The sequence below is a fragment of the Spea bombifrons genome, chromosome 5 (genome assembly GCF_027358695.1).
Source record: "Spea bombifrons isolate aSpeBom1 chromosome 5, aSpeBom1.2.pri, whole genome shotgun sequence".
NCBI classification, from domain to species: domain Eukaryota; kingdom Metazoa; phylum Chordata; class Amphibia; order Anura; family Pelobatidae; genus Spea; species Spea bombifrons.
Window position 1 is genome coordinate 15,270,098 of NC_071091.1, and position 243,793 is coordinate 15,513,890.

At 36.8% G+C, this 243,793-nt stretch overlaps 2 protein-coding genes and 1 long non-coding RNA gene across 3 annotated transcripts; all 3 read right to left on the reverse strand.

Annotated features, from left to right (window-relative positions):
- Positions 1 to 12,703: 12,703 nt before the first annotated feature.
- Positions 12,704 to 18,023, reverse strand: LOC128496954 (KRAB-A domain-containing protein 2-like). The gene is made up of 2 exons (XM_053466795.1): positions 16,523 to 18,023; positions 12,704 to 12,943 (listed from the first exon to the last, which is right to left on the reverse strand). Exons 1-2 carry the CDS (start codon positions 17,957 to 17,959, stop codon positions 12,704 to 12,706), a joined length of 1,677 nt encoding a protein of 558 aa, XP_053322770.1. The 5' UTR covers positions 17,960 to 18,023.
- A 43,742-nt stretch (positions 18,024 to 61,765) lies between these two features.
- Positions 61,766 to 226,235, reverse strand: ZNF804B (zinc finger protein 804B). Its single transcript, XM_053466798.1, has 4 exons — positions 225,955 to 226,235; positions 83,689 to 83,832; positions 69,084 to 69,214; positions 61,766 to 65,916 (listed from the first exon to the last, which is right to left on the reverse strand). Exons 1-4 carry the CDS (start codon positions 226,063 to 226,065, stop codon positions 62,496 to 62,498), a joined length of 3,807 nt encoding a protein of 1,268 aa, XP_053322773.1. The 5' UTR covers positions 226,066 to 226,235; the 3' UTR covers positions 61,766 to 62,495.
- LOC128497983 (uncharacterized) lies at positions 100,388 to 101,273 on the reverse strand. Its single transcript, XR_008354372.1, has 2 exons — positions 101,113 to 101,273; positions 100,388 to 101,081 (listed from the first exon to the last, which is right to left on the reverse strand). It is a non-coding gene; the product is annotated as an uncharacterized LOC128497983 (long non-coding RNA).
- Positions 226,236 to 243,793: the final 17,558 nt, after the last annotated feature.

A 243,793-nucleotide genomic window follows, 5' to 3' on the forward strand; every position in this document is an offset into this window, starting at 1 on the left:
CATTCCTACTACCCTGTACACATGCAAACTACACAATTCAATACAAAAGCATACTAAACAACACAAACATTATACACATGCCTACTACTCTATATACAATCACATTACCCTATAAGGATGCATCCCAAACAATTCAGTTACACTAAACATGCTACACAATGCTACTACACACGTATACCATCCCATATAAAGTCATACTACACTAGACACAAATATACTAAGCAATACAAATTGACAATACCCTACACAATCACACAATCTCCTGTATACATGTACTCTAAACAATTCACAGTGACACTATATACTACACAATACATAAAGTCACACTACTCTATGTGCATACATACTAAACAGTGATCCTACACAATGCATATTCATACTACCCTGTACACAGTTACACTGTCCTATACAAATTACACAAGTTACTTTACTTACATTCTTCCTTTCCTTATCTTAGTCACTTGAAACTTGGCCCAAAATTGTGGAGTTTCATCCAACAGTCGATTACAGCTTGTTTCATTTAATGTCTCAAGCAGTAATAAACTTTTGGATCCAATCCCAGAAAATCTGGGCCAGGTACTAAGTGAGAGAGGAAGGGTGAGGTGAGCCAAAAAGGACAAATAAGTGAACAAACATATAACAAATATTCTGAGGTTTCTCATTTATTTAGTTTGTTTCATTGGGGGTTCCTCCTCATTTTTGGAGATTTGTATGGATAACCAATTTACTTAAGATTAAAGTTGTTTTGGATCCAAATGCACAATTCTAGAACTCTTGCTTCTGAATCTCTGAAGATCAATATTTATGTTATATAGTTTTTAAATCCATGAATATTGTTGGCGAAATAATTTGAAATACTTTTGTTTTATATAAAACCTTGATGATATGAGATTACTACTGCCATGCCAAATGAAAAAAGCCAATGTTTTAATGACACAAAAACGTTAGTAACCAAAAACCATAAATATATTCAAAAACATACTATTTCCGTTGTATTATTTGTATTAGAAATATATTGACAAATTCATAATACAAAAATATCTATAATAGCTCTAAAATGGGCATGCAGTTATATTATTATTATTATTTGAGTAGGATTATAATGTAGTTCCGAGTTCTGATACACGTGTAGCAAACAAATATGTGGACTCTACTACAAAGATACATCACATTTGCTACATTTAGACCCATTTGTAACAAAAACTAAACTAAATCAGTTTTTGATAAAAATGCTAGTTTTCCAATTCCTATCTTTTTTTTAATGTTTTTCTGTAGACTGTCCAGAACCAAAACGTAAATACCAACACTAATTGAAGATTCAGACACCTTTTACAATGTGATTGAAAATAGTTAAAAATGAAAAGTTTTAAATTTGAATTTTAAACACAAAAGACAGTTAAAAAATCTACATAATTAAGTCAATGTGCTCCCAAAACAAGCAGGTGGTGTTTAAGTAGCCTAAGGAGAAGAATCATTTTCCTCCAAACATATTTCACAAGACAAAATCTAGATTTGTCTTTCTAAAAATCTCTTAGAGTCCCAGTTTACAACAAGAATTTCCCGTTATGAACAGATTATCAAATGAAATTATTGCCTTCTCGAAAGCTCACAAGTCATTACGTTATTTTATTACTCTACAGTAGTAATCATAATATGCCTTTTTTAAAATGGCTTCTGTTTCAATTATATTTAATTTTCTCCATGGAGATTTTCCCAAGCACCCCCATAAATATCCTCATCTTCTTTTATTGCTTCACCAGTGAGTATAATTTGTTTCAGCTTGCAAACTTGTTAAGATCCCCTCTATTGATATTGGTGAAAATCTCTACAGGAGCAGTGACTACTGGTGACTGGATCACTGCTTGCAAGAAAGCAAGCACGTGTCAGTTTCCCATGGAAAGCAGCTTGTAACGTCTAAAGTACAGACTGCTTTCCCAAAATGTTGAGGTCATTGCAAAAATAACTTTGGATCTTTAAATGTAGCCAAAAAGAAAGTATATTGCCATTTTATTGCTCTACTATATATATATATATATATATATATATATATATAATATAACTTAATATCTTCATATCATTCACAGAACTAATATAAAGATTAACTACCTTTCCCATTGTCCTCTTTTAAGTCATATTTAACATCCATAGTAGCTACGCTACAGCCAATGTAATTCAAATCAATGAAAGCAATATGGGGTCACTCTAAAAAAAATATGACATTTACATTAAATAATATTCTATTATTTGACAGCCCTTGAAAATGAGATCAGACAAATATTCACATAAGTATGTTCTAATTGCACAAGTGGCTATTCTTACTTTTTAAATAGCATATTTTTAAAGTCTTATTTAGAGTCTTATTACCTAAACTCAGAGATTAAAGTTAGCTGGTACCCACCTTGTATATGAAGGTAATATACCTTCATATACCTGCATAGTTAAAATGGGGAGATTGAATGTTTCAGCAAAACATAAAAAATTTTTACAACCTTTACAACCTTTAATAACATTTTATAAATGTTATCAAGTGATTATTGTAAATGTAAGATGTTTTACTGGATATAACCTTTCTAATGATATATGAATCACTGTAATAAGTATTGACCAGCAGTCAAGCAAAATGAATTATTATACGTTTATTGAATAACATTACACCTTTCAATGTTTTCGGCCAGTGCAAATTATTTTAGAACAACGCCTAGGTTCTGAAGTATAAGTGAGTTTTGCCCTGATACACGATTACAGCTGTCAACGGATCTCCATAATAAAAATCCAACTCATGTGGATTGTCCCAAGTAGAACACTGGCGTATAAATATCTATTTCATTTTCTATTATTTATAGTACGCGTTGCAGGTTAAGTGACAATATCCAAGTGCATTGTTATCACCAATCATATGTTGCATGTCTAGTTCTGTAAACACCATCTGTATACATTTCTCATTTTTAATATTTCATAAATGTAATTAGAAAATCATGTTTTTCCCCCCGAAACACAATATATTCAAGCAATGTTCAAGGCCATAATTGCCAAGTTCCTGGGGGAGACCATAGTCTCCATGTTCTTAATTACATATGTGTCAGCACATTTAACGCTCTTTTGAATGCACTTGAACTTGCTGTCTGCTCTTAAAATAACCTACTGTCAAAAACACATCTACATTAATCAGTAGAATATACAAATGATCTGCTTGATATTAAATCATTTTAACAGTTTATCAATTTTAATGATATTTTTAAAGTTATTATATATCTGCCCTTCCATACAACTTACCAGCAAGTACCTAAAATGCATTTTCCTCATTGGATTCTCAAACTGCTTTATATACACATTTATATTAATATGATATCTTTCAAATCCTTTAGCCATATTTCACAGGCTGACTGAATCACAAGCAATTTAATCGTTCCGTTTCCGTTTCTTCATTAATGTGGGAGTTTGTTGAGGTTATTATAAAAATAACTTTGGATCTTTAAATGTAGCCAAAAGGAAAGCATATTGTCATTTTATTGCTCTACTTTCTATATAAAAATGACTTAATATCTTCATATCATTTACAGAAATAATATTTCTTTTTCTTATAAAGGTAAACTCCTTTTCCCATTGTCCCCCTTTAAGTCATATTTAACCTCCATAGTAGCTACGCTATAGCCAATGTAATTAAAATCAATGAAAGCAGTATGGGGTCACTCTAAAAAAAATCTGACATTTACATTAAATGGATGAATACGCAATTACCTCCTGTGATTTGGTTTCATTGACTTATAGATAGCACTTTAATTGCCAGATGAGGACTGCAGTGTACTTATCTGTCAATCTTTGCCCACTCTAATTTGTTTCACTGGCCTGTGTGATGTCTTGTGTTCCATTTTTCCAAAAATAAAAAGCTACCAATTACTAGATAGATAGATAGATGGATAGATGGATGGATAGATAGATAGATAGATAGATAGATGGATGGATAGATAGATAGATACAGTCTCTGTATTCGCGTATCCATTGGTACAGTGCTGCTGTTTCTGATTATAGTCCTGTAGTGCCACATCGAGTTTGGATCGAGTCCAGAAGATGTCAGGGACCTCCACTTTTCAACGTCTCCGCCGAATTACGAAATCAAAGAAGAATTCCAAATCTTACCCGAATCTAAGCGGTCAGAAAATGAAATTAGTTGTCTGTAAATTAATGTGTTAAAAATGTGCCATGCACAAGTAGAAGAAACCACCTGTTCTTAGAATCTTCATTATTATTTGTTACCATTAAGTTAACTCTCCCCTAGACAATGCTAGATCTGACACGGGATACCCCCAATGTCAGCTTCCATGAGACAAACTTTAAAACCAATTGTCCCCAAAACAATTAATATTATTGGCATAAAGGTTATAAGTAGCTTTAATAAATGGTGTTTAATTACAGCACAAAAAAGTGTAAAGCTTTACATCCAAAGTGTTACATCCAACTCAATCCACCTCCTACATTTAGAGTTTCTAAAGACAAATTCCGTCACAGATTTAATGGATCTTCTTTTAGGAAGTAGGTACTTTAGCGCTGATTTTAAGTGTTACCTACTTTTAAACCAGGGCCTGTCCAAGAGTATTTTTGCTATAGAACTTTTAAAAGGATGGTTTGCGTTTTAGAAACTGTGCTTAATTACTCAGATGACACTTTAGATATTTATTACACTTATGTTCTGACGCCACAACAGACCAACATGTGCACAATTTAATTATAACAATATGTAATGATTTTGATAGAGTAATTAATAGCCCTGGGTAAATGAATCGTATTGAAAAATTAAGCGTTCACATTTACTGCTTCCTTACTGTGAATTGTGGGTATGTTTTGGCCAGAAAGCATTCTAAAATAATCTATATAACAGCTTTAATAGGGGAAAAGAAATAATGAAAACAATTATAGGTTTTTATAGACCATAGCTCCAGGCTTGAAAAGTTAAATTCGTATGATTGAAGAATGGATATAAAGACAACACATTAGCTTACATAAAGTCTAATTAGACTTAAAACAGCTTAGAAAACCCATTGTAAAAGTTACAGTTTCTAGCTCCATAAGCTGAAGGCAAAGACTGCACCAAAGTAATAATAACAATAAAAAAAGACATACAGTATATGTGATGAAAATAATCATATTGTGTGTATCACTGGAAATATACTCGGTTATCTAAAATTAGCATACCTTATTTTATTATTATTTTTATTATTATACTTTATTTATAAAGCGCCGACAGATTCCACAGAGCTGTACAAGATGAAAATTTTACAGATAACGACAAGTACAATACAACTATTGACATACAGATATAAGAGGAAAGAAGGGCCCTGTCCCCGCAGGAACTTACATTGAGTATTATTTGTACAATTATAAGGCGATTAGATATTAAAAAGGAAATGCAGACATCCATAGGTATACATATGCCCATGTATACGTACATACCTACACATAATGTTCCTGTTCATTTAAGGTATATAACACTCTTAATGTTAACATCATTTGTAGAGTACCAAGCAGAAAGAATGGTAGATTTAAGATTGTTTGCTACCTTCAAATATGTTATCTATGCTATAGAGGCCGTTACCTAATCAGGGTCCAGATGTTTAAATTGAATAAGAAACTAAACTAGACAAAAAGATAACTAGATACTGTAATACTGTCAAAGGTTTTCACCTCTTTGCCTAAAACATTTGTATCAAAAAATCCGACAAAGGTTGGATGCTGATAATACATTTAAATTTACAGAGGTGACTGTATTAACAAAAAGTATTGTGATGATGTGACTCATTCCTGGTCTCATCATCTGCAGCCAATTCAGTTTGTCACGTTTCATGCATCTGAACTAAATATCTTAATCAGTGGGGATTACTAAAGCTCATACCTGCCAGCTTTTATTTCTGCATGAAATTTGAGGACGGATGATTTTGTATCTTATATTATGTATTGCTTGAGCAGAGCAGTGCCTTACATAGGTGTGAATATCTAGGTATGCAATTTTAAAGGGAAGGATCGCACCAGGCCATTTTATGTGGTTTTGTAACCTATTTATAGCCATTTTTGTTATGTTATATATATATATTAAAATCTTCATGCAGATTGTAAAAGAACAAGGTAGGGCATCAGTTAACGCTGCTACATATTCCGTATATATCAAATATATTTCATAACCATTTAAATACTGCAGTTGTTTTAGCAGAGTCATATAACGCTTCTTACACTGGGTGGGCTTGTGTTTTATATTTTATTTCCACAATTTAATTTATAAATGCAACTACTGTTTGCATACGTATCATTTTGGCTTTTTAAGGGTGTACGACACAATGATACACCCATACCCAGCAAACATTCTGAGCACCTAAAAAAAGATGATGACAGCCAGCCAGATGAATTTGAGGCGCTTGTTCCTCCTAAAGAGCAATGTTTGGGGGTATGATTCTGTGAAATAATGTGAGTTAGCAGCACATCAGTAAGTTTTCCTCTAGTGCTGGGTTTAGGAATAACATTGCCGATACCTGACCATGCAATTGGTACACTAGTATGATTGGAGGATCAGGGAGAGGGTGTCACCGAAAGCACCACCATTTCAGTAGAAGTTCCCGCTGGGTTATATCCGTGGACATGTGGGCAAAGATAGAAGAGAGCAGAAAAGGTAGAAGAGAAGGGAGAAGATAAAACACAGAAGATGAAGAAGATGCAGAAGCGGAAGTGGCCGACAGAGAAGGTAGGGAAACATTTAGAGAGTGTGATAGAGATCTGAATGAAAGTGAGAGTTTGAGCGAATGTGGGCCCACAAATTTCAGATGAAAATTCAAAGTATTTTGCTTCCTTTTCATCCGATTTGTGGGGGGTCTGGCCTTGTTTCAGTAAATTTGCAAGTCCAAATGCACAAGTCTAGTAATTAATCAGGGGTAATAAGAGTACAAGTAGAGTTTTTTTTAAGTTTACCACACAAGAAGTATCTCTTGCTGTGATAGCAGTGAAAATATTAAAATAATATGTGTGCATGGTCCAAGAGCTCTGTTTTATTTTTATATCTCTCCCTGCTCTCATTTTTCAATTTTCTGACATCTATCATTTGAATATCTTGAATGGGTTCGCCTTAGTGTATTATGGTGGGAGAAGACACAAATGCTTGTTAAGTTACATTACACTAAAATTGACCTTTGTGTAAAACAGACTTCTGATCCTTAGTATTGATTTTATTAGATTTATGTACAATAATATAAAAATATTTCAGTAAACTATATTTTTTGCTCACAGCCCTTTAAAACTTTAGAGCAGTCCCTGAATACTTTCTATTAAAAACAAATGAACAAAAAAACTGGCTAAAAGATATCGAGCAGCTGCATACATTTTGTATTGTGACTGCATCATGCGATCATGATTGAGCCGGTATTTCATAAGACAGACTTGGGTAACTAACTGAGTAATGCAGTTTGTCACATTGTTTTCAAATGGAAGAGCACAGTTACGGCTTTTTAAAGCTAAATTAACTGTAAATCGCACACCTTCATAGTAAAATAGTAACAATTTCAGTTCCACTTTGCCTTATGGCCTAGAGCAATTTTACCGGCATTATACTGGGGTTTAGCCCTTTCTAAACATCTGGTTGTAAGTACATACTGTGCATTGTTGCAAACACCAGCTAATCGAAATGATACAGAACCTGTGGCCGGCGACACTGTTGTTTACAGTAGCATGGATACCATGTCGATTTGGCCCCACAGATAGTGATTTTCCTTTTATTTTGAAACAAAGGCAATTTCCAGTACGTTTAAGTTTTGCAATGAGCATAAACAAAAGTTTTGGTCACACTTTCAGTAAAGTCGGAATATTTTTGTCTCAACCAGTATCAGTCATGGCATTTACTCTGTGTTGGTTGGTACCCTCAAGAAAAAATGGTTTATACCACAAATGTTGTTTAAATATGTAAGAAATATCATCCTGTCCACTGTGTCTGCGGTACCACGGACTTTATTATCTACTGTAGTTATGTACTGTAAAGGATGGGTTTACTTTATGTGATGCTCAGTGAGGAGACTGAGAACATTAAAAAGTCAAGCACCAGTATGGGGCACATGGGTGCTGTGCTTGACAGCTGTTTCTCCTCGTTAAGTGTATATTTATTGTTAGCACTTTACACTTTGTCTACTATGATCTTCAGTGAAGTTGCTTAGGAAGGGAAACACTAAATCAATAAACTCCCTCTTTGAAATACGTTTGTGTGTGTAGATACACAGAAAGATTTATCTATCTATCTCACAAGCAAGCAGCAATCATGGTGAGTGGGAGGTGAGACTGGGCACAGACCCACCACTCATTTTCCTGGTATGCCTGTTGGCAAGCCCGGGTGTGCAGACATCTGCTTCAAATGCACAGCCGCATGCTGTAAGAGTCTGATATAAAAATGTAGCATGTGTCCATCTACTGTAGGCTTGCATGCTACGCTTCTATAAGGGCCAGCGACGATTTTCAACCTGGTTTTATGAGAAAATTATATCGATTTCCAAAGCGACAAAACATTTTAGGGCACATAACCACAAACAGATTTTACTTAAGAGGAAACAAAAGTGAGTCCATATTGAATATTTTTGGAGAACTCCTCAGATACTTAGCAGAGCCATTTTGACTCTATCATATGAGGTGCCAAGTACATTTTTAGCACAACTGCACTAGATTACTCTATTCAGCCCCCCACATGGGCAAAAACAATGACTTTTTTGTTTGTTAGCTAGATTATTTCGTGTCACTGCTGGGTCAGTACTGCTAATAACTCATGGGGTGTATTCCTCTCGGTGTTGGAGTAAACCATGAAAACTCTATTATGTTTCTGAAGGCTGCTTGGCATTTGAATAACACTGCATGGGTTTCTGATCCTCCAATATTATGTTCATGCTATTCTGCTTTTTGTTTTCTACATAAATGTCTAACACTTGAACACCTGACTGCAGTTACCACAAAGGTGGTTTCTTTTATGAAGGAAAACACAGTGTGATGAACTTCTATCTAAACATGTAATGTGAGTGAAAATAATGTTCACAGAATAGCACAGTAATTGGAAGTCTCCAGTGGGGGTAAATGAATAGTGGGTTAAATATGGAATTCTATCTTCTGTAAGAAAAAAGCTGAAAGTCAATAATAGAATAAGTGAAAAATCCCATTAATAGACTTTAAACGATACAAAAAACCTGTACAGTTATTAATATGCCTGTGGACTGCTCTTCCATGTATAATCTCTAATAGTAGAAAATATAACAGGAATATACTTTAAATGATGGCAGGTGTGTAATGACTTCTATTTAACACGAGTTTCAATGTGAATTCTGAACACAGCCCCAGGTATGAGTTTCTTTCAGGGCCGGCCCAAGACAAAATGCCGCCTGGGGCAAAGTTTAAAATGCCGCCCCCCCCATTATCTACCCTTCCCCTCCCTCCCTGCCGCCCCCCCCATTATCTACCCATACCCCCCCTATTATCTACCCTTACTCCTCCCCCCCCTTCAAAAGTGCCGCCTGGAGCGGTTGCCCCACTCGGCTCCATTGTCGGGCCGGTCCTGGTTTGTTTTTTTCCTCCTCAAAGATTTCAGTTTGTTTTGCAATTGAATTGTTCACGTTATAGGTCACATTAAAGGTGGAAAAAGTTCTGACATGATGTATCTTTGTCTCATTCTTTAACATCACAAGAACCTGGCATTTTAACAGGGTGTGTAGACTTTTTATATCCACTGTATAAATAATTCAATTTTCTATCAGTAATGAAGATGTACAGTTCTCATAGGCTAAAATCACTTAAATATTTAATCTTTTTGATTGAGTATGGATGTAAAACAAATAAAACATTAAAGAAATTAAAATGAAGCAATCGTCCACAGGTGACAAAATCTTAATAGACAATGGAAAATGCTGGATAATGTAGAGATCAAGAATTAAAGGTGAATAAAATGTGCAACCCTGTAGAATTCACAAAATGTATATGTATGGATCAATCAGCCTTCACCATGTGCTCATTCATTTTTTAATGACATTTAAATACTGAAGGGGAATTAAAGGTGGATATGAAAGGAAACTTTAAATGCAATAATTCATTTAATAAACAAAAGGACTTGATTTTAATGTGTGGGTGTCATGCACAGCGAAGTTGGAGACACCGGAGTCAGGTAGTGGGTAACAAGCCAAGGTCAGGATACCGGAGAATCAGCGCCAACGAAAAACAAGCCAAGGTCAAACACGTAAGGACTGAGAGAGGATAACGTACATTGAGGACAAGCAGTATGTTGCATAGGCGACCATCAAAGGGCAAGGACCACTGGAAACTGAAAGCATTGGGCATGGAATTCAAAATTGGCTCCAAAATCAGTTTGAAACGCCACTTCCGGTTGTCAGGATGTGCGGCTACCTTGTGTGTGGCGTGATCTCCTACAGTTCCAGAGTTGACCACTAGGGGGAATCTTACTCGCCCTGGGATCTGGTTGCCGCAGGGAGGAGGAACAAGTTCTCCCTCTCCTCCGAGGCTGCTGTTGTGGCGGTTGCAAAGTGGAGGGGGGCTGAGAGGTGGAGGGGGGTCTCCCTCTTCTTCGAGAAGGGGCAAACAACGTGAAACAATTTGTTTTTGTAATCAGCAGAAGTTATATGAGGATAAATGTAACAGCTAGCCAAAAAGATAGGAATATACAATTAAATGTAAATCTGCAGATTAGCAGATTTTGTGTGTCGTCCAAATAAATGACATAACTGCGTGTCTTGAGTTGATAGCATTGTACTTAAAGGCAGGTAGCAGGAGAACAGAGATGTGGGTGTCTCCGTGTGCTGGTCGCTCAATTTCTCCACTAGACCACAAAAGATGGCAGGTCCCTGCAATTTTGGTCCGGGGTGCAGATGATTTCTCTCAAAATCCCATTGTTATTCTATGTACATATTATGGAACAGGTTATCATATCTGCTCCCTCCCAGAGCTTCCCCTGTTCTGATATCTAAATGTGAAGAGCACTTGTCAATAAAATAAGCAACATAGCACTTTGTAAGAGTTTTATTACATTAGCTGATTAGCTAGCATATGCGAAGATCTTAATTATTATGCTTAGGACATAAACATGAATAACAAATACTTATATAGTAGTTAATTCAATGCCATCAAATAGACCTTATAGATATGATACATTTGTCATTTCATTATCTGTTTAACTTTGTTGGTTGCTGCACTCCCTACTGGCATGCAGAAGGTTAAATCTATTCCGCTAAGAGCACACTCAGCTCTGCTACAGGTGCAAGGAAACTATTGTTCCTAGAAGCAGAAATTCCCCATTGTCCTTAATATAAATGACCAGCAGACTAACCGATTAGTTTGATATGGCATCATACTCCAGGAGGACAAAGTAAAGAAACATATGCCGCAGTCCCTTATGCTTCAGCATTGTGTAGTCCAAAGGGAATTAATGCAGGTGCTCCTCGTATGCCCCAAATCACTCTGTGTCCATTATAAATACACGGAGCTTTACCAGCATGCTGAGAACGAGCACATGAAAATATTATATATTCATTATCATTATAATAATCATAATATCATTATTATTGTTATTATTTATTCTGTATAGTATGCCCATACCGCTGAACTTTTAACCTTCTTTACAATGTTTTCTACACATTTTATATTTGCACTTTTCATAAGTCTTGTGTGTCTTTTTTTGTGATGTAAGTTAGTAGAAAATCCTAAACACATGAGTATGATCTAGAAGACACATTTTTATGTAAGTTTCATGGGTTTTGGCTTACATAGAACTAATTGGTCAAGCAAGCATAAGCCAAGTCAGCCTTCTCCTCTTCTGTCTTTGTGTTGTCTCACGTGTCCTTCTGGATGTGGCCGATGACCCGCCATATTTAGCAGGTGACTTTGGCTTGACTTAGCTTTTGCAATTATATAGATCCTATTATGTGCCTAAGCATACGCATCAATGCCTATACTGGTATAATCTCCAAATGTCTAAAAAATTAAAAACAGTCATAGAACCTAGGAACTGCTTATATGCAGTTATCTTTCAAACTAATTTTCAGTTTTTTAAAAAGGTTTTAGTAATATATTTTGGAATACAATGAGTATTAAAATAAGCAACCAGAAAAAACAATGTTTGATAAATATTATCATTGTTGACCATTTGCCTACCCAGCATCCCTTGTGGTTGTGGCAGCACCACAAGATTTCTGAGAGAAAAAACAAGCCTTCTGGTGTCTGTAGTTGAGTGTTTAATAACGCTTCTACTACCCCCTTAATTTTAAGTGGAAGGGTTTTCCATCACATTTACCCACCATAATGTTTGTTATTGAGCTTAAGAATCTTAATGTGCAGTTATCTGAAATAAAATAGCAATGGCTAATTAATTAAATAAAGCATAACTCAACATGCAGTAGCCTTTGTCTATATAAACGTTTTTTTTCTGACAGAGACAGCTCACCTTTGCTTTCTGCTTTCCTGTTTAGATCATCTGACATTTGTCAAGGCAAGCTGTTTACACGATAGGGTGTAGCAAACTAAATTATTCAGAAAACTCTGCCAAGACAAGTTGATTTGGAGGATTGTTTGTCAGAACCCGGGCGAGGAGGTCAGGGAGGTTCCTCGCTTCAGGGGATACTGTAGAGAGAAGACTGACGGGTGCCGCTTTGTGGCTGGACCAATGGGTGTCTTTCTGTGGCGGGCCTGTCAGGTGCTACTCTGTGGCTGGACTGGGCAGGGCATACTGGAAGTCCAGACAGGGCACTTGGCCGGAAGCCCTCAAACAAAGGATACTTGGCTGGAAGTATTTGGACAGGGCACTGGGCTGGACACCCTCTGGTAGGGCACTTGGCTGGAAGTACAAGCGGAACAAGTCCGGTAGCAAAGCTGCAGCAGGAAGAGATAACAAGATATACTGTTCCCCTGGTTGAGCCACCAGGTTAGTGTTCCAGGTCTTGTTAAGTAAAAAAAGGCACAGCAACTGTTCAAGGGGCCAATGACACAGTCACAACACAATGTTGCAACACTCCCACAATGCAAAGCCTCCATACAGAGAAAGCAGCAACTACTTATAGGGCAGGGCTGCACAGGATGGGGTTGTTGACGAGGTCTAGCTGGCACCATCAGATTGGAGAAATTGTGCCAAAACCTGGTAGAGTGACCACTAAAAGAGCAAAAGTAGAAATAGGCACAAAACCAGTAATTTATACAGGGACCTGGAACGCAGGCTGGAATTGTGACAGAGAAACCTTGCAGCGTTATATGAATTCCACAATCTAAATGACTGTAGAGTTCCTATTTCTATCTTGTTTTTTTAACATTTTGAATAGTTTTGAATGGGACACAAATTAGATTTTTATTTGAAATTGCGAATATGTAAGATTTCTCCACAAGAAGTTAAAACAGCTTGTGTTTATGTGTCCCTGACAGCACATAGAAACATAGAAGTTGACAGCAGATAAGATCCAGTCGGGCCAACTAGTTCTGCCCATCTTTCCTGAAGTAGAGACTCAGACCTTAATCAGTCCTTTGTCTTGTCTTGGATTCAGGGTAGCTTTATGCCTATCCCATGCACATTGACATTCTCTCACTATATCAGCCACTATTAAAGGGAGGCTGTTATATCTATCTATTATTTTCTCAGCAAAATAAAGCTACCTTGCATTACACTATAATGTAACTTAAGTATAAAAATCTACAGAGCTAATTTTCCAACATAATTTTATGCTTAGAGTAGGATTGGGTCAAAATATGTGAAAATAGCAAAATATGTAAAAATTGTGCTATCTGTGGGAATTCTTAACCGCCACCGCTGTAACTTGGAGTAAATTTGCTTACTAAAGTTTTATTGGGAATTGGGAAGAAAAATGAGGTCATATCCAGGCAGGCCCGGACTGGGACAAAAAATAGGCCCGGACATTTAAGCCTGAGCAGCCCATTTTTATTTATTTTTTTTTTTTTTCCCTCACTATCTAACCCCCCTCTGCCCTTCTCACTGCACCCCCCTCCCTCACCCTACTTACCTTGTTGCCGGAGCAAGCAGCAACTGCGACCAGGACCGCGGCAGGGCCGGATTGATTTAGGGGCTGATGGAGCTGCAGCTCCAGGCCCCCACCTTAACATAGGCCCAGTCAGGACCGGACTGACTGGGCTAACGCAGGGCATAAGGGGCATCTGCCCCTTAGGCCCGCCGCAACTGCTACCGGGTCCGCCACTCTAGGGGGCCGAGAAGCCCCCACCAAGGCCGGCCTTAGGGGTCTGCGGCCGCATTGAGCTTACATTAAGACATTGGGTTTTTTTTTTTACTTTATTTAACATCTTCCATGTTAAATAAAGTTCAAAAAACTTTATTTAACAAGGAGGATGTTAAATAAAGTAAACAAAAAAAACTCCGATGTTTTAATTTAAACCCGGGGCGGCCGCAGACCCCTAAGGCCGGCCTTGGTGGGGGCTTCCTGGTGTGCCCGATGGCCAGTCCGGGCCTGTATCAAGGACAGTTCCTGGGACAAATATCCCTAGTAGTAGTCTTTATGCCACCTTCCAACAGATTTAAGGCTTATATGGCTAGTACTTGTGATCTTTTCTCCATTTACATGAATACGCCAGTTCAAAAAGTATAACTGAGTTAGTAAAAGATAATGCCATGGGTTGATCTATTATACTGTTACTATCAACAGTCATAAACAAACTATTTTTATTAGTCTTATACAATTTGTAATTTTGGGAAATTTGTGCATTCGTACGAACAACTGAAAGTGAGGATTGCTGATAACAAGAAATGAAAATGAAAGATTAAGCTGCAAATTTTCTTTGTAAGTGTGTTTATTCATTTGTAATTTGGGTGTGTTTTGTATATATATATGTTACTGTGAAAGACCGAAATTGGTGAATGTCGACTTTCACCGGTGAATGTCAACACATACCAAATACGTTGGTGAAAGATCGAATATTTCATTTCATGATATTACATTCGGACCCTCACCGGTGTATGTCGACAATCACAGATATGCTCTGGTGGAGGTCAAAAAGAGTACATTCGGACCCTCACCGGTGTATGTCGGAGACAAATAGGCGACTGGCTGTCTCCCGCTGCTGTCAGTCCGTATGCCAAATCCTTTGTTCTGCTGTCAGTCCGTATGCAACTCCCGCCAAATCCTTTGTTCTGCTGTCAGTCCGTATGCCAAATCCTTTGTTCTGCTGTCAGTCCGTATGCAACTCCCGCCAAATCCTTTGTTCTGCTGTCAGTCCGTATGCCAAATCCTTTGTTCTGCTGTCAGTCCGTATGCAACGTTTGATGGTGCGAGTAACGTTTTCTACATTTTTTACGACACCCTTATTTATAATCAATGGATACCGCAGTGAATCGTGATCTTTTTATTGAAAAGTTAAATGCATTAATTGCGGAAAAACGAGAAGACAATTGTTTTTATTTTTCTCAAGAAAAGTACTCTAAAATACTTTCTGAAGTGGTTTCTGCTAAAACTAAGTGCAATACACCTTTGGATTACAGACGATTAAAACGTTTTGATGTTTTAAAAATTAATGATGAAGAGAAGTTAATTGTACCATTAAAACAAGGAGACACGAATATCCAGTATTATGTTACCAATGAGGAATTGTTCAGTATACTATATGAAACTCACACCAGAATAGGCCACGGAGGAAGAACACGTATGCTGAAAGAATTGCAAGTTAAATACAAAAATATTACGTATGAAGTTGTCATGTTGTATTTAAATTTATGCAAACAGTGTCAAATGAAACACAGTGCACCTAAGAAAGGTATTGTTGTGAAACCAATGGTCAGTTCTGAGTTAAACTCAAGATGTCAAGTTGATCTGATAGATCTACAGTCAAACAGCGATGGCGAATATAAATTCATAATGGTTTACCAAGATCATTTAACTAAGTTTGTCCAGCTACGACCTTTGAAAACTAAGAGAGCTGAAGAAGTAGCGCATCACGTTCTTTCAATATTTTTAACATTTGGTGCTCCAGCAATATTGCAATCAGATAATGGTAGAGAATTCAGTAATCAAGTCACAACATTCACATAGTCGCTTGGTGTATGTCCAAAATAATTGCTAAATACCCTTATTTCTTACTTACACCGGCCAATGTCGACATTCACCAAGTACTAATGGTGAATGTCGGAGATTTCTATTTTCTTCTCCGTATTTCAGCGGCGATAAAATATCACAAGGGTGATAATAAAAGGATTCAATTATGTGATTAGAAACTTATTTATTGCAACAACTGAAACTATTATGACATTTTGAATTACACAGAAGTCCCTTGCTTTTGCAACTACATTAACTTATTTATTGCAACAACTGAAACTATTATGACATCTTGAATTACACAGAAGTCCCTTGCTTTTGCAACTGCATTTATTTGTGGAACACTTCCTTTTGCAATGACAGCGTGTATAGCCTTGCCCGCCGCTTCTCGAATTAGCTGCAGCTGCTTCTCTCAGCGAAATTTCTTGAGCCGAAATCTCATTTATGGAAAGTAACTTTTCTTTACAAATTACGAACTGGTTACGTGTGTAAAGCTGCTTGAGGGTACCATTTTTATTTGCCAGTTTATAGAAGTCGGAGTCTTCTATCCCAACAACAACCGCTAACACATTTCGGCTATCTGTACGACCACGGTCGACATCAGGCACTTGTATTCGTACACTATCGCCAATTTGAGCAGGAGGAAATTGTTTTTGTGAGGTGCGTAACATTTTGTTTGCTTGCAGTACAAGATTCTCTTTCGCGGCCGCTCTTTTTATTGAAATTAACTCGTGTTTTCCAGTTAGAGCTTGATGTGGAAACGTAGTAGAATGCAGGTCCTCTTCAATATTTTTCCTTGAAATATGGTTTTCCGAAAGACCACCGCACAAATTTTTTTCAGAAGTATCAACAGTTTCTTCATGCTGTTTTTCGGTTTCACAAGTATTGGCAATTTCTTTGAGTTGTTCTTCGGTTTCAATATTTGCGATTAGTTCGCTAGGCAAAAAAGACGATGCTATGCCTCTTTTAGCCTTAACGCCAAACATGGCTTCATAAGGACTTTGGCGTATTCCTTCGTGGTATGTAGTGTTCTTGGCAAATTGTACAAAGGGTAAACCATCTGACCATTTATTTGTATCGTTATCGTTCATCCATGCGGATAGCATATTCTGTATATCTTGATTGGCCCTTTCAACTGAGCCTTGTGTTTGACTGTGACGAGGCTTTCCATGGACTATCTTAACATCTTTCCACATAGCGCATAGTTCGGATATGACTTGATTACTGAATTCTCTACCATTATCTGATTGCAATATTGCTGGAGCACCAAATGTTAAAAATATTGAAAGAACGTGATGCGCTACTTCTTCAGCTCTCTTAGTTTTCAAAGGTCGTAGCTGGACAAACTTAGTTAAATGATCTTGGTAAACCATTATGAATTTATATTCGCCATCGCTGTTTGACTGTAGATCTATCAGATCAACTTGACATCTTGAGTTTAACTCAGAACTGACCATTGGTTTCACAACAATACCTTTCTTAGGTGCACTGTGTTTCATTTGACACTGTTTGCATAAATTTAAATACAACATGACAACTTCATACGTAATATTTTTGTATTTAACTTGCAATTCTTTCAGCATACGTGTTCTTCCTCCGTGGCCTATTCTGGTGTGAGTTTCATATAGTATACTGAACAATTCCTCATTGGTAACATAATACTGGATATTCGTGTCTCCTTGTTTTAATGGTACAATTAACTTCTCTTCATCATTAATTTTTAAAACATCAAAACGTTTTAATCGTCTGTAATCCAAAGGTGTATTGCACTTAGTTTTAGCAGAAACCACTTCAGAAAGTATTTTAGAGTACTTTTCTTGAGAAAAATAAAAACAATTGTCTTCTCGTTTTTCCGCAATTAATGCATTTAACTTTTCAATAAAAAGATCACGATTCACTGCGGTATCCATTGATTATAAATAAGGGTGTCGTAAAAAATGTAGAAAACGTTACTCGCACCATCAAACGTTGCATACGGACTGACAGCAGAACAAAGGATTTGGCATACGGACTGACAGCAGAACAAAGGATTTGGCGGGAGTTGCATACGGACTGACAGCAGAACAAAGGATTTGGCATACGGACTGACAGCAGAACAAAGGATTTGGCGGGAGTTGCATACGGACTGACAGCAGAACAAAGGATTTGGCATACGGACTGACAGCAGCGGGAGACAGCCAGTCGCCTATTTGTCTCCGACATACACCGGTGAGGGTCCGAATGTACTCTTTTTGACCTCCACCAGAGCATATCTGTGATTGTCGACATACACCGGTGAGGGTCCGAATGTAATATCATGAAATGATATATTCGATCTTTCACCAACGTATTTGGTATGTGTTGACATTCACCGGTGAAAGTCGACATTCACCAATTTCGGTCTTTCACAGTAACATATATATATATACTGTAGTAAAAGGCTGGCAGAGAGAGTTCAAAATTTCATCTGAACTAATAGGACCAGAAATTACATGTTTTGTCCAAAAAGGAATGACCTAAAATGTGAGTCAAAGTGTATGGGATGAGAATGCAGTATTCCTTCTTTATGTGTAATTGGTAAGATCACATCTTGAGTATGCAGTTCAATTTTGGGAAGATTTCATAAAAAGATATCATGGAACTGGATAGGGTTTAGAAGAGGGCAACAAAAAGAAGCTGGAAGATTTCAGCTATGAAGACGGACAATTAAGACGTGGAATACAATGACAAATTCGGTGGTTTTGATAGATTTTGTTTCTTTCAAGAAGTTAGATTACCGTATTTGCTCGATTATAAGACGACCCTGATTTTAAGACGACCCCCCCAATCTTAATATTAATTTAGGAAAAAAAAAAAAAGCCTGAATATAAGACGACCCTATAAGAAAAAAAGTTTTACTAGTAAATATTAATTCATGTAAACAATCTTTTCATATTTAATAAAAGCTATGATTGAGAAAAATATATATTTTTTATTTCCTTTTATTTGCCAACCTGCCCCCCAGTTATGCACATCTGCCCCCAGTTATGCACATCTGCCCCCAGAAATGCCTTATACCCCCTATTTGCCACTCTGCCCCATGATGTGCCTTTTAATCCCCTATATGCCAGAGTGGCATATAGGGGGTTAAAAGGCATTTCTGGAGGTGTGTGTGCTAACAACCTCCCTATGCCATGCTACCACCCCCACTCCCCTTACACATCCATGCTATCACACACACTCATTCACAAACATTTAAATACTCATTCATTCCATTAATCACACATACTTCACACATTAATCACAATCACAATTTTTATAATAATACTTATTGGTTTTATTATTATTATTATTAAAAACCCTCTTCAATCGTTTTCCTTTTTTATTGTAAAGCAAAGTCAGTTTGAGCTTTTATCCTTTTTTTTAAAAAAAAAAACAACAAAAAATAATGTCTTTTATGCACCCCCCCCAAAAGAAAACTGTGATCAATGGGTCCAACAACCATATAACAGATTTTAAACAAATGTTAATGAAGGAACATTTTTCCTACAGAAAGACGATCCTTAGGTCATCCCTGGATTATTTAGTTGAAATTGAACTGTTCTTACTGCAAACTGTGATTAAGAATAAAATCTGTCATTAACTGCAATTATTCGGCCCATCTAGTTTGCTAATTTTTGCTGATGTAAAAACTCAGACCTTAACCATTCCTTTGTTCTCATCCTAGATTCAGAATAACCATGTGCCTATTTCATGCATGTTTACATTTCTTTACTGTAATAAATGATACCACTTCTGCTGGGAGGCTTTTCTACTTATCTACTGCTCTCAAAGTAATGTAAAACGTCCTTAAATTACATCTGAACTGTTAACATGTTACAGCCAAGCAGGCTTTAAACATTACCACTCATAGAGGCTTGTAAATACAAGAGTAGTTTACATGTGTAAATAGAAATTCTATTTTGTAACTTTGCTATGTAAATTATTTACAAACATTTTCTGTGGAATCCGATGCCTGCCATTTAATATATTCACAAAATCAAAGTAATGCATAGCTTTATTATGTTCTATTTATTTAGCATTCTAGTTGCAAAACAAAAATAATAACATTTCTTGGCTTCAATCAACAGCCATTTGTTTGTGCCCTGGGTGTAGTCATAGAAACTCCAAAAAAATGTCTTCTATCTGATCATTTTCCACTCGGTTCTTGTCTCCTGCTGTTGGAAGGGGATATCAGGAGCAGCTGGAGCATTCCGTGAAAGGGCAAAATGTAGCGTCAGCAAAAGACAGAACTAACGTATTAAAAACTTATTCCCCATTTTTCACTCCCTTATCTTCATCTTCCTGGCAGGGTGACAAACTATGCAGCTCTAAACAGAATCCAGACAGCTTGATTTCACGCTATGGTATATCATAGTTAAAAATAAGGAAAAAAAAGGAAACTTTTATTATAATGTGTCCTAATTTTAAGCTGAGACAAAGATACTACCCCAGGCTGTCAAAGGAACTTCATATGTCAAAGAGGATAACAGACTAAAATGAAGAATGTTAACAATCAACAGCTTAAAACACAGCTGAAGACATAATAGGCTACAGTTTGGAACGGGTTTCCTTTTTAGCACCTGGGAATATACATACTTTGCAGTTTTTATTGCCGTTCTGCAACCTCTGAGTAAAATACAAAAAAGATGCCAGTCTCGATCATTCAAAATATGTGAGTCGGTGATATTTAATTTCCTCTACCCATTAAGTTATATATAACAAGAAAGTAAACCATTAAATAAAACCCTCAGTGTGAGATTTTAAGGACAGTTTTTTTTTTATTTGAAGCGGTACATTTTCACCAGATACATTTTGGGCAAAATAATTTCAAGGGAAAAACTTTTTTTAATACAATTTAAATGAAAATGTTTCATATAATAAACATTTAAATTCATTTTTTTAAAAACTACCTATAGCTTGTGCATTTTAGTTTTCAGTCTGTGTAATTTATTTTGGAGATATTTTATTTATTTAATAGAATCAAGGGTCTATGTTCTAGAGGACGTTCTCCTTACTTGGTGGTCATTGGTCTTTCCTCTGAAGCCACTCAAGGATTCCATTGGCTTAGGGTGAGGAGGTGTTGTGAAAGCATGAATCGTTTTGAGTAGAATTGCAAACCGTGTTTTCACTCTGGAGCTGTGAAAGTCATTGAAACAACTAATCCAGATGTTGGGATAAATTTCAATGTCGCTTAATGCCATATAATTAAAGTACAGCATACAGATGTAGATGATAGGATAAAAAGGACCCATAAATTGCTAGAAGTCCATACTCCGAACAATAGGATGAAAATATATCTTATTACAAATGCACTGAAAAAAGCAAAGGAAGAGGGTAACGAATATTAAAAAGTATGATGACATAAGAGTTCCCGCGCAAAGAAAACCCCATTGAAAGTATTTGAGCATGGCAAGGCTATGAAGAGAGGGAGAAATGCATTTATGCTTTTCTGTTTTATTTAGACGACTTTGTCAATAAAAAAAAAGAAAAAAAATGACAATTCAGCTGCAGACTAAGGGGGACATGCCTTTGTAGCTAACAGTTATTAAAGAAATTGGATATACACTATATGGACAAAAGTATTAGGACACCTGACCATTCTACCAATAGGGACTTTTATGACATTGCATTCTAAATACATACAATAGTATGTAGTTGGTCCCCCCAGTGTAGCCATGTCTTTATGGGCCTTGTTTTGTGCACTGAGGCACAGTCATACTGGAATAGTAAAAAGTCTTCCCCAAACTGTTCACACAAAGGTGGAAGCATAGCATTGTCCAAAATGTATTGGAGAAGCGTGATGCGTCACTCCTCAGAACACATTTCCACTGCTCCAGAGTCCAGTGGTGCTGGGCTTTACACCACTCGATCTGACAGCATTGTACTTGGTGATGTGAGGCTTGTATGCAGCTGCTCAGCGATGGAAACCCATTCCATGAAGCTCCCGCCGCACAGTGTTTGTGCTGATATTAATGCCAGTGGACGGTTAGAACGTTAGCATGGAATCAGTAGAGCGTTGCTGACTTTTACGCACCATGCACATTAGGGGAAAAACCAGGTCCCTGCAGGATTCAAAGCCTTTTGTTTCAATTACCCATATTGTAAGCTCACGAGCGGGGCCCTCAAAAGCCCACCATTCCTGCCAGGAGCTTTGTGTAACAGTACAATAAGGCTAGATGACCGCTCACAGGCAGGGTTCTCAACTCCTGATGTATCTGTATGTATTAATGTATATTTGTTATGTATGTGCACAAATTAAAATGTTCAGCGCTGCATAATTTGTTGGCCCTTAATATAATATAATATAAAAGATAATACTAATAATCCCTACCACAACATTTTGTTTCCACAAAAGGCGTCACATAAGCTTTCAGGACCTCAGATAAAAATTGCAGGAAAGATAGTTGAAAAGCATTTAGCGAAATATAAAAAAACTCAGTCATCTTTAGCACTAAATCTTATAAACCAATAGATCAGTTAGAGACAAAATATTATAATAATATTTAAAGTTTGTTTTAAATCTTAAGTATTTACCAGCCTGAGTAGTTAGAGAATATTGTCTCTAGCATATAGAGCATGTAACTTCATGTTAGGATTCTGTTCTGTATTGTGGAAATAGTTTGTAATTTTATTCTTTTTAGCATCATAAAATTGTGTTTTTAATTAGATATCTTGGCATCTCCTAAAATATTTGTGTCACAATGTTCTTTTTTTGTATGTAACAAAAAAAGCACGTAGATAATCATATGTGCTAAAACATATGGATTATACACAGAGATAGTTCTTTCTCTTTACAATGAAGCTGTGAGAACAGTACTTTAAAATAGTCAGTTATTAAATTAGCCATGGAGAAAAGTACTTGCTGATTGCCCACATTAATTTTATTGTGATGGTTATCTCCCAGATACTGTCACTTTGCAGCTTTCCCAGAGATAAATGGTTTGTGTGATTATTGCATTTCTAACATAAAGGTTTTTTTTAATGTAGAAATTATGAAACATTGTTGAGGTTTTTCATATTCTAAATATATAAAAATATATTTTATACACATTTTTAATGGTAACAGTTTTATCTGTAACCAACCTCTCCAAATTTCATGATTTGTAATGTTATAGTAATGACATTAATTATAACATGCATTTTTAAACTTGTTTTATAATAGATCGCACTGCAGAAATGACACTCTGCAACATTGTAAAGTAGTGAGTGTACATCCTATATAACAGTGTACATTTGGTTTTTCCATCAAAATAACTCAACACACAGCCATTAATGTCTAAACCTTGGCAACAAAACTGAGTACACCCCCTAAGTGGAAATGTCCAAATTGGGCCCATTTCCCCTCCCCAGTGTCATGTGACTCGTTAGTGTTATAAGGTCTAAGGGGGGAATGGGGAGCAGGTGTGTTAAATTTGGTGTTATCGCTCTCACACTTTCATACTGGTCTCTGGAAGTTCAACATGGCACCTCATGGCACCTCATGAGGATCTGTAAAAATAATGGTTGCTCTACATACAGATGGCCTAGGCGAGGCATTCACAGGACAGGTTCTACTCGGAACAGGCCTCGCCATGGTCGTCCAAAAAAGTTGAGTGCAAGTGCTCAGCGTCATATCCAGAGGTTGTCTTTGGGAATGCTGTCAGCATTGCTGCAGAGGTTGAAGGGGTAGGGGGTCAGCCTGTCAGTGCTTAGACCATACGCCGCACACTTCATCAAATTGGTCTTCATGGAAGCCTTTTCTAAAGATGATCGGGTTGAGTCTTCGCTTTATGGTAGACTTGGATACTGATATGACTACCACCTAGAGAGTGTTCTTCACCTGGATGGATTTTGCGAAGGGGTTTTTCTTTACCATGGAAAGGATCGTGCAATGTGCTGCCGGTGCGTTTTTTATTTCTCAGAATGTGATTTGGACGCTCGGAATGTTCCTACTATATCTCTGGTGGATTTTTTCCTTTTTTTGCAGCCCATTTCAGTTGCATTGAGGGCTCTTTTGACCACAGCAATCAACTCCGGACCTTTTACCTGTTCAATTGATGACAAATTAACAAAGGAATACCCCACACCTGTCAATGAAACAGCTGTGGAGTCCCTTGTCCAATGACATATTAAATACCTGTAATTCTTAAACCCTTCCACCAATTTGTATTTGAATACCCTCAAATGAAATCTGACAGACTGTACTTTAAGCCCATATCCATGATTACCTGTAAATTGAATTTATTTTGGTAAATAGACAAAATAACAAAACTTGTTAGTGTTTCCAGAACTAACTGTGTATGTGTGTGTGGGGGGGAGGGGCAGGTGTAATGGCAGTAAATGTGGATATATGTGTACAGCATGGTTTTTTTTTTTGGTGCACCATAAAAATATTAAACTTTTGCAAATATTAACTAGTAACTACTGAGGCTTCAATAATTCATTCGTAGCCTATTCTGTGTGTACAGTCAAGACTGATCTGCGCTGGAATATATTTTTATTATTAATTTACAGCTAAAAAAACAAGTCATATACATTGGGGCAGGAATCCCTCGAAAATACCAGAGGGGAGGCACATGAAATTATAAGGAGGCACAGAAACAAAATAATTCAATGTCAGACACCCAATGTAATTAGGTTTTATTCACTCCTTTGTCTATAGAGGCTGTGGTGATTTGGATATAGCCGGCCCATTGAGCTGCAGGTCACTGGAGGACATGATCGCCCAAGAGGACAATCGAGATGCACACTCATGAGGGTAAGACTAGCTTTGTTTACAATCATGACTTAAATGTACTGCCTTAAAGTGGACCTGTTATCCAAAAAGTGTGGATAGCACGTTATATATACATTGTTCTAGTGAAATTACCAGCAAATATACCGTATTTGCTCGATTATAAGACAAGGTTTTTTTCAGAGCAAATGCTCTGAAAAATACCCCTCGTCTTATAATCGGGGTCGTCTTCTAATCAGACCTCAAATAGAGGTCTGATTAGGAGACTAAGATCCAGATCCCCCGCACCGCTGCAGGGGACCTGGATCCTCCTGTCGTCGCCCCCCCCCACACACACACACTTACCGGTGCTTCCGGAGGTGAAGTTGGCAGCGGGGGTTTGTATGCGTCTGTCGCAAATACCTTCCCCGACTGTCAGAGATCAGAGTTCCAGAGTTCCTGATCTCTGACAGCCGGGGAAGGTATTTGCGACGGACGCATACAAACCCCCGCTGCCAACTCCACCTCCTTCCGGCTGCCGCGGAATGAGACGTCAACCCGCTGCCCCGGCAATACAGCAGGAAATTGGAAGCACCGGTAAGTAAGTAAGTGTGTGTGTGTGTGTGTGTGTGTGTGTGTGTGTGTAGGGCATTTCTGGAATGCCTTACACCCCTATATGCCACTCTGGCACTTAGGGGGTTAAAAGGCATATTATGGGGCAGAGTGGCATATAGGGGTATAAGGCATTTCTGGAGGCAGAGTGCTCTATATAATGCCTTTTAACTCCTTTAATGCCACTCTGCCTCCTGGAATGCCTTATACCTCCCTATATGCCACTCTGCCCCATAATATGCATTTTAACCCCCTAAATGCCAGAATGGGATATAGGGGTATAAGGCATTTCTGGAGGCAGAGTGGCACATAGGGGGTCAAAAGGCATACCATGGGGCACAGTGGCATATAGAGGGTTAAAAGGCATATCATGGGCCACAGTGCCATATTGGTGTGGCAAGCCTGGGGGCAGATGTGTGTAACTGGGGGACAGTTTGGAAAATACAAGAAATAAAAACAAAAAAAAAATATTTTTCTCAATCATAGCTTTTATTAAAAAAAATAGTTTACATGAATTAACATTTACTAGTAAAACTTTTTTCCTTTAGGGTCGTCTTATATTCAGGCTTTTTCTTTTTTTCCTAAGTTAATATTCAGATTTTGGGGGGTCGTCTTATAATCAGGGTCGTCTTATAATCGAGCAAATACGGTATATACCGTATTTGCTCGATTATAAGACAAGGTTTTTTTCCAGAGCAAATGCTCTGAAAAATACTTCTGGTCTTATATTCAAGGTCGTCTTATAATCGGACCTCAAATAGAGTCTGACTACAAGACTAAGATACAGATCCGCAGTGCTGCAGGAAACCTGGATCCTCCTATCTTGCAGCCAGTGAATGTTTGCGGAATACGCACAGAGAGCTTCCGTCAGGGCTTCTATGACTGAGCACCGGCGTGACATGACCTTTGGTGCTCAGTCATAGAAGCCCAGGCGGATGTACCAGCCAGCAGAAAAGGTTTTCTACGTACATCGTTACTAGACACCAGGGAGTAAGTCGGGGGGGGGGGGTATAATGGTTTTCTGAAAGCACAGTGGCATATAGGGTGTTAAAAGGCAAATCAGGGAGGCAGGGTGGCATATAGGGGGTATAAGGCATTTCTGGGGGCAGATGTGCATAACTGGGGGGCAGGTTGGCATCATTTTTCTCAATCATAGCTTTTATTAAGTATGAAAAATTGGTTTACATGTGAAGTAATATTTGCTAGTAAAATTTTTATTATAGGGTAGTCTTATATTCAGGCTTTTTCTTTTTTTTCCTAAATTAATATTCCTATTTTGGGGGGGGTCGTCTTATAATTGACCAAATGCGGTATTGATATATGTGCCGTCTTATCACATGGGCATACCAGGCACCTCAGCGTGGGGAATCACATTGCTGCCATGATCTACCTTGGTTGTTTTTTTTCGCCGTACTAAATCTTATAGATCAAAAAATCTTTTTGTAAACAACATTTTGGGTAAAAACTTTTTTTTACTTGAGGGTACCGAGTGACCCTAAATGAGAATATGAAGAATTTTCACCTTAACTGCCTTTTCAACTGTAGCTCTAGAAAAACATAGTTTGTCCGGATTAAGTACGGGTCGGGACAAATATATTCCAAACTTTCTGAAAGTCTGACCCTGACTATTGTCTGTGACTCATTAGACAATATAACCAGATGGTGGTTACAAAAGTATATCTTGGCAACACAAAAAAAATTCTAAGCCCTTTTACATGCCAGCAGCGTGGAATACCTCCAGAAGGTAGCAGGATGCTGAATGGATCCTTCTAGGTTAAAAATAGACATTTAATATGTTTTTAATTCAAATATCAAGAGGGAGAATTTAAATTGTGGTTAAAAAGAAAATGTACCCCTTACCCAATAGTATATTTGTGAATACGATCGAATGCTTTAGGGATGGACATTCACAGTGTTTTCCAAATAAGTGCCTTTTAATGGATATGGCCAAAAATTAAGTTATTTAAAGTTATGCACAAAGTAACACAATAAAGCCCCTCGGTGTTGAGTAATTGATCATCTTTGTTTTGTACTGCACAGCTTCTTCAGAAGTTAACCGGACCGTTTCTCCTCTCATGAGCCCAGATCATGCTAATGGTGATAGGAGAGGCACTGAGCGCGTGTTTATTAAATCTGCACCTGCATATATGAGATTATATATATATATATATATATATATATATATATATATATATATATATATATATATATATATATATATATATAGCCCTCTGATTTATTTCTATTGTTTTTCTTTAATAATATGTGAACGCTTTTCACAATATTTGGACTTTTGAGGACACCATACTTCACCTTTTTTTGGGTGTGGTTCTAGCCTCTGGGGACTGCCCAGAAGGGGGTGTGGCAGAACCTAACAGGGAAGAGACGCCATTTTAGTTCTCTCTGAATTAGGATCAGTTAAGGCCTATTCCCCATCCAGCAAGACCAAGTGACTAAAGGAGCAATCCTGATTTGTTTTTCCAGGAGGTTTCCTGATACAGACCAGAGCCGCAGCTTAAGGTCTTCCAGCAAATTCATCTCCGCAGAGAACCTGCCGCCAGCAAGGACAGCATCCAGGCTCCACCTGAGGACATCAGACCAGGGAAGTAACATCCTCGTTACACAAAGGCTATTGCTGAATGTGTGCCAGGGCAGGTGGTCAGTCACCCAGCTTTGGGTGGGCTATAGGGGTTTCAGTATATATATATTTCTGCCCTGGGTTAGACAGTTACTGTGAACTGCCACTCAGGACAAATCTTTTTTTTTTTTTTTCCTGTGAACACTGTTACTGTATGCATCTGTTCCCCTTCATTACAGTAAAATAGCTTAAATTGGTTTATCAGTTATTGTGTACTTATTAATGTTATTGTAGCTAAATAAATCGCAGAATCAAATATGTCCCAATCTACCTCACTCATTGCGGAGGCTTAGGAGCCCTATCAGTGCCAAGAAGCAACAGTGATTGTTACTGATCCTCACCCTATTTTCCAAGTCAAAGGAAGAAAGGTTTTATATATATATATATATATATATATATATATATATATATACACACACTTCTGGTTAAAAGTTTGGGTCACCTAGAAATGTAATAGTTTGAAATGTATGACATGGATCAGAAATACAGCACAGACAGAGTTAATGTAGCTGGAAACGGCCGTTTTTTTATTTTTTTTATGGAATATCTTCATAGGCGTACAAATGCCTTTTATCACTCCCATCACTCTAGTGTTCCAATGATATGTTGTGTTTGCTAATCCAAGCTTAAGTTTAAAGGGCTAATTGATCATTAGCAAAGTATTTTGCAATTATGTTACAGCTAAATAATTCCTTGTTTTCGCTGAAAACCGTTAAAGGAACCCAAACTTTTAAATGGTAGTAAACAGTCCCTCTTTCAAAATTCTCGCTAAAACCCTTTCCCTTAATATGCCGTTATTACAGACTACATATGGGTAGATATTAAGGCTAACTGCTAACGATGTGTCATGTTAGTTCTGTTTGGCGATTGCGAGCTATTGGTCTAATGTGCAACGGCAAGAGGTTATAATAAGGTTGATTAAGTACATTGTTACTGGCTTGCACGACTGCCAGGGTAATAGAACTGACAGCTTAAAATCTAGTCAAATGTGTACATATAGGAGTGCTGTCGCCCCCAAAATGCATCATTCAAGGTCCAATGGTACTGGTCTCAGCCCTGGAAATAAGAGATGCTAATGAGGTAGGGTGTGATGGATTAGTACTTAAAAGTTATTAAAGATATGTTAAGGAATCTAAGACTGGACAACATTTAGTAGTGGGATGTCATTTCAAAATCCATTTTTTGCTAATTATGAAAAAATAGGAACCTTTAGAAATGAAAATGTATAGGTTATGAAATTACATGATTTACGTTACATTGGGGCTACAAAAAAGTGGATTACTTAAAACTGAGTTGTATTTCGGACATCCCTGCCTCCATAAATTTCAATATATCATCTGTGTATGATGTCATAAAAGCAGAAGCTCTGTTGTGAGGTCATAGCCATGTAGAGCTATCTGTAAACAATGGTACCTGTAGCGATACAACACGAAGGAACCAATAACAAAAAATATAGCTGTTTCTCAAATTTATTATGATGTTATGATGTTCAGAAACAGCAGATCTTCATACACTTGGTCAGTGCTCAGTCCATTCTTTAGGCCATCCAGTCTGGAGTCACAAAGGAAAAGCCAGAAAGATTCTGGCTGCTCTGCGAAGAGGACATGGCCTCCAAAACTGATGGAATCTCCTGCAGTATCTTCAAGCGGAGATTTGATGTTGATGTTGGCTGGTATGGGGGGGTTGAACGACGGCTCTCTATATCCTCCCACTTAATGTTCTGAAAGAATGGATGCTGCCTAATACATCCTGTGATCCCGAGGCGATACTGAGGATCTTTCATTAAAAGATGTTTCAACATGTCCGTAGCTTCTTCGGAGAGGTCTTTCTTATACTGAGGGTTTCCATTTACAATGGCAAAGAACATTGCCTCCCTGCAGTTACCATGAGGGAATGGTAAATCTCCGTTAAGCATGCGAAATAGAATCACCCCAAAGGACCACCAGTCCACGGCAACACCGTATGGTTTCTTCAGATGTATTTCCGGGGCCATGTACACAAATGTTCCACAACGTCCCGTTGTCTGTGCGGTTCCAAAAATGCCTTCGGCGACAAGACCAAAATCGCAGATCTTAGCGTGGCCCTGTCCGTCAAGCATGATGTTGTCCGGCTTCAGGTCTCGATGTATAATGCCCTGAGCGTGGAGGAACAGGATGCCACAGATGATTTCAGCTGAATAAAATGCAGCTGCGGTCTCAGTGAGGCAGCCCACCCTATTCATATATGACTGGAGGCTCCCACCAGCCAAATATTCCATCACAAATAATGCGCAGGTCGGTGTTTGGAAGCCTGCATATCCGTGACACAGGAATGGGCTGTCCCGAGCCATCTCCAGGATCCTCCTCTCTTTCAGTAAATACCGGGGCTTTACGGCTTTCTTGCGGATGATTTTGACCGCTACCATGGGCTCTTTTCTAAGTACAGAAGCCAACATGACCTTTCCAAACCCTCCTTTTCCTAGCACTGAATGGAAGTTGAAGCCGGAGACTAACGTGGGGAGAGGGCTCCTTCTCGCGGTAACACTACTTTCCTCCATACTCCTGTGTGTTTCCATTGGAACCTTTCCCCTACTGCTCTCCTCCGGATGTTCCTCTGTTTTTGCTTTCTCCTGCTGCCTCAGATTCTGGCTGCTGTTCTTCTTGGATTCACACCGCACTTTCTCATGTTTGGAGAGGCTGCTCTTGTCCCTCTCATTAGCACTACATTTGGCCCTCTTCCTCTCTTTCCCTCTTTCGCCCACAGTACTCCTACTGTCCTTTTTGCTTTTGGGTACTGGGACTCTACTGGCCAAGTGCTCCTTCTTCTGATCTTTAGACTTTTTTGCAGTGTTAGTGAAAGCTGTCTTCACTCTTTTGAAAAACGTACGCAGTTTTCTGGGGCAGCATCTCTTTACAATCCACCTTAATGCAGGGAGAATACCACACTCCACCGTAGTCCTTGGTACTTTCTCCATTTTAATCTCCACAATATCTGATGTCGTTGGTAACAACACTTCAAGTCTGCTATGAATAGCTCCTTACAGTGCCGAGCGCCCAACTACACTGAGTAAACAGATGAGTGTTCTCCAGCTTTACAGTGGTTGTGATGTCACCGACACTTGTGATGTCACAATTCACTGACCAGGTGAGGCCAGAAAGGGGGCTCTGTGGTTCTGCTTTACTGCTTAATGGATGTAAATACTAGTGGATTTCTTTTCATTTATTGATGGGGCACTTTTGTATCCATCATATAAAATGACCAGGGTGTTAATGATTCTATGGTGAATTTAAATACTGCATATACATGTTCCCACCCTGCATGGAAAACCCACACAGTCTGCTGCCTCATTTCATGCCCTATGATGGATGTGTGATGGAAAGGAGAATGTTGCAATTTTCCAGATTTCCATATTAAAAAACCTATTCAATAAATGCTCAAGCTGTTTACATTTAGCCATTGGCCACGTGGACATCCCCACCTCCTGTGTGTGAAGAAAAATCGGGGTATGGGGTAAGAAGCAGCTGACTGCGACCATAGTCTTTCAGTTTGAAAGGACTAGATCGTGTTTGATGACCAAACTACTAATGCAGACCTACCTCATAAATCCCAACAAGCATGGAGTTTTAATTTCAGACCTAAAATCTTTAATCTCCTGTTCGTCGTGCATTAAAATGTATCACTAGCATTACAGTAAAAGTTGTTTTTTGTGTGTTTTTTTAAATATGTCTATGGCAGCTGCATATTAGCAGTTTGTATGTGTTCTGTCTCTGTGTTCTTTTGGTAAATATACTTGAGGAGTGCCCTGACTCCTTCTACTGCCTGTGGGAAACAATACAATGTCTTAGAGGGACATTTTACTAAATGAGGAAGTGGACTTTTGGATATTAAGACAACATGAGATAGAACCCACTTTTCTTCAATGTTAATAGCCATACCTGGGAATACACGCCCCGCTCCCCGCCCCTTTTTTCCTTTACATGGGGGTGTCCCCCCCCCTGATGTCAGTGGGACCGCCCACCAGAATTCTCAGCTTGCATAGTATAACTATGGAGAGAGTCTTAAAATTGTAAAATCTCTTATGTTGCAGGAAGCAGTGCAGGTCCAACAATGCCACATTTAAGAAGCACCCTGTCACCATGTGTGCCTATATATTCCCCCCCTCTATAACTAATACACATATAGTAACAGGCAAACGCTAACACCGTACATTTTCACATACATACACATTCTTTCTCCCGCTCCTCCTCTAACCCGGCTCCATAAACCTAAGCAGACAGAGGGGCCCTTTTACTAAGTCAAGGGATGGAGTGCATATCTATATATTTCACTTACCAGTTCAGATACATAAAATGAGAAAATACAGTGCGCTTCCAAGGATTAAGACTCTGTGGGCTCCTAGGCATTAAATGGACATCCCTGCATCTAAACTTATCCCTCCTCGCTGACACCATCAATGTCAAATAAACTGAATTAGCCCTAGCATTTCCCAAACCTGGGGTAAGAAAGACAGATAAATGTTCTCTGGTCACTTTGATGCTGTGAAGTATAGAGAGACATATTGAGAGACTTAACTTTGCTTTTCTTTTAATAAAAGTATTGGAGCTTTGAAAACAAGCTGACTTAATGTCCTCCCTTACATTTTTGGGTATTCTTTCATGTCTGAAAGGCCCTAACAGAAACTATAGTATATCTATAGGTCTGCCTGACTAATCTTTCATTACTCCAGACCAAAGACACTCACTCAGCCCTATAATAAATATATTGTAAGAAGACACTGCACACTGCTGGCCATTCCTAGCAGATCTGGTGTTATCCCTCCCCAGGGTTCACGTCCGCTTGGCGGAAGACTTTTTGGACTTCATTCCGCTCTAACAAAATAACCACAATGACTAAACAATGAAACAGATCTACAGGATCTCCAGGGAAAGAGGTCTTATCACTCACTGCAACAACTAATACATAAAATCGATAATTAAAATTGTTGCCAATGAATTTCATTATCGATTATAAGATGAGGGTTTTTTTCAGAGCAAAAATTTCTGAAAAAATACTCCTCTTTCTATAGTCCAGTTCATTTAGTGTCTCACAGCAGTTACTACTTACAGTCCCTCCCTGCAGTTAATTTAGGGGCAGTTATGGTTGATGGGGTGTTTAGGGTTAATTTATGGGCAGTTATGGTTGATGGGGTCTTTAGGGTTAATTTAGGGGCAGTTATGGTTGATGGGGTCCTTAGGGTTAATTTAGGGGCAGTTATGGTTGATGGGGTCTTTAGGGTTAATTTAATGCTAAGGGCTGAGAGTTAATTAATTTAATAAGGTTAACTTAAGGTGCAGTTAGAGGTAAAGGGGGGGCAAACTAAGGGGAATATAAATCCTGGGGGCAGTGAAGAATAATTCTGTATTTATAAAAGTATTGTGTCAGTGTGATGTGAACGAGTGTGCTAATCTATGAGGGCACTATGGCGTATCTGGGGGGTATAAGGCATATCTGAAGGGTATAAGGTATATCTGGGGACACAGTGGCATATCAGGGGGTATAAAGCATATGTGGGGAGGGCGGAGTGGCATATCTGGGAGGCATGTGGCATATCTGGGGGTATGTGGCATATCTGGGAGGCAGTGTGGCAAGCCTGGGCTCAAATTTGCATAATGGGGGGGCAGGTTAGGAAATAAAAACAAGAAATGCATTTTTATCAAAGTTCTTTTATTCTGCTGTTTGTTTTTAACATCCTGTTTGTTTATTAAATTATTTTAAATAAATGAAAAATTTACATTTATTTTTTTAATCAATTAATTGAAAAAATTACCGGCCAACTAATCGTTATTTGCAGCCCTATCACTCGCTATACACTGTTCACATCCCAGGAAGACACCGGAGTTCCCAAGTTAACAGCCTCTGAACAGCATAACATCTGAAAGGTGAATCCATACGTAACCTGTTCATGTAAATGCTATCCAACCCATTCCCCTTTTACCTTTCCTTATTCCAAATTACCAATGAACCCACACCCTTGTTTTCCATGAGACTAGACTTCAAACCTTCCGCACGGAGACATCAACAAGTGAGATGGAAAGAACCCTTGTAGTAATACACTAATGTGTTTTACTTATACCAGTAAATCATCCTTTGCTACAGTTTTCATTAAACAATGTAGAAACATGTCTGTGAGGAAAGATGATGTCATGTAAGTTCAGAACCTTTATTGTTACATGGAGGCAACTTTATTTATATATATATTATATAAATATTATATAATATCTCACAAAAGTGAGTACACTTCACATTTTTGTAAATATTTTATTATATATTTTCATGTGACGACACTGCAGAAATGACACTCTGCTACAATGTAAAGTAGTGAGTGTACAGCCTGTATAACAGTGTACATTTGGTTCTCTCATCAAAATAACTCAACAAACAGCCATTGATGTCTAAACATTGGCAACAAAAGTGAGTAAGTGGAAATGTCCAAATTGGGCCCGAAGTGTCAAAATTTGCATGGAGTTCACCATAAAGACAAATGTACTGTTTTACATCAGCCTGAGTAGTTTAAGGAGGAAATCTTTATAGAGGCAGAAAGAAGTAATGGCAGACTGGTCATCTGGCACACCAGGCAAATGCTTGAAAAGCTTGCAAACATAGAATGCGGCAATGTATACGCAGCAATGACGTCATCAGGACAACGTACCAGGGCCGTCTATCTTTAGTCGAACCATGTGGCAGACCATAATCTTTCTTTTATTGTGTTTGTTATCATGTCATTGGTTTATGTTTTTGAGCACAATTGTCACCTTCCATTTATTTATTACATAATATAACCACACATAATGCGCACAGCTGCAGAGTTCTCAGAATGTGATTTGGACGCTCGGAATGTTCCTACTATATCTCTGGTGGATTTTTTCCTTTTTTGCAGCCCATTTCACTTGTATTGAGAGCTCTTTTGACCACAGCAATCAACTCCGGACCTTTTACCTGTTCAATTGATGACAAATTAACAAAGGAATACCCCACACCTGTCAATGAAACAGCTGTGGAGTCCCTTGTCCAATTACATATTAAATACCTGTAATTCCTAAACCCTTCCACCAATTTGTATTTGAATACCCTCAAATGAATTCTGACAGACTGTACTTTTAAGCCCATATCCATGATTACCTGTAAATTGAATTTATTTTGGTAAATAGTCAAAATAACAAAACTTGTTAGTGTTTCCAGAACTAACTGTGTATGTGTGTGTGGGGGGGGGGAGGGGCAGGTGTAATGGCAGTAAATGTGGATATATGTGTACAGCATGTTTTTTTTTTTTTTGGTGCACCATAAAAATATTCAACTTTTGCAAATATTAACTAGTAACTACTGAGGCTTCAATAATTCATTCGTAGCCTATTCTGTGTGTACAGTCAAGACTGATCTGGGCTGGAATATATTTTTATTATTAATTTACAGCTAAAAAAGCAAGTCATATACATTGGGGCAGGAATACCTCGAAAACACCAGAGTGGAGGCACATGAAATTATAAGGACGCACAGAAACAAAATAATTCAATGTCAGACACCCAATGTAATTAGGTTTTATTCACTCCTTTGTCTATAGAGGCTGTGGTGATTTGGATATAGCCGGCCCATTGAGCTGCAGGTCAATGGAGGACATGATCGCCCAAGAGGACACTCATGAGGGTAAGACTAGCTTTGTTTACAATCATGACTTAAATATACTGCCTTAAAGTGGACCTGTTATCCAAAAAGTGTGGATAGCACGTTATATATACATTGTTCTAGTAAAATTACCAGCAAATATATACCGTATTTGCTCTATTATAAGACAAGGTTTTTTTCCTGAGCAAATGCTCTGAAAAATACCTCTAGTCTTATATTCAAGGTCGTCTTATAATCGGATCTCAAATAGAGGTCTGACTACAAGACTAAGACACAGATCCGCAGTGCTGCAGGAAACCTGGATCCTCCTATCTTGCAGCCAGTGAATGTTTGTGGAATACGCACAGAGAGCTTCCGTCAGGGCTTCTATGACTGAGCACCGGCGTGACATGACCTTTGGTGCTCAGTCATAGAAGCCCAGGCGGATGTACCAGCCAGCAGCAAAGGTTTTCTACGTACATCGTTACTAGACACCAGGGAGTAAGTCGGGGGGGGAGGGGGGTATAATGGTTTTCTGAAAGCACAGTGGCATATAGGGTGTTAAAAGGCAAATCGGGGAGGCAGGGTGGCATATAGGGGGTATAAGGCATTTCTGGGGGCAGATGTGCATAACTGGGGGGCAGGTTGGCATCATTTTTCTCAATCATAGTTTTTATTAAGTATGAAAAATTGGTTTACATGTGAAGTAATATTTGCTAGTAAAATTTTTATTATAGGGTAGTCTTATATTCAGGCTTTTTCTTTTTTTTTCCTAAATTAATATTCCAGTTTTGGGGGGGTCGTCTTATAATTGACCAAATGCGGTATTGATATATGTGCCGTCTTATCACATGGGCATACCGGGCACCTCAGCGTGGGGAATCACATTGCTGCCATGATCTACCTTGGTTGTTTTTTTTCTCCGTACTAAATCTTATAGATCAAAAAATCTTTTTGTAAACAACATTTTGGGTAAAAACTTTTTTTACTTGAGGGTACCGAGTGACCCTAAATGAGAATATGAAGAATTTTCACCTTAACTGCCTTTTCAACTGTAGCTCTAGAAAAACATACAGTTGTCCGGATTAAGTACGGGTCAGGACAAATATATTCCAAACTTTCTGAAAGTCTGACCCTGACTATTGTCTGTGACCCATTAGACCATATAACCAGATGGTGGTGGTTACTAAGCCCTTTTACATGCCAGCAGCGTGGAATACCTCCAGAAGGTAGCAGGATGCTGAATGGATCCTTCTAGGTTAAAAATAGACATTTAATATGTTTTTTAATTCAAATTACAAGAGGGCGAATTTAAATTGTGGTTAAAAAGAAAATGTACCCCTTACCCAATAATATATTTGTGAATACGATCGATGGACATTCACAGTGTTTTCCAAATAAGTGCCTTTTAATGGATATGGCCAAAAATTAAGTTATTTAAAGCTATGCACAAAGTAACACAATAAAGCCCCTCGGTGTTGAGTAATTGATCATCTTTGTTTTGTACTGCACAGCTTCTTCAGAAGTTAACCGGACCGTTTCTCCTCTCATGAGCCCAGATCATGCTAATGGTGATAGGAGAGGCACTGAGCGCGTGTTTATTAAATCTGCACCTGCATAGATGAGATTATATATATATATCCCTCTGATTTACTTCTATTGTTTTTCTTCAATAATATGTGAACGCTTCTCACAATATTTGGACTTTTGAGGACACCATACTTCACCTTTTTTTGGGTGTGTTTCTAGCCTCTGGGAACTGCCCAGAAGGGGGTGTGGCAGAACCTAACAGGGAAGAAGAGACGCCATTTTAGTTCTCTCTGAATTAGGGTCAGTTAAGGCCTATTCCCCATCCAGCAAGACCAAGTGACTAAAGGAACAATCCTGATCTGTTTTTCCAGGAGGTTGCCTGATACAGACCAGAGCCGCAGCTTAAGGTCTTCCAGCAAATTCATCTCCGCAGAGAACCTGCCGCCAGCAAGGACAGCATCCAGGCTCCACCTGAGGACATCAGACCAGGGAAGTAACATCCTCGTTACACAAAGGCTATTGCTGAATGTGTGCCAGGGCAGGTGGGCAGTCACCCAGCTTTGGGTGGGCTATAGGGGTTTCAGTATATATATATTTCTGCCCTGGGTTAGACAGTTACTGTGAACTGCCACTCAGGACAAATCTTTTTTTTTTCTTCCTGTGAACACTGTTACTGTATGCATCTGTTCCCCTTCATTACAGTAAAATAGCTTAAATTGGTTTATCAGTTATTGTGTACTTATTAATGTTATTGTAGCTAAATAAATCGCAGAATCAAATATGTCCCAATCTACCTCACTCATTGCGGAGGCTTAGGAGCCCTATCAGTGCCAAGAAGCAACAGTGATCGTTACTGATCCTCACCCTATTTTCCAAGTCAAAGGAAGAAAGGATATATTACAGCTAAATAATTCCTTGTTTTCGCTGAAAACCGTTAAAGGAACCCAAACTTTTAAATGGTAGTAAACAGTCCCTCTTTCAACCCCAATTAAATGTAAATGAAAAACATAATCCTTCTTGTAAGTGTTTCCCTGTGTACATAGATCACTGGGCTACTATATCAAAATTCTCGCTAAAACCCTTTCCCTTAATATGCCGTTATTACAGACTACATAAGGCTAACTGCTAACGATGTGTCATGTTAGTTCTGTTTGGCGATTGCGAGCTATTGGTCTAATGTGCAACGGCAAGAGGTTATAATAAGGTTGATTAAGTACATTGTTACTGGCTTGCACGACTGCCAGGGTAATAGAACTGACACCTTAAAATCTAGTCAAATGTGTACATATAGGAGTGCTGTCGCCCCCAAAATGCATCATTCAAGGTCCAATGGTACTGGTCTCAGCCCTGGAAATAAGAGATGCTAATGAGGTAGGATGTGATGGATTAGTACTTAAAAGTTATTAAAGACATGTTAAGGAATCTGGACAACATTTAGTAGTGGGATGTCATTTCAAAATCCATTTTTTGCTAATTATGAAAAAATAGGAACCTTTAGAAATGAAAATGTATAGGTTATGAAATTACATGATTTACGTTACATTGGGGCTACAAAAAAGTGGATTACTTAAAACTGAGTTGTATTTCGGACATCCCTGCCTCCATAAATTTCAATATATCATCTGTGTATGATGTCATAAAAGCAGAAGCTCTGTTGTGAGGTCATAGCCATGTAGAGCTATCTGTAAACAATGGTACCTGTAGCGATACAACACGAAGGAACCAATAACAAAAAATATAGCTGTTTCTCAAATTTATTATGATGTTATGATGTTCGGAAACAGCAGATCTTCATACACTTGGTCAGTGCTCAGTCCATTCTTTAGGCCATCCAGTCTGGAGTCACAAAGGAAAAGCCAGAAAGATTCTGGCTGCTCTGCGAAGAGGACATGGCCTCCAAAACTGATGGAATCTCCTGCAGTATCTGCAAGCGGAGATTTGATGTTGATGTTGGCTGGTATGGGGGGGTTGAACGACGGCTCTCTATATCCTCCCACTTAATGTTCTGAAAGAATGGATGCTGCCTAATACATCCTGTGATCCCGAGGCGATACTGAGGATCTTTCATTAAAAGATGTTTCAACATGTCCGTAGCTTCTTCGGAGAGGTCTTTCTTATACTGAGGGTTTCCATTTACAATGGCAAAGAACATTGCCTCCCTGCAGTTACCATGAGGGAATGGTAAATCTCCGTTAAGCATGCGAAATAGAATCACCCCAAAGGACCACCAGTCCACGGCAACACCGTATGGTTTCTTCAGATGTATTTCCGGGGCCATGTACACAAATGTTCCACAACGTCCCGTTGTCTGTGCGGTTCCAAAAATGCCTTCGGCGACAAGACCAAAATCGCAGATCTTAGCGTGGCCCTGTCCGTCAAGCATGATGTTGTCCGGCTTCAGGTCTCGATGTATAATGCCCTGAGCGTGGAGGAACAGGATGCCACAGATGATTTCAGCTGAATAAAATGCAGCTGCGGTCTCAGTGAGGCATCCCACCCTATTCATATATGACTGGAGGCTCCCACCAGCCAAATATTCCATCACAAATAATGCGCAGGTCGGTGTTTGGAAGCCTGCATATCCGTGACACAGGAATGGGCTGTCCCGAGCCATCTCCAGGATCCTCCTCTCTTTCAGTAAATACCGGGGCTTTACGGCTTTCTTGCGGATGATTTTGACCGCTACCATGGGCTCTTTTCTAAGTACAGAAGCCAACATGACCTTTCCAAACCCTCCTTTTCCTAGCACTGAATGGAAGTTGAAGCCGGAGACTAACGTGGGGAGAGGGCTCCTTCTCGCGGTAACACTACTTTCCTCCATACTCCTGTGTGTTTCCATTGGAACCTTTCCCCTACTGCTCTCCTCCGGATGTTCCTCTGTTTTTGCTTTCTCCTGCTGCCTCGGATTCTGGCTGCTGTTCTTCTTGGATTCACACCGCACTTTCTCATGTTTGGAGAGGCTGCTCTTGTCCCTCTCATTAGCACTACATTTGGCCCTCTTCCTCTCTTTCCCTCTTTCGCCCACAGTACTCCTACTGTCCTTTTTGCTTTTGGGTACTGGGACTCTACTGGCCAAGTGCTCCTTCTTCTGATCTTTAGACTTTTTTGCAGTGTTAGTGAAAGCTGTCTTCACTCTTTTGAAAAACGTACGCAGTTTTCTGGGGCAGCATCTCTTTACAATCCACCTTAATGCAGGGAGAATACCACACTCCACCGTAGTCCTTGGTACTTTCTCCATTTTAATCTCCACAATATCTGATGTCGTTGGTAACAACACTTCAAGTCTGCTATGAATAGCTCCTTACAGTGCCGAGCGCCCAACTACACTGAGTAAACAGATGAGTGTTCTCCAGCTTTACAGTGGTTGTGATGTCACCGACACTTGTGATGTCACAATTCACTGACCAGGTGAGGCCAGAAAGGGGGCTCTGTGGTTCTGCTTTACTGCTTAATGGATGTAAATACTAGTGGATTTCTTTTCATTTATTGATGGGGCACTTTTGTATCCATCATATAAAATGACCAGGGTGTTAATGATTCTATGGTGAATTTAAATACTGCATATACATGTTCCCACCCTGCATGGAAAACCCACACAGTCTGCTGCCTCATTTCATGCCCTATGATGGATGTGTGATGGAAAGGAGAATGTTGCAATTTTCCAGATTTCCATATTAAAAAACCTATTCAATAAATGCTCAAGCTGTTTACATTTAGCCATTGGCCACGTGGACATCCCCACCTCCTGTGTGTGAAGAAAAATCGGGGTATGGGGTAAGAAGCAGCTGACTGCGACCATAGTCTTTCAGTTTGAAAGGACTAGATCGTGTTTGATGACCAAACTACTAATGCAGACCTACCTCATAAATCCCAACAAGCATGGAGTTTTAATTTCAGACCTAAAATCTTTAATCTCCTGTTCGTCGTGCATTAAAATGTATCACTAGCATTACAGTAAAAGTTGTTTTTTGTGTGTTTTTTTAAATATGTCTATGGCAGCTGCATATTAGCAGTTTGTATGTGTTCTGTCTCTGTGTTCTTTTGGTAAATATACTTGAGGAGTGCCCTGACTCCTTCTACTGCCTGTGGGAAACAATACAATGTCTTAGAGGGACATTTTACTAAATGAGGAAGTGGACTTTTGGATATTAAGACAACATGAGATAGAACCCACTTTTCTTCAATGTTAATAGCCATACCTGGGAATACACGCCCCGCTCCCCGCCCCTTTTTTCCTTTACATGGGGGTGTCCCCCCCCCTGATGTCAGTGGGACCGCCCACCAGAATTCTCAGCTTGCATAGTATAACTATGGAGAGAGTCTTAAAATTGTAAAATCTCTTATGTTGCAGGAAGCAGTGCAGGTCCAACAATGCCACATTTAAGAAGCACCCTGTCACCATGTGTGCCTATATATTCCCCCCCTCTATAACTAATACACATATAGTAACAGGCAAACGCTAACACCGTACATTTTCACATACATACACATTCTTTCTCCCGCTCCTCCTCTAACCCGGCTCCATAAACCTAAGCAGACAGAGGGGCCCTTTTACTAAGTCAAGGGATGGAGTGCATATCTATATATTTCACTTACCAGTTCAGATACATAAAATGAGAAAATACAGTGCGCTTCCAAGGATTAAGACTCTGTGGGCTCCTAGGCATTAAATGGACATCCCTGCATCTAAACTTATCCCTCCTCGCTGACACCATCAATGTCAAATAAACTGAATTAGCCCTAGCATTTCCCAAACCTGGGGTAAGAAAGACAGATAAATGTTCTCTGGTCACTTTGATGCTGTGAAGTATAGAGAGACATATTGAGAGACTTAACTTTGCTTTTCTTTTAATAAAAGTATTGGAGCTTTGAAAACAAGCTGACTTAATGTCCTCCCTTACATTTTTGGGTATTCTTTCATGTCTGAAAGGCCCTAACAGAAACTATAGTATATCTATAGGTCTGCCTGACTAATCTTTCATTACTCCAGACCAAAGACACTCACTCAGCCCTATAATAAATATATTGTAAGAAGACACTGCACACTGCTGGCCATTCCTAGCAGATCTGGTGTTATCCCTCCCCAGGGTTCACGTCCGCTTGGCGGAAGACTTTTTGGACTTCATTCCACTCTAACAAAATAACCACAATGACTAAACAATGAAACAGATCTACAGGATCTCCAGGGAAAGAGGTCTTATCACTCACTGCAACAACTAATACATAAAATCGATAATTAAAATTGTTGCCAATGAATTTCATTATCGATTATAAGATGAGGGTTTTTTTCAGAGCAAAAATTTCTGAAAAAATACTCCTCTTTCTATAGTCCAGTTCATTTAGTGTCTCACAGCAGTTACTACTTACAGTCCCTCCCTGCAGTTAATTTAGGGGCAGTTATGGTTGATGGGGTGTTTAGGGTTAATTTATGGGCAGTTATGGTTGATGGGGTCTTTAGGGTTAATTTAGGGGCAGTTATGGTTGATGGGGTCTTTAGGGTTAATTTAATGCTAAGGGCTGAGAGTTAATTTAATAAGGTTAACTTAAGGTGCAGTTAGAGGTAAAGGGGGGGGGGGCAAACTAAGGGGAATATAAATCCTGGGGGCAGTGAAGAATAATTCTGTATTTATAAAAGTATTGTGTCAGTGTGATGTGAACGAGTGTGTTAATCTATGAGGGCACTATGGCGTATCTGGGGGGTATAAGGCATATCTGAAGGGTATAAGGTATATCTGGGGACACAGTGGCATATCAGGGGGTATAAAGCATATGTGGGGAGGGCGGAGTGGCATATCTGGGAGGCATGTGGCATATCTGGGGGTATGTGGCATATCTGGGAGGCAGTGTGGCAAGCCTGGGCTCAAATTTGCATAATGGGGGGGCAGGTTAGGAAATAAAAACAAGAAATGCATTTTTATCAAAGTTCTTTTATTCTGCTGTTTGTTTTTAACATCCTGTTTGTTTATTAAATTATTTTAAATAAATGAAAAATTTACATTTATTTTTTTAATCAATTAATTGAAAAAATTACCGGCCAACTAATCGTTATTTGCAGCCTTATCACTCGCTATACACTGTTCACATCCCAGGAAGACACCGGAGTTCCCAAGTTAACAGCCTCTGAACAGCATAACATCTGAAAGGTGAATCCATACGTAACCTGTTCATGTAAATGCTATCCAACCCATTCCCCTTTTACCTTTCCTTATTCCAAATTACCAATGAACCCACACCCTTGTTTTCCATGAGACTAGACTTCAAACCTTCCGCACGGAGACATCAACAAGTGAGATGGAAAGAACCCTTGTAGTAATACACTAATGTGTTTTACTTATACCAGTAAATCATCCTTTGCTACAGTTTTCATTAAACAATGTAGAAACATGTCTGTGAGGAAAGATGATGTCATGTAAGTTCAGAACCTTTATTGTTACATGGAGGCAACTTTATTTATATATATATTATATAAATATTATATAATATCTCACAAAAGTGAGTACACTTCACATTTTTGTAAATATTTTATTATATATTTTCATGTGACGACACTGCAGAAATGACACTCTGCTACAATGTAAAGTAGTGAGTGTACAGCCTGTATAACAGTGTACATTTGGTTCTCTCATCAAAATAACTCAACAAACAGCCATTGATGTCTAAACATTGGCAACAAAAGTGAGTAAGTGGAAATGTCCAAATTGGGCCCAAAGTGTCAAAATTTGCATGGAGTTCACCATAAAGACAAATGTACTGTTTTACATCAGCCTGAGTAGTTTAAGGAGGAAATCTTTATAGAGGCAGAAAGAAGTAATGGCAGACTGGTCATCTGGCACACCAGGCAAATGCTTGAAAAGCTTGCAAACATAGAATGCGGCAATGTATACGCAGCAATGACGTCATCAGGACAACGTACCAGGGCCGTCTATCTTTAGTCGAACCATGTGGCAGACCATAATCTTTCTTTTATTGTGTTTGTTATCATGTCATTGGTTTATGTTTTTGAGCACAATTGTCACCTTCCATTTATTTATTACATAATATAACCACACATAATGCGCACAGCTGCAGAGTTCTCAGAATGTGATTTGGACGCTCGGAATGTTCCTACTATATCTCTGGTGGATTTTTTCCTTTTTTGCAGCCCATTTCACTTGTATTGAGAGCTCTTTTGACCACAGCAATCAACTCCGGACCTTTTACCTGTTCAATTGATGACAAATTAACAAAGGAATACCCCACACCTGTCAATGAAACAGCTGTGGAGTCCCTTGTCCAATTACATATTAAATACCTGTAATTCCTAAACCCTTCCACCAATTTGTATTTGAATACCCTCAAATGAATTCTGACAGACTGTACTTTTAAGCCCATATCCATGATTACCTGTAAATTGAATTTATTTTGGTAAATAGTCAAAATAACAAAACTTGTTAGTGTTTCCAGAACTAACTGTGTATGTGTGTGGGGGGGGGGAGGGGCAGGTGTAATGGCAGTAAATGTGGATATATGTGTACAGCATGTTTTTTTTTTTTTTTTTTGGTGCACCATAAAAATATTCAACTTTTGCAAATATTAACTAGTAACTACTGAGGCTTCAATAATTCATTCGTAGCCTATTCTGTGTGTACAGTCAAGACTGATCTGGGCTGGAATATATTTTTATTATTAATTTACAGCTAAAAAAGCAAGTCATATACATTGGGGCAGGAATACCTCGAAAACACCAGAGTGGAGGCACATGAAATTATAAGGACGCACAGAAACAAAATAATTCAATGTCAGACACCCAATGTAATTAGGTTTTATTCACTCCTTTGTCTATAGAGGCTGTGGTGATTTGGATATAGCCGGCCCATTGAGCTGCAGGTCAATGGAGGACATGATCGCCCAAGAGGACACTCATGAGGGTAAGACTAGCTTTGTTTACAATCATGACTTAAATATACTGCCTTAAAGTGGACCTGTTATCCAAAAAGTGTGGATAGCACGTTATATATACATTGTTCTAGTAAAATTACCAGCAAATATATACCGTATTTGCTCTATTATAAGACAAGGTTTTTTTCCTGAGCAAATGCTCTGAAAAATACCTCTAGTCTTATATTCAAGGTCGTCTTATAATCGGATCTCAAATAGAGGTCTGACTACAAGACTAAGACACAGATCCGCAGTGCTGCAGGAAACCTGGATCCTCCTATCTTGCAGCCAGTGAATGTTTGTGGAATACGCACAGAGAGCTTCCGTCAGGGCTTCTATGACTGAGCACCGGCGTGACATGACCTTTGGTGCTCAGTCATAGAAGCCCAGGCGGATGTACCAGCCAGCAGCAAAGGTTTTCTACGTACATCGTTACTAGACACCAGGGAGTAAGTCGGGGGGGGAGGGGGGTATAATGGTTTTCTGAAAGCACAGTGGCATATAGGGTGTTAAAAGGCAAATCGGGGAGGCAGGGTGGCATATAGGGGGTATAAGGCATTTCTGGGGGCAGATGTGCATAACTGGGGGGCAGGTTGGCATCATTTTTCTCAATCATAGTTTTTATTAAGTATGAAAAATTGGTTTACATGTGAAGTAATATTTGCTAGTAAAATTTTTATTATAGGGTAGTCTTATATTCAGGCTTTTTCTTTTTTTTTCCTAAATTAATATTCCAGTTTTGGGGGGGTCGTCTTATAATTGACCAAATGCGGTATTGATATATGTGCCGTCTTATCACATGGGCATACCGGGCACCTCAGCGTGGGGAATCACATTGCTGCCATGATCTACCTTGGTTGTTTTTTTTTCTCCGTACTAAATCTTATAGATCAAAAAATCTTTTTGTAAACAACATTTTGGGTAAAAACTTTTTTTACTTGAGGGTACCGAGTGACCCTAAATGAGAATATGAAGAATTTTCACCTTAACTGCCTTTTCAACTGTAGCTCTAGAAAAACATACAGTTGTCCGGATTAAGTACGGGTCAGGACAAATATATTCCAAACTTTCTGAAAGTCTGACCCTGACTATTGTCTGTGACCCATTAGACCATATAACCAGATGGTGGTGGTTACTAAGCCCTTTTACATGCCAGCAGCGTGGAATACCTCCAGAAGGTAGCAGGATGCTGAATGGATCCTTCTAGGTTAAAAATAGACATTTAATATGTTTTTTAATTCAAATTACAAGAGGGCGAATTTAAATTGTGGTTAAAAAGAAAATGTACCCCTTACCCAATAATATATTTGTGAATACGATCGATGGACATTCACAGTGTTTTCCAAATAAGTGCCTTTTAATGGATATGGCCAAAAATTAAGTTATTTAAAGCTATGCACAAAGTAACACAATAAAGCCCCTCGGTGTTGAGTAATTGATCATCTTTGTTTTGTACTGCACAGCTTCTTCAGAAGTTAACCGGACCGTTTCTCCTCTCATGAGCCCAGATCATGCTAATGGTGATAGGAGAGGCACTGAGCGCGTGTTTATTAAATCTGCACCTGCATAGATGAGATTATATATATATCCCTCTGATTTACTTCTATTGTTTTTCTTCAATAATATGTGAACGCTTCTCACAATATTTGGACTTTTGAGGACACCATACTTCACCTTTTTTTGGGTGTGTTTCTAGCCTCTGGGAACTGCCCAGAAGGGGGTGTGGCAGAACCTAACAGGGAAGAAGAGACGCCATTTTAGTTCTCTCTGAATTAGGGTCAGTTAAGGCCTATTCCCCATCCAGCAAGACCAAGTGACTAAAGGAACAATCCTGATCTGTTTTTCCAGGAGGTTGCCTGATACAGACCAGAGCCGCAGCTTAAGGTCTTCCAGCAAATTCATCTCCGCAGAGAACCTGCCGCCAGCAAGGACAGCATCCAGGCTCCACCTGAGGACATCAGACCAGGGAAGTAACATCCTCGTTACACAAAGGCTATTGCTGAATGTGTGCCAGGGCAGGTGGGCAGTCACCCAGCTTTGGGTGGGCTATAGGGGTTTCAGTATATATATATTTCTGCCCTGGGTTAGACAGTTACTGTGAACTGCCACTCAGGACAAATCTTTTTTTTTTCTTCCTGTGAACACTGTTACTGTATGCATCTGTTCCCCTTCATTACAGTAAAATAGCTTAAATTGGTTTATCAGTTATTGTGTACTTATTAATGTTATTGTAGCTAAATAAATCGCAGAATCAAATATGTCCCAATCTACCTCACTCATTGCGGAGGCTTAGGAGCCCTATCAGTGCCAAGAAGCAACAGTGATCGTTACTGATCCTCACCCTATTTTCCAAGTCAAAGGAAGAAAGGATATATTACAGCTAAATAATTCCTTGTTTTCGCTGAAAACCGTTAAAGGAACCCAAACTTTTAAATGGTAGTAAACAGTCCCTCTTTCAACCCCAATTAAATGTAAATGAAAAACATAATCCTTCTTGTAAGTGTTTCCCTGTGTACATAGATCACTGGGCTACTATATCAAAATTCTCGCTAAAACCCTTTCCCTTAATATGCCGTTATTACAGACTACATAAGGCTAACTGCTAACGATGTGTCATGTTAGTTCTGTTTGGCGATTGCGAGCTATTGGTCTAATGTGCAACGGCAAGAGGTTATAATAAGGTTGATTAAGTACATTGTTACTGGCTTGCACGACTGCCAGGGTAATAGAACTGACACCTTAAAATCTAGTCAAATGTGTACATATAGGAGTGCTGTCGCCCCCAAAATGCATCATTCAAGGTCCAATGGTACTGGTCTCAGCCCTGGAAATAAGAGATGCTAATGAGGTAGGATGTGATGGATTAGTACTTAAAAGTTATTAAAGACATGTTAAGGAATCTGGACAACATTTAGTAGTGGGATGTCATTTCAAAATCCATTTTTTGCTAATTAAGAAAAAATAGGAAACTTTAGAAATGAAAATGTATAGGTTATGAAATTACATGATTTACGTTACATTGGGGCTACAAAAAAGTGGATTACTTAAAACTGAGTTGTATTTCGGACATCCCTGCCTCCATAAATTTCAATATATCATCTGTGTATGATGTCATAAAAGCAGAAGCTCTGTTGTGAGGTCATAGCCATGTAGAGCTATCTGTAAACAATGGTACCTGTAGCGATACAACACGAAGGAACCAATAACAAAAAATGTAGCTGTTTCTCAAATTTATTATGATGTTATGATGTTCGGAAACAGCAGATCTTCATACACTTGGTCAGTGCTCAGTCCATTCTTTAGGCCATCCAGTCTGGAGTCACAAAGGAAAAGCCAGAAAGATTCTGGCTGCTCTGTGAAGAGGACGTGGCCTCCAAAACTGATGGAATCTCCTGCAGTATCTGTAAGCGGAGATTTGATGTTGATGTTGGCTGGTATGGGGGGGTTGAACGGCAGCTCTCTATATCCTCCCACTTAATGTTCTGAAAGAATGGATGCTGCCTAATACATCCTGCGATCCCGAGGCGATACTGAGGATCTTTCATTAAAAGATGTTTCAACATGTCCATAGCTTCTTCGGAGAGGTCTTTCTTATACTGAGGGTTTCCATTTACAATGGCAAAGAACACTGCCTCCCTGCAGTTACCATGAGGGAATGGTAAATCTCCGTTAAGCATGCGAAATAGAATCACCCCAAAGGACCACCAGTCCACGGCAACACCGTATGGTTTCTTCAGATGTATTTCCGGGGCCATGTACACAAATGTTCCACAACGTCCCGTTGTCTGTACTGTTCCAAAAATGCCTTCGGCGACAAGACCAAAATCGCAGATCTTAGCGTGGCCCTGTCCGTCAAGCATGATGTTGTCCGGCTTCAGGTCTCGATGTATAATGCCCTGAGCGTGGAGGAACTGGATGCCACAGATGATTTCAGCTGAATAAAATGCAGCTGCGGTCTCAGTGAAGCAGCCCACCCTATTCATATATGACCGGAGGCTCCCACCAGCCAAATATTCCATCACAAATAATGCGCAGGTCGGTGTTTGGAAGCCTGCATATCCGTGACACAGGAATGGGCTGTCCCGAGCCATCTCCAGGATCCTCCTCTCTTTCAGTAAATACCGGGGCTTTACGGCTTTCTTGCGGATGATTTTGACCGCTACCATGGGCTCTTTTCTAAGTACAGAAGCCAACATGACCTTTCCAAACCCTCCTTTTCCTAGCACTGAATGGAAGTTGAAGCCGCAGATTAACGTGGGGAGAGGGCTCCTTCTCGCGGTAACACTACTTTCCTCCATACTCCTGTGTGTTTCCATTGGAACCTTTCCCCTACTGCTCTCCTCCGGATGTTCCTCTGTTTTTGCTTTCTCCTGCTGCCTCAGATTCTGGCTGCTGTTCTTCTTGGATTCACACTGCACTTTCTCATGTTTGGAGAGGCTGCTCTCGTCCCTCTCGTTAGCACTACATTTGGTCCTCTTCTTCTCTCTCCCTCTTTCGCCCTCAGTACTCCTACTGTCCTTTTTGCTTTTGGGTACTGGGACACTACTGGCCAAGTGCTCCTTCTTCTGATCTTTAGACTTTTTTGCAGTGTTAGTGAAAGCTGTATTCACTCTTTTGAAAAACGTACGCAGTTTTCTGGGGCAGCATCTCTTTACAATCCACCTTAATCCAGGGAGAAGACAACAGTCCTCCCTAGTTCTTGGTACTGTCTCCATTTTAATCTCCACAATCTCTGATGTCGTTGGTAACAACACTTCAAGTCTGCTATGAATAGCTCCTTACAGTGCCGAGCGCCCAACTACACTGAGTAAACAGATGAGTGTTCTCCAGCTTTACAGTGGTTGTGATGTCACAGACACTTGTGATGTCACAATTCACTGACCAGGTGAGGCCAGAAAGGGGGCTCTGTGGTTCTGCTTTACTGCTTAATGGTTGTAAATACTAGTGGATTTCTTTTCATTTATTGATGGGGCACTTTTGTATCTATCATATAAAATGACCAGGGTGTTAATGATTCTATGGTGAATTTAAATACTGCATATACATGTTCCCATCCTGCAATGGAAACCCCTACATTCTGCTGCCTCATTTCATGCCCTATGATGGATGTGTGATGGAAAGGAGAATGTTGCAATTTTCCAGATTTCCATGTTAAAAAACCTATTCAATAAATGCTCAAGCTGTTTACATTTAGCCATTGGCCACGTGGACATCCCCACCTCCTGTGTGTGAAGAAAAATCGGGGTATGGGGTAAGAAGCAGCTGACTGCGACCATAGTCTTTCAGTTTGAAAGGACTAGATCGTGTTTGATGACCAAACTACTAATGCAGACCTACCTCATAAATCCCAACAAGCATGGAGTTTTAATTTCAGACTTAAAATCTTTAATCTCCTGTTCGTCGTGCATTAAAATGTATCACTAGCATTACAGTAAAAGTTGTTTTTTGTGTGTTTTTTTTTTTTTAATATGTCTATGGCAGCTGCATATTAGCAGTTTGTATGTGTTCTGTCTCTGTTTTTTTGGTAAATATACTTGAGGAGCGCCCTGACTCCTTCTACTGCCTGTGGGAAACAATACAATGTCTTAGAGGGACATTTTACTAAATGAGGAAGTGGACTTTTGGATATTAAGACAACATGAGATAGAACCCACTTTTCTTTAATGTTAATAGCCATACCTGGGAATACTCCGGGTCGCGGGAGCGGGGTCTTGACACTCCCCGCCCCTTTTTTCCTTTACATGGGGGTGTTTCCCCCCCCCGACATCAGTGGAACCGCCCACCAGAATTCTTAGCTTGCATAGTATAACTATTGGGAGAGAGAGTCTTAAAATTGTAAAATCTCTTATGTTGCAGGAAGCAGTGCAGGTCCAACAATGCCACATTTAAGAAGCACCCTGTCACCATGTGTGCCTATATATTCCCCCCCTCTATAACTAATACACATATAGTAACAGGCAAACGCTAACACCGTACATTTTCACATACATACACATTCTTTCTCCCGCTCCTCCTCTAACCCGGCTCCATAAACCTAAGCAGACAGAGGGGCCCTTTTACTTATTAAAGTCAAGGGATGGAGTGCATATCTATATATTTCACTTACCAGTTCAGATACATAAAATGAGAAAATACAGTGCGCTTCCAAGGATTAAGACTCTGTGGGCTCCTAGGCATTAAATGGACATCCCTGCATCTAAACTTATCCCTCCTCGCTGACACCATCAATGTCAAATAAACTGAATTAGCCCTAGCATTTCCCAAACCTGGGGTAAGAAAGACAGATAAATGTTCTCTGGTCACTTTGATGCTGTGAAGTATAGAGAGACATATTGAGAGACTTAACTTTGCTTTTCTTTTAATAAAAGTATTGGAGCTTTGAAAACAAGCTGACTTAATGTCCTCCCTTACATTTTTGGGTATTCTTTCATGTCTGAAAGGCCCTAACAGAAACTATAGTATATCTATAGGTCTGCCTGACTAATCTTTCATTACTCCAGACCAAAGACACTCACTCAGCCCTATAATAAATATATTGTAAGAAGACACTGCACACTGCTGGCCATTCCTAGCAGATCTGGTGTTATCTCTCCCCAGGGTTCACGTCCGCTTGGCGGAAGACTTTTTGGACTTCATTCTGCTCTAACAAAATAACCACAATGACTAAACAATGAAACAGATCTGCAGGATCTCCAGGGAAAGAGGTCTTATCACTCACTAGGGCTGCAACAACTAATACATAAAATCGATAATTAAAATTGTTGCCAATGAATTTCATTATCGATTATAAGATGAGGGTTTTTTTCAGAGCAAAAAATTCTGAAAAAATACTCCTCTTTCTATAGTCCAGTTCATTTAGTGTCTCACAGCAGTTACTACTTACAGTCCCTCCCTGCAGTTAATTTAGGGGCAGTTATGGTTGATGGGGTGTTTTGGGTTAATTTATGGGCAGTTATGGTTGATGGGGTCTTTAGGGTTAATTTAGGGGCAGTTATGGTTGATGGGGTCTTTAGGGTTAATTTAATGCTGAAGGCTGAGAGTTAATTAATTTAATAAGGTTAACTTAAGGTGCAGTTAGAGGTAAAGGGGGGGGGCAAACTAAGGGGAATATAAATCCTGGGGGCAGTGAAGAATAATTCTGTATTTATAAAAGTATTAGTAAAATCTATGAGGGCACTATGGCGTATCTGGGGGGTATAAGGCATATCTGAAGGGTATAAGGTATATCTGGGGACACAGTGGCATATCAGGGGGTATAAAGCATATGTGGGGAGGGCGGAGTGGCATATCTGGGAGGCATGTGGCATATCTGGGGGTATGTGGCATATCTGGGAGGCAGTGTGACAAGCCTGGGCTCAAATTTGCATAATGGGGGGGCAGGTTAGGAAATAAAAACAAGAAATGCATTTTTATCAAAGTTCTTTTATTCTGCTGTTTGTTTTTAACATCCTGTTTGTTTATTAAATTATTTTAAATAAATGAAAAATTTACATTTATTTTTTTAATCAATTAATTGAAAAAATTACCGGCCAACTAATCGTTATTTGCAGCCCTATCACTCGCTATACACTGTTCACATCCCAGGAAGACACCGGAGTTCCCAAGTTAACAGCCTCTGAACAGCATAACATCTGAAAGGTGAATCCATACGTAACCTGTTCATGTAAATGCTATCCAACCCATTCCCCTTTTACCTTTCCTTATTCCAAATTACCAATGAACCCACACCCTTGTTTTCCATGAGACTAGACTTCAAACCTTCCGCACGGAGACATCAACAAGTGAGATGGAAAGAACCCTTGTAGTAATACACTAATGTGTTTTACTTATACCAGTAAATCATCCTTTGCTACAGTTTTCATTAAACAATGTAGAAACATGTCTGTGAGGAAAGATGATGTCATGTAAGTTCAGAACCTTTATTGTTACATGGAGGCAACTTTATTTATATAATATACATATTAGTATATAATATCTCACAAAAGTGAGTACACCCCTCACATTTTTGTAAATATTTTATTATATATTTTCATGTGACGACTCTGCTACAATGTAAAGTAGTGAGTGTACAGCCTGTATAACAGTGTCCATTTGGTTCTCTCATCAAAATACCTCAACAAACAGCCATTGATGTCTAAACATTGGCAACAAAAGTGAGTACACCCCTAAGTGGAAATGTCCAAATTGGGCCCAAAGTGTCAAAATTTGCATGGAGTTCACCATAAAGACAAATGTACTGTTTTACATCAGCCTGAGTAGTTTAAGGAGGAAATCTTTATAGAGGCAGAAAGAAGTAATGGCAGACTGGTCATCTGGCACACCAGGCAAATGCTTGAAAAGCTTGCAAACATAGAATGCGGCAATGTATACGCAGCAATGACGTCCTCAAGACAACGTACCAGGGCCGTCTATCTTTAGTCGAACCATGTGGCAGACCATAATCTTTCTTTTTTTGTGTTTGTTATCATGTCATTGGTTTATGTTTTTGAGCACAATTGTCACCTTCCATTTATTTATTACATAATATAACCACACATAATGCGCACAGCTGCAGAGTTCAGACCAAGAAGGTTTGTGGGGCCCTTTGTGCTTACCATGAGGGCTCCACTTCTTCCTTAAACTTCTGGTCTCTGCGTCACAGAAAGAAGCGGAGTACTGGGATAAGATATTACATTTAAGCACTCCTTTTCAGAGACCACAAGCCTGAAGTAGTGAACAGTGACAATTTTCAACGTGCTATAGAGTTGTACCATGTTAGCTGTAGAAAGAAAAAGAGCACATTTGGTAAAGATGGTACTTTTACCATCTTTTTGAGAAGTTTGTCTCAAAAACATGCAATTTTGAACATGAGCAGTGAAGTACCAATCATCAGGATTCGTGTTATGCCACTGGTAAAAAGTTAAAAGTAACTTCTACTGGCTAGACTGCATAACCAACAACCACTCTGCTCTGATCTCATGTCCATTCTCTATTATCCACTGTGCTTAAAAGATTCCACATTCTGTAATAACAGAAGCAGAACATACATTTAAGAAAGACTTAATGAATGTTTTCCCATTCTGAATTTCTATGTTATTTATGTTAGATCTAATGATACGAAAAAGGAACCTCTTCAGCACTGAAGATCTGTATAAACTTTAAGTAGACATATCAGATATTTACTTACCATAATGCAACGTGGGCAGCAGGACCAGCCAGCAACTGTCAGACTGACAATGGCCAATGACACAATAAACTGATGAGAATGTCCTCATCAAGTTAGTATTGTGCCCACGGGCTGGAAAACATTGGTCTGTTGCCAGGTGCATTGTGTAGGAACAGAGTCACATCGTTGGAAAGTAAGATAATAGTCATAATGGAAAGAAGCAGCCACAATGTCCATCAGCTGCCAGGTTATCAACCATCAATTGTTAAAGGAACATATAATGGTGATTCACAATCAACTTTTATAAAAATCATTTTTTATATAATTTTCTGTCAAAGCAACCCCTCCCCCAACCTGTAAACTGCTGACTTTACAAGCATCTCCGTCATTCTTCCTTTGTTGCATGGTTTTCCAATTAAGTCTGCAAAGGCGCTGTTCGACTTAGACAAATCACTAATTGCACTCTCTAGTATGTAAGAAATAAACCCTATTAAGATCTGTCATTTTATTCGTCCATCAAAGTAACAGAAACGTTTTCAAGAAGCTTCTTATGTTTCTTTGGCAACAACCTTTTATACCAATTGTTTATTTCAACTGACAATTAAGTGTCCCTGGCAAAAATGTGTACCGTATATTCCGGCGTATAAGACGACTTTTTAACCCCAAAAAATCTTCTTAAAAGTGGGGGGTCGTCTTATACGCCGGGTACTTACCAAGCCGGAGGTTCCCACGAAGCCACCAATCTCTCTAATCACTACGCGCCGGCTATTGATGCCGAGCGCAGGGATGCCGTCATGTCCCGGCGCCCGGCATCAATTGTCGGCGCGTAGTGATGAGGGAGCAGGGAAGCCGAGGTCTGGCACTTAAGACCTCGGCTTCCCTGCTCTCTAATCACTAGGCGCCGGCTATTGATGCCGAACGCAGGGATGACGTCATGTCCGGGCGCCCGGCATCAATAGCCGGCGCGTAGTGATTAGAGAGCAGGGAAGCCGAGGTCTGAAGTGCCAGACCTCGGGCTCCCACAACTGGATGGAAGAAAGAAGATAAGGTAAGAGATGGGGAGAAAGGGGGGAGAAATACACACACACACACACGTGTGTGTGTGTGTGTGTGTGTGTGTGTGTGTATATATATATATATATATATATATATATATATCTATACATACGTGTGTGTGTATATATATATATATATATATATATATATACACATATACATGTGTGTGTAAAGGCAGGGGTGTGTGGTGAAGGCAGTGTATAAATGTGTATGTATGGACAGGCATATGTGTAGATATATATATAGATATATATATTATATATGTGTGTGTGTAAGGGCAGTGCATGTATGTATATGTCAGCAAATCAACCAGCAAACCACCGGTAAGGTACATCGCTTGCCGTGATTGGCTGGTTGTTGTACGCTGGGTAGAGGGGTAGTCTTATACGGCGAGTATAGTCCAAACTCTATATTTGGACTGTAAAAGTTGGGGGTCGTCTTATACGCCCAGTCGTCTTATACGCCGGAATATACGGTAATAAAAATCAACCCATGTATAGCAAATGGCACCAACAAATAAGTAATAAAAAACAACCCATATATAGCAAAAGGCACCGACATGTTCATTTCAATCATGAAAACACTTCCTTATTATTAAGGGAATCTTTTTTTTTATTTAATTAGTGTTTCTTTTCCAACTAAATTAAAAGTAGGATCAGCTTCTTGGTGTTCGCTTTTCAGATTACGAATTGCTATCAATTTATTTTACAGACTGCTTCAGAGTTGCATAATTAAGTGCTGAAAGCTGCTAGTGAATGCAGAAAAGTTCCTAATCTGAACCAAATTGCTATTGGATAGCAAATTCATTTTCCCTTGAAGTCATGGCTCAGTGACAGACATATGAAGCTGTTTTTTTTCCCCAAGCAGAGGTAAAAATTATATTTGTGCCACTTTATTTCAATCCTGTCCATCCTTGGACTACATATTATTTTAAGAAATGTATTTTAAGTTAGAGAATGCATTTTTAAAGGTTAAATTTGCTCTGGCTGTTATAAAAATGATTTAATATTAAGCATAAGCAAGTATATGCTTATGCATTCTCATGTCACTGCTCAGGTATGGTATGGAATTATATATAGATTGTTTTGTGGCAGGGGTGACCACATTTTATTTCTGCCATTCAGGGACACTCTATGAAGCGGATGAGATTACACACGCAGGCGTATATATACATACACACACCGATTCACATATACACACCGTCACATACACATAAAATACATTAGAAACACAAGCTAAATTTCATTCCTTCAGGTTGCATAAAATAAACACACGGAAACAGTTAGTATGCCTTGTTATACTTTATTGAAAAATGTTTTATTGCATTAAACTACACTTTTAAGAAGTATCATGAGCTTAGAAAATTCTCACTCCTTGTGCAGCAGGAAGTGAGTTATTCTTTATTTACTCCATATTATTTACATTACTTTATAGTCTACATATAGATACAAAATGTTGTCCTATATTACAAATAATCTAAAACAGAACAACCAGTTAAACGTATCTTGAATATTTTTAATTCAAATTCTTATGTTTATCCAAACATGCATGGCAAATATACATTACAATGTAGGATGTGTAAAAGTTGTATTCATGTGGTTGATACTGTGATAATGTAAAGCGGTATTTTCAACATAATGCAAAATAATATAAATGAATCATTCTAGAATGCATAAATAACCAGATATTTTTTGTGATTTAGTCCATCTAAAAGCATAGCATGTGACTGCATACTTGTGTTTTATTGGCCACCAGCCTTAGACTGCCAATGAGGATTTACATACCTGGGAACTTTCCATTGTAGGGTACCTGGAAACCGTCACAGGAACCTGGAGCTTCATCTGAAGGCTCTGGATGAAACCCAGAGATTCCCCAGGTATGTATACATACATATGCATATAGATGTATAGAAAGAGAGTGTTTTCTTGATCTCAGTCATCGAGAAATATTGTTATTGGTGTGAAATTAAAGCAGTGTGCTCTTAATGGTATGGACTTCCATGGTTTGCCGAATGCTGCCAACATTGAATGTTCTAAACCATGATTGTGTTCAAGGAAGGGCAAATAGGGGGAGTTGCTTCCACTTTGAATTTTGCCTCTTCTAAAGTCATTATTAGTCTGGCCAGGGGTAAGAATAAGGTTAAAGGGGCTGGGGTGCAGTACTTTTTGGCATATACCTCCAACATAAATAAAATACACAAACATGAGCACTCAAAATCTAGCTTACATACACTATCTCCCCCCTTTCCTCTGCATGACTAGCTTTAGGATTACACCTGACACTCAACTACAATAACACACAATCCAATACTTATTTACCTCATCCACTTACATACACTCGGTCTAACACATACGCTCGCACACACATACATACACACACACACTCCCTCTCCCATTATCCATGCAACTCACACAGCTCTCTCCCGCTTATACCTTAACTGTTAATGCAGTGCATGGCCTGGTGGTGATCTCTTATAATATTAGTTTCTAGGAGAGGTAAAATGCTTTAGCCAGTCTAGAAAATAGCTGGTGGTCAGCCATGTCCTGGATACAGCATCAATACCGTCCAATATTCCTAATGAGCTCTGAATTTTTATGTGACTTTGTGACTTGTTGATAATTAGTTATCTAACTGAGAAAGGCACACAAAGAATGATGTATTTCCTTTCCAGTTTTATGTAATTTAGAATCATTATTTTGGCTTTTAGGGCTGTAGAACCCATTCTGAACTCCTAAACAAGAGGGGCGTTAGGGAGGAAAGAGGAATGGAATGATTTTGGTACTAAAGATTCTGGGAGGTAGGCACATATGATGGGCTGACACACCACCAGCCAAAGCTCCACAGCCAACATCACACTTTTATCGGTCCGGACCGGTGGCCTGCTGGTCCACTGGCTGACAGCACTGTATACTCACACGATCTGCTGCTCCGGCCAAAAATCGTATGCTGCAGTGTGTGTCCACAGGCTGGATATGACCGGCTGCATGCTACACGAGTAAAAAAAGAAAAATGTGCAGCTGCACATATGTAGCTGGCAGCCACACATATCGTTTGGTGGCCTCTGGTCTTAAAGTGCCAGGGCCACCTCGTCCTCTCCAGTCCAGGCCTAGATACACACATACCCACAGTAAATGGGTTTGCTGTTTTCAAATTGCCACTTTTACCAACACATTTAAGTAAATAGTTATCTCTCACAATGTCCTTCCTATCCTAGCCTGCACAAATAAACTCTGTATTTTCCACTTTTTGGGATAATATTTTTTAACTCCGTTAAGTGAAGACCTTTCAACCTTTTTCTTAGTGTGGAGATTTCTTAAATACTTGCAGTGTTCGGTTATTTTATGGTATTATTTATTATATATTTATAAGTTGCTTGTTCAGTATTTTTAGAATGATTCACAAAATGAATTATAAGCATATCTGTGAGGGTTTTATTATGATCTTTTATTTATATAGCGCACACATTTTACGCAGAGCTTTATTGATGATATTTAAATATCATCTTATTTTGAGTTGCCTGGAAGATATTTTTTTCCTTTCTTTGACTATTTCTAATTCAGAATCATTATGAGTCTGCTATGCTCTCGGTCCATTTTGCCCTTTTGCTCTGGTGGAAGGAAATATTGCATTTTAACTAAATTTTATCTCATCGACAACTGTAGGTAATGTAATGCAAGTATTTCAAGCTGCTGTATAGGAAGAGACTTGTAATTTACATTTTCTAAATTAATTTTGTGCCCATTCAGTTGAAGCGCGGCTCTTATTTAAATGGACAGTATTCCTTTTTTTACAGGATCAGCAGAACAATGGAGTTTATTCGCTAAAAAGAGAGTTAACAGGACAGTTAACCTCACTATGCATTATAAAGGTCCAAACCCTGTGAGGTTCTGCTGCAGGAAGAGCCTGGCTAGACAGTGTATAGGTATAGGTCTCCTTACACATTAAAATGTGTTTAATATAATATATAAGCCAGCTCAACCTTCCAATCATAGAGAAACTAGCTAGTGTTGGCCCTTCATAATGAAAATTCAAGTGAGAAACTCTCCTGCAAACTCAGTGAATAAATCCCAATGGCTGATCTTTCCCCTTATGTAAACTATACTGTTATAAGGAACTTTACTTTCCTGGTGGCTCCCTCCTGTCTTCTATAAAGCACCACTGCCTGGTCTTCTGTGCATGTGCTTTTGACACACACATCTGATAAAATGACTATTTAACCCAATGCACTGATAACCAAACAAGTAGAAATTATGGGTAATAGAGTCTCTTGAGAGGTGGGCATTAGATCGAATTTTACATAACTAGTAAAATCTATTTCTGTATTTTTCATTGTGTGTGTGTGGTAATATGTTACCTCGATGACAAAATAAAATAGACCAAGTGGCACACCAAAATGCAAAGAATATGTTTAAATAATAAAGCAAAATGACCCGTTTGGTCAAAATCTTGGGGATCTCTCTCTTACAGTCTCTGTTTTTCTGTCACTCTCGTGTTTGCCTCTATAAATGCTTTAAACGCTTCTACTAATTTTTGGTAATAAAAATTATATTTTTTTTTGCTATTTAGCGATTGTGTTATGGACTTTTTTGAGTGCAGCTCCATTCCATTAGATTAATGCGTGTCCTCAATATAATGTTTTGTGTTTATTATTTGCAGTTATAAAATCTTCCCGTGCTTCCTTGTGTGCCCACATGAAAAATACACAGGCAAATACATACAACATCATGACTTCATGAAAACCAAAATCAAGGAATTCATTTTTATTTTTTTTATGTAAACTGTGCTTAACTGTATGGTGACATGGAGTACAATTGGGCTTTGTGTTGAGGGGGTGTTATATGCCCCATGCCACCTCTGGACATACATATGCTCAACACACAATACTCGGAAGTATGTGTTTTGAAACAACAACTTTTTATAGCCCATTAAATTGTGAATCTGCAAAGTAAATCCCCGTACATTTACTTCCTAAACTAAAGGATATATCCTGAACTACCCCTACATGCTCAGTGGGATTATATGTATATACACTCTAGACTTCCAACTCAATTTTCCAATCGCACCGGGGCTGCCACAGAGCCAAGCTGCACATAGATGGGGTCTTTCTTATCAATAAGTGTATTTTGTTTAGGACAAAGAACTCACAAGAGGAACATGAAATAAATGACATTTTGGAAATACTTTCCCTTTAATAAACCAATATATAAATTGATGCAATAACTTCAGCTCATTTAGTTTGCTTATTTGCATAGACAACATTAATGAAGGCTATCACATTTCCATATATCTATTGCTGTTAAAATAATGTAAAAAAGCATCCACTACAAAGAACAAAACACTTCCTAATTAAATGCAATCTTTATAACATTCTTTCAATTCCAATTTTATAAACATTTACCATCTGTATTTTATCAAAAGAACTAAATAATAATAAAAGAAGCTAGATAGTAAATGTTTAAAACACTCAAATTATGTGCAGACTGGATATAATACAACATTTAGTTTCCACAGGGAGCTATTCATGGTAAATCATTCCTTCTGTGTTCAAATATCTTAATTAAAAATGTGGGAGAAGGGCTATATCGAAAATTAATCTTTGAAAAAGACATACAGTATTTGTCTTGTTCTTGTTGCATTTGTAAAATCTTAATCTTTTCCATGGTTACATATTTGATCTAAATTAAGTGTATTCAAATGGGGTGTGTTCACTGGGGAACTGGGAGAAGAGTTGGATTTGAACTCTAGTTCTGTAATATGCATTATGAAGGGTCAGCTCTAGCAACCCTGATGACCTTCTCAAGCTAGAAGGGCTGTCCTTGCACCATATACTACACAGGTTTTAGGAAAGATTTTTACCAGTTTAACTTAGTGGCGTGCTCGTCTTTGGGCACTGCCCTAGGCCTGAAGGGCAACTTCACCATTTGCAACCTCAGCGGCTGCAGTTCGTACTGAAGAGTGCAGCGGATGTTAATGTATTCTATGTAGGCTGTTCTGGCTCGGCACAGTCTTTCATAGTGTAAATAGACAGGATGGGGATGTCAAAGATCTCAGTTTAACCAACTAATTGAGCAGAGCCACTCTGGGGAACCTGGTCACCCAAGAATACAATCTTCCCACCACCTTTCCAATAAAGCTGCTGCTCCACCACCCTGGATCTGCTGCTCTAGGCTTTGTCTTCCTAGCCAGAATCGTTTGCTGGTTTAACAATGCAATACACACAGTCAGCTCTGGAGTTCATTCAGAGGAATATTGCTGGACAAAACAATGCTTTATTGTATGAACCTCTGCCGGATTTAATTCTTATATAGCTAACCTTTGAGCTGTTTGATGTTGAAGATATTTCCGAATATGATGATCCTTTATAATTTACGGAACTTATATCTACTTTCCATGAATCCTGATAACAGTATTTTACTGGAACAAATTCGCAACATCATTGCTTTTCAAGTTAACTTGTTCTGTTCCTTAAAAAAGGATCTAAAAGTAAAACCTCTAAATAAATATCACAATTTCAAATACTATGTTGACTTTAATCTTTTCCATATAACCATCACATGCCCATTTTTTATATGGCTTAATAGAGTATGATAATGCATCTAAAAACCACAAGAACCTGGCTGACTATAGTATTCATTAGGTCAGGTAAAATTATTTTAACATGGAAAATTTTGCCATTAATTGGGTTTATTGTAGGTTAAATATTTGTATTTGAATCAAAGCAATTTCACAACACACAACATAGAAATGATCATAAATAATTGAAAGAAAACAGCCACATGTAAGGAAATATTATCTATGATAAAAAAAACTCCAGAAATTAGTCCAAATATATCCATAAAAAATCTTCAGTATATATGTACCAGTAAATATACATTTTAACTCATGTTTAACTCATGAGGCAAAGAACATTGCTGTCCAAACATTCTACAAATACTGTACTTTTCCCTAATAATTTTAATCCAATATAGAATTTATGAAGCCAATTTATCAAGTTTTCAAACACCGTGGAAATGAGTGTTCTTGGTATCACATAATAACTTTGTAGAGATTTAATACTTTTCTTTCTTAATTATTATTTGTGTTTTGTTATTTGTACACTGTAACCAATTGCAAGGCAATGTCAATAATTAATTTTATTGATTTCCCTGAAAACATATAAAGTAAATTATAAAACAAAAACAAAACAATACGAATATGACCCTCAGTAACTGCCCTAATATATTATTTTTCTAGAAAATGTTAGTGGGGGTGACTTGGTCTAGAATGAATATGAAAATCATGGCCTGGAAACAGTGGGTGAATAAATGGATGCAGCTGGACAGCAGGATGGATTCCTGTGCTGGGATGTGGAGTGAAGATTGCAGGGATAAAGGCGGTGTGCGGAATGGTGTGGATAGTCAGATGTGAAGGATGAATTGCTGTAGCAGAGACTAAATGCAGTGGGTGTCCAGTAAGGAGTGCTGGGTGTGCTGGAAAGAGGGTAGGTGTTATTGAAGAAAGGGCAACAGGAGAAAACTGAGCCTGAGGGATGGGATTGAGATGGGGCAGAGGAATGTGGTTCACTTGTGACTGCATGGAAGCCGTAACAGCATAACGTTGCATGACAGCATGGTGAATGGTGGTGACAGACGGGTGTTGCTGAACAGATACTGGCTGAATAGCTTGTGCAGTAGAGAAAACAGAAGGCCCATTGGTGGGTAAAGCTTTAAAATGCTTTGATAAGAGTTGTTTCTGCATATGCTGCTGCGCCTGTAGCTGCAATAGCCTATATTTATCTACTTCATCTGGTGAAAATGTTACTGGTTGTTGTGCTAGCGAAGGGGATGCAGATTTATAAATTACCCTTTGATTGCTGTCTGTTTTATTGAAGTCCTGCATAGTACTATCATAATGAAATTTCCCATTTCCTTCTACAGGGCTTGGTTTTTTATTTACATTGTGTAGCCTCAGTCTCTTATGTTCCTCTTTGGTCTCTGGTAAATCAGTCCCCCCTGAATGTCTAAGAAAGGGCAAACCACATGATAGTTTAAGATGAACTGGGTCAGAGCTTTGCATAAGTGGTTGCACTTCACTAATTAACTGCCTCGATTGCTCCCCAACAGGAACTGGTCCTTCATAGTTCTGGGTTTGACATCCATTGCCCATATGGATTACATCCTCAAAAACACAATGATCATTGTTCTTGGTGACCGTTACTTTGAAAGTAGGTGCTTCATCACTATTGTCGATTTTGTTTATTACTGTATCAACAGTGTCTTGCTTATCGCTACTTTCGTTGCTAGCTTTTGACTGGGGAAATTCAACAGGAAAGTATCTTTCAGAATGGTCGTTTAATTTCATACTACAATCCTCCGAATAATCCCTGGAAGGAATTTCCTTTTCTTCTGCTTGCGTGCCGTGTTCTAAATGCAACTCTGCAATTAAAGTTTTTCTTTCATTCACTATGATATGCTTCACAATATTTTCTGAATTGTCGCCTCTACAGTTACCTGGAACAGACACCATGTTTTCAGAATAACATTTATACGATGCCTCGTTTGTTTCACTTTCCATAAAGCTCACTTGGTTAGGAACACTTGTTTCTGATGCCACAGTGTAAGTTCTTTCTTTAGATAAAGCGCCAACACTATTAGACGTAGGATTTATATCTTCACAGCTGCTCACTTGGTTTAAACACAATGTTTCTTTAACGTTGTCACTTTCACTGCTTTTACATTTTTTCCTAGGTTGATGTTCATTTATAAAATATTTTGAACTCCTCAATATGTTGTGCTTCCTAGATAGATCAAGGTTTCTTGATCTACATTTTTGCTTTGTATCAGAAGTATCAGAAATAAAGTCACTTTCAGAAAGAACTTTGTACTTGTCTGGTATGCAATCTTCTCTTTTTCGAAAACATTTTCTTGATTTATGATGGTATCCATGTTTGCACTTTGACCTTTCACTAGAGTCTGAAGAATCTGATTGCATGGAGTCACTGCTTGATGAAGACATTTGTGAATATGATGATCCTCTATAACTTACAGAACTCATATCACTTTCAGAGTCTGAACATCTTCCGAAATCTTGCGAAGAAAAGCTGTGTTCACAATGACATTTTTCATTGTGATTCCTACACTGATTTTTGTGTGAGCTGCCTAAATTCGTAAGGTCACCACTATCTATCCAATTTAGCTGGTTATAATTTAAACACTTACGATGTTCACTTTTTGAATCATCTTTAGAAATTGAGTTATTTTTATTATGTCCATGACAAACTCTACTTTTGTCTGGGTGGCCACGGAATGATCTTTTTCGTTTTCGAGAATGGTTACTTTCTTGAACAATACAAGTCTGTGAAGCATTGTGGTGGGCAGAAGTTTGGGCTGAATTACGTAAAGTAGCTTTTTGTGTAAATTCTTTTGTTAATCTATAATTATTAAATGATTCAGAACCTCCTTCCATTAAACTATATTTTTCTCGTTTTGCGTCTGAGTGACTGTCTTTCCCATTTTCCATTGCTTTGTCAACAGTTATTGTTGAGTTTTTTCCCCCATTTTTATTGTTCCATTTTTCATGTTCTTCATAGCTATTTGTAACTCTTTCATTTATCTTTGTACATTTACTTTTGGGAGAACATTTAAAATCAAAATATAATGGATTGCATGCATATGATATCGATGGCTCAGTCTTTGTATAGAGAACAAGTTCTGTGGGCCACTTCAGATTAGTAGTGCCATCTTTGCTTAGAACGTTTAGACATGACAAAGCCTTGGTTTGGACATTATTATTATTCATAGCTTCACTAGATGCCTTTTCTGGATTTTCCTTGGGGACCTTATCAGTATCATCTAGTTTTTCTGTGTTTGAACTGCTGCTTGGCTCAGATTCACTATGTTTTTGTGACAGTAACTGTGATAGTTGCTCTATCAATATTGCATCTGCAACTGTGTGCTTGTTGGGCCATTTATCTGGCACAGAGGTTTCCTCTTGGCTTTGGACTGTCTCTGAAGTTGCAGAAGTTATATCAAGCCTCGGACAATCATCCGTTTCTGTTTGTTTCAGAATATCCTTGCAACTTACATCTGAAGAGTGTAGTTCTACTGTTTCATCTGATTGCTGAATTTCACTTTGTGGTTTTTCAATCCTACTACAGCTCTCACTGTCCATAAATGTCTCCATGTTTGCAGGCACATCGTCATGAATACCTGTGCTTGCTTTATGTTGGTCCGTCAAAGTGCTGTCCTCTGTTGCATTCTCATCCAAGTGTGCATAGTGTCTAAAGCTAACAGACATTTGCTTTGCTTTATTGTTGAGGAGCTGGTTGCATTCATTTACATCTTCAGTGCTTTCGTTGAAAACTGATGCAGAAGAATCCAGCTTCAGTAAAGCTTTTTTAGAGAAGCAAAAAGAAATACTTGCCCTGTTGTTGACATTGCTGATATTTGAGAAAGGTAGTTGGGTTTGGTTTCCAACAAAGCAGCATCTGCTGTTTTTCAGGACATCTCTGCCAAATAAAATGTCTTGTTTATTCTCTGTAATGCTGCTACTGGTCACCGGTTCTCCTTTACACAAAACTGTACATCTGGAACCTGTAAGTCTCTCATCTTTGCGTGTGAAAAAAGATCCTTGTGGTCCTCTTAGCCTAGGTGTTTTAAATATTGGACCCTCATCTGAAACGCTGCAAGGGGAAAACAAAAAAAATTAATAAAACAAACCGTATTACAGTATTGTCGCTATGTAATATCAACAAAAATCCTTAATGATACATCACCTTGGAAACCAGTTATATTTACCACTCCAGAATAATGGCTTAATGTTTCATTAAGTAATAGACCGGTGTGGAAATTATAGCCTAATATCCCCCGGGTGCAAATACTATTGAAAACCCTAGTTGGTTTGGCAATTGCTCTTTACACATTCACTAGATGCCATTTCTTGATATTCCCAGTAGATCTGAGCAATATCTTTAAAAACATGCAGATGTTCTGCATCTGAATAAGTACTTTATTCAGGCTCATCGTGATTAAGTAACTATCTATTCATATTGCATTGGCGAATGTGAGTTTTTTCTTAAGATGGCGGAAAAAATGACATAAGCAAGTCCTATGTGTGCAATCTGAGTGCCAGGGCTGGCGTTTGGGGTGTGTGACCTTTGATCTATGTCCATGCATTATTTATTTGATCTATACCTTCAATGATGAGTTTGCTTGATTTATACCTAGGCTGGGTTTCCATGTGTTATTTTTCAATACCTACAAATACAGTGCTTGTATGTCTTATTCAGTTGATCTATACCTTTAGTGCTGTGTTTCCATGTGTCGCTTGTTTGATTTATACCTGAACTACATAAGGGAGGAAAAGCGAGCTGTGGTACAGTGAAGGAGGGGGAAAGGGACTCTGGGGATGAAGGCAGGGGAGGGGGGCACCATGGGGGTGGTCCATCCAAGGTGCTTGATATATGTAATAACATTTTCTACAAAACCATAATGAGCCTATGTGGCACTTAAACAACATAAAGCGTTTCAGTGTTTGTATCATGCAAACATGTAATTCTTTCCATAATTTATAAGTGGTTGGATTATTATTTTTTTAATTATAGGGTGTTGAAAACAAACTACATCTAAATAAATGCCATCTTTGTATTAAGACAGCTGGCAATCAATGGCTGATGAAGAAAAGATCATTAATAGCATCACAAGGGTCATCATTACAAATCTCTCTCTGGTAAATAGCAGCATGAGTAATGCTCATGAATTTTAAAGACTTCTTGTCTTCTGTAGTTTGTGTGTCATTAATTATAGCCCTCAAGATCTGTTTATTTAATAAAGTCAAAATCATTTAATTAAAATAAAAAAATACATGGTTTTATATTTTCTGTATTGACTATTACAAATTCTGCCGACAGCATGCAGTAACAAAGAAAAATGTAGAATGTAAAGGTATGAAAAGAGCAACAGTGTGCCCTGAAAAAAACAACACCATATGAGATATATATATGTAACTTAGTGACACATACTAAATAAAAGGTGTATGGCTATAACGTGATACTGCAGGGTATTAAGGGATCTTTTTAAAAGGTGGGATATGTCTGCATCTAAATGACTAATTTGCTTTATATGTAAGCTGGCTTTACAAAACTAGATCAAAAAGTAAGAATTCTGTGATAGTCTGGTATTCTCTTCTTCACAAATTGTGTACTTTTGAAGGCCCCCCTAAGAAATATCCATAGAATAGATAAAAAGATGTGCCAAATAGTCATGTATGTATATTTAAGAGCAATCCAGTGGTTCCTGAGCATATGAAGGAGTATGCTGCCATAGTTTTACATTATCTTTCGTTTTACATTAAATGTTCTTTGTGCTATTTTTCTTTTCTCGGAACGTTTTACCAAACATTAGAAGCTTTTTCAGTTACTCATATTTGTCAAAATAATTAATTTTATGAAAAGGCTGAACATTCAACAATGCTGAATAATGTTTCCTAAACTAAAGTAACAGATTCAGCACAGATGAAACCGATCCTTTAAGTAAAATGTGAATCCATTGAAAGGGTTAAACTGAAAATCGGTAAAATTAATATTGGCTTAGAGAAGCACTTACTCATAACATTATTTGGGGGGGGTTTACATGTAGGTATATACAACAAGGTAATGGTTCTAATCATCGTAGCCATGATACAAATTAACCTTGAGTAAATTACTTTAGAGGCTGTTTCTAAGGAATCGCTTTCACGATAACCAATGATTGTTCTGAATCATTTCCGAATAATCGACCTCACTAATTACAGCATTCTTCATTTTGTAACAAAGTTATGTGGCAACAAATTGTTAATTCTAATGTTTAAATTCATATGCGTAATCTCCAAATTCACTCACATTTCCAATTAAACCTCAAAAATTAGTCAAAAGTAAAATTATATTACAGGATCGCTTTCTATAAAGTAGATTTTACTTTTCAAACTAAATACACTCAAGCCTCCTAGTTCTGATAATTCTTTTTTAGTACAATGCTTCCCTCTTGGATATTATAAAGCCCACTGGACCAGATTAACCAGGGGGCATATGTAGAAATTGCTCCAGGGTGGTAGGGGCCCCTGAGCCCCCATTTTGTGCTAGACTTTGTTGATTGGTAGTAGTCTGAGCTGCTCCACTGGTGCCATAACCTGCGCAGCCTGTGAGCTCTGCGTTAATGAGACGTTCAGACACCAGCTGAGAGGAGCCGCTCTACAGCAGGTATGGATATTACCTGATTAACCCAGCGCAGAGCCGGCTCCTCTCTCCCAGTGACCATCCCAGGTAGGAAGAGTGGGAGAGCTTAAGGTCACAGAGCGTGCTCTGATTGACTTCTTCCCATCTTCCAATGACTTCCCTGTGCTTTCATCCATGTTTCATAGGCTTATGTACCGTCATAGGCCGCGCAGGAGCTTCACATGAAAAAGGTGTGACATCATAAAGTAATGTAGAGGAATCTACTATTAACTGTTTTTTTTTGTTTAATTTTACATTAATTATGTTTTATTATAATGTAGAAAAATAGTGTGGCACAAGTGCTTCAGGGTCCCAAGTTCTTTGATCTGGACTTGAGAACACATACACTAACATAATCAAAAAGTTTCATTTACTAATAACCTTAATGAAATGTCACTGACTTTCACACTTTATGACTGTCTGCTTGGTTAATCAATCTATATAGCGTCAATTATTGAAATCTCAGGGGTGAATGCATTATTTTTGCTAAGCATCATTAACACACAAAGGGACTATAAAACCCTTCTTATGTACCTTTTATTTATTTATTGGAGTACTTAGGAACCCAATATCCCTAGAGATCTAATTTATTGCCTTACCAGTCTGGCTGTTTACGCAGTTCAGCGAGCTGATGGAGACGTTTGAGTGCTCTTTCTTGTTTCTTTTCATCTTTCCAGGACTTTGAAGCAACATTTCGGGCGAATTCCCTTTGTTTTAATTCCTTCAGTCTCTGGAATAAAAAAACCCCAAATATATTGTTCTGCAAAATATAGCCACAGTATGATGAAAAAGAATTTTTACAAATAAATATAATTTACAGATAATACCAATAAACATATAAATTAAAAAATAATAGTATGTTATTCAGCCGGTTATTTAAACGAAGGGTCTCTGTTGTATTATTGGAATTTACTATGTTTCAGTTTTCAATTTAAGTTTACAAAAATTATAATAATATTTTTGTCACTATGTGATTACCGGAGGGCTTGTGATTGTTGTAAGTGCAATAGATTGATTTAAATACACATGTTGCAAACAATAAAAACATATACATATTTACATCTAAATACATTTTGGAGCAGCCAAAAACTGTAATTCTACTTGGTCTTTGGCATTCCTATAGAACTATAAGCATTATATGGTCATTTGTATAGCTCTGTCAATCTATATCATTTTTGTAGGTTATACAGTAAGAGATGGGTAAGCCAACGGACCTAGAAAGGCTTGGCGCACGTCTATACAGACACACGGTAGGACCAAAACACATATGTGCACGTGTGTTTTTCACAGTAAAGTTCAGTTCACCTGATGGGGGTTGAGTAAATTGTGATTGTGGTACCAAGTTTGAAAAGTAATCTTATTAACTATAGCAACTTATGTAATGGTCCAGTCTTTAGGACCACAGTATTGCTGGTTGTAGTGATAGCACCAAAAATCTTCACACTTTATAGCAGATTTTCTTTTTTACATTGCCGCCATAGGGTACAAAAGATAGAATGTATAAATATAAAAACAATTTCGATATATTTAGGGCAATGGCGAATTATAAATAATTTTTCATTCCAGTATGGTTGTCCAACAAATGTCTCTATGTTGTCAGAGCTATTTTTAAATTAAAATGAACAAAGACATCTACGTGTTGAGAAAAATAATGTAGAATTATGGAAATACATGCTTGGAGGCAAGTAGGTCCATGACTTTTTGTTTAGCCATGTCAATTAAGAATAAATTAAGCTTAATTCTGCACGCCAGGCACAGGTAGCCTAAAGCAATGTTTTTGTAGAACAATCAATGTAAAGAGAGTTTCTTAAAAGACCCACGGAACATAACCACACAAAGTGTCCAACACTATAAACATATAATCATTAACAGACCATGTAAAGAACAATTCAACCCTTGAGTAGAATCAATGAAAATACAATGGAATATGGTGACTGCACTGCTTATTGTTAAGAATTGTGTTTGAAGACTCTCAGTAACTTTGTGTTGGAAACAATTTTTTTATAGATTTTTCAATGTTTCAAGCAATGTGGTAATTTTTTAGGACATTTTCGAACTACCAACCACTTAATAAGGTTTTACCTATTTGAGTTTGTTACCATGGGTCCTATGAAACATTGTTACAAGATGACTTGCACCTGATGATGTAGAGAAGCCCATGTAGTACGGTGAGTCTTTGTAAGACGCAGATGTATAACAGAGTTTGTAATAAGAATATCAGATGTATTCTATATTAATAGCCAATCAGTTGGCTGTCGTCCCTCTAGAAACATAGAAATTATACTTAGCATGCCTGCTTCATTTGATTGACAGTACTGCTGCAATGTGAGGGTGTTTTAGTAAGCAGGAGATGCCAGGTATTTAATGCTTACAATTAGCAGACCACGTAATTGTTACTTCTGTATATAAAACACGAAAAATACGTAATGTACTGTATGGCCAGACTAGGTACTCACAATTGCCTAAAATACAGAAAGTCCTATGGGTTTATTCACAAAAGAACATGTTTGCGGGTAAATATGCAGGATGCCTGCTTTTTTTAAATACAGACTTTAACTGACTTGTGGCCAGACCTGGAAAGTCCAGAACATGCAATTTATTACAGTCAAAATTACTGGTTCCCAGTCTTGCATAGTGATTCATACTATTGGCTGGACATATATATTTATATAGGTTGGCACACTAAATAATTATGTTTTAATAAGAATACATACTGCCCACTACGTTATATGGTAATTGTCTACAAAACTTCATTGCTTCCATACCTATAAACAAGATTTTCAATCCAGTTTTGATGGCAGAACTAATTGTAAGTCATGGCCACTGAAGTCTTGTATCACTTTAAAATGATGTCCTCTGACCAATTACATTTAAGATATATATCCATGTTGGTATAGCATTTATTGTATTATTAAATTATATTTGGTATGTTATAAATGAAGCCTTTGGATGATTTACACCTTACAATGTACCAAAATGTGCTATTTTCACACTTCATCTGTGTTTATGTCCACATACAACACTGACAATAATATAAAATATGAAATCCATTTTTCCAAGATAGAAATGTAATAGAAGGTGATTATGTTAATTATTACCTAATATTATTTATGTTCAATAATACATTATTTAGGTACGATGATTAACACATGTGTAATATAATTATTTAAGGTGATGGGAACACCAAAACATTCATTCAAAATAAATCATGTTAATGCGGCTAATTTTGTTTCTTGTTACGGTGCAATAACCCCTGAATACTGTCAATTATGGTAAATAATTATTGCATTGTGGTGGTTTTTTGGCTTTTTTGAAGCTGTTCTTGAAATGCAAAAAAGTAAACTGATAATAACCAAAGACTAACTCAACACATTTGATGATCAATATATAAGTGACATTACTGATGATGTGTGTGTGACCTGCCTATGCAAATTACATGGTAGAAAATCTTGCATTTTGTCATGTTATTACTATATAATGAAATACTTTGCTGTATTTTCTAGTGTCATCGATAGTTACAAATATTCATAAAATATGCTTGAAACAGTGTTTTTCAGTGCCATATATAATAAAGTCCCAACTTAAGGGCTGGTTTTACTGGCTAAAATACCCAACAGCTGTGGTCCTTGTTGTGGGTATTCATCTACTTATGTTCTCTTGCTCATGCTCAGGGATATAACTTCACTACTTCTACAGGCAACAGTTATGGGGAGCATCATGGCTACAGCCTCTCCTCCATTCTTCTAATCGTGGAGAGGGTGTGTACAGAAGCTCTGCTCTTTTGTAGAAGTGCTCTGTGAGGCTTGGTTCACAGAGAAACAGAGGAAGAAAGAAGACACGGGAAGAAGCAGAATAAGACAGAACAACAAAAAGAGATAAGAGAAGAAAAGGAGCTGCAAGAGAGGAGACGGGGGACACGGAACAGAGAAGGTTTGGAGACCTTGAGAGAGGGAATTTCCAGGAGACTTGGGAACTCTGTGTGCCAATATGACACCCCCTGATGAATGGCACCTAGGGCCGACTGCCCCCTTGCTTCCCCACCAATTACGCCAATGGTAGGCACCTGTCCTATTTCTACCCACTGAGGCCAATTCTTGTGGTGACGGTTGGTGCCCCTCAGCTACTCTGTTGCCTAGGACCAAGACTGACCCTCCCCACTGATATATAAGCTGGGTAGTCTTCAGATAAGGCATCAACACATACGTATGACCACCTTAAGTATAGTGTATAACAATCTGACAATTGCTAAGACAATTGCTAAGGGAAATTTGAATTTCCCGTTTAATTTTTACCTTAAAAAAGTTCTTTAGCTGGTATTTTTAGCGAGTGTTGTCATTTTCAAATTATATTTTTTGACACATTAACATATTATTTGCATTTTAAAAGGAGAGTTTGAGAATTTCTTGTGCATATTGAATGCTATGCAGCATGAGTAAGGATTTCACAACACATTATGTTTACATTTCATCGCCTACAGCCACAAGGTTAAATGGATTCTAAGAGTACGTCCACACTAAATCATACTGTCGGTCGCTTCTGGCCGCACAGCACCAAAGCACATACTTAAAGACTCTTAAATGTCTTACATAATTAATGAGCAGGAGAACAACATTTCTCTTCTGATATCATGTCTAAAACATAGAGGAGGGTGCTTTAAGAAACTTGGGTTAATATATGAATACAATATAACATATACAGAATCCAGATGCTTCTTATGGAAAGCATTGTTCAGTCTGAGTCAGGGAAATCACACTTGCAATTAATATGGGTTACAAACGATAAATATGAAGAATGGTTTGAGGAAACAGTATATTATTTCTAGAACAAACAATGATTTAAAACTTTGAATGCTCATGATCTGACAGCTGACTAGGGCTAGTGATTTAAATTCACACACAAACAAATATTTTAATTGGAAACCAGATTCTTCCATCATGTAAGGATTTATCCAATCTGCTTTCCATTATTAATATGGTGTTAAGTATTTTCAATAAATAAAAAAAAAACATAATAAATACATTTATCATCTGAAGGGCAAAGTGCAGGTTGGCACACAACCATAAAACTCAAAGTAACCATTTTATGTAAAGATGTTTTTTACTTAAATTTCACTTATCAGACTAGAAATCTTTGTTTTTTGGTAAAACCCTTCTTACTTAAACTTTTTATAGCAGGCAGTTTAATGTAACAGTCAGATAGTTCAAATAAGAAATGGCACTTTTTCCGGTAGTAAGAATCTATTATTTAACCATATAAAGGTAAAAAATTACAGGTTCAAACATAAGGAATTGTGTTTTAAATTTTAACACTTTCAATACTGGAATATATTGAATTACCCTCATCTAACATTGGAAAGGTTATATTTTATGTGGTAAACTACCCCTTAACTCACCACCACATGCAGGGTGTTTGTCCTCGTTTTTGGACATTTGTGCAAATTAACAAATTTGGCAAATGTTGTTAAAATTTTAATTCATATGAATTTAAATGCACAAGTCTAGTAGACAAGGACTTGTGAGATATTGTTTTTGAGGACTTGTAAAATGCATTGAACAAGGCTGGGATGTACAGTTACAGGCATTAGCAGTAGGAAGAGGGAGATGATTCTACCACTTCACAGATCTTTACAGAATATTGACATTTTGGATAGAGTTTGGAAAAGCGCTACTAAAAAGGTAAATGGTTTGCAAGAACATTATCAGGAAAGAGTAAGTGATCTCAATATGTATGGCTTGGAGGAGAGAAGAGAGAGGGAAGATGTTGAAGAAGTATAAAGTACTTAAAGAGATTTAACAAACTATAGGTGAGGGTTTATTTCAAATACAGTTAGAAACTAAAACTGGTGGGTCAGAGGTTTAAATATAATGTAAAGGAGCGTTTACATCAGGAACTCCCTGTCTCCATTGCAGATCACACCCTCTATACGAGCTGCCGCACTGACGTCGCCCAACTATCGTAGTTTCACATAATGAGCATTATGTAACCCCTCTGGGCTCCTCACTTACTGCATTTAAGGCACACTAATCCATTGAGCATTCAACTGAATCACTTAGCTAAGATTCCTATTGATCTCCATGAAGTCTTTATGTAACGGTCAATGTCTATATTTTACAACCGTAAACCTGAGTTGAGCCATGTAATTAAATTGCAAACCATACTTTCTTTACCAAAGTTAATACCAATCAACATTTAGACAGCTCATTGGATCAAGCCCAGTATGTCTAGACTTAAATGTACTTCTGGGCACCAGTTACAACCTAAATGGATACTTTTTAATGGATAATTTTATTTCCCTGCCACCTCTCTCACTAAATGTGTGTTGGTGGATACTATGCTCACTTGATTGTGCACGCTGAATTCATTATCTGTTTGGGTCACTATATCACTGGGTCATTTGGCCAGCCTTGTTCTCATGCTAAAGGTTTCCAGCCCTTCCCTGACTAATATGTTTGGAATACACAACAATTTTCAGTAATATAGGACACTGATCAAAAGAGGGTCTTAAAGTCATTATGGCCTGTCAACTATGGTAGATTTTAATTTCTATGCACAAGAGACAGGTGACTGATTATTACTAGTACCTCTCAGCATTGTTTATCATAAATGGTAGATTGGTCATGGAAGAACTCCTGTACATTGGACTCATTTGACTTCAATCTTCAGGTTCAGAGTTAGAAGCTTTGAAATGGATGTGTGACAGCGCCTGTCATTAAAACCTAAGAGTTCAGCAACCAGGTGGTTGCACAGTCAAGGCAGCGATATTCATGGAACAGATTGTCTGTTACTGACTTATTCAGCAAACTAACAGAGAAGGCCATGGTGGGAGGCAATTAATTAAAAATGATAGTAATCATCAACATAAAATTTAATGGAGACTAGGATATATTTTGACGTGTATTTACTAAATTACCTGGATGGAGAATATATAATAAACTGAAATTGAGGAAATAAAAATATTAATACTTATTCTTCTACATTGAGGCAAAACAATCTCCTAGCTCATGCTGTTGGAGACTGTTGCTGTTGGATAATGTTTTTATTTTAAAAAAGTGTTTTTACCATATTCTACATCCTACGGATTCATTATAGACCAGATTATATTTATTTAAAACAGATCTGTTTCTTGCAGCAATTAGGGGGTGCTTTACATTTACATAGGATGTATTTAAGAAAACTAAATTTGGACTTTTTTTAAATTTTGGGTTTCTGCACATTCAAATGTAATTGCATAACATGTTAGCAATATATTTAAGACAGTCTGTGTCTGCTAACAGAAACAGGCATCACTTGGGATCCTTTTTCAGGGAATGAATGAAGCAGATGCTTTGGGTGTCCAGAGCTGCTGGAAACTTAGGGCATGTGAAAATTAAATACAGTGGACACAGATGAAAGTAAATGCAGCTAAATTAACAATTTTTAAATCATCAGAACTTTACTCAGTCTTTGCTATCAAAAATAATTGGTGAAGCATACAGCTATAAACCATTTTATTGGGCTTTTTAAACATAATTTGTAAGGTTCGACAAGTGACACTTAAGATGGATGAGACTCCATAAAATCCAGAAAATCAATCTATCTTAAATTAATTCTGGTTAGAGCAGGAAGTTACAAATGCCCAAATCTTCAATATTTCCATTAAATATTTAATGTCACAATTTAATAATTTCTGCTTTTAGAACTCAAGATAAATCCACAGAATTTTCTTTTTTTTTATTTGACCTCCTATCATTTGTCATGATAAGTAACTTCCAATATTTAGTTCCATATTGTTGCTATTTTTTTGAGAGAGAGACTAGATGGCACCTAATATATTTTGCCCTGTTTTATAAATAACCTGACTACAAAAACCTTGATAATTATAATGGTTGAATGATTTTCAATATAAGGAAAAGGGCATTTATCAATTAATCAAAAACTTGTCATGCTATGAATTAAATCTGTATGCTTGCGCCAAGGAACTTTATTTTTACTCGGTTTTCCACTTAAAATGTATGTTTCATTATAATACATTTTTTTATTATATTGAGTGGGTAAAATATGCTGCAATTTATCTCAGGAAAAGATGCAATCATTTAAATCTGAACTTAAAAAACGCTCACCCCATGTTCTAAATGTATATCTGTGAGGACATTGAAACACTACTTCATCTCATTCATTAAACTGGTTAATATATTGAGTCACATAAGATAGATTTATAAAATATGTAATTTAGAAAATGGGACTGAATGTTTGATGATCCTTTATCGTTACTTTAGTTAGTTTAACTTACATATAAATATGAGACTTGTTATATAGTATTAAACACAGAGAATTTACTTAACAATGACATCATGCGTTGTCAGTTTGGGTACCGTTTTGGTTAGAGCATTCTCTCTATGAAGAAAGCATTGCAACAGCACTTTTCCAGAACTGAATTGGGCCACCTATAGCATCCACATTGCTCCAGACTTGGGTGTTTGATCATAAGTGAATAATTAACACTGATGGTTAAACACCCATGCACTGGTTAGCAATGCGGCTAATGTAGGTGATGTCTTCATGTGCTTACTGTAAGTCCCAGGATGGAGCCTCGATTTGCCCGCGTGAGCTATATCGCGAACGTATTTTATTACAGTGTGCGTTCCAAAAGTCTCTTTGTACCATTTATAAAATAGTTTATGGGTGTACATATGTTTAGTATTTTTGGTGAAAAGGAGCAGGGAGCATTGGGGTTGCCATATCAGTTACATTATGTAAAGTTCTACTGTATCATACATGGATGGAAAATATTTAAAAACAATAATAAATAATATTAAAAAGAATGCCTCAAGCCTGTATTAGAAACCTGATTTCCTTTGCATTCATGTATTTGACAGATACTAAATGGATAGTCCCTTTAAATTTCTGTGATTACCTCCTTTCAAATTTCCTTTCTATTGGGGAGATTCTGCAGAATGATCCCATACACATTTGCCCCTCCCCACTATTTTCCATGCAGGAAATTACTAGAACATGGTATATCCCAGACTGGAACTGTGAAAGTTGCAAGTATCAGATGAGACTGCTGATGCATATGCACAGAAAGTGTTCCTATTGATTTTAATGTCAGCACTTTCCTGCCACTGATATAAAGAATCAGACCACAGGGAAGACAGGGAGCTGCAGCTTCTCCCTAAGATAAGTTTTTTTTTTTGTTTACACTTTTTTGTCTCTTTAAATTCCTTTTTCAATTAAAGCCATCTTATTCAGAAGGAAATGGATTTATTTCTTAATATTGATTATTATCATCTTTTATTGATGAAGCGCCAACAAATTACACATCTGCACAATTTAAAACGGGCAGTTAACCCATACATTACAAAGAGACATTGGTACATACAGACACATCAGGAGTTGAGAACCCTGCCCATAAGCGGCCATCTAGCCTTATGGTACTTTTACACAAAGTTCCTGGCAAGAATGGTGGACGTTTGAGGGCCCCATTCGTGAGCTTAAAATCTAAGGAATATCACAGATAAGCGTGTCTACAAATTATAAACTAAAAGATCCACAAAACAAATGTTAATAACTAATAAACATGCGCTTTATGGACTTTTTTCCCCTCCCTATTTATTTTTCTTAACGTTTTTATGTTCTTATTGAAAACATTTTAAAATAAAACAATTGTTTTCTCAACATTGGGCCAACATTAACTACTATGAAAGTAAGTGTCCCATGGGTTTCAATTTAAGAGAGGTTAAATAGTCCATTTACATATTAATTAGCATTAAGTCTTAATAGTGGTGAATGCAATTCCATCGCATTTAGCTGTTAATGACATTTATCTTATCTGATCGTTTCATTTTAAGCAAGCACTTGGCATTATTTTTTTAACATTTTCATAAGTGCTAATGATAAAAAGAATCTCATTATTATAAGCCATACGTGCTTTCCAAGGAAAGTGGAAACAGTGTATCTTCTCCAATTTAACATGGTTTCCATCTATATGTGTGCAACAGGTGCAAGAAGTGCCTATTTAAGCAGATTGGGCCACATAGACTTGTGGGTTGAACATAAACAGTTGTTATTAGATGACATTTAAATTTGGAATTTGTTGCCTGGAGATGCAACTAGTCACCAAGCTGTGTTCAGTGGCATTTGGCAATTTTTTTTCTTCTTCTAACCTGGCAGGAGTATAATACATATAACTGCTGTCATTTGTAAGGTTTTCAGAATTATTCTGAATGCAAATAACTAGTTGTCAAACCATTGTGTTATGCATTGAAATGATAAGATATATTGTAATTTGATACAGAAAAAGAGCAATAAATAGCAAAAATACATGAATGCGCCTCATTTTAAGATTTTAGCATAAATGCAAATATGGCTCAATTAATTGCTTTGACATTTGAATAGATTCACCAGATTACATGAATAACTCACCTGTGCCCAAATGAGTGGCTGGACTAGTTTATGGATCAAATCCAGTACTCAAGGTTTGTGGTTATAGAATACTGCTAATTAATACATAGTTAAGAAAACATTATTTACTGTCAATAAATAATTTTGGGGGTGCATGTTGCTCTGGATGTTGCACATATATTTCAGAACCTGTGTTAAGAAAATGAAATCATCTGACTTATTGTGACTTTCACAGATTTTAGCATCTAGTAATGTTTTAAGTTGGTGTGTGACATCACACTGCAGATTTGCAAGCGAAAAGAAGTGAAACCATGTTGCTAGTCTGCACTGTTCTTACTGTGTTCGTCTGTTTATGCTGTACGTATGTATGTGTGGTGTTTTGGCCCACAGAAATCCTGTAGCGCAATGGATTCTGGATAGTTTTATGCAAATTAGGTTAACAACAACCACCTCTTTTGTCTCCATATCCCAAGCCTCTAAAAATAGAGGTATATCAGAGGAGAGCAGAGAGATTTGTCTCCCAAAGAGGTACTTTTAAAAGAGATGATCTATAGCTCCACTAAGGAATGCATATTAAAGTATTCTGTGACTTGGGGATGTGGTAAAGGGCAAGAGGGATACCCAAAAATGTAAAGGAACCAAGCAGCTATCATATGCACAATCAGACACCTAAAGGAGGTGGCTTGACTTTGTGGGTCTCTGCTCAGACGAGTAATATCTGTCCTAGGGTGGGCAAAAGGTAAATACATCACTACCTGACTACAACAATGCCTTATGTCTGGGCATGCCAGATTACCTGGTTCCCACTGGAGACAATGCAGAATACTGCAGTCTGAATCATCTCTAGGTCACAAATTGCATCACCTATCTGTTGAACTGAGACAACTAGATTGGCTACCAGTGAATCAAGGAACAACTTTGAAACGCCGCATGACAGTACACCAGGCACTACTGTATCTAACAGTGGACCTTTATATTTACAGGAGATATTCACCTTAAGCCCTTCCCGATAGACCTCCAATCCTCCTCAACTGTCCTTGCAACAAGGAATATAGCAAAGGATCAACGGAGCTACTTATAAATGTGAACTCCACTCTGTAGGTAGCAACAATAAATATTCAAAAAGCTCTCAATGAGAGAGACAGGGGAAACAGAAGTGTAGGTACTCACTGGATACAAATGTATCACCCTCAATCATGAATATGAAGAAAGGAGAAAACCAGCATAATAGTCAAAAAAAAAACAGTTCTCCTTTTTACTTCTGGAAACACCGACCGGTTTCGGTGTGAAAAAACGCCCTTATCAAGGTGAAACAAGGAAGACATACTGCAAGGAAAACCGAGGAGGCTGTTTATCTGCCGTACTAGGTGCAGAGCTCTAGAACGCCCTTCCCTCACCTATCACGGCAACAGAAGTCCACCCCGCATGCAAACCTAAACTAAAGACTTGGATCTTCATCAAGATAGTCCCAACAGTCACCTCCTTATCTTTCTTGTCTTTTCCCAAGTTCACCGCTTCCTACCTTTCCCTTTTCTTGCCTCATTAAGCGCATAGAAGAAGGGTTTACCCTATTTATGTTCTATATAGGCTCACGCATAGATGGCTGGAGCGTTCCTTTAACTAGTGTCATATAAAGAAACCCCCGTGAAATTGTGAAAATTAATGTAAATTTAAGAGTCATTTCACTAACACTTACACTTCTTCATAAATTGTTTAATATGTAGTATGCTAGATGCAGGGGTTTTTTATCATTCACTCTGTCTTTCTGCCATGCTACAGTGCATCCAATCTGCTTTAAATACCCATTGACTAGAAAGGCAGTGAACCTTATATCTTGTGAAATGATCCTTAACAAACCTTAGTTGGGGGAAAAAAAGGTTGGCGTTTCAGTTACATTTATTAATGTGGTCTATAGAACATTGTCAATTTGCATACTGTAATTAACATAGCTGCAGGCAGCCATACCTTTAGCGTGCCTGTGCTCTGTATGACACGGTCATTTTTTTATGCTAAACTGTATAGGTATTTGGTTACCGTTATATTAAACCTATAATTAAAACATAATAAAACAATGCATTCAAACACTTGCTAGACATACAATTATATGTTAAATCTATTTACTGCGTTATATAAATGCTGATTAGCTGAAGTGCTATGTGGCAAATGAAAGGCCTAAATTACACTAACAATTATATAAAATGAAGAAAACAATCATACTGGTTTCCAAATGTGCTTAATCTGGTATTCCAGACTTACTTTTAAAGGAGAATTATCACCTTCACAGCGTTTATCATAACTGCGGCACAAGTTGGCAGAACCATCAGATCGCCCATCAAAAAAGAGACAGTAATTTGAATAAAGATATCACACATGGCTGCTCCTGTAGTATACTATGGGTTACCATACAATTAATATGCCTATTATTATAAATTAAAGCTTTTGTACCACTGGAAGGCCTAGAAACTGTATAACTACTTGGGTCTCCATCCAGAATACACAAATTAGATATGTCCAGGGTCTGTGCAATGATGTGAAAAGCAGGAATCCATTTAATCAGCATACGTTGTAAATGTAGTCACAAGGTAATTGCTAAGGAAGCTATAATGACGTTGTTGATGTAAGCAAGGATGTTAATGCTTCTAGAAAAAAGTAGGTCTTAACCCTTTGAGAACTGGCAGGGGTTTCAGAGTTTTGCTAAGTTAGAAATAGATGACGACTATATCAGCAGTTTACAGTTTGTTTAGGATGTCTATATTTTCAAGGACAAGATAAGCTATTCATAAATACTTAATTTAAGGCAAATTGTCAATGGTGCAGTCATCTTCCTGTCCCCTCATGCTTTCTGCCTTCACGTCACCTTTGACTTTGAACTCTCATTCACCCCTCACATCAAGTCTGTATCCATCTTAAAAACATTGCCCACATCCGTCCTTTCCTAAGATGCCACTTGTTTATTATATCCTACCTTCGACACTGTAACCCTGTCTTATCTGGTCTTTCTCATACCTGCCTCATCCCTCTACAATCCCCCATGAACGCTGCTGCCAGACTAATCTTCCACACCCATCGCTTTACTAACACCTCTCCCCTCTGTCAGTCTCTTCTCTAGCCGCCTATGTACTTCAGGAGTCATTTCATTTAAAAATCCTGGCTCTTTATAACGTTTCCTGTACTTACATCTCTTCACTTATCATGAAATATACTCTCACCTGGTCTCTCTGCTCCTCCAATGATCTCCGTCTGTCCTCTGCTCTAATTTCTAGTTCTCATGCATGCTTGTAAGATTTCTTAAATCCTCTGGAATGCCCCCTTCCCCAGCCTATTCATCTTTCGCTCTGCCAAACTTACGCATTAATGACATTACGCTCATCTTCCTGTAGCTCACCTTTCCTAGGCCCTATCCTGCCCTTGGACACTTGAGCAGGGCCCTCCTTACCTCTTGTTTCTGTAAGTCAAATTGTTTTTTTTTTAAATAATAATACCCCTTATGTGCATACCTGGGAACTTCTGGGCTCCGGTTACCCGGAGCCTTCCCTTGCGGGACGCGGCGAGGACTGCACACTGACGTCAGCGGGCGGTCCTGTGATGTCAGTGGGAGGTCCCGCTGACACCAGTGGGAATCCCCCCGACATCAGTTGGCAGTGCCGCTGATGTCAGTGGGAGGTTGGGGGCGTTTCCGCTGACATCAGGGGCAGGTGTCAAGGATTCGGGTCTTGACCTGGAGAACCCGGCAATCTCTGGGCAAACCCGGAGAGTTCCCAGGTATGCTTATGTGCTGTTTACCCAATGTACAGCGCTACAGAATAAGATGGCTCTCTATATAAAATAATAAATAATAATAATGGGGAAATACCTCTAACATTACAATCACTCATGCCTGCATATTAACAGGGATCATGATTTGTTCCTGCAAGCCTGCCAGCTGATCTCACATTATTTTTTTTATCTCCATCTTCATGCACAGATTGTTACCTGAAGAACTTTTAGGCATTTTTTTTACCTTTTCTTTATAGATGAAAAAGCTCTTCAGAGGAAACCTCCACCTTTAAGCCTCCTCTTTAACAGAATCCTTACATTTAAACATATGAGGTTTCTACTGGAAGGAGTAGAGATGTCTGGCTATTGGCTCTGGAGTGGATCAGCGGCCCACCCCATGCTACAGAATATTTTCTAAACGCGGTTGTGGATGGTTGACACTTAAAGGGCTAAGCAGTAGTAATGAGTAGCTTTCCCCAATCTGATAAAAACATCTTTATATATATATATATATATATATATATATATATATATATTAATATATTAGAGCGAGAGTTATTCTGCATTGTAAAAACAGAGCTTCATTATGATTGGAATCTAAATGTATAAAACCTATATCTGAATGTTATGTATCTAAATGTATTTAGTATATATTATATTAAGCCTATACTATTGATCAGCTAGCAGCTGGTTTCATGGCAGCTTTAGGTGCTAATATACTTAGTTCAATTTTAAAGTAATTTGACATAACCATTTTTTCCTCCAGCACTTCATATTTCCAATTGAACAATTTATCTAAGAGAAACTATTATACTTATACCCACTCCAATTTCAAACTTGTGCTGTAAGCCAATGTTTTTTTTTAGTTAATAAAAAGCCTACATTTTCAGTATAACACCTTTGAATTAAAAGGGTGCTTAATGATATTGAAGCATGAAGCCTTGCGATTAATTGAATGAAAAAATAAATCAAGCTACATTTTTTTGAACTTTTTCCGCTTGGGCATCTCAGTGCATTATTTCAATCAAATTCTTTGGACAGTTTACAAAAGGCATTTCCCAGTCTTACCTGTTTGTGTGCATGGTCATAAGAATTGATATGGTTGTCAAACTCATGGTGTTTATGATACTGCTTGTCACATAATTCACAGTAGAAATTAGCCTTCAGATCCTCCAGAGCGTTTGCTATGCTTTTTCCTTTTTCTGCATAGCCCTACAAATAAAGAAAAAAAAGCGACATAAAAAGTGATATAAAAGTGAATAACTGCAAATCTGTGCATGTCATCCTGAACCATATATTTTTTTTGACAGTAATCCACACAATATGAGAAAACAGTCCATTTTGTAACTAAACATAGAAATCTTGATTTATAATACATTAGTAACCTCTCTGAGATGATGCTAAATTAAAACTGGTGTATTACATGTTCAGCTCCGTAGAAGAACACTTTAGGGAAATGAATGATTTATGGGAAAATAATTCATCTATAATTAGGGCATTTAACCTTTAACAGGCACCGAGTCACCAAGATCTTCAAAAACAATATGCTTCCAAGGTTAACAATGAGTTTGCATAAATATTTTTATGAATAATAAAAACAAATCTGCAATCTGTATGATTTAGGTGTAGCTGTCCGTATCCAGGGCCACTCCTGCTAAATGTAAGCTAGGCAGTTGCCTAGTGCGGTGTCACCATGACCTTCTACCCAATTCTAGCAAGCAAGTGCATGCAATAGGGGGTGCCGCAGGCACTGGAAATTCTGGAACTGGCTCTTCCATATTGATTCCAAAATTGTGTTGCTTTGCCATGACTCATCACAATGTGTCATGTCTCATCTCATTAATACTTAGAAAAAAATATAGTAAAACCCATAAAAAGTGATTTGGGTACAACACAGTGGTCTTATTGCTGTCAACTGAATGTTCTTATTCTTTGGACTTTGTGATGTTAAGGAATGTTATTAAGAATTGCATTCATAGAGTATATAAAGAGTATATTTTTCCCATATATATACTTTGTCTTGGATCAGTCCTAGTTATCCTCTCTAGAAACTGACTTGACAGTAAGATCACCCTTTAATTGGAGGCTCTGAACAAATCTCTACCATTGGATAAACCACATCTGGAAAAGACACTGAAACACTTATTACGGTCAGCAAAGTTTTGATCAAATGGTATCCATATTTCTGTATAAAAGCCCTTAGTAAATAAGTTGATTTGTTATTTCTCATGGTGTCAGAGCAGATTAATAAGGAAGCATATCTGGTGTGACCAAGATTGTATCAGAGCATGCACACTGTATGTCGCCATAAAGTTATTACTCGGCTGTATATTAACGTTACACTTCCCTGCACTTACTCGCAGCGATACTGACATTGTCTTTATTGCTTTTCCTGCCAGCAAATGTTTACCTGTTTGTTTCGGTTTATTTTAGTGGGCATAGTCCACAAGTGTAATGTTATGTAAGAGTTCAACAATGTTCGAAATACATTTTCTGGGGCTTCATTTCTGCTAAGTATATATATATATATTGAGTGACTGCGAATATAAATGGTTGATTTCTGGAAGTCACCAATATGTACAGTATATGCCTACAAACCCTCATAGTTATCTGGGAAAATGTAGTTGTTGGTAATGTATATTTTTTTTTAATGTAGCAAACTATTCAAATATTACTCATTATTTTCATTTCTGCACATTCATTATTCGAAATTTTAATTAACTCACTCTCATTTTCTGAACACAAAACCCCTAAAGGCTGAGCCACTAAAAGTGGAATAAAAATATCCAGATCTATTAAAATGCCGTAAGAATAACATTTAAAAACTTGTGAAATGTACTATAAAAAAAAATCGTATAAATTAGAATGAGTTCCTTAGGGCTTTGACATGACTTTTTCCGTTACTAGAGTGTTCTTTTTCTTTGTAGTCTGTTTTTTTCCTATTAATGCCTGGTATTATCAGTTAGTGTAATATGTTCTAAATTATTTTGTTTTTCATCATCTCTGTAAAACATGGATTAAATTGCTGTATTTAGGTGAGAGATGAAGTTCCATAATGTATTTTTTTTTTACTCTTTTCTTGTATATCTCTCCTGTAGATTGACAGCTATTATTAATCATGCAAACAATTCAGTTTATCAAACAAATTTCATGGTAGAAAAACCACAAAACCCAATGTTATTGTGTATAGAAATGTTTAGTTATACCATGAATGCAATTATGATTTTTTTTTAAAATGTAGATAAATAAATAAAAATTCAAAATTCATAAGTTAATGTAATGTACAATCAATGCAGAGAATTTGGTAGGCCTCGTATTACACATTTGTATTATTTGAGCCTGAGACTAGCTTAGCGCACCAACATTTTTTCTTTTCCCTGTTTGCACATATTTGAGGTTGTTGGCTCCTCATCAGTCTGGTTGCAGCTTGCTGTCCAGGGGTTAATAGGGAAGAGGTTTAATTGCACCTCCCCCAACACATTAATCTGGTTTTGGTAGCAGTATAAACTGCTTTGTGTGTCCACTATGTAGGAGGTGAGAGTAGGTTCTCACCCTATTGAGAGTGAGCCTTGACGTGGCGGGTGAGCTTAATTATGCTTTGGCCATTCATATAACCAAAACCTCTCATTTATATTATGTTTATATATTTGTTGCCAACTTTATTAGGGTAAGAAGCGCAGACAGTTTTTGTTTCTTGTATACATAATGCAGAGAATATGCCTAAATAAAGGCAGATGATAAATGTATTTATATGGTGCCAGCAGATTCTGTAGCCCTGTCATAATAGGGAACTGTAAAAATATTTAACAAAGACAATCTAAAATTGACAATAACCTTCACACGTTAAGGCATACTGGCACAGATGAAGGTACTGTTTTTGAGATATAATATCTATATGGTTAGGAGGGAAATGAGATAATAGGACTGCTTGGGTGAGGATGATTTGATTGAAGGGAGAGCAATATGGTGAAATCTGTGTTGAGATCCTACATTTAGGAATGAAAGATTGCTTCTTTAGAATGTAGATTGAGGTTATTAGGAGAGTAAAATGTATGATTTTTTTGTGAATGTTTAATGTCATCATAGGTAGGAGAGAGTCTGAAAGAACAGGGTTGGGCGTTCCAGTAGTGATACAGCATTGGTGAAACCCTAAATACTCAGGTGCAAAGAAGTAATAACCGTAGAAGAGAAATACAAGTCATGGGAAGAATAAGGAGGGTGGTTAAGAGAGTATATGGAATGGGTTAGCAGCTTGAGTGTAAGGTTGGAGAGTATAGAGAACCAATAAGGGGCACTAGCACAATGGGACAGCAAATGAAAAGCAGTGGGATATGAAAAATTAGTCTGGCAAGGGTGTTTAGGGTGGATTGAAGTGGGGAAATTGATTTAGGACTTTCACTCCAGGGGCAGAAATACCCCTGCCAATCACTATGTGTTAAAAATTAATATGTTAAAAGGACTTTGTAGGAGGGGGTAGGCATCAAATCATAGGGCATAAGGAAAAGGAGGAAATGGTTGTGGGCAAAGGTGCATTGAGGATGCAAGCGTTATTTTTCTACAGACCCCTTTGAATCACTTAAGTGCAGATGTTTTCATTAGCTTCCATTAAACCATTGTTGGCGGTCTCAGTCGAGATTCTGTTACTAACCAATGAACCATGCATTTTTCATTTCCATTAAATCCAAATAAGATTTAGATGGCTCATTGAATCAAGGCCTTTGTTTCCCGCTATGGGACATTTTAAAATAGGTACATGCGCATGCTGATATCACTAGGTGTATAGTGAGATTTTTCCCGTATAGACAGTACGGCTCTTGGTTTTTAAAGCATTACATTAATTTGCTCAGAATATGCCTCTGTAATAGCATTCATTGTGAGACTCAAATAAAACTCTCAGCAGTAATAATATTGGCTTTGGGGATGCAATTGTATTTAAACCTAACATTATGCTGACCCTTCATTTTTGAACATTATATTCTAGTGAATTATTTAAGGCATTTATAATAACAGTTGACGCAAATATTTATCTCTGAACAGCTCTTCAAAAGTAATATTGATTTTGAGGCATTTTTGTTGTTCCAGATGGAGAAGCTCTTAAGCTTTTTTTTATTCTAAGAAGGCCCTTTATGCCCTCTTTAGAATAAACACAGAGCAGGGAAGAATTCTGTTTCTGGAGTAGGTTCTTTAGCTAACAGCAGGCAAGAGTTTGAGTACCAAACTTAAGTGGGTGAAATATAACGAGGGTGGTTCAACAATGAGGTTATATAATCTACATTACTGGGAGTTTAATGTCAGCAGCGGAACTGACTCTGATTGTTACTAAGCGCTGCGTTCTATGAATTACATTATAACTGGTACTAAAAAAAAGGAGCTGTCGGTGTCGCAAATCCTACATTTTACAACTCAGTATACTGAAAAATGATGTGGAATTGTAAATTCAAATGAAATGAAAAACAACAAAAAACAATATATGCATTAAAATCTACCTTATGTGTTTACCAGTGGGGACAGGTGTGATAGTGTGTGGACAAAGTCGAAATGTGGGATGGGCAAGAGCAATGAAAGTATTGGGACAGAATAAGTAACTGCAGGTTGTGCCACCCACTTCCACTGAACTCAGCACTACAGGGGTAAAATGACATATATCCAACAGTATTGTGCTGATTGAAAAGCACTAACATAAGAGGTTTGATGCATTCATTTCATTGTGCTAAAAGTCTTGCAGGGAACTGTATTTTATATGTTTAAGCAAGTTAGACTTTTTCACCACTTGTCTAAAAAGTTTTAGAATTAAAAAGTTGGCCCAGACCCCGACATGGTGCCCTCAACCCACACATGAACAGATTTCACTTGCCCTTAGTATACACAGGTCCTTGTGAATATCCAGAAGAAAAAAAGATTCATAAGAAAAACATTCTAGGGCTATAATTTGGCCAACAAGGAATGTCTTACAGGACCAACCAAAATGATTAAAGCTTAACTTTTATGTAGGTACAATTTTAAATTACCATTAAATTAGATCCTAGTCTTTAAACATTATGCTGAACAGGATTCCTAGCAAGCGATTATTCAGCTACAACAATCCTCAAAACAAAGGGCATCTCTTTGCAATTTTAGACAATTTTAGGGGTCTGTTTTGCTACCCCACATGAAGCCGGGCGTTCCAGAGAAAAGTGTGTGTGAGCTGTTCTGACCAGTGGAACAATATATATATTCAAATGAGTATATAGACTATTACTGTTCTCTAATAAGGTCCCTTATCTCAATACCAGTTCTCACTTGGTCCTACCCTCTATATTGTTGAGCTACCTATTCTGTTTACAATATACATATTCAGCATATTCAAAATCTTTCATACTACTAGCATCTGCTTTATGAATGTACATTAGTACAACGAATTGGCTGGCTTTTTTTTCTTTTTCATACCTTTGTTTTGACTAATGTATACCTAATTGTATATTATTCGGTTCATAAAACAACCAGAAAAGAGTACTTTTGTATGAAATCCCTTTGCATTAATGGGAAAATACTCTATGTAGAATATTATAATTAAAATGGTTTTTGCTTAGTATAATATCCTTTTCATTACATATAATACAATGAAGTCTCGCATTTTTCTTTTCAATTTAAAATGAATAAATAAATCTAGGAATCTGCTAATTAATCAGATACAATTATGTTTTAATGTTTTAATCTTTTTGGTTTGGCCTTGGGAGGCATTACGTCGATTAATTATACAAAGAGTATTCCTTTTCTGTTATAATAATTCCAAATAAAGAATTAACAGGTTAGTGATTTATTATATTAGATGACTAATTTTATACTATATACATACATAAAGTATATATATATTTATATATATATATATATATATATATATATATGTACCTATGCATTTAAGTGTATGTATATAACCATAAATGATATATATATATATATATATATATATATATATAATCATTGTCAGAAATAAGTCATTTAATTTGATCCTTGTCTATGGAACATCTACCATACAATTATTTGCTTCTCGCATAGCCATTCAGATATTATGTTGATTTTTTGTGCTTGGAAAACATTGATAACTGAGTATGCAGCTGTCAAAATACACTAACCTAAGCATTTTTTAGCTGACTATTTACAAACTTGAGTCTGTATCGGATAATAGTTTTATGGTGTGGTTAGAGGTGAACAGCAGGTCAGCCAGCCAGACAACTATATATTGATCCCTGTGTGTCTGGAATAAGCATGTTCCATAGTATCGATAACATTGTCTACCAAAGCATTAATAATTAAATCATTTGCTTTTAGCGCATGCGGAAAATATTGAGACCAAAACATCTTAAGAATTCCAGTATGGATGGCATTTCTAAAAAAGAAGCTGTGAGTTACTTTATGTTGCGTATCTGCTTTATGAAGGTAAAAGATAGGAAGTAATGAATACCCTCTTTCAGGTGGGAGGACGAATCTGAAAAATATTTAAAATATAAATGTCTATACTTAACCCCTTAAGGCCTTAAGGACAATGGGCAGTCACTAAACCCATTGAAAACAATGCATTTTGAGCCCATACATGTACAGGCTTTGTCATTAAGGGATTCAAATTCAGATCTAGCTATTAGAGAACATAAGGCAGAGGATTTCGATGTAATCGCTTTTCTTGTCACAGATTGTTTGGAGACCCTCAGAAAACTGGACTCGGAAAAATGAAATACAGACTTGCAAAAAGTATTTGTTTCAAAACAAGCACAATGCACTTAGTCGTCCTCTCTAACCCAGCATGGACTGCAGAAGAAATCCATGCATTTAACACAGAAAGGATACAGACATGGTATAAATGCTGCCTAGTCCTTGCTACAGGGTTTATTCACTAAAACAAGCTGTGTTTCAGCTGCTTCGCAACACTATAAATTATGAAGAGCCAGGAGCGTCTGCTGTACAAATAGCTTGACTGGGTCTGTATTATTTATGGTTAAAGCAGCAAGATTTCCTCAAAGAACACTGACCCATCGAATTATACAAGTCCAGCTAAGGTCTTCACGCTGGTGAAACTTGCTAGTGTTGTGCCTTCACAATGAATAGTAAAGTGAGAGAGAGATAAAACCAGAACTTCCCCTTTAGTGAATAAACCACTAAAACCTCTGCTAACATCTAGTATTATTTACGGCCCATGTAGCAGCATTCATCCAATTTCTTTGACGGGAAGCTAAAATAGATTGAACTCCCGTTTTAATTCGAGAGAGGTGGTCTAATCCAGCTTCCATCTAAACACCACAAACCACATTTAAATAAAGGAGACAAGTTCCTCTTGCCTCATGTTCGATTGATCGTTGGTAATTTGTTTTTGTAGGTCCTTGAAAGAAAAGTGATATAGTTTTAAACAGGGCCGGCCCGACAATGGAGCCGAGTGGGGTAACCGCTCCAGGCGGCACTTTTGAAGGGGCGGCACCCAAGCCCTTTTTTTTTTTCGCTTGGTTTTCGCTTACCAAGCTGTCGGTACCCGCTCTGCGCCCCTTTCTCTCTCTTCTGCGGTGAGTCTCCCTGTTCGGTCTCGGTGCCGGCTTGTAATGCTGAGTGCCGGCGCTCAGCATTACAAGCCGGCACCGAGACTGAAGAGGGAGACTCGCCGCAGGACTGCTGAAAGGTAAGTACAAGGGGGGGGGTAAGGGTAGATAAGAGGGAGGGAGAGGAAAGGTAGATAATGGGGGGGGCAGGGACGGAGGGAGAGGAAGGGTAGATAAGGGGGGGCATTTTAAAATTCGCCCCAGGCGGCATTTTGCCTTGGGCCGGCCCTGGTTTTAAAGTCATTACATTCGCTACAAGCAATGATCAACATTGTTGTTATTAGCTCATATGAAATTTTCCCATAGACTGGTTTTACTTGTTTTCTGTATTTTGTGTACTTATTTCTCCCTTATGACCGTCAACAAGACTAAACTCCAGATTGTAGTTTCCAACGGCATGCCGAAAAATGTCATCTTTGATACCACCGTAGTGTTCCATGAAGTGCTTTTTTGCCGTCTTTGTGTTTGCATTAAACTTCTAAACCCGAGTTTATTAAAAAAAACAGCTAAGGTTTTAGCACTTATTAGTATTTTCATTACAAACCCACAATACGTTTCAGAAACTTGTCACTGATGGCTTAAAATGTTGTCCCTTCTCTGTAGCACAGGCGTTAATTTGTTTTATCAAACACTTCAATTGTATTCACCTATACTACTTTAGAAATTGTACAATGACGGGAGTATAAAGTAATACATTCATATGCTACAGGGACAATATGTGAGGTATGTGATGCAAATATATATCACACCATGCAAAATATTTATTTCAGTCTCGGTTGTTCCATCTCGAACATAATTAGATGTTTACTCTACTTAAACATTGTTCAAAAGGTGACTTAGGAATGAAAGTGCATGTATGATAGAAGACTTCCTAAAACATGGTAATTGTATTTGAGAAAATATCCTTCCCAAATCAGAAGATAAGCATAATTGATGCATTTAAAGCTTGTGATCTAAGCTTTACAAAGAACATTTCAACACAGTGTTTGCAATCTTCTCTTCAAGTTTTTCTTACCATTTTAGAAATGATTTAACTTTTAAGCAGCGTAATCATTTAAAAGCAACCAAAGCTACAACTAAGATGTTAATGTTAAATCCAAGTCCTTTTGTTTTCCCTCAAAATAAAAAAAATAAGCTTAGGTATTAAAGCTATAAATTAAAACAATATTATACTATAGTAGTGCAGAATTCAATTATACTTAATAATTATTTATTACACTTGATTCCTATGAAGATATACAGCTACAGTCTTAATACCAAGGGATATATATTCAATAAGTTAATTTAACACTTAGCGAGACACTATCTTGGTCTAGAATTAAAATTGTCCCTTGTCCCTTCATTACTACAAAGCATGTAACATAATCTTTGCAATCAATTTACAATGCATTAGGTTACTTAAATGCTGATAATTAAGAATAATTACTTAATTTATTAGCAGTGCTGATATAATTCACAGTAGTAACAGTGCACCGCTACAAGTTTAATTAATTAGAGACTGTGCAGAGTCTTTGAAATTTGTAGAAGAAAATAAAGAGTCAACCATGGCTTTTACTAAATCCTGTAACGAGATATAATTGTAGATTGTACGTTGGGGCCGCAAAGAGTCAGCTCTTTGAGGCAAGAAACAAGAAAGTTGCATTTGGGAAAGATTAATCCACTGATGTGATTTTAAGAATTCCAGGTAGTAAACATAATTCGTTATACAAAGATAACCGCTGAAGAATAGGGTGCACAATGAGAAGATTAGTCACTAGTAATTCCATTGGACCTTAGGACGTCTCCCTACCTTTTACAGTTAAAGAACTACCATACACTAAAATGTGAGGCGTATACACATTTTGCTGATACAGTGTACAGTGCAGGATGTGGAATTACGACTTCCAACGTGGACTGATGGTAGAGGGACAATAGTATTTTACTGAAACATTGTGGGAAATATGTGACAATATGCACAGAATGCTTTGGCTGTATGATGCCAGAGTTGGACAATTTAACTCAGAAGGTATTTTAAAAATAACACACTTTATAGATGGTTTTGAATTCTAGATTCAAGTGAGTCTGTGGAACAGACCGGTGCTCAATAGTATTGTCCAATGAGTAAGAGGAAAAGGATAAGTTCTTTGACTTGTTCTGTTCTTATCCAAGGCACTGAAGGATTGTTGGTAATTGAGGGACAATGTGCCAGAGCTGGACAATTAACATAAATGACGATATTTAAAAATCATTTAAAATATTTATAGATGCTTTTTTAATTCTGGATTCAATCCAAGTTCTTTCTTAGATGTGATAGTTACTATTTAATAGGGGGACAACTGGTATGGACGGCCATAGCTTGCCCTAACCTACATTAGGGCCCTTTACATAAATATGTAAAGAATGAAGGGAAAAAGCATGCCATGATTCACAAGTGAGCTTAACCCCTTAGTGACAAAGCCCGTACATGTCCCGGCTCAAAATGCATTGTTTTCAATGGATTTAGGGACCGCCCATTGTCCTTAAGGGGTTAAGTTTCTAAATGAGCTTGTGTTTGTGTACCAATGTCGAGTATGTTAACTTATATTATTAAAATAAAACATGTTCCACCCATTGCTAACCTCAAATGAATAAACTATGAAATGTATAGCTAATTCTATTACAAATACTTGTTGGGAATACATTACCCAGACAGTAATGAGCACTTCTTGTGGTGCCTCAGAGACACAAGGCTTCCTGAAACAACAATTCAAATAGCTGATTACGGTTTGATGCTGTTTCATGAGTTCTCCTGGGACATCAATTAATCCTGTGAACTCATCCTATCCCACACTTATTTACCAAAAGGGCCTGAAATTAATGGCAGGCTGAGAGCCTTCAGTCCCAGAAAGATGATCCCTGGATCCTTATGTCTGTCTAAAAAGGTGTTTATGGCTCCACCATCAATTAACAATAAGATATTTGTGAAGCTATTAAAACAAGGTTACCGGTATTAAACTTTGTAATTCTTCCTTGTAAAATTTCTTCTTTGTAATATGCAAGACAATTCACGGGCTACTCCAAATACATTTTGCAGATAGCATACAGAAAGACTACTCGTAAAATTCAGAAACTTCACAATATACATGCAACATTTACAAATAAAATGGAAATAAATAAAATCTGTAGCCCGATTCTTCATGGCATTAATATGAATACAAAGTGGCGGGTCTGGCTGGATATAGGATAAATGATGTGGTTGTGGAATTCTGGAGGGTCTTCAAATAATTAGCACACAAGTTTAATGTTTTGTAAACATACAAACCTATTGTTCTCATTCATAGACCTCCAAAAGATGGACACTACAGACACCAATGGGGAGTTTGAAGAAGAGTTCAACATGGATCCTCACATTTATGGACATGGATAATTTTGTAAGAGTTGATATTTAAACCACATTTTCCATGTTGGCAAAACAACCCCCCTATGAATAAACCTGCCCGTAAAATGTTCATGGATACAGCCCGTTGGAGAATGAATCATCTCCAGCAAATTTAACAAGACATTTGGCCATTATTATTACCAACAAGGGGGCCTACAAAATTATTGTCAATACCCCGGTTACTCTTGCTACATATTAGCTTATCTTATTAAAACTATTGTGGAAATGTGAGTACGTCTTTCAATGCGTTGCATCTGGTTTTGTTCAATTAACAAAAGCATGTTTTAGAAATAATAACCAATAAAGAGCAAGGATACGTGTGTAAATTCATTATGAGATAACAAACAGGAATCGTTAGGGTGTAATGTGTTTTTTTGCCATCCTACACATTCTGTTTGACATTTTACATAGCGTTGAATCACCAGTGTTAAAGGAGAATTTTGACATTACCCTCTCCATGGTAATTGCAAATAATTACATTTCTTGTTACAAATATAATCTTGCAACATTATACAACATTCAATAGCAATCTGGTTTAGAATATAATTTCCTGTAACAAACATATTTTTTGGTTTCATTTGGCCCACCATTATTTCTTATTCGGTTCTTGGTCTCGTCTTACATTCAGGATAGCTTTATGCCTATCCAATACATGTTTCCACGTATCGACCGCCATATCGGTGAATTACATTTTCCTTACATTACATTTAAATCTCCGACTCTAGTGTTTTAGACTATGACCTTATATATATACCAAATGCAGATAACTGCTTTAGGTGGGATGAGACTTTTTCCATCCTACGCATTGATTTGCTTTTGCAATGGATAAAAAGAATACCCACTTGAAGGGAGAAAGAGGCTGTTGCTAACACTGAAATAGGTCTGCTAGTTTTGCCTGTATGCTTGTTAGAGATTGATACACAAAAATGCCAAAATGAGCTTTATAATTGTGGATGTCTTTGAGAAAATAATATTAAGTTTTTTACAAGCAGCCTCTAATTGCATTTTTGTACTGTAGCTCTAATGGTGTACAATTCTCACGAAGGTCTAAAAAAATAGATGTTTTTGAGCTCTGTTTCTGGCTTTAACTTTGGTCTTATGCTTTTTTTGCTACTTATTTTCATTTGCAAATCATTTTATATTTCTGTGAAGAAGTCAATTGTGTTGTCACTTGTCGGTGTAGCTTCATTATCTGATGCATTATATTTATTGGGTTTTTTGGCAGTTTTACTAAAGTATCAATAAATGCAATAGTGAGCATGAATTGCATCTTGTGATTGCTTGAGATCAATCAACCAGTTAATTAATTATTCAATAAATTCAATCCAAAGTAGATGCGTGTATTTTTTTTTTAGTTGAATATGCCTTATTAAGTTGATTATCCATTTGTGGCCAATAACTAAAGTACTGTGTCCTGGCACTTAAAGGTCTATAACCAATAAATGGCACGCATGTGACTGCAAGGCAGATACACGTGGCGCGGACACATTCTTACGTTTTTGCAGTTTGTGGCAAACAGCCACACAATAAAGGAAAGGACTGAATGCATGAAGCAGCAATAAAGCTATATAGGAGGCATTTGATCCCAAGGCCAGTCCAGGCCTACCCACATGGCTTGAGAACTAATAAAACTACACTAATTTACTTACGTTTCTGAGCACCTCCTGATTCTTTGCTACCCACATTGTTTGGACTGCGTACTTATTTAAGATATCAATCTGCAAAGCTATGGCTTATAGGACTAGCGGCTCTTGGCAAACTACCAAAAGTGAACATCTGATGCAGGAACCACTTCTAAAGAGCGTTTCTCTTTTAGGAAATATGAATGTTGGGTAGGGTGATAGGTCCATACAGACCTTGCTTTGGTAGCCAGCATCAATGGGGAAGCACTTATCTCCTAGCTGCAAACTTGCTACGCTGCCCAAAATACATTTATTGAGATTGCAAATTATTTGACAGCCAGTGAGCCCCATATTTTAATTCTTCATCTTAAATGCAACACAAGGCAATTCAGGAGCTCTCCTGCATCTCCTGCAGCTATTAGGTATGATGAGATTTTTAGCTTCAATTTATCAAACAATAATGAACCAGTAATATACTGACGTTTCCAAAAATACCTGTTTAAGATTCAGTTTAAGCTTTTTCAGTGTGAGTAAATAAAGTTATTTGACTTTTAAGGCAACAATATAACCAAAATATTTTTTTCCCCCAGGCAACTCTCTCATTAGGAATGACTTGAAAAATAAAAAAATAATCTGCCTTGTCAAACTCAGTTCTGGCATTTAGTGGGTTAAAAAAAACTTGGTTACAGATGCATGACTATTTATAGTTATTCTCAGAAATGGAAAGCAATCAAATTATATTTTAATTTAATATTTTCATTAAAAATGTTGACAACATTAAAAAGAATCAGCTGTTTCTTATTTAATGTGAATATAACTCGGTTTAAGCATTTAGATTTTAGATTTTGTCCCCCCAATCATGAACATGAAATACCCGGAAGTCAAATTAATATTATAGTAAGTAATGTAACTCGGTTGGGAAAGACAGAATAAATCAGAAATCTATTAGTATTATGTCATCCAGTTGAAAAGGAGATATCAGTAACAGAGAAAACCAACCACAGTCCATTAATTTATACTGGTATTTATTAGAATAAAAATATCTGGGGTTTACATTAAGGGTCCTATTACCCAGCGTTGACTACGAGCTGCCCTAGGACTGACCTGCCACCATTTTCTCGTCATTGTCTATGCTGAGAGCCTGGATATTACATCATATCCCGGTGCGCTGCATTTTAAGGACGTACAGCACAGAGTAAATTGTTATGGCGGCTGTGTCTTCCATAGAGTACATGGCCTAGTTACAAGGGAGATTGCTGATCTCCCGATCTGGCCCATGCAGCAGCAGCATTCCTGGGGGACTGATCACCATTAGGCTGATCTGCCCCTGGTTTTGAGACAGAGGAGCTTCCACCCTAGTTGCCCTAGGCCAGAATATGCCACTGCAATTACCTTTAACATATTAATATGTTTATGTTTCATAATAAAAATTGTCCAATGTCTACAAATTTGTACAGTTTTATTAAGAAAACTTGAAGGACATTCCAGCTATCATATGTACTGTGCGGTAGTGCGTGGCTCTGCTGGGTACAGTATGTAGATATAAAGTACATAGAAAAAGAGAGAGCAGCAAGATTCAACATATGATATTAAAAAAAAATGAAATTTCTGTAACCTTATGTGAAAAGAACAAAAAAAATGCTAAATATGCGCCATGTGGATGCACAAATTGGTATCGGAGTAATGCAAAATGTGATAGCTTTCGTTTAAGTACGTTTACTAAAATGATGCAAGGGCTTCCCCAGGAGCATGTATAATAAACTCATTCACGTTTCTAACTGTCATCATTAACAACATTTTTAAGGTCTGATAATTAAGTTCCAGATTGTAATTCATTAAATCTGAACTAACCTACTCCCCATAAATCTTTTATTAGACAGGAGCAATTTTAACTAAGTTTTGTCTTAAACTTGACAATTAATGGATCACTGATAATAAAACGGAACGTTATTAACATCCAGAGATTCTTCACTATACTTATAATGGGGGGTAATAAACAGCACCCTTCAATGACATAGCAATTGCTTTTTACTTTTAAGACAGTTTCCTTATTTTGCCTTTACTTCTGCAAATAAAATAGTCTTGAGTTATAAAACACCAATTGGGATTGAAATATGGCCATACGCTCATTTTAACAAGCACTTTCAATGATCTTCCTTTGTCTGCCATAGTCAAAACTGTATGGATTATTGAAACACACAGTCTGGCTATTAAGTTTAAAGTGTTGTTTTTTTCACTCTCTTGTTGTTTTTATAGTAGACATCCTTTTGCATTCATCATAAAATGTATTTTACAATCTTGGAGAAAAAAAATGCTTGTCCCAAATGCATAAGTTTGGAAAAGTGCAATCAAGAAAACACAGTTTATAGAAAACAAAGATTAAATTAACTATCCCAAAGAGATAAAAAGTAAAACACCATATTTATCTATCAAAGTTTGAACATATCCCAGATCTTTAAAGTGATGGTTTCTTTTTGTTTTGTATTTAACTATTTATGCTATTTTGGATATTATGGGTTTCTTGTTTAAATATATATATATATAGTAGAAGTATTATTAAACACTCATCTACAGACACCAGACAAGCCAGAAGGCTTGTTTTTCTCTCAGAAATGTCATGGTGCTGCCACAACCACAAGGGATTCTGGGTAGGCGCATGCACCTTTGTCTCTATATCCACTTTATACATATATATAGATAGTTATGTAAATACACAACTAAAACATACCAAACTATTACATAATATGTAACTAGCTTATTGGCCTGTCAATAACATACCATCCTATCCCTTCTCATCTTGACAAGCATCAGGAACAGTAACTGGGCTAGGCTGTAGTAACTACAACACCATTGCTTGGAACAGCACTTCAGTATCATACTCGAGATAAGCAGTAGTTCAGCTCCTTACAGTGGTCACCATCCAATAGAATATCTAAAAGACATCTATTTCTTATCCGTTCCTCCACTTGGGCCTGCACCGAGTGCTGTGCTCCAATAGATAATCTGCTGTTAATCGGATAGCTCTGGTATTTATTGTTTTACATAGTACTATCATACTCTGCAGCTCTGTACAATGGATATATATCTGTATCTATTATATATATATAACCTGCCTCCCTGGTATTCCCTTTAACCCCCTATATGCCAGTCTGCCTCCCTGATATTCCTTTTAACCCCCTATATGCCACTCTGCCTCCCTGATATTCCTTTTAACCCCCTATATGCCACTCTGCCTCTCTGATATTCATTTTAACCTCCTATTTGCCACCCTTACCCTTCCTCGACTTACCAGTGCTTCCCTAGACTTCTCCCTGTGCTTCATTTTTTAGTGGTTGCAGCCGGTGAAGGTCTGCAGAATGCGCGCAAACAACCTCTGCTGCTGCCAGCCGTCTATCTGTCATAGAACCCCCGACAGAAGTGCCGGCAGCAGCGGAGGTTATCTGCTTGCATTGCACCGGCATTCCACCGGCTGCCAGAGAGGAGGATCCAGGTTCCCTGCAGCGCTGCGAGGGATCGGGATCTTAGTCTTGTAGTCAGACCTCTATTTGAGGTATACAAAGGCCCTTTATTATTCCTATCACTCCTGTGTTCCAATGGCACGTTGTGTTCGTTAATCCAAGTTTAAGTTAAAACTAACTTAAGTTTGAGGCTAAGTGATCATTAGAAATCCTTTTTGTAATTTTATTAGCAGTAGACATGTACAAATGGAACAAAAACTATTTTGACAAACTTTTCAGTTAGCTTTTCATGAATTTGTTTTCAGAGGAATTCTGTTTCCCGACAATTCGTTTCAAACAAAAATTGGGGGGGCATTTTGAATTCGGAAACTAAATTTGTTGTCTGATGCTCACAATCACTCTCACTTACACTCTTAAGGAACCTCCATTATGACTATCTCAGGTTTAAGAGACCACCTGGAGCAATTATCTGTCATACCCATTTCTGAGGTCTATATATCACTACTAAGTTATTTGATAAACATACTGTATGCATTCTTATGTATCCTGGAAATGGAAAGACATTCCTTTAAAAAAGAAAACCATTTAATGATGCCGGTTATTTTATGCACAGATGCATTGTTATACGTTTCTTTTTACCGCTTGAAAGATCTGACCTTTAGTATGAAGAATATGGTAATGTAATCCGTCTACAATCTCAAGACTCATGTTAAGCATAAACTATGCCAGTTTTTATTTTAGAAATAGAGTAAAAGTACAGAACACAAACTTTCAATTGACTGGGCGCCATTTTTTTCCCAATTGAATCTTATAAGGGGAGTTCTGTATAACATTTGCCATGATTAGCAGCAATGATGTGATGATCCTCTTTCATTGTCTATGCCATATTATCCTATCCTTTGATATTTTTGAGTTACTATAGCCTAATTCAGGAATCAGCAATCATTTCCATACTTCAATTTCAATAATTGCCTTTACTAAATGCTTTGATCAGTTCAGGGATTTGAATAATCTTCACAAAACAGATGCGTAAACAAATTATATATTTTTTTCTTTTAAAAGACTGGATTTTTCCTTATGAGTGTTAATGTCTTTATACCTTTACATTACTGTTTATAGATGTATGTAAGCCTTTACCTATCCTATTACGAAAGGGGTTTTTGTACTCAAAAGACTTTTGCTGACGTAGCTTTAATTTCTAATTAGATTGGAGCTGCTATCCTGGCCTGCTCAAACCTCAGATGAACAATGCTTGTATCATTGGCATAAAAAGGTTTTCTGAGTTTAACATTTATTAAACTGGGCAATATGCATTCGCACATATGTTAAACCCTGTACTTGTGCACACCAAGGTATACAAATATTACTTTTGTGATAAATCTCAGTACGTTCTATGACATGCTTATTATTAAACTGCCCATACCTTTTAAATGTAGAAATTGTAGGATACTGACGAAATGATTTCTTATTACATATTTCCAATATGATCTCTTATTACGCAAGCAGTTCAGGATCATATTGTTGCATATTTGTGTAAATACCCACAGAGCCTTCTTTTTAAAGGGTTATCACTTATATATCTTGGAACAATTCTACCCCAGACTCCACCCTAGGGTAGAATTTAAGTGGGGGGGTCAGTAGATAAAAGTGGTCAGAGAATATCTTGGTACTTTAAGGCTAGTGGCAGGTAAATCACAGGTGGTTGTATGCTGCATATGATTGGCCGTACGTTACACTTTTATCAGCCACTAACCTTACTTCCTAATACCCTACATTAGGAAGAAGCCATGTCCACTTGCAAGGTCAACACAGAGCTCCCCATATCACCCCCACTACTGCTATTATTGTAACAGTACTAGGAAATCTGCTGGTGCTATATAGGTAAATGCCGTGTGTTTATGGATTAGATCAGCTAATCAAATATTAGCAGAACACCATGTGAAGCATAGTATTTGTCCTTTTAATAAATTAAACCAAGATATACATTCTTTCTGTGTTTTGGAGTTATGGGAATTATATTGCTACCAATCCATGTCTACATTTGTGTGGTAAGTCCAAATGAGACACTATATATATATATATATATATATATATATATATATATATATATATACACACACACACACGTGTATATATATATATATATATATATATACACACACACACATGTATATATATATAGATAGATATTGATATATATAGATATAGATATAGATAGATAGATAGATAGATAGATAGATAGATAGATAGATTGTTTATGCCTTTGTCTACCTTCATTGATTGAAAAGCTCTTAACAGTATTAAACCCAAGATATCTTTCTAATTGTATTCATTAAAATTAATTGAGGTGAGTCAAGGGTCATTAAAGTTTACAGATTTATTAGCAGATTTTATATAAAAAAGAAGCATGTGTCATAGGATATTTATATCACATTTTATAATTTTTTTAGGTGAAGCCAAATTTTAGTCTCTTTATGTGAAAGCTCTTGTTTTATACCGATCAATGGTATTTTTCCATCTACAGTAAGGATTGCCGGACGAGTAGGAAATAGAAATGTAGCATTAATCCAGTAGAACAGAAATAACCTTTACTAAAGCCATTTTGTCAGCAATATAAAATCAAATTTTAAAGCGTTGGAAAGGATTGTTATTTCTGTGTCTTAATAATCCTATATGCCAACTATAGCGCACTGCCAAATCCAGTAAGTCAAAATATTGCAGTAGCATAATAAAAACCTGTAGGAAGTGAAAGCTGGATTATTGGCTAAACAGTGATATCTGGGAATATGCTTATCATTTACAAAAAATATACAGATTAATCATTAGCATTAATATGTACGGTATTGAGTTCTGGGGGTCAGGACACATTATTTCCATGGAAAGCCAGGTCAATTTTCATCGTTTTTCTATAGTTTTAGCTAATTGTCGAAAGAAACCGACTTTAGATGACATTTTTCCACCTCTTATAGGTTTTGTATACGTTCTGTTTGTGTAGATGAATATGGAACTGGTGCATGTTTGTACTATCTTTGTTTAACTATTTAGGTTTGGGGCTACTTTATTACTGAATATTCTCAGGCCTCTCCTGATTATAGCCGACAAAAGCTCATTAGTCCTAGAGGCAGTGATCGGTTCTTTATTTTATTTTCTTATTTTTCTGCATTCTCTTCTCCGCAGTAAAAGTGAGGTACATACTGATAAACACAGCACGGTAGGCCCCTCTAAAACAAGTTAAATATTTAAAAAGGCCCAAAGTACCGGTAATCAGTCAGTAGAGGCAGGTCTAACTTTAACAAAGTAATATATTTTCAGAAAACAAAGTAAAAAAAATATATATATATTTTTTAAAAAGCTCTGTCATAATTAGTCCCACCAATAACGATGTATGATAATGTAATTACATATGCTAATTTGGGTATGCTAATTTAATTGAGATGAATATGAATTTGACAACTTAATTACTGGAATGATGCACGGGAAGGTAACTATAGCTTTTCATTCATTTGGCCAGAACTAACAAGTTAGTCTAATTCATTAAGAATTAGATAACGGAGATAGTGATTGTTTTGGAGGGAAAATAATGCTTGCAATTTAATTGCTTGTGCGTTGGACCCCTTTCAAATTTAATCTGCACTTTTAATCCATTTGATTAATGTATAACTGGGCATTTGCATTGCTTACAATTTCCAGCCACGCTGTGCTTCACAATACATGTTAATAATGCAATTGTTTGATTGAAATATATATGCCATTAATTTGATGATTAACAAAAGCATACAAATCACTGAAATGCTACTATGCTATGATTATATACGCCCAGGCCTAGTGCTAACGTTTTATGAAAATAAGGTTAGGAAAACAGACATTTTTACTGTAACATTGAAATTATGGGGTTACCACCAATAGCATGGTGATTGCCAGTAAACACGCTAGAAACATGCCAGCCCCGGCACGAACACTCCATGGAACTAGCCAGAGATACGGGAAGTCCGGTAACTCTCTGGATACATACGTTAAAGTATTTTTAATCGTGAAAGATGATTATACGTGTTTTAATGATTTTATGCTTACCTAAAACCATACGTAGATGGCTGTAAACTTAGAAGCAAGGCCCTCATAAGCCTGCCATTCTTGCCAGGAATTTTGTATTAAAGTGCCAAATGGGGAAGGTCCTTAACTCCTGTTATTTATGTGTAAATATATATTTGTTATGTATTTGTAATCCACCACATGTTTAAATTGTACAGGGCTGCTGAATATGTTAGAGTTTAAAAAAATAAATGATAATAATATTAATACTAAAAGGGACAGGCCTTTCCCTAAAATTATTTAGGTCATTTGTTTTGATAGCTAATCATGTACATGTACATTTTGATATAATTTCTGATTAAAGGACCAACCTTTATTGAACTAATTGAGCATTAAACAGTGGCTTCATTGAAACAAAAGACATATATGAACACATTGATTTGTAATGCTGTTCTAAAGCAGAATGTATATGCAACACCCATATGAAGAAACCCGTGTAACTATAGCCAATAGACATGTGCAAATGGGCAAAAACGATTTGGACACATTTTTCATTTTGTTTTCGGCACATTTGTTTTCGTGCAACAAATTTAGTTCCCTGCCCATTCAGTTTGGCCGAAAATTGGTGAACTGAGAGCAATATGGTGGTGCATGCAGTGACGTCCTCTCCTCTGATTGGAGGATCGGGAGAGGACGTCACAGAAATTGCCAGGTTATGTCCGCGGAGATGCTGATGAAGAAAGAAGATACCAGATTAAAGATAGAGAAGGGAAGAAAAGGGAAGGAAAAGGTGGAGATGCGTAAAAGTAAGTGGTCAGCAGAAGTGGTCGACAGAGAAGAGAGAGTGAACGAGAATGCAAATGTGAGTGAGGGTGTGAGACAGTGTGAGTGAATGTGGACCCATACATTTCGAATGAAAATTCATTCATTTTTGTCTGATTCATGGGGGGGGTCTCATTTACCAAATTTACCAAAACGAAGTGTGCAATTCGCACAAATCTGCATGCACAATTCTAATAGGTAATAAAATATCTTGTGTCTTTGGTCCTTGTTTATATAGTATATATATTTATATACTTATAGATGTATATTTTCTTCAGAAAATATAAAACCATGGAAGAAACTAAAAGCTCAATTACTATTGCAATAATAATAATAATAATAATAATAATAATTAACCTTTTTTTGATAACAAAATGTATGCATTAGCACTACAATAAGATGCCATAGGCTAATATATTAAAACTGTTCAACAAAGTTTGTACTACATGCAAATCTCTAGAGAACATGAAATAACATGCATTAGAGCAAAGTAGATAAAAAGGAAGTGAAGATGACAACATAGTCCTCTGTAACAAAGCAATAGAGATGCCAACTAATTGCATGATCTGTGAACCTTGGTTCAAGAGGTTGGTGTAGATCAGCAGAATTCTCACAGAAAACTCTTACAATATAGTTTAAATGAATTGAATCTGCGGAATCATGTGATTTCATTTGCATATGAGAGTCTATAAATGAACAAAGCCTCTCGGCTGTATCAGATCTAATTATAACAGTTCACGGCGAAGTGCAAATGTGCAAACTGCAACAGTAGCGATTACAGATTATACGAACGGTGAACATGAGCTGTGTAAAATAGCACTAAAATCAGAATTCCCTATAACTGGCAATCCTTAAATCCTTAAAGCAGGGCCGGACTGGGACTGAAAAGCAGCCCTGGAAAAATTTGGAGACCAGCCCCATATAGTTTATCTCACGGTGAAGCTCTTATACCCACACGCACCCCTTATACACACCCGAGTCACACTATGTGCCATTCTTTTTATCTCATTATTTGTATTAAAATGCCAGAAAGCAAAAGTGTTAAAAGGCCCTAATAAATGAAATACATTACACATAATGGGATCAAAACATTTACGACTGCGAACATTTTTAGATGAAAGAGTTCCATTTTATTCAGTGGAACAAAACACTGATCACATTATTCTTCACGATATTCTGGTAAGAAACTTTTATTTCTTTATTAATTCATGTAGACTATTTTTTTCCATATTTAATAAAAGCTATGATTGAGACAGGTTTGGTTTTTATTTCCTTTCATTTGACAACCTACCCCCGTTATGCACCTCTGCCCCCAGGCTTGCCACTCTGCCCCCTGATATGCCTTCTAACCCCCTATATGCCACTCTGCCTCCAGAAATGCCTTATACCCCCTATATGCCACTCTGTCCCATGATATGCCTTCTAACCCCCTATATGCCACTCTGCCTCCAGAAATGCCTTTTACTCCCTATGTCACTCTGCCTCCAGAAATGCCTTATACCCCCCATATGCCACTCTGCCTCCCTGATATGCCTCAACCCTCCTATATGCCCCTCTGCCCTGTGATATGCCTTTTAACCCCCTTTTTGCCACTCCACCTCCAGATATGCCTTTTGACCCCCTATATGTCACTCTGCATCCAGAAATGCCTTATACCCCTATATGGCACTCTGTCCCATGATATGCCTTCTAACCCCCTATATGCCACTCTGCCATATAGGGGGTTAAAAGGCATATCATGGGACAGAGTGGCATATAGGGGGGTATAAGGCATTTCTGGAGGCAGAGTGGCATAAAGGGGGTTAAAAGGCATATCATGGGGCACTCTGCCTACAGAAAAGCCTTATGCCCCCTATATGCCACTCTGCCTCCCCAATATGCTTTATACCCTCCTATATGCCCCTCTGCCCCATGACATCCCTTTTAACTCCCTTTATGCCACTCTGTCTCCAGATATGCCGTTGACCCCCTATATGTCACTCTGCATCCAGAAATGCCTTATACCCCTATATGCCACTCTGGCATATAGGGGGTTAAAAGGCATATCATGGGACAGAGTGGCATATAGGGGGGTATAAGGCATTTCTGGAGGCAGAGTGGCATAAAGGGGGTGAAAAGGCATATCATGGGGCACTCTGCCTCCAGAAAAGCCTTATACCCCCTATATGCCACTCTGCCTCCCCGATATGCTTTATACCCTCCTATATGCTCCTCTGCCCCATGATGTACCTTTTAACCCCCTTTATGCCACTCTGCCTCCAGATATGCCTTTTGGCCCCCTATATGTCACTCTGCATCCAGAAATGCCTTATACCCCTATATGCAACTCTGGCATATAGGGGGTTAAAAGGCATATCATGGGACAGAGTGGCATATAGGGGGATATAAAGCATTTCTGGAGGCAGAGTGGCATATAGGGGGACACACTTACATACACACACACGCCGATTTTTTTTGTTTTTAACAAATACAAAAAACATTATACAGTACAAAAAATACATTATTTTACTCACCTTCTACTTCTCTTGACTTCCTGGTAGCGGCACACTGTTCTCCTCTATGCTGACTGGATGCCACTGACCTGACATCCGGTGCTGCAGCAGTCTGAGCGCGAGGGGGCGGAGCTTCCACCTCACGCTGCTCCCATCTCAATGCAGCCATCAGACTGCTGGGAATGTAATCTGAACGGCCGATGCGTGCTGGTGCCGCCGGCCGGAGCTACTTTCACACTTTTTTTTATTTATATGGTAAGCTGGATCGGCTTGCCATATAAAATAAAAAAAAAAAAAAGTATTAAAGCAGAGGCGGCCGGCGGCATCAGCACGCATTGGCCGTTCAGATTACATTCCCAGCAATCTGATGGCCGCATAGTGATGGGAGCAGCGTGAGGGGTGAAAGGTCAGTGCGAGGGGGCGGAGCTTTCACCCCTCACGCTGCTCCCATCACTAGACGGCCGTCGCACACGGCTGCTGGGTGCTGATGCCGGCCGGCCGCATCAGCACCCAGCGGCCGCTTTGATTAGATTTCGGGCAGCCTGGGGGGCAGCTCAGCGGCTGTCTTCATGGCCGCCCAGCCCACGGACCTTCCGGCCCACCGGGAAATTTCCCGGTATCCCGGTGGGCCAGTCCGGCCCTGCCTTAAAGAAACTGATTGGTCAGAAAGACAAACTGTGCAACCGCTTCACATCACACGAACCCATGGCAAGATCTATTAACTCCTGTTAAAACATTTTATGTGTCTGAATACAAGTTCCGTCCTCCTGCAAAAAAACATGGGACGTGCTAATTAATTATATCTATTTCATGCAACAACCTTCCGTTCATGGTGTCAAAATGAATTATTTTAAAAACATCATATGCTTCATACTTGACTAACTCCATTTCATTATAGTTGAACAAGTCTATTTTATTCCATGGATTGACGGGTTTTCATAGTTTGATCAGTAGAACAGGCAGAAGGTTGGCATTGCAATATTGTATTGGAATTGGCAGATGACATCTTTGGGTATTCATACTATCTCTGACAACAAAACTCTGACACACTAAGTGGCTCCACAATGTTTAAACTTGATGTTAAGTCTATTAGTTATGCGAAATGTTAGATATAATATAAAATATATATGTATATATATATATATATATATATATATATATATACAAAATAGATTTCCGTGATTTTATGTTAACAAGTTATTGATTTATTTAAACACAAAAAGTGTAAATTCTTCAAAAAGTTTTTCGGGACATTTGACGCATTTGCAAGTCTGGGAACTTCATAGAGCAGATTACCCAGAGATCTCCCTCTTTTGGGGTAGTGGCTTTGAGTAGGGGTAGGACTAGTCACATGTAGGGGTAGGATTAGCCATGCAAAAGGCTTTAGCCAATCTTTAGTAGGAGGGAACTGGGAAGAATATGCAGAACATGGGCACATGGGCACATGGGCAGGAACTGGACCTGGAGAAAGAAGAAACTGATCCCAGGTATGCAAATGAAAGTCTCAGAGATGTGTAACTAAATTCTGGTGTTCATATAGAAAATCAAATATGATAATTCCTATAGTCAAATAAACATAAAAGTGTATTAAACGGAACGTAAAGGGAATAGCTTCAGCCTTAAATAAAGACTATGGAGGGGAATTAACAAACTTAAAATAATAATAAAAAAAAATACAATTAAAGGAGAAAATTGAAGCAAAGAGTGTTATCCCAATATTTCTAAGGGTGTTTTTAACAGTGATTTCCATTTTGATCCTGTTGAAACACTGTTGTGATCTATCATTTCACAATATAAGCATTGAAATAACTATAATAACTTTAACTATAATAGTTAACTTCGGCGTAGAAGGAGACTGTCTCTCAGCAGCCTTTTTTATTCATTTCCATCTGTAGGAACATCGAATTGAAGGTCTCCGCGCCTGAACAGTAATAGAATAGCAACCCACAGTAGGTGACACACAATCAGATTTTGACACATTCTTCCTAAATTATCCATACTGTGAGGTAACTATCTCTCTTACAATAAAATCTGACAAAACCAACCCTTTTTGTAACTGTATGGGACTAAAAAATTTCATGTGGCAGAACTATGTGGCAAGATATTTTATTCATGTGGATGAAGAAAAATACATTCTTTCCACAAGGGTATGACATATGTTTTTTTTTCCTGTTGTAAAATTAAAAAAATATATATAAATTAATAGTGTCAGAAAAAATAAAAAATAGAGATTCAAACATATGTGGGGGTAATTATTAAGGAAAAATTGTGAACGCAACTATACGTAGAGAGAGATTGGAAAGACTGATTTATCCTTACCTTGGTTGTGGACTGATAATTCTTGCCATTGAAATCAATGTGCATGGGGGGGTCTTTTTAAGCCACCCCGTAATGTTCGCCGAGTTTAAACTAGAGTATATTACAAATAGCTTGGTGGCAGGGTGGGAGAATGAGCAAATACATTCTCAAGGGCAATACCATGAAAGTTTAAAGAGACAAATCAGTTGTCATATGCATTAAATGTGATGGCTGAAGTGACCCTTTAACGGGTGAGAGGCAACAAGAAACATCAAAGAAGAAGGAACCGTGTGAAGTCACAATTTAATGCACAGAGCATTGTCCATAGTGATAGTAAACTTTACCCTTAACACTCATAAGGTTTTGTTTTCATGATCCCTAATCCTTTCAAATATCAATAATATACTGTATTTATAATGCAACTCGCATTACTAGTTACTAATCAGGCTCGGACTGGACATCTGGCAAACCAGGTAAATGCCCGGTGGGCCAGTGCTGGATAGCACAGGTGCTTTACCTTTGCTGCCACATCTGCTGCATATCTGATGTTTTAATGATTGTATCTAGCCATAGGCTAGATACACACAGCTGTGCATTCACTAAGTTTAAGACAGTAGCGTGCGACTGTGTGTATCTAGACTGCAGTCAAACATATGTCACTTAGTGGCCGCTGGCCTTAAAGTGCCAGGACTGCTTTTCTTTCATCAGTGCAGCCCTGCTAATTTGGTTTTACTCAAATGTACCTTTGCAAGGAATCAAACATCAAGTTTTATCATGGCTATAAAAAGCCCTTGAGACTCTTAAAAACCATGGTGCCACTTATTTTAATTTGTATACTGCATAAGTATTCCTTTTTGCTGGCATATATACTTTTCCAACATATATTTTTTTAATGTTTAGATATATAAATATACATAACCAGAAAACCTTAGTGGTAGTTTATGTGTCTTCAATATGGACATATATTTTAAGAAGCTATAATATATATATATATATATATATATATATATATATATATATATATATATATATATTACTGTGATAAAACATTCAAGATCTATATTAGGCACACATAAAAATGAGTCTATGCTGTAGTTATAGCAACAGATCACTAACATACTATTCTGGCGTATCCTTACAATAAGAATACGTGTACATCTGTTAACATCTTTTTGTTTGTTTGTTCTTATTACAATGTTTCAGCTGTTACAACATATTGTACATTAGTAGAACGTGGCATAAACTAAACCAGGGATGTGAGACTCAGTTCCCAAGGGCTACAATCCTGCCAGAGTTTAAGGGGTTCTTTAATTAACACAAATCAAATAATTAATATTGTGCATTCCTGAGCAAATGATTTGCTAGAATATTTGTATAATTTTATCAGAACATATCTATGAACCCTTAAGGTGCTAGCAGCCAAATAACAGATTCTTGCATCTGGAAACAGCAAAGGAATGTTAAAAAGGATATGTGCTATAAACTGAGATAATATAAATAGGGTTAAATAGTGATTACACTTAAAATAAGCAAATACAAACTGAAAAGTTAACTAAACAATAAAGTATAATAATGTAAAATAGCAGAGAAATTATATGGATACGTAAAAATTCACAAAAAGATCCAAAATCAAGAGAATCTAGACAAATTCAAGCAAGTAGTAATAAGGAGATAAAATTGGACACAAAAACATCAAACGAGGAAGATGGTTAACTGCATGCAATACACCTGAACAACTTTAAAAAGGAAAAGAGTGCATATCAGTAAAACTAATCCTTCAGATGAGTATTCTTGCTTAGATTGACAGCTCCAGGGGCAAAAGCCTTTTTGCCGCATTACTGGGGTGGAGGTTAGAGCAGCAGCATACAACGTTATACCCCATGTTCAGCATAGAGTATAATGATCTTGAGGGTTAGTGATGGGGGGTGGCTAGGGCACTTCCCTATGTGAGGCTTGCCCTAATGCCTAGCCAAGGTATGTGTTCAATCTAGCATGCATGTTTCTGAAGGCTATTGCCACATGGACCATTAGCCTTTGGAGATGTTTTGTTGGATGACAATGACATGTAAGGCTGTTTCCTTTTACTTTCCACATTTAAAGCAGTTTTAATCAGTTTGCTTTTCTTTATATATTTTGTGTACAAATAGTTCACCAATTCCTACCCTAGAGTGTGATTTAGCCATTGCATAGAATATGATGATCAACTAAAAAAACACAAATACTGAGAGTTATGTTTAAAGAACAATTCCTAGCAATTCTGGTATAAAGTGGCAAAATAGGTGTCTACTCCATTTTCATCTGTGACATCACCTAGAAACTACTAAGAGCTCATTTGTTTGTGAACTCTTAGTTTTGTATATAATATATATATATATAATATAATAAATATAATTTCTATATTATATAATATATAAATTATTATAATAATATATTATATAATATATACATTTTCCCAAGAAGCCTCTTTCCTATTATAAAAAAACAGGTGAAATACATAGAAAAAAAAAGAAAATATCAATTGAATGAGAGAACCCTTGGAAGTGCAACATAAAAAATAAATACTTAGCAAGTCAAGCCATGTACATTCAGTTTTTTTACTCACGGGGGACTTGTTGAAAAGGCATTCTCAGTATGTTTGAAATTATCTACGATTATGTTACTGTTCAGATGAAAATTCTCTTCTTTCAATGTACAACACACAATAGTTCCAATTATTCAACCCAACAAAACCTTTTATACGGAAATTGTGACCATTTCTTTCTAGAGCATTACACAGTGCAGCCAACATCTGGATGAAACAGCATGTAAATTGTTCCTAAAGATTTCTGATCACAGCAGTATGATGAAAGTCTACTACAGTTAGTATTGCTTTTCAATCACTTCTGTTAATTGGAAACTTCTCTGTGAGACCCTTGGCAGTGTCTATGTATCTATCAAGTTGCATGATTCCATGGCAAAATGTATTAAAGCCATAATTATTAAAATTTCCATTAAAAGTAGGTTTACTTTTTTATTTATCATCGCTTGTAATCATTACATTTATTCATACACAAATTTCCACTTATGAGCATATAAAACAAATGGTTCCTGGGCATGGATATTAATACAGGACAATATGGGGGCTTAATACAAACAAACTGTTTCTAAAAGTGGTCTTATGACCAAACATTTCCCCCCTAATTGTATGTATGCATGTGTGTATATATATATTTATATATATATATATATAAATCTTTAAGATATATATATTGTTTTAAAATAAAACAAAATGGATCAGAAATACAGTGTACATGTTGTTAATGTTGTAAAGACTATTGTAGCTGGGAATGGCTCTTTATCACTCCCATCACTCCTGTGTTCCAATGGCACATTGTGTTTAAGGCTAATTGACTATTAGAAAACCTTTTTTTACAGCTAGATATTTCCATGTTTCCATGAATACAACGAAGTGACCCCAAACCTATGGTAGTGTATACACACACTTATAGTCATATATATTCATATATATATTACAGAAATAGTAAATACAGAAAGTAACAATAGCAACAATACCTATTAATCTTTAAGATAACTGTTTCGTATAGGCAAGCAACTTTCCAGGTAGTAGCACCCCAGTTAAACCCTGTAACACAGACAGAAGCTAGGCTTTCATGTAAAACTATTAAAGGATTAATTTCATTCAGTTCTAAATTCTAAGAATTTGCTTTCCAAGTATTTTGTACTTTGTGGATTTCCTTAAATATAAGCTTTCCTAAGACACAATCACCAATGCTTGCATGAAGACTTCGAGGTGGCCCTGGCCCATATCCAGCCGGTGGCTGCACAATGTAACACCACATCTGGAGGTGAAAATTGATGGATGTTGGCCAGAGGCTCACCCAATCCAGGCCTGGTTATAGGAAATTGTTTACTTTGTTTATTTATTTAATACAGACAGTAGTTCACCTCTTGTTAAAATACAATGCTCGTGACCCTCAACCAGCTTTCGAGTAAGCACTGAGAGGCTGGGAATCTTAGGAGATGTTGTTCATCAACACCCAGGCATAACATAAACTACGTGTTTAGCACTTCATTTATAATGACATGATCTACATTATTTCTTTATTCCCTATTTTTTCAACTCAAATCTCTGTTTAAATTTAAACCACTTTAAATAGGTTCAGAGCTAAATGCTTTATTGATCTTAATGCATTTTTAATGCAACCAATAAAGGAAACAATAGTGTCTTTGTAATTCCAGATTTTTTATTATTATTTCCATTTTGAAATATTAAGAAGCAATGTTACTTCCATATTTATAGGCATCACAAGTGACATGTTTTTATCTTTTACTATGACTAATGCTTCCTTATAAATTATTGGATTAATGCCATATTGTATCACTTTTAACCAAAACTAAAAAAAACTCATTCTGTTCTTTTAATATCATATTTAACTAAAAATGACCTTGTAATCAATCTCATAGTGCCTATTCCAAACAAGTTTAACTTAATATAAAGTGTGTTTTTTTACACTGCTGAGAGCTTCCTAAATATATGTTTTTAACTTTCATATTTCTGGAGCCATCGAAATGGATGCATAGGCGGTTACGTAATGGGGCATTGCACTTCTCCACACCAAAATCTCTTATTAAATGTAGGGAATGGTCTCATAGCACCTTAACAGCTAGATATAAACACAGCAATTGTCTGAGAATATTGTCTGTGGCTTCCTTTTAAGGGCTAATGCTTCCAATTCAGGGGGTTGAACAGTATTCAAACAGAGAACAGAAAAACATTGGGTAGGCAGGGTTATGCTATTAAAAGGATAGACACAGGCGGCGAGTGGACAGAGTCAGATACCTTCCCCACCACCCTAACATTAAGAACTGGAAAATTCCAAATTACATATTTCCCCAAAATTCGAGTTAAAATGTGTTACTCGGTGTGAGGCAGGATTGGCATTGGAAGTTGGCAATGCTGGCGCATGAGTGGGCAGCCCAGATGCATGGTCACCCTCCTATTTTACCCGAAGACCTACTTTGTTGTGTTCAGCTGCGGAGCAAATCAAGGTGGGAATGTCCATGTCTATACTGTCCCTTATTCCTGTTTCTGACTCACTACGGATTGTAAAAGATAGGTAAAAGGAAACATATGCCATTACTTACAAACCTATGATGCCTAACACTTCAATACACACTGCAATTAGAATAGCGAGTGATAATTACATATGTACTTTTAAATATTTTTAGTGTTGCTTGGTAAAATCCCTCTTCCTTACTTTATTTTAATGAATTTCTAAACTGCATTACGTTTACCTGTGATTGCAACATCTGAACTATAACCGTTAGGTGACCCTTCAATTAAAGAGACAGTCTAATGTCCCTGACACCCTTACTATGCCAGGGACATTAGACTGTCCCTTCAATGCATATTAAAGTACTCTGTAAGTAACCCTATGTGAGAACTTTAATATGTATTCTTCCAAAATGGGAATTCTACAAAAATCTTTCTTTCTACATGATCTGAAATGTCTTGGCTCAGATTGTCTGCTTAAGCTGTCAATCAATGGCAGGACAGTGCTCCAAATGAAATCAATGAGAAGACATTACGCATACACACTGGAGTTAAAACATACATATGCACCAACATTGCTTCTAATGTAAGGTTTATTCAGGAGTTTATTCAAAGTCAAAAACATATTCGCCTGTCTGGTGTTTGTGTCAATGTCAGTCCCATGATAAAACATTGTCCTTCAAATCAGGATTTTGTAGCAGTTGAGCTTTTGAACCATACGGACCTCCTGTAATTAACAAATGTAGACCGAGAAACTAATTATTATTGAAAAGCATGAACTGCTGTTTGTTATTTTAATGGGCTAAAGTTACAAATAGCTTTGTTAAGACTAAGCAATAAAAAGAAATGCATTATTTATCAGGGAAGCCAGTCAGTATGACTCTCTAGTGTCTTAGGAGATGTGTGCCGCAAATATACCTCCTGAGAATACAACAAGGCTCGGTTACACCGCCATAACAGCTTCCCTTTTAACAAATACTGCGCAGAAGCAAACAACGATCTTTGTTTCATTTTTGTCAGTAAAATAAAAAATGGTTTTAAGTTGAAAATTAGATTGCTTGCCTGTCACTTTGTTATTCTGTGTTTACTTTAAAAAAGTTAACCCTTAATGCAATGGCAGCACTCATACCCTCGAGTTAGTGCCTTAAGTACAAAAATATACATTTATATACATACATAAGTATACATAAATCAGATATTTTATTAATAGTATATATATGTGTGTTTTAATTAAGGAATTCTTCTTATTCTACTCGACATCACTGGATCACTAGATTATAGAGTAGACCGGAGGAATCTCTAGTAAACAGTTAAGAACTTTAAAAAGTCGTAACTCAAAAACTAAGACGCTTACTCACAACAGATTCTGTCAGAAGCTCTACGACATGCAATTTTGTTTCAAAGGAGCTCCATTCTTAAAGTCGTCATTTTTTTTTTTGGTCACTGAACAAACCAGATGAATTGTTCTAGATTTTACATGGTCTACCTTTATTTACATTCCACACAACACCAGCGAAAGGGGGTGCACAAAAATCCCCTTGCAGGTACTATTACAGTGCTTCCTCAAGGAGAAAACAAATTACATTTTTATAGTACATGAAATTGTTTCTGCCTCACATTTGAAATTGTGCCTTACACAGTAAATCTCGAAGTAGGATGTGCTCTGTGTCTTCAGCGTTATCCAAAAAAAAAAACACAACCCAACTTTAATTACAGCGCATCTCAAAAAAACTACATTCAGAACTCCCTTTGCGTCTCTGAATAATATTATTTGTCTGAAAAGCACAACCACCAACAACAATAATTGAAGTCCCCAAATATTATATGCATAATAGCAAACATGAAGCAAGGACACCTTAATGCTGTAAGCGTTGTCGTTCTTTGTATGTATTTATTAAGGACGTATTTTAATTGTCGAGGGGCAGATCTACAATTGGTTATGTAATCATACCGTCGATAAACAAAGACAGTTAATTAAAATGTCCATCAATAAGAAAGTCATTGCTTGTACCTTTATCATTTGTCAGAATTGCTGCAGGCCCCTATGCCGTTGTAGAATTGTATAGGGAACGGGCAGATTCTTTCGCAAGCTACGACTCCAACTGTTTAGGAACCAATTGGATTAAACGTGGGAGATTAAGGCTGAAGCTTTGCATGGTTTATCCAACAGGCTAAAGAAAAAAATAAATACATTTGCAATAACATGCCAACCCCCCCCAAACCTAGCAAAGCCAACGAACAGTGATTGACGATGTAATCATATTCTGAATTCTGCTTGAAAATCTTAAATATCGTGCAGTACCTTTTCATGATTGGCTCATTCAGATGAGTGACAGGAGGAACAAAGGATGACAAGAATGATGAAGCTGAACACAGAGGAAGATTAGAAAGAATTAAAAGTGACACATAAAATCCATTAAAGGACAACCTTTAGCTACCACCACCAACGGATTATTTCTTATATTGTTGATTAATAGCTATGCTCCTATTTTTGTAATCCATTGAAAAAGCATCCCAAGTGCTACGCTGTTATTAATAGGAATATTTAAAGTCTATCTTCTGTTTTGTGCATATTATGTTGTCAGAGTCTCATTTCAAGACACTTAGATCTCGCAAACTTGTCATTAGCTCCTTGAGGCACTCACATTTCAGACACTTGTGGTTAAAATGTGAAGAGGTGGGTTACAACAAGCACATAATAGTTGTAATCTCATCATGGATGTAATAAAAAGTCGATAATGTTTCTTAAACAACAACAGGTACCATAAGCTTATTATTATTCCCCAAACAGGTGGTTTACTCAACAAATGTAAATGGGTTCACGGCAATATGGCCAATGTTGTACATATACTCAGAAAATAATAATTATTATTGGACAGATATGTTTATATAAAATGTATAGACACGAGAGAAATTTACCTGAACATTATTTAAACTTGTTCACAGTAGCTCAGCAATTAAGATTTTATTTTCACAACGCTTAAAGATTAACCTGTAACAACATTATATATATATATATATATATATATATATATATATATATATATATATATAGATATAGATATAGATATATATATATATGCAGTATATTCAAAAGTTTAGGGTCACTTAGAAATTTTCGAAAGAAAAGCAAATTTTCTCCATGAAATTAACCAATAATGACCAAACATTACACCTTAAATGTATAACATTGTTGTTAATGTTGTAAACGATTTTTATTGCTGGAAACGGCTATTTTTTTATTGAATATCTTCATAGGAGTACAGAGGCCCTTTATCACTCCCATCACTCCTGTGTTCCAATGGCACATTGAGCGTTAGAAAACCCTTTCACAATTATGTTACAGCTAGAAATGTCCTTGTTCTCCATGAAAACAGCGACGTGACCCCAAACAAAATGCAGAATAAGAAACTTTGCAATGCATGTCTTGCAGACTTATTTTCAAGATATTCAACAATATTGCAGAAGGAAAACTGATATACCTGTATTGGTTACATGCAACACTTAAATACAATGTAAGCAAACTACTTTTCAGACTAGGGACTCTAAAGCTAAAGTGATTGTATTCCTTGAAAGCCTCCTTCCTAACTGACCTATCAAATCTGACTTGGCTGACTTGGCTGACTTGGCTAAGGGTTAAATATTAGATCAGTAAGTAGTGTCACCCCTTTGAGCAAGAGTCTATGTCAGGGCCATAGGTTGGTTAGCTGCCCCAGGCACCACAAGGTGAGGAGCATACTTGAGCAATGCTCCTGCGCTCCCTTCTACTTCAAGAAGAGGATGTAACATCAGCGCAGGACAGGACGTCTGGCCCTGCCCCAGGGGTCAAAAGTCCTAGTTAAGGCTCTGGCTTATGTCTTCCTATCAGATTGGGAAAAGTCATAAAGAATGCATCTTTATTGGACAATAAGGTAAAATGCGCAACATATCGCGTGTGCTGCACATAATGCATTTGTATTTACTACATGTGTGTGTTTATTCAGGGTAAACTACTTATTTTGTGGGTTCTGTTGGAAAAGAAAATGTTAGAAGTAATGGATTTGTAAGAATTACACTTGATGTCTGCCGAAATCATTGGGCTTTTTTAGTCGAGGTTAAAAGGGGTTGACTACTAGTATTTCTTGGTGTTTATTGTAAAAGCTCAAAATGATCTTTTTCCCATTAGAAATAACCTTATCATCTCTACCATGTTGAAATGTCAAACACATTTTCTTTTATATTTTGTTATCATGGTTCAGATGCCAATTTTGTACACTAGCATATGATTTTCTTTGAGCAGGAATTATTCCTTCTACTACGTGGTACATTAAAGGATGCAGTTTGGTTTGTTACTAAATAACAAATAGCTTCAAATCTATGCTTTATTTTCTGTTATTTTATAGGCTAAATGATTGTAAATAATCTTATCTCCTAAAAAGGGTCAAATGTCCCATTCCTTTTATGAATCAGACAAAATAAAATGTCAATTTTCTTCAATTATTTTCAGACCGATTTATATTATACATCTTTTGGTATACTATACCCCTTTTCTCATTTTCAATACAGTGTGTGTGTTTATATATGTGTCCGCACAATATGGAACAGTAGTTCTCAACGCCTGGATGCAACGCAGCCAATATATATACACAGTATATTATAGTATAGCTTCTACATACTAAGGTGAAATATGGCTATGGATCACTTTGATTCGTCATTGAATGGTTAAAATGTGCACTTTCATTGCATTATGTCCATAATGAGGGTTCTTTGATTGATGATCAGCAGACACACCTCATTGGTTGCATTGGTGATTGCTCCACACTTCTTGGGGTCTTGTTCTTTATGCAAAATCTCACAGGGTATACATGTTTCACATCTGGCAATGTTAGTAATTTAAATAGTATGATTATTATTATTATTACTGTATTTTATTGTATACTTTTATGTTTTTATGTTTTTTTTTTTTAATGTAACATATAACTATACAAACTGTGGGAAAATATATGTGTATAAGTATCTTATACATGATGGCTTTGTGACTTTAAGGGGTACCCTAACGTTTGTTTTAATATTGGTATTAGATTAAAAGTAAGTTTTCAAAAATATAGTTTTTTTTACAGTTCTAGTTTTTGAAGCATACAATATCTTCTGGCTCATAACACCTTGACTCCTTATCCTACTGCCCATGGAAAACAATAGAATGGCTTAGATGTAATCACCCAGCCAGGCGCTTTGACTAATACAAATCTATGGAGGAACAGACTTCATTAGCATTGCCATAAAGAATCAGCTCAATGTGGTGTTTAAGCAGGGAAAGTCACCCAGAATATCACATGACTGACAACAATGTCTGCCTCCAGAAGTATGTTCATTAGAACAAAAATGAGCTAGAGCTAGGCTTTTGTAATTGCTACATTAGTGTACACAGCACTGTGTTTTATGCTCATGGAGAAAAATAATTTCAGTTTAATAGCTGTCATTATTATTTTCTTATATATGAAATGGAAAAATGAGTTAATGTGTATTACAGTGGCTACAAATCTTTCTACCTGCATTCTCAAATGAAGTCATACCTAAAAGTTTCTACTTCATTTTAAAACAAAATTCTCAAGAGAAGATAATATGATTTAAGTACAGACAGTAACACAGTAATATAACTGTGTACAATGCACAGCCAGTGGATTTATATATAGCCACGGGTATTTTTCTGTTTTGTATCAGTTTAAGTGCTATGCGCATCGTATCATTGTATAAATAACATTCTAATAATAAAAGCTATAAGATTTATAGCAAGCATGTGCATGAGGGATAGGAAATGGCCATGCAACTGATCTCATGTACAAGCTGCAGGCAACCAAAACAATATTGAAAAAGCCGAAGCCAAAATATAAGTCTTGGTTATTAACACATGAATGAAAAATCTGACCTTTCCATTGAGTGGTTCAATGAGCTCAAAAACGATCCAGTAAAAGTTCCTTAAATCTATGTTTTTTATATAAATTCAGTGTTTATTTGGTTTTTATTATGAGGACAGAGCATACAGTAGTATATATATTATAAAGTACAGTAAGTGCATACATGTATCTTGCATAGAGTAGACCTTATAATCTGTGACATTACCCTATTTAACATACAGCTCATAATCCAATGGAATATACAATGCTGTCATACTCGGTATTTTGTGAATATTTCCAATACGCACACATGTCGCACAAAATGTACATCATTATGTGTTATCTTACACTGTTGATCATATTATAAGGCACGCTAAGTACATACATACATGCGGGGTAGAACGCACATTGACATCTGTGACATTAACCTGTTTATCGCACATCCTTTTATCCCAAAAGACATACAATCCTCTGGTGGTCAGTATTCTGCGGCTCATGTCAAGAGGTAGTGTAAATACATACATGTATGATACATAGACCGTGTAACACTACATGTTACATGACTCTGCTCTCCAAACATATCTTCATACAACATTAAGTAGGAATAGAGAAAAAAAGAGAGGTACGTAGAGGGGGGCACCGGATCAACTGTCAGCATATCGGAAAAATCTAAAAAAAGAATTTTACATTACAAATATGTTTACAATTTATTTATTATATCTATTGTAAGAGCATGCACTCATTACTAAACTAAACCGTACTATCAAATGTGTTCTGTACTAATTAACAATGTGAGATTTTATCCTATCCGAATTTACTAAGGGTGGTATAAACTGGAGCAAAGGGACATTCCACACAGTATTGTGATAAGTCAAATATTTAAAAACACTTTCTAATTTTTGCTTTTAACAATTTGAGTGATCAGAACATAAATAATATATTACTTTTTATTTTACTCTTTTTTCAGAACAAATTTGTATTTGTATTGATTCTTATGCACCCCTAACACTTTTTACTGCCTTACTACCCTTTTTGCCATTTTGTTATAAGAACACAACATCAGAGATAAGACATTTTACGTGGCAAAAAGGGGTTAAGTATGCTTGCTCATTTCCCTAAACCATGTCTGATTGCAGTTCAGAAATTCAATTTGTTCTTTGTTTATCCCATTATTATTCTTCAGTGAACACTGGCATTAAGCAAGAGAAATGTCAGCTGCAATTGAGCATTCTTCGCAAAGCCATTTTTATTTTTAAAAAATAATAAACAAATAGTAAATCACATATCATTACACATTTCTGTTTCTTTAATCAGTCCTTGATTAGTTAAAGGTTGCCCTTTATTTCTACGTTACAGAGGTTAGCTATCAGCAGCAAAACTATTAGGTCTTAATGAACAAATGTTAGAGTTTTTAGGGGCAGCACAGTAGAAGCTATCTTTTTTTCATTCAATAAATTGTAATTTCTGGCTTATAACAATTTATATGTTATACCACCTATGTGTCTCAATTTTTTTTGGAGAGTACCAACTTTTAGGCACTGTGCCGTGTTGTCACGCTTTCCTGCTTTTGTTAGGATTATGGGCTGGTTGGGGAGATGCTTTGATCTGTCTATGCTGATGAGTTCTGTGCTGTTGAGTTTGCTTTCAGGGATGGTTGGCAGCTAGGGACTTTAAATCCTGGGTCCCGGGCAGCCTCAATCCGGGACAATGCCTTGTCCCGGAATGAGGAGTCTGAGTGAAGGAAGTATCAGCCAATCAGGAGAGTTGAGAGTTCTCAACTCTCCTGATTGCTTGAGAGTTCAGAAGCCTCTCCTGATAGGCTGAGTTCCTCCTTCACACCAACTCAGAGTAAGCTTCAGCCAGCACCAGGTATGTGTGTTTGACTCTGTGTGTGTGATAGTGTTTGTCAGTTTGTCACAGCGTTTGTCTGTTTGTGTGACTGTGTTTGTCTGTTTGAGTGACTGTGTGTGTAATGTCTGGTAAAAGAGGAGTTAATTCTCTGAATCTACTAATGCCTGGTATTAGAGGGGTTAACATTCTATCATGTCTATCATGTCTGTATTGAGTGTATGTATATTATTAAATCTGAAATTTTCTATGTAAATATTGTATATCAGTGAGGCCATACCTACAATATTTGGTAAGCCTGATTAATAGTAGGGTGTTGCCAAATAGCCATTTCAGCCCCATGCGTGTCACTTATTCAAAGTAATTGAGCTAAAAGTAATTGAAATGCAACACTTCATAAACACAACCATTAATATTTTTGATTAGTTTATTCGATTTCTTTATGACATCACAGTTTGGTTCCTTGGTATTTGCAAAATACTAATTTTAGCAGCTTGAAAATAGAACTCAGCTGTTATATCCATATTTTTAGCACCGCCAAACTAAAATTGCACAGCTTATTAAGATCAGACAGTGTTACAAGATCTGATATGTGACATTTCTGTTATAATATTCTTCGTCAGAACGCAAACGAGAGATGCAAGCCAAATTTTTAGAATTCATCATATTTGAATTGTACAACACTGCATAATGCGTTGAAGCTTAATAAATAAAAGGTGATAATAATCATTACCTTATTGTTGATGTAGAGAAATGCTCCTGAAACTCCACAAATTCAAAATTTTCACTCTTGAAACATAACAAAATATGCAGTTGGCTATAACAGCACCCCTACCCCCAGAGTACCTGTTATTTAAAACAAAATGTAATCCATTGCTTTTTTTCGCTCATAAATAACAGCTGCATTTGTCAACATAACCTCAGTAGCAGATGGCTTGACATCATGATTGTCAGATAAAAACACGTATTCAATTTTTATACTATCACGAGGTTTCATTAGCCCAGTTCACAGGATTGGTTGCCTGGGACTCTCCCACTCCTGCTGTTCTGTGGCAGAGGGGCTGCCATCCCCTTGGACCTACAGCCTGAAATCACCACTGCAAGTGACCGGGGAAACTTCATAGGTGGCCTACCTGGAGCTCTCCCTATTCTGAAAGAGTGGCTTTGTAATCGGGTTGGGGGATGGCTTGATAAATACCTCTAGCAGTCGAAACGTTGCCACTGTTTGCGTGGGGACATTAAAACACCTCACAATTTGAAGTGCTCTGCCTTTGTTTGTTTATTTGTTATTAGGGTCCTGGTGGAGCCTGGCTCAAGCACCTGATTTTTTGGTGCTGCTGACCACTTCTACTGTTGGGGTTGGGCGAGCCTCAAACAGACTTTAGTGAGTAAGGAGTGGGATGGAAGTGTGCGTGGCCTAACGTCTCTCCTGCGAAAAGTAAGGTTTGGACATTTATTATCGTAAGTTTTTTCATAAAAAAGCCATATTACTTTCCGTCATTTTGGCTGCCAGCGCCTTCTCTCCGACAGTACAGGTGCCGGCGGTGTCCATACGCATGTCATATCCATCCTTGCTTTCAACAATGACAATCCGAAAGAGCAGTATGGCTACTGACAGCACTTGTACTGTCAGACAGAGAGGGAGCAGGCAGCTGGAAGAGCTATAATCCCTGTGATTTGTAAGCCTCAACAAACACATTGCTCAGTTTGCTCAACACATATCATTACCACAGGGATGTTTAACTTCCTCATAAAGGATACGTATAGTTAATCAAGTAGATCTGATACATCTCTCATCAATGATTGTACCCCATACTGTTAAAACAGATACACTCTAAAGTGGGATACGTACAATGTATATGTAATAGTTTAGTGAAAACATCAAGAGACATCAAAGACACGTTTCATTACAAAACAATGTAAAACAAGTCCCCTATTGTGTTTGTGCATAATCAGTCAAAGTTCATACCTGTTATTGGGCCAACGCATGAAAAAGACATAATGCTCAGGAACTCATTAGTCTCTTCCTCAAATTTAACATATGGGGTTCATTCGCAAAAGGGAGAATCGGCAGGAGGGTCGTGGTTATAACTGCCTGGTCCTCCACTTATTTAACTATACATCATGCAGGGTCAAATAAGCTCTTCCTGCCGCAGATGGTTACTGGATTTGGCCCTTCATAATATATACAGTGCTGTGAAAAAGTATCTTCTATTTTTGCTTACTTGTTACATTTAAATGTTTCAGATCAGCCAACTAATTGTAATATAATAAAGACAAAGTCAAATGATCATTTCATTTATTGAAGGTAAAGATTTAATCAAAATCTATGTCACCTATGTGAAAAGTTACTTCCCCCCTAAAGCTAATACTTGCTTGTGCCATGCTTGATGACAACAACTGCAATCAAACGTTTCTGATAACTGGCAATGAGTCTTTTAAATCGCTGTGGAGGAATTTTGGCCACTTTTTCTGGCAGTCACATTGGGGGGTTTTGGGGAATGAACTGTCTTTTTAAGATGAACCACACCATCTCAATCGGATTCAAGTCAGGGCTTTGACTAGGCCACTCCAAAACCTTCATTTTGTTTCATTGGAGTCATTCAGAGGTGGTCTTGCGTGTTTGCTTCTGATCATGGCTACACAACCCAACTGTGCTTGAGCTTTAGGTCACGAACTGATGGCCGCACATTCTCGCTCAGGATTTTCCGGGAGAGAGCAGAATTCATGGTCCCATCAATTATGGCAAGCAAAGCAGCCTCAAACCATCCCACCAGGCAAAATCAGGCAAAAGTCCCTTACACCTACAAATATTTTATATATTATTCAACAAAAACCCACTTCAAGATGTACCTGTAATATGTACCTGCAAATTTAAACTGAGTTTATTTATTGCAACGTATGTTAAAAAAGGTAAAAATAAGATTTTTTTTAAGCACTCTTTAAGCATTTCACATGCCCACTTGTGCTCCTGTAAATATGTCTACACAAAACATTCACCCTTCATTACTTCTACTTGTCTGGCAGACTACCCCCTGATTATTCACTGATTGGTAACCATTGTGACTGCTTACATCCTACTGTGATTTGATGCAGGAAAAATATAAATTATGTTTACGCATCCCCTGAATGACAGGGTCCCCACTGACAGTTTGAACAGTAAAATATTTTACTGCCACCAGCGCAGTAAAAATGTAGATTATCATTTTCGCTACAAGTTTTCAAATGCAATCTTGTTTCTCTTTACGCAATCACACACATATGCCAATTGTAAATCAGACTCATAAGCCTGAACCATGATTAACAAAATCCAGTGCTCATTGATGCTGCTAGAATGACCAGTATAGCCTTTTACACATATTTCTGGGCACGGTAGAACGGCGTATTCGCACCGTTGTTACAGACCAGCCTATTCTCTTCTTTAGTCATGTTGCATTTCTTGCATAATTTACGTTGATTGTTGAACGCTGGTCCAGAGGCATAGGAGCTAAAAGGTGTTTGCCCTACAGAAAATCCAGCCATATTTCTAGAAACCCAGAATTCATTTAAAAATGTTCTTTCTGAAGCCATGTGGTTAGCCATGTGATGAGTGGGGCTAGCTCCTGGCAAGGGCAGGACAAGCCCCAGGTAACATTAAATGTGTTAAGAGTGGTGGATGAATGGCACTGGGCCACTCAGAGACCCAGAGAAGCAGTGCTTCATCCAGAGACTCAAAGTCAAACCTGGAGGGTTCTCAGAAAAAGAAAAGTAGAGAGATTAGAGGGGTTGAGGACTGGTGTTAATTAGTTGTATGGGATTTTCCACCTATTGCGGAAGTTTTGTGAACCTAAAATACTGCAAATAATTACGATGGCTGAAAAAATCATAAGCCACTTGTAGTTTTAGTAAGTAAGTGAAAGGTACTGAAACTGTGTAGTTGACAGTTTCCATTAAGTGTTCTAATGGAACAGTTGCAGTATGTAATTGTTTATTGCTATCATGAATGCTCACCCTAGTATAGAAAGGGTTTAAAATCTGTGTATGTTTAATTTTAGCAAAGACGACAGGAATTTGAAATTAGCTTTCAAATTTTAATTCTCACACTTCTGATTGCTATAAAAATGTGCAGACATGACTGAATTGCTAATACTAACGTTATCTCTCTTTTCAACACTTCTTTCTTCTGCCATTGTAATGTATATCAAATTCGAGTTTATTCTAAAAATATAACGTGAACACTTACTTTGAAACCTAGAATTTGGATGCCTAAGTACTGCATAATGTGCAGAGAAGATATTTACATAGTTCTGTTTGTATACCATATCAATAAAATGTGCAAAGCAATGAAAAGTAATACATAATTTTATTTTCATAATAATGCTGTTGCCCATATGGCACAACAAACACAAATTTAACTCATAAAAGTCTTTATGAGCTACAGAAAAAAATGAAAAATATCTATTTTGAGATTGGTTCTGCATGTAAAATACACTCTTTAGGTTTAATCAGTATATTTAGCCATATAATCTATGTTTAAATTATTCCAAAACCTATGTTGCTGTTTTATTAGATTAGCAAGAAAAGTCAGTAGAGAGGAACAGGTAATGGACAGCGGGCCAAACAGAGGTCAGAGATCGATGGATCTCCAGTTGGATCACCTTTTCAACTTGTGAAACCCACAGACTTTTTTCTATTATGGCTTGGGTTTTTTTATACTAATATTTCAGTACATCTATTTAAAAAGAAGCAATATAAAGAAACGCAACAGCCTACACATGCTATTTCAAATGCCAGCCATTGATTAGACAACAATGGTTAGTCAATCCGCTCTTGGCAATATCTTAAGTAAGAGTTTACATTTAAAGGGGTAAATGAGTTCTACAAAATAGAAGCCAGGTAAGTTAAGATGCAAATTTCTAGTGAACATTACAGTAATTATGAATATAATGAAATGGTTCTTTTTTTTCTCAGCTGGAACACTAGCACCCTTAAGGTTCAGTTATAGTTAGTGGATACCCAACTATAACTCTCCTTGTCCTGGACTCCCAAAACCTCAATTCTCTGGACAATCTTTATCAGTACTGCTAAAAAAACAAACAAACAAACAAAAAAAACATTTAAGACTATGTGCATCACAACCTTTCCATTTTGAAGTTGTAGTGTTGGCCATTATGGTCAAAATACAGTTAAAGCCAAAGAAAACATTAGCAGACTGCATCATCTCATAATTTTAACAGTTTAAAGCCATTTTTTCTTTTCACCTAAATATTTGACATGTATACCTGACCTCAGGTATATCGACCAAATGGGTCTCGACTGACTTTATAAAGTATATAGAGATAATAAGTATTTTAGGTTATACGTTTTTTTTCCATATAATTTAAAGCCTGGATTACAATTCCAAGAGCCCTGCAACAAATGATTCCAGTCTATCTGAACCTAACCTCTAGAAATAATAAAATATTCATAAAATAGGCAGGAAGCTGACAGGAAGTGTGTAGGACAATGTTACAAAAGTACAGACAAGGAGTAGCTGGAGCTACGTTTAATACATACATTTTACCTAGCCCTGTGCCTTGTTTAGGCTCTACTTACCAGGCAATATTTAATATTAATACAAATTAATATGTGTAATATATTTTGACATAGAAACATAAAATTTCACAGCAGGTAAGACCCATTCGGTCTATTAGTCTGCTAATTTTTCCTGATGCAGAGACTCAGACCTTAATCAGTCCTTGGTATCCAATGCATGTTTAAATTCCCTCACTGTATCATCCTCTACTACCTCTGATGGGAGGCTGTTCCACTTATCTACCACCCTCTCGGTAAAGTAAAACTTCCTCACATTCCATCTAAACCTCTGACACTCCTGTACTATGGACTTTTCTCCTCCGAAATAAACGTCTCTCCTGTTTTGTAGCACAAAGTAGTTAATGTAGACAATCTTACTAAAAATAAACATTAGCCCTCTTATCTTAATTCCAATTAGCTCTATTTATTTATTCTATTTTTTTTTTCATTCAGCTTATATTTTGATATAGGTGCCATTCTTCTATCATTTAATGCACATTAATGTTGCTCCAAAAAAGCTGTAATAATACTACTTTTGGCCAAAACCTTTCTACATTTCTCTTTTTCAAAAATCACCCACATTTTAGGATTAAAATACATCTTGAACATTTGAAGACCACAAACAATAGCGACTCCATCAGCACAAATCAGATGCGTTTATCATAAAACAGCCTTTACAGGATATACACTTTATTTATTTTTCTTTGCTATAAAGCATTTTGATATTTAGAAAATCCATTCAAATATCGCCTCTAAATATTTGACATAGAATAACACGATGCGTAAAGGCTCATATTATTTTAAAAGGCTAAATAGATGTGAAAATGTTTGGAGTAACATAAAGATAGACACGGCAAAAACAGACAAAGATGGCTATTTAAGTACTATATAGTCTGCAGTACAAGAGCTAGTTAGAGTCCAACGCTTTCGAAAGAGCAGATCAAATGCATTTACAACAAGCAAACCTTGGAATAGCTACAATTTCCCCTGGAATTTCACACATTTTCCCCAGTCGTCGTGTTTTTTTTTTGTTCTCGGGGGACAGTTGTAAATGTATTTTTCTTTTCATGATGGAAATGTGAAAAGTCTTTAAGAACCGTAGGGAATTTAAAACAGAAAAGGTAGTATAGACTAAAAGCTTGTAACCAGATAGATCACTATTCACTCTCTAGCTGTTAAAAAAAAAATATTGGATGTATTGTCTACAAAGATGCTTTTTATTCATTTTTTTTTATTACATGAGTGGTAAAGGGAAATAAAGATATTATTAAAGAAATGCAGCATGGGATACCTTGGAACTCTTGGGATTTAACCCAGGGTCTCCAGATGAAATGCTACTTCCTTGGGTCTCAGGGCCTCTTTCTTTAGGCAAGAGAGCGGCGTTTGCCCCTGCCCACTCCCTGCCCACTTGCCCTCCTAGTCCCACCAAACCTGCATTATTGTATACAGCACTGTATTTTATGTTCAAGAAGGAAAATATTTTCTTCCATGTGACTGCTATTTTTACTGTGCATCTAACAGCCTTTAAATCTGTGGAGAAGTCTGACTAGGCCTAACGTCGCAGATGTAGGGAGTGACAGGCCCTCTACTGCACAGCGCCACTGCTGAATAGGTCGGTTAAAAGAGATATCAGTGATCTCCCCAACTAGCCCACTAGCAATATGGAGGACCGTGATGAGTTGGCATAGCCTCCATAGTTATTTTCCACCCGGCACTGCACATACATAAGGCAAAGCGCCCGCATCATATAAGTAGGGACGGCAGTACGGCGGGGCGGCTGGTGGTGATGTCCTGGGTTAGGCCTAGGGTAGAGCAGAAGGTAAATATGGCCCTACTTATAATCTAATACTAACCCATGTTCAAACAGGAAACAGGAAGGGGTTTCGATGGATACCCAAATTTGCCACAGCATAATTAGTTCTACAATAGGCAGGTTGGAAGCCTTGTTCCACATATTTCCAAAACATCTATGTATTATTATTTTTACATATTGGTAACACTTCACAGCTTTTATGTTCTGTTAATTTATGTCAATTTTTCTTTAGGGATAAAAACAAATTGTATGCCATAGGAAAAACTGTCTTAACTTCCTATTCACAAATTTTATGCTTTGTCAAAATTAAGTGGTGGAATGAAAGGTGGTTCTAGGTGTAGGGAATAGAACAAGAGAACAAATATGACAGCTCTACCACCCTAAGGTAGGTAAAATTCCTTATGAGCTAAGGATAGATTTAATGGGCAGATTACATTATGATAGACATTGAAATAACTTTTCTGTCTGAGAGTTACAATTCCAGGGCTCATCACTATTTTAAAACATATTTTGTTATATCCCCCATGGGTCATATTTGCATTAGGAAAATATGGCATTAATTAGGTGACCTAATTCATAATTTACTGCATTTGTGTAATTATATAATTAACCATCCCCCTTATAATAGATTGTAAATTGAATTATGACTTATATTATTAATGGTATTTATTTCATTTTATTTCTATATAACTAGAGACATTTTTTTTCTTCATTTAATTAGCATGGCATTGTGAATGAACATGTTGAAGCTCTTGGCAGTAAATTATTTCTACATTGGCACACAATTCAGCTAATTGACACAGTGGCTGATTCCCAGCTTCCCTTTTAAAGCTTCTAGTAGGAGACGAATTCACAAGAACTAACAAAAACACCAAACAAACCTTGTCAGTATTCAAACATGTCCCAGATAGAGATGTTTGTTTTGCCCCTTTACACTGTACATTTAAAATTGGTACATAATGAAGATGTCTCAATCACACTAAAAAAGGGTCTTATACAATGGGTTATTTAGGGAAGGATTACCACAGTGGTGGGGCCAATAACTATTAACAACAAAAAAATAGTCACATCAGTCCACAATAACATATATATTAATGTGTACATATGCATAAATATACGTGTATCCATATGCTATATATAACCTGCTATACCTTATGATTTATTTTAGCTCTCGGAATGGACTTGTCAATAGGATTATTATGTGTTCTACCATTAACTATTTTTATTTGATTTGAATGCATGTTCTATGCTTGGGCCAGTGACTATGCCAAGGTCTATGCACTTACATAGATTTTAATTAGATGTCACTAATATGTTTACATGAAATATGTAGATGATCCTGCTGACAGCTGTATAACTTGTAATTATAAATGGAAAAATGATGTTCTTTTGCAACATCAACGGTTTGACATTTCCAGCTTAAGAATTGTGTCCATCATTTTATTGCATCATATTTCCATTTCACTTCCCAGTGTAATGCATTTTATTGTATATGTTTTTTTATCCTAATCCAGTGGGTCTATGGTTTTCCTTTGAGATGTTTTCATCGTTATCTTTATTATACAGTATGCTGGAGTATGCTGGAGTAGAATTAGGGATCTTTACAAGACAAATTTATTATGTATCTAAAGTGCAATGCTTTTTGGCTTCACAGGAGGTAATATGGGTGAACAGTAATCCCATCCATCACCACTTTGAGTGCATTTCTTTCTTATGCCTTTGTCCTTCCTACATTGCCATTTTTTTGTTTTTATAAAAAAAAAAAAGAAACAGGCCAAAAAAACCATTACTTGACTTTTGGATTAACCTATGGCCATTATTGTGCTTGATGTTTCATACTTTGTACTTGAATCTGGTGCTAGTGATAATTACCTGGCATTATGGCTCTCAAGAGGCAATGACCCAATCAGGCTCAGTCCAATCAGACATTACAATAGTATGAACGGAAATTCAAAAGAATGATCTTACGTTTCATGTTTTCTTTATATGTTATCAAGTGTACTCCGAATGAATTTAAGTCCCAAACTTGGAAATGGCATACCACCTATTGATAAACACTTTTAAAATCTTTACAGGTCCTCATGATTTAGTACTAGGGCCCAGAAATTTATTGGTACTACTGAGGTTTATTACATTTCAAACGCTGTACTTGTTGTTTTTCCATTTTATATAATGCTATATACACTTTTTATTATTTATAACTTTATTATAATTATTAATGTATTTTATTTATATAGCGCCCACAATTTATGCAGCGCTTAACACAATACATATATTTAAGGGGTATGAGAGGACGATAATTGACAGACTAAGACAAACCGATACATTAGGTGGAGAGAGCCCTAACTTATTATTATTTAATATATAATTAACTAAACAGCAGTAGCTGACAGATCCTCAACTATATATATATATTTATATATAGATCAAGGTGATCTTCACAGGTCTTAATATAACTGAATTCATTTAGAAATAAATACCTATAGCTTATTCTTTTTTTGTTTGTCTGTGGCATGATGACATAGCCAGCATTAGTGTATCTATTTCCTATCCTGAAGTTCCCTCTCTTCTCCTCACCCACTGCCGCCCAACCCAATTAACAGCAATCTGCATTTTAATAGTGTAGAGATAAGATGATGAGGAGGGGTAATTGTGTAGATTTGAATCTGTAAACACCCTTTCATCTGTGTCCAAAATACTTTTTGCAATGTGGACATCAATTTTATTATTATTATTATTATCATTATTATCATTATTATTATTATCTTGTATTTATATAGCGCCAACAATTTACGCAGCGATTAATACAATACATATATTCAAGGGATATGACAAGACGAGAATTGACAGACTAAGACAAACCGATACATTAGGTTGAGAGAGCCCGGCTCGCAAGCTTACAATCTTGAGGGCCCCATACAGAACAAATCCAACCAATGGATATCTAAAATGTATAACTGTTTGAAGAAATTAAAGGGGAAATACCAATGAGAATGTTTGAGAGAAAGAAAAAGGCATCATATCTATGTCCAGGTATGCTTTTATTTCATGAATATGAACGTGGGCAACATTACCCACGAAAATAGCTAATAATTTATTTTTTTTTCTTTGAGAAAAATTGATTATTGGGGCTCGCATTTGCAAATTTTCCCTTAGGAAACCTATTGAACTTTCCAGTTCTTTCTAATACCAATAATACATAAATGTTGGTATTTAGTTGACGTGAACTTGAAGTGGAAGGTTAATCGTGCCTCCTTTGGAATTTTAAATCTTTTTGTTAGTTGAATAAATCAAGTGAATGGTAACAGAATGGCTATTTGCGCCTAAGAATTAATCTCCTGTTAATGCACATGCATAGTTTTTTTTCCCAGATAAAGCAATGTAAATTATTTTTTTCTATGGAAATACTGCTTTCCTGATCACTATCAGCAGAAATGTTTATGCTATTTTTTTTTCATTTACTCATATCTCATGAGTAAGGAATCTTATTGAGGAGTAAGCCAATCCTCCGATTTGGGTATGAAAAGCTCTTTCAAACTAAATTAAAAAGGAAAATAAATCAATTTTCTCTTATAAATGCAATCCCAGATAAAGAGCTTGTAGTGGGATGATCTTTGAAGTGCCTGCGGAATTTCTATGAAGTGCTTGGCTTACAGCTGCTGTTGCCAAATGCTCTCACGTGACTGAAAATTCCATTTACACAGCTATGTACTATTGAAATACAAATACACTTTAGTTGTGCAATAACAATTATTGAGATAAAGAAGATGATGCATAGCGAGCCATATTTATTAAGTCGAAGTTTAAGCAAAAGTGATTCTTATCAAAGGAAAATGAATCACTTAAACCAATATAATATTTTCTTATGGTTGATCCATACTGTTTAATGCGTGATACTGGGAACATACATTGGTAAACCAAACTAGCATCTTTTAAAGTGATAAAATAGGCAAAATAAGAGATAATGATATTGTTACATGAGAATATTAACATTCATTTATCATCATGTATTTCCTCTGGCTTATCCTCAGTACATTATGGCTCTTCTAATGGATGTCCCAGCAATTAAACATTTGAGGAGTTAAAGAGTTAAAGTCTATGCTCAAATGTTTTGCATTTGTTTCAGCAAACATTTTATCGTCTTCCAAATATTATCCTTTCGACCAAGGAGACTGTTCTTCAGAAGTATGGATGGTCCCAGAGGTTTTGCAGTGGATACAGAATGAAGCATTAATCTCAGATATGTTTATCATTATACTCTTAACAATTTCTAATTAAGACTTTCAGGTCCCTTCTGGTTTAAGTTTTCTATTCCTTACTAAAAGTATAGTAGAACTTCAACCATCTGGTCTCTGCAAAAACTTGCGTAATCAAAATCCCTTTCATTTTAAAGCTTATGTTTGAAGCTGTGTTAAAAGTATCAGATATATAAATAGACAGAAGGTTGAAAAGAAAGAAATGGGTAAGAAATACCTACAACATAGTCTACTGATCAGGGAAAAATCATTATGTTTCATGTCAGCTTACTTGGCTTACAGGGTTAACCTGATACCGTAGGGATTAATGCTATCAAATAACAAAACTGTCTTTGATATAGCACATATAAATTTTTTTTTTCTGCATTGCAGATTATCAAATAAACAATCAAAATGAACAGAAATCACCAAGCAGCATTATTGAATATCCTTTAAAAAAAACCTGTCCCAAAGTACTTATTTATCTGGGCCGTTTCTTTCACAAATACTTTGAAGCAACGCAATCAAAAATGATAAATTCTTCAGCTACAAGAATCCTTCTTCTGACTGTGACAACCTCATTTGGACATTCAACTCCCTGTAGCTCAAACAAGAACTGTACTATATTACAAATTGATATAATGTGTGGTCATACCACAGCTGCTATTGTATACCAATACAAAATAGATCATTCATAATCAACATGGTTTTGAAATTTAAAATGCCCTCTAACCAGAGTAGAGATTCCCTGTCCCAGATTTATGTTCTTGATCATTACATTTCATCAGCCATTTTTCTTATTTCCTTCATCTCTTATTCTCATTACACATTACATCATCAAACTGCGTTAAATGGACAGTTTAATGTCACAGACAGCCTTTGTAAAGAAGAATCTACATTAAATTACTTTAATATGAATTCTTTAAAAAATGAAAAACTACAAAGCACCTATCTGAGTTAGAAGCTGCAGTGGTCCAACTATTCTCGCCACTAATTGGCTGCTTGGAGCAACCAATCAGTGGCAGGAAAACACTCCCATTGCAAATAATGGAAGCGCTTTCCCCATGTTCCAAGGGTGAGCTACTTTTCTGATCATTATGATATTATTCATAAACTTCACCCCTTAGTTTGAGAAAGCAAGACCAACAAGGTTTTTGTTCTTGAATAATCTGTTTTATGAATAGTACTGTTTGATACAATTTCAATATGTTATTATGCTATGTGTGTATGATTATAAAATAGCTGAATTACCTTTTATACAACATTGCACTTATGTTAAATATGTATATTTCTCACATGAAGGAAAAATATTATTGGTTTGTATGTCACGCTCATTAAACTCAACAAATCTCTCCCAAAAAAACAGTTCGTTTTGGCTGATGTTCCCCCCGTTATTAAGAATTCTCAAGTTAGCTGTAAATTAAACAGTTTCCAATTTTGTTAAAAAAAATATTTTATAAGTGAACATTCTTAAAAACTTTTACAATGTATTTATTAATGCACACTTGTATTTAAGCAAACGTAATATATTTCCATATACTAAATATGTTTTTAATCTTTATTGACATTAACATAATCTCCATGGTAATTCTCTGTGTCACAGATGTTACAAAGGAATAGGCGGAAAGGGGCACCCAAGCATAAGTTATAGACATATGGTGGAAAATTATGAAAACGCATAATTACTGTATTTTTAGGTTTTGTATCTAAACGCAACAAGGAATATTTGGGTCACGCTGCATCGGTATACTGGCATCATTTGTAGGAGGTCTCCTTTTTTTTGTCTTGCTCATGCATACAGTAACTGTTTTGCAATCAAATTATAATGAACAAACAGAATTAAATTAAATTGTGAAGGTATTTGATGCTCGTGTTTACATTTTTATAATTTTATATTATACCTTATATAGTAATATCTAGCCAGATGCTAAATAAACTAACCTGCAGACCTGTCTTATTTTTAACCTTTTAAGTTTATTAGAATTTATTTTTTATGAGGTAACATATTTATTTTAAACAACCGAGCGGAAAATCGATATTTGCAAATACGATTATACATCTCCCTTGTGAGATATTTCTATATGGCATTTTCTGTGTAATTAGCTTCTACATGTGTTTATAAAAAATAGACCAAATCGTTACAAAAAACTTTGCAGTTTGCATAAAACGAAGAGTCCCACTGGTCTACAATTGCTGAGTTGGCAAATGTGAATTGGTCAAAACGATCATTTAGACCAAAGTATAGGCTACAGAGCATATTATGGTAGTAAAACAGAACTATAGATACCAAATAGTGGGACAATGTGAACTAACTGATGACAAGTAGCATGGAAACACCAAAAGTAGTACTCTTGTGCTTCTTCATTCTTCCTTCTATAAACAAAAAGAGCATTTAAAGGGACACCTCGGCTTCCTATGCAGCCTCACCAACAAAGAAGGTTCATTGAAGTACTTTGTTAGTGTAATACCCATTCCTCAAAATGTTAAGGGCGCTTTTCCGTTATTCTGTTTTCTAGCCATTGATCGGCTGCTTGAAGCATGCGCCGGAAGGTCTGATTAGGTTTAAGCTGACTAGCGTTGGGTACACAGCATGGATGCAGGAGATGTCTTTGGGCCGAGCACATGTCCTACAAGCCAAGGAGCTGGGGGCAGGAAAAAGGCAAATTCTAAAGACCTGCTTCCATTTGCAAGGGCTGCAACATCAAAATTAAAATTAAAATGATTAAATGAGTGTTCCCTTAAAAGTTTGAGAAAAAATGCTGCCTGTGGTCTGTCGGATACTTGTCTAACCATTGCTTATTGAAAATAAATTGTCTAGTGCCTCCTTGCTGGTTACTCTGTAAAATTACTACACTAAGGCATGGTATTGACTTTATTTCAGTCGGTTACTTCCTTACATACGAAGGTTGAAAGGAAATAGAATGTGATTTCCACGTTCTGTATGCCCAGTCCTTACACTGCAGTAATGAAGCAGAACCCGGCTACATCTTATGAGTACACCGTTAAGGAGTGATTGCGGTTTCTCAACAAATAAGCAAATGTAGCTATAGAAACAAAACATGTCCAGATGCTAATGTTGGCTCAAGTTAGTGGCAGTCTGCCATTCAGCTGCTGTAGACCCATCCAAATAGGTGCTCGACTATACATAGAAACGGGGGTTAGGTCTTCATTTTAAAAGCTATTGTGTGTCTTTGTGAAGACAATTTTATGGGCAGATTCTGTAATTCCTGGAACACGACTGTTTCCTCACAAAACACGGCATGTTGGCGGTAGAGCAGAAAGTTGAAAATTAGAAGGTTTCCCTAATTCAGGTGTGTTACATCATGGCGTGAATAAAAATGTGTAGCACCTCACATTATATGTTTAAGGCAGATGTGTAATAGCCATTTGTTCTAGCTCTGTTATCAATCTACTAGACAAACACCTTGACTCCTTATCATACCACCTGTAGTAAGCAACAGAATGGCTCAGTCTTAGATATCCATGAACACTAATGAACGTCTATGGGGGAACCTCATTTAACATAAAGAATCAACGCAGTAGTGTTTGGGCAGGTAAAGTCACCCAAACTATCATGTGATGGACAAAAATGATAGGCTCCAGGTCAGCAGATAATGGAAGTTTATTGGATCAAAATAAGATTTAAAAAAATATGTCAGTGTTAACCCACATAACTAAACAGGGCACTGTATTTTATATATATATATATATTTTTTCAACAGGAGTAAATTAATTTTTTTCTCCAGTATTATGCAGTTGGCATCTTGACAAAATGAATTCAAAACCAATAATTTGTGTAAAAAACCTAACAATGAAATATGATTTTCTTAACTGCGTTTTGCACAGGTATAGTTTTTGAAATGCACAGTGAACAGATTTTCCTTCTTTTAACTTTTCACATTCGAAAATGATTCAAATGTTAAAAGATGCAGTGTATTCTTTTATAATTTGCAGAATTATTCTGATTTTCTATCATTGCTTTTGATGGATCATTAATAATTGTTTGAATGGTGTAAAACTGAACAGCATTATGCCTGAGAACTTTTGACCTCGGAACCAATCATGTGTGGATATTTCTGGGTCCTGTCCAAGCATTCAGGGAACTGTGTTTATGCAGCTGCCATAACTAATTACATCACAGGTTAAAATACTACATAGTATAACATAGCACCATAATGCATCCAGGACTGTAAATGTTTTACAGGAGATCTCTTTGCGCTAGAAGCCTCCAGCGTGGAGGAATTTACAGCCATGCACATCTGACAGAAGGTGCACATCATGTTCACTTCTGTATAGTCTTCAGAAACACAAGCTTAACGTTCCCTATGTACTCTTCTTTCTCTAAACTAGTACAAGATCAGCCATCATGTGCTTTGAAGTAGCAGCCTAGCAATTACCATATGAAATATAAAACACTAAAGGGATTGTCTTTGATAATATAAGGACTTCCGTTTGGCTCAATCTATAACAATGTGCGAAATACAAAGCGAGTGAATGTGGATAGAATATTTCTTATACCTGACCTTCCATAGAGGGCTTCCCTCAAGATTTGCAGGACCCGGGGCAAGAAGAATTTGCAGGACTAGTGTCTCCTCATAGCTGAGAGAAACAGGGCATTGGAGTATGACATCATATCTCAGTGCTTTGCTTCACTCAGACCTGGAGAGACCCCAAGCATTATGGAGAGCAGTGAGCTGTGGCAAAGTGTGTCCCTCTGGTGGGGCTCAGTACAGGAGTCGCCCCTAGTCCTTACAGTGGTCCAATTTCAACAATTTGGAAAAATATGAATAATACATGGTATCAATTATATATTCAGTGTGTACTGGATCGCATTTACTATGAGGTCTTAGTTTAGTGGCCTGTGTTTTGCGTGAATAATGCAGTGGTGTCCATGACATGACCATGTCATCTGAATTAAACAAATACGTTAATATTTAACACAAGGAAAATTCTAATAATTCCAAGGAATATGATTATACACATTAGATACTAAAATTAATCGACCGGGTAGTACCGATTGCTCTTTAATATGAAATAAAGGGTGTATAGCTCATGTTTTGTGTAATTAATGTTGGAGAACTGCGATCTTAGCGCAACATAAGCTGTATTACCAAGAGCAGAAGGTAAAGAGAGGGAAATGGTGATTGCTCAGCAGTTTGCACAAGAGAATGAAAGGGAAAGTCATTGTAAATTAATGGTTGTGAGACCTTGATGTTGTCTGCTATATTTCATAAATCCTTTCTGATATATGAAAAGGGGATTTCACAGTCACTTAGGGAATACCAGGCAGTAAATTTTTCAAAGGTCTGTTTTGAAACTCAGCAACACAGCGCATGCATAAAAGTATTCGATATCCCGTTACTTTAAATGGAAGATGTTTCTTAAATATCACTCTCGCTACTTTGAGCGGTTCATAAAAGTTATTGTGTATGCTCTTACTTTCAGAAATAATACAAAGAATGTGTATCAACATGTAACCGGAAATCTTTTTCAGATTTTTTTTTTTTGTTTAAAAAAAATGCATTTTTGAAACTACAATTTAGAAAGGATTGGTGTCATTAATCGCAATAAAGTACTGCGTTTTATAATTTTATAAATAAAATATGGTAACTATTAATAATGTACACAGGGAAGACAAACAATTGCATAATAGTTGCAAATTCTTACTGTTTGAACTGGCATATAAATTATAAACATGAAAATTGCTCAATTAAATAATGAGCCAAAGAAAATGTCATTGTGGTTTGTGGTTTTTGGATTGTGGCGAGCATGATTTATAAGTAAATAAATATAATAAACTATTAAATATACTAGTGAAAGTGCCTCTGCTTTTTGAAAGGTTACAGTATATTAAGGTCTACATAGGATTATTGATATTGCTCTTATTTGACAATTCTAAATCGCTGTGAAGCAGTCATTTGGATAGAGACAAATGAAAGGCGTATCTTCGATCGGAAGCAACCATTCCTCTCCCAAGAGATGACTCCCAGGTTAACATACTTGCCTAGACTTGGGTTTCAAAAAACAGAAATGAAGAATAGGCAGAGAACTGGGCAGAAGGTTGTAAGGCATCAGAAGGTAGAGGGTTAGGTAGGGGAGATTTACTAAGAGCACTTTCCAGGTATTTGGCCAACAGGCAAGAAACAGGTATTTAAAGTGGAAAAGAAGCAAACAACCTCCTTTAGCCTGTACAGAACTATTTACAGTTTTCTTAGCTAGTATAATAACACTAATATAAAAACCGGTTTGAGTGTGGACAAAGACAACGCCATCAAGTTCACCATGCACCACTGTTGCTGTATATCTGTACGGTATACCAGGGTTTATGATGGAACCGTTAATGCCAGCTTATATATTATTGCTTTCTCTGCTGATAAAAAAAAATAAAAAAATGTTGGCAACTGCAAAAGTTCAGACCTAAAGCCAGTCTCATAAATTTCCATAAAAGCAGCTGGTTCAATCATAGACATTGCGGCTGTACCTGGGCATTTCCTTGTACAGTATAGTGTGATCTAATTTAAAAAGCTAGCGGATACGCTCGGCCAGCTGTTCTTCAGTCTCAGCCGAGGAGACCATAATTATGTATCGCTTTTCATCTTTTTTAAGACCACAAACTGTCCATTTTCCTTAAAAAAATTCTGAATGTTGTCTTTCAGTGATATTAAATGTAATTCAAACCATACCTGAATGCATTGTAGACAACAAAATGCCTAGGACAAATACTTTTTAAAACATTTATAGAATAAGCGCCATATAGGTATTATTATTATTATGTTTTATATATAGGGTTCTGCTCAAACAAGCTTACAATCTAGGTGGAGTTAGGGTGTATTACAGAAGGATTTAAGCACCACTCTTAGGGATGGACCAGCCATGCTAGTATTAAGTATTGCAGGAGAGGGGCTAGGAAAGTGAGCTAAGGAATATGGGAGGGGAGGACATTACCGTGTAAGGTTTTAGCTGTTCTATATAGTGTATTTAGGAACCAGTGAACATACAAACAGTTAACACCCAGCTTGGGAAGATGCACATACTATAAATAATCTGAAATACAAACTTGTTTTAGAATGTTAAATGTTGGAATGTTCTACTATTTTTTCCTTTAAGATTGAACAGGTCATTGAGAGAAGCATCTTATATTATGACAAAGGATTCCTACCCTCTCCCCTTGGGCCATTCACATGTCTTCCATGCTCTCTCTTCTTATGAATTTTCTCCTTCCCTGTGAAATGTTAGTGTCATTTAATGCTTTGAGCAGATGGTCTGTTCGTCTATAATATCAGAAAACCGTAAATGATAAACATTGGGAATATTATTTGCAAGCCTGTGAGAAAAAGACTTGGGGAATAACTTTACATATATCTTATAAATAATTATATTTGCTCAGGACATGAATGCAATTTTATGCTGGGGCAAACTCAAGGGGAATCACGGCTTACTGAAATCTATACATCGTTTTATGTGGTTTATAACATATTTTAGACACAAGATTACAAAATCATTTACTTTAGGGCTCAGGAGAACTTATGAAAAATGAATATTATTATATAATTCTCCAATGCATTCAAGGGAAACAGAGTAGTTAAATGTTTACATATGCTTTATTAAATCAGTTGATAATGAGGGGAACAATTTTCTGCAGGAACCTTTTTAATGTGAACACCAATGCAGTTTAATTTATTTCCTTTTCAGATATATTGTAGGAAAGACAAATTTACTTGATATTTTTGTGTAAGTCAAATCACAGCAAGATATCACTAGGAAAATTGAATATATCTGTCATTGTATTCTTTCAGTTATACCAATAAACAACTGTATCGGTGGTGTTGTGCATATTGAAGAAATGAATTTGGAATATATATACCGTATTTGCTCGATTATAAGACAAGGTTTTTTCCAGAGCAAATGCTCTGAAAAATCCCCCTCGTCTTATAATCGAGGTCGTCTTCTAATCAGACCTCATTCTGCTGGGGCCAGGCTGCTTACCGGGCTTTGGTCGCGAGCAGTGTCCAGGAGAACAGGAAGCTAGCACAGTCCTCACATAACTCTGCCTCCCCCCTCCTTCCTCTGGGGGTGGGGCCAGAGAAGTTGCTCGCACAGCCGGACCCCTGCAGAAGTCTGCGAGTGGTCTCGCAGTTCAGGTAAGGGGGTGGGGGAGGGTTTTTGCACAAGTATGGAATGAATGAGTATTTAAATGTTTGTGAATGAGTGTGTGTGTGATAGCATGGATGTGTAATGGGGGTGGGGGTGGTAGCATGGCATAGGGAGGCTGTAATCACACTACTATCATCCACAGGTTCCAGCATGTACTGGCTGCCTTGGCTTGATAGGAGTGTGATTGCTGTTAGCAGTTATATATATATATATATATATATATATATACCTCCAGAAATGCATTTTAACCCCCTATTTGCCACTCAGCCCCATGATATGCCTTTTAACCCCCTATATGCCAGAGTGGCATATAGGGGTATAAGGCATATCATGGGGCAGAGAGGCATATAGGGGGTTAAAAGGCATATCATGGGGCACAGTGGCATATAGGAGGGTATGAGACATTTCTGGAGGCAGAGTGGCATATAAAGGGTTAAAAGGCACATCATGGGGCAGAGTGGCAAAAAGGGGGGTATAAGGCATTTCTGGGGGCAGATGTGCATAACGGGGGGCAGGTTGGCAAATAAAAGGAAATAAAAAATATATATTTTTCTCAATCATAGCTTTTATTAAATATGAAAATTAGTTTACATGAATTAATATTTACTAGTAAAACTTTTTTTCCTATAGGGTAGTCTTATATTCAGGCTTTTTGTTTTTTTCCTAAATTATTATTTTGATTTTGGGGGGTCGTCTTATAATCAGAGTCGTCTTATAATCGAGCAAATACGGTATATATCATGAATGAGATGTCTGCTGGTATCATTCAGGGTTAATTACATACAGGATAAATCTATTGGTACAGTGTGTCATATGTTGAAAGTAATTTAACCCCTTAATGACAAACCCCGTACATGTACGGGCTCAAAATGCATTGTTTTCAATTGGTTTAGGGACTGCCCATTGTCCTTAAGGGGTTGGAAATGGGAATTTCAAGTGGGTTCTCCTTGTTGCCTTCAACTCAGAGAAGAGAAATCATCCTGGTGAACTCCTGCTCTTCTGTCCCCCTTTATGCTATTGTTAAGTTGTTGCTATTTTCTCATGTATTCTTATTCTGGGCATTCCTTTAATATAATCCGCAATATCTGTTTGTAGAATGTTACAGTTGTCCAATGTCCAATGATAATTCCCTTTAAGCATTTTGTGACCCCTTTTTTTTTTTATAACAAATAAACTTTGTACTAAGTATTGCTTAGCATATAGCCATTCATGAACAGGTGTCCCAATGTCATGAAGGCTTTTTATTTAAATATATCTAAAATAGTTGCTGGAAGCAAAATATCTCTTTCTAGTTGAAAAAGTGAGCGATTGCCAATAAATGTAAATGGTGTAGATCATTAATCCCTTTGAGCTGTTTTTATTAGCTGCTGTAATATTCATTACCATCGACCAGAGGGATCAAGACAATGAAAGTACCGAGAAAAAATAGCAGAAGTACATGAAACAAGGGTGGTTATTCAATAAAGCCCATAGTAGTTATTAAAGGCCATTATTATGGGGATTCCATCATATAACAGCAGAAATTGCTATTTTCAAAGTACTACATAAGAGCAAAATGTATGATACATACTGTTCAATAAAAATGATGGTAAACTAGTGACTCACTATACAAAAATAAATATTTTTTGCATGAAATGTTTACAAGCAGTGAATGACAAGTGTACTTTTTCTGTACCAAGAGGCTAAAAATAATTTTCACCCTCCAATAGGAGAAATCAGCTGCAGAAAACAGGAGCATTATTGATTACGCATAGGCAGTTTTAACATTGATTACACGTTTAGTTAAGAAAGTGTTTTGAAGAGCTATATTTAGAAAGATAAGTATTAATTAAGATTCAGTAGCACTATATCAGAAATACAAGTTGTCAACATTTAGCAAGCATTGAGAAAATCAGCATACAGAGCAATCAAACTTTTACCTAAGTACCCAGAGTTGTATTACAGGAAGGTAATACGTAAAAAATAGGTCGATAGGTAATGTATTTTGTTTTTATTCCTTTGCCTAAAGAACAAAATCCATTGAAAGTAAATCCTAATTTCTTATTAGATAAACAGAAAATAAAGAAGTAATAGTACATACATAGTACTGTTGACCATGAAAGGAAAGCAAATAAAACCTCCACAAGATGAAAAGAAAGATATTTCACAGCCAGTATTGTTAATTCTTTTTCACACTCCTTTTAGTATTGCTCAGTAAGCATATGGAAGCTTTACTGATATTTGACCCGAGTGTTCAAATCAAGCTTATGTCAAATCAGACAGGAGACAGAGGCAGCTTACTGTTAGTGGATAATTAGTTCATACGCTAAATTAGATTAGAGCACGTGCAAACACATACGGTATAAAGCATCTTCCCAAACTCGCTTACGGAAGTCCCTTTACTCTGAGAGATGGAACGCATGATAAACTATCTGAATACATCTACTGATTCCCCAAATGGAACTGATTTATAATTGCTTCAGTTTTGCATTATTTAATACAGGCATCTACAGTAACAGACTCGCTCTGTAAAATTGGCCCTTGCACTTTAAGGCCAGAGGCCACACTTGTAGGTGGGTAGCGCTTGGGCAATGTACCTGACTGCAACTCTGGGTCTGGTTGTCGATGTTTCTGCTTCCGGATTTCAATTTTTTCCTTTCTCCAATGGATATTATTAATCCAGCTAGATATATTCCCGCTGCTGACTTGATTTGACGTGATTTGATATCTAATTGCTAATCATTGTAAAGCACCCTAGATAAGTGTTCTACATAAAAAGAAATGCTTAATAAATAGTTATACAAGTAAACCAATCTTGTCTATATCGATCATTTAACAACATTTCATAAATAATTTTCAGGGTTTCCTTTACAAAGGTGCATTTGCCAAACAATATTCATTGTTGCTTCATATTTGTTCTAAACAACAAAAACATTTCATCCTTGAATCACGAAAGTAACCTCACAATAAGGTTTGTAAAATGCATTCCTTGTGAGAATAATAATAATAGCATTAGTAGACTTTGCATTATGAAGTTTCCCTTCCAAAGAGGGCTGTATTGACCCCACAGATTTCAAAATGCTCTATACTTTTGTTCAAATACACGAAGCCTTTAAATCATCTGTGAATTATTATTATATTTATTATTTATGGCCAGTATATTGTACCGAGCTTCACAATTTAGAACCATGTAAGCTATAAATGATAACACAACGGCAAAATGTCACACTATAAAGGCACATTCCTCCCTGGGATAAAAGACTTTTGTTGTATCATTAATGTCGCTGGAATAACTCTATTATTTTACTCTTTAAATAGAATGTCTGCTTGAACATTCTTAGAACGGTCACAAAAAAACAATTAAGACTAACAGTTCCAATAAATTTGCCGCACAGTAATTAATTATCTATGTTTAAATGGCAGTAAATGGGTATTGATGGCTATGATAATCCAGTGAGTAACATATATATATATATATATATATATATATATATATATATTTTATTTTTATTTATTTTTTTGCCTTTTTTTTCTTGCGCTGTAAGTCACTGGAGGTTGTCAGCAGGAAAATCTACAGAAAAGCTATACACTGTACACATTTCATGCCTGGTTGCATCTCATCATAATTTGTTTGCTTTTTTCTCCTTGTCAGTAAATTCTCAGAAGTTTAAGGTGTTTTATATAGATTTTTTTTCAATTAAATACTAAATTGAATGTCATCAAGGATATTTATGGTTGAGACATAATGAATGATAATATAATGAACATTTGCGATGCTTCTAACAAACTAACATTTTATCCTGATGTGGTGATTATAGCTAATATATTCTTAAAGTAAAAAGGAGAATGCTGAGAGAATGGCTGATTTTATCCAAAATATATGTACAGCACTGCAGGACGTAGGGGCTTATTTATTAAATCAAGAGTTGCAGTTGGGTTGAGGTGGGATGAAACATGTCATCTCATAAAGTCCACAAAGCATTATGAGGGCCAAAATCTATATAACATATTAAAATACTAAGATGACGTACCTGATGTTAGTTATTTCACCACTTCATTTTAAACTGATTGAAACTGAAGTAAATGCATTCAGCCCTGCCACTTCAAGGCCAGCGCTTGCTAAATAATGTTCAGCGGTAAGGGTGAGCATGGGGTGCAATCGGCCAGTGGATTTATTTGTCTTACAGAACACACACACACACATATATATATATATATATATATATATATATATATATATATATATATATATACACACAACACAAAAAAATACATACAAGAAGGGAAGAACACCCTAAAAAGCTTACACATTATTGGGGTGCTGCTGAAATGACCAACACACAACAAAGCAAGTTATCAGCATAAGCCCAGCAAATACTTCTTAAAAGCACTTATCTAAGGAATAAATATTGGATATTCCATCACACTGTATGGCCATAGTTTGCTTTGCCCACCACTACGTCAAAATACCATAACTAATCACCATATAGTGCGATGGAATCCCTGATATTTATGCTTCAGATGCTTTAAAATAGTATTTGTTGGTTGCACGCTTTGTTGTGTTTACATGTTTGTCACCTCAGCAACACCCCATGTTCTGGATGTTTATGCTTTTTAGGGTTTGCTTCCCTTTCTGTATTTTTTGTGCATGTATGTATGTTGTTAAAGTGAGAACACAAAACAATTGAATAAAATGACAAAATTAAAGTATTTTTTTCTTTAACCCTTTAAGGACCGGCTGTTTTGCAAATGTTCTGCTCCTACTTAGAGGCTGTTATAACGCTCCTGAGGTGCTTGTGTTTAGCTTTAATTTTCTTCTTTCTTCATAAGCCTTTGGAAAAAAAAAACATAAACTACCACAAACTTTGACAGGAAAGTGTTAAAATACCAGCATTTGAATTTCCAAAAATATATGGTTTCATAGGGTAAATTGAATTGCCTGGCTTCAAAGCACGCAGTCACAAGGCCCCTGATTATTTTTTTTTTGTGTTGCTGAATGATTTCAGCAGCACCGACTGAGCTTAGGAGGCGATAGTTAATCGCTTCATAAGCTCTTTTTAAGAAGCCGGCCGCCATAATATTGAATATGATGAATGTGAGAACGAATTCCTGAGAACGATTACACAAGGCCCCTGGAACTTTTTCGGGTGTTGCTGAAGGCCTTAATATCAAGGCATTGCACCAACACTGCTCTTTTCTTTGCTCATTGGTCCTTAACTGTATGTTTTTCCGTGACGTGCCTGGCATGTCACTGGACGTTAAGGAGTTAAATAGGTACGTTTAAATGATAAACGAAGAGTTAAAGCATCTTTTATATGAAATATGTTTTGAAGTGTACTAAAAAGGGCTGTCGGAGCGCTGCAATTTGCTCTGTCTACAATTTACTTCTGTATGGCGAAGAAAGATTTTCTTTAAGGTTGATATTTTTATTCAGCAAATAACAAACAAGCACAGTATTGCATAATTGTGGAAGTTACGTATCTATTCAGGCTACTTGGGAGACTGTTTATTTTTCAGCTTAAATTGTTCAGTAATGGTCAATAAAATGGTAGAAAACCGTGTCGGCTGTAACGTTTGGAAAGTAGTCTTAAAAAAGGAAATTATATTTATGATGACAGGTAACTGCATAATTTTTGCCCCCCCCCCAAAAAAATATCTGTTTTAGGAATAAAAGAGAAATGATACCTTTAAGACTACGTTTTACAAAGTGCCTCCAGAATACCTTCCTTCCTTAGATTATATTTAATTGGCTAAACAGAAGTTTGATCAGAGTGAAAACAAAGTGGGTGATGTTGGTTGTAGTGACACATGGTGATTTTGGGATCAATGGGTAACAGGTGGAAGCAGCCAAAGCCAGATTAAGATGCAAAGCAGGTACCAAGTCCCCCCTTTACATGTTTGTACCGTAAAAGCTTTGTGCGCCAAAGATAATTGAATAGAACTAACCTGTAAACTTGAGCTTTATTAATTTTAAAATTGGAAATCAAGTATTATACTAGACAAACATACCATGCAAGAAATAATGTTTTTGAAACTCTATTATGAGTTATTGTCAACACAAATTATGCTGCAAGAGCTAAAAGGGCAAGTATTTTATTTCATAGAGTAAAGTGTAAAATAAACAGCTGTAACTATCAAGCACATTGTTGACCTCGTGTCACGATTGTACAATGCTTTCAAGTGAAGAACGGTGGAAATAAAGGAATTTGAGATGTGACCGGCTATTGGTATTACGTTATATATATTGCTTACATCTATACCTGGGACTTCTCTAGGTTTGACCCAGAGTCTCTTGTTGAAGCACTTATGGTGAGATCGCTCAGCTGGTAATTACCGTGACTGTCATGCCTGTTCAAACCTCAAGGTCATAGGTTCAAATCCTGGCAGGGTCAACTCAGCCCTTCATCCGTCTGAGGTCGATAAACAAGTACCATTGATTGAGTAATAATAATATCTATTATTCAACTTCTAAGAACGCACGGTAAAAGTGGTTTGATTCCCAACATACTAGTTGCTGTGTGTTCAGTGGACCTCTTTCTCTGGACAGTGGAGCAGCATTAAGCCATATTTACTCTCTGCCCAATTCTCCCAATCCCAACCCATATATCGATACTTGGGGCTTGCCCCACTCTACTCTGTTGCTAGCCCAACCATACCACAACTACCATACCCCTCATGAAGCTAGGACCACCCCCCCCAAAGCCACTTTATCCTAAACTTCACCATTGTAACATAAAGTAAGGAAACAATCCTTTGAATACCTAGTGCATGTTTCAGAAACTGCCCCTGAGAGCTTACCCAGGTCATTTTTATTGCTTAGTTCTAAAGTGTGAAAGAAAATCAGATTATTGGACATCATCCTCTACCCTAGAAAAGCAAATGCAAGATCTAAAACTAAACATACATAGATCATGCAATCTCCTTAATAAGTCTAATTGATTGCATTAACAGCTCTTTAAAATATATTTTCAACTGTACTTGGAGGTGCTGGAGGGGTTTTCCTTTAGAAAAGTGTCAGAGTAAATGTAACTGTGTAACTTTGCTGATAGAAAAAAGCTATAAGCTGTTCTTTACAGATAAAAAAGTAAGTTTGGAATTTCTCTAAACACAGCAGGTTATGCCCTTGTTTTTATGACAAAAATATTAGAAGAGATTGTAAATGTTATCTTTGTTGACTGCAAATTACTTTTTCAAACAGAGATTTTTTTGAGTGACATGAGGCTGGCAGGGATGTTTCGGCTAAGAGGGTACTTAGACAGTACCTCAGGCACTTCAACAATTTATCTTTTATTCCGTCTAATAAATTGAGTTCCTGGCTGTTATCCTGTTTTAAAACTGAAGATGAAAAAATCTGTCTTGTTTCTATAATTCAATATGGCTTGAGGTTAAAATGAGTTGGATTGTTATGCATATTGAACGAATGGGGAAGGACGAGTCTTAAGTTGACAAATGTTCGATTACGCTATTTGCCCCAAAACTATAGCTATTGGTGCTTGGGAGCCATTACGTGGCTGGTCCATTGACAGTTTATTGCTTTATCCAAGGATCTCCCTAAGCAGCCAGCACATATTATCAATACATATATAGGGTTACCATTCCACTACAAATCTAATCCATTTACCTTCTGCCATATTGTTTTATCATTACATATGTGTGTTCAAGATTCACCAATAACGTAAATTACCATTTCAATCCTATATACAAAATATTAACAGAAATGAATTAAAAACCGAGCAATATGCAGTCTAAACTCTTGGCATTTTGGTAAAATGTTTGGCTGGATGAGTCAGAATTGTCTCAAGTCCAACACTTGGCCGCCGCTCATGAAGACCTTAGAACCTGCTAAAACTCCTCCTCAGGATATTGGCCTTCTTTTTGGTAGTAAGTCTGTATTTTTGAAGAGTCGGTTATAGTCATCTGTGGCATTGTTTTAAGGATCAATTAAATTTTAGGGAGCAGCATTTATTAACAGCGTATAGTTAAAGCTGAAGTCATATTTCAAACACAAAGATACTGTAGAATATGTCACACAATGACTTTGATTAACAGAAACAAAGGGGTGGAAATACTAAATAATGTGCATGAAACCATATCATATGCAGTGTGACTGCTGTCAGTAGTATGTATCTGAGAATATAAATGTCGGATTAGAGTAATAACAGCTACATGGGTGAAGCCATATAGGCTCATATGTGAGTCAGACAAAAAAGTCATAAAACTGTTAAGAAACTTCAACATTCTTTGCTGTAGACAACAATTAAACAAGTCTCAATGAATAACTGTCAAAGAAAAATCTATTTGTAAATAACTTGAACTTAACACAATAATTGATTTTTTTATATGCTAGGACCCTTGTAAGTAGCAGTAAGACCAGCCTTAAGTATTAAGGTGTCATCTATGATATGATTGTTGGAAGGTTATGGCATATATCATCTTCACAAACTATATGAAGAGCTATTTGAAAGAGTAGTTCATCAAAAGTTATAACATGGAATGTGAAATGTATGGTTATCTATCTATATCTTCACAAGCTTATGATTAAATAATCAAATTACATAGATCAAATTACATAGTAACTTCATTAATTAAATATTACTTGCCTACTTCTGGCACTGAGTTGTATTAATGGATCGAAACATGGCAGCAGTTTCTTGAATGGTGAAAATTAGCGCGTCTTGCTCTTAACGCCTTGTGTTTTTCATCAGTGCCATTTAAAAATTCTAGTAATCATACATGAAAAATACCAAATACCAAAAATCAGAGCGTAGGTTTTAAAATTGTTAAAAAGAAGGTAAAGCTTTTGTTTATTATTTTCCATAAAACATTTGGATATGATGTATAATTAGATTCTTGTTAGTTTAAACCATTATGGGTAACTGTGGGGATTTTTACAGATATAAAACTCATATACTCACAGTGCATGTCATCTAATCATCTGTAAAATAATGTTTATTTATGATTTTAACTTTTTACATTCCCTTAATGTAGACATCATTACTGTTGCATTGAACCAATTTTTCGTAATTAAAATATACAAAATAGAGTGTTTTAAAACAGATGTCAGAGCTGTAACAGTATCTGTACTTTACACCAAGGGGCCATTGTCAGTTGAATAAGACTCTCCGGTGAGCCCTTTCAATGTACATGGCAGTTGAAAAGGATGCACGATTCAAGAAGCACATAATTTCCCTTGCGAGTTCTTCCACTAATGTAAACTGCGTCTGTGCTTAGTTAGGTCAAAAAGTTTCAATCTGTGATCTTTCCAAGCCACAATTATACAGATAACTTTAGTTTAACTAAATAGTTAATTGAGCAATGCAGTTTATCATGAAATTTCCACAGCGCTGTGTTTATTTGCCGAAAGGTTCCCCAAATGTAAGTTGGTAGTTTAAGAGAGTTGTAACATACGAGGGCCTGTGACTGAAGTCAAGTCACGCCACATTTATTGAATAGGCTCAATCATTTTTTACTGCCTCTTATACCCTTCTATTTTACAAACCTAGTCTCAGACCTGTTCTCTTCTTTTTTCTGGTTCACTTCCTCACTATCTTCTGTGAGTCCTCCATCATTTTCCCTTGCCCTTGCTTTCTCACTCTTTCCCTCTGCTTTTCTTCTTCTCTTTTTTCTCTTTTTTTCTCACCTACCATAAACAGGTTCATTAACCACAGTGGTGATTGACAAAATAAATTGTGACCACTGTATAAAGAGTTAAATGACTTTGTTAGCATACTGTGAGTGTGTGAGACTATGCCCAACTTAAACTCTTACTAAATCATACACTTTAAATAAGTATCTTATAGTCTCCAAAGACGTGCAAGATTACAGAAGACCTTTACTTGGGCGGCAAGTGAAGCCAAGTGCTTTCTATTGTCTTCTGTCTCCCTCCCTCAAGCAAACACACACTGACTCTAACACACACGCTAGGTTCGTTCAGTCACGTTCAATCCGAAGTGAACTCCACTCACTCTTGTCAAGAGATGATGATGCACATAGCTAGATTTTTGTACTACTACCTATATTTATTTTGTAGTATACTTTAACACAGATCGCATGCCGTGTTTTGTCTTTCAATAACACTTCATGTTAACATATTATACGTATTTAAGGATTTCAATTCATCTGTTCTATGCAATCCTTTTTATTAGAAATATACACTCTGAACAAAAGGAATATCTAAAGTAGGGCTGCAACAACTAATCGATAAAATCGATAATAATCGATAATGAAATTCGTTGCCAACGAATTTCATTATCGATTAGTTGAATCGATTATTATCGATTATAAAATGAGGGTTTTTTCAGAGCAAACGCTCTGAAAAATCCCCCTCATTATATAAACCGTTTGAGTGACTCACAGCAGCAGCTCCTACTTACCAGCCCCTCCCTGTAATCACTGTGACAACTGGCCCCGCCCCCTTCCTTCTCCCAGAAGGCCAGAACCACATGGCTGTGACACTCATCTAACTGTAAGTATAAAATTAATATTTGGGCTACTGAAAGTCAGGGGAGGTGGGGGTTAATTTAGGGGCAGTTATGGTTAATGGGGTGTTTAGGGTTAATTTAGGGGCAGTTATGGTTAATGGGGTGTTTAGGGGCAGCTATGGTTAATGGGGTGTTTAGGGTTAATTTAGGGTAGTTGTTTTGATGGGGTATTTAGAGTTAATTTAGGGGTAGTTATGGTTAATGGGGTGTTTAGGGTTAATTTAGTGGATGCTGTGGTTAATGGGGTGTTTAGGGTTAATTTAGGGGTAGTTATGGTTAATGGGGTGTTCAGGGTTAATTTAATGATGAGGACTGAGGGTTAATTTGATTAATTTAATAAAGTTAACTTAAGGTGCAGTTAGAGATAAAGGGGGCCAAACTAAGGGGAATCTAAATCCTTGGGGGCAGTGAAGATTAACCCAGTACTTATTTATAAAATTATGGTGTCAGTGTGATGCGAACGGGTCTGTGACTGAGGGGACTATGAGATATCGGGCAAATCTGGGGGTATAAGGCATATACGTTATATAAGGCATATTTGGGGAGGGCAGTGTGGCATGTCTGGGGAGGACGGAGTGGTGTATCAGGGTGTATAAGGGATATCTGGGGCCACAGTGGCATATCTGGGGGTAGAGTGGAGTGGCATATGTGGGGAGGGCAGCGTGGCATGTCTGGGAGGCAGTGTGGCATGTCTGGGGAGGATGGAGTGGTGTATCAGGGGGTATAAGGCATATCAGGCACAGTGGCATATGTGGGGGTGGAGTGGCATATGTGGGAGGCAGCGTGGAGTGGTATATGTGGGAGGCAGCGTGGAGTGGCATATGTGGGAGGCAGCGTGGAGTGGCATATGTGGTAGGCAGCGTGGAGTGGAATATGTGGTAGGCAGCGTGGAGTGGAATATGTGGGAGGCAGCGTGGGGTGGTATATGTGGGAGGCAGCGTGGGGTGGTATATGTGGGAGGCAGCGTGGGGTGGTATATGTGGGAGGCAGCGTGGAGTGGCATATGTGGGAGGCAGCGTGGAGTGGCATATGTGGGAGGCAGCGTGGAGTGGCATATGTGGGAGGCAGCGTGGAGTGGCATATGTGGGAGGCAGCGTGGCATATGTGGGAGGCAGCGTGGAATGGCATATGTGGGAGGCAGCGTGGCAAGCCTGGGCTCAAATGTGCATAAATTGGGGGGGCTGGTTGGGAAATAAAGACAAGAGATGCATTTTATCAAAGTTTTTTTTTTATTCTGCTGTTTGCATTTAACATCATTTGTTTATTAAATTATTTTAAATAAATGAAAAATTTACATTCATTTTTTTTATCCGATTAATCGATTAATCGACAAAATAATCGGCCAACTAATCGATTATGAAAATAATCGTTAGTTGCAGCCCTAATCTAAAGTATAATATTATATTTCACTTTAAAACGTTATATTTTTTTTATATTAAAATTTCTTGTAAGATACAAAAGTGGGGCAGGAGACATGTTCACTTGCTTTGAGCCTGTTGGTAATCTTGTATAATCTAGTATATTCATAATCTTTTTACAGAGTTCTTCTGAATGTTTTAACATTCACTACTACTGATTAAAATTAATATTTACGTCAGAATGCTATATTTTTCTCTCGACTTGAATTTACAGAAGGCCGCTCCATGACACCAGAATTTGGCATTGCGTTAGGTGCACTATTATGGGGTTGGTTGAAGCTGTAATCCTGTAATATACATGAGTGGCTTGTTTCTGTTTCATGCTACATTAATAACATGGAATTCTAATGACCACAGAGATAACGGGGGAAAAAACAGGATATGGCAAGTGAGCATACAGAAATGTTTGAAACATAAGAAAAATATTGGTATGATTTTAATATGTCAATATATTTGGTATTAAGCAAGACTTTGTTATATACACAGATTACCCATAACATTATGACCACTCAGAAGTGAAGGGAATAACACTGATAATCTTATCATGGCACCTGTCAGTGGGTGGGATAAATTAGGGAGCAAGTGAACATTGTGTCCTCAAAATTAATGTGTTAAAAGCAGAAAAAAGGGGCAAGCGTAAGGATCTGAGCAACTTTGGGCCAAATTGTGATGGCTAGACGACTGGGTTAGAGCATCTTCATAACTGCAGCTCTTTTAGGGTGTTACCAGTCTGCAGTGGTCGGTACCTATCAAAAGTTGTCCAAGGAAGGAAAAACAGTGAACCAGCAACAGGGTCACCCAAGGCTCATCGATGCACGTGGGGGGCAAAGGCTGGCCTATGAGGTCAAATCCAACAGATGAGCTACTGTAGCTCAAATTGCTGAAGAAGTTAATGCTGGTTCTGATGGAAAGGTGTCAGAACACATAGTACATTGCAGTTTGGTGCCTATGGGGCTCCATAGCCGCAGGCCATTCAGGATGCCCATGCTGACCCCTGTCAACTTCAGAAAGAGTCTACAATGGGCATGTGAACACAAGAACTGGACCAGATACCACAGCACACCTTCAGAGGTCTAGTGGAGTCCATGCCTTGACGGGTCACAACTGCTTTGGGGGCAAAAGGGGGACCTACACAATGTTAGGCAGGTGGTCATAATGTTATGTCTGATCAGTGTATAGCTTATAATTATGTCATACAGGGTTATATTTACAAATTGAGAAAACAGCATTTGGTCCAGCCCTGACTCACCACTAATATAATGTAAATGAGACAGCAATATTGCCAAGTAAAGAAATAGTCTTAGAGAGCAGACATGCTCATTTGCTACCAGGCTTTGTATGAGATTTTGTGATTGCATTTAAACACTGTATATAAGTGTATTCAATATTAGTATACTGTTTGTATACCATTTTATATGTAAAATGAACTATAACTAACAATAGCTGGTTTATTTTTCTTATAATGATGTAGGATGGAAGGTGAGGGGATCTAGGTAGTCCATGTGCCACCTTAGGGAAAATTATATTCTCCTACACTCCATAAAGAGAGGGGTGGAAGGGACAATTGCTGGGATAACAGTTGTATTATTATTATTATTATTATTATTAGTAGTAGTAGTAGTAGTAGTAGTAGTAGTAGTAGTAATAGTAGTAGTATTTGTAATATGTATATATATGGGTTGCTTTTCAAGTCATAGCAAGTGAGCACATTTGACTTGATTCTTAACTTGCCTTTTTTGTGAATAGACTCCATCAGTGATGCTCACTTCAATTGCCAGTAGGTGACCTTCCTGACTGTCTATAGTCAATTATGCTGAGATTAAAGGTGATACTACACAGGTCAACTAGTTTTACTGCAACATTTAAACATTCAAAATCCTAGATTAGCTGACTTTTTTATTTAGCAGTTTTATATTCTTGGGGCTGTTCTTATACACTGTAATAATTTCTTCATTCTGTCAAGATATGCCTTTTATGAACAATACTGTAAGGGCAAAATTGGATTGCATTATTAAATCATACCGAATGGATCACATTGATATTATAATTTACGACATTTTTAGAATTTATGTTTTTTAAAGCCAATGGACTGTAAAACCTGATTCTAACGCAGTATAAAACACCCAATGCACACCGATAGTTTCCTGTGATGATATTATTATGGCTAATTGAGATTATTTTAGAAAATGTCAGTATAGATTTGTGCTAATCCTTTGTGTTAGCACTGCGGTGCTTTTTTTTTTATCATGTTAACAAATGGTCCATGTAGATCACCTCTGACACTTTAACAGAAGCATGAGTTTCAAGGGCACTGCAGTATGTCTTATTAATGCTAGCTTTTTGAACTTTGTGTCCTTATCTAATTTAAAAAAAAATGGAAGATGTGTCTTCCCTGTCCTAACATTTATATCTGTGTCAAGCACAGCTTTAAGCCCTATTGGCGATAACACTGAGATCTATTTCTAGATTAATATAGAAAATTCTGTTTTAACGGCTTCGCTGTTTCTACTGACCTTAGTCAATAAAATGACTTATTTTTTTATCAATAAGGAATGAACGGATACTGTAGTAATTATCAAGAACTAACAACTAATAATTATTTTATCGAAAGCCTAGATACAGTTTTTTTTTTTTTATCAATAATGCATGTTGTTGACCTTGGCTGAAAGTAATAACACTGTCAAATGTTTTTGCGATTTGTCTCTTAATCCATTCGGTATTCTAAATTAAATGAATCTAAGATGTATTAGTGATTTCATCAAAGCCGTGTATCAGATCCACAAAACCTGATCACGTGAAAATCTTCAGCATCAACCCTAAAGGAATTCAGCAGAGGTTTTCATACTTTAGTTTAAAAATGATTTATATTCTTCAAATTTATATCTTGTCTGTCTTAGAGCATTTAGACTTTTCAGTTTGTTGATAAATATGTTTACACATTTAAACTAATACACTTAAAAAAAAAAATCAAAGTTCATTTCATCAACGGCAACCCGCTTCGGTTTTATGTGTTCACTGCTTGGAATATGGTACGCTAATTTATAAATAACATATTGAATTTGTTAAACAAGATTCGTTAGTTTAGACAATATGTCGCAGTGATAGCAACATGGCCTTTGAAAACATTTGTTATTTTTATAATGTATACATTTACACTTAGTTTTCTATGTTGCAGAGCTTCTTTTATTTGATAAATGTTCTCATAGTTTAATGCTTGTTTATGACAAGAAATAAAAGTATTCTTGGATAAATCATGCTATAGATTATGAGCTGCATAGATTACCCGTTATCTCATGTACAATGACATTTTTTAATACAATCGACTGAAATCTCATACTATTTTTTTGGTGGTTAAATTTAGTCTAAACAACATGAAATTTTTCATAGGATGTCTACCCGCTTTGAGCTGATTTACTACTTACAGTATGGATAGACACTCGTTCTATATGCTAACAGGTGCAATGCAGTCTCCCCACCGATCCCAAACAGGGTCATAAGACTAGAGGTGGCTCTGGCCATGGACATGATATCCCATTCTGCAGACGACAGCATGGGGATGTACAACAATATGGCATAATTAGCTGAAACTCATAGCTGTATGAAAGAACATGCCTCCCCTCATTACGTTCCTTGATTTTAGGCTGCCATACACTCATAGTCATACCAACTAATTACACGAAGACCAAATGAAACAAGGTGCCCATTAGCTACATTAAAGGGTGGCATTGTACTCTTGGTATATCATGTTGTGCTGTGCACTCTTTCTGTTGTAGAACTTTGTAAAACTCAAAAAAACCCTTTAGGTGTATTCCTTTTAATCCTAAACTGTCTAAGTGGTTTTTCCATTATTTTAATTATTAGAGCTTTTTAGTGGTAAAATACAAGGGATGACCTGGTTCTACTTATGGTCAGTCTTTCAGCGGTAGCAAACGCTTGCTATTCTGTGAGTGCTGTGTCTCAGAACCTGACCGTGGAAAATCCACAGGTAATACACAACTTTTTTTTTACATACTACAGTTAGATAGCAAGGCAAATAAAACACAAAGCAACAATCCAGACAAACTGGAATATTACTTTTTATTTAACTGGCCATTGTTTTTTTTAAACAACCTAATCAATATTTCACAATACGAATAAAGTACTTTATTTGTGAAATATGTTTAGTAATTAAATGCGTGTTGTGTAAAGAATATACTAATATTACTACTACTAAATAATATACTTATCAGTGATAATCCCCAGGACATATATATCTATTCATAACCAAAGGAACTTCATACCTTAATGCTGGGCTCACCATGCTTGAAAGCAAGGAACCAACATATAACCAATAACTCTCAATATAGCTATTGCACTTTAAAAAAACTTCTAAAATCTGCTTTTTTCTTGCAGAAAAGCTGGAACTTTGAGTACCAAAATAAAATAACATTATGTTTAAGAAACCTAGATAGTTATACAGTCTGTGCTTTCAATAACCTTCCAGTCTACAGATAAATTTAAAATCAATGGTTTTACAACAGCTGCATCATAGAAGGTCTGGAACGGAAAGATGTCTGTCTCAGTAACTACGTTTTTAGTACTTTTATATGAATTATTGTTAACTCTGAATGTTCTGAAAGAATGGTGGCAGGAAATACACCCCTTCTCAACCATACTTTATTTTGAGAGTTTTTACACATAAACTAGGATTCTGGATATAGTTTTTAGAGCAGCTACAGGCTATGCATTTCATCTGTAAATGGTTTTCTTTGCAATTATGGTAAGTATAACTCGGGAATTTTACACATTTATAGAACTGCTAACTATAACTGCAACACAGTAACAGTAAGCTACTTAAATTGTAAAATTCCTTCTTTAATACGGGGTACTTCCATCTGCACTTTTGAATTATTGAATAATATCAACGTTAATTTAATTTTAATTAAATTTAAAGAGGTGGCCATACTCATATTTTCTTGGAGGGGTTAGTGGAGAAAATGAGTTTTTTCCCCCTTTTTGTCCCTTCAGTTACTTAACTGTCTGGTGAGCTATGATTATAAATTTAATGATTAGTAAAGCTTTTTGTATATATATATATATCTGTTTTTACTTTATACTCATGCCTTTTTTAAGTCACTGAAGGACACATTCTGCGTGCTGTTCACTAGTTCATAACCCATCACCTATATGGGACTTAACGTGTATGATATACTTTCAGGTTGAGTAACATGTTGAAATCAGGGCCCCTACATCTTAAATACAAATATTAGTTGGCATCAAAGGATAATATACTTTAGGGCAATGATTCAGGATTTAGATCTGTGAGTTTAAAATAACAAATATCAAAATTGATATCTCTCGAATATAAAATAACCTTCTAAAGTATAAAACAACATAAAGATGATCACCCCCTTATTTATGTGCATGTTAGTGAAGAATTGTACCAGTAATTCAAAAGATCAAAAAGTCAAATAGCATAAGTTGTACATTTGAGATATATCAAGCTTAGTTCTATATAATAAAACATGTATTTAATACCACAAAAGTCATATTCCTTTTTTAAATGGTAACTTCCGCCATTTTTTTAATTATGGGTTTGCTAGTTCTGTTACTTAGTAAACTGTTAGTTTAATGATTAAATCCATGAAAGTATATGGAAGAACAAACTTCATGGTCATCACAAAGTATCACATGAGTGACAATGGCAGCCTCCAGGTCTGCAGATAAAGTGAGCCGATTGAAACAAAAAAATGAAATAAAAAGGGTTTTTATCAATGCCGACCTAGATCACTGTATACAGCACTGGATTTTGTGCACAAAGATATTTTGTTTCATGGGTCTTCCCCTTTACCTTGTACGAGACAGAATGTTAAGCGATTTTTTGTGTGGTTAGCACATACAGCAAAACATTTTTTATAGTAACTTCAGCAAGTCTATCAGACATGTTTAGGACAGACTTTGAAAGGTAAATGTTTGAGGTGGGAAAGGTAGGGGAAAAAGTAAATTACAACAGTCACAAAAGGAGAAGATGAAGGATAAAATGGTTTCGGTAGAAAAGTGACATAAGGGCATACATTAGCAGTGTTATGGAAGAATAGGAATCAGTTTCTTTCACAATAAAAGAATGTGAGAGAAGAGTAAAATGTGACACCTAGACAGTATGCCTGCTTTAACAGGTGTTAATGCTTCCAACAGCAGTAAGGGGAAAGAATCTCTACAAGAAGAATAAGGAACTAGGTGCTTCACATCCATAGTTCTGGGCCGTGTGAGATTATGTCGCAGAAAGACAATCAAAAAGATTGTTCTGTAAGTAAATTAAAAATGCATCCATGTGTTATATATACTACCGACTGATGCAGGGTGCAAGAATGGTGCATAAACCAAGATGGTAGAGAAAAGATAATACAAATGTAAACAATGGAACCCTGAAATGCCTAAACACTTTCAGAAAATTATTTTACTATGTAAATCTTTCCTAATATAGAATTTTTCATTCAATACTAGACATGTGCAAATGGACCAAAACATTTCAGAATAAGTTTTCAGTTCATTTTTGTCCTAGTTGTTTTCAGGGAATGAATTACGTTCCCTACCCTTCAGTTTGGCCAACAAGTTAGTGCCCACATTCACTCTCTCACTTACTGATTCTTGTTCACTCTATCTCTCTCACTCTCTCTAAATGTTTCCCTAGATTCTCTGGTGACCACTTTCACTTCTGCCAACCACTTTTGTATTTTCTTCATCATCTTCTATCTTTTATCTTCTCTTCTATCCACATCGCTGCAGCCATAAGCCTGCAGCAACTCACCCCACAATGGCAGCAGGGGAGAGTTTGTCACCGAAAGCACCTTTATTTCGCCCCACTGTGAACATATTGTTCTAAGTTCGCCTTAGGGCAAAATGATGGCCCTTTTGGTGGCATCCTCTCCCCCGCTATTTTGGGGGAAGTTCCTGTCGGGTTATGTCCGTGGAGATGCAGAGGAAGATAGCAGATTAAAGAGAGAAGAGAAGGGAGAAGATAAAAGATGTAGAAGTGGTCGGCAGAGAAGGTACGGAAACACTTGGAGAGCGTGAGAGTAAACGAGAATGACAGTGTGAGAGAATGAATATGAGTGAGTGTGGGTTTTATCTGATTCCTGGGGGTTCTGGCCTTGTTTTGGTGGCTTCGTACGAATCGCAGAATTTACCAAAAAATCTGTAAATTTGACATTCGTACAAATCTGAATGCACGTCCATTGAATACTACATTGTCAAGTGAAATAAAAGCAGGCACTCATAGACTGTTGTCAAAGAATAGGAAAAGTCCAAGTAAAAGCATCTGTGTTGTTTTCTGTGATTAAACCTTCAGAGGAAAGGACAAAATGAGAAGCCTTCTAAGGCTTATTCGCTCAACATGTAAAAGAGATGGCTTATGGAGTTATGTGCAAACCCTGTCAGGCTTAAAACATTAAAGTGAAAGAGTTTGATCTGATTTATCTCTGGCTCTAGCACTTTTCTATGCTTACGGAGGCAAAGCCTAGCTTCGAGCTTGAGAAAATGTTGACGTATACAGCTATAGTTATTTCATGACACTCTCAAGGATTAAAATGTTGTGGATTTTCTTTTAATTTAATTTGGCCAATCCTTGTCTATTCCTACTCTAACAATTTTTTTCTGGGCGCAGAGTATGGTTGTATATTGGACAGAATGCAATGAATTTATTGGACTGTATATAGAGTATGTTTTAATTTAACCATATAATAATGCTTTTTTATTCATCTTCCTGATATAAGCCCATCCTCATAATGCCGCTGCAGGAATGGATAGCCAAAGCGTATAAAATCACCAGTCTCCAACAGATTGACAAGCCGTAACGTTAGGGAAAGTTTATAAATGATTTCTTTATTGAGGACGAAAAAGAAATTTAAAACTAAAAGAAAATGTAGTATAGCAATCTCACAGTATGTTATGTTAACATTTTCTAACACACCATATGGCGTTTTTAAAGATATTTGCACTAAAAGAGTTTCTCTCGCATTTTCTATCTCTTCTGCTGACAAGATATATCTCAGCAAGCAACTGACCTCTCCCTGTCTGATTGCTCATTCTGGAAGTTTTTAAGGTGTAGTAAGAAGTATTATAACTGGGGAAAAAACAGGAGGACGTCCAGTTAAGTTCCCGCTGTGCCCAAAGCCAGGAAAGCTAAAACCATTGATCACAAACATCCTAAAAATTGTCATACAGACTGTGGAAAGTTTTCTTTTATGACATGATTTTCCTTTATTCCTGACGCCGAAGATTGCTTCCGCTCCCCCCCAGACTATATCAACCTCACTAACATTTGATAGACCTGCTATGGTACCAATGTCAGTTCATAGCTAACCCGTGTGATACATTCTACAGGTTAGACACATCCCCAAGGCCTGAACCCCAGCTTATAGAAGTGAAACAGGTCAGTTCAGGAGACATTTTGTGTAATGGAGTGGATAAGGAATGAAGCAGTGGCATCACACGTGGATGGCAATAAGACATTACATCCACCCAAGTGACTGAATCATGACGTTTGCCACCTACGCTTTTATATATATCATTAATTATATAATTGTTATTATCAGTAATATATTATTTATGCATGGCATTCACTAAAATACATTGACATAAGGGGATATTTATCATGGCAGGGCTAGCTGAGTTTAGGGACAGGTCGTACCCCATATAACCTTCAATAGATGGGGAGACAGCAGAAGCAGGAAGTGACCAGGAGACCAGGGAATCTGGTAAAAAAGTTAATTTTGAAATACCATTTCACCTTTTGGACTTGAGAGGTTCCGTGGGAAAAAAAACAGTCAACAGGGGCAGCAGCCTCAATCCAAGGACTGACCCTTGAAAATTGGACATCTGGTCACCCCTCCACATGAATGGAAAGCTTGGTAATCTTGGCAGCAGACTAGGTTACTTATAGGGTGTAGCTATCCTAGCTTTCACTAACAAAGAAGGACTATAGGCATGAAACAAGAAACGCATAAGAGCATAGTTGCTCTTTTAATATAACATAACATATTTTTAATATATATTTTATTAATCTATATCAGGTTTATTTTGCATAACAGAGCCCCATTAGGATAACATGATATTATAGATTTCATATTCCAGTAAAAACATTGACCTCATTATATAGTATTAATAAAACCTTGGTAGAAACCCAGCACAGTAGATATATTTCTGGTTAAAAGTTAAAAATGTATTTTACTGACCCACTTTAACATTTTTTTGTAAGAAAGATTGTGATAGGAAATAAAACAGAACCAAACTAAAAGAATATCAATTTACTTAAAGTACTTATTTTCTTAAAGAAAATATATTCCAAAAGATAGATGTGATTTCATTCCAGTATAGAAAGTATTATAGAGAAAAAGCAACCACGCTATAAAACAAATGTATTTAGAAATAAAACCCTGGCTTCATTATGATCTAGTGCAAACAGCCTTATCGTATATTGTGCTTAGCCACCTACAATATGAAAACACTTAAAGAAATGCAATGTATATATAGCATTTGTTGGTATATTTAATAGAAAACAATGACTTACAAATGTTGAAATGGTTCAGTATGTTCTAGGTAATTTAGAAATAATTTATGACCTTTATTTGAAACTAAACCCGGGCACAACAGATGTGACAAGTGGTCCTTATCTACTGTCAACCTCCATGGTCTGACGTTTCCAACAAACTCTGTCTCTGCACTGATGTTAATACAGCGACAAGTCCATTAATACATAATAGGGAGAAGGGTTATTGTGCCGGAGGCTGAATTTGCACATTATTATTTATTTATAGAAAATTCAACACTTTCAGCTGTGCTTTAAAATGGAGGAAATATATATGTATATACTTATTTATTACATATATATATATATATATATATATATACACAGTATATATTTGTATATGTATATATATATATATATGTATATGTATATATATATATTTATATATGTATATTATGTATATATATATCATAAATAACTACGTCTACTAGTGTATTGTGTAACTGGTTATAGATTACACAAATGTGTGTGAAATTTAGAAGTTTATAAACATAAGAAGGTTTAAATAGAATATTTTGTAAAAAAAAAAAAAAAAAAAAAGACCAAATGTCTCAATTCTGCACCCACAATGCATATTTGTAATTTTACATTATTGACAATTGACATTGTAAGTTCTATTGATAAAAAATAAATGTATTGAAAAAAAATATAGAATAACTCGCTGTTTTTTTAGTATTTGTATTTAACAGGCTTCCTATAAGTGTTTTATGATCCAGGAGCAGTAATAGAACTATAATAATTTGAATCCGGAAACACAAAGACCAAAGTACAAGGACAAGGCTGGAGTTTAGAGTTGGTTTGATAAAAAAAGAGGAAACTCCTCTATCAGTTTAAACTGCCCCATGACTAGGAAGTGTTTCTTCCAAGTTTACTAATCCATTGGTATCTTTACAGTATGTAATCTCTCAGTATACACCAATGGCATAATTTAGCCACATACCAGCAAACTTTTTTTAGTAAAATCATGTTTCACCACAACGTAAATGGCAGATGGTTTTTATTTGTAAATGGGGAATGATTGAGATTTTAATGATTAATGAGAACTTGCTTTATTATTGTAGCTAAAACCTGGTTGGCCATCAATTCTACTGTAAAACAAAACTTTTCATATAACAATTTTTCCGGAAAAAAAAGGCAAGACCAAGGACCGATTCCGAAAAACTGGGCAGACTAGATGGGTTAAATGGTTCTTATCGGCTCTCAAATTCTATGTTTTTAGATATCATAACTTGGCTTTATCGGGTAATAACACTAACGATTTATGAATTTGTATACAAAATATCTGGTCTAATGCTTCAATAGATCCAAATCATTGTATACTTGTCAAGGAAAAGAGACATACACTATTATTAAACAAATGCAACAATGATCTAAGAACAAATCACATGTCTATGGCACTGAGATTGAATTGTAGCACAAAACAGTGTTTGGGTATTTTTCTGAAACAACACATGCAGAAAATAATACAATATAAATGTATTCAAATATAATAATATTAATAATAACTGATTTCACACAGTGGCTCTGGAAATCAGAGCTGGCTTTTCATATTTTTATTTTAAACTTTATATATATATATATATATATATATATATATATATATATATATATATATATATAAATATATATATATATATTATTTTAATTTATAGGTTATACAGGTTACATTACAAATCAATCTAGAAGCACAGAAAACCAAATCAGCAAGTACAACTGCAACGCAATCTAGACATTACAATACTGCACAGCTAGAAAAGTATAATCACAATAAAGTCAGTCTGTTGGTACAGAAAGGTGTGACGTCTTTACAGTTCACTGTCCATGTTCCAGGATATTCCTTACGTCTATGTGAATAACAATTAAACCACATAGTTGAGTTGTATAATAAGTGTTCAGAAGATAATAAATACATCTCCACCTGGGATAATGAAACAATACTGGGAAAAGAAGTAAACCTAACAATTAAAAATAACAGGATGATCAACTAAAGCCGATCTGGGTGGCTCTTCATGACCTTGTTCGTGGCGCTGTCCCACCAGTCAATTTTGAGAAAAAAAGATTGGAAACAGTATACCAAACTGACTAATAGTGGGATAATAGTATAGTATTGCCAATTGATGCCACCATGGTCTCTGAGGTCCTACCCAATCTAAGTAATTCTGAAGTTTCTTTGGGGCTAGCTCTTCCCCATGCATGTTTAGCTTTTTCTCTTACCTTGGCCATGCACCTTCCTGTGTACCATGAAGACCAGGAGAAGGAGAGTGAGATAGCTTTGGAGCCTTATACTTATTAATATTTAATTATTTTTGCATTTTGTACACTTTCATGAGGTTATGTGAGTATGTTGTGAAAAATGTTCCCAACATTGCTGTGAGAAGAGTAAAGTTACATATTATAAAGTGCATGCGCATATTTGCATCATAAAAAACACTCAGGAGCTTAACACCATTCATTCTCCATTTGACAAGAAAAATCCCATTGAGCTGAATGATTAAGCCTTGACACTTGACACATTAATGTTTCAAACCATCTCAAATTTTCAAGGCAAGCCATGAGGTGTGAATGCTCTCCAGATTTACACCCGTGATCTACACTGGACCTAGTACATGAGCCAGTAAATCTTTACACCTTACTCTATTTATGAATATGAACCACTAAATATCTGTGATTCTAAAAACATGGTCTATCAGACTACTGATATTCAAATTCTACATCCTGTATTTGTATACTAATAGTCATTTAGGGCTAAGAATCCTAACCATCCACCTGTAGGGTCAATAAAAAAGAGCTTGGTCACAGCTATTGAAAGACTAGAGTAGATCTCTACTGATATGTTGTGATATATAATAACAACATATTAGCACATGCCAAAGCCAACCTACAGATCAGTTGGATTTATGGAAAACACAATCCATCACGAATGCTCAGCAAAGGTGAGATTAAGTGAACATTTGCTTAAACTCATTACATACAACCTATTTTCCCATTGAAGTATAAATCTATAAAGTTGTAATGGTTGGAAGATTAAAAATAATGAAAAAAATAATCTGATATACTTATTCTAATCAGGGGGCAGATTTTGTATTGTAATCACAGTTTTCAATTTTGCAACTGTTAATGTTTTGCTTAAACCTTTTTAATCCTTTTGTAAATATTCTGCCGCTTCTTGAAAATTCTGACCATTTTCACCCTTTTTTTATGCTTTGTGTCTTTGGGACATGCATAAAACATCAACCTGTAGATCCCCATCTATTATTCTCAGGAAGTCAAAGGCTAGCCGAGAACTGGGAAGTTGTATATTAGAAAAAAACTGTAATGTAATCTAATGGCTACATTTGACATAAAGGTTATATTACTAAGAGAAAACATTAAACGCACTCTCTAATATGGTAAGCAAACAAACCTTAGAGGACATGAACTTTTATTATTTCATCTAAAGGTTTAATCAGATAAAAACAATGCAAACTTTCTTCTTTTCGTCTTCCTGATCTGGTGTCACATGACAAAAAAAAAAATTCAGAGCAAAAAATATAAACAAGACAGGATTTTGCTGGAAATTGTTTTTGGGAAAGGTAAACATTATTACTAGGGATACTGTTTCTATTGCTTCATTTAGTTACAAGAGTGTTATTTCAGAAGAGTAGGTGGAACAGCACCTCTATGCTACCGAACAATCAATGACAAAAGAGAACAATTACAGTTACGTGCATCATACAGGATTTTATCATCCAGAAATAACTTGACTCCATGCCCCTGTTTCTTTTTCATTAAAGCAAATTAAAAGTAAAGTGTTTGCTTTACAAATGCCCTTCTAGTTTTTGAAGGACAGTCCTATTTTTTCATCACTCTTCTGCATAGCTGCATTACTGGCCTCCAGCCCTACTGCTCGCTCGCCATTCTCACCAACACAGCACTTGGGCACTTGACGTGGGGATATGACAACGGTAGCAGCTCTGCAGAGTATTTTATACAAAAACATTTACACCAGAATCCCTTGTTAGACATAAATTACTACCCAAATTACACCAAATTACACCAAATTCAAATTCTTACATATAAGAAGGTATTAAATTTATTAAACTGAGACTATATATATATATATATATATATATATATACACACACACATGCTCGCTCGCTCTCACACATATATTCATAGAAGCATAGATTGCGCAATAAATTATTCACTGTGCAACAGATAATATATTTTAGAAAAACAAAAGAATATGGCAATAACGCTAAGCCATTATAATAAAAGAACGATCAGACAAATGTTCCAAGCACATTTAACTACTTTAATTATTTACATTAATGAAACATTTCTAAAGACTTACAGCAATGCATTAAATGTAAGATATTTTGTTTACTTACATACTAATCACCTCACAAAGCATCCCAGTGCTGATTAATGTTCCATTTAGAGTCGAGGAATTTAAAGATGCTTTGTTAATAAAAGTTGAATAGGGACATGGGACACTACATAAACTAACTAATGGGCTCTCGGATGCTAGAGTTGGCTGGTTTAATTTTGCAGTCCTTTGTTTAATCACTTGAAGGAAAACTAATTCGGAAACAGGAGATACGCAGTGTATCTGCATCAGACAAGTAGCACAAGAGAGAGGCCCCATGAAATTTCCCCATTGATCTCAATGGACATGGGATGACCCACTGAAACTTACTTTGTTGACATGGAGTTGTGTTCTAAGTAGTCATTGTTGCATTCATCTTTAGATTAATGAACATGGATACAAAAAAAAGAAAATTAGACGTTGAATAACGTTGTTATACTGCATAAAATGTAAGACAGCTACAATAGAACTTTCAATTATCCAACACCTGCCCTTAAATTGTCAGCTCAGGAGCGGGGCCGCTAGGGCAAAAAGGTGACGCTTTCGGTGACGTCCTTTCCCCGATCAGAGGATTTGGGAGAGGACGTCAGAGAAAGTGCCGTCATTTTGGCGGAAGTTTCCACCGGGTTATGTCCACAGAGATGAGGATGAAGATAGAAGATTAGAGATAGAAGAGAAGAAAAGAAAGCAGCTAAAAGATAGAAGATGAAGAAGATGCGGAAGGGGAAGTGGTTGGCAGAAGTGGAAGTGGTCAGCAGAGCAGGGAGGAAAGCATTTAGAGATCGGAGGAGAGAGTGAACGAGGGTCTGAGAAAGTAAGGCTTTGAGTGAATGTGGGCCTACGTAGTGAGCCTATTGCTTTGTTTTCGTCCGAAGCCTACATAATTTTATTTTTATGGTCTTGAACTTCGTGGGATGAAAACTCCTCACTGCTTGTTGTTACGTTTATTTTTATCACATCATTATTACGTATGCCTTACAACTCTGGTTAAACAACGCTCCTGGGATAACAGTGGGCTGTGTATTTCATGGTTGATACCTATTCCTTCATACACAGGATAAGAAAAATATTAAGAATGTTTGTTCTTTGCATTCATTGTATTAGCAGCACACCATTGTTCGTGGATTAGAAATTAGATTTTTAAATAACAAAAACAGCTTTTTCTACAGTGTAATTTCTATTTTGGCTCAGCACTTGATATACAGTACTATTGTATACAATAACAAAATGTTATATTTTGAAACAAAACATCATCTCCCGTAAATCACAGAAGCTCAATAATAAAGCACACTCAGTGAAAGCTATAAATTAGACTTCTCGACAGAAACTCTGAGCCAGTCAGGAATCAATGAAATTGCAGTTATATGTGTGAAATAGTTTTAGGACAGGCACAGGCTTACAATATGTCATTCATTTCAACCAAAACCCAGGCTAGAGGTGGTAATAAAAGACAGGAACAGAGACCACGCATTTGCTGAAATGTGTATGGAAGTGCTCCTGGCAATCAATAGAGCAGAGTATTTTGGAAAGGCACACAAACTTTATCCTTAGGTTACCTTATAAACAGCCAACAGAATAACAATATACCGCTTTTGTTTTGTTTTCAGATATGACACATCCAAAACAATATTGGAGAAGAACTTGATGAAAGAACTCTATTACTTTAGAATGGTAAAGATATTACAGTCAAAGAAAGCATTTGCAATGCTCCAGAAAACCATGAAACAATGTTGGGTAGACCTGCAGTTGTTATTATACCACTATATCCAACATTACCAGTAAGTTTAAAGGGGCAGCTTACAGTCCCTGACTCCCATAGTAAAGAAGGTTGCATATTAGTCAGTACTTTAATATACATTCTTCAAAGGAAAAAAACCCCAAAACATTTACTTGCCTTAAAAGTTGTAGCCCTGTTGCTGAAGCTCCCTTCCTGCTCCGTAGTCTAACATTTCTTGTCACTGATTGGCTGCTTGAAGCAACCAATCAGTGGCAGTAAAATCTTCCTGTTTAAATCAGTGGGAGCACTTCCCATGCATGCACACACTGGTCTGCAGAGTGCCAGTAAGTAATGGGCCAGGACATGTGTTCAGCAAGAAAAATAGGGTGTGGAGACAGGGACAAAGGCATAAGGGGGGGATTCTGCAGAAACTAAAACTAAAAAGGGACCACATAGCTATCATACGATTCAAATACATATGTATGAAAGATCCCTTTCTGGATTGTACTTTTTTCTTAAGTAATTGTTTCATACGTGTTAAATATTAATAGAAGTAATACACTTTTATAAACCATTGTACAAGAGTTATTAATATAACACCATTATATTCTGCATCAGACTACAATGGACAAAATGCTTGACAGGGTCTTGTAGATCATGGGTATCAAACATCTGTCCCTTAAAACAATGTCCTCTGGCCCCAAACAATTAGTTGAGCTGCCTCTTCATGACACACTGTATGGGACCTACACAGATCTGGCTTAACTAACTGGAGGTGGTTTATTTTTCGGATGGAGCTCTGTGTAGCCCCTACTTTGTGTGTCAGGATTACACAAGGAAACGCTCTGCTAACAGGCAGGATTCCAGCACAACCCCGGGACCTACTGTGAAGAGGAGAAGCTGAATCCTGGAGTATAGGGAATAACTGTGTTATTGTCTATAAAATGCTGTGAGTTATGTAAGTGCCTGTCTGTAAGGAGTGTGAGTTCTTGTTTGAGTGCTTTTTTGTGAGTATATGTGAATTGTGTGGGTGCCAGTCTGTGGGCGCTGTGAGTTGTGTAGTTGTGAGTTGGGGAACTTTCTTTGAGTTATGGGAGTATCTTAGTGGTTTAAGTTATACCTGAGAGTGAGTTGTGTTCTTGAGTGAGTCATTGTCGGTGGTTTTTGTATGCTTACGAATGTTGTGTGTTGTGTCATTGTGTGAGTGCCATTTTACAGTTGATGTGCCTCTGAGTTGTGTGAATGCTGTGAGATTGACACGTTTTGGCTATTAAAAGACATACATACGAAATGTAACATTGGGTAGCATCCACTATCAAGCACATTGAGCATCTTGGAGTCAATTGCATGTTCAAATGTATTCAGTTTTTGAAATGTCCTTTATGAGTCATGTTATGTTTAGTACAAAATCAAGGGTTCTTTCAAATAAGCATCTAGTCTGTGATCAGCCAGGTGCACATAACATCTGTCCAACGCTTTGAATGTCTTTTCACTAAAACATGTAAAATTTGTTCTATAAACAAAAAGATGTCATTAAAAGATAAAAAGGGACAATTGGACTGGCATTGGTCCAGTTTGGGCTTCCAGCCACATATGTGTCTACGCAAAAAATCAGCTTTGATTTCCCTATTCTTTCGAAGTCAGCCTTATCTGGTGGCCTTCATTAAGTCACAGCAGGCCGTATACATCCACCTATTCAATATCCTGATATTTCATCTCAATGTTTAAGTGTTAAAATCATTATGTTTTTATTTCCTTTTTATAGGGAAAAACATATTTTTGTGCATTAAATATAGTCCAATTAAATTCTTTTATCCACAGACTTCCATTAGTCAGTGTCTGGGTAATTAAGATCAAGCCATTCTGTTCAAAATGATACAATGTGGGCGAGTTTGTTTAGTGAACTAGGAGAAAATAAACTAGAAGATACACAAATGACTAATACATATGTGCCCCAAAACATTATATTATATTATGTACAAGAAAAAAAAAACAATATTTTTGAAAACTATTTTTTAATCTGATGCTAGTAATGGAAAAAAGTTGGAATGAGTTTCCCTTTTAAACAAAATTCACTATATTGCTCAAAAATACTATACGTTTGCTTTAGGTTGGTTAGGTAATAATGTAGCTACAGCTTATATGGACTCCCAGCAGCCTGCAGGGCTTATCAGCAACTTTACTGTTCAGGGTAAAAGATAAAATATTTAATCTCTGATAGTTTTTCTAGTGTACACATGTATTCTGCAGCGTTAATGGCAGGACTGAAACCAATCACGTTTGACAGTTGTAAATCTTTAGCTTTCAGCGAAGCGGTGACAGCTGTAAGATTAAATGGCAAACGTGTTTCAGGAAAATCTAACTTTGTAGGAGACAGTGTCCAATGGGCAAAAAATGTAATTTAATAATGCTGATCAATTATTATGAGACAATTAGCATATGTTAAACATTTGAATGTTTTCATGCCGGTTTATGTTCCATTCCAATTTCCTTTTTCCCAGTCTTTATACGCGCCATCATTTACTGTGAAATGTGTATACGCAGACACCGTGCGCTGAACTTTCTGACAGCAAATTGAATTGTTGTCTGTATGATTGATGACTCTTTGCCCTGAAGGGTTACCTAGTCCTCTACTTTGCCACCTGTCTGCCATTATTCATGCAAGATGGCCTCCTTCTGTGACCTATTTTAGCTAGTATGACAACCAAATGTTATAAAACTGCAAGCAGAAGCATTGTATCAGTGAGTTGGACACCACACGTTACAGATAACATACAGACGCGTCATACATGATCAATAACAGCACCCAAATAAGATATATTTCACCAATTCTGTTATAAAATAACTAAAATCACACAGATGTATAATGTGTCATTTTTAATAATTGCAGAACATATCAAGTGAATAGTCAACATGATGGAAAAGAATGTTCCAGACTTTAAATAAAGCTGTATGGATGGTAATCGAGTCTATAAGCATCATGGGCTTGTACAATGTGTGTCTCATAAAAATATATACACTGTATAAAAATGCATCAATAAATAAACAGCCCTAGGAATCAATAGACTACATATATATATATATTTACATATGCAAAAGTTTTACATAAGCCATCATTAAACACAAGTATTTAAGTATTTTTCTGGCCATTATAAAAAACGCTATAGTACTTGATGATTGATAAACAACATTTATTGAATTACTGCAAACTCAAATTGTTTTTATGCCAATAGCATCCAATATCACCAAAGAATTACAACCAAAGTGAGCCATCTCACTGAACAGCTTCAAAAATGTAGTGTGATGCTTAACCTTTGAGTTTCTATATTTTATTTATGAAACAGACCTTTTAAGCTTTAGCGTGGTCACCGTCCCTCACTAAATATATTTAAGTGCTACAATTATTTTGTGTAACAGGGGTAAATTAACACTAATGGATGAGGTCTCTAATGCACTGCTGAAGAGTTTTGTGTAATTTAACAAAAAAGGTATTACATACCATGGATCTGAGAATTGTTTTGAAATGTTTTTTCATTATTTTTCATAGTTTAACAAAGCATTTAGCATTTTTAACTTTTATACATATACAAGGTATCACTGGCACTTATTTATCCATGAGGCATATTTTCTGCTCCGGTTAATTGTATTTACCGTATTGGCTCGGATATAGGCCGCCCCCGTATATAGGCCGCACCCTAAAAGTTTGGTGCTTTTTTAAAGAAAAAGTTTTTTTCTTTAAAAAAGCACCAAAAAACATGCTGCCACTCTGTCCCCCCCCCGAGATATGCTGCCACTCTGTCCCCCCCCCCCCTTGACATACCAGAGCAGACTCCCGGGTGTCTTACGGGGCCGGAGGGGGACATCTATGCACATCATGTATACAACTCCCGGTGCCGGCAGTCAGCGGAAGTGCCGGCACCGGAAGTTGTATACGCGTATTGCGTAGATGTCTTCCGCCGGCCCTGCAAGACACCCGGGAGTCTGCTCTGGTAAGTCGGGGGGGGTGTAAAATGCATCGTGCGCACGTTCACCGGCAACGGCGCATCGCCGCTGCCGATGAACATCCGCACGATGTGCTTAGACAACCTCCCGTGCCGGCACTCCCCCCGTGGAAAGTGCCGGCAGGGGAGGCTGTCTGAGCGTATCAGACAGTAGGATACAGATCCCCTGCACCGCTGCAGGGGATCTGTATCCTAACCCCGCTGCCTTCCCGGCGCCCGGGACTGCATGTCCTGGGCGTCAGGCGCTAGACCCCGAATATAGGCCGCACCCCCACTTTAAAGACTTAAAGTGGGGGGAAAAAGTGCGGCCTATATTCGGGCCAATACGGTATATAAAAAAACAACGTATGCAAAAGTTAAGCCCCTCTTTACAAAAATACATTTTCGGTTTTTTATAACAATAAATGCTTGTAATACAGTGCCTCCTCCTGCATGGCTGCCATCTTTATAGCCATGTGTTGGGACAGCAAGCTATGGAGCCACAAGTTGGTGTTTGGATGGACCTCTCAGCTCCCTATCACGGTAACTTAGAGGTAGGAATTTTAATTCAATGTAATTTTTTAAAAAAATATTGTTCTGGTCCTTTAAAACACACTCCAATATTTATCAGCACCATTAACATGACATATGTTACAATCCATGATCCCACTTGAGTTTTGATTCTAAAATGATATTATTATAATTATTAGTTAATGATTTATATATTGCCGTAATATTTCGCAGTGCTGTATAATGAGTATAAACAATATTATTATATGATCTGAAATAATAAAATTGCGTACAATTCCGTGGCCTGACATACCATAGTAAGCATGCATGCATTGGGCACATTTTTACATGTCGGAAAACATTCTCAATTCACATAACTGCAAAATCTTTCAAGCACATTTGGATCTCTAGACAATCAGCTAAGGACACGCAGTTTGTCAGTTTTTATTCCTTACCCACTGTTACATGGGCTCCCTCGTTTCAATAGACTATATTATGTTATAACCCTGTATTTTTTCAGCATCCTTGGGCGTTTGTGACAGTTACATGATTGCAAGCGTCTGAAGTTTCCATATTCTTTTGTATCAGCGGTTTGAATGAGGAGAAAAACATTGATTGAATTGTCATATATATTAAAGTGCTTCTTGGATAAGGTCCACCTTTGAGACAATCAGTTTATGTTGTTTTTAATGCGTGTTGTTCATAAGATAATTGCCTGACAAAAAAATTATTCATGCATTGGGAATGCTTTTAAATATATCTTTAGTTTGACAGGCCTTCCATAATGCAATATACAACTGGAAAGATAAAGCATATAGTGAATAAATAAAATAAGAGCTGTGGCAATATTTTACTCTGTAATATTCTATCATAAAATCCTGTTGGATCTGTCTCACGAAGGACCAAGTTATTTATTTACTTGTTTATAAGGTAAAACATCTATTAGCAAATAGGTTCTTCACATCCTGACGACAAACTATTCTTTAACCGAGTGATAAATATACAATATCTTGAGTTCTAATTTATGCCCATTTCTGCTACAAAGATTGACTATATCTGGTTAAATCTGCATTAAAGATGTCCTAATTAAGTGATATCTTTTTACTATAACATTACACTAACCATGAACTTGTGTGCGCTACCCATTGCTTATTACACGAAATCACTGGTGAAGAGCAGCCGCTTTTAGTAACATTAATATTTTGTTCAGCTGTCTCTATAATTCTTTTGCGTTTCTTGGAAAGGATAAGACTCATCCTTTACTTATAGTCTTATTTTACAAAATAAGTCCAATTGAACTTGGTTCCCTACAGTATCGAGAAAATCACCCTATCAGTCTAACAGCTGGAATCCTGCCTGCTTAAGAAAGACAGTATTTTTATCCACGACATTCGTGTTAAGGATTAACTTATACAATGGAGTTCTGGGCTCCCTTTTAGAACAAAAATGTTCTTGCGATTGCTAAAAAAGAAAACGTTATTTAAATATAAAAAGGACTTTCATGAAAGGAAGCCCTTAATCTGCCTATTTGGTTATTTCACCATAGACTCTGTACTGAAACTGAAAATTACATTTTTATTTTTTCACTTTCAAATAATAAAAAAAAATAAAAAATAATAGATTATTTACAGATTACCATGTTCTTTGCGATTATTTGTTCTGAATAAATGTATTGGTTTATATGCTCTAGTTTAATAAACTGAGGTTAAACTGGCTACCTTAAAAAATAAACTTAAAAAATAAACTGCAACTTGTTTAAAAACAGAAGATATTCATATACATTTGTTGTTCATGGCCACAAATAAGACCCAGTGCTAACATCTTGATCTTTACGTTTAATAATGGCACATTAATCACTGAACGATTCAATAGATAAAATAATGAATAAGGATTTGTGATAAGAATTTTATCTTAGATTATATAATTAAATCCTCTTAATTAAAAAATCCTAATTTTGAATGTCAAACACTTTTTCAAAAAGCACCAGAAGCATCAGAAGCAGTAAAGGAATTCGAGAAAGCTTATGATAAAGGATTAATATGTAAAATGATATAAAAAGGTAAGGCTAGATGGGCCAGTAGGTTTTCTTCTGCCATATCTAGCCATGTGATATTTTGATAGTACTTTTTGTGCAGTATATAGGCAGACATATTGTTTCTCTTGCTGATCCAGCGTAAGGGAAACAGCATCCCTTTTTGCTTGTTCTTCACTACTGGGGTGGATAGTGAATGCCGTATGTATCCCTAATACCCAACACTGAATCATAAGGGACTGGGTTTGTGGATATCCCTACTTTATAAAGTATGCCAAATATAACTTCTATCTTCCACTTCTAACCAAAGCTTATTGTTTGTCTTATTACAGCAAGCAAACCCCAATGACATATGACATTTTATCATTACAGTAAACCTCTAACAAGAAGCATTTAAAAATAAATAGGTGGGTGTTAAAATTAATGATCGGGAACAGCAATTACCATTACTATAAGAGCAGATCTCAAAGATTTACTAATTTCCAGCTATGAGAATCATCTTCCACTTTATTTGCCTAGTGACATCATTTATTTAAACAGTATTTGCTTTGGGAAGTGGTTGTGTTGCTGCTTCATCTCAACGATATTCATGTTCGCTTCTTGTGTAAACTACCCTCATTTCCTTCTCGATCACAAGCACTTTTGAGCAAGATCATCGTCGCTTGTTGTTTCTATCGGTCCAAATTGTTACATATCCTGGTTTGGTTTCAATTTTCAAAATACACCAATGGTCCAAGTTTGATGAATGCCCCTTTTGGAATAGCATAGGATAAGTACTAAATACAATGATCACTAGCTTGAAAACCACTGGACTCTGTGAAAATACTATTATTATTATTATTGTCTGAAAACAATATCTGATATTAATGTAAAATATGCAGCATTACTGTACTGTTTATAACCAAAATCTATCAATACACTTTTATAGCACTTAAGAAAGATGAATGATGAAGATCATCTGATTGTTTTAAATAGTTTGGATAGTTTTACTACATTTTAAAATATTATGCTTTATTCCCTAGTGTCATGTCTGTCGATGCGTTGTAAATATCAGCACTTACAGTAAGAAAATCGTTTTTTATACTCTCACATTTTTAGTTATATCTTGGTGGCAAGCAACAAATGAAATCAAACATGTTGCATGATAACAAACACGCGGAATGAGGACGATCGTATTGGTGGGAGTAGGGTGATTAAATGTCACTGTTTCCCTTACTGGGAATTCAGTCTCTGGGTTCTGTTGGTCCCTGGAGGTGTCCAGCTACATTGGTTTCACAGCTTTACAGGCAAGTCAGGTGATGATTTTCCCAACTGGCCCTTGATCCCGACTGACAACAAAAACAGGACAGTGACACGGCTACGCACGCCAGTGCACAAAAATCAGGACTATGCTGCAAAATCTGGGTCACTTGGGAGGTACGGTAAATGTGCCTTGGCCTTCTGCTTTAAATGCAATAAACTGTCGGCCCCTGCCTGGCAAATGTATTTATTTCCAAAGCAATAAAATCCTCATACACAGGCCATTACCTAGTATTGTCGATGATTAAGGATGTTACCAGGGGCCATATTATCCATAATGCAGACTAGGAGTCTGAAGGGTTAAAGTAGTTATGTCCTCTGGTCTTTTTGTTAATTTTCAAACAAGTTATGCCTATTACTAATTAAGCCAAGCCTATTTTAAACCACTGCGTGTCTTTAAAATCTTGTATTTTTTATAAGAATGTTTACAGAAGTTTTAATTTTCTCATATTGAAATTTGGCCCAGTGTTTGCATTGTTTTACTTTCATCAAACATAAAACCCTCTTGTATTAATGATATTATTAATACAGGGTTTAATATATTATGTTTAATGGAATGCAGGATCCAACTTTCATTCTAGCAGAATAACTGAAAATATATTTAACATTGACAAGTCGTATGTCAGCTTATCTGAAAAGAAACTGATTGAGTGGGTTCCTTGCAAAGCCTTTATTGTAAATTAGTTTTGAAGCTTATTTAGTCTTCAAAACTATTTGTTCTACAAAAACGCATAATCCTGACTCACGTTTCAAGAAAGACTACTCACTATAGCGACAAAACGCAAACTCACAAACAGAAAACCAAGTATAAAACATGCTTTAAAATAAGAAAATGTATTCTTAACGTCATTTAGGAATGAAGAACTATTGGATCTATCACATTTCTATATGTTATTTAATGCCTTAATGCCTATATGCATGTTTATTACAGTATACATATATATATATATATACATACACACACACACAAGATTTAGGGCTACAATTATTTACATACATCTTTTTTTTTACAGCCATTCCAATCATCCCTGGAGTAAAATCTATCATATAGATTACCTCGGAGGTCTATAAATCAGAAACAAATTTTTAAAAAGAAGGTTGCCGTATTTTGAACATTAACTTCTTAGTGGCAAGGCGTCAGATACTGTATCCAGTCATGCCAGAAAAGAAAGGCTAACAAGCCAGTGGTCTATTGCAGGGTCATACTGAGGATGATTTAAGGCAAATCTGATTTTGCATGTTTATGTAGATTAAGATTATATATATATATATATATATATATATATATATATATATAGTATATAATGTTATGTGACCTAGATTGTTCGGACTCAACAAGCTATTACTAATATCACACAATGCCAATCTTTGGACCATGGGTAGCTCAATTTTTGACAAAAAAATTAAACTTTTGATAAGTTTGTTGGTTGCATTCTATTCTAGGTCAACTAAACCCAAGCTTAGTAGGGGCAGGTCCAGGGGACTGGCAGTGCTTTATCAGTAGCAGATTGATCGAGTGCCCTCATTGGCCAAATGTCAGTTTGTGGGTTGCAACCAGCCCGTTTACTTTGAGGTTGACCATTGGGAATATGACATCATAATTTTTACCCTGCACATTTTTGTATGAAGGCAATTTTAAAATGCCATAAAATAAAAGCACAATCAGCAGGTTCATTTACTTGAGTTAGCAATAGTTAAGCTGTATTATACTATGCCGGGTCTTAGATGTATCTGATGCAGGTTCCCCTAGAGGCAATGACACCTTCAAGCACCTTTCAAGTAATTGGTGGTGAGAGCCCATTTGCAATAAAGCAATATTAGACATGCTCCTTTTCCGATAATGGGATCTTTCAAGGTGTTTGAGTGACATCCAAGAGTAGTGGCAAAAACTAAAAGATGTCATTGTAAAAGCAACAGATATTTGTGTCAAAGAGATTAGAAAAAGCACACAGAAAAGAAAAGTGCTGACAGCTCTCAAAGAAGTTGTCAGGGATTATTAAAGTTACAAAGGATACAACTTTTAGATAATGCAGTGACAAATCTAGACAGGGTAGGACAATTCACAAATAACCAAAGGGGGAGCATAATTGGCCATTAGGTGTTTTTTCTTCTTTAAAGCTATAATGGTAGAATGTCTATTTTAGATTTGTTGGTTTAGTTAGTTTAGATTTAGTTCTATAACATGCTCTTCTATCTCATTTGCATTGAAGGAATATATGCATTGCACACATATATATCACATGCTGTATATGTACTATTAGAGTTTAACCTGGCCAGATCAAGGCCCTCTCCTCCTTTTGTACCCTTCTCTATTAATGTATTAATGTTATTGTCAATTTAGTATTTTGTCAATTTTGATATTGTTGAAATCACTGCCCCTTGAATATAATAGCGCTACAGAAATCAATTAATGAAACATGTTGTTCAGACTCTTATTTTTCTGTGTTCCCCCTTAAGTATTGTATTGTATATGTGTGGGTGCTTTTAATGGCATGACTAGTATAACTGTAACTGAATAAAATGGAACCAGGACAGCCTATATCGAAGGTTAGTTCCATGAGAAAACATGAAGGCCAACAGCCAGTCAATCTTTGCGTTGGACCAGCAACTCCTTCACCTTCCAAAAGCGATTTTGCTGTCAGCCTGCATCAGGTACCAAGTGCCTTAGTTGGGACTCTGCTGCTTAAATTATGACCCCCTGCTGCTAGAGTCAGGGCTCTGTCACTTTACATAAAGAGGTGGCTTGAAATCATACCTCTTTCCCAGCAGTATAGTGGTATGGACATACACAATGCTGCAGCTGCACAATATAACGGGTTTAAATTAATATACAAATAAAATATTCTCCTAATATATAAACCCGGACCGGCTATCTGGCACACCAAGCAAATGTACGGTTGACTGGTGTTACACTAACCAATCTAGCTACTCCAGGGGCAGATCAAGTGCTGTGCTGTGTGGCCATCGACTGGATATACGAGTATAAAAAAAATAACATGTAGCTGCGCTTATGTCACTTGGCACCCTCTGGTCCTGAAGTGCCAAAGCCACTTAGTCATACCTAGTCTAGACCTGCTAACAAACATCAACTTCTATGTAGTCCATTGACATATATAAATGAGAGAAAAGTACAATGCCAAACTTTTACAATCAATAAATGATATTTCTGTAATGGTTATGTAGGAGTTATTTTACTGCATTCCTTCTGGAAACCTATTAAACACACCTTATCCACTTAATCTTATTGTATATGCAGCAGCTTGTCTAATTATCTAAGTTCCTCTATTCACACTCCAACGACTTCAATAATTCAGAACCACTACTGTCATTCCATTCTATCTGCAATGACGTTAAAACATTCATGTAATATCTCATCTCTACATTCAATCTCTGGTTTCAACTCATCTTCTTCAATAAGCCAATTCCCTTGCATCAGGCTACTCTCTCTTTGTTGGGATCCGTGTAAATTATTTCCTTTATTCACCAGCTAATTCCGGTATGCTTGCTTTGTATTTTATCTATCCATAAATTACTCTCCCGTGATTGCAATAAAGTACCCATGGAATGAAAAAAAAGCTAAGTGCTACTAACTGAAATGAGGCAATATACACTACCGTTCAAAAATTTGGGGTCACTTAGCTCTTTTCATGGAAACCAAGGAAATTTGTAGCTGTAACATAATTGCAAAAGTATTTTCTAATGATCAATTAGCCTTTTAATCTTAAACGTAGATCAGTGAACACAACTTGACCTCTCCAGCTACGATAGTCATTTACAACATTAATGTCTACACTGTATTTCTGATCCGTTTTATGTTATTGTAATAAAAAAAAATTGTTTTTATTTCAAAAACAAGGAACTGTCTAGGGGACGCCAAACTTTTGAACAGAAGTGTATATAAAAAGTGCCCTGTCTAAAAATAAAAATTACTTTCCTTTTTGAACATGGGTTTGATGTAAAAACTAAGCTTGAGATACGGACAGTAGCAGAAAATGTAAAACAAATGGACACATTATTACTTGTACTATTTAGAATGACTGTTCCTTTAAATATTTTCATTTAATTGTACACGCTTTTAAATTACATAAAATAACATTTGAGAATAACTCAAGTGACAACAAACAGCTGCTTAATAGGCTGTCCTACAATTAATCTCCACTTGTATCAATACAGAGGAAAAATCTCCACTGCCGTATTAGTCTGATGCTGCCCATAAGGACAAAACGCAGGCGAATCTCCTCTGCATGAGGGAACCAGCAACCCTAGCCCTATGTCTCAGCCTTCATAGCCCTAATCAGCGGGGTCTGGTTGGTTCCTCTAAGCACAAGGTTCACATCTGGACTCACCTTTACACTCGGGGTGGACCCCAGGAGATCCCTAAACAATGCCTACATTTATCTGAGATCTGCCTCTGTGTCTGATAGTTTGGCTTTTGGTCCCTTACATTAGTCATTCCAACACATTCATATTTTATCGTTTCACTCTACTATCCCTCTGATAGTTTATGCTGTCCAAACATTCAAAATCAAGATAAATTAAGAAGCAACCAAACACAATTAAAAGTGCTGCTTTGAAACATGGAATAATAGTAGAAGTTATGTCATCATAATAATAAACTGCAATTGGCTGTTTGGGTGCAAGTGAGATTAGCTATTCTCCGTTTTGCAATGTGTTGCTCTTACTTCAGGGTAACTTTTTATTAACAGTTTCAAACAATAATGTAATGTGTTATCTATATGAAAGAAGAAATATGACACACATATAGTATTCTCACTGACATATTGACATGCATGTTCGTAGGTACACGTTAATTTCCTATGTGCCTTCTACAATTTATTTTTTTCTGTGAGTGGTAGGGCCCTCAACAAAGTTGGAGGCCATGCTTGTCCCATAGCACGCACTGAATTACGCCAATTTACAATGGAGCGTCTACTGGATAGTATGCCCAGGGATGCTTCATGTGCAAAATACAAGCAGCATGGTGGTTCTGTGGAAGAGCTAATAGACCTGATGTGATCCAAGCATCTCTACTTTGAGTACCAGATACAGGTCCAGGTCCTATATACCGCTACAGGGGTTTGCAGATGATATTTATTTCAATTTTCTGTGACTTTCTATCATTCTATTACTGTATTTGCTCGATTATAAGACGACCCCCCAAAATCTAAATATTAATTTAGGAAAAAAACAAAAAGCCTGAATATAAGACTACCCTATAGGGAAAAAAGTTTTACTGGTAAATATTAATTCATGTAAACAATTTTTTTCATATTTAATAAAAGCTATGATTGAGAAAAATATATATTTTTTTATTTCCTTTTATTTGCCAACCTGCCCCTCCCCAGTTATGCACATCTGCCCCCAAGGTTGCCACTCTGCCCCAGAAATGCCTTAATCCCCCTTTATTTGCCACTCTGCCCCATGATGTGCCTTTTAACCCTCTATATGCCACTCTGCCTCCAGAAATGTCTTATGCCCTCCTATATGCCACTCTGCCCCATGATATGCCTTTTAACCCCCTATATGCCAGAGTGGCATATATGGGGTTAAAAGGCATTTCTGGAGGTGTATATATACATATATATATACAACTGCTAACAACAATCAAACTCCTATCAAGCCAAGGCAGCCAGTACATGCTGGAACCTGGGGATGATAGGAGTTTGAGTACAGCCTCCCTATGCCATGCTACCACCCCCCTTACACATCCATGCTATCACACACACACTCATTCACAAACATTTAAATACTCATTCATTCCATTAATCACACATACACACACACGCTCAAACCCCCCACCCCCTTACCTGAACTGCAGATCTCCCACTCGCAGACTTCTGCAGGGGCCCGGCTGTGCGAGCAACTTCTCTGGCCCCGCCCCCAGAGGAAGGAGGGGGAGGCAGAATTATGTGACACTCTCCTAGCTTCCTGCTGCTAATAGAAGAGACGCTGCTCGGGACCAAAGCACCGGTAAGCAGCCTGGCCCCAGCAGACATTTTTTTTCTAATTAGAAGACGACCTTGATTATAAGACGAGGGGTATTTTTCAGAGCATTTGGTCTGAAAAAAACCTCGTCTTATAATTGAGCAAATACGATAATATCAAAAGAATCTGAGTACTGAGCAGATTTACCATCTTTAATTAATACAGGTTTTTGCAAATGATCTCTAAATGTATGACACATATGTGAAATATATGTCTCTCAGTCCAAGAGAGTAGAGCATAAATCTACTATAATATGTCTATAAATACTGTGCCATATACAAAATAATAATAATAATAATAATAAAACACCAGTGAACCACCAACCAATAGTGTAAAATACAAACCAGTCGGGAGGAGGAATAACCAGAATCTCAGCTAAAAACAGGGAATGAAGCTGCTTGAAATTGCTCTTTGAAAAAAGAACCCTGCTATAACAAAATAATAAATAACTCAACAGCGCGTTAATAAAAAAAATATAATGTTTAATAGTCACAAATTAATCATATGAATCCAAATATGTCACTAGTTAATGGCCATCAAGAGAAAGCAGAGTCCCATTAAAGTCTTCATAACATCCTGACACCCCTACCCACACCTATTACCTCACTCCCTAAAACAACAGCGCTCTTCCTAGGTCATTCGAAATGCTGGAACACACAGTATGTTCATTCTCATTCTATTTATTCTTTTCGTTGGGTGGTAGAAGGAGGGCAAGTGGAGCTGTGCCTAGGCAGGAATACTTTAGGATAATGTGAAATTAATTAAATAATTTTAAATTAGAAATGACATGTTTTGCCAAACAAAATTAATAACTGTAAAAATGTAATTTGCAACTGTCCTGAAACATACTTAAAATATGTCACACCACTAACTAATTTTGGCAGTGCCGTATTAACACTCATACCTAACAGGTCTGTTTTTGCTAGAACATGCAGAAAGTGATACTTTTATGAAAATCCTGGCCAGCGAATGCATTGAAGTACATTATATATAAAACACTAATATTCCAGTAGTTGAAGCATTTATTGTATTAAAACTAAGAGGGGAGGGCTGGCAAGGGGTGCTATTGTAAGCTCATTTGAGCAGGGCCCTCCTCATCTGTTGTCTCTGTTAGTCAGTTTGTTATGTTACATGCTACCTGTTATGTCCTGGCTTCCCATTATACAGCGCTACGGAATTTGATGGCGCTATATAAAACAATAAATAGTAATAATAATAAATTGCTCCCTGGGCTACTCAGGTATAAAGACCCTGGTCCACTTTCTATTTGAGCTTTACCAGTAATTCCACATACAGCCACAATGATTGAAACACAGATTTTAGCCAGCATTTACCAATTGAAGGGATCTTCTCATCTGGCCCTTTAATATGGTTTCTATGTTCTATTACATAGGGTCCTTGTCTACTAAATGTGTTTTTCTCTTGATTTACATCTGGGCCAATTAGCTGGACCTGCCCCCCCCCAGATCGGACTTCCCCTGATAATAAATGAATCTATGTAGCTTCTAATGTAAGAATCAGAAAAATATTTATGTGCTATATATTATGTCTCATTAATGCTGTTCAGAGAAGGCTTTAAAGCCTGGTAAGCAGGTAAGCAATATAGCTGTGAAAAATAAGATAGAACTCGCCAAACATGGGGTACTTTGACATAGTGGGGGCTATGCAATATATGGCCATATAATGTGATGGAATCCCCAATATTTATGGCTTAGAAAGGTGTTTTTTTAAACTTGCAAGCTAGACCTCTATATCTTGCTCTGTGAGTGGCGTCCTCTAAAACTTTTTTGACAAATCATCGCACCAACATCAAAACTAATAAAGTGAAATCAACGTAAACTAGGTGTGCATTATAAAAAAAAAGGCAGCCAAAATAGAATCCATATAAAATCAAAAATCAGCAAATGTGTTTGACTTGCCAAAATTATTATGCAAAACTTACAATCCACACCTGATAAAAACTAAAACTATAATGAAACAAACTTAAGCTACCTACTTTAAAATTCATGTGTTTTTTTTCCCGTGTAATTTTCTATGTGCTTAAGGCGATTTTTCAGAGAATTTGATCAAGGTAAATTAAGCTATCAATCATCTTTAATAAGTACTATTCATAATTTATATGAATTTATTATAAAAAATATTACTTTCTTTTAAATTCTTAATTTATCAAAGGAAAATGATTCAACTGAGGGAAAGAACCTTAGGTTACTTTATTAACATAAGATACAAAGTAAATTCCAAGTCATGGCCGGTTCCAGGAGTAATAAGTTGGAGGTGCAGTTGTTAAATTCAAGTTGTACCTTAGCGCTTCCAGTCAATATCTTTATGCCAAAACAGACAAGTTAGCATAAAGATAATGGCTACAAATGTAGCTACCACAGCCCTTCTTCGCAGTGTCACAATGGACACAGCACTGTGCAACATACAAGCAAACAGGCCCAGACCAGCTATCTGGCACACACTGAAAGTGATGTGCATGTACTGGCTGAATGAGCATGATAGGAGTGTGATTGCTAACAATTGCTAGCAGCTAACATCAATCACACTCATATCATGCCCAGGCAGCTAGTACAATAACTTTATGTAATATACTTTGTAAAAAATGTTGGCCCCCAAAATTAAGGTGCGTCTTATACATGGGAGCATCTTATACTTGGGGAAATACGTTAACTCTCTAGACATAATGTATCATAATTACGTGCAGTGGTAGGCATGGCTAGTTTCTCCTGCAAGAATTGGTCCTGCACTACGTCTAATAAATATATTGTTATATTATTTAGTTTACTGTAAAATCGAAGTAATGCAAAAATAAATTCTTATAAATAAAAGGCCACTCTACCTATGCGCCATTAGAGGAAAAAGTAGAGAGAATATATATTCCCAATTCCAAAAATGTCCTATAAATTAGGACTGGGAGGTTTTGGCTAATTGTGAATTGAATTATTTATAAAATAAAACTTGTGTAGTATATTTGGAAGTAAATTTTCAGAAGCAGTAAATGTCTACTTAATGTGTCTATCGCCAGTGTTTAGTTGAGAACAAAATCGCAGACAATACTGAACATTATGTCTCAAACCTCAAATTATTCTCTTGAATAATTCAGAGGCACCTGAGGGCAATCAATTAATTATCTTGACTGCTTGCAGTGGGCATACCACAACTCCATAGAATGGCAACAGGAAAGTTATATGCCAATAAAAGTAAAGGAAATGCATGCATTTCCAATGATTTCAATACATTTATCAGGAAACAAAAAATGGATGCTATTAGATTAAAATCATATGTTGAGTCTATTTTGGATCACAATTTGGTAGAGGCTAGTAGATAAATTAAACGGCCTCTCAGTAGAAGTTTTAGAGGCTGATACAGGGTTTTTTTTCTATATTTACCTGTTGTTATATATGGATTGTTTTTTGCTTGTGCACATTGCTGTTTGGATCAGGCTTTCAGTATTATACTGCTAGTTGTAGTTTTAATATTTCATATATATGCAGAGAAGAAGACATAGATATTAGGTACATTTGATATATTAGTGTGATATTATCCATGTGGGGCTTCACTGCCTGTTTCTTTATAACACAAGGACATTGTTTTCCATTTGTCCTCCCGCCATGGCCACTCTAACCCAAAAAAGCATCTGATCTTGGAAGCAAGGTCGGCCTGGTCAGTATCAGTGTGGGCACAATGTGAATATTAATTCATATTGTTTATTGTGAGTTTCACAATGCTCATAAATAATGTGCTTTTTAAATACCCTCTTACAGAGACATATTTGGTAATAGTTTTTTCTTTTTTTTTTTTTTTTTTGCATGTATTACTTTTTTAGCACAGACATATTGCACATAAGCGGCAGTATTTTACAGCTACAGAGACAGCACTTTCTCTTTTTTCACTAGCCATTTGCTTAGCTCATCTCTTTCACGATTTATTTATAAATGACCACAAGGGGTGGGTTTCCATAAAAAGTGCACATTACTAATTAATGCACCTGAGTAAGTCATTCCTAAAGCTCTTTTAGGTGGTTTGCTATTTAAATATAAGCACATACGATTTTGTTTTTACTTACCCCTTCTTTTTCCCAACTGTGAGCTGTATTCACAATATTCCACTTTCTTTTATATTTTTGTATTTTTGCATGTTTTTTGCACACATTTGTCTGTAGGGCAAAGGAAGCATTGGGAATGGTCTTTTGGGAGCCCATGGAATCTGCTAATAGTTTATCTTATATGCGATCTATGTTCAGCACTTTAAATGTTTATAAGTAGGCATTTTATAGTTTGTGTTGATTTTATTTGTAGTTATGTATTTTTATTATATGATTGATTTGCACTAGGAGTTGCACCCTCTTTTTCTGTTGTTTTACATGTATTTGTACTGGAGAAGTGATCAGCAAACATTAGAGGAGCAGCAGCAGCACCCTAGAGCTATATTGAAGAATCCCTTTTTTTTTGCATATATCCTTTTTATTGTATTTTTTTTTAACTTTGGGGACTTTTCTCTTTTACTACATACTTGTTTAGCTGAAGTCTTTTTACTGCTTCCTTTAGCTGTCCCCCCCCCCCTTTATTTACCAGAGGCTTATACCGTGTGGGAATTTAAATATGGATGTGATAGGGATAAAGCTATCTTGAATCTAAGACCAAGGACCGATTAAGGTCTGAGTATTTATATCAGGAAAAATGGCAGAATGGATGGGCCAAATCAAATCATATGTTTCTACGGTACAGATAGCTTCTGTAGAATATAATCTTCTGCAAACTAGGTTTATGGTGGAAAATTCAGTGCAGGAAACAAATGGGGATTTACTACCACATTAAGCTGCTGTAACATATTGTTTCTTAAATTTTGAATAAACTTTAGACAAGCCGTATTTTGATTTACCACTTCTGGATGAATGAGTACGACGGGAGTAATGGGCCCAATAAAAGTAGTGCAGTTATATCTGTACTCTGCCCAATATACATACGAATCTAGCAAGTTATATTTTAAGCTGCCAAGGATGTCAGTGATTTTTTTTGAGAAGCCCTATTCTGATTTAAATATTGTTAGACACAAATGCGTCTAGAAAATCATGACAAAATACTCCGACAGAATACATGTACAATTAGATGCTTGAATAACAAGTAATCATCTATGGTTTCGCTTAACTAAGCAGCCTTTCCTGAATGATTAGGAAAACACAATACACAGCATAGTAATCTAATGTTCTTTTCTATTTTTCTTCGCAGTGCTCATTCTAAAAAAGAAGCCTTTCGCTATACAACATTCTAACAGAAGCACGATAGAAAGTGGCAACTTGACGTAACAAGAAATGATTCTGTTTTGTTAAAAAAAGTTGGCATTCCTATTTATACTCGTTTATACGCAGATATAATTTTAAAATTATGATTGCCAGAGGCCTGAAAAGCCTTTACGCTGACGGATCCCGCTCTGAATGCAAAGTAATACTGGTTCTGAGGATGAGTCAGACACTCCATGGTTAAGCTACTACATTGATGGCTTGCAAAGGGTGTCTGCATGCACACAAATGACTTTGTAGCGTCCAAATAAAGGAGGCATTATGCACGTATCAAAAACGTCCATATGCTGTATTTTACATAAAACAGCAACATTCCAGTGCAAAAGGAGACTTTAAAGACCACCCTTTTGAGTGTGATGTCTTGTTAGTCTGCTTAGTAGACAAGTATGTCATTCTCTTGACAGGGACTGCACCTTAGAGAATACATCGGGAGAGTGTGAATTGTTGTTCCTAATACCTATGCATGTACTTATGTTAAGTCATGAAAGCATGCGCAACACAATACAGTGCTACAAGCATTCTAATGTGTGCAAATATAATTTAACAGTCCAGCCAGCGGAGAGCTGCACTACTCTCTAATCATCTTGCATGAAACCATTATGATCCAACTACAGCTGGACATGTCCCTGGGCCATGTGTGTGTGTGTTTTATAGGGGCAATACTGTCTGAAAAACCCAAAGGACCCGCTGCGTTATATTAAAGATCATGCAGCTGACGCTTCTGAAAATAGTTGTTATCATGTTATTGGATGCCAAACTCCTCAGCTCTCTGGGAATCACAGGGTTAACAGATGGACACCGTTGATTGCAGAGGAATTTATGAATGTTGATTCTAAGGATGCCTTCAAAATGAATATATCTTTGTCGCATTCTCAGATGTTTGTGTCCCACTTATAGCCGGCTTGGTTTTATATTATTTTATAACAATATTAAAATCAACTGGCACCATAAAATTGTAAGCCAATTCTAACAGCACGTAGTTTAAATTATACAGAATTAAAGCTATCTGTATTTTTCATGTTAAAAAAAAAGAAAAGAAATTGGAGTTCATTATGAGAATTTTTATAAAATTATTATGGAATGCTGCAGGTGTTTCTTCTCTTATTACATTAGTTTCACGTCTTTTAATATTGCAAAGTGGGTCCACTTCCACATTCAGTATTTTGAATAAAAACTGGTAGAGTATTAGTATTAGTGTATAACAGCAGTTTTGAATTGTGACTTAAAGGTGGTATAATTGTAACCGCTATGCAGTAGTTAAGGGACATAGCTTTTATATTATAAAGGTACTCTACAAATGAATATGACAAACTTTACTTGCATTCAGTAAATATTCATGTATAATGATATAATTAGCAGGCACTCAAATGAATTTGCCTTTTTATTGTTATTCAACAGTAAGAGAGAAATGTCTTACCTCCATCCTTTTTTAATTCCACTTACCAATGGCTCCCGTCAACCACCAGGTTATTTTAGATAAGATACCAGAATGACTCTCTTGATGCTTTCTCCCCCAGTGACTGGGTTCAGGTTTGAACCCTTTCTGCTGATCCACAGACAGTGTCTACAGGACGGTGACGTCCATGGGGCAGCTGCTCCAATCGCTGCAAAGTATGTGGTGCACTTGAGCCATGCGGTGGAAATGTTCCTGCACCCTCTGCTGCTTCCAAATATGACATCAGCATGACACAGGACCTCCAGTTCCTCCCCAGGCACCATGGGCCCTAGTTAAAGCTCTGGTCTGAAATACTTCAGCTGGGGAGGAGAATATTTCAGAACAACCTTATGTCTATAACAGGGTATCAAGGTGTCAAGGTGTCCGACCTTTCCCCTCTTGCCAAGTTGCTGATTGTTATTAATTGGTTCTGGTAGGGAGGGAACACGAATAATGAAATTGACTGGGTAATAATAGCCCTGCCAATCTGAAATCTCAGCTTCAGATGTATTAAGTTATATATATAGTTTAATAAATTAATTTAGCTTTGATTTTGTTGTTGCTTTGTTGCTCATGGCTCTTCTTTCAAATCGTTTTTGGTGCTGTTCTAGGCCTAACCATAGGGAGCGTCGCCAGCCTCCCCTACGCTCCATCTTATTAGGATACACGACACTGCATAGAAGTAAATGTTGAAAAAAAGAAAAAAGAACTATGATCCCCATTTAACAGGCCCATTCTGCAGTAACGCCTGATCACTCAACAGAGCAATTAGCTTTATGTGACAGAGGGACTGCTTCCTACCTGGACCTGCTGCCTTAGGTCTAGGCCCGAATATGCTATTGGGACAGTAGGTTACTGACATTATTTAATACATATTATCAATTGACATGTGATCGGTTAGATCACAGGGTTTCATAAATCCATAACAAAGAGAAAAAATATATAAAACACTTATAGACTGGATCATTTCTAAGTCCTCATTGGTTCTGCCATCTTGTATTACTGTAAGACGGCAGAATGAACTGTGACTAAGCACTGTATTATGTATATTTGCATCTTCCCATGGTGATCACAATATATTTGTCTTCTAATTTACTGTCAGCAACGTACTTTTAATTGCTCAAACTATCACATCGAGCTCTAGTTTAATTGTGTCAAATGGTATATTGGCAAACATTAAACTATACAAAATGGTCCATTGTTCCCTAGGATTTCAAAGGAAAGGCTGAAAAAAAGTCCGTTATGACAGCGAAGGGATAGAGGCAAAGGGTCATGTAGAAAGAAGCAATACAGGATAATGAATGGAGAGGCCCAGTGAGACGATTGATTGAGAGGCTCGGCAATTGCTTACCTCTAATGCTGCAGCAAGTGACAGGAAGACTACTTACTAGTCATTCAGGCAGTCAGCTGCTTAAGCTGAAAATCATGCTGACAGCTAAATAAGCATAAGAAACCAAAGCCAAAGACATATCAGGGAATCCCTAAAGATCAAAACAGGTTTATTTAATTTCTGGACTATATTGTGCTATGGTAAACTAGACTAAATTCACAACATAGCATTCAATAAATGGGAAATTATTTTTTTAGTTCAAATCGTTAGTTGAAAGGGGATGTGGAGCCAAGGATAATTACAATGGATTATAGATGTTCTTTTCTGTTTCACATCATCCCTTGTGTCTAATTCATCTCTTATTCCTCCAAATCTCCCCCCACATTTCTCTAGTCATTCCCATTCTTACTGCCTTTATATCTCTGCCGTGTCAATAGCATTCCTCCCCTTAATAGCGTTCGTTTAAGTAATATCACTCCGGTATTTTTGCACATATTCAGTTTCTCACACTAATTGTCTCCCATTCTAAATTCCATGTGCCCGTTATTCATCCACCTTATTCCATTTTTTTCCTTTGTACTTTGCTCTTATTTCCATCCCCATATCTTTACCCACGTGCTATAATAAAGGAGGGATGGTATGCTGATGGTATATCAGAGTAAATAGGTGGTAGTGGAGATTGCCGCTGATAGGAATAAGGCGTGAAGATTAAAACATTGACAGTTTATTCCATTTACTCTGGGTACCACACATTCTGGGTACACTTCACCTTAGTGTACCTTTCATTATGACACAACCAAGGTATAAAAGAACGCAAAAAGCTATAGATTAGCTGGACCCAATTTAGCCTTATGATGGTGGGGACCTTCATGAGGACTCTTAGATCTCAAGAAAAGTCTTCTATAAAGAAGAGATAAACACTCTGAAGTTCTTAAAGAGTTCAAGGTAAAATATAATTGGAAGTGTTATATAATGTCACAGTTTCTTTGTAAATAATTGAGATTGCAGGTAATTTGTGCTTTCTGGTTAAACTTTTCAGGTCAAAGGCTATTTCTTTGAATCGGCAAGAAATACTTTTTCAGTGATCTATATATAGATATTAGAAAAAGCATTCATGCACGTTACCCCATGATCAAACTGTCATTCACTTTAACAATAAAAATGTTCTTAACAGCCAACCAATCTATTACAGTGTTAGTTCTGTTCTTAAGAGCTGTACAGTTTTGGATGAGCTGTCAGGTAAAATTAAATGCAGCTTGCATTTTTGGAGCTGCCTATTGGCATGGATAATTCACCTTTAATTACATAGAGAAAGCTGTTGTGAAACGGAAGAAGAGTGCAAATAACAGTCATGGAACACGGACGAATGAATGAGGACTTAGAAATCATCAGACTCCATCACTGTCTAATCAGTGATGGAGATCTCCTTTTTTGCTGTGTAGTTCTGGGCTTTAAGGCATGCTTGCAATTTCTAAGGAACTGGTAAAGGAGGAAGAGAAAGGGCCCTCTGGACAGTTAGGGAATATGACTGCTGGCTTGAGCCAGTTTAAAAGATGCCAGCAGTTTAGTGATTGGTGCCTGCAACAATGTTTCAGATTTTTAAGGGTTCTCACCTGGATACTCTCTGGACAGGTTCCCACCCAACCAATATATTGTATATTTTGTTGTTGCGTTTTTTTCTTGTTCTGTTGTCCATTGTGGAAGTTGTGTTACCCGAAGAGGCGCCCAAACTGGGCTTAGGGAGGCGCGTTGAGCAGGCAGCTTACGCCCCCTGCTTGACTAGGACTCTTGGCAAGTTGGGGTGAGAACTGCCTGACGGGCTAGTCCCTGCAGCTAGTGGGTTGTTTGTTAATGTTTGTGTTGGTTGTTAATGCTGGCATGAGACAATAACACTCTGTCCAATGCTCTGGTAATAGGTATAGGCTCCAGGCCTAAGCAGGCAAGTGAAGAGCCATGTATTGTTTAACCTGGACAGATCATCCATTTAGAAGATATCCCGAATAGAAATGCAAGTTATAATAAATGGTTTGAATGTTCAATACTATAACATACAAATGCACAGGGACAAGGAAGCAGAAAACAGGGAACATGCCAAGCACACAATAAATGTTCATCTTGCACACATCATCAACAGCATCTGTTAATACAATCTTTGGCATCTGATAGCTTTGACTATTATCATGCATGTGATTACGTGATTATGTTACAGGATTAATGCAAAAACATGCTAATGAATCAGCTCCTTCGGTTGCCCATGGAAATGACAGTATACAACACAGCTTAGGCACACATAAAATCAAATTCTAAAAAAATGAACATAAAACTGTCCACAACTATGCCAACCTTTAAGGACATTTTGAAGCCTCAATTCCAACACCCCCCCCCCATTTTCATCATTTGTGCTAAGGTGATGGAAATTGTAATTCAAAAAACTACAATGGTCCATCTTTATGTTTAATAAACAAAAATTGAAAATGTATTTTAACAAATAAATATGTACATGTCTTCCCCATATTAACTCTGCTTCCACCATTCATTTGCTTGGAGAAAGAAGGGGGCACTTCCTAACCTCTTACTCCTAAGAAGATAAAGTTCCAAGAGCATTGACAACTCTAAAGCTGGTCAGGCGTTAATACATTTTAAAGCTGCTTTTATTTCTAACTGGATACGAGTTGAGTGCTGTTGTATGCTAGCGCATGCATGAGTTGGCAGTTTTAAATATGTAACTTGGACTATAGTATTACTTCTGAAGGCTGGTGACCAAGAGAGCCACACACTATGTAGCGTGCCAGCGCACATATCCATTTGTTGGCCATAGTTACATCACTAGGCGGCTGTTCTTAAAGTGCCAGTGCTGTCCTGTTATCGCCAGTTTGGGCCGATGGTGCTACAAACCCAACGGCCAACTCACATTCATACCCATTTTAGTGAATAGACCCAAAAGGCACATTCTTTGTGCAATACCAGCAGTTTGGCCTATGGTAATATGTAACATCAGTCATCGTACACACGTGGCTTTCCTAAAAGGCAACAAAATGACTGCAAATGCCCACACTTAAGGGACGTTACTATATTGCACCTTAACCATGAACTTTAATGATTGTCTGTTTTGCCTTCAGATGAACACAGTTTGTTACTTCATTTTGGAAGTAGCTCACCAAAGATTAATTGGTGCAATATGCTGGTTTTGGCAGATTTAAATTATTTCTGGTTATTATAATGCTATAACCACAGAGCATACCACCTGCTGCCTGTTAGCAAAGTCTTACTTGTAAATTTCATTTAGAAGCTAATATATTCGTCTTTGCCTATATTTGCGCTAACTCAGCACAGGGAGTACAGAAATTAAATTAATAATGAATGTAAAATGTGTTGAATAAACAATGCCTCGGAGCACATTATTATACTTCCAGAGGCATTAAAATGTTCCCTGTTTAATCAGCTGCATGAATATAAAATGTCTGGCAACTAGTAGCAGCTTGTCATCTGCCCACACACAAAAAATGATTAATTTAAAGAGAATGGATGCTTCTACAGAACACTCTGATTACAATTTTCCATTCAGGTTCTGTAGTATCTAGGACTTCTATTCAGAAGTTGTAAAACATTCAGGGATAGTGCTGTTCAACTCGAAAATATAATGCATCATGGGCTCTAATCTAGATTCTGCTGTCTGTTTGCGTGCTTTTATGTAGAAACGTGGGGAAAAATGTATTTTACCTTAAGTTGGTTGATCCGTATAAAACTAAAGCAGGATTTTAGAGTACGAATAGAAAGTTTTGGAACACAAATACTAAGTACATATACTATATAAATACATGTGGACTTTTTTTTTTAGAGCCTAGAGTTAAATCAACCTTTGCTTCCTAACGCTGAAGACAAGGGATATAATTATATTGAAGACGTAGAAAATGGGAATATGGTTGTTCTTTTTTTTCCCCCTTACACAACAGAAAAAATGATTGCATTTATCCGCAGACTCTGCTGGCCCTAGGATTCCCTTGAGACAAGTTAAATGTGAAACTGGTGGCAAGGCTTCTCAGTAATTCAATGTAATTCAGGAAAAGAAGCCTGCCGTCTTCTAGAGTTACTATCAAAAAGCAATAAAGGAATCAGATCTTGTACTTGATTTCTTTCCCCTTCACCCCGTTCTCTTGCTTTGGTCTTTGGTGACCTTGCTGGACATTTTATATGAAATACGGTCAATTGATCAATATTATTAATTGAATACAAATCTGTTTCTCTTTACAGGTCAGGGTACTTTAATGTCTAAATTAATTCTTAAGGAAACAAGCTGTTTGTATCTTAATGGAGATTTGTTTCCAAGCATTGGAGGAGATAAATACTTATTTAACGTCACCTTTAATTTTTAGCAGGTATGTTGCAAACAATTCCTGTAACTTTCATTTTATTTACAACAATTTTATAAGGAATGCAGAAGAAAGGGGGAAAAGGGGAAATGTATTCCCTTCTTTATTTTATCTTTTGTATGGGCAAAACTACATATCTGTCAACATCACAGAATAACATATTAATTGATGTGGTCCAGCATCCTTAATGATGTATTGTCCCAATGCAAAAATGCTGGATACTGCAATTCATTTAGGTCAATTGTACTCTTTGTTTAAACCTAGATAAATAGCGGTTTCCTCTGCTTTGTTTGCAGCCTTTTCACTTTGCTTTTAGGTTGCATATTACTGAATTTGTTGTTGCTGTTCCTATTAATGTATGCAGTGTATGTTTTGTGAATCAAGATTGTGTTTATTAATTGCATGGAAGCAATATCAGGTATTTGATATAGTAGAGGGAAAATGGACATCCTCTTGTTTCTATCTAGACAATAAATCATACAATTATGTACTAGTGACTATTGTTCCAGCTTTTAACTCCAGGCAACTTTAATCTCCAGTAACAGCTAAGCTGATCATTTGTGAATTGTCAACACTGAAAGAAGAGAGCACAAAGAGACTAAGAGTGTTGGCTTGAAAAGATAGATTGAGAAACAGAACAAAGAATTATTGACAATAACTAATTTGCTCATACACTTTATGGAAAAAGGTATTAGGACATCTGACCTTTACACCAACTGGGACGTTTATGGCATTGCATAGTCTAAACACATAGATATTAGTAAGATGTTGATGTAGTTGGTCCTCCCTTTTCACCCTTACCTTGGAAGGTTTTCCATAAGATGTTGGAGAGTTTCTGTGGGAATTGTTGCCCATTCATCCAGTAGACCATTTGTGAGGTCAGGCACTGATGTTGGATGAGAAGGCCTGGCTCGCAATCTTTGTTCCAGTCAATCCCAAAAGGTGTTCAATGGAGTGGAGGTCTGGGCTCTTGCACACCAGTCAAGTTCTTCCGCACCAAACTCATCCAACCCCATTTTGCCCTGTATAAAGGATGGCCATGCTGAGAACCAACCCACATCCTTAGGTGCTGGGGTTGTGCCAGCCAAGTAATTTTTCCTATGAAAATATTTTTTACCTATTATATATTGAGAGACAAATTTTCTAGTGAACTAGATTTATGCCTAAAATGATTTATTTTCAACAAAAACAAGATGCTGTCTTCCCTGTTTTTACAGCATTGGATGATTATCAAATGTTTATTGTGGACCACATTCAGATAAAAGAAATAAGAAGCTTAAGGTCTTGCTGCAGGATCCTCTAAACAATTTATGACTGACCTTGCGCTTCACTTTGTTACTAGAGGCACATTTTCTTTCAACTAGGTGTGAGTAATAGATAAAGAGGAAGATGGCTTAGAAGCTATTTGGTGTCTGACCAGTGGAAGTTCTCCAGCTGTCACTCCCATCATCAGTAAATCCTCTAAAATAGACCAGAAACTGTATTAACAAGCAGAAAAGAAAGCTATCATATCCTTTTGGAGTCTGTTTGCTGTAAAAATAAATTATGTAGTTTGTCACTCAATGACTTGTAAGTATAATACTGTACCAATTTATAGTAGGTCAAGAAATGTTGAGGGAGATTAGATGCCTACACAATGTTATATTGCTTTGCTTGACTTTGAAATTTAATAACATTAAGTTATCAGAAAAAGGGGAGCAATTTATTTGTACCAATCATAGATCCGCAACTTTACTTTTACTGCAGTTAATATCCTTGGAAGACTGTTTAGCATAGATGATATTTACTATACCAATCCAGAGCCACTAAGCGAAATTCTAATAGCATGACGTCTGAAAAATCTAATACATAATTGTGTTCTGTTCTAATTTGCGGTAGGGTTATGGCATGTTAACAACATTAAAGGAAAACCTGCTGGCGATTGAAGATGAAGAGCCTCACTTTGCCTGTAATGCAGAGGGTTTCAGTGTAATTATCAACACATGTTAAACCTTATCCTGCATGGGGCATCAATGATTAAGTAGTAAACTGTGAGCATGGTATTCAAGAGTTGGGTAACCTGGTACCTGATAAAGCAAAAAAACACCATATGGTATGCGTAAGATAGACATTTTTTGAGGAGAAAAACTGAAGTAACAAAGCAACGAGTATTCCAATTGTTGAGCTTATTTGCATGCGCCTACCCAGAATCCCGTGTGGTTGTGGCAGCACCATGAGATTTCTGAGGGAACAACAAGCCTTCTGGCTTGTCTGGTGTCTAGAGTAACAAGCTACAAGATCATTTTCAGCTTTCACTTACCGCTAATCAAAAATAAGAAAGTTTAAGGATATTAGTATTTTATACTGGCTATATATATATATATATATATATATATATATAAACATATATAAAAAGGTACAACCTTTATAATGTCATACACACAAAGTCTTCTTTGGACTGCTTTATCTCCTCCAATTTAGAGGGAACAGTCGTGACGGTCATATGCATGATGGCTAATTAAATCTAGCTCAGATATAGAAACAAAAAAAAAGGTCAATGTCAGATATGCAAAGCTGCACTGGATAAAGAATGTGCTGAAAAATCAAAGCATGGGGAACATATTGGGCAGTTACCTTACAAAAAGCCTTTTATCGAGTTAAACTAAGATACTTTTACATAATTGGCAGGTGCCTGATAGAAGGAGATTTGACATCAGCTATCATCAGTTTGTTGTCAAGGAAGTAAATTAAATGAAAACATAAGCAGACCGGACCTACATTTTCACTGTAGGATTCATGAAAAATGGGATTAATAACATTTTTTATTATGTGAAACTAAGCACACCATTGTGGTATACTAATGAACTGTCACAAACTGATCTCCTGTGTGTATGGAGTGCTTCCTTCACTGTTTTTGTCTATTTTTATTTTATTGCCCCTGTGTTGGTACCATTGTTGTTTCTGATTGACTGAACAGAGAGTAATACCATTGTTGCTTCTATTTCCTTTTGTAAAATTGTATGTGTACAGCTGCGACCTCTCATGGTTTGCCCTAAATGTCATACTTTTTACCCCAATCTTAGGATATCAGGATAAATGGAGAAATTCTAATGTTCGCACAGCCTAAAGGTGATTCTGTCATTGTGTGATCTGATTTAATGATATGTGAGCTTATGAAGTTTGGCTTTTATCACTGATATATTACAGTTGAAATCCCTGCTTCAATAAGTGTGACTTAATTCAGAATATCTTTACTTTCTGACTAGTAATGGTTTTCATTAGGACTGTTAATAGAACTGCTTAGTTGCCACTAAGTTGAGAGCTATCCTAAAGATCTCTGTTGAAGAAAGGTTCTTGTGTCCATGCTGGTTACGCATCAAATAGCAACATTAGTGATTCTATAATGCAGTACACCAGCTTTAAGACATCAGCTAGAGGATGACTGATCATACTATGAGTTGGGACCAGTTACTGTCTAATAAAGCAAGTCTCCAAATCTCCTCTTGATTTATATCACTAAATGGTAAAGCATATATTGTCCAACTTCATTAACTACTGAATATAACCAGGGGCTGTTCAAGGCAAGATGAAGGGTCATTTTACTGGTTTCCATTATGATTGCTCCCTTTTAAAAGCAAAAACAATGGGGGCCAAAAAGTTCGAGATCAGAGGTTTCCAACAGAGGAACCCACAAAACTGAAGGGAAGACTTTTAGGTCTTTGCCTCGGTTGGTAATAAAAAAAAAGGTGTCAGGCCCCTCTGGCCCATACCTGACATGGTTACGGGTTCCCTTCTCACGTCCTCTGCTTCAGTGCTCCGTGGTCAAAGAGTAGGCCAAAGCCACAGACTAAAGTTGCACCCGTGGAGGAGAAAGAAAGTCTGGTCCCATAATTAAGAGGTCACCTATGACCTGTAGTCAAACAGACAGAGGGGTATGTGTTATGGAAACACATCCCTCTGCCACCCAATCTAAGGGCCTTAATTAACATGAAGGTAATCTTGGTTGCCTCTTGGATTACCCTCTTTTCCTTTTGACCTCTGCTTGATGTACTATCATTTGATTGATTCCCACCCGCTTCGACTATTTGGACTCTTTCTGATTACTTCTTTTGAGCTAGCTGTAATTATGTGTACCCTTAGTGCTTCTTTCTACAGGTTCCTACTTATCTGCTACCACAGACCACCTGATAGGATGCCTGGCAAAGGCTCCTACATCAACCCTTAAAAAAAGGCCTGACTTGGAAGTAGTGATAAGGCATAAGAGAGGTTACAATTAGCCCTAAAAAATTAAAAAATAAAATATAATGTCTATAATTAGCCCTGACATTTTTTGGACCCAAATCTAAAAGATAGATAGAATAATAATGGACGTAAAAAATGTACTGTTACAAAATAGAAAAAAGTATAAGTACTCACTAACGAACTAGGAAATTATGTTTTAGACTAATAGAAGAACTCATAGAGGTTGTTCAGCTTTTTGTAATTATACATTTGCTATTTTGACTGCTTATTCATGCAAACTAATCTTCTAATCTCCTACGTGTATTCTTCAAATATATTTATCCCCAGTTGCTCTGTATGATGGTAATTAAATCCCATTATCAATTTTATTAATTCTGCTGTACAGAACCCTAATTTTTAAAATTACCTGATCATATGCCCAGCGCAGCATGTTTCGCCGATTCTGTGGTCATAATAATATAAAAATGCAGAGGAATTGCCCTCTTATTACAGAGAAAATAAAACATGCATTAAAAAATAATTATGCCTTCTCAATTATAGAAAAAATGTTTTTATGGTCTTTACACAAATTAAATGACAGAGAAAATCTTTGTATTGGCTATAGACATCATTGTAAAAATAAGTTTACCTTATTTTTTGGAGAATATCCTGCTTAAAGAAACCTTATTTTCTAATTCTATTCTGCTACTTTACAGGTGATCCATCTATATTTGAAGTTTTTTAAATATACTGTTGAGCCCTAAACTGTCTAGAATGCCAGTGAAGGTAAATTCCCAACATACCTGGGAACTTACCATGGTAGGCTACCCATATATATCTCCTCTTCAAGGGGAGTGGCTTTGTAAAGGGGTGGGGCTAACTCCATTTAAGGGCAGGACCAGGCGCAAACATCCTCTTTGTGGATGGGGAAGTAAGAGGGAAGTAGGTGTCAGTAAGTGGGAATTGGCCATTGCCTGGAGGATAAAAAAAATTGTCCCAGAGACTTTGGGAATCAGGGCCTCAACTGGAGACTCAAAGCTAGAGAGTTCCCAGTTATGGTTCCCAGCATCTGTGTATGAAAACGGATATGCACAAATATCCAGCGCTGTTGCTAAACCAGGAGCCAGCTGCTGGGTAAGTGAACAAGGCCTTGCTTGGAACACAGAATAACTAATACAAAAAAAAATGGGCTACACCAATCAAATCAGTGGGTTTATAATACGTGGAGGCAGAATCAGAAGTCATGCACCTTGTGCGTTGTTGCGTGGTTGCATTGTGCGTGTTGACATCACAGGAAGTAGGAGACGCATACACAGAAGTTCCCTGAGAGGACTGACCATGGTCTGCAGCAGCCCATACAAATACCGAATAGTCAGCAAACATTCCCCACATCTGCACTTCATGTAAGATTGGATATGTGTTATAACATTAAAGATTTACATACATTTACTTACCTTCCATTTTCTGCCTTCTTATTTTTATTTGAGCTATTGAAGGTTCCCTTTGCGTGATAAACTGGAGGATACCTTGCGTTTTGCCACAGGTCCTATTTCTGATCTACACATGGGCAAGTTGATGCCCTTTATGTTGTAAGGGTTCCTTTTTTCATGGGTTGATTCACACTTATGTATTAAGATATACTATACTATATTTTGTTTCTTATGTTTTAATTTGTTATGTATATGAGGTACTTTGAATATGACTGTTTTGGATGACAACATACAGTAAGGGTGCATACATACGTTTATTCTTTGTTTCTCACTATATTGGGCGCGCAGACACTGTTTGATAAAAGACTAATTAAAAAAATTATTAGATTACTCAATTTTGAGCCATCACTAATGCAGAGTTGCATATAATAATGATCATTTTGCTTACTAATGTCCCTTCTGTCTAAAGGACACAGGGAAAGACATTGATGTCTTCAAACTGCAACCTTTACCAGGCCACCCTTGAAAGAACTAGACTGTCAACCTGTTATAATTCTGTTGAAAAATTAAGCAAATTCTAATTTAAAGTCCTGTACTCCATTTATCGCACATTGATCTAAGATCTCCGAGCGAAGATTCATGAGAAAGCCATTTTGTCTCTGTAAATACTATCTGACTGAGTATTCCTAACAAGAATTATTATTATTATTATTATTATTATTATTATTAATATTACTATTAATAGGCATATTTGGGATCTCTCTGGGTCTGACTCTGAATGTTGGGGTAAAGTCCTGCTTCCCTTGGTCAGTTTTTTCTTTCTTTGGACAGGTGTTTGGTAAAGCCCTCTCCCTTCCTACACCCCCATATATTTCCCTTTCCCTCCCTTCCTCTTCCACCCACTTTTTTTATTTTTTCCATTGATTACATAAAAAATGTATATACGTATATAAAGTGATTTTTTTCCCACTACATAAAACCAAAGTGGAAATACATGTTCATGTTGAGAAAGTCAGCTATCACTAGATAATGTAATATGGTGTTATTATTTAATGGTAATAATGATATGTATTACATTTCAATAAGGAAATTCAAGAGTCTGCCACTCTTGAATAATTCATTTTCATTAAAACGTTATTATTACCACTTTTTAGGCAAAATGCCAGATGAGAGAAAACATATTCAACTAAATCATAATCCTTCACATGCAAATACTTTTCATCCTCAGGAAATAATATATATATATATGATAAAACACCACATATAGAAAAAAATTGGCCCTGATTTCAATAATTCATACACAATCAATGCTGAATATATTTCTAAAGGAACACCAGAAAAAATAGCATTAAACTATGCTAATGGTAGAGTTCTGAAAAAAAAGATGTTAATAACATCTCAGTTAGCCAAGTCCTTAACGTCAAGTTTAGGCCAAGTGCATTTTAACTTATTACCAAGTTAGTTAGCTTAACACGTATTTTACTCAATATACCCACACGCCTGCATAAAGCACTTAGAAGATGAGACGACCACAAGAAACATTACAGAAGCTGGAAGAGAGAGTTACATGAACCAAAAAAGCAATAAGCAGAGAAGAGGAAGAAATTTTAATAAATGTCTTATTTTTATTTCATGAATTAAATGTTATTCTTCAAAAATGAATGCATAATACATGTACAATAAAGGTGTTTGTCTTATGTATAGTATAGATAATATTTAACAAGGACGGACCAAGGATGCTCGGCGGCCCTTGCACGAGTTAGCGGTTGCCAAATGATGTATGTTTTTTTAATTCATGCAGCCAGGTGTGTACAGAAGGCGGCCGCACACTGCTGAACCCTATCTTCCACTGGCACAGCAGTATTTTTATTATGTTTTATTTATATAGCGCCAACAATTTACGCAGCGCTTAATACAATACATATATTCAAGGGGTATGACAAGAGGAGAATTGACAGACTAAGACAAACCGATACATTAGGTAGAGGGGGCCCTGCTCGCAAGCTTACAATCTTGAGGAACGGTAAGTATGCCACCGGCCACCGGCCCATAGCTCTTCTGCCCCGTGTGCCATAAAACATAAAAGTGACACCAGTACCTCTGACGTGATGTGCATTTACATAAAATGTATGCTGAGGTTCCCAGTACATTCCCTTTCTAATAATAAAATACCAACATCCAGATACTCTCTTTACCTTCCATGGCTTCTATGTCCATAGGGTAAAATACACTGCCCCAGCAATCAACCACTATTAGGCACTTATATTAAAAAAAAAACAATTTTTGCAGCAGGAAGGAGGTTTGCTATAATTAACGACAAGATTCTCTATCCGTTTTAAAACCAATAGTGTACTTCAAAGACAGTCCAATCTAGTAGAGTAGCAAAGAACCCTTCATTCTCTGTTTAGTAAACAGAACCCATACGTGTATTTATGCTGAAAAGTACATAAAAATCTATCATTACTTATAAATTTATAGGAAAGTACTATTTTCCTGTGCACTTTATGGTGCTTCTTCAAAGCAACTCATTATTTTTCGGTCAATCCATCAAAGGTTTTAGTTGCATGCATCTCACCTAAGATAAATAAGGCATCTTTCTGTGTAATTTTGTAGACCTTATTCATGAAACAATGACAAACATGATGAATAAGCTTTTAAAGTATAATAACCGGAAGATATTTTATTTATCTTATGTAGTAAATAGACATCCATAAATGTGTGCTACTTACATATTACCGTGAACAATAAAGGTTACTATATTGATAACATGACAGCTTCAGCAGACATGAAGAACATCTATAGAATATTATAGAGAATATTATATGTTAGAGAATATTATATGTTACTATAGTTATAATGCATTGATGCTCAACAAGGATATACAGGAACGTGTTGGAATTCCTTCTACGCTGCCAAATGTACAATAATCCTTTGTGCATCTCTTCTCAGCCGTCAGGTTGACATTCTATTAAAAGGTACCATGTAGGGATTAAATAACAGTTTCTTCTCTTTAAAAGGGATCTGCCACCTACGCAGCTTTTAGCATCATTTCATATATTTATAAAAACTACCAATTGTTAGCTGACCACATTGTGAAAGCAGAATCTAGCGACACTTTTATTCAATTCCATCATTAAAGATACTTGTCAACATTTCATCCTGGTCCTTCAGAAAAAAATGTTGGCATCTGAATTCAGTGTAATTTTTCGTTATATTCTGCCCACAATGCCTGAGTTGAGACAGTTGGCTACTGTTGTTAAATATGTAATTTCTCTCAAACTCTACACCATTGATGTTTATTATTTCAAGGTGGTACTCAAGGTAGGTACATTTTAGCATGTATGCCAAAATCCAAGTTGATTTTTAAATTAGCTTCATGCTTAAAAAGGGCTTCAGGGGAACAAATTAACACCAGGAAAAATAAGTCTCAGTCAAGTTCATTTTCATGCCCACTGCATCCAACATACCTTATAGCTTCTGTGTCCCTAACTCTGCCATTAACATACAATAAACATATTTTAATGCCAAATCCAATTACATGCTACCATATTGTCTGTGTCCAAATAACACATGTTTTCCCTTAACATAAAATCTTCCAGTATCTATTCCTGCCATCTTGCTGGAGTTGAGTAAATCCATGCTGGAACATACCAGGTAATACAGTTTACAAGAGTATTGCCAAAGATGTTCATTACCTGGACACTATGAATTATTCTTGGTAACCCAGATATCCTCCTTGTGCCACTCTTGAGCAGCTTAATATCCCTTTCTGTTGGTTGGTTTGCATTTGTATATAAGTAAAGGCCTGTGGTCAGGGGTATTTATACCCCCTTCAGGATCCTCTCCCTCAGGGCATTTTTCCTGCGTGTCCCGTCCCCCTCAGTTCACTCTTTCTGTTCCCCTAAGTCTCTATTCTCTAACCTACCTCTCAGAAAGGAGGAAGAAGAGGGACAGGAAAGAGAGAATATAGAGAATAGAGACTAAGGGGAACAGAAAGAGTGAACTGAGGGGGAGGGGACACGCAGGAAAAATGCCCTGAGGGAGAGGGTCCTGAAGGGGGTATAACTATAAATACCCCTGACCACAGGCCTTTACTTATATATATATGACACAGGTGCTCCCTTGGTAAACCTACAGATTTGGAGTGGCATGGAGAGCAGCATTAGCTGCCCCCCTTTAAAATCTGGGCCCAGTCAGTGCATCCTCCATGACCCATATAGTTTTGGAAATGACACCAAGAGGGGTATTAATGGAGACCACATTGTTATAACAGCACTGGACAAAGTGTGAATGATTGTGATCACTGAGACGTGAAACTTTTGTTTAAGTATATAATTACTACAAGCAAGGAAAATGTTACATTAGGACATTTCATACTTCTGTGTCATCACATAATGGCATTAAATATTTTAACTCTCAGGAATTCTGTTTTACTCAATGATCAATAGGTTTATGTTCAAGTACACAGTCTAAATCATGTTTGCCTTTATTGACGTTGTGTCTCGGTGAGCTCCACCATCCTATTGTCTCCAGATCTGAGGTTAGCTCTTTTATCAGTGTGATATTTCAGAATATTGTTCGAAGTATCCCAATCGAACTTTGTATGTACCTTATATACAGAGGAAATCATTACAGGATTTCAGAAATGTTTTCAACTACCTGCTGTTTCCAAATTGTCAAATTTAAATTGCTCCGAATATGAACCATTGACTTTTTCTCCATACACTGTAACAAAAGCCATCTGAAATTTGTATTTTCTCAGCGCAATAACCATTACTTTGAATTAATTATAACATATTATATTACTTCCATAAAAGTACAGCTATTGTTTTAGAGGCAAAGAGTCTTTGGAACAACACATTATTTAGAAAATAGACACATTAAAGGCCATAGGAAAGAGAAACACAGATCTCACTACATCCTGTCACCCTGTTGCATACACAACAAAAACACATATAATAATTACACAATACTTTTTGTTTTGTTACAAGCTAATTAGGAGCTCAAGACTAACAAAGGATTGTGCAGAGGGAAGAATTGAACAAGTAACAATTTAAAGGCATATGGAATTTGTGTAGTAGCTGTAAGTAATTATTACCGGGGTTTTTTTTTTCTAATAGCTGGTAAATATACCAATAGCGCGTAAAGGAATGATGCTGTTCATCTGTTGAAAGATTGTCTTAAATGTCCTATTCCCACAAACCAAGCTCAATGTAACTAAACGCTGGATGAAGATCATTCCTAGTACTCTTTAATGTCCAAATCATATAGGTTTTTTAATCATAGAAAATTGTGGCACTCCAGCCCTATAATGCACTTTATATGATGGTTGGGTGTTACCTTGTAATTAACATTTGTTCCATGATAATACAAATTCTCGGAATCCTCCCTATACATTAAGCATGTCTATCTGCTCCCCGGCTCCAGTCCCTTGCAAGGCATGCATTTGGCTGAATGCATCTCTTGCTCGGGGCTGCATAGATTTACCGCAGTCCAGTTCCAGCCACAGCTTGTACAAGATTTCCAGGAGGTCTAATTAGCCCCCTGCCCGCATGCGCAATTGAAAAATCCCACTGATTACAGTGGAAGTGCTTTCCTGCCAACGATAATACCAATGAAAGAAAAGCTTCTTGCAAGTGCAATTAATGTTTGGTCTAAGTAGGACGATACTTCAACCTGTTCACTGTCTGACTTGCCTGAGGTAGAGGCTGCAAATAATTCTCACCACTGATTGACTGCTCAAAGCAGCCAATTAACAGAGGGAAAGCACCCCTATTCAAATTAATGGAAGGTCTTTCCATGGATGTGCATGGAAATCCATGGATGACCCACTGGTGACAGTTTCTGAGCCAATGTCATACATCAAGTATCGGCTCGACACACTCCCTACATGGAAAATAGCTGGGGGTTGATAAAGGGGCGAATGTATATGGGAATTCTGTATGGTGTACATTTAAACTTATCTCTTGGCATTAAAGTGTATATGGCGGCTAGAGTGTCCCTTTAAAGTGTATATAATGCAGATTAAAGTATTTATTATGAATGAGAAAATCATTTTAGTGGGCGTATAAAGTTCTAAACTCATCAGACACACTCTGCTCAACTGTGTTTTCAAATAGTAGAGAGAAGTGCGGTCTCATCATACGAATGGTACATTCTTGCATTTAAAATAGTTGACATTGATTAAACATTTCAGTAATTCAATTGAGATCCATGCAGAGAAAGCTGCAAAATAAGGGAGAAACTGTTTTCCAAATGAGACTACTGTATTTTTGTTACATTAATCATCGCACAGTCACATTCAAAAATGCATTGGTTTTAGTATGTAAAAGAGATGTATTTTATACAAGATGATACATTACAAAGAATATTTCTACAACTTTTAGTGCAGCCACTAAAGCCTGAAATTTGATGAGAAAATTGATCAACTAATGGAACCTCCTCCTTACATGCATTCCTTTACCATGTTGCCTTATTCATGCCCCTATGAAGTAATACAAATATAAAACAAGGTGAAAGAGTGTGCCAGACATCATCTGGATAGTCCTACCAAAAGGTATCAAGCAAATCCTTCAGTGATTGATTATACCAGTGCCTTAGCGATGCTGTTTAAAGGCTCACCGCTCACTCCCTTGTCTCCAGCGTATCCTATACTTTTTATTGCCCGCCTATCATTTTTGACCTCTGGACTGTTTTCTGACCGTAAATCTCACTGCCTGACCTGGTCTTGTCTACCGTTACAGAACCCAAAGCCACCTGTCCCTGACTTTTGGACCATCCAACCATTCTCTCATCTTATCCCTGGTACCATGCACCCGATCTCTGACCTAAGTGTTTAGGCTGATGCTTGGGTGGTTATTATTATTATTTATTGTTTTATATAGCGCCATCAAATTCTATAGCACTGTACAATGGGTGGATAGGACATAACAAGTAGTATGTAACATAGCAAACACACAACAGGTGAGGAGGGCCCTGCTCAAACAAGTTTACAATCTAGAGGGATTTAGGGTGTATTACACAATAGGTAAAAGTGTCATTGTTTGGGATGGACCACCCACACTGGTAAAAGTATTGAGGGTGGTCCTGCCGCCTCTCAGACCACCCAAGCTAGCAGTATTTGCAAGGAGAGTCATTCCTGCTTCAGTGATCCACAACCCAACCCACCTAAGATGACACATAGAAGATGTGCCTTGTGGTTGCTGAAACTTAGACAGTAACAGCGAGTCTGATTTTTTTTGTAGCTATAGCCAGCCTTAGAAGTGCCAGTTATAAAGACTGGACCAAGCTGAAACTGTTTCTTATATTCAAACTGATATTAAAAAAACTCTTTAAATCTGGATTCCAAGTTACATGAGCACTGAATTTAAAGATACAATTGACTCCATTTAGGTATTTCCTAGATTTTAAATAAAATGAATATTGTTCTTAGAAGTCAAATTTGCATTCTTGAGGAAATTAAAAAACCACTAATAACCTCACTCACGCTAACTTAATCTTGTTTTTATTTTGAGTTCAGGTTTTCCTGACTCCCCATTCTCTAAATATCCCTGCTGTCTCTAGTTTATTCATGACTCATTTCTCAATAAACTGGCTGTGAATGGCACGGTCAGTTTCAATTAATGTATAGGATTAAGATACTAAACTCTGCAGGAGAATCAACAGCTGTGAAATTACAATAAAGTGCGGAGCCCACACGTTATCTCCTCAATTATAATCTCCAATATAAAAGGGGCAAAAAAATGCTTTGGATTTATATTATACAGGAGATCAAGGAACACCATTGACAAGCCACCAAAGTAAAAAATACATTCAGGACTCCCAATTAATTAATAATTTTACTTTATTTCCTTGACATTCAAGTATCTCAACTGTATAAAGAGGAACTGTATAACAATCAGTGTTAATAAATTTAAAAAAAAGATAATTATAAGGTGATACAATTTACACTTTTTTGGCCCGGTTGGCCCATTTACACTACATGCTGCATTAGAAGGCTCCTAAATATGACCTAATTTGACACCTTTTAATGCAGCGAAGACATGGAGGGGGCAACTGGGTGTGTTAATCTAGGGCAGATGACAGGTAAGTACATTGCTGGTCCTAATACTAACATTCAGACAGAATTTGACAGACATTATGACACCCTAAATGTAAGATTCCCAATATAGCTTTTTTTATGGGGTTTTTTTTTTTTTTTTTTTTTTTACAAAGCATTGAATTGAGTTATAGTGAGATAAAAACATTTCAAAGATCGTAATTCCGATTACTATATTTAAGACGCTAGATTTTAAAAAGTGTAAGCAATTCAATTAGTTAATTTCCTGGATGGGTGCTGTCTCAACCCCAAGCGGTGAACAAGAAAATAAGCGTTACCATGATAGAACCACACGCATTGCAGTGACCAGAGCGTTCTTCTCGCTGTTCATGCTTGTTCAACAGTTTCTAAACACAATGCTTGTCCTCCCCTCAATTCTTAATCTAGTATTGAATTCTGGATTAGTTCTCTCACCTTTTTGTATGTTTCTCTATTTTTTATGTTCACATTGAGAAACTAATCCAGTATTACATGTGGATTAGTTTTCGGTTTGCTTCACATATAATAAGTGGGTGCAGGATTTATCAGGAGCTCGGTAAGGTATCAACAGTTGAATTGATTCTACCGACTTACAAAAAATAGTGTTTTTGTTACCATTATAAAACAGAAAATACATACTCTTATATTTCTCGAAAAATATGATCTTGGTATAGATTTATGCACACTTCATTTGTTTCCTTTAAATTTGGAGGTACTGATATACACTTATTTACAAGGTCAATCTTGTTTGTCCAGGTGCTGACAAACTGATACTGATGAACCTAATGCATTATTTTATACATGGTGGAAAATCTTGGCCACCAATTTTAGTCCATCACTTGCCAAAGACATCATTAGTAAATTTGGTCTGATTTGAAAAGTTTATTGCCAAGTATTTCAATGATGTGCACAGAGTTGATAACGAACGTGTAGATTTAATCTAAGTCTACTTTGGTAGATCTTTTGGTAACCCAATAAATTACCACAAATTCCAATTAAATCTACTACATTAACTCGTGGAACCTTTCAGTACTGAAGAATAATCACATTTACCATGATCTGCATGTAATAAATTGAATTAACCTCCGCCTTATTTTTTTCACTTACTTTGAGATTTCCCTTTATGTTTGATTTTTGCACCAGTTAGAATATCACTTAAACTGGATATCTCAGTATATTTAATCAATTTCAACTTCTACTGCAACCGGGAAAGATATAAAAATTCTATAGGTGACATTTTGACAGTGAATACTCCCATAAAAAGGCATTCAAAGGCAAGTAACATAGGATGTGAAAGCATAAAATGGGCCAGATTTTCAGACATTTACCAATATGTATTTCCTATATACTTTTTCCCATTAATGTAATTATATGCTAAAATGATTGCTCCTTATAATGATTCTCTTCTGAAAACATCTTTAGATATCTATGCAAGCTGTCAATTCAAGGTACTTTTATTTATTAAATATGCACTTTAATTACTTAAACAAGACTTACCTTAATGGTTTACTTACACCTGTCTTACTCCGTAGCATTTGGATACAAAGTATTTCACGCTTGCTGTCATAAAATGTGAGACGATGTATGTTAAAATGAGGTTGAGTCATAAAGAATGCCAATGATTTTCTTATATTTTAAATTTGTTTTTAAACACCCATATATCAAATTTGATAGATAAATTACCGCCCTTAGTTTGAGATTTTGTTGGTAATTGTTGGGAAGGGTCAATTCATTGCTTGATAAATTGTAGGTAATTTTATTTTATCAGGAGGGTAATATACTATTTTGTTTATTATAATGAAAGTCAAACCACCATCATAAGTGGTACTTAATTACCTTTGAAACTGCGCAATAATTCTACTAACCATTTTTGCTGAGATGGATTTGAAATCAGGTTGAAGATAAGGTTTTGCTTTCAACCTGTTTTTTTTAATAAGTTAAGTATATAATAAAGGAGAAGATCATGTATTTATGTAAGTGGCAGGTCTCCTATGTGGTTCTTATCAGGGCGCCCTATTTTTATAGCTTAGAAGGGTAAACTGCAAGCCTGAGAAATTTTGACTTGGTGGAAAAAAATGGCAGCCATACCTTTTTTTATGACTATAATGACAGGGGTAAAATCAGATTGCCAACCTGGAGAGATTTGGGTAGACCAAGATCTCTTAAGGGGTGGATATATATATGTGTTATGCGGTGAACTTATTATGTGTTACAAGCCAACTTCATGTTAATGGTTTGATGTAATGAGTGTTCCAAAGGGGAATGCTTGGCAAATGTTTCCAGAATCAATATTCATAAAGCATCCCCTGGCTTCTATGAGTCTCCCCACATCGAGTCTTGGATATCAATAGGGACCCAAGAACACAACTAATAGAACTATGACGCTCTGGTAGTTGAGCAACTCATAAAAGCTACAGTGTATTCCAGAGCAACCAAGGTCTGAATTTGGGAGCAACCTCAACGTCTGTTCTGAGCTGTTTATCCCAGTAGGCAGGAGTTTGTATAAAGGTATGTGGATGGAAAAATGTTATAGGGTGAAGTGTGAGTTATAGTGTTAATGTAATGAGCTGTTTATCCCAGTAGGCAGGAGTTTGTATAAAGGAAAAACATTTTTTTTAATGTTTACAAGATAAGTTAAAGTGAGTGAGCCATATTTAATAGTGGGTTAAGCAATACAAAATCCCTTCTACAGTGTAAATAGAAAAATGGGGCACTAAGCTTACCCTAGACATGTAAATCAGTACCCAGCCATGTTGGCTGTTTATACTGTTTTTTGTGAGCAATCCAAGATGAAAACAATCATTTATCAGCTGTATTGTTGGTCATTTTTATATTTCTTAGCCAATATTAAGACTGCAGACAATTAAATAGTATTTAGAATTAGTTTGTCTTTAACAAAGTTAGCATGGTGTTTGGCTGGTTAATTATATATTGATTTTTACCCTCTAAAGATCCCTGTCTACTAGTTTGAACCAGTGAAGCTTTATTCACGTTTCCACTTAAAAGCCTGGTTTAAAAGGTAATGGGATATGGAGAATTACTAAAATAAGGAAATATTGAACATGCTTTCCAACAGATTGAAAATTCCAGTTATTTTTACAAAGACTGTCCTTGGTTTCTTTGAGCTAATCAATAAAAAAAAATCACAATCTCTTTTTTTCTTTTTTTTTTCTCAACTTAAAATGAAAATCACAAAATTATATTGACAGGCTTGCAAATTCAGAAGATTCTTGATGCCCTTATCGCATATCAGTTACATGCGAACATTGAATGAGAATTCGGTCTAGGTCCATCTGTCCACCAAATTGCCATCTGCCAAGCAATTTAAGATGGCAGGATTACTGTAAGTTTAATTACAGATCACGATCAGACTTCAAAAAATAAGCCAGTGCTGATGGGACTAAACACATAAACATAGAATCCCTTAAGTTAAGTGTGATTACACCTCTATTTCTTCCACTTTTATTATCTCAGATATTTAACCCTTCATTTCCAATGACTATGTTCTCTATTGTGGAATAGCAGTACTTGGCGGAGATTATCCCCAATGCAGTATTTAATGCAGTATTTTCCAATTTCTCTGATTTTACCATAAATGTTGTCATCATTTTTTTTATTGTTGATGGCATTTAGTCATATCTTATACTCAGGAGAAAAATAAAATATCCGCCAAGGTTTACCCTAGAAGCAGGTCTTTGTGTGCAAAGCTTGGCAGATGTTTTAGGAGATCTAAGTTGAAAAGAATAATTCTACATAAAGTAAGCAAATGAGGAAGCAGTGCCTTACCATTCCACCAAAAACTGGAGCAGAGCGCGTTTTTTCCTATATAAATACTGAATATTGTTAATTCAATGTTATTGTTAATTTTATATTTTTCATCATTGTACTATGGTTACAAAATCTGCTGGTTTTCTGTAAATAAAATATAATAATAACAATAGTAATAATAACAATAGTAATAATCAAAATACAGGCTGCATGCTGCCAGTTAGAAATTCCACCTAGAGTTATTTATAGTTGCCCTTTGCACGGTTCTCACAAAGAAATCCAGTGGAGATGATCGGGGATTTGGGAAGCAACAAAAAAAAGAAAATGTGTTAATCAAATCTATCTACTTCGTCATATTATTGTAATTGTTGTTGACATTGTACAGTTTAGTTATTTTGGCTTGAAATAAATTCGAACTAAAACTAAAGCAAGCTGTTATGTTACCGACAGACATAAAACAACCACATCAACAACATACAGTATCAAAAGATATCATGCAGCCTTTTAACTAAAATTGCTGCCCTACCGAAACATCCCCATCTGCTTATGTCTGCCCCTCCCCCCTGTCGGCCTTTTCCGAGGAAGTGGTAAAATGTAGGAAAATATCCAAATGTCTTACTTTGTCAAACACTACCGCTTAAGACTTTTTTTTAATAAATACATGTTTGCAAAGTATTGAGTTTATTCCCTGGAGCCCAATAGATACACATTACAGCTTGATATAGGATGTGTGTGGTTTTATGTCAGAGTTTACAAAGAACCTGACAAATTTGCAGTCACACATAGTAGTTAAGCTTTTTTTGGTGGCACTTTAGAAATATATGTATTTATAAATATTATTTCTTGTAATATATATTATTTCTTGTAATCTTCACATTTGATTTCTTGTGTATTACAATTAATTTAAAAGTCTTTGTTTGGTTAAGTTGATACCTTTTATTGGGCCGACACAGAAAAAGATAAGCTCTTAGAACCTCAGATGTCTCTTCATTGTAACCATACCTGAAATCTCTCCAGGGTAGGCCACTTGATGCTTCCCCCTCTTCAGTAGCGGCTTTAAAAGGGGTGGGGCTAGCCACACTTAGGGGCAGGGCTAGTGCTGTACAGCCTTTAACCGATTGGGAGTAGGAGGGAATTGGACATGACCATATGCAGCTCCGTTGTCTAGGGATTAAAAAAACTGACCCAGAGACCTGGGGCATCAGGCCTTCACCCAAAGACTCCAAGTCGAAAGTTGCTAGGTATGCCTGTAACTGATTAATATTGAAAATACTTTTAAAACTATTACTTTCCGTACAGACTACAACTTTGTTAGCTACAACTAGCAAACCACCAAATCAATAAAGTCAACTTTTCTAAGAACTTGCAACATATACACCTATTTACGTGTTATTGTCCCTACATGTTATTGAAGTAATCTCACATTTGGTAAAAGCTGATTGGGTATGGCAGCCTTAGAAGGAAGAATCACCATCTCCTCAAATTTAGTACAAAAACACTGTGATTAAACAAAGAAACGCATTGGTCCAGGTCCCTTTGATAAATGCATTGAATAATGCGTGTCTGCGTTAAATCTGTCTGTATGGTGCAATAAAAAAGGTAATCAGATTTAATATGTTCCGTTGCAAGATATGATAGAATAAACCTGACTCGCACATCCTCTGCTGGCATTTTATTCGTATGACATAAAATCTGCCTAATAGGTATTTAGTATTCACTAAACACAATCTAAAACAAAGTGTTAAAAGTAGAGAATGAAAGAAAAATGATATTACTTGCTACAAACATAATTTAACAGAATTTATGAAAACGTATAGGTGAACAAAAAAATGGACACACGCACATCTGTTCACACGAGACTGACATTTCAGCAAGATGACAATGTTCATTAGGATTTTCTTTCTGCCACGGTAGCCTGCAGATTACTGACATTTCAAGCACTGTTAATACGGAACACCTTTTTCAGGCAGTGTATTTTTAATCAACAAATGCATACACTAACGTACAATCCACTTTATAAAAACCAAAGGCGTAGCATCGCTAAGCTCAACATTTGTACCATGTGATCTGTAACTAATTGCCAACTAAGAAAGTTAAAAGCAATACTGCAAATTAAATGCGCAATATTGAGCTAAAGCCATATTTCCCAGCTCAAACGTGTCTTCCCCAATTCATCACAAACACATTTTACCTTAGATGACTTCAATTCCCATAAATTTAACTACTATTAAAAAAAAAAAAAAGTATGTGAATCATTCTAGGATGAAAGTGATTTGAACAAATCTTGTAACAAATCTACCTGAAATGATGCACACTGGAAGCTATTAAATGTTGCTAAAACCCATAAACTGTTTTGCTAAAAGAGAAATCTAATTGAAGATCTTTAAGATATTCTAAATTGCAACCTTAGGAGTGCTTTTTGGGTGTACAATAAAATGCATTTTCTTCCCGAATGGCATAAATTGAAAAGCAATTTTGTTTTCATACATTGTCCTCTACAGTGGTGGATTATGACCGTCAGGGCCCCTAGACGCACACACTTACATGAATACACAAGAGACAATCCTCCTTAAATCTAAAGCATGTGGCTCCTCTCCTGCTTCCATACGGTAGGAGCTGTAACACTTGGACTGCAGGATCACTTTGACCTTGCTGAGCATACTTCACATTGTGGCTACTCCTATGCAGCCAGTGGCCGGTGTCCATTACAGCACCAGGCCTGTGCCTAGTGTACCCAATGGATAATCCAGAACTGCCTTTTCCAATGGGCCTAATTAAAATTTAGGGGAACCTCCAGTCTCTGACTATCCAATGTCTTCCCTCTTCTGGGGAGTGGCTTTGTGATGGGTGGGATTACCCACACAAAGGGAGGGGCTAGCCCAAACACCATAAAATTGTATGGAGGTGGGAGGGTAATAAGGCGGGATTGGGCATGTCTAAATGCTGCTACTACGTCCCAGAGATTGACCACCATGACCTGGAGAAACAGAAAAGGGACACTTCACCCAGAGTCTCCAGGTATGAGAGTGAGGGAGGATAATCAGAGAAGTCAAGTAAGTGTAATTGGTAGAGAAACCCTCTGATACCACTTATTTATTCCCTGTGGCCAGCTTCTTCTTGCCTTTTGGATGCTAAAAGGGTTAATCAATGCAATACAAGCAGAATGTCAAAATGGAAAACCGTCTCTTAGAAACAATAACACCATCTAAAATTAGATAAATCACACATATATTCAGGTAGCTGTGAATGTTACATGTTTAATATTCAAGATAATATTTGTGAAATGGTTGTTAATTGAATTTTTTTTTACTGCGATTCTGCATTGTAAAAATCACTGAACTGGTAAAATGTGTATATAAAGATAGCATTGTGGTTGAGGACTCACCACAATAGAACGTCCTGGTTTATTAGCACAGTTCTGTATGAGTTTCATAAAAGCGCCATGTTCTGTGGATTTATAGGACAAAATTAATTTGGATGCTTGTCCTTAAAGGGTAAAGCCTCATCAGTTTCTTTTTTCCCTGTCGTGACTAAATAACAAATTTTCTCTTTAATTTCTGTTTAAAAGTTTGAATAACAACATGACTGGGGAGGTCTCTTAGAGGAACGAAAGCTCTCACCACTCTCTAGTTAGTAAGTGTTTTCTCTTTCAGACATTAAAATCATCAAATGTATTATTATTAATTTAATAAAGTTAATGATATCAGAGCTTGAGTATATTAAGGTATATATTGGGTATGGCATAAAACTGCTTGTGCTTAATAGGGTAAATGAGATGCAGCCCATTCGAACAGCCAGATGTACTAAACTGGCTTTTAGTTCTACACCTTCTAGTTGGTCACAGTAAACTTGTTTATTTAGTTTATTAATCCAGCTCTACTAAATTTGGTGCAAATGATCACACATTTTTGTAAGAGGTTTGTACACAATGTACTAATCATTCTGCCTATTTGCAGCATAGTTGAGCGTGCGTGAAACGTATGTCTGTGACTCAAACATCAATTTTTTCATGAGTTGTATGCTTCCAATGAGAAATTGTAACATGAAGAGTAAACTAGTAGCTGAGTTTGGTCCAATTATCCATACAATACTACATCCACCCTCAGTAATGGAAAGTAGCGAGAGCCATGCAAGAATCAAAATCTAAAGATCTAAATCTCAACCTTTCCCTTTACCAGTTCTTGTGCAGTGAGGATCAAATAGAGCACCAGTGCCACAAGGACCTGGCATGGCTCCTGCCCATGCTACACTTCAGATAACCATTCTATGTTTATTCTAGGTATGGCACGAGCCTTGCTTTGTGTGATGGCTATACCAACAGGATGAGGGCTTACATAGGTTAAGAATACTGTGCACATACATTGAGACCCATTTACATATTAAATCCACCTAGCACAGGTATCACCTGTTTGTGAAATGCTGGGCTGCTCGGCAGAAGCTTTACATTTTGAAAATGCTCATTTGGTGGAGGTATCAAGGAGAGCAAAAAATGATGCAATGGTTTGTTCAGAGTTAATTCAGGTTTCCCCTTCTCAGCTAATGTAAGGTTCTGTTTTATGCGTTTCAAAGAGTGCCTATCTCACAATAAGTCCTACAGAGTGCATTGTTATTCTATTGTCTACTTTACTTTGTGTACTATAAATATAAAGGACTTTTATTGACTCTCCTGTTGCGCAATAGGCGTTTTGAAACGGCTTCTTATCCAGCAGTACCTGAACAAGTGTTGTACATTACCATGTCACCTGCTTAACGGCACCCAGTGGAATTTAGCATTTTATTCTAAAAGTCAGGACATTAATCAAGCTGTTAATAAACACATAGGGGTCTCTCCATACTATTAGAGAAAATGAAAACTGGTATTCGTGTCAAACCATTAAGATATATGGCTAGATTTTACCTGCTGCGATAGAATGTATCACTAGTTTATATCTTACAAAGTTCTGTTGGACTGCTATTTATCACTTAACCTAATTTACAAATTCTAAAAACAAGTCAGCGGCTTGGTTTGGCATCTTCATTTTCAGATCAATAGCATCATCAACATTCTCAGATCAATAGCTTCTTTATGAAACCAACCCTCAATTCTCACATTACCACTGGTCCAAACCATGCTGAATCAGGTGATATTGATGTAGAAATTAAAGGGATACTCCAACCATCATATACACTCTAATACATATGATAGCTGCATGGTCACTTAAATGTTTTTGCAAATACATGGGGGGATTCTGCAGAATCCCCCCAAATGCATTTGCCTCTTTCCACACACCCCAACTGAATGCCCTGCAGGAGATATGTTAGGGCGACTCACCTGTAGTCAGCTCCAGTAGGTTCTGGTGGATGCAGCATGGTGGTTCCCATGTGTGGAAAGTGACTATAATGGGCTTGCTTTCCTATCACTGATTGACAGCATCAAGCAGAGAACCAGTGGCAATAACAGTTGGGTCATGGAGGAGGAGGGCAGCTGTTGCTGCAGGGCAGCCTCTTCTTTGTCAGGTAAGAGCTTTAACTGTATTTATTTCTGGATTTGGAATACTACAGTTTGATCTTAATGATAGCTACATTGTCAATGTGGCACAATTTCATATACTGAAGGAGGCCATTCATGTTAAGTGGTAGCTTTACATTTATTCAATATTAGCATATCCAAAATGATGTTCCTTATCTTTTTTTCTACCATTATATATGGCATATGGTCATCTTTAGCTAAGTGGTGTTTGGTTTAAGACAATAGCAATGTAGTTTATAATGAGAGCAGAAATTAGGAAAATGAGCAGTATTGAAATAACACGCTATAAACATACAGAATTGCATAAAAGCACTGAATTTAAAAATACATTATTTTACCTGTAATAGTAAATAAACTGTCAAATATAAATGTATTTAAAGTCCAGCTTCACTGCTGCATCAACTATGACCTACTGATTACTCTGTTTGGGGATTATTATCCATTAGTGACAGTTGTCAAAATGAATGGAACTGACTTAATCTGCGTTAGTAGCTAGAATTGAAATAGCATCTAGCATTAATAAGTGACCGGTGCATTTATGTGAATGGGTATTGACAAGTACACGCTTTTAAATCAGCCTGAGACATTTATACATTTAACTTTCTCTTTACCTATCAATACTCAGCAGAGCAATTCAGCAAGAAGTACGAATAGAGCCAACACGGGAAATGAAGATTTCTGAGATATTTTAATGAGAGTATCCATGTGTCTGATATGCTGGCTCTCAGTAGAATGGATGGCGCCTATAGATGTAGGTGCTGAAAGCCCTGTCCCAGAACATTAATACAACCATACGGCTAGGTTTCCACTTGGGTTTTTGTCCGGCGTTTTTTTCTTGATGAAAAACGCCAGGAAAACTGCCAAGAAAACTGCCACTGCATTTACCTGCGTTTTGGCGTTTTTTCTGGAGTTTTTTCTGGCGTTTTAGCCTTTCTGTGGAAATTGCTTTTTTTGACCTTAGGCAGTTTTTCCAGCCTTTACAAGTTACAAGTTTCACCCAGCTAAAAGGGATTAGGATAAATGGCAAGTATCTGCCCTCTCCTGATGTCATTTACTTGGTAGACCCTTTTGTCTCTTTTCTGTGGTTTGTAAGGCATGCTTTATTCCGAATGTCTGCTCCTCTGGGAAGATTGGCCCCAAATGATGGTGCAAATTGTTTGCTGTTGCTTTTGGCACGCAGGATCCGGTCGCGTATGTTTGTTTGTAATGGCATGTTTGTTCCAAATGGTGTAAAATTCAATATGAACCAGTCCAGGACTTTGTTTTGTGTGAAACTGTTTGTTTTCAGCCTATTTCTCGTAGGACACACAGATACTGGGTCCATCCTCTGCATTGTAACTGTGGAAAAAACGCCATAAAAAACGCCAAGGCAATAAACCCACATGGCTTTTTCATGGCGTTTTTTCTCTCCCATAGACTTCTATTGGAGAAAAAAAGCCAAGATTTCTTGCAAAAAACGCCAGAGTGTCAACATGCTGCGATTTTGAAAAACTGCCACAGAGCCCAAAAAAGCAGAAAAACGCCAAAGAGGACTGAAAAAACGCCAGACAGAAAAACGCCAAGTGGAAATGGCATTTTGCGATTTCCTATTGAAGAACAGCTAACATCTGGCTGCAGCCGTTTTTCACAAAAAAAACGCCAGGTGGCGCTATTGGCGTTTTTATAGGCATTTTTAGCAAAAAAAAACCAAGTGGAAATCTAGCCTACTGGTAGTAAATAATGGGTAATACTAAACAGGCTTCTACAGGATCTTATAAGGAAAAACTGAAGAATATAATTATAAAAACCCTTAATTTTTGGACATTTAAGTGCAAATCCGACTTGTTTACTACTTTTAGTCTTGAAGATGTAGTGAGAGACTGGGGTTTATTGCCTAAACAATGATTTTCTTTATTTGAGTTACGCACAGCAATACTTTGACTATACGAGGCCTGGCCCAGTGAGCATCGCCTCCTAGAATGGAGGAACTTGTCCTGCATAATGTATAGTTACTGTGGGGATTTGTTTTGAATGTCATCTCACATATTTAATATCATGCAAAGCCAAATCAGCTATTCTTTCAGAAGGCGCTCACAGAGGTTCACCTTCCATAATGCATTGTCAAGCCACTGAGTTGAAATATCCAACTCTGTTAACTCCTGGTTTAGTGAATAGTTTATTGATTTCTTAACAAATTATAAATGTCACATCAAAAGACATTTCCATAATAAATGCAAACCCCCATTACATTAAAATGTTAAACGTCTGCTTTACCCATATTAAATTCCGTCTTTGATTTTTAAAAGTGCACATGTTTTATATTGGTTGCTGTGCAATCATAGCAACCGACATGACCAATCAGCTCAAAGAAGGCTAAAGGAAGGTGATGCCAAGAGGGTAGCATCGCAGTATCACTTTTTGCAGTTATGGGGGTATAAGCAATAAGAAAAATATTATTAGTATTATTGTTGTTATTATTAAAACCACCTATAAATATTATTTGTTAATCATGAATCAATATATTTGAATGTCTGAGTTCTAAATCACGACTCTGTGGACTTAAGTGCATTATTGCAAGGTTCTGCTGGGGGAAATTAATTCAGCCTAACCCACATGGTTAAGTGTCAATTACTGAGAGAGCCACAGAGCTTAGTTTCACATGGTAGGAACCTATAGCAGAGATTATTGTTAGTGTAGTAGAGTCTTGCAAATCTCACATTATATATATATATATATATATATATATATATATATATATATCACAGTTCCACCCTTTCCACCAAGGTCTTAAGGACCCATAGTGCACATTCACTGGGGAAAAGGAGACAATATTAGTTAAGTTCCTAGACAGCATTAGTAAGGGCATCAGGGTCTCCAAATTATAATGTCCAGTGCTAGGTATAATGTGCCCCAGGGCAGCACCACCTGCACATACCTCTGTGGTCACCATCAGCTCTACTCAATGATACCATATCCTGACGCACCACTCAGAAGCGTGTGGGGTTCTACACATTTTAGTGCTGTTTGTATCATGCCATTGTCTACCAATTTATGTATAACTTTGGATACAACTGCACTTATATTGTCTACCTGGTTCTGTGTACTTTTCTCATATGTACAATAAACGGAGACTTGACAAAAACAGCGGGCTAGGCGGCTAGTTCTCCATAGCTGTTGAACAGAGACCTCCCTCCTAACCAGCCTATGGAGCTGTAGCGTAATGGGAAACCTGATCACCCAACAGTGTGATCTACCTCTGTAATGTGAAAGAGGTGTAGCTGCTCTCCTCTGGACCTAAGCCTACTCCAGTAAGTTCTATTGGGTATTTGAACAACTTACTCTGTCCCTTTACAGACAAAACTGTCTGAGCCTATTTGACAGAATCTCATATCACAAGCATGACAGGTGCCAGGAAAGGGGGGGATGTAATGACTTCCATAGTAATTGTATACTTTTCTTTATTCCCTTGGTGGTTTACCTTGATATTAGTATGCAAGCCAAGATCTATGAAGAAGTCATACTTGTTTGCCAACTGTAGAGGTTTCTCTTACTATAATTTAACATTTAAAACATTTTTAAACTAATGTGGGCTTCTCAGTGGGACAGACCTCCAAGATTTCCTCGCATGGGCAATGGTAGCTGTACTGCGGCCTCTGTCAGTTTGATACCTCCACCTGAGCAAAGGACAGGGTAACCTGTGCATGTGTAAGGAAATACACAGTGGCATACATAGTCTTCTGAGGATACTATTTCAACACCTTAGGATTTACTGTAATATTTTGCACTAAAATGCCTACAGTATCATATTTAGTAATACTCAGAAACCAAGTAGCCTATATATGTTTTACAGTTGATGTAGGATTTATTTCAAGACAAAACGTTCATATCGTATATAAGGCAAACTGAGAAACAGCGCAAGACATAATCATCAACAGCATAACCAGGTATATATATATATATATATATATATATATATAATGCCTACAGTCAATATTAAAAACAGTTCAACTGAAAAATTAGAAACACTCATACATCTGTAAGTACTGTCCTGCGATGCAACAGACAATCAATAATACATTGACACAAGGTAACAGTAACCATGACAAAAACGGTAAAATATTTGTTTCAGAGGTGCAGATATTGTAGAATCGCAGTACAAATGACATCTGGGTATATGGGGTAAATGAAAAGTGGGATAGGAGGGGAAAGGTTATAACGAATGACAGTATATATAGAGAGAGAGAGAAAGAGAGAGAGATCGCACTTCTCCTGCATGACAAATAACTGGGGGCCGGGCAAATGGGAAAGTGCATATGGGGGTTTCTGCAGAATCGGCCCATGTATTTGCAAGGTGGGGGCACATAAAGGGACCTCTCAGCTATCATATGCATTAAAGTGCCTATTATAGCTTGAGAGTCCCTTTAATGTAAGTGCAACTGTTACCAATACCTTGACTTCCCCCAATTATCACACAATCATCATTGCACTCAAGGTTACATTGCAGCTAAAGTTACTATATTTTATGGTCTTATTATAGCAGTATTTATTATTATTTACTGCTGACGCTCTACTTTATTAACCTTTTCACCTGCCGGATAATCTTTGACATACCGTAAAGTAAAATTGCTTTAATTTCCCTTGATACATAAAATACAAGCTTATAGGCTGTAGAGACATGTTTCTGTATGTTTGCATTTTATCACTACATCTGTGTCATACTGTTCTATCTTTATAGTGATAACCAAAGCAATTTGAAAGAGTATTCCCAATAGATCTGATACCACATCACATTTTATTTTTATTTTGCCACTTTCTATATACTCCTGGTGATTATGAGTTAATTAATAGCATATGTGTTAAGAGTCAATTTGTTGTTTTTTTTAACATTGCTTCCTTATTAAAAGTAATTATTTTTGTCATGTAGGTGTAAATTATACTTTGATTTGCTTAATGTCCTCGCACATAATTCTTGACTCTGATCTAGCTGGCAATGTTTATATGTTGTTGTCATAAATCACTATAAATAAGGATACTACACATTTCATACACATCTGATGTTAGCGATAAGGGTATATAAACAAAAAAGTTTCCAGCATGAAAGACTGAGCTTGCCATACATAATGCATAGTTACCGTGGGAAGGACCTCTTAAAGTCCACTCACTGATTTACTATGCTTTATGTAAGGATATATCGTGCAAGGAAATGTCACTAGGGCGTAATCCTTCATAATTATTAGTGAAGTTGGTGAGTTGAAAAATCTAACTCTCCAGCATATTTGTAGTGTAGTAATTGGTTGTTTTGAATACAAATATATGAGGCGGATACATACATACATGCATAAATATATACATACATACATAAAATGATTTAAGTACAGGAGGGGGTTTATTTCAAAGGAAAGATGTTAGAACACAAGGTCATAACATAAAACTGGAGGATCGGGAGCTTAGATGTGAGAGGTAAGAAATTTGATGTTACTGAGAGGGTGATATAAGTAGAACAGTTACCTAGAAGAAGTTCATCAGTGAAGAAATGTAAACATATATGGGATAGGCATAGATCAGGAATCTAAGATGAAGGGCTGCTTAAGATTTGAGTCTTTGCATGGGGAAAACCTGGTGGACTAGACAATGGTTCTTCTCTGCTGTAAAATTCCATGTTTCTATGTGAATGGTAATATGGAGAGAAACCAGTATGATTTGGAGGTAACTGATCCTCCTCAATATATACATCTCACCATTATAAAATGAACGATTTAATTGCACAAGCCATACATTTAATAAGAATCTAGTACTGTATCTACTCTCCAAGCAACTCCAAGGATGTGGTCTACTCTTTAGCAACTCCAAGTGTATGGTCTTTGCTGTCTACACTATGGTAAGTTTTTAAAATAATAAAAAGTCTGAGAGTAAGGAATAACATTTCTAAGTTGCTAACCTAATCAGACTGTAGGAAGGAAGCAGCAATATGATTCCATTAGGAGATCCAATCTTCAATTGTAATCATAATCACACAGTGATAATACAAATAATCAAAATGTGCATAACATTTTGTAAGAACCAGTAGCCATAGGCATACAGACAGTAACAGAATAAATGATTTATTTTTTGTGGGTTGTGTGTTTTTTTGTATTAACTTTACCACGTTCATTTTAACTATACACTATAGAGATGGTAAACTAACAGTTTGGTATAAGTGGACAAAAACTATTGAACCAACCCCTTTAGGTTAATTAAGCATTTTGATTTATTTTAGAAATCAACAGAAATTTTACATAGCCAGATGTGGAAAAATTCCCTTTTCTGGACACAGCACAAAAAAGTATTGTGTAAACTTTAAACCAATAACATGAAAGTTACTTAAGAAACTAAAAAAATAGAATACATTCTATTATTTGACAGCATTTACATAAGGTAACTTGACACTAAAATAACATGTTCTTCATTTCTCCTTAATCTTTAAAGCACCCACAGATTTCTCTAAAGGTATCTTTTGACAGCAGTTCAAGAAGATTAGACTGGTTCAATGAACATCTGCGAATTTAGGTTAATCTTGGGTTAACTAGGAGAAGTTCTTTCTATGTGGTTCTATGTGAATGTGTCCATGTAAAGCTCACATGGTCCATTTGTCTACTTTAGTGGGGAAGCTCAGAAGAGCTACAGTATATAAGAGGCATATATTAAATTTGTAGAGATTATATAAATATTAGAGTATAATTCAGACCCTTTTTTAACCTAAGCCATAAGTGACCAGCTTTATTTTGGAATGTTGTAGGTAAATTGAATTTTTTTGCCATTTGATCATTTGATATTTTGTAATATTGCTTTGTGTTTATTAGCTCAATATATCCAAATACTTCCAACCTGGAAATTTGGTGGACATTTTTAACAATTTAACAAGCTTGGGTGCTAAATATGGTCCAGTTTCATATATTAAAAGTCAACTTGAATATTGTGTATACATCCAAAAACATAGTTACATTTAATGAGCTAAATGTAACTAATATCACATTATTTGAAACTTGACAGTCCACAAATAGGTAAATATTCAGTTTTCTGATGAGTGGAACCTTCATCCAGAATTTAGAATTTTTCCGTTTACCAAGTTACATCAATAAACCATCAATATTCTTAACACGATTTACCAAAACAGCACAGGTGGGAACAGGGGAAGGAATAGAATTCTAGGCATATCCATCACTGCCAAGGAGTGGGACATGCAACACCTCCACAACTACCCCTGTGTCACTAACAACTTTTCAAGTATGCAAAATTGACACATCAGACCAGATCAGGAGAACATCACTATCAACCCACCCAATGTGGAGAAGAACATCAGAGGGCAAAAGCAAGAAGCCAACATAGTAACCCTCTGCGCACCACGTTAAATGATCTTAGGTTACTATGAGTGTTACCTGTAAGGTGGTTCCAGACTTGCGAAGAGGGCCCCTGAAAACTCCTTTGATGCTACGGAAGTGCCCATTGCTAAGATGAGTAGAGCTGATCACAAGGTAATAGCACGCCATACGGTCCACAGTCTCCCATATGTGTGTAGCCAGGGCACACGGGGGCCAGCTCAGCACTGGCAGCTATGCAGACTGGGGCAGAAAACATGAATCCCTTTCATCCAGATCTCAGGTTACTGACAGGCTCCGCTGAAGAGAAGCACTCACAGGGAGCATGGAAGCGATCTCTCTCTCTCTCTCTCCACTCTCTTTACTGATGTGGGTGTTGATGCTTCTGGATGGCTTCCTCCAGAAACGGTCAGCAGCTCAAAGCATGAAATCAGTAATCCGACACTTTGAAAAAAAAAAAGTAATCCCCCAAAAAAGTGACAAATCAAGATTCAGCTGTCACTGGTCACCCACGATGAGCTGAGCTGCTCTCCTGCAATGCATGTGCTCACAGATTCAGCTCTAAAGTCTTCCCATGCTGTAGGCAGTCCATCACCTAATGCGTGGAGTCTGGAATAAAATGCAGTCCCCTTTTTTTGATTTTCTCAAATTCTAAAGAGGAATCCTATAGAGTCCCCCTGCAGTTCAATGAGCATTGTGTGCAGTGTGGACCCTGCACTCCAGAAGAGAATTGAATGATGCGTTCTTCTTTATCCTGTGGCCATATGATGACTCTCATTCGCTATGTTAACTTTCAGTATTTCTGCATGTTTCCATATATTGTGTGTCGCTATGCTAGGTCTTTGTGTAAGTGCCAGGCTCTGTTCTCCACCCACATCTCTCTCTCTCTCTCTCTCTCTCTCTCTCTCCCTCCCTATCTCTCCCCTTTTCTTCCTTCCTCTCTCTCTATCGCTCTCTCTCTGCTACCTGCCAGACTTAGCCCTTGCTCAGTATTAAACAGTAGCAGCAGCAGCAGCAGCTTCCCAGCTGGCTATTACATAGATCAATTCAGTCCTAAATGGCATATAAAAGAATACCAACCTAATGATCAATTAATTCTGTGTACAAGATTTCTTTCATCCAGCATTTATCACACAAGGTTTTTTCCTTACATTTTTTCTTGTTATTTTTATCAGAATCCACAATTCATGTATTTGGAAACAAATAACATGTATTATACATTATAAAAAATGTTTGTTTTTTTTTATCAGAAACCATGTCTGTTAATTTAGAAAGAAATAATATATTAGTAAAAAAACATTGTTTTCAGAAACCCCATTTGGGCATTTAAAAATTAATAATATTTATATATTATTTAAAAAAAATGTACAACATCATAGAATAATTAATATGGGAATTTCTGCAACTTGAACTATTTTAAGAGATCTCTGGTTCTTCATGTTTCATTTAATATAATAAAGACTTGCTGGTTGCTGGGGAATATATAGCATTAATGAACATGTTCTATCTTCAGCCTAAAGCTAAGGTGTTTTAATCCTTAAGGTGCTGTCTCAGGCAACATTATTCACCAGTTTAACAGTTTAAGTGCCAAGTGTGGTGTGCTTAGATCCTAGGCAATCAGGGGGTTAAATACAGTATTGGCAGTTTTATTCTAAAACAATGTTAAGGGACCCACACAGAGAAAGCTCCATCCCATCAACTCATTAAAGATGTCTATACACAGACTCTAATAGATATGTAAATAATAAGAATTAAAAAGCTTTTTTGTAACAATATAATACTTCATCATATTTGTTATTTCCCTATAATTAAATAGCTTTTCTGTATGGTGCAGGATCCATAAATCACAATGCAGGCTTTGTTACAGTATGTAAATACTGCTTGGTTTCATCAGTACTCATTCCCTGCTGCCGCAAACTACTACAAAGCTGCAAATATATACACACTATATGGACAAAAGTATTGGGACACCTGGCCATTACACCAACAGGAACTTTCATGACATTGCATTCTAATTGTAGACATTATTATTAAGGGGGCTTTTTGCAGCTATAACAGCTTATACTCTTCTGGAAAGGCTTTGCACACGCTTTTGGAGTCTTTCTGTGGGATTTTTTGCCCATTCATCCAGTAGAGCATTTGTGATGTCAGGCACTGATGTTGATTGAGAAGGCCCGGCTCGCAATCTTCTTTCCAGTTGATCCCAAAGGTGTTCGATGGGGTTGAGGTCAGGGGTTTGTGGGGTCAGTCAGGTTCTCATCCAACCATGTCTTTATGGACCTTGCTGTGTGCACTGGTGAAAAGTCATGCTGGGATAGAAAAGGGCCTTCCCCAAACTGTTCTAGCATTGTCCAAGATCTTATGGTATGCTGAAAGGGAAATACCAAGACATTTTTTGGCAATGCTATGCTTCCAAATTTGTGGGTAGATTGTTTTTATTTTTTTCACTTAACAAAATGCAAAGTCAAATCAATCTTTGGTGTGATCACCCTTTGCCTTTAAAACAGCATCAATTGTTCTAGGTACACTTGCACAAAGTCATGTAGTTAGGTGTATGATTAAACCATTATGCCAGTCTGCTAGGTAATGATCATGAGCTTAACAAGTAGGGTGAAAAGCATTAACTGAAATAGAAACAGCCGTGTAGGAGAAATAAAACTGGGTGAGGAACAGCCAAACTCACCGACAAGGTGAGGTTGCTGAAGACTGTTTAATGTCAAAAGTCACATTGCAAGACCGAGCACAGCAACAAGACACATCAGCAAGGTCTCTCCCAGGCAGAGATTTCAGACAGGGGTTTCCAGATTTTACACCCAAGCTCTTTTGAAGAAGCACAAAGAAACTGGCAATGGAGAACCGCAGTGGTTGGCAAATGAAACCTAGTGCAGCAGATGATTCCCTTCACAATAGCAACATGTTCAGTGGTGCCATCAGCTGAGCATTAGAAGAAAATAGTGGGACCCTGGTAAATCTACTGCCCAGAGACGTCTCGTCAGAAGTGGTCCTTATGGAGGACTTGCAACAAGTCACTCAACTATTTACAAAAACAAAGGAACTGTGGTGCAGGTGCGCTGGACTGATGAGTCCAAATTTTAAATATTTGGCTAAAGCAGAATACAGTTTGTTCGCCAAAGGGCTAGAGAGCAGAACAAGAATGGGTGTTTGCAAGTCTAAGAGCTGTGAGGAAAGCTGGGGAGGACATACTGACTACTGACATGTAAGCTTGTGCCAAGTTACGTTTTAGACTCCTTACATTATATATTATATATACTGTATATACATACCGTATATAGTTTTTGGTAATAAATGGCACAAAGGCTACCCTTTCAAATGAGCAAAAGGGATCCTCCTGCTACCATATGCATTTTATTTTTTGTGGTCATGCTTTTGCAAATACACCGGGCAATTGTTTCATTTTTTATTTTATTTTTTGTTTTGAAGAATGCACAACAAAGTATATTAATATTTTAATATGTATGTTTCTTTAGTGAGGTGCCAGGGACATTAAACTGTCCTTTTCATTGTTCTAGATCTATCAACCCTCCCTAAGATGGTATGGAATTGAATGCTTCCAAGCAAGTTGTTCTGCATTATGAAATAACTATTGCATCATTAAGCTTCATCAACTTCCTGCTGAAGTGATCAAGGGACCGAGATTGTTTGATGTCTTGTAATGAAACCACCCTAACACCACTATCTCAAACTTAATCAATCACAGCTATAGATAGAACTCAAATGTTTGTATAGGATCGGTTTTAGGTGGTTTGTACAATCTAATTTTGCAGTATTTTTTATTTATTGCAAAATATAACTGGTTTGACATATTTAACACATTTAAAAGCTCGGTTATGGTTTTATCAGTAAAGACTTTCCAAACAAGTCTACCTGCCTTGGAAAAATAAAGAAAAGGAGCATATTTGGGGTTTAAGATTGGCAATTTTATTTTTGAGTCCCAAAAAAAATGATTTTCTGCTTTTAGCACACATGAATGTGTAATACGGAATTCACTGCCAAATTAGACTCTGCCTAGTAAGCCAACAATTTACACCGTGCTTCGTACAGTACATAAATTCAAAGGGTCTGACAAAACTAGAACTGACAGACTGATACATTAGGTAAAGAAGATCCTGCTTACAACCTTGCAATCTAGAGATTGTCAATTCTGCATATAGCCACTGGAGAGTTTAATGAACGAGACGTTTAGGCATCCTTGCTACTATGACTGAATCCTCCTTATACTCATTTTATAGGATTTTATGCACTCCCTAATAGAGAAAGTGTTGTCATCAGAATTGTACAATGTCCAGTAAGCCTTGACCATTAAACTAGCCTTGTCCGGTCTTCTAAAAGTTGCAGGTTCTCTCTTGCTTTACTGCCCAATCTCATAAATTGACTAATAGATGACCCCTTATCAACATTTCCTACTGTTTACCACATAATTCATTTTATTCACTATGGAAGGAAAGAAGGTGAAGTATGAATTGCTGGGGCGAGTCGGACATTCCTTGGTATGACCAAGTACTGCAGTTAATAATATTGAGTTAAGGGCTGCAATGTTGCCTACCTGGATTAATCAAACTATACAGGTACATAGCACACATTTTTTTCAATGTTCAACAGTAAGTTGTAACCATACGATAATTTACCTCGGTCGGGGCCAAATGTTTGATAAATTAATTGCGAAACAAAGTAATGTTGTCCTCACCACATTGGCACTGACATAGTTACGTCAACAATATATGGACACTAGAAATCAGTTCAGCTTTCATTATCTCACCTGTCATTTTGATCCTAAGGTTATCATATTTTTTTATATGTGAAATATTACATATAATACCTTCTCACTTATTTAGGACACTTAGAGTAAAAGTACAAACCATAAAAACTATTTAAAGTTTCCTAGAATGCTTTAGTGTCCCATACATTCCAACCAACAACGAATGCACATTAAACACTTTGAAAATATAATAAAAATCACTTACCTTGTTAAAATACCACAGTTCTAGAGCTGCATCGTACCAACCCTTCTGCTGTTCACCTTACAAAAGTTATACAGCCAAGGAGCTTGCAAATGCATTAATTCCCTCTATTAGTTCGCAAAGGGGGAAATCATTTAATTTATTTAGGTAAGTCAGCTATCTTATGAATTAAACTGCATATGTTGGCTGAAATGTTCATTTAAATTAACACAGATGCATATTATACCTGAGATTTTATAGTATGTATGGCAAATACATTTTGTAAGAATAAGGACATGGCAATGGTGTCCATAAAAAATACTTTTGGATGTGGCACGGGTGGAATCTGGTGGAGTATGCATACAATGGGGCAATGAACATGTTACAGTGGATGGATATCTCCAAAATTGTAATGGTACCCACGCACATCACTCCTAAAAATGGTGCTCCCAAGCAGGTTTCTTAATAGTGGAAATCCCTGCACTAAAGCCATGTTTATGGTTTGGATTCCGCAAGTAATGACCTAATTGCAAAATTACCATTTGTGTGTAGGTTGATACATTCTTGATTGTAACCCCCTGGCATGTAAAGTATCCAATGCTTTCTTTCTGTTAGTATTTCTTAGCTTACATTGTTAATTTAATGAATTGAGACCTACTGTGATTGTGCATGACCAGTTTGTTATCGGAGAGTAATCTATACAATGATTAGAACCAGTTGTGATGCTTGTTTAGAAAACATGTTGAATAGTGATCAGTCCTCTCTTATTTGTGGTATCTCTGGAGCAGATCAGGATTACCCTCTGTGACCTTCTGTAATGCTTTGTGATACTCCATCATGGAATCAATTGATTTCTGCTTGGTTTAGCCCTCAAATCCATATTTATCTGGGGTTTTGCAGCTTAATTTGCATATGCCATATGTTACTTCTTTTTCTAGTTGAGCAGATCATGGATCACTATCCTCTCTTTTAACAGATCAACTTGATTTTTATTTTGGTCTAACATACAATTGGTACCTGTTACACAATTCCCATTCCACTGATGGCATAACTTATTCGTCTTTTTAATGTGAACCAACAAAAGTGTCCAGGAATGAAATTAGGACATTCAACAGGCAGGTTTTATAAAGTACATTTATTTAATCCAAAATTAAGCCTCTTCTGTATATGGAAACTGACCTCTTTGTTGTGTTCATAGTCTCAAGATTCCATAAAAATGAAATATTTAATATGTTTAATATATTTAATATTTATTTAATTACTTAACTAATTTATTTAACATTTAATTTAATAATCAGTGTCCCATAGGAAAATGTAGGGTAGTACATGTATAAATACTGCAAAACCAGAAAGCACTAGTGACTTTGTTAGCTTAACACAAAATACACTTTAACTAAATAAGACTAAAATAGTTTTGCTATGTTTTGTGGATTTTAAATAACTGTAAAATACATTTTTAAAAAACTTGATGTGACCAAGTTTATCTTCCTTTTCATGTCCTGTTTCTGTTTGATTGATCGCAACAAAAATTCTGTATTATCCATCTTTGGCTAAATTGTGATATTGCACTCCTGACTTGTATAGCTTGAGGGAAGGAAGAGGGGAGATCTCATAAAAAATATTTAAATACATTAAGGGATTACAAAGTATAAAAGTCAAAGTCTAAAGGATCTTTGGTTTAGATGTAATGTAGGGAAGTTTTACTTTACCATGTGGGTGGTAGATAAATGGAACAGCCCCCATTAGAAGCGGTAGAGGCTAATGCAGTGATGGAATTTAAATATGCATGGCATAGACATATGGCTATCCTCTATATAAGATGAAACAAGGGCTCATTAAAGTCTGGTCTTGACCCTGTGCTGTCCTACCTTTCCTATGAACTTACCTTGCATAATTTTTATTCAACTGTGACCAGGGACGTAGGAACAACATAATTTCATATATCAATGAGACCAATTTCAGAAGTATCTGTCACCTAAACACAGGAAGTCTAGACAAGCAAGTGTTATGGCACATTGGTGCCAGTGGTCCACATATGCCAGAACTCGACTTTTAGATCCAAATTTCTTTTGTTTAAACTAGACTTGGGCGCCAGGGGGCTCTTCGTCTTCATCTTCATGCTCGTCTTCGTTCCTGTCTTCTCTTCGGGCGAATATTTGTTTTTTCTTCGTTTTTTCTTCGTTTTTTCTTCGTTTTTTACTGTTAAGGGGTTAATACGGGGTTAACGCGTACCACAGCAGCTCTGCCGCCAGTAGTTTAAATGTGCGTATCAGCAACTTTATTGGTCGCCAGCAGGGGGCAGAATATTATGCTACTCAATGTAAAACCAACAGAGGGCAGCATTCTGTCGGGAGATATATTAGCCATATGTGGTAGTGTGTTCATTTTCATTTTCAAAGAAACGTTGTTGGTCGCTGGCACGGACAATTAACTGACACAGTGCTTCAATCAACTCCCGCAATGCCGTGAAGATAAGGTAGGCTAGATGGGGAAGGGACCGGGGAGATTAGTAGACGAAGGCGAAGATTCTTCGTGTGTGAGTCTTCGTCTTCGCCTACGTTTTACCGGCATTGTCTTCTCTTCTAGGTGTCTTCGGAACGAACACGAAAACACACTCTTCGTGTTTGTTTTCATGTTCGCCCGAAGACGAATGCACAAGTCTAGTTTAAACCATGTCTGATTTTATCTGTGCTCAATTTGGGATTTTTTTTTTTGGACGTTTATTGTTGAATTGCTTTCTCCAGTACTTGACCACTGCTTGCTCCTGACGTAGCCTATGTGTCACCACCTCTGCCGAATCCTGTTATTTATCCATCCGCTGCCTAAGTTTTGGTATATATTATTTTTAATTTTGTTTAGGGTGTCTCCATCAGGTAGCACTATTGAGTTACGGCATAAGGACTTCCTTAGGTCTTTCTAGAGAATCTTGGTACGAGGGTCAAATTAGATAACAACTGCTTTCTGGCCTAGCAGATTATTAGAAAAGCGTAAATAAAGGTGATTTATATAGAATTGTTGGAAACAATTTAATTAGATAAATGATAATAGATGACTTCCTCTGAGTATTCTGTAAGCCCGTAGTACTGCTAAGATATGTGAAGGGGCTGATGCTACAATATATAATGTACACTTAGTCGAGATTTTGTCTTATTTAGAAAAATAAATCCCCCTCTGCTCAGCAGTTTATATGAGAAATGCTCTGCAGGGTTGCTAAGGCCTAGTCTATTGTTGAAGAAGGAAACCTAATCTGTTTTGCAGGTCTGCCTGTCAGTAACACAAACCTTTGGGTTCATTATCACACCCAGCTGTATGAAGAAAAAGCACTGGAAGTTCAGGTACAGGTACTGTGATTAGGAGTTTGAAAAAAGCATATTGTGCTTCACTGATTCCTGAAAAGATCCCTTTATTGGCGTTAATAAGGCAGTTCATTGTTTGAATATAGCTGAGACATTATTTAAAGTTCTAAACAGATGGTATCTAGTCCTAGAGAGGTTAACTAAAATGAGGTCGCTTGTGCTAAAATCCTCTCTCCGATCCTCCAAACAAGAGAGGGGTGTCACCAAAAGTGTCGTCATTTTGCCCTAACTTGAACTCAGGGCAACATGGCGGCGCTTCCGGTATGAAAAATGCCCCCCCCCCTAATTTTAGGCCCATTTGCACATACATAATCCTATATCCTAGAAATTGGAAGAAACAAAAAGCTCCAGGTTGGCTTGAGATTCAAACCGAAACCATGTATCAGCTCAAAATGAAACACGGTATAACACAATATAATGGACTAGACTAGTCAAAATTGGGTTCTGGGACAAATTAAGTTAAAAAAACTAATAGCCACCTGACGGTCTATATAGGCCGGACCTCTTTGAAATGCTGTTATAGAATATTCTGCCAGATCTGATCTTAGTGCTGTTTGTTTTGTATGTCTTTTCTATCTTTTTTGTCTGTGCATATTATTGTTTGTGCATTATATTGTACTATGGAATGTTATCTGAATGTATTTTATATGTATAAAATAATTTTGAAAAATCCCTTTAATTGGTTATTGACTATTGTGTCCATGAAATACCACACCAGTGATCCTTGATTGTGCGTATGTATGTATCTAATCATTTTACTCATTGTTTGGCAGCTTGTTTTTTCCTTATCTGTTTCCTTGTTTTATTTGTCAGTTAATACCCTCACATTTTCATTTTAAACTGGTCACAGTGGGGAAAAAAAAGTAGCTTTTGTTTAAAACTGCCTACAGAATGGCACTTTTGAAATATCAAAATCCAAAGTCTTGTATTGATGCTAACAGACTCTTGTGAAAACCTATGACTTTTAACCATGCAAAATGGGAGATCAGGTTTCAGTACGGCCTGTTATATCTTAGACTCAATCCAAGAACAAAAATATGATTTCAAATACTGATTTACATTTTGATATTTCAGGAAGCTTGCCCCAGGTGCTTGGCGATCAGGGCATCAGTTCAACAGATTGTATTCTTTCCTATAGAATATATGTTGCTCTGATAACATTTCATTCATTCGCACCGCAAAACCGCAACACTAAAATAAATGCGATTGAACTAAAATGAGCTGCTTTCATTGCAGAAACTTTGCAGAATCAAACCCTAATGTCAATAGCATCACTTAAACCGTATCAATACATACTCATATAATATTTGGCGGTACATATTGAATTAATCTATGCAGTTATCGTGTATTCAGTTGCAAAATGTAATCATGTTTACCTGCATAAATATGTGCTTTACATCCTAAACCTGCGGTAATTACGTAAATGTATTTTTATAGATGCCTGAGCATAGAGGCTGATATACTGCTTTTACAAACACCGTAATTGCCACACATAATTATTGTACCATAAACGTACAAAGTTAAGTTGGATTGTCTTGGTACTTTATGATAGTTTTAGAAAGATATAAATCCTGCATTAACATAAAGCAAAGATATTATAAAAAAACAGCTTCCATACGCCACATAAACTTACTTTAACACTTACTTAGCTGTCTGTCCGGCTCGAGGTTACAATAAATTTACAACAATCACTTAAAATATAATGCGTGTGAGGTAGACAGGCAGAATAATGACTTTTTCAGAAGAAATGATCACAGCCAAATAGTACATATATTTGTAAACTTTTATTCATTTAGCACTATAGTTTGAAGCATAATCAAAAATAGGTACAAAAAGTGCAGTTGTATAAGAACAGTAGTGATGCAGACATTTTGATTGGGATGCTATAGATATGAACGCATTAGGAAGGAATGACCCAATCAATACAAGTGTTTCTTCAGTTTGCATTTGAAGTTGAAGCTTGGTGAATGTCCGGTGGTAGGGAGTTTCAGAGATATGGAGCAGAAGCTTTTAAAGAAGCAGAGAGATGTGGTGGCGGATGGAGCATGTAGGCATGTGGGATATCAGAGATTAAATATAGGATTGGCATAAGCAACGAGGAGAGTCGAAGGTAAGAACGAGGATTTGAAAGGTGATGCACTTTTTTATGGGTTTTATAGGAAATCAATTTTAGCGTAGTGCTTATTGGTGTTCTGGAACAAAGAAAGAATTGAGATCAGATTGTAGAGAAAAGACAAATCAAACGTTTTAGTTACTTCCTTAATGGAGGCAATGAAAGTAAGAGGGTAAGTGTATGTAAGGGTATATAGTCCAGTAGAAATAGGTTACTAAACATGAAACATGTATACACTAAACTACTGTTAGCCCAGGTTAAACAGATATATATCTTTTTTAAAAAAGGGATTTTAAAAGAGAAAGATAGATTACTCCAGGCGTGGGTCTTTGACAGAGCTATTGGCAATACTCTTCAGGATGTCCCTTAAGTCAACAGAAGTTTTACTAAATGTCTGTGAACTTGTCTTAATTTGGTACAATTATAGTAGAGTTACTAAGGGCTTGTAGTAGTAAGAGGTGACGACAGACAATAAGCTGCAGAAGTTATGAAAATGCATTTGATCTATTCAAACAGTTCTAAAGCGGTTTTAAATTGTTGAATAAGATTTCCTCTGTTGTTAGTCAATGCATGGTAATTAATGTAGCATAAAAGATGAAGGATCAGTATTTGATAATGAGAAAAGATCTTACAAGAATTGCTGGGAAGCTACTTTAATCTTGGGAATAATGTCTGATTTGGCTTTAGTTTACCAAGGAGATAACTAAGAGTCGGCTAGTGGCAGCTGCCCTATTATTTATTGAGTCGTCTGACAAATTGACACCTTTGAGAACATATATATATATATACGTACATATATATATATATACACATATTTATACTGGTCATCCTGCTTGTGTCCCAACGTAGCCAGCATGCCCATCTCCCCTGTAACCTGTTTGATGCTGTCCATTTTAAGGACACCATTATTATTTATTTCATATAAGTTAACTGAAAGTGTTGCTATTTCATTAAGAGATTGTGAAAAAGTTATACGTTTTAACATTTAGCTAAAAACATAAAATCAAATATTATACAGGCTCCACTTAAATATACAGTTCATTGTTGATAATACAAAAAAATTCCACACAATGTGTTTCCTAAGATAAACTCATTTCTTAATGTAGGCATTTTATGACATGTGATGTAAAGATTAAAGTTTGAAAATGCTAAGAAGCTTACAAAATATATTTCAGAAGACTCATGGTCAGCTCACAGCAGGCAATAGGAAGAAGCTGTTAGTATATATATATATCCATATAATTCACATAGGCAGAAAGAAACAAAAGCTATTGGAAATCATTCTTTTCCTTGAAAATCCATTTAGAGACTTGTGGTGGAAAAAAAAAATCTTAAATAAAACTAGTGGAGATTATTTTCAGATAATAAGGATTACTGAGAATGTATATAGCACTATGTATGAGATAAAAATAATAAAAACATCTTAGAGAAAAAAAATAACACAATTTAATTTTCACCATGTATTAATTAATTATATTAGTTTTTGTGTTCTGTTAATCTGATTGCTAATTTAAGGAATATGGTTAAAGGAAATTATATACTTATCATTGCAAAGGGTATGATGAGGACAGGTAAAAAGTTGAATTCACTACTTCCCAAAGTTTTATTATTGAACAGAATTAATCTGTATTAATATTTGAACAGAAAATGTAACCATATAGGTGATATTATTTTACTGTAAACATTGTATTGTTTTTTTAGTTAAGAAGTAATTTGTACTTTGTTTAATGAGAAATTATTAGTGTAGAGCTATTAGTATGGAAAATTGATCATTTAGCTACAAGAAAAGGTTCAGCGCGACAGATTTATCTAATTAACCATGTAATGTATTTTCTAATACCTTATAATAATCATATGGAAAATCAGAAAGTTACCTTTCCATAAGGAGTTAGTATTTTTTGGCAGTTAAAGAGCTGGTATATGTATGATAGATAATAAGAGCACATGTCAATATAAAAAGATATTAAATGCATTAAAATGTTATTCCTCTTCTGTATACATAGCCTCATTGTTAGCTCAAATGATAAAATGTGTTTTGTAGACAACATCTACATTGAGTACCTAATAAAAGCTGTCAGGCTTTAACAACACGACTGCACAGCACAAATTCATCAGAGACATATTTTATCTCTAATATGTTTACACACGCTAGAAGTAAAGGATGCATCTGTACAACATATGGAAGCTACAATAGATTGCTGTTATGACAGCTCCGTGTGCTGTTTGCCTGTACTGTCTTACATGCTTATTATGTTATGCACAGGGAGCTAGGTGCAGCTAGGACTTCCATATATCCAGGAAAAAAAAGCAATGAAAAAAAAATGCTGCACTCACATTATTAACTTGGAATATTTTTCGCTAGGAGGGCTTAATTGTCACGTTACACAAAAGCGTGGACTGATATGTTGTTGCCATACAAATTGAAAAAATCTTCTTGAAAGTCTATGTGTTTTAAGCGATGAAACCTTCAGATGAAAGAATAAAATGTCACATCTGTTAAGGTGTATTTGCTTTCATTCCAGAGAGTGCAATGTTTTGCCTAAGTGGAACAGGACCTTTATGGTAAATTGTAAAAACAATTAAAAATGCTTCTTACATGCAAACTTTTTATAATTTGTATCAAATTTTCATTATATTATTTTCCAAACATAAATCTTAAACTTCTAAAGTTATTGAATTAACTCACTGACCAGAGACAGAAAGGAAACAAAAATAGCTTTAATACTAACATCGTTTGATTAGCAGTAGTACAAAATGTACTGTAATTATTCATCTATGTAATTGAACATGTGCCCGTCATTAAACCAATAGTAATGTGTTGCGAGTGGAATATTGAACCATCATGCCCCCTTCTGGTGTATACTGGTGATGCAGTCCTTGCCTACAATTATTATTAAGACAAAAAATATCTTATTTGCTCTAAAACTAACACTTAAAATTGCAACAATATTACATTGTCATTTTACATATATTTATTTGGGTATATTTATTTCTTAACCCTTTAAGGACCAGGCTGTTTTTATTCAATTTGTACCAATTCATGACAGATGCTGTTTTAATATTTTTGCGCTGCTTGTGTAGCTGGAATTTTCTCCTCTCTCATTAAGTGTAGCCACGCAAGTTATATATAGTTTTTTTTTCCAGGAGAAGAAGGACTTTCTTTCAATGCCATTACTTTGATCATATCATCTAATTTATTATAAAAAATTATAATAAAATATGGTGAAAAAAATTTATTTGAAAAATCTTTTGCCCATCTACAAAAGCTAATGGAAAAAAACCTGCTAAACATATTAAAATATGTGTCCTGCATTTAGAAATACCCAATGTTTCATGCTTGGTTTTGGAAGTTATAGGGCAATAAGTATAAGTAGCATATTGCTATTTTAAAACCATTTTTTTCAAATCTGGTCATCCTGTCCATGTCTTGTTTGGGACATTTAAGTAAGCCAATTCAATTTACTCCCCATCAAACCATATATTTTTGAAAACTAGACATCCCAGGGTATTTTAAATGCTGGTATTTTAACCCTTTCCACGCACGAAGTCTACCGGTAGTCTTTGTCAAAGTTGGTAGTAATTTTTTCTTTGGTGCGTTTTTATACACATTACACTTTAGGCGTTTTTATATCAGTTTCTTGCTCGTTCAAATGCCACTCTGCCCCCAGAAATGCCACTTTGCCCCCCCAGATATGCTTTATGCCCCATAGAAATGCCACTCTGCTCCGTAGATATGCCATTCCCCACAGACGTATCAGTGCACCCCCGACTCCCTGGTGTCTAGCGGAGCCAGCCGGTGGACGTCTGCGCGATGTGCGCAGACAACCTCCGCTGCCGGCTGGTGGAGCGCTGGAAGGTTATGTCACGCCGGTGCTCCATTATAGAAGTCCCGGAGGAAGTGCCAGCAGCGTTCAGGCTGCAAGAGAGTTGGATCCAGGAAAAGAAAAAAACACCCGCTCGGCGGGGGAAAGTAGGGGAAAAAAGTGCATTCCCCACCATCTCCATTCGGGAACGAATAAAGTTGGGTACAAGCTGTTTGGGGGCACTGGTGAGTTTGGCTACAAAGATGGCACAGATAAGCTGTGTATGGGCAAGCACAAGCTATTTAGGGGCTAAAATGGAACAGGAAGGTATGGGAATGAATTAGGATGTTGGGTGTACGATCATGGTCAGGGACAGCTCTAACTAACACTAACATATACATGCATACAGCCACTCTAACACCATAACCATACATACCAACTAGGGCTGCAACAACTAATCGATAAAATCGATAATAATCGATAATGAAATTTGTTGCCAACGAATTTCATTATCGATTAGTTGAATCGATTATTATCGATTATAAAATGAGGGTTTTTTCAGAGCAAACGCTCTGAAAAATACCCCTCATTATATAATAGTTTAGTCTGACCCGCCCCCTTCCTTCTCCCAGAAGGCCAGAACCACATGGCTGTGACACTCATCTAACTGTAAGTATAAAATTAATATTTGGGCTACTGAAAGTTAGGGGAGGTGGGGGTTAATTTAGGGGCAGTTATGGTTAATGGGGTGGTTAGGGTTAATTTAGGGGCAGTTATGATTAATGGGGTGTTTAGGGGCAGCTATGGTTAATGGGGTGTTTAGGGGCAGTTATGGTTAATAGGGTGTTTAGGGTTAATTTAGGGGCAGCTGTGGTTAATGGGGTGTTTAGGGTTAATTTAGGAGCAGCTGTGGTTAATGGGGTGTTTGGGGTTAATTTGAGGCAGTTGTGGTTAATGGTGTGTGTAGGGTTAATTTAGGGGCTGTTGTGGTTGACAGGGTCTTTAGGGTTAATTTAGGGGATGCTGTGGTTAATGGGGTGTTTATGGTTAATTTAGGGGCAATTATGGTTAATGGGGTGTTTAGGGTTAATTTAGGGTAGTTGTTTTGATGGGGTATTTAGAGTTAATTTAGGGGTAGTTATGGTTAATGGGGTGTTTAGTTAATTTAATTTAATTTAATGATGAGGACTGAGGGTTAATTTAATAAAGTTAACTTCAGGTGCAGTTAGAGATAGAGATAAAGGGGGGCAGACTAAAGGGAATCTAAATCCTGGGGGCAGTGAAGATTAACCCAGTACTTATTTATAAAAGTATGGTGTCAGTGTGCTGTGAACGGGTCTGTGACTCTATGAGGGGACTATGAGATATCTGGGGGGTATACGGCATATCTGGGGAGGATGAAGTGGCATATCTGGGGGTATAAGGCATATACATTATATAAGGCATATGTGGGGAGGGCAGTGTGGCATGTCTGGGGAGGACGGAGTGGTGTATCAGGGTGTATAAGGCATATCTGGGGCCACAGTGGCATATCTGGGGGTAGAGTGGAGTGGCATATGTGGGGAGGGCAGCGTGGCATGTCTGGGGAGGATGGAGTGGTGTATCAGGGGGTATAAGGTGTATCAGGCACAGTGGCATATGTGGGGGTGGAGTGGTATATGTGGGAGGCAGCGTGGAGTGGTATATGTGGGAGGCAGCGTGGAGTGGTATATGTGGGAGGCAGCGTGGAGTGCTGTGGTAGGCAGCGTGGCATATGTGGGGGGGCAGCATGGCATGTCTGGGAGGCAGCGTGGCAAGCCTCGGCTCAAATGTGCATAGATTGGGGGGGCTGGTTGGGAAATAAAGACAAGAAATGCATTTTATCAATTTTTTTTTATTCTGCTGTTTGTATTTAACATCATTTGTTTATTAAATTATTTTAAATAAATGAAAAATTTACATTCATTTTTGTTATCCGATTAATCGATTAATCGACAAAATAATCGGCCAACTAATCGATTATGAAAATAATCGTTAGTTGCAGCCCTAATACCAACTAACACTTTTCACATGCATCTAAAACCATACACTTACATATACACAGAGCCACTCTCTCTCTGATAATCAATGCACCTCAACCCCCCCCCGCCTCCGTCTTACATGTTTAGCTCTAAATGTTTGTAGGAGAGCTACACGTTTATTTGCACTGTTTGTTGCCTACTGTGAAAGTAATTTCTCTGTTTTAAATAACTTTGTTTTCTGTAATCTATTGACATTCATTTGAAAATGGTTAATTTTATACTTCGGGTTATACAAACTATATTACCTCTCACTGCCAGTATATCTTTTAAAACAACCACAAACAAAATAAAACCAGGCAATATTTGCATTACCTAAAAATACCACCTCCTTATAATTATACTTAAAATTATAACTTTGCATTATACAAACGATATTGGTGTTTTCTCCGTTGGTACCAGCCCATTAAATTATGTCATGTTCCACGGTGATATTAGGAGCTATGTGTTTTCAGATGTATCTTACTTTAGACTAGGGTGTTTTTCAAATATACTTTAAAATGCAGGGTTTGTCCCTCTTCTGAATAAAACATGTTGGGGCCAGAACCCAACATGTGCCCAAAAATTGCGCTGGTATTCAATTATTTCCAGGCCTGGTTTTAATTCCCAGTCTGGCTCTGTTGATATGGAGCGAAGTCATTCCTATCTTATGCATTTCTTGTAAAGCTCTCCTTTGAGGATATACCACTAAAGCTAACATTTGAGCTACATTGTTATCTTTTGCTTTTATACTTCAATAAATGAAAACATGTAAGTTCATCCCATACTTCCCAGAGACCTGGAAATTAGATGAACTGTTGAACTGTAAATGTCATGATACTTAGGCCCTCCGTGACACATCTTGAAAAAGTAATTTGGCTAATGTCAGTAACATTGATAGAAACAGATTAGAAAAAAAACTCTAGCAAGTAACAAATAAAAATCCATTGCACTGCAATTTCACCTTGTATGATATGGGGTGTCTCCAGACATTGGTTCCTGACATAATGCCACTCTAATAAACCAACGGGAGCCTCTTGGTTGACCCCCAATTTATCAGTAATACCATATTTACGAAGAGTGTCCGTTTATAGACAGACATTGAGAAGAAAGACTAATGTTTTATTCTACATGTTTCCCTCTTTCATTTTTAAGCTCAAGAGAAAGATATATTTCAATGAAAATCAGTTTTTACATCAAAATTCTATCAGCATTCTATAATTTGTGATTGTATTTCTGAGAAGTACATTGGAATTAACATGGGCTTGGCTGCTTCTATCACATTACTATGAAAGTGCACATATAGTTTAACACATAGTAGACTTGTGCATTCGGATTCCAACGAATCTCCGAAAAAGCTCAGAATTTTCTCCATAACTTTTCTGCCAACTGCTTCCTTGTCTCACAGCTTTGCTTCCGTGTCTCATGTGTTCATGTTCTTCATTTTCTTGTTCTTCTCTTTCCTTTTTTATCTTTCGTTGTCCACACCATTTTGGAGGAAGTTCACACAAGGTTATCTTAGGGCAAAATGGGGGAGCTTCCGGTGACGTCCTTTCCGCCGATCATCCTACAAGAAAGATGAAGTTGTTGTCATGGCATGGCAGAAAGACATTCCGAGAGCATGAGTGAATGA

Excerpts from the sequence above, each read along its gene's own strand:
- LOC128496954 (XM_053466795.1), bottom strand. The coding sequence starts at position 17,959 with ATGGATACCGCAGTGAATCGTGATCTTTTTATTGAAAAGTTAAATGCA. Across the intron at positions 12,944-16,522 it reads TTTACACACGTAACCAGTTC|ACCTGGAACACTAACCTGGT; the intron begins GTAATTTGTAAA and ends TTACTTAACAAG.
- ZNF804B (XM_053466798.1), bottom strand. The coding sequence starts at position 226,065 with ATGGCGTGCTATTACCTTGTGATCAGCTCTACTCATCTTAGCAATGGG. Across the intron at positions 83,833-225,954 it reads AGTCTGGAACCACCTTACAG|GGCTATGCAGAAAAAGGAAA; the intron begins GTAACACTCATA and ends CTTTATTTGTAG. Across the intron at positions 65,917-69,083 it reads CTGCGTAAACAGCCAGACTG|CGTTTCAGATGAGGGTCCAA; the intron begins GTAAGGCAATAA and ends TTCCCCTTGCAG.